Here is a 288,358-nt window from a genome sequence, read left to right as displayed (position 1 = left end):
AGCTAAAACGCTAACGTTAGCTTGCCTTGCGTTGACTGTAGAGTTGTGGGTGATGGTCATGCAGATGTGTCATGAGATTTGAAGAGTTGCTGCCTTTCACAGACACTTTTTCTGCACGTGCTGCAAACAGGATAGCCGTCCGTCTTCCATAAACTCCCTCGGCATTCTTCAAATATCTAAAAGATGCCCGTACTTCCGACTTTGTCTTCTTTGAGGGATAATAAATGTCCTCCTGAGCGCTGCCGTCTCCTCCTTTGACCATTATTTCAGCTTTAGCTTCAAGAAAGATTTGTTGTAAACAAAGCGTGCATGTGCTGCCGGCAACTTCAGCAGATGATACGGTGGCTGGTAAGGCTCACCGCGCCTACACCGCAGCCACGGTAAACCCACCAAGATAATATAGTTTTTTTTAAAACAAGACGGTTATTATTGTCAACTTTTTTTCTTTTTTTTTTTACCGGGGTTTAGCGCTACACTAGTTACCGTGACAACCCTACGATCGGTCTGCTCTGATCTATTTTGAAAATTCCGATCAAAACCGATAGGGGCGCTATCGGCCGATTACGATCAAATGCCGATCCATCGGTGCATCCCTACAAACTATTAACTAATTCACTGCCAATGACGACTAAAGTCATCATTTGCATTTTTTTACTGTGTGGGTGTCAGAACGAGCCCCACTGTAAAAAAAAAAGTGAGGCGCGAACCGGAAAAGCTTCTGCCGATCACAATTCGACAATGGATTATGAAAGAACGGATAACGCTCGAAACGCGAGGATTCTTCCTGATGTAAAAGGTGAATCTACGCTTTGTTTTGGCAGTTTTGGCGTCTACATCATCCTAGCGCACAACATTCAGTGACTCCTAAAAAACAGTAAAAACAGTGATAAACGCTGGCTGCGAACGGCTTTACTGATCAGGAAATGGCTGGCACTGAATGAGTTCATTTCAAATGCTGTTGTCTCATCTGGATGCTGCCCAGCCGAGCGGACTGCTAACAACCTAAAGTGATCCTTGAGGATGTTTCTGTATCGAAATACAGACATAAAACTTGAGTCATATAAAGTACATGCTGACATGACTCTCCGAGGCCTTATCTAAGTCGAGACATATTTATATAATTTTATATATAAATACAAAGTAAATAATTTTTTAGAAACGGATATTAAAAAAGCATCAACATCAAAAAACCCAAGAAGAAGTGAAGGTGACGATCGAATAATAGTAAAGAAAGAAAGTAAGAAATTATCTTTTATTTAGCACCTCTCAAGATAAAAATCACGAGGCGCTTCACAAGCACACACAAAAAAGATGGATGACAAAGCTTTACAAAATCCTCTGATTGAACCGCTCCTTGTGGCATCTTAGAGCATGACAACTTAACAATCGTTGAGTGAGACAGTTCAGTAGCGTGACCACTGATTTCTGTTGATATCAGATGAATAAATTAAGAGACCCACAAGTGTGACGTGATATGTACATTACACAAAACCCAACACCACAAAACAATGCATCGTTCAAACTTCACCATAGCTTTCTGCTGTCTTCCGCACCTCAGTCCTAAATCATTCCTAACCCTGACCCTAACCCAAAACACAACAGTACATTGAAAATCACTTGTCATGCAACTTTTGCTCTGTGCACAAATGTGTGTTAGTCAAGTCAAGCCAAGCCAACTTAATTTAAATAGCACTTTACAACAGCATAAAAGCGGACCAAAGTGCTTAACAAGCCAAAACGAACAGAAGTTTCCTATAATGCTAAAAATAAGATAAAAGTTCATCAAAAAGTAAAAAACATGACAAAAACAAACAAATCTAACTGACATAAAAGCTACTAAAAACAGATGCATTCTCAAACTGAATTAAAAGCAACTGAGAACAGATGAGTCTTTAAAAGTGATTTAAAACCCGACAGTGAGGAAACCATCCTAAAGTGGATCGGGAGTGCATTCCACAACCTTGGAGCTGCTACTGAGAAAGCTCTATCACTCCTGAGCTTTCTCTTCGTTGTCGGCACCTCCAGGAGAAACTGGTCGGCTGACCTTAGTGACCGAGACGAGGAGCGAGTAACTAAAAGTTCACACAGATACTGCGGAGCAAGGCCATGTACAGCTTTAAAAGCCAATAAAAGAACCTTGTACTGGACCCTAAAATCAACAGGTAGCCAGTGCAGCGAAGCTAACATTGGGGTGATGTGCTCCCTCTTTCTCGAGGCATTTTGCACCTTTGTGTGTGTGTGTGTGTGTGTGTGTGTGTGTGTGTGTGTGTGTGTGTGTGTGTGTGTGTGTGTGTGTGTGTGTGTGTTGGTGTGTGTGGACTTATGCATGCATGTCTGCACTCAACAAACCCCCTTTATGGTAACATTGTGGAACACTGTCATGACCATATAAATCCGTGTCTCCAAAGAACCAAGCTTTCTCTCCCTAAAAAACAAAGAATTCCAGAATAAAAATATGTTTTTTATCACTGCTGTTTTAGAAGAATCTCTGCAGCTGCAAGTAAAAATTGTTTCCTGTTCAAACTGATCCTGCACCACAGGTTTGTGCGTGTTGACTGGACACAGGTTGTAACAACTGTCATCGGCCCCTTTTGTGTGAGTTTACACAACACAGCTCCGCTTTATTATAATGCCCCTGTGGACAAAAAAGTAATCTGCCAGGCTGTAATTAAATTAGGTCTCCTCATAACATCAAAAGAATAAAGACCATTCTGCTCACAGGCATTGGTCTAATTCAAAATCTTCACCAGTCCACATGCTTGTACATGTTATCTTTCTTTGTACTGAAGTAATTTAATTTCATGAAATTGACGGTGCTTCTTTGAAATTAGAGTGAAAGGGAAAGTGTTTCTGTATTTGTTGAACAATAGTCTATTACATAAACAGCCCCTTCATGTCGGTGCAAAAGGAAACACTTTTTAAAAAACTACACTACTTCTGGACATTCATCCATTAGTTGAGCTTGCCTAAAAGAGCACATGCCAGCCCTCTGTTCATTGACCTCCACTGGCTACCGCTAGCTGCATGCATCACATTCAAATTGCTAACACTAGCTTACAAAGTCCTGGATGGTACGGCTCCCATCTACCTGAATCCTTTTGCAAAGGCTTACGTCACGGCCCGGCTGCTCCGGTCATTGAAGGATCGTCGGCTAGCAGTGCCTACACCACGCTCAGGACAATCCAGACTCCTTTCATGAATTGTTCCACAGATGTGGAATGACCTACCAAGCACTACTAGAGCAGGGACTTCCTTGCGGATTTTCAAGAAACTCCTGAAGACCCAGCTCTTCAGAGAGCATCTTTTAAACAAGCACCCTCCCAGCACCTGACCCCCCCCCCCCTCCCACACACACACACACACACACACTCTACTGCACACTCCATGTTTGCTTCCCTTAATGATTCATTCTGCTGCCTCACTGCCACGTAGGATTGACTGAAAACAGTTTTTTGTTACTAGCCTCAAGGGCCACCGGATGGCTTGATTATCACCTGGAAGTCGCTTTGGACAAAAGCGTCTACTAATACATAAACATAAACAACATGTACGTCAGACACCTTCCCCTTGTAGGTTTAAGTCTGCCCTCAAAACGCATTACTTTAGCCTGGCTTTTCCCACATGACTGTCTTCATAGGTCAGTGTGATGCTTCTCTATTAGCGGCAGCTTGTGACATTCTTCTGTACTTTTTAGCTCACTGACGTTACTCAGTAAATATTTACTTGTTTCTCTTTACTTGTTTCATGGTTAGTTAAATGGAAGAGGACCCGAGCTTGAAAGGATGAGACCACCTGCGGAGGGTGGGATGGGAATTTTTATATTTATATGAATTGTGATATACTGTATATGTTTTTTTTAATAAAAAAAATCGTGCAGGTCTAAGTTGACCAGACAAAAATATTGAAGGTGCAAAGAGTAAGTGATGCAGTCTCAAGTGGATATAGAACATTCTAGTAGAACAGATTCGTGAACCTTTTAAGTGTCCCCTTTTGTTTTAGTCATCCAGGGTACATGGCTGCGATTACATTTGAATCAATTCGGTACCAATTCCTGATACATAGGAATCGATACCAGTACTTAATTGTACCAATTTTCGATACGTTTGAGTGTTTAATAATTAATTAATTATCTTTTTCAAAAACATTTTTTTCCAACTATATAACCATGTTTGATAAATAGAATGATGAATAACATTCTCACTGCATTTTATCATCATAGTGTTGTACAAACGTCTTCAATATGAAAACCTTTAACTATAACTGTTTCTAAATGATACAAAAATTAAAATCCATGTAATCCTAATCCTCTTCTAAGCCCTCTGGGATAACTATGATGAGGAGACCATGTATTATAAACTTCAATTTAAACTAAAGCAAACTTTGATACCATATAACTGTTTGTATTTTAATATTGTGGTGTTTCACAAACTAAAACCCGGCTCCATGGGCCATTCCTCTCCTTTCCCCTCTGGAAAAATTTTGTTATGGGTGGGTCCTGGTAGTTTTACAAACTGCAAATCGAACTGGAGCAAAAATCTCTGCTGTGAACTAAATTTACTGTGTATCTTCATTCCTTGTGTCGTTCATTTTGAAACTGTTCATTTTTCATACGCGGAAGAAGGAATTTCCGAGTACCGAGGAGAAAGCGAATGCACCATTATCTGCTAGCAACAGAAGCTCAAATATCAAGCTAACGTTCTCTTAAATAGTTTATTTACCTGCTGGAGCAGAGTAAGTTGATAACTCACTTAGAACGTTGTCAATGTTGTCATCATCACCCACTCATGCACCTCATTTAGTGAAGTGGACCCAAACTTTAGAGCGCGTTCTTTCTACCATGCTCTTTGAACATCTTAGGTGTGTTCTTGCTGTGTCTTTCTAAATCCATGCTTTTGTTCTTTTCCAAACACAGAAACAGTTTTGTTTACCTGTTTGTAGCTACAGTTTCGCCGACGGCTGCCGGCTTCTTCAGGCTGACGCTGATGGTGGCGCGTCACTTCCTTCTCCGTTTATCTGCGGGCAGTAGAGGACGTTGTCGCCCTCTACTGCCTGCTCTCCCCTCTCCGACGATGCAGTCCCATGCGTGGTCCAGCGTGTAAACTCCGTCGTCCCTGTTCATGGTCCCACATCCACGTCTCCTTATCTCGATTGCTTCCTTGATCCATCTTTTGTATTTTTGTTGTTCGGTGGTTATGATCCGTGTGCTGTCCCAGTCCATTATATGGTTTTCTCTTAAGCAATGATCTGTTACGGCTGACTTTTTTATTGTACTTTCTGCTTCTTCTTTTGCTGCTCTTGTGTGTTTACGATTTGCCTCTTTCTCGCACTCCTTTCTGTGTTCTATTGTCCGTGTATTGAGTTGGCGTCCGGTTTCTCCTATGTATGTTTTATTGCATATTTTGCATGGGATTTCGTAGATGACTCCACATTTTTGTCCAGCTGATATTTTGTCTTTTGGGTGTACTAGTCTGTTTCTAACTGTTGTGTATGGTTTTGTTGGTGTGTTTATGTTGTGTTTTTTCATTGTTGCTCTTATTTTTTCCGTTATGCCTCTGATGTATGGTAGGGTTATCACTGGTTTTGGTTCTTGTCTTTCTGGGTTTCTGGTTCTTTTTTTGGGTTGTTCTTTGCTTTCTGTTTTTGTTTGTTGTTTTCCTTTGTTTATTGCCCATGTCAGGTATGCGCAGGTCTTTAAAGCGTATTGTATGTGTTTGTCCTCCTGTTTACGGTCTCTCTCTTCTGTTATTATGTTTGCTCGGTGATATAATGTTCTGATTACTGACATTTTGTGTATGGTGGGGTGTTCTGATGTCCATACTAAATATTGGTCTGTGTGTGTTGGTTTCCTCTATGTGTTTATGTTTAGGGTCCCGTCGGTCTGCCTGGTTATTTTCATATCCATAAATGCTATACTGCCGTCTGTCTCTAACTCATAAGTGAATTTTATGTTGCCCGTGTCGTCAATATTGTTTAAGTGTTGTGTTAGTGTTTCTGTTTGTCCTTTTGGTATGATTTCCAGTATGTCATCCACGTAGCGTTTCCATAGTTTTATTTTGCAGTTTGGGGGGGCGGTGGCTATGGCTTTTTGTTCCAGGTCTTCCATGAAAAACTCGCACAGGGTGGCTGATAACGGGTTACCCATGGCGAAGCCTTCCAGTTGTTTGTATATTGTGTTATCGTATGTGAAGTAAGTGGAGTTAGCTACCAGTCCTATCAGTTGTGCTATGTCATCTGCTGTGAGGTTTGTCCTTTTATGTAAAGTTTTGTCTTGTCTGATTCTGTTAACTACTATGTCTATGGTTTTTTGGGTTGGTGTTTTTGTGAACAGAGATGTGACGTCATGTGAGATGAGTATGTCGTTGTCTTCTATTGTAATTTCCTTTAGTTCTTTTGCCGGTTCTATACTATTTTTGCAGTGTTGGTCTGTGTTTCCTAATAACGGGCTGATGATTATGCTGATATCTTTTGCCATGTTGTATGTTGGTGTACCTATGCTGTAAACTATTGGTCTAAGTGGGGTGTTTTCTTTATGTATTTTTGGTGTTCCATATATTCTTGGTGTTATGTTTGCTGTAGGAATCCAGTGTTTGTACATTTTTTCTGTTATTTTGCCTTTTTCGTGCAGTGGCTTCAGTAATTTTTTCATGTTTTTCTTAATGTTTTCTGTTGGATCTTTTTTAAGTATTTCATATGTGTTTTTGTCCTCTAGCATCTGTTTCATCTGTTGTTTATATTTTTCTCTGTCCATAACTACTGTGGTTCTTCCTTTGTCTGCCGGTAGAATAATTATCTGTTCATGGACGTCACTAGGATTGAGATATAGGGGGGGCTTAGCCCCAGGAGCTTGACCTCGAACGTTTTTTTGTCACACCCTGCAAAAACTTTGTCAATTAATTCATTATCTGAAGAACATTTAACAAAACCTATTATTTTATCACTTTCTTTTCCTTTCCTAATTTTGTGCATTTTCTCTCTTCTTTTCATAAAAAATAACACTTAATCAGTTCATTAGTGGGGTCTATGTTGAAGAAAGATTTTATGTAAGTCCATTAAAAATGAGATATGTTATATTTCCAAATAAAGCTATTCATTTCAGTCTACTGCACTTAACAGGGGGAAATGTTGTAGTCATTTATTTAATTTGTTTACTTACAACTTGTTTAATTATAACTGTTACTGAAATGTGACAATAAAGAACAAATGAATAATTGTAAAACTTTTATTCTGCCAAATGAGTGTGCAGTTGACAGTTTTAATATATGAATAACACTGCTATGATATGGAATAAAGGAGTATATAATTAACTATTACAAGACAAAATAACAGTATATATAAAAATATCCAGCAAGTAGTAGAACTTATAATACAGAAAGTCAACTATACAGATACAACTTGACATAAGGTTGCAGGTCACATTATATAGTTATTTTTTTCTCAAGGTCTCTTACCTGTTCACTCCTAAATAGAAAACTGTTCAATTTTGCTTGGGAACTTTGTGCTCAGGTAAATGCTCATAACGGTGCGCTCGCCCCTGTTTTCTCTGTAGATCACTGACCTTGACCATGCAGATCTCCTCAGCATCAACCACCTGATCTCTCTCCTGTTCCTCACTCACTCTCTTAAAAAAGTCTTCGTATATCCATCTAGCCAACACATTGAAAAACTTTTTCAATTTCTAATGCCAAGACAAATGCTACTATACCATTCAGTTTTCACTCACAATAATTGAAACAGCCATTGGTGGATAAATGGGACAGAATATGGACAACTGTTAGCCTAATATAGCCCATGTTTGGTTGCTCATGATGATGGCATTTTCCATAACATCACATCGAGCTGCCAAAATTTATGTTAAAGTTAGATGAGTACAATATCTCCTTTCTTTCCCATAGGTAAACATAGGAAATATTAAGCAATTGACAACCCACATGGAAAGAAGTCATAAACATATAGGTTTTAATATATGTTTTGATGTAGCTTTTGAATATATGTGACATATATAAAACTGGCTGTTTACTATTAGGGTTGTCACGGTAACCGGTATAGCGGTAAACCCCGGTAAATAGGTTGACAATAAAAATAACCGTCCAGTTTTTAAAAAAAACTATATTATCTCGGTGGGTTTACCGTGGCCGCGGTTTCGGCGCGGTGACCCTTACCAGCCACCGTCGCTTCAGCTGAAGTTCCCGCGGCGCGCACACGCACTTTTTAGTTTGCAACGGCACCAAAACTTTGAAGCTGAAATAATGGCCGAAGGAGGAAACGGCAGCGCCCAGGACATCCATCAGCCCTCAAAGAAGACTAAATTCGGAAGTATGGGCATATTTTGGATTTCTGAAAAATGCTGAGGGACAGTTAATAGAAGACGGCTATCCCGTTTGCAGAACGTGCAGGAAACAAGTGTCTGCAAAAGGCAGCAACACTTCGAATCTAATGGCACATCTGCGTGACCATCACCCACGTCTCTACAGCCAGTGCAAGGTAAGTTAACATTAGCATTTTAGCTTAAATGCATGACGTGAGGACTTTTGATTGAGGGAAAATGCAACGAGTCACTATATACTGCAGCCGCAGCGTCCTCTGCCAGCATTTAAACCGTGTCACGGACACCCTGTTGCTGGATGAAGCATCTTATTTGTTGATGATGAAGAGAAATATACAATTAGTTCCTTGTCATTGATTTGTTTACTTATTCAATGCCATTTATACTTGAACATTTGGATTTGATTACATAGTGTAGTAGTTATTTTAGTAATTTGTTTAAAGTGGCTATTTATTTTAAATACATATTTTTTTTAAGGTTGACTTGTACAGTGCTCAAGTCAAGTGTGGACTGGAGTTTTAGATTTTCATTTTGATAATGAAGAAAACAAGTATATGAGAAGACAAGTGGTGTTTCTTTGATTTGTTTACATATTGTTTATGTTTCGAATGTTTGGATTTGTATCATTTAAACCTGCACTGACTACTGTAACATGTTCCAGAAAAAGAAGCTATTTGTTCCTTTACTTGTGAAAAGTTGCACTTTTGCTAAGGCTTTGTGTTATTTTAGGTTTAATAAACACTGTTAAACCTTTTCAGAACTATTTCAGTTTGTGTAGAACAGGACTATAAATGCTTTCTGAACATATGCAACACCGTTTAAAAAATACCGCGATAATACCGAAAACCGTGATAATTTTGGTCACAATAACCGTGAGGTTAAATTTTCATACAGTGACAACCCTATTTAATATATTATAGATACATATATGTACCTATAATATATTATATATATATATATTATAGAAAAATATATATAATATAGAAAAACGGTCAATAATATTCACATTCGGCCAGATTCTGATTCAGGTTTTTAGTGTGGAGTGATTTTTGTGCCACCAACTGGAGTGTGCAGTGATCAATCTGCAAGAGCACAACGTCGTATGCAGCCCTCTCTCTGCATGCTCAACTCCGTCTCTGCCTGCACAAATCTCCCTGCTGTTGCTCAATTTGCAATTTACAAAGCAATGTAGCCTCTCCGTCAGCCAATCAGAGAGCTCTCCATTATGCAATCAAAGCATGTCCAGGAAATACTGGCAGGAAAATTGCACTTTTTTCAGATAAAGAGGACTTTATATAATTATATTTAATTAGGTTGATTAACCCTCCTCTTTTCCTGGGACATTTCCACTGTTCACTTCCTTTTACACATCAAGGGATCATTTATGTCTGACCAAACAGAGAAGAAACACTTTATATGTTGAAATTAAAAGTCCTCTTTAACTGAAAAGAGTGCAATTTAACAGTTTTAGGAATAGGCAATGTGTCTTTTCTGGAAGTCAAATATGGTCACCCTAATCATGACACATGAATTACAACAAAGTATCTTGCAGGCAGTGGATGGTGACTGGTAGCTAACCAGCAGCAGAAAGCAGTTCAATAAGCTGTTAAATGGGTGTTTTTCTGTAAAGCAGTGTTTCCTGGACATGCTTTGGTTGGTTAAAAAAGAGCTGTCTGTGATTGACTGTTGGAGAGGCTACTTGTTGAGGAGAGCAGGGAGAGATTTGCATGTGCAGAATTGATCCCATAGAGAGGGCTGCAGCTGCTGCACACAAGTGCAGAACAGGTTCTGTTTGTGCAGACTCATTACTGTACGCTCAAGTTGGTGGCACTAAGTCACTCAATGAACTGGCTGGCTGGTTAATCATGTCACTTCAGGGGAGTTTTCCGACCATTTTACTTGACATCAAAGCTTTTCATTATGGTTTGCGGCAAGTACACATGCTAGCGGAGTTAGAATAGCATGTCGGTGCGGTAGCATTTTCCTCTCTCGTCTGAACTATAACCTTGAAATATTAACGGTGTGCTGCTGTTGCTGTCTTACCCTAATGTGATGTTGAGTGACTTACATGAGCGCTGAGCAGGGTTTGCTCATCGATATAAAGGTTTTTCTGTATCGACCCGCCCCCTGAATTGTCAACAAAGCTGCGGGCTTAAGGAAGTGGAGGAAGTCCTTTCTTGATGCTTCCTGTGTGCGACGGTGTAGTTCTATATTCATTAATTATTATTTCTGTTTCAGACTAAAAAACTCATGTACCAATTACACGTGTCGTGATTGTGTTCAGCATGTAGATGTGAACAAATAAAAAAAAAGTTAACTGAAAAAAATAAAATAAACCAAAATGATAGGGGGGCTGAAGCCCCCCTAAAACGGACCTAACGACGTCAGCGTATCTGTTCATTTTTGGATAAAGCTGTCATGGCTGATTTTTCTTCTTTTGTAATATTGCTGTGTTGAATTTGGCTGTTTTTTAATATCCCAACTACGTTATTTCTGAGTTCTGCTTTCTTTCCCTCATCTGTGATCTGTTGACATGCTAGTTCTGTTGCTACAATAAATTCATCATATGGTATTTCTTTTGGTGTGACTGCAAAGTTTAAACCTTTCTTTAATATGCTTTCTTCTGCTTCTGTTAGTTTGTATTGTGAAACGTTACATACCCATGAGTTTGGTGTGGAGTTGCCTTGTATTTCTCCCCTCTTTTTCTTGTTTATGAGTCTGTTTAACTTCTTTATGTGTCTTTCTTTTACTTTTATGAACTCTTTTTCCTGTTTTTCCATCATGTGTCCTTTAATTAGTTCCTCCATTTGTTTATCAAGTTTGTAATTCCTTTTCAAGTCCAGGTGTCCTCTTTCCAGTTCGTCCTCCACACGCCTCTGTTTGGTTATGACGTTTCTTATCCTCTCCTTGAGCAGTGCTCTCTGTGCTCTTTCTATTATATTTTGTGCTGTCTTGGTCCGGATCGGTGTTTTCAGCTGTAGGCCTGTGGGTGTGATGTTTTCGTCCCGGCATCTTAAACAGAAGCGAAGGTGGTTTCTTAGACGTGCGCGTTTCTGGTGTAATCGTTCCAAACGGCGGAAGTCCTTCGTTCCTTGTTGTCCGTATTTCTCTTTGAACATCTTAGGTGTGTTCTTGCTGTGTCTTTCTAAATCCATGCTTTCGTTCTTTTCCAAACACAGAAACAGTTTTGTTTACCTGTTTGTAGCTACAGTTTCGCCGACGGCTGCCGGCTTCTTCAGGCTGACGCTGACGGTGGCGCGTCACTTCCTTCTCCGTTTATCTGCGGGCAGTAGAGGACGTTGTCGCCCTCTACTGCCCGCTCACAGAAAGGAGTGCGAGAAAGAGGCAAATCGTAAACACACAAGAGCAGCAAAAGAAGAAGCAGAAAGTACAATAAAAAAGTCAGCCGTAACAGATCATTGCTTAAGAGAAAACCATATAATGGACTGGGACAGCACACGGATCATAACCACTGAACAACAAAAATACAAAAGATGGATCAAGGAAGCAATCGAGATAAGGAGACGTGGATGTGGGACTATGAACAGGGACGACGGAGTTTACACGCTGGACCACGCATGGGACTGCATCGTCGGAGAGGGGAGAGCGGGCAGTAGAGGGCGACAACGTCCTCTACTGCCCGCAGATAAACGGAGAAGGAAGTGACGCGCCACCATCAGCGTCAGCCTGAAGAAGCCGGCAGCTGTCGGCGAAACTGTAGCTACAAACAGGTAAACAAAACTGTTTCTGTGTTTGGAAAAGAACGAAAGCATGGGTTTCTACCATGCTGCTTGCTCTGTTTACATTGCACTTGCTGCGACTGGTGACATAACGCTCTTGTGCATGCACTGATGTCTATCTTGGGAAATCAGGCACCGAACACTAGTGGCAAAAAGTACCGCAACAAGCCACCGTTTCATATCACATGAATCGGTCCTTGGTCGGTCGGTGCCTTAAAAAGTACCGAATACGGTACCCATCCCCAGCTGCCACCAGAGATACATCAATATTTTTTTTAAAAGAACTATCCAGCGGTGATAAGGGGATGCCTCTCTATTAGTTCAGGATATGAAAGGTTTGATCAAAGAAAATTTTAATTAACGGGATGATGAGAGTATGTCACAACTTCTTTTGAATGTTGCACCTCACTTTGACCTTTACAAGCTACTTTGGTTTAGTGGAGGAAAATGTCAGAATCTACTGGAGCAGACTGAAGATGCTGCAGATAATGGACGTGAAATTGATGAAAAGGTAGGGGACTCAGATCAAAGACAAGACTTTTAGACTTATTTGTTTGATGTCTGACAAACAAGGAGATTACATCTTTTTGAGCATCACATGGATTCGACCAAATAAATGTTAGGTGTTTTTAATCACATGATGAGACCGATTTTCTCTGTAGCTATTTTATTTTGTAGAAAATGTCATCCCAAGAAACCCAGTAATCGATATAATTGAAACAAGAGGTCGGGGGGTGGGGGGTGGGGGTAAATGTGTATCAAGATTGTTCATGTTTCTATTTTTTCCTTTTAATATGTTTTTCAAAGATTTCCATAAACATACAGTACTGAACATTAATGCCTGTTACATTCCTATTTCCCTGTTTTCTTTTGTTCTCCATTGTTCCTTTGCCTCTAAAATTAAGTTATTTATGCAAGGTTATAAATGTGGCAAAATAATCAACTTGTGAACTTCAGTCGTAAAAAAAAAACAAGGGAATTATCATCCATTGGTGTGTGTGTGTGTGTGTGTGTGTGTGTGTGTGTGTGTGTGTGTGTGTGTGTGTGTGTGTGTGTGTGTGTACTTGTACAGCTACCCTACTTAGGACCAGAAGTGGCATATTCACTAATCTCCTCAGTGAGACCCACCACATGTGTTCTGGACCTAATTCCAACTTTGTTTTTTAAATAATTCTATGGGTCTTTTAGTGATGAGATTTTAACCCTGATGAATTGCTCCCTTCTGACTGGGGTCTTTCCTGCTTCCTTAAAGGGGCGGTGGTGAGGCCCTTGTTGAAGAAGAGCAATTTAGATTTTAATGATTTAAACAATTATCGATCGGTATCTAACTTACCATTTTTAGGCAAAAATTGAGAAAAGTTGGTTTTAAATCAACTAAATGTTTTTATAAACACTCATAATGTCATAGAGAAATTTCAGTCTGGTTTTAGGGTGAACCACAGCACAGAGACGGCCCTGTTGAAGATTTTAAATGATTTTAGATTGAATTGTGATAAACGGAAGGTGACTGTGTTGGTTCTACTGGATCTAAGTGCTGCCTTTGAGCCTCGCTTTAAAACAGATCAGCTTCTCTGGTGATGTCCAGAGATGGTTCACATCTGTAGCGATAAATATAGATTTATATCTATATTTCAAATGTGGTGTAGATTTAGCTTGTTTAGTTGTTTATAATCTTATATTAATTAATCGATAATTTATGTTATTTATAAATTTTCATTATATTTGGAAAGTTTTAATTTATATATAAATATATAAATCTCTTTTAAAATGTTATATTTTACTTTTTTTATGATTATGTGGCACACTTGACTTCCACATATAACGCATCGGCATCTGCCTCTTTTTTACGGCTTTTTTTTTAACATTGTCGCTACGTCTGTCACGTTAGCAGTGTTTTACCATCATTTCTACATCCATCACGTCCCAAAGAAGGTTAAATAAACATCAAACCCAACGTTTGGAGCTTGTAAGCTCCACACACCTCTCGTGCAGTACCAGCTGTCTGATGCTGCAGCAGCGTCAATCTTCCTGGCTGGATGAGAGAATTTCTTCATCAGAGTCAATAATCTCTCGATGGGGCTGGGTTGGTGCCCTCGGACTCCGTGAGGCTCTGTAATGCTGCTGCTTTGGGCCCTGGCAGGATGGGCTGGGGTCTCCATGCCCTGGGTGGCAGTTTGACAACAGAGGTGCCTATTGGGGCCAGTAGGGGAGCTGGCTCCCTGGAGGGCTAAGCCCAACCAGCCATTCCTCCCCATCCCCGCATATTTCTCTCCTCCTGCTCCCTCACATCATCACACAAACATACACATAGGACCTTGGGGGGTGGGCAAGTCAGGGAGTGCGGGTATGGACCCCATTTCCGCATTCCTGTGGCAACCTGCCCCCCAATTTTATTTGCACCTTATACACTTCCACTGACGACATTCCACACAAACACACACTTAGGGCCTTGGGAGTGAGCACATTCAACGGCATTTGGCAGGGGGATATCTCAGCCTCCTCCCGAGTGCCGGTGCCCACTTCCAATTTTAAACTGCACTTAGACACTGATGGCTGAGGGTGTAAGTGGGGTGGTGCGGTGGCATCAGCTGGCATATGCCGGATGATGCCCGCACTGCCCACTCACCACAGCCATGGAATACACCTCATGATCACACAACACTATATTGGAGCAGGTGGAGGGAGACTAGGGGTCTTAGCCACCTCTGTTGTTGCTAGGCTTCCTGGGGCTGGAGGCTTGGAGGGAGATCTGGCCGTCTGGTTGGGGTCTGGGGTGGTGGGTTGCTGTGCTCAGCGTTGGGCGGGGGAGCCTGCTCATCAGCACCCCAGCAGAAAGGGTCAAACTCTGGTTACCAGTGATGGTTGTACCCCATGTGCAGCAGTACCGGGACCAGAGTTAATAGGGTGTGTATGGGGAGCATGAGTGAGTGTCCGGCGTGCATTTTTGTAAGTTTTGGGTTGTATGTGCATGTGTGAGCATGAGGGAGGGTGTGTGTGACTGTGTTTGTGTATGACTGTATATGTCAGGTGGGGCCTTTGGGTCCTCCCCTCTCCTGGAACTTCTCTTGATGATATAGATCTTTGTCCCCCCTCCCCCTGCCACACCTGGTGTGGGGGCTTGTGCCATGGTCTGCCTGAGTGTTCGTGGCAACCGGGTCAGGGGGTTTAAGATTTTGGCATCTGCCTGATAGATCCCGGTGGCTGTCTGGTGGGGTCTGGGTCCCTGGGCTCTGCTGGGTCCCCGGCGGGGGTGGTCATCCCTGGGTCCCGGGTCGCTGGGTCCCGGGCTCGGCCGGCTAGGGGGTGGGAGGCTGCGGGCGGGCCTGTGGGCTTGCCGCTGATATCTCCAGGGACTCTGCCGGCTGCTGGTTGTGGCCCCCGGGGCGATCCTCTGTGCCTCTCGAGGGGGGCGGGGGCCTTTCTGGTTGCAGTCTCCTTGGGGTTCCTGCATTCTGGGGCAACGCCTGGATCTCTGGGACTTGGAGCTCCCCCCGTCTCCTGTGCATCTTTGGGGGGCGGATCTGTGGTCCCTCACACTCTCTGTTGGACGCTCCTATAGAAAAACCTTAAATAAACAAGCGCGTGTACACACACAGGTGCTCACATGGTGCTCTCAAAAGTATGGGCTTGGGCACTTTCAACACATGTCTTAAGACTATGGGGGGCACTTAATGCATTGTGATTTATTATCGTGATTCTTCAGTTAAGCAATGTTGATTATATATATATATAAATAGTTTTTTTTTGGTTTTTTTTCATCAAGTTGACGCAGTGATAGGTAGATCTTGTTGTATTGTTGTTGTGTCCCTTTTTTGTGTCCTTTTTTTTTTTTTTTGTCTTTTTCTGCAGGTTTAGAAGCAGACTCTTGTTCATTGTTTATTTTTGTGGAACCCCCCCCCCCCTCTCCACCTTTTCTCTTCCTTTCTCTTTCACCTCTGTCTCCGTGTCTGGTCGGAATTACAAAGCATTCAACAACAATAACAATAAAGTTTTAAGTATCAGGCGTGACATTAAAAGCAAACGCTTTGATGCTCCACCTGAGAATAAATCTGTAAGGCTTGTCACCAGCATTCAGACATCAATTCTGCTTGCTTCACAGCCAGACAGGACACGGTAAAAAAAACAAACAAAAAAAAAAAACAGAGTCAATAATCTCCATGCTTTCGTTCTTTTTAAACACAGAAACAGTTTTGTTTACCTGTTTTGTAGCTACAGTTTCGCCGACGGCTGCCGGCTTCTTCAGGCTGACGCTGATGGTGGCGCGTCACTTCCTTCTCCGTTTATCTGCGGGCAGCAGAGGACGTTGTCGCCCTCTACTGCCCGCTCTCCCCTCTCCGACGATGCAACAGGAAAAAGAGTTCATAAAAGTAAAAGAAAGACACATAAAAAAGTTAAACAGACTCATAAACAAGAAAAAGAGGGGAGAAATACAAGGTAACTCCACACCAAACTCATGGGTATGTAACATTTCACAATACAAACTAACAGAAGCAGAAGAAAGCATATTAAAGAAAGGTTTAAACTTTGCAGTCACACCAAAAGAAATACCATATGATGAATTTATTGTAGCAACAGAACTAGCATGTCAACAGATCACAGATGAGGGAAAGAAAGCAGAACTCAGAAATAACATAGTTGGGATATTACAAAACAGCCAAATTCAACACAGCAATATTACAAAAGAAGAACAATCAGCCATGCCAGATTTATCCAAAAATTAACAGATAATTATTCTACCAGCAGATAAAGGAAGAACCACAGTGGTAATGGACAGAGAAAAATATAAACAACAGATGAAACAGATGCTAGAGGACAAAAATACATATGAAATACTTAAAAAAGATCCAACAGAAAACATTAAGAAAAACATGAAAAAATTACTGAAGCCACTGCACGAAAAAGGCAAAAAAACAGAAAAAATGTACAAACACTGGATTCCCACAGCGAATATAACATCAAGAATATATGGAACGCCAAAAATACATAAACAAAACACCCCACTTAGACCAATAGTTGACAGCATAGGTACACCAACATACAACATGGCAAAAGATATCAGCAGAATCATCAGCCCGTTATTAGGAAATACAGACCAACACTGCAAAAATAGCATAGAATTGGCAAAAGAACTAAAGAAAATTACAATAGAAGATAACGACATACTCATCTCACATGACGTCACATCTCTGTTCACAAAAACACCAACCCCAAAAACCATAGACATAGTAGTTAACAGAATCAGACAAGATAAAACTTTACACAAAAGGACAAACCTTACAGCAGAGGACATAGCACAACTGATAGGACTGGTAGCTAACTCCACTTACTTCACATACGATAACACAATATACAAACAACTGGAAGGCTTCGCCATGGGTAACCCGTTATCAGCCACCCTGTGCGAGTTTTTCATGGAAGACCTGGAACAAAAAGCCATAGCCACTGCCCCCCCCCCCCCCCCCCCCCAACTGCAAAATAAAACTATGGAAACGCTACGTGGATGACATACTGGAACTCATACCAAAAGGACAAACAGAAACACTAACACAACACTTAAATAACATTGGCGACACAGGCAACATAAAGTTCACATATGAGTCAGAAACAGAAGGCAGTATAGCATTTATGGATATGAAAATTACCAGGCAGACCGACGAGACCCTAAACATAAACACATATAGAAAACCAACACACACAGACCAATATCTATTATAGACATCAGAACACCCCACCATACACAAAATGTCAGTAATCAGAACATTATATCACCGAGCAAACATAATAACAGAAGAGAGAGACCGTAAACAAGAAGACAAACACATACAACACGCTTTAAAGACCTGCAGATACCCGACATGGGCGATAAACAAAGGAAAACAACAAACAAAAACAGAAAGCAAAGAACAACCCAAAAAAAGAACCAGAAACCCAGAAAGACAAGAACCAAAACCAGTGATAACCCTACCATACATCAAAGGCATAACGGAAAAAATAAGAGCAACAATGAAAAAACACAACATAAACACACCAACAAAGCCATACACAACAGTTAGAAACAGAGTAGTGCACCCAAAAGACAAAATATCAGCTGGACAAAAATGTGGAGTCATTTACGAAATCCCATGCAAAATATGCAATAAAACATACATAGGAGAAACCGGACGCCAACTCAATACACGGACAATAGAACACAGAAAGGAGTGCGAGAAAGAGGCAAATCGTAAACACACAAGAGCAGCAAAAGAAGAAGCAGAAAGTACAATAAAAAAGTTAGCCGTAACAGATCACTGCACAAGAGAAAACCATATAATGGACTGGGACAACACATGGATCATAACCACCGAACAACAAAAATACAAAAGATGGATCAAGGAAGCAATCGAGATAATGATAGGTGGATGTGGGACTATGAACAGGGACGACGGAGTTTACACGCTGGACCACGCATGGGACTGCATCGTCGGAGAGGGGAGAGCGGGCAGTAGAGGGCGACAACGTCCTCTGCTGCCCGCAGATAAACGGAGAAGGAAGTGACGCGCCACCATCAGCGTCAGCCTGAAGAAGCCGGCAGCCGTCGGCGAAACTGTAGCTACAAAACAGGTAAACAAAACTGTTTCTGTGTTTAAAAAGAACGAAAGCATGGAATTAGAAAGACACAGCAAGAACACACCTAAGATGTTCAAAGAGTCAATAATCTGCTTCATAACCAGAGTCAGTCATTACCAGACAAAGTCAACAAAGACCAGACCTACCGGCAATTATACGTTTTATCTAATATTTGCGCTCTTCATGCTGCACGCATCTCCTCCTCTCCCCGACTGGGAGCCTCAGCGGGAGGCGTTTTTCAAACTCTAAAAACTCCCAAACTTTGCTCAGCCTGAAGGTTCACATCTCCACTATCTTCTGGTGTAAAGTAGTAACTTCATGAGGGATCATATTTGTAGATGAGACTTGTTAAAGTCACCAATGAGGCTTTGGTGCTTATAACGAGTAAGTCCCAACACTGACAACAATGTACTGAAACTAGAACCAACATGCATAAACAGACAGATCGGCCCCGCCTACTTACACTGTTGGTCTTTTTTAAATACGCTGTAATCGCTGCTTGCCTTTTTCGCTTCATCCTGCATCCTAGCAGCAACCGCTTTGGCGCCTCTGGAGTCTGTGTTTGTTTACGTCATGCTGCATTCAATGTAATTGGAAAAAGGAGCTTCAAGCACTTAACCTCCAATTTTGTTTTCTTTCTGGCCTTAGTTGGGGGGACGGATCAGGGTCGATCTGAATCTGGGGAGGACAGATCCCCCCCGTCCTCCACCCTATCTGCGCGCCTGCTCAGGGCCGAAGAGACCCTTCATGTTTTTAAGTCCAAGCTCAAGACCTACCTATTTAGGTTAGCTTTTATCTAATTATTTATTATAGTGTTATTTCTCATTTTACATGATTATATTTATTGCTTGCTTTGCATATTTTATATGATTATATTTTAGCACAGTTTCATTATTTAATTATATTGTTATTTTACTGTCCCTACAATTTTATTTATTATTTGTTTTCTTACTTTTGCCATTTATATTAGCTCTTTTATTTTCATATTTTTACTCATTTTAATCCAGTGTTTTCCCTGTAGGGGCCCTCTGCCCCAGGGGCGGTGGTCGACTGTTGCTTCCTGGGTGCTCTACAGGTAGTGTTTGAGTGGAGGTGGGGGTCTATGCTCTCCCTTCTCTGAGCGCCCTGACTTATTTGCTGTGGAAGACCTGATGCTGCTGGGGCAGACGGCTCCTCGGATGGCGTTCCCTTGCCTTACCTTACTTGGCTCATCTGGACTCAGCCGAATATAAATTTTTACTGGTGTGTGTGTGTGTGTGTGTGTGTGTGTGTGTGTGTGTGTGTGTGTGTGTGTGTGTGTGTGTGTGTGTGTGTCTGATTTGATGATCTTCTGAAGACCAATGATCCGTGTTAGGGCCAAAACCCGGTCCTAATATGGTGGACTCCCTATTTTAGGCTTATGGATAAGGTTTACACATAATATGTGAATTGAGTTTTTGTTGCAGTTAAGTTTAGGAATACACTGGTTATGGTTAGGGTAAGGGTTCGGGTTAGGCATACATGCAGTTACTAAAATGAATGAAGGTCAGTCAATACAAAGTCCTAATATGGGTAGAAATACAAGTGTGTGTGTGTGTGTGTGTGTGTGTGTGTGTGTGTGTGTGTGTGTGTGTGTGTGTGTGTGTGTGTGTGTGTGTGTGTGTTTGTGTGGTATTAATATGTTCATGGATCCAACAAGCAGATGGTGGTGAGGCAGGAGGTACAGGAGCAAATCTCTTGTGTGTGTGTGTGTGTGTGTGTGTGTGTGCGTGTTTGCATGCATGTTGTGGGGGTAAAGGATACCCCTTATGGTTGGTGTGAGTGTGGACTCAGCAGGTTTCAGGAAGCAAGAAGCAAATTGCCAGCAGTTCTTCTGTTTCAGACACAGTTATGTTCCATTGACACACATGACACCGTCCACTTCTCCATCTGTGTCTTCATCTCTATCGTATGTCTCTGCACGATGAAATGATCATCAGTAACCAGCTTCCTCTGCTTCATCGAACACTAACATCATTCATGATACATTTTTGCAATAAAAGCTGTTCTGCTGCTTTCCTGACTTGGCTGGAAGTATGTCCACTTCTCTTTTTCAGTAAAAATTTAAATGTGAGTTCAAGAAATAAAAATGTGCAGAATAAAAGTTGTCAGGTTCGGTGGGCTGAGCTGGAGTGGTTATGAGACCCAGGCGCGGAGAGAGTGGTGGATGGAGACTGATATGTGGCAGCGTGGGAAGTTCTCTTCCCGTATGGTTTGTAGAGTTAGTGTCTTAGGTCTTAGAATGGCTTGGCGTCTATCGTTAGATGATGACTGAGTGCCGGCTCCGCTGTGACAGGTCCTTAAATAGGCTCAGCGGGATGACGTCACCGGGAAGCGTCGGTGACAGGCATGCTGGGAACTGGAGTGCAGCACCAGCCCGGCCCGCAGAGGAGGTTAAGAGGAGGAGTTCATGACAGGACCCCCCCCGCGAGGGACGGCTCCAGAAGGCCCAGGGCGACGAGACCAGAAATCAGCCAACAGGGAAGGATCCAGAAACGAGCGGGCAGGCTCCCAGCTACGTTCCTCCGGACCGTAACCCTGCCAGTCCACCAAATACTGCCATCCACGGCCCCGGCGGCGGGCGTCCAGAATCTTGCGGACGGTGTAGACGGGGTCCCCATCGACATCTCGGGGCGTCGGCACCCGGGCCGGAGGCGGATGGAGAGGAGAAGACACCACCGGCTTGAGCTGTGAGACGTGGAATACCGGGTGCACCTTAAGAGTGGAAGGGAGGCGCAGCCGGTAAGCGACCGGACCGAGGACATCTCGGACTGGGAAGGGCCCCAAAAAGCGAGGCGACAGCTTCCTGGAACCAGCCGGAAACCGGAGGTTTGCGGTAGAGAGCCAAACCCGGTCACCAGGCTGGAACACAGGGCCGGGCCGGTGGCGGCGGCAGTGTTGTCGGGAGTACTCCGTATTAGCCCGGGTGATGGCGGCGCGAGCCCTGATCCAAGCGAGATGGCAGCGGCGGACCATATCCTGAGCCGCCGGAACCTCCACCTCCGGCACCTGATGGTCAAAAAGAGGGGGCTGGTATCCGTAGCAGGTCTCGAAGGGCGATAGACCCGTGGCGGAGGACGTCTGGAGGTTGTGAGAGAGCTCCGCCCATAGGAGGTAACGAGGCCAGGTGGACGGTTGAGACGAGGCGAAGCAGCGTAAGTAACGCCCAAGCTGCTGGTTTGCTCTCTCCGTCTGACCATTAGTCTGGGGATGATAGCCTGACGACAGACTGGCAGAAGCGCCCACCAACCGACAGAAAGCCTTCCAGAAACGTGAGATGAACTGAGGCCCTCTGTCAGACACCACGTCCTGGGGGAATCCGTGGAGCCTCACCACATGATCGAGGAGGAGCTCCGCCGTCTTCTTAGCCGTGGGGAGCCCTGCCATAGCCACTAAATGCACAGCCTTCGAAAAGCGGTCGGTGATGGTGAGGATGGTGTCCAGGTGGTCGGCAACGGGAAGCCCCGTGACAAAGTCCACACCTATGTGCGACCACGGCCTTTTAGGCACAGGGAGCGGTTGCAATTCCCCGGCTCCAGGTTGGGTGGTGGACTTAGACCGGGCGCAAGTGTCACATGCAGCGGTGTATTCACGCACGTCCTTTCTCATAGAGGGCCACCACAGGGCCCGGCGGAGGAACTGGAAGGTACGAGCCTGGCCTTGGTGTCCCGCGAGCCGTGAACTATGCCCCCACCTCAAGGCCTCCTGTCGACACACGGCCGGAACGTAAAGGCGGTTAGGAGGCGTCTCTGGGGGCGCCGGGTCCGCCGGGAGAGCCGCCCGGATGGAGGCTTCCAGGGGCCATTGCAGGGCGGCCAAGAACCGTTCGGTCGGGAGGATGGACCTCGGTTCAGGAGGCCTTGGATCCTGGGTGTGTTGACGGGACAGGGCGTCCGCCTTGAGGTTCTTTGAGCCGGGGCGGTAGGCGATGTGAAAGTTATAAGGTTCGAAAAAGAGGGCCCACCGGGCCTGACGAGGGTTGAGTTGGCGAGCGGTCTGAATATGGATGAGGTTCTGATGATCAGTCCAGATTAGAAAAGGAGTGGGGGTACCCAGGAGCCACTGTCGCCACTCCTCCAGGGCCCACTTTATCGCCAACAATTCCCGGTCCCCGACCCCATAGTTCTGCTGGGTAGGAGAGAACTTCCGGGAAAAGAATGCGCAGGGATGGAGTTTGGAGTCCTGGCCACGTTGTGACAGTACGGCTCCCGCGCCCGTCTCAGAGGCGTCCACCTCCACAACGAAAGGCCGGGTTAGGTCCGGGTGGAGGAGGATGGGCTCGCTTACAAAGCGGCGGACCAGCTCATGGAAGGCAGCAACAGCCTCCGGGGAGAGGCGGAAAGGGCGAGGCTGATTGGTTGTTTTCGTCAGGGAAGTTAATGGTGACGCCAGGGCGCTGAAGTTGCGGATAAACCGGCGGTAGAAGTTGCAGAACCCCAGGAAACTCTGCAACTGCTTCAGGGTCTTGGGTAGTGGCCACTGCGCGACCGCCTGAACCTTCTGTGGGTCCATGCGCAGGCCCTGGGAGGAGATGATGAATCCCAGAAACGAGGTGGACTCCTGGTGAAAAGCACACTTCTCCAGTTTACAGAATAAGTCGTGCTCCAGGAGGCGTGACAGAACGGCTCGAACATGCTGGGTGTGTTCCTCGGCCGTGCGGGAGTAGATGAGGATGTCGTCCAAATAAACAAAAACCCAACGACCCAGCATGTCACGGAGGACATCAGTGATGAACCGCTGGAAAACGGCAGGGCTGTTGCAGAGGCCGAAGGGCATGACCAGGTACTCATAATGTCCAGTGGGTGTAATGAAAGCGGTTTTCCACTCCTCTCCTTCCTTTATGCGGATGAGGTTGTATGCACTGCGGAGGTCCAGCTTGGTAAACAGTGTGGCTTGGGCAGTGGCGTCCAGAGCCGTGCTCATTAAGGGAAGAGGATGGCGGTCCCTGATGGTGATTTTATTCAATCCACGATAGTCTATACAGGGCCGGAGGTCACCTTCCTTCTTCTTCACAAAGAAGAACCCTGCCGCCCCAGGAGACGTGGAATGTCGGATAAACCCCTTCTGGAGAGCCTCATTGATGTAAGCGTCCATCGCCTGGGTCTCTGCCGGGGAGAGCGAGAACAGCCGACCCCGAGGCGGGGTGGTTCCGGGCTGAAGCCTGATCTCCAGATCGTAGGGGCGATGAGGAGGCAGCTTGGTGGTAGGCTCTTTTGCAAAGACCCGAGCCAGATCGTGGTATTGGGGTGGAAGGAGTGTTAAATCCACGTCCTTGGGTGGTGTCTCCCTAGGCTGTGATCCTGGAAGGAGTGTTAAATCCACATCCTTGGGTGGTGTCTCCCTAGGCTGTGATCCTGGAGACGGATGATGAAGGCGACAGTTAACACCCCATGCCATGACTTTACTGGTGGACCAGGAGATGTGAGGGTCGTGGAGGCGGAACCAGGAATGACCCAGAATGAGAGGAGTCGTAGGGGCGTGAATGACCAAGAAATGAAGGGTCTCTACGTGTTCTCCGATGGTCATCCGGAGGTTCTGGGTTCGGTGCGTGATCGGATATGGCATGAGAGGGCGCCCGTCCACTGAGGTGACGGGAACGGGATGATCGAGGAGGGTGAGTGGAATCTTGAGCCGGTCGACCAACCCCTGATCGATAAAGCTTTCTGCAGCTCCGGTGTCGAGGAGGGCCACCAGGGGGACCGGTCCTTGGCTCAGCTGGAAGGAGACCGAGAGGGTGGTGTGATGAGGAGCTGCATGAGTGGAAACTCCGAGTGAGGCAGCTCCTACACCGACCCGGAGGGACCGTTTCCCGGGCGTATGGGGCATGTTGCACGGGGATGACCCAGAGCCCCACAATAGGCGCATCGTCCCTCCTGAAAACGGCGCGCCCGTTCCTCGGGGGGCAAATGACCCAGTTGCATGGGTTCCTCCATGGGTTGGTTCTCCTGACGGCGGGGGAAAGTTCGGGATTGTACGGGAACCGCCCTCACTCCTGGTCTGGTGAGGAGGCAGCGGTCCAGCTGGAGAGCCAGGTCCACCGCCTGGTCCAGGGTGGTTGGAGCCTCGTGACCAATCATGCCCTCGCGGATGCGGGGTGACAATCCCTCCAAGTACACAGCCTTCACCGCGGCATCACCCCAGGTTAGACGGGCAGCGGTGGTCCGGAAGCGTGAGGTGAATTCGGCCACGGTCTGAGAGCCTTGTCGAAGCTGGAGCAGGCGTGTCTCATCTGCGACCTCGCTGCTGGGATGAACGAATGCCTTCTTCAGTTCTTTCACGAAGGCTTCATAGTCGTTGCAGACTGGGGACTTCTGATGGTACAGAGCAGCCGCCCATTCACCGGCTCGCCCAGTCAGCAGGGAGGTTAACAGAGCCACGCGAGAGCAGGAAGTCGGGTAGCGTGCCGGCTGACACTCAAAAGTCATTGACAGAACGGCCAACATGCTCTCCGGGGATCCTTTAATCCCATCCCATTTCTCTGGGAGACTTAGATACGGCTCCACCACGTTAGGAGTGGCAGATGACTGTCGTTGGAGGGCTGAGGAGAGTTGGACTACCAGTTCGGTGACGGAATCGAGTTTGGATGCGAGGCGATCAGTAACAGCACGCAGCTGATTGTTCTCCACACGGAGTTGGGCGTTGTCCGCCTCCTGGCGTTCTACTCGGCTGAGCAGCTGCGCTACCTCAGCTCGCAGCTGTGCGATCTCCGCTGGGTCTACTCGGGACTCAGTCATCCTGTCAGGTTCGGTGGGCTGAGCTGGAGTGGTTATGAGACCCAGGCGCGGAGAGAGTGGTGGATGGAGACTGATATGTGGCAGCGTGGGAAGTTCTCTTCCCGTATGGTTTGTAGAGTTAGTGTCTTAGGTCTTAGAATGGCTTGGCGTCTATCGTTAGATGATGACTGAGTGCCGGCTCCGCTGTGACAGGTCCTTAAATAGGCTCAGCGGGATGACGTCACCGGGAAGCGTCGGTGACAGGCATGCTGGGAACTGGAGTGCAGCGCCAGCCCGGCCCGCAGAGGAGGTTAAGAGGAGGAGTTCATGACAAAAGTGATTTTACTAAAAGCAAACGCTTGAAAGCACAAATTTGACTGCAGCAAATATTGAAAGCAGTCGTGAATGAAGTAAATCTGATTTAGTACTCAAACAGTGACTGAGTCATTTTTATCAGATGCCTGACAATGTGTCAGTGATGTAAAATGCGAGATTAGAGTTTTCAAACAATATTCTTTGCATAATTTTGCTCAGCTTAGTTCTTATCACTGTGGGAAAATGTGGGAAGCTGTATTATCTAATTCCACAGCACACAGATGCTTGGAACAAATATGCTTTAATTCATATCAGTGGCTGAAATGTTGAGTTCTCACAAGAAATTCCCTGTGATAGCAGAAGAGCTGACATGATCTTTAAGCCAGTTCTGGCTTTAATGTCCAACTTTTATTTCAAACTGTCATGGCTCTTCTTCATCTATGTAAAAGAGGCCTAACATGCTCCATCACATTAACTCATTCACTGCCATTGACGACTAAAGTTGTCATTTGCATTTTTTTACTGTGTGGGCATCGGAGCGAGCCCCTGCACCATGAGAACAAACATCTCAGCTCTAAAGCCGATTTTCATCCGCGTACGCCACACGTCACGTGATCAGGAAGCAGAAAAACCATGTGTTAGGAGATCGTTTTGGGCCGCTGCTGTAAAAAAATCGAGGCACGAACCAGAAAAGCTTCTGCCGATCACAATTCAACAACAGATTATGAAAGAACGGATAACGCTCGAAACGCACGGATTCTTCCTGATGTAAGAGGTGAGTCTCCGCTTTGTTTTGGTTGTTTTGGCATCAACATCATCCTAGCGCGCAACGTTCTGTGACTCTTTAAAAAACAGTAAAAATGGTGAGAAACGCTGGCAGCGAAGGGCTTTACCGATCAGGAAGTGGCTGGCAGCGAATGAGTTAATAATCTATCAGTACAGTATTAGTATCACCAGTCCATTAGTATGGGGCAACGGTGGCACATGAGCTAAGTACTCGCCTTGTAATCGGAAGGTTGCGGGTTTGAGCCCTGCTCAGTCTGTCACTGCCGTTCTGCCCTTGGGCAAGACACTTAACCTACTGTTGGGGTTATTAGGAGCGAACAATTCGTAAGCTTTAACTTACTTTTGGATTCTTCAATAAATTCTGTAAATATGGGAATATTTACTGATTTATTAATTAATTAAGATATTCTTAGATATACGGGGCACCATTCCCCTTTAACCGGGGAAAAATTGAATCCAAAACTCTTATCAGTATTTCTTGAAGTTCGTAGAATCCTCGGAGCAGAGACTTCTCTTCGACACAACAAAGCTACTGGAGACGAAAATCTGAATTTTATAACGTTTAATTAACAATTTGTCAAATGAATAAACAGTGGCATAAATGAATAATAACCATGTGATATAATAAAAGGATGTATATTCAAAATAATGTTCAAGGTGTTTGTGTGGTGTGTGTGAGTGTGTGTGTGTGTGTGTGTGAGATGAATGGGTCTTTGTTTCCCCAGAGTAGGTGGGGGGAGTGAGCTGTGAGTGTGTGTGGGGCTCTTCCCCTCCCCTCGCATTCCACAGGAGACCTGGATGTGTAAAGTTTTCAACTTTCCCGAACACTTAGTGGCTTAGAATCACAGTAAAACTTAACTCAAACACTTCAAAAGTTAACAAACAACAAAAGGTCACTTGTAAATGATTTAATCTAAAAGGAGTCGGCAGCCTGGCCAGAGCTGACGACTAAAGATATTAACGATGATCAATAAGCAGTTTATTCTTTCAAAATGACCCAACTGACGTGTTTGGGACGAAAGAGGAAAGCACGAAGCTACTTTTTAAGCAATAGACGCGGTTTTATTGCTTATTCTGGACTATAGAGGAAACGGGAGAAGAAAAGGAGAGAGAGAACTGAGTTTTCTGATCACCAGAACAGCAAGGCGTCCCCGCTGTTTGATTTGACGGTTCTCCGTGTTTCTCCGCAGTTTGGCGTCGTCCGTCGGTTTGATGCTTTCTCCGTTGTTTTGGCCCCACGAGTGTTTCTCCAACGGGCTGGACACAAAGAGAACGAAGTTTCTTTTGGGCTGAGTTTGACAACTTACAGCGTCTCTGAGAGCTGGATGGAGCTCCGCTCGTTCCCAGTCAGGTCCTGATGGAGTTGGAGTGTAGTTTCCAGCAGTTCCGTGGGTTCAACTTGGGCACTTAGAGCTTCCGCGTGCTCAAGGGAGTCGGAGCGTTCGACAAGCGTGTCCTTACCGCCAGGTATCCTGGGCAAAAGAACGAGGTTCCTTTGTCTTTCCTGATGATTTATAGTCTTTGAAGTCGCGGGAAAAGCTCCACGGCCTCCCGCACATGCGCAGAACGTGTTTCTGGTATTAGGCGGTGACATCATCCCAATGCTTCCGTGTGCAAAGCATCATGGGAAATGAAGTTTCTTGGCGCTGATGTGGTTATTTGCTTTTCAGAGCAATTTAAGCACAGTCATTTTGGAGAAAATCACTGCATAGTAATTTCCTCATGAGGTCAGACCCTCAACATTCCCCCTTTTGGTTTCGGGGATCGCGCCCAAAGCTCGATCGTCGGAAGCACAGATGGGTTTGTTCCTCATGAAACTAGGTCGACTTGATTGTCGGAAGCACAGGTGGGTTTGTCCCTTAGGACGTTGGTCTCCTTGGACGCCTTTGTCTTTGGTCTTTGTCTTGGATCCTGGCGCCTTTGGTCTTTGTTTTTGTCTTGGATCCTGGTCAGGCACAAAACAAAAGAGGATAGGAAACGGGATAGTCCCGAACGCGCATAACGAGAAGAAGCCACTCACGCAGGTGGTACGCAATGATGATGTCGTCCATGCGAGAGGTAGTAGTGTAGAAGGAGGAAGGTCGGTGGGCGGTTAACTCCACGAGGGGACACAAAGCCATCTCACCGCCGGCCATACAGTTCAGTTTATGGAGCACGCGGTGATGTACGAGGTCCATAGTTCGCAAACGCACATTGACCTATGTGGTCCCAAGATTCCCCCCTTTTTGGTCCAAAGGGTGGATCAGGACAGTCTTTGGGCTAAAACAAGGACCATGAAACTAAGAGGTACTACAATGTGCTGGTGCGTCAGACAGAGTCATTGACAGACTGAACTGGGCCGGCACATAACCACTAGTTAATATGTGACCAAGTACGAAACAAAAATACAGAACCCCCCCCACCCCACCCCCACCCCCCCCCCCAAAAAAAACCATATAACATCCAAGAAAATTCATAGCAACCTTGAGGTCTCATAAAATACATTCTTAGGTCATACATTCAGTGTGTAGCTTATAAAGAATGTGACATACTGCAACACTCAGATAAAAATGTGAGGTAGACTAAAGTGAGAACTACTCTTAGGGTTACAAAATAAAGAAAATGTTGCTCACCCCCTTTAGACAGGTGTGGTACATTCACGCTTGGAGTCTCCCCGAACGCGGTCACGAGGCACACCGTAGGTGAGCAAGTGCATCTTATCTTGGAGTTTCTTAACATGCCTGTAGGCGGAATAAGCCATCACGGCCGTGATGAGCCATCCCATCCCCATGGCGACCAATGTGCAGATTAAGGTGGTATAATCTGTGTCAATGTAGCGTCTTGGGTATCTATTCATGGGCGTCAAAGTAAGTTCACGCGAGGTTTGTGTGAACTTAACAAGTTTGGTTCCTTCAATCAGTAATTGTTGGTCAATTTCTAAATCGATGGTAAAGTTATAACCCTGGAAAGCGTCCATGATCTCAATCTCTGAGTCATGCTGTTCGAGGTTGAGATGATGGAGTGCCAGGTTTCTAGTTCAAGGTGGAAATGCCTACCGTCCTTTCAAATACCAATGTTCAGCATCGACTTAAACCTATAGATGTGAGGTGTCACAATTATGGGAACATGTAACAGGAAACCGAGTTCTAATTTTCTGCATCAACGTGAATGGGAATTGCACTACCTAGGCTGTACGCTAGGTGGATTTGTGAAAGGTGCACAGTAGAGGGGTAGCAGCTGTCAAGCTAACTTTGAGCAGGTCCAGTGGTACCAAGTACGGGGAAATACGACTTTCAACCAAGCTGTCTAGCGTGGAACTTACCTCCCTGAGCAGGTCCTGCATCACATCTCTCACCACTCGTGTGTACACAATATCCTGATGTATGGTGTCAGACAAAGTCTTGATTGCACGTAGAGATTCATTAATCAGAACATAGTGTAGGTTGACAGGTACCATGAGTACCCTGTAAGGTTTTAGTGAGTACATCCTGTTAAGAGGTCTAGGAGGAGTTTCTCTTGGTTAGTGAAAGTGACGGCGGGGGGGGGGGTTCTTTGTCGGTTAGTACATGTTAGTGGGTTAAACGTGCACTTCCCCCCCTTTCCATTTCCATGCATAGAACTATGTAGAGACTACGTCTACCTCCTGCGGGGAGTCTGGTCTCTGTACCCGCGGGGATGGTTTGACGTAGGGTTTGATTTGGTTTGCATGCACCCATTTATAGACAGGCTCCTGTCTCGCTTTGGTGATGCGTAACCTGTATGCAACTGGAGAGAGTTTTGCCACAATCTCAAATGGTCCTGACCAGCAGGGCAGGAACTTCTTAGCTTTCCGTGCCGGTTGGGCGAAACGAAAGTAGAATACTTTGTCACCCACCTCGTATTCGCGGCTGGTTGTCTTTTGGTCGTAGTAGGCTTTAGCGCCTTCTACGTTGATCTCCAGTTTCTTCTGAGCGTGCGCGAACGTAGCTCTGAGGTGTGTTTTTAAGTCTGCCACATACTGATGAGCGGTATAGGCAGTGTCAACATTGACATCCTCTGGGTGATACAGGAGGTGCAGTGGTAGTCATCAGTCTGCCGGTCATCATCTCAAAGGGCGTAACCCCCGTGGATCTCTGGGGAGTGGACCGTATGGCCATCAGGACCAGAGGGAGCTTGACGTCCCAGTCCTTCCCAGTGGAGCAGACGTACTTTTTGAGCATGGAGACGACCGTGCGGTTCATCCGTTCGACCTGTCCGGATGACTGTGGGTGATAGGGGAGGTGGAATCTCACTTCCACTCCCAGAAGTTCAAACAGGGACGTCATTACACTGGATGTGAAATGAGTTCCCCGGTCAGAGTCAATGCAGAGTGGAAGTCCCCATCGACTGAAAACGTAGTTAATCAGCAGTACAGCGGTTGTGACGGCTGTATCGTTTGGCGCTGGAAGGCACTCAACCCACTTTGTGAAACTGCAAGTTACAGTTAGCATATATTTGTTTCCTCTTGCCGATTTGGGAACCGGTCCAACCCAGTCGATCTGCAGGTGGGACCAAGGGAAGGTTATTCCCCTGCGTTGCAGTGGTGCTCTAGCAAGCGGCTGGGAGGGTTGAAACTGGGCACAGATGAGGCAGCCTTGGACATAGCTGTGTACGTCCTTGGACATCGACGGCCAATATGCTACTTCTGTCAGTGACGCTAGGGTAGCTTTTGCTCCGCGGTGACCTCCAACCGGAGTGTCGTGGGCGTAGGCAAGCATCACTCCTCTGTGGTTGAGTGGAACAACCCAGCGCGGGGGGCTGTGATCGTCACGCATGTAAATTAACAAATCGTTTTGTAGTTTCAGGTGCGCGAGTTGACGATGCAGGGTTACCAAATCTCGGCTTGCGCCAGTAGGTGGTGACGGTTGTTTAGACATCAGGCCCTTTTGGAGAAGCTCGCGGATGAGCTTCAGGTCAGGATCTTGTTCCTGCATAGTGACTAGGTCCGCGTCCTGTGGTTGTCTGCCTAGAAACACGGGTACCCCAACGGTCCGAGGTTCGTCTGCCTGTTTAGCATGGCGACGAGTAATCGCGCAGACCTCGTGAACGGCCTTGGGTGGAAGCCACTCGTCTTTGAATTCCCAACAGGTTCCCTGGTCAGCACCGAGCTTAGCAAGGCGGTCAGCTTCGTCATTACCATCTTTCTCCGGACCTATGGTCCTGGAGTGACCTTTGACCTTTTTCCAGTAGACCATTATGCCTTTCTCAGTGGTGAGCAGATCACACGCTAGGAATAACTCCGAGTGTTTCACATCTCTGTTCCTGGCGTTTTTCATGTGGTTCTCCTTCCACATGGGGAAGTGAGAAATGAAGCTGTGTCTAGCGTAGTTTGAATCAGAGCAAAGGACGATTTGAGTGATGTCCAAGGCTGCCACCTGCTGGAGGGTTATCAACACTGCAGCAATTTTGGCGTACTGACTAGACTTTTGGCCCAACCGGTAGTGATTTGGTTGCTTAGTGTCACAGTCCACCCAAACGACTCCAACCCCAGCAAGGAGCTGGCCTTCGTGAAGGTAGGCGCATCCGTCAGTGTAAACTTTCGGAAGCCCTTGGCAAACATTCTCATCAAAGTAGCGATGATTGGATGCGGTTGGGTAGACTGCGGAAGGTGTGTCAAGGGGGCCCCTGACGGAGTCAGAGTCACAGTACTGGCAGCCTGCTAGCCCTTGTCCTAGCGCTAGCTTGGTGTTCTGACCATACTTGACCTCAATGTTGTATCCTTGGAGCACCATCATCCACGTTGCAATGCGGCTGTTTGACACTCTTCCTTCGCGCAGACGCTGGCTGTTTAGGAAGGTGACAGGCTGATGACACGTTTCAATGATCACTTTCTGTCCACCGATGTAACTACGAAAGTGTTCGAGGGCCCAGACTGTAGAGAGGAGAGCTCTCTCGCAGTCTGAGAACTGGAGTTCCACCTTGCTCAGAGGCTTGCTGGCGTATGCCACAACTCTCATGTCCTGATCGTGTTTCTGCTTCAAAGCAGCGCTCAGGCAGTGAGAGGAGAAAGTAGCCTCTATGTAGAACTCTTTATCCTTGTCTGGGTAAGCCAGACAGGGTGAGGACGCCAACTTCTGTTTTAGGAACTGGAAGGAGAGTTCTTGGGGTCTGTCCCACACGAAAGGTGTGTCGTTCCGAAGCAGCTCAGTGAGGGGCCTCGCTGTTTCAGCGTACTCCTCAATGAACTGCCTGGAGTAGTTGCAGACTCTGAGGAAGCTCCTGAGTTCAGTCAGATTAGCTGGGGCTTTGATGTCCTGAATGGCTCTAATGCGCCCCGCTTGGGGCTCGACTCCATTAGGGCCAACCAGCAGTCCAACATACTCCACTTTGGTTCGACACCACTGTCCCTTGAGAATCGCCAATTTAGCTCCGGCATCAGCGAGCTGTTGCAGCACATGACGGAGCTCAACAAGGTGCTTCTCGAAGGTTCGACTCCTCATCAAGATGTCATCGACATATATGAGGTTCCCTCTGGAAGCAGCATCTGACATGGCTTTGTGGAGGAAGATGTTGAACTCGGCAGGTGAGTTAGAGTAGCCAAAGGGGCAGCGGTTCCAAGTATATTGGCGATTTCCAAAGGAGAAAGCCAGTTTATACTGGTCCGCCGGCTCAACCTTCATGGTCCAGAAGCCGTTGGCTATGTCAACCGTAGAGAAGAAACGAGCATCTCTGACTCTGGCTAGCTCCTGATCTAAATGGATCATAGGCCACCTGGAGAGAGGTACTTGTTTGTTCAGTGCACGATAGTCTATGGTGAGACGCCATTTCCCAGTCGGTTTCAGAACCGGCCAGATGGGAGAGTTGTAAGTGGAGTTACACTCTCTGATGATGTTTTTCTCCTTCAGCTGATCGAGGATCTCCTGGATTGACTCATAAGCAGCGAGGGGAATCTTGTACTGACGTACAAAAGTAGGAGGGGCATTCGGGTTCGTCGGAATGCGAACCGTGTGCAGGTTTGTGAGTCCACAGTCCAGGGAGTCCCTGGATAAGATGGACTGAAACTCATAGAACAGGCTTCTAAGCGCTGCTCTCTGCTCCTCTGACTCCAGCGCATCCGCTTTGTCAAGCTGCTGGCTGACTTCGGCCTCGAAGCCGTCATAAGGTTCAGAGGAGGAGGGTCTCTGGTGTTCCGGGCTTTCAACCGGTGACTCAGAGGGTTGAGTATTTATTGCAAAAACCGTTAGACACTGACCGCCGTCAGTATCTAAGGTTGCACTGCAAATGGGTTCCTCAGGAAGGGCTTCATGCCGCTTGATGGTAATCATTTGTGAGAGGAAAGTACTGAATGTGTCTGCACCAACCTGTCTGTCGTTCAAGAACAACGGAAGTTGTCCGATCACGGGGACTGAAAGTTCGAAGTCATGGAATGAGCTATCTATCAGCATGCCCAAGGGCTTTCCTGCCGGCATGTGGATAGGACTCCGGGTCGGATTTTCGACCAACAAGTAGGCAGAACGATTGTTCAGCTCCAAGAGTGGCGTGCCACAGACGGCTAAGTTGAGCTCCAAGAAGTGTGGTGATGGCTGGAAGAAGGCTTGGGTGCCTGGCAGCTTCTGATGCTTCATCAGAGTCAGACGAACAGGCACTCCTTTGACCAGTGGGGGCAGAACCGTGCTGGCCTCAACCACTGCACGGCAGGCCTGTGGAATGGTCTGTCCGGACAGCAAGTGTTCAGGGCTTTCTGAGCAAGGCTCAGAGGATGGTGTGGCTCGGGCCCAAAGGACTTGATTGCAAGTGTCCAGCTGGGCACCGAGTCGAACCAGCAGATCTGCTCCAATGAGTGCAGGTGGATCAAGCTGTGGTATGATGCTGAATGTATGTGTGAGCTGTCTTGCTCCAAGCTGGATAGTCAGGTAGCAGACCTCTGGCGCTTTCAGGAGCCTCTGCGGCCAAGTAGGTGACAAGAGCCGATGGCTACGTGTCACACTGACCAGAAGGGGGTCCTTCTGACGCAGGTGTTCAAACGTCTGCTGGCTGATGGCTGACTTTTCCGACCAAAGAGCAAGGCGAGCATCTGAGATGTGGGTGCAGTTGATGGTAAGACCACCAACTATGTGTGGTGCATATGGCTGCAGGCTGACGTTCTTCGGCGAGCAGAGAAAAGATGAATGTGTGCGGAGCGGAGTTCCAGGAGCGGTTTCGTGCCTTTGCAGGCGGACATCGTCTGTGGGAGCTGTAGGGAGGGGCATGACCTTGGAACAAGGGTTTTTCGGCTCACTTAGGCTGACTTCAAGAATGGAGGATGGTCGGCAGCTATCTGGGTTCCAGGGCTTAGGTGTGTCCACCTGGGCCCACAGTTGACCCTTCTGGCAGTCGATGAGGGGAGCTAGACGTTCAAGCAGGTCCTGACCAATGAGAAGTGGTTCAGTGTCTAGCTGGCAGACATAAAACGGGTGAACCAGAGTCATGTCTTGGAAGGTGATGTCCAGCCACGCCCGGTGAGTGATACACTCCCGGGTCTGGGTGTAGCTGGTGATTTTCAGGTCACAGGGTTCTACCTGGACTGGTTTCCCGAGCGACCGCATGGTGTCGGACACGCGATGGAACAGTGTGGAGCACATCAGGGTGATTTATGAGCCGGTATCCAGCAGAGCATCATCCTGTATGCATCCACCTACGTTGGTGCTACAGTACAAACGGCGAGCATGATCATGGTTTGTTAAGTCACCAAGGAACTTCAGAAATTTATTATCAGGTTTCTCTGGGGGGTAGATTTCAGGAGACTCCTGTGATCTACCAGTAGTGTTCCCCCAGCTGATCAGGTAGGTCCTGGCCACGCTTGGGGGTTGAGCCACGCCTAGTCATGCGGACGTTGGCTCCGGGTCTGGCTTCTTAGAAGAAGACTTTGGTGCAGGGGTCTCATCTGCATATCTCAGCTGTTCCTTCTGTTTAGCTAGGAACTGCTGAAACATTTCCTGGAGGTCGGCTTTGGTCAGGTACTCACATGCGGACTCGCGTTCGGGACCTACCTGTGGGCGGCACTCCTTAAACCTTCCACTGTTCCGACCTGCCTGCCGTTGGTTTTGGTTGGGCCACTTCCTGTCTGATTGTCCAGACCTAGGCGGCCAATCAGCACCCCCCTTCCCCTGTTGAGGAGATTGGGACTGCTCTTGCGGTTTAACAGGTCTAGGTTTAGCAGATTTTGGCTTAGTGGGTGGAGCTTCTGTGCCTTCGAGCTCCAAACGCGGCTCGGCGTCGGGAGCTAGGTGCATGACGCGGTGATGTGCGTCAGGCTTTTGGGGCTTCCCGCCAGCTTCCCAAGCCTGTTGAGCGTATCTCCTAATCTCCTGAGTTGTCAGTTTTTTCATCCGACAATACATTGAGACTTCGGAGCGAACACACTCGTGCAGGTTGTGAATGAACAGGGATCTGAAGGCAGGGTCTTCCTCGAGCCCAGGGCCGTTTCGACCTTGGAAATAAGCACTTTTGAGTCGGCGATAATACTCTCTGGGGGGTTCGTTCCTCCCGTGTTTGATGGAGAAGGCCCCCATGGTAGCTGACGCAGAGTCTGCATACGTGGCGTATTCATCTCTCAATGCTCGGCAGAGCGAGGAGTACCGATCTCGAATGTCAGATGGTAGAGTTTCCATGAAACCGTGCACCGTTCTAGATGTGGTTTTCCAAATTAGCTTGAGCTTTTCCCTTGAAGAGGGTGCTGGAAGATCAAGCAGACAACGTTCTATCTCCCTGAGATAATCGTCGACGTTGGATTCACCGGTGTTAGGATCAAAGCGTTCTATGTCTTTAGCTAGCGATTCAATTTGGCGTACACAGAGCCCTGACTCACGGTACGGCGCGTCATCCTCTGACTCTGACCCACGGTCTGTCTCAGAGGGCGCTGGATATCGCTGGTGTGCTCTGGGCTCCCAATGTTGACTCCTGGGGCCCAAATCGGGGTCCGGCATGCTGTGGCGGGCTGCTGGCACGTCAAGTGGGTGTCTTGGGAGGTCCTCCTCCTGGGGCACGTCTGCGTAGTGCAACCTGTGTCTTTCAACTGGGGCTTCTGCGTAATACGCTCTGTCCGGGTACGGACTGGCGTATGATGCTTTGTCCTGCAGCTGGTTATCGGCATGCCGAATACCGGAGTAGCTAGGATGGGTGGATGGTTGAGGTGCAGGTTGGGGTGCATAACCCCAGCCGGCACCTTGCACCCTTCGTGGACTGGAGGAGCGGTCTAAATAGAGGTGCCGCTCAGCTGGTCGACTTCCCACTGATTGAGAAGGCAGTGAAGATGAGGATGGTGGTCCAACCTGGGGTTCGAGGGCGAACTGCCCTCGGCCCCTAGGTGGTCCTGAATGCCCTAAAGTGTGTGTAGGGAACGGGGCCGAAGGTTGGGACAGATAAGCTTCATCTCTCCCCTGCGGCGTGCATCCGTCCAGAGAGTCATGGTGTTTCCCCCCTTCCCACTGTCTGTTGTCACCAGCAGAGGGGGGCAGGGTCTCCTCCCCATCTCCCCCAGAATCGGTGCTGGTGTTGTCTTCCTCGATCAGCCTTCCATTTCGCTGTTTTTCAGCTAGCATACTCTGGAGGTTCATGATCTTCTGACCACGTTGGAGTCCTCTCTGATAGAGGATCAGGGCTAACTTAGCTAAGTGAACCTGGATTGGTTTTGTACCATCCGGGTTTTGTATTTGATCAATTACAGCGTCAAGCTGTTCTTCAGTGAAATCCCTAGAAGGGTAGTCGGGTTCTTGAGCAACCGCGACCAGTTTGGACAATATTTGTCCAGAAAGTAGGCCAGGTTCACATTTGTGGGCCGCAGCGCCACCTGGTTGCTGGGAGTTGGTCAGTTCACTACTCTGTCCCTCCATTTTTAACAACCGAACCAAAATAGCCTAGTAGAGCTTCTGCAGATAGCTCAAGTTGCACCTTTTGGGCAGCAACTGCTAGCTTTGTAGCAGAAAAACACTAAATTAACCTTTGTGCGCACAGGTTTTAGCATTTTAAGATTGCACGGAATGCCGTGACTGACGCTTAAAATACTATTCCTTTCAGTATTTTAGCAAAAGCTTTTGCGTTGCCGTAGCAACGTCTTACAACACTTGCAGTGTTAAATATGCTAGTTATTCCTTCAGAATATTAGCAAGCAGGGTGTTATCAGTCTTTGAGTGAAGGTTTCAGTTAGTTACAATAGCCACTGTGAGTTAAAGTCGCTAAATTAGCAGTTAATTTTAGCCTAAAAGGGTTAGTCAGAATTACTTACACGCTTCACCTTTAATGAGGAACTGAATTTTAACCTAAAAGGTGAGCCAGAATTAATTACATGTTGCACCTTTAAGGAAAAACTGAATTTTAACCTAAAAGTTTAGCCAGAATTAATTACACGTTGCACCTTTAAGGAAAAACTGAATTTTAACCTAAAAGGTTAACCAGAATTAATTACACGTTGCACCTTTAAGGAAAAACTGAGCTTTAACGTAAAAGGTCAACCAGAATTAATTTACACGTTGCACCTTTAAAGAAGCACTGAGTTACTGGTGAGAGTTCGATGCAGCTTCCTGCTCAGCGAAATCAGCACCACTCTGTTGCTGGTTCAATTGCTGAACAACTGATTATTTTAATTCAAGCTAAGATTTATTTGTTTGTTTGTGCCGGATAGAAATCTCTGTGTATCCAAGCCTCACACGGGGCACCAATTAATGTTGGGGTTATTAGGAGCGAACAATTTGTAAGCTTTAACTTACTTTTGGATTCTTCAATAAATTCTGTAAATATGGGAATATTTACTGATTTATTAATTAATTAAGATATTCTTAGATATAAGGGGCACCATTCCCCTTTAACCGGGGAAAAATTGAATCCAAAACTCTTATCAGTCTTTCTTGAAGTTCGTAGAATCCTCGGAGCAGAGACTTCTCTTCGACACAACAAAGCTACTGGAGACGAAAATCTGAATTTTATAACATTTAATTAACAATTTGTCAAATGAATAAACAGTGGCATAAATGAATAATAACCATGTGATATAATAAAATGATGTATATTCAAAATAATGTTCAAGGTGTTTGTGTGGTGTGTGTGAGTGTGTGTGTGTGTGTGTGTGAGATGAATGGGTCTTTGTTTCCCCAGAGTAGGTGGGGGGAGTGAGCTGTGAGTGTGTGTGGGGCTCTTCCCCTCCCCTCGCATTCCACAGGAGACCTGGATGTGTAAAGTTTTCAACTTTCCCGAACACTTAGTGGCTTAGAATCACAGTAAAACTTAACTCAAACACTTCAAAAGTTAACAAACAACAAAAGGTCACTTGTAAATGATTTAATCTAAAAGGAGTCGGCAGCCTGGCCAGAGCTGACGACTAAAGATATTAACGATGATCAATAAGCAGTTTATTCTTTCAAAATGACCCGACTGACGTGTTTGGGACGAAAGAGGAAAGCACGAAGCTACTTTTTAAGCAATAGACGCAGTTTTATTGCTTATTCTGGACTATAGAGGAAACGGGAGAAGAAAAGGAGAGAGAGAACTGAGTTTTCTGATCACCAGAACAGCAAGGCGTCCCCGCTGTTTGATTTGACGGTTCTCCGTGTTTCTCCGTGTTTCTCCGCAGTTTGGCGTCGTCCGTCGGTTTGATGCTTTCTCCGTTGTTTTGGCCCCACGAGTGTTTCTCCAACGGGCTGGACACAAAGAGAACGAAGTTTCTTTTGGGCTGAGTTTGACAACTTACAGTGTCTCTGAGAGCTGGATGGAGCTCCGCTCGTTCCCAGTCAGGTCCTGATGGAGTTGGAGTGTAGTCTCCAGCAGTTCCGTGGGCTCAACTTGGGCACTTAGAGCTTCCGCGTGCTCAAGGGAGTCGGAGCGTTCGACAAGCGTGTCCTTACCGCCAGGTATCCTGGGCAAAAGAACGAGGTTCCTTTGTCTTTCCTGATGATTTATAGTCTTTGAAGTCGCGGGAAAAGCTCCACGGCCTCCCGCACATGCGCAGAACGTCGTCGTCGTCGTCGTCTTCCTCCGCTTATCCGGGTCCGGGTCGCAGGGGCAGCATCCCAACTAGGGAGCTCCAGACCGTCCTCTCCCCGGCCTTGTCCACCAGCTCCTCCGGCAGGACCCCAAGGCGTTCCCGGACCAGATTGGAGATATAACCTCTCCAACGTGTCCTGGGTCGACCCGGGGGCCTTCTGCCGGCAGGACATGCCCGAAACACCTCCCCGGGGAGGCGTCCAGGAGGCATCCTGACCAGATGCCCAAACCACCTCAACTGGCTCCTTTCGATCCGGAGGAGCAGCGGTTCTACTCCGAGTCCCTCCCGAATGTCCGAGCTCCTCACCCTATCTCTAAGGCTGAGCCCGGCCACCCTACGAAGGAAACTCATTTCGGCCGCTTGTATCCGCGATCTCGTTCTTTCGGTCATTACCCAAAGCTCATGACCATAGGTGAGGATTGGGACGTAGATCGACCGGTAAATCGAGAGCCTGGCTTTCTGGCTCAGCTCCCTCTTCCCCACGACAGATCGGCTCAGCGTCCGCAACACTGCAGACGCCGAACCAATCCGCCTGTCGATCTCCTGATCCCTCCTACCCTCACTCGTGAACAAGACCCCGAGATACTTAAACTCCTCCACTTGAGGTAGGACCTCTCCCCCGACCCGGAGGTGGCAAGCCACCCTTTTCCGGTCGAGAACCATGGTCTCAGATTTGAAGGTGCTGATCCTCATCCCAGCCGCTTCACATTCGGCCACGAACCTACCCAGCAAGAGCTGAAGGTCAGAGCTGGATGAAGCTAGGAGGACCACATCATCCGCAAAAAGCAGAGACGAGATTCTCCTGCCACCAAACTTGACACACTCCACACCATGGCTGCGTCTAGAAATTCTGTCCATAAAAGTGATGAACAGAACCGGTGACGAAGTGCAGCCCTGGCGGAGTCCAACCCTCACTGGGAACAGGTCCGACTTACTACCGGCTATGCGGACCAAACTCACGCTCCTCTGGTAAAGGGGCTGAATGGCCCTTAACAGAAAGCCACCCACCCCATACTCCTGGAGCGTCCGCCACAGGGTGCCCCTGGGGACACGGTCATAAGCCTTCTCCAAATCCACAAAGCACATGTGGATTGGTTGGGCAAACTCCCATGCCCCCTCCATCACCCTTGCAAGGGTATAGAGCTGGTCCACAGTCCCACGGCCAGGACGAAAACCACATTGCTCCTCCTCTATCTGAGATTCAACTATCGATCGGACCCTCCTCTCCAGTACCTTGGAGTAGACCTTTCCAGGGAGGCTGAGGAGTGTGATCCCCCTATAGTTGGAACACACCCTCAGGTCACCCTTCTTAAAGATGGGGACCACCACCCCGGTCTGCCACTCCCTAGGAACTGCCCCCGATGACCACGCAATGTTGTAGAGACGTGTCAACCATGACAGCCCTACAACATCCATAGCCTTAAGATAGCCAGGACGAACCTCATCCGCCCCCGGGGCTCTGCCGCTGTGTAGTTGTTTGACTACCTCAGCAACTTCTGCCCCTGAGATCGGACAGTCCACCCCCAGGCCTCCCAGCTCTGGTTCCTCCTCGGAATGCGCATAGGTGGGAGTGAGGAGCTCCTCAAAGTATTCCTTCCACCGTCCGACTATAGCCTCAGTTGACGTCAGCAGCTCCCCATCCCCACTCTAAACAGTGTGAGCGAGTTGCTGCCTTCCTCTCCTGAGGCGCCGGACAGTTTGCCAGAACCTCTTTGGAGCCGATCGATAGTCTTTCTCCATGGCCTCACCAAACTCCTCCCACGCCCGAGATTTTGCCTCGGCAACTGCCACTGCTGCACTCCGCTTGGCTATCCGGTACCTGTCTGCTGCCTCCGGAGACCCACAGACCAGCCACGCCCTGTAGGCCTCCTTCTTCAGCCTGACGGCTCCCCGAACCTCTGGTGTCCACCAGCGGGTACGGGGGTTGCCACCACGACTGGCACCGGCCACCTTACGACCACAGCTAGCAACAGCCGCCTCGACAATCGCAGAGTGGAACAAGGCCCACTCGGACTCAATGTCCCCCACTGCTCTCGGGACGTGGTCAAAGCTCTGCCGGAGGTGGGAGTTGAAGACCGTCTTGACAGGTTCTTCTGCCAGGTGTTCCCAGCAGACCCTCACTATGCGTTTGGGTCTGCCAGGTCTACGCGGCATGTTCCCCTGCCATCTGATCCAACTCACCACCAGGTGGTGATCAGTTGACAGCTCCGCCCCTCTCTTCACTCGGGTGTCCAAAACATACGGCCGCAGGTCAGATGATACGACTACAAAATCTATCATCGACCTGTGACCTAGGCTGCCCTGGTACCAAGTGTACCGGTGGGCATCCTTATGTTCGAACATGGTGTTCGTTATGGCCAAACTGCGGCTTGCACAGAAGTCCAATAACAAAACACCGCTCGAGTTCAGATTAGGTGGGCCGTTCCTCCCAATCACACCCCTCCAGGTCAAGCTGTCATTGCCCACGTGAGCATTGAAGTCCCCCAGCAGGACAATGGAGTCCCCTGATGGAGCACTATCTAGCACTCGTCCCAGGGACTCCAAAAAAGGTGGGTACTCTGAACTGATATTTGGCCCATAAGCACAAACAACAGTCAGGACCCGTTCCCCGACCCGAAGGCGCAAGGAAGCTACCCTCTTGTCCCCCGGGGTAAACCCCAACACACAGGCAGAGAGTCTCGGGGCTAACAAAAAGCCAACCCCAGCCCTCCGCCTCTCACCCGGAGCAACTCCAGCAAAGTAGAGTGTCCAACCCCTCTCCAGGTCTCGGGTTCCAGAGCCAATGCAATGTGTCGAGGTGAGTCCGACTATATCTAGCCGGTACCGCTCAACCTCTGCCACAAGCTCCGGCTCCTTCCCCGCCAGCGAGGTGACGTTCCATGTCCTAAAAACTAGTTTTCTTGTCCGGGGATTGGACCGCCAAGGCTCCCGCCTTGGTCTGCCACCCGATTCGCATTGCACCGGACCCTTCATGTTCCTCCTGCGGGTGGTGGGTCCACAGTTGGACGAGCCCATGTGTCCGGTTCGGGCTGGGCCCGGCCGGGCCCCATGGGCGAAAGCCCGGCCACCAGGCGCTCGCTCACGGGCCCCAACCCCAGGCCTGGCTCCAGGGTGGGACCCCGGTAACCCTCCGGGCCGGGTACTCCGACTCTTCGTTTTAACCGCCATGAAAGATCCTTCGAACCGTTCTTTGTCTCACCCTTCACCTAAGACCAATTTGTCATGGGAGACCCTACCAGGGGCACTAAGTGCCCCAGACAACATAGCTCCTAGGATCATTAGGGCACTCAAACTCCTCCACCACGATAAGGTGACGGTTCAAGGAGGAGCATGCGCAGAACGTGTTTCTGGTATTAGGCGGTGACATCATCCCAATGCTTCCGTGTGCAAAGCATCATGGGAAATGAAGTTTCTTGGCGCTGATGTGGTTATTTGCTTTTCAGAGCAATTTAAGCACAGTCATTTTGGAGAAAATCACTGCATAGTAATTTTAAAATTAAAAGTGGAATATCATGATTTAGACCAGATTTTCTCTGAAACCGCTATGTATCCGTTTATTCTATAAATGGTGTCTTTTTCATTCAATCTTTTATTGAAGTTCAGAAAGATTTTATTTTCCCATTGTAAGTCCAGATGTCTGAAATGTGGGTTGGCAAAAGCATAAACACTAGAAAATGAATTGTATTCAGGAGCCCAAGGCCAATGTGAGGACATGTGATAACAGCTAGACACGAGTATTAGAACAGCATAGAGGAAGAAGAAAACTGGAGGAATCAAAAGATCTGTTAGTTTTTCCAGGTTCCTCCCAAAGTACATCTTGATTTAAAACATCTATCATGTTTGAGTGGGAGGGAACTGACCAGACTCAACGGCATTACTTGGTTCTTTCTCTAACACAGCAAAATAGTTGTTTTACCTCGTTTTTGCTGACCAGACACTTGTTTTATGGTTGGTGGTTAAATCTCTCATTTGTGTGAATACTTGCTTACTCATTTTGATATATCAGTGTGACAAGTCTGGCTTAAATGAGGTGATTTTCCTCTTCAGACGAGACAGAGTTTCCTTTTTTATCTTCACTTAGAGTTTCACTCAGCCACTCAAGGGCTAAAGTAGCCAATATCTCTCTGTGTCTCTGTGTGTGCATTTGATCACATGTAGACATCTCCGATTCATTTGCTGTCATCATCAATTTCCAAAATACTGAGCTAAAGGTTTCAGTTAACGTGGAGTAATTTCATTACGTATTTTGAACAACAGCTGAAGACTCTTTGATTGAAATATTGCCTTAAATGTTTATATTTAATTGCCTTGGAGTTTTTTATGTCTGTAAGCAAAATATTTCACAAATCATTTGATACTTTTTAATTAACCTACTATTATTTTAATTGGAGACACTGTTACAAACAGTTAGCTTTTGATGCCAAATATGACTGCTAAAGTTATGTAGTTGTGGTGATATCTGAGTCTTCTGCTATAAAGTTTTGTAAAACTGCCAAAAAATACCTTTTTTCAAAACTTGCGCTCCTCTGACCAAGGCCTGCTCGCTGTCCCTCGGTCTAGGTGTCGTACCCGTGGGGACCGGGCTTTCTCAGTCCTAGCACCGTTACTCTGGAACCAGTTGCCACCCTCAGTTAGGCTGTCCCCTTCTCTGCCAGTCTTTAAGAATCACCTAAAAACACACCTCCTCCGCTTGGCGTTTCCAGAACATGTTTGATTATGGCCCTCTATTATGTTGAATCCATTCCACAGTTTTCATTGGTACACTCAATCCATCCACTCAATCCAATTGTGTCTCACACATTTGTATTTTACCGGAATGTTTCATCTATCTTGTAATTTCCATTTTGTATTTTGTAATTTGAATTTCTTTTATTGTTGATTTATTCAGTATAATTACTTACAACTGTACCATGTTCAGCGCTTTGGGCTTCCTGACAGGGTTGCGGAAGGCGCTTTATAAATAAAGCTTTGATTGATTGATTGATTGATTGATTGATTGATTGAAAACTAGGCCCAAACAAACAACAACTCTATCATTCCTCAAGATGGTAATCCGGTTTTAACCATAGCTACAGTATAACAAGTGCCTTTTCAAAGGAATGCTGAAGAGAGAAAAAAAAATCAGTTTTCCAACTGAACCCAATGGGGCTGATGATTTAACTAAATATTATTCAAGTAGAAGCCAATCCTAATTTCATTGTCGGTTGTCTTTAGTAAATATCCATGTTGTCGCTCTCTGTGCATAAACCTTTAAATCCAAATTAAATCCAAAAATTTAAATCTAATTTGTGGTTCAGCTGATGTTGCTATTGAAATGTCATCCTTTTAGTCTGCAGATGATTAAAGCTGTTTGTGTAACACTGACATGTTTAATAACCTTGGAGACACCAAATGCCATCTCCCTATGTGATGCAAACATACAGACACACATCTCTCAATAACACACACACACACACACACACACACACACACACACACACACACACACACACACACACACACACACACACACAGGCGTGCATGCACACATACACAGGACAAATTTGATTAGAGATATTTAGAGTCAGATTTAACGTTAGAGAAAATAAAATCCAGAGCTGACTGCCTGAGGCGGAACAGGTCATACATGTGTAAACAAGGAGCTCATTGTGTGTGTGTGTGAGTGTGTGTGTGTGTGCGTGTGCGTGTGCGTGTGTGTGTGTGTGTGTGTGTGTGTGTGTGTGTGTGTGTGTGTGTGTGTGTGTGCCTTTACAAAAGTGAAACTGACACAGTAAAATTGCATTGCAAAATGGAAAAAACTGGATTTAATTAAAGTAAGAAAAGTCCTATTGTAATCAGACTGACCCTCATCTGCACACAGTTGGCAAGCTTGTTAATTTCATCAGGAATATTTCCTTTGTAATAAAAACACATTAATGTCTATTTAAACCTGCGCAGAAATTGTTTAAGTATTGAAACTGTCACCAACCTGGGGGTCAAAGTGGACTGTGATCTGAAGTTTGAACATCAGATTAAGGCGGTGGTAAAATCTGGCTTCTTTCACCTCAGGCAGCTGGCAAAAATAAAGCCGATTCTTTCACGGCAGCACTTTGAGACAGTGATCCACGCCTTTGTAACCACTCGGCTGGATTACTGTAACACACTCTACATTGGGGTCAGTGCATCATGTATTAGTCAGCTACAGAGAGTGCAAAATGCCGCAGCTCGTCTTTTAACTGGCACTCGAAAGTTTGAGCACATTTCCCCTGTTTTAGCTTCACTTCACTGGCTGCCCATTTCTTTTAGGATTCATTTTAAAATTCTTTTATTTGCTTTTAAAGGTCTTCATGGCCTCGCCCCCTCTTATCTCGCTGATCTGATACAGCCTTACACTCCCTCCCGCTCTCTCAGGTCTGCTGATCAGCTGCTCCTGATTGTACCCAGGACTGAGCGTAAATTTAGAGGAGATCGCGCTTTTGCTGTTGCAGCTCCAAAACTGTGGAACGAACTTCCTTTAGAGATAAGACAGGCCAGTTCCTTATCTGTTTTTAAGGCACTCCTGAAAACACACCTCTTTACCCTGGCTTTTAATACCTTGTGAGATGTGGGTTTCTATTTTTTATTTTATTTTAGCTGTTTTGGGTGATTCAAATGCGGTTTTATCAAGTTTTATCAAGTTTTTATTTTTTAATATAGGGCTAGTTTAATTTTATGTATCATGTGTTTTATTTATCTTTGCTGTTTTCTGTCTAGTCAATTGTTTTAATGTACTTTCTGTACAGCACTTTGTTCCTGTGCTGGGTCTTTTAAAGTGCTTTAGAAATAAACTGGATTGGATTGGATTGGATTGAAAATATTCACGTTTTGGTTTTGCACTTATCCTCTTCACATTGCGTGAAGAGGACCATGTTGTCTTTCTGCTGCCTGCATTATCATTATCTGGGAGTCTGGATAAGGGCCAGCTCAGCTGGGAACAAACGCAGCAAATCTAAGCTGCTCCTTTGAGGGCTTTTATATAAGATGATGAAGGTAAAAAGCAAAAAAAATACTTCTAAGTTTTATTTACATTTGTTCTAGGAATCCCAAACATGAAAGAACAACACATTACCAAGAATGTCACGCTGCTGTTTGGAGGAATTCAGGCCAACTTTTCTCTTAATGGTTATCAATCTTCATCTCATGGGAGTTTACAGTTGAACTGCAACAGGATCTAAACCATTGTGTGCATGAAGCAGTGCATCACTTCATCCATCAGCATCCACTGAAGCTTGAAAAGGAGCAATCCCTGATGAGCTATTTTTGTCAGTGGGCTACATAAATTATCTTAGCTGAGAAATGTCTCATGAAAAAGATTAGTTGTATCACTCTAGATTAAATAAATGAAAGTTATTATAAATGAAAATTTCATTCTATTAAAACATTGCATTTTGCATCAGTTTAGATAAAGATTTATTGCAAATTTTTGATTACTTTCCATCTTCTGTCCCTCTGCCGACCCTGAATTCCTTGTCACTTGTGTCTCAGGAGAGAATGAGGAGGTGAATTTGTTGAAAGATACGTTGACATTTCACAATAAAGGTCATCTGAGGACTATTCAAAGCCCTGAAGCCTCAGTCCATTACTTTTACCTGCAGACGTGGTCGGCATGTGGTGACAGACTTCCTTTGACTAAACATTGATCTAAGAGCGACAGGGTGGAACATGAGCTGAACTGAAGAAGTCAACACTGAGTGAACCTTCAAATGGAGAACACCTCTGATGATAACATGTTTCACTCAGAAATGTTGTGGTGAATGTTGGATCTCCAAGTCTGCTTTTTAAGTGGTGTCAGTACAGACCCTATAAAAGTGTTTCATTGCTGTCTGATTGTTTGTATGAACTTACACTAAAACATGGAGTACCGGTGTGTGTTTTTTCTCTCATTATTCTAAGCTGCACAGAGTCAAGAAAAGTGCTAGCAGTAACATTTTAGCTAATCGGCTACCGTGAAGGAGCATGCAAATCATGAAACTTTTTTCATTTTGTGGTTTATGTAAATTAAAAGATCATTATAGTCAACCTGAGTTACTAACTAAATGTATACATTGGGAATAGCATGAGTCGTGATGTAAAGTGTCTTTATATTATCATTAATGTTGGATAACTACAAAGCAACACAGTTTAATAAAATCAAAATTCAGTTTGAATTCAAATGCACAACAATGTCTAGAACTTCTTTTCCTTTTTAAAAAATAATTAACAATTCATAACATGAAAGAAAATGTGTTTCAGGTGCCACTTGAATTGACATTTGCATCTAATCAAAGTCTGTTACTGCACCTAGAATCCATTCTGCAGTCCTTTTTTCCATTCTGTTGTTCTAAATGCTACAGACCGTTATGATCTACCAATGTGGTTCAAGGAAGTATAAATGGTGACCCGTTCACAGTCCAATTGGTTGATGAGATTCTCATCATTTCACTCACCAGTGAATGACAAGACACCGTTCCGCAGCAAACAGGTACGTTGATGGAGGAAGTTTGGACATGATGTTTTGATTAAAAAATGACTGGTAAGACTTCATCATGTTATGTGGCTCCTGCTAGCATTTTGGCATCATGCAGTTTCCACTCCCATTTGTTTTTTTGTTGAAATAAATGGGAAACAAATTTTATGAAGGATTTTACTGGAAACTTGACATTTTTTTTGTGTTTTTAAAGTCATGAGTGATAAATTCTAAAATTATGGATAACAGCGACTCTTCTTATACATGTTTTCCTTATGACATGCCTTCTTGTCCTTTTTTCCTGGTTGTGGATGTATTCAGTTTTCTGTGTACATTGTTTTATCCTCAGAGGTGTGTTGTCGGTGTGCATGGTTCACATGGTGCAGTCAACCACGAAGATCCCGGTGAACCTTCACACATTTTTACAGATTACATAGTTACATCACACAGATCTCTTGGTTTATTGGATGGTTGAACAGATGAAGTATCATGAATAAAATCTTATTTTAACACCTTTGTAAACTTTCCTGCTGACCAAATACACCCTTGTGCACCCCTTCATTACCTGATGTCAAAAATATGTCTTTTGTTCTTTGGACTGGTCTAGGTAGGGAGAGCAGAACAAGGAGAGTGGTGAAGAAGGTCATACAAAAGCCAGCCTGAACAAGTGAGTTTTCAGCTGCTTTTTGAAGAAGACCACTGAGTCCACTGATCTCAGGCTCAGGGGGAGAGAGTTCCAGAGTCTGGGGGCCACAGCAGCAAATGATCTGTCACCTTTGGTCTTTAGCCTGGTGCTGCACAACCAGTAGGCTTTGATCACTGGACCTCAGGGACCTGCTGGGGGTGTAGGGACTAAGAAGATAACCAATGTAAGATGTTGCGTGTCCATGTGAGGCCCTAGAGACCAGAACCAGGATCTTGAAATGAACCCTGAAGTTGACTGGCAGCCAGTGAAGCTGGAGGAGAAGCGGGGTGATGTGGGTGTGTTTGGAGGACTTGGTCAGAAGCCGAGCACAGGCATTCTGAACCACCTGTAGACGGTTCAGGGAGGTTCTGCTCAGACACGTGAAAAGAGAGTTACAGTAGTCTAAGCGTGAGGAGATGAAGGTGTGGATAACTGTCTCAAGTTCAGAGCAGGACTTTTACATCCCTTGGCTTCGCTAGGAGCACGATTTAATTTAAGGGAGTAAAGAAAAGATGTCTGTGAATGAAACAAACCAAATTAAAACTCTTAGAAGGAAGTTTAGTAATCAGAACAGCACTCTGGGCTGAAATAACAAAAAGGTCATCCAGTTACTGGGAATTAACAAACGAAGGGGTCTCTGAATAACTAAATTAATTCTAATAAACTAAAGGCGCAGCGCAAAAGAGCTGGGAATAAAGCTAAACGAATTAACACAAAAAACTGCACCAAAAGGGTGAGCTTAGTCTCTCAGGAAGGGAGGACACATGAACTACTATAAATACAAAAACCACTCAGGTAACAAAACAAAGAAATACCACTCAGGTAGCAAAACAAGACCACTGAGGTGTCGAACGAAGACTTTAACGTCTAGACCTAGGAGAGAGAGAGAGAGAGAGAGAGAGAGAGAGAGAGAGAGAGAGAGAGAGGAGTGTTAACACCTCCGCATCAACACCCATCTGGAATCTCTCCCTGAATGTCTCCAAGAGCTCCTTTTAACAGGGAGACTCAATGAACATAATAGCCTGCAGGTGCGCAGGCAGAGTACCGAGGCCCTCTAGAGGCCAGAAACAGACAGCGTCTGTCACAGGGACAGAATGGGACTCAGCTTAGCAATGTTCCTGAGATGGAAGAAGGAAGAGCGAACAAGATAACTGACATGAGTCCAGGGTGAGAGCTGGGTCAAAGGTCACACCAAGATTACTGACAGAAGGTTTGGTGTGAGAAGAAAGCTGACCAAGAGAGTCTCTGACTTTGGGAACCAGCTTGTCTGGGGCACAGATGAGGATCTCAGTCTTATCTTCATTCAGCTGTAGAAAGCTCCCAGCCATCCAGGTTTTGATAGAGTCTACGCAGGTGTGTAACAGCTGCAGCTTAGACATGTAGCGACATGAATGGCCTCATTTTGTGTCCAAAAGGTCACACTTCCCCAGCTAGGTCATGCTGTCCTGGCTGAACTTCTGTCCCACAGATTATCCATCACAGCAGACATAAGTCTGCTGAAAACCATCTTTAATTTGACTGCGTTTATCTGTCTGCTGTTCCTCTGCAAGATGAAGGACACTTCAAGATTTAAAATAATCATTTTTAATAAACTCTTTTTACTGTTTATTACAAGGTTTATTATAATCATCATAAATAATCATCATGGTTCATTATAAATGTATTTAATTACTGAGATGACTTATTATTCTTTGGTTAATAATAATTATTGTTTATGATGATCAGTAATGTTTGATCAGTGTGAAGAAGGTCATTTGCAAGTTTACACATCATGCAGAGGGAACTGAATTCACGGTAAAGGTAACTTGCTCTCACATGTCTTTGCTCCATAACAACAAGCTTTTTGACGCTGAGAGGGCGTGTTCTGAGGTTTTGTTAAAACCAAAAACTCCTCAGTTCAACTCCAGTTCTTGAACCACGAGAGTACCAGAGGACGAGGGTCGGCCACCCGAAGCCTCACTAAGCTGTTCTGTCACGCCGATAGAATTGCTCCGAATAAACGCCACCTGTAACCAGCTGACCAAAACTCATTCAGAGTTATTGATTTTGAGACGCAAGCAGTTTCATCAGTCGTTGTGACCCGGAGACATCTCAGGACCGATTTGGTCGCACTAAGGTCCTTCTACCAACCTCGTGCCCGGAGGACACCATCTCCACCTGACATCTCGGATCCAACAGAGGGTCTCCTGAACTGGGTGAGGTAGACACTTCCGACAGATGGCGTCTGTATGCTGTTATCTCTTTAAGAAACAACTCCGTTAGCTGCAAAACAACGTTTTCCACTCAGAACGCATTTCTCTCTCTAAAAGAAATCTTCTGAGATCCATCCACGCATCCAACACACGCATTCCACTTTAGTTTTCCATTCAGACACAGGTTAGCTTTTAATATCAAAGCTTCTACAAATTGTCATTTATAAATTGTCATTTCTTAAATTGTCTTCTTTAAAATTGTTAGTAATCAATTCTTAACTTCATAAACCTGACTCTTCTTTGAAATGAAACACAGAATGGTGTGTATTTGGTTACTGAATAAGCAAAGATTCCATTAAGTCTTCTGTTTAATAAACAAACTTTTGCTATTAATTTAATTATCTTAAATTAAATATTGATCTTTGGATTAAATATAGACCAAGACAGTTGGTGTATGAACTTCTATTGATTGTATAAATATCCGGGATATTTATGCATGATATAAGCTTCATATGCTAATTTGTCTGATCTTTCTAGCACAGAACCTTGTGGGACACCATGGGTAAGAGAGGTGGCGGATGACCTAAACATGGAGACGGCCACAGAAAAGGAGCGCTCAGAAAGATAAGAGGAGAACCACTCCAGAGCAGATCCTGATAGGCCTACCCAGTCTCTCAGCCTCTCCAGTAGCAGGTGATGGTCAACAGTGTCAAAGGCTGCAGTCAGGTCCAGCAGGACCAGAACAGAACAGTCCCCTGCATCACTGTGAGTCAGAAGGTCATTAGAGACCCTAAGAAGAGCTGTTTCAGTAGAATGAGCTCTATGAAAACCTGACTGGAAGCTATCATAGATGTTATGTTCATCAAGAGCAGCTGTGAGTTGTTTAGCCACAACCTTTTCCAAGATCCTGGAGATGAACGGAAGTTTAGAGATGGGTCTGAAGCTGCTATGGAGAGAGGGGTCGAGACTCAGTTTTTTAAGAAGTGGGTGGATTACAGCGTTCTTAAAGTAAGCAGGGACCTGACCAGAAACCAGAGAAGCATTAATTATAGAGAGCACGCTGGGACCGATGGACAGAAAAGCACTTTTAAACAAAGATGAGGGTAAGATGTCGAGGGGGCATGCAGAGGTCTTCATAGAGTTTACTAGTTTGGTTAACTCAGGCAAAGAAACAGGAGCAAAGCTATCTAGGATGATGGGCCTGGTTGGAGTCGGGAGAGGCAGTGATAAGGCTGGAGGATAGATGCTAGATCTAACCTTATTGACTTTGTCCACAAAGAAAGACAGAAAGTTCTCACAGTCTGCAACAGAGTGGATGGAGGCTATAGGAGAGGCAGGAGACACGATGCTGCTGATGGTGTTAAACACCACGTTGGGGTTCCCTTTGCTCTGGGACTCCAGGTTGGAGAAATAGGAAACCCTTGCATCTCTGACTGCAGAGTTAAAGGATGTCAGAAGATCCTTTAGGTGCAGCAGATGGACATGGAGATGGGTTTTCTTTCACAAGCACTCAATTTTTCTGCATTGGCGCTTCAGGCTACGAAGGCTGTCATTAAACCAGGGAGTAGGGTTCACTGCAGGAACTGATCTGGTTCTGACAGGACAGATGTTGTCCAGAATGGAGAGGCAGTGCTCATTGAACTGAGAAGTTAAGGAATCTGGGTTGTTATCAGAAGAACAGGGTGGATAAAAAGCAGCTGAAAAATTGCTAGCTGTGCTCTCATTAAGAAAACAAGAACTAATCAGACGGCGAGCAGGAGGTGGGGATGCAGAAACTGACAAGTTAAAGAAAATGCAATGGTGATCTGAAATATAAACATCCTCATGACAACCACTGTCAGCATTTAGACTTAGGGTAAAAACAAGGTCTAGAGTGTGCCCCCGGTGTCTGTGGGGCCAGAAACATGCTGTGTGAAGCTGAAGGAGTCCATAAGGCTGGAGAAATTCATGGCAAAGTGGTCTGAGGGATCATCAACGTGGATGTTAAAGTCACCAACAATCACCAGTCTGGACAGCTTCACAGTGGAGGATAGAGAGTCACTAAAATCCTGACGGAAAGATTTTTGTCACAGCTAATGTGACAAAAGTAGTGGCAATGTAAAAAAGGCTGTAAACGCAGCAGATGCACTAAATATGGAAGTCAAAGTGTGCCACATGATCATGAAAATAAAATTAAAATATTAATTAAAAAAAGCTTTATATACGTAAATGTAAATTAAAAATGTACTAAGACGAAACATCTGTAAAAATTATGCATTCAAGTATGGCAGCCTGATGATGTCATTATATGCAAATTTGATGAGTGAATTTGCTCCCAAGCCAAACTTTGGGTCCTACTGAAGACGTTTCTCATTAACAGTTTATAGTTATCTCTAACTATGTCCAAGCTACAGCCTTTTCAAATAGTCATGTCAAAAATGATTTTTTTCTTGAAGAAACTCTGGCGCCCAAAGAGTTAAATCTCTACACTGGTTACCAGTAAACTACAGAATCCATTTCAAAGTGCTTCTACTAGTTTAAAAATCACTCAATGCTATGGGGCCAAAATACACATCAGACCTCCTTCAGGTATACACGCCCAGCAGGTCAGCTGGTACAACCCCGGGTCAGAACCAAACAGGGTGAAGCTGCTTTTAGCTACTGTGCTGCTCACAGATGGAATCAGCTTCCTCATCACCTCAAATGTGCCCCAACTCTGGTATTGTTAAAATCAAAATTGAAAACCTTCATGTTTCCATTATCCTTTGAATGAATGCCTCTTATGCTGCACTGTATTTGCTCTCCCTTTAACTTTATTTCTTTTAATTTTTCAATTGTATTTTCAGTCAAGTTGATTTTAATGTTCTTGCAATTGTTGCTAATTGGAAAGCACACTGAATTGTGTGTGTGTATGAAACGTGCTATATACATTAAGCTGCTTTGCCTTGCCTGTCTGTGTCATACTACACTCTTCCACTCTAGGAAGACAAACCTTTTAAAGGAGAATTTTTAAGTCATAATAGTTTTATGGATAATTTAAAATGTGCTGATAAAGTTTGCCCTAAATCTTTCTCACTTAAAGTTTAAAAGTTTTAATCTAGACAGTTTCAGTATTTTCCAGAATGAGCCGTTGCAGGTCTCTGTCACTTTTAGTTCGACAAGCCATTTATGCCACAAACGGTTGCTGGCCATGCCCACTCACCTCCCACTCAGGCTGCTATAAGCTGAGGAGCTCCGATACCCGGGAGGTACTCGTAGTGGATCTGCTGCTCAACTGGTTTAGAGATAAGAGGGGGTTTAATGCAAAATTCCCCTTTTGTGACATTACAAATAGGAGCTTTTTGTAAAAGCTTGTTTTAGGCACATAGTTCTTTAAATCAAACACTGCAAACAATTAAAAAATAAATAAATAAACAGATGAAAAGGTTTTATTGATGTTTGGGGTGTTTTATAGAGGCAGTAGAGACGCACATGTCAGCACAAACTGATGCAAAAATGTAGTTTGCTTAAAATGCCCCTTTAACGATTTATTTCATATCTCTAACTACTTGAGCACTGAATAATGACTTCCAATCCACTTATCAGGTCTTGCTGCTGCTGTTGGTTTTTTTCAATCCACAGCTGACCTTCAGAGGTGCAGTAGAGTCCATGTTGATTTAGTTTCACTCTGTTGTTTATCATCTTATAAAACAATTCACCAAATTTTAACAAACAACAATCACTGTTTAATAAAGTGATTACACTTATATAGAATTAATGTTTTCTAAAACAACTGACATATTGACCGAAGTAAAACTAACTTCTGAACTCTCCTGCAGCTGTTCAGAGAACTTTATTGAGATTTAAAGGTGCAATATGTAAGAATGGAGTAAGAATGACATCCTGTGGTCAAATTTGAATACTGCAATCCCTTTTCCTAAACAAAAATTCATTATGTCACTCCCGTTTTCAGAAGGGAGCCATTCCTATACTTTTTATGGTAGTACTCCTTTGGCGGTAGAGGAAGAGTGGTTCTCTTTTGTATGTTCTTTCTGTGTGTAACTTCATAATCCATTACTTTATTTTCTTTCACAGCTTAGTAAAAACTATCTTTTTTATCTTACATGTTTCAGCTAAAACTCTAGCCATCATCAGAGTTAGCCAGTGTCGGTGGCAGAGATGGGGAATTGTGGCATCACCATGCAGTGTTTTTCTTCAGCTCAGCAACAAAGCCAAGTGATTTCAATCAGCCCAGTGAATGGACCTGGTTCAGTTGCTGAGCAGAACAAAAACATGGCATGGAAATGACCTGTTGTTGGCATTACTTCCAACACTGGCTAACTCTGATGATGGCTAGAGTTACTTGCCAAAACATGTAAGGTAAAACAGTATTATTTCTTTTTACTAAAACATGTAAGGTAAAACAGTATTATTTCTTTTTACTAAAACATGTAAGGTAAAACAGTATTATTTCTTTTTACTAAAACATGTAAAAAAAAGAAAGTAATAAATTAGGAAGAGTGGTTGTTTACCATCTTGCTGTTAGCTTGCTGTTACAGTTCTGAAGGACTTGTTAAAGAACATAAAATGCCACTACTGACTCATTCTTCACTTCTCACACACATTTCACTGTAATGTCAAGGTAATATCAAGTTTTGGGTAATTGAAGAAGCAGCTTGAGATTTTTTTTGAGCTGACTATTTGTTTCTAATCCATCACTTTTAGCTCCACACTAGCCTCTAGCCTGCTTCACCGGTTAAAGGATATCTCTTTTTGAGTGTTCATTGTAAAACCAAACATTTGAGAGAATCCAAGAAGATAGTCAGGTCCTTGAATTGTTTTGGAAAGGATAACATAGGAAAAGAATTATTCATTAAAATGGGCAAACTAAGCCATCTTTTAAATGCATATAGAGGTGGAGTTTGCAGACTCAACATTTATATGCATTGAAAACAAAGTATGGCTTGTCATGGATTTGCCATTGTGGGACTGGTACAAATGGAAAGCTGAATGAACGTGCTGTTCTGATGATGCACAAAGCTGACATTTGTTCAGTGTTGAGGGAATTGGTGATATTTTGTCTCCCTGTGTGTCAGTCTGGATGACCCTCAGCTGAGGGGCCCCTGGTGTAAATGCAAATGTTGAGCGGTATGGACTGAGCTGCAGGAAGCAGCAGCAGCAGCTTACATAAGGTGGATTTGAGCTTTCATTTCCTCCAGGCTCTCCTGCTCTCTGCTCAGGTTCACCTGCTGCCAGTGGCTTCATGCCCACCTTCTGTTGATGTTTATTTCTAGATCATGTCTCCTCCCCTTTTTTCTACCCTTCATCTGTCTTCCTTTCTTCTCTTTTATCAACCTCTCCATCTTTTTGTCCACTTCTCTGTAAATGCTAGTTTTCAATTTTTATGTTTGTTTTCTCCCTCTTATGTCTTCCTTTGTCTCATGTTCAGTGTCCCTTATGTTTCCTATCTCCCTCCATCAGTTTCCCAACATGTCTTAGTGTAACTAGTTCACCATTAGTGTTTGTTTCACGTGCTGTTTACTTTTACTTGATTTCCCTTGAAATGTTTTGCTCTCCTGCCAACAATTGGGCTCCATCTCAACTGTGTTTGTTCTCTGTCTTTAAATACCCTCTTATAATTATTTCCTTTACTGCATTTATTCTGTTATTGGTTCTCCTCATGTTCATGTTTGTGTTCCTCCTGTTTTGGGAATTATTTTTTTTGTACCTAAAATCAGAAATTCTAAAGTATTGGGGAACGTTCAGGTCTGGATTTCAAGGCAAAGAAAGAGGCCAAGAGAAAAGATGTGTTGAACGAGAGCATACATCTGCTGGTTGTGTACATAGAAATGTCAAGAATATTTAAGCAAAAAATCGTTGTAGTCCTTTTTTTGTCTCTGTAAATAATCTTAAAATGTTTCATCTATCATCTGTCTACAGAGCTTGGCAAGAGTCAGGAGTCAAAATAATTCACAGCAGATACCAGCTACTTCTTTTAACATGGAAAAATGTGTGTGATAAAAAATAAACTGGTTGATTTGGGTGTGTGTGTGTGTGTGTACTTGTTACTATCCTACTTAGGACTAAAACTGGCATATTCACACACCTTCTAAAGACTGGTGGGTCTTATTAGGACCAAAACCTGCTTCTAACAAGGTGTTTTAGGCTTGGGGTTGTGTTTAGAGGTAAGATGTGAATTCAGTTTTTGTTACAGTTAGATTTAGGAATACACTGGTTATGGTTATGGTTATGGTTAGGCATAAAGGCAGTTACTAAAATGAATGGAAGTCAGTACAAAGTAGTAATATGAAAAATGGTGTGTGTGTGTGTGTGTGTGTGTGTGTGTGTGTGTGTGTGTGTGTGTGTGTGTGTGTGTGTGTGTGTGTGTGTGTGTGTGTGTACTCACATTTCCAATCCATCTGTGAGCAAACCCCTCTTTAGGGCCACTGATTTGTTGATGTATTTCTGAGCCCTTTGTGTTTCTTCTTTTGCCCGACAGATTCATTTTTTATGGTAAATGTTTGCTTCTTGACCTGATTCCTACCCTGCACACAATAATAGTAATAGACATTTATGTTTAAAACATCTGAACAGAGTTTTCTTTGTTTCATTTTGTTTCCATGCCACACTGTGGATACGTACGTCAGTCTGTGTGACAATTATTTTGTTATTTATTTCTGAACACTTTGCAAACAAACTTTCAAACAACTGATAATAAAAGTTTAGCAGGGGTTGTTCTTTCAAAACACTTGCATAAATATAAAAATGGCTTATAAAATTGTCTTTTTCCTATTTGGCCCACAAATACACCCATCTGAAGCAGATCCATATACCTGAATTAGGCCATCCATTCCACAACGAGCCTGTCTTTGTCAAATGTAAGAGATCCTTGTCACTGGAGCTCTAGATTCATTAAAGCCTTGACAGTAATCAACTGTCGTTAATGTCACTGACATAACATGTTTGTCAATGGAAGTGTCCTTTTTAGCTCTTTATCAGACCAAAATTACTTAATTACTCCTGACTCTGCCATGTACAGATTAGATACCACCCACATCACATCCATTGTCGTCCCCCCTTTTTTCTAATCACTTATGACATGCATTGTTTGTTTGCAGCGTTTACACAACAGTTACACAAAGGCCTGTTGGGTCCACAGCAGTTAGACTAATAACAGACCTCCATTAGGCTGCAATGGTTACACCCAAACTCGTCAGTACAGCAACACATTTTGAGAATCTTTTAATCATTTCCTCTTTTTTGTAAAACTGAGTTAAAGTATGCAAAAAAATAATAATTTTAATGAAGTCTCTTAACTTCAAGTGTTTATTTTGACCTATTTAGATATTCTAGTGAAGAAATTAAACAAATCATTTGACAAAAAAGTGTTTAGCAGAACAAGAATAACTTTTGTAAAGAGTTCTCAATGAAAATCACATGAGGAAAATCTTTTTATAATTGAATGTAAGTGGAACAGTATCTGTGACATTTATAAAGACAGCTTCTTCTAGAGCAGGTAATGGAGGCATAGGTCCAAGAGAGAAATTTAGACGTCTCTCCTCTTAAGGTTATTTCCCGTTTTCATCTGACGTGTCTGAAATCCCAACATGTTTCCTGCGCATAAATGACATATAATCCTTCTGCATGATCTAGATCTGTGCAGGGCCTTCACCCAGTGGGATTTACATGTAAAACCTCCAAAGAGGACCATTTAGGCTAAGTTCACACTGCAGGCAAAATCCCATCAAATCCAAATTTGTCCCCACATTTGACCCATATCTGATGTTTTTTGTGACAGTCTGAACATCACATATCAGATTTTTTTCATTTCAGATCCAGGTCATTTTCATATGTGGTTCTGATTCCGATACGTATCTGATGTTTTTGAAAGCGACTGCAGTCTGAACGGTCATACCACATTAAATCCACCTCCTACATTATTGAGTCAGTGGAGGTGAGTGCCATGTCTTAACATTCTAGAGGAGAAGCGCTAACAGAGGGATTCAGAGACCTGTCTGGACATCCTATCAAGTTTTTGGAATTAAAATTTTCTTTTTGCAAATGTAACAATTTGAAATTGAAACATAAAAAAGTAACAGCATACATCACATAATTGCATAACGATGGCTGAATTACTGCTGACCAGTAGGTCAGTTTCAGACCCAAAGCTCATGTTCACGACTATCAATATTGTTTTTAATTATGCGAACAATGTAAGATCTTTTTTGGCATGGCTGCACAGTTCTTTGGTAAGAAACAACCAAGAAAAAATGGTCTTGAAAAATGAACAAATAAAGATATTTGTATTTTTAAGCAGCTACCCCCACATAAGTGACATGCTCATTGATGCAGGTTAAAAAATGTTAAGTATTCCTGCAGAACATATTGTAGCGGTTTGCGCCGCCTTCTAGCGGGGTGTGTGTGTAGCAGCAAAGAAGAGTCGACAGGTAGCAGACATGGAACACTTTTAATAGCCGGATGGCTCCCCTTTTCACCCCCCCCCCCCCCCCCCCACACACACACACACACACACACACACATACATTTAACTCACGGTGCCAACAGGCACCGGATAAGAACAACACCGCGTGAACACCGAACTGAAACAAACAACACAAACATAACCCCAAACAATATAACCCTCAGAACACTTCAAGCGGAATAAACAAACCCAATTTACCATCCCCCCAGAGTGCAATGTGGCCTTGCCGGCCTATCAGTGGCAGGGCCGCCACATAGCCCCCCCCCCAAGGGTGCACCGGCCTCCCTGGTCCCACCGTTTCCCCCCCAAGTCCATCCACAGCCCCATCAGCAGCCGGTTGCCCCCGGTCTGTGGCCAATATGGCGCCAAACGGTCCATGTGGAGGACCACCCGCCTACCTCGTCCAGGCAGGCAAACACGGAAGATCACCGCAGAGATCTGGTCCAAAATTTCTGCAGGTCCTTGCCAGTGGCTCATCAGTTTGGAAGACAGGCCCTTCTTCCGGGTCGGGCAGTAGATCCCAACCTTATCCCCCAGAGCCAATGAGGGTCCATGAGCTCTAGCCGTACGCCCTCTTCTGGCGAGCTCCAGCCACTAGCAGGGTGGTCTGGGCCAGCTGGTGGACTTCTTCCATCTGCTCCTTTAGGCGTCGTACATAATCCAGTTCGGGCCCCCCCCCCACAATCTCTGGTTACAGAGCCGGCCCAAACACTAGATCCACTGGCGTCCGGAGCTCCCTCCCGAACATCAGCGCCGCAGGAGTGCTCTGACTGGACTCTTGCACCGCAGTGCGGTACGCCCACAACACCATAGGCAAATGTAAATCCCAGTCTCTCTGATGTTTGCTGGTGAGGATCGCCAGCTGAGTCGTCAGAGTGCGGTTAAACCGTTCCACCAGCCCGTCACTCTGGGGATGCATCGGAGTGGTTCTAGTTTTTGTCACCCCCAACCGCTGGCACACCTCACCGAACAGCTGGCTCTCAAAGTTTCTCCCCGATCGCTGTCCATCTCCTCAGGTACTCCAAAACGAGAGAACATTTCATCCACCAACCGCTGAGCTATAGATGCAGCACTTTGATCTGGCATCGCGTACGCTACTGGCCACTTGGTGAAGTAGTCCATGGCTACCAGAACGTAGTGATTCCCAGCCTCTGTAGTGGGAAAGGGCCCGAGAATGTCCACCCCCACCCGCTCCATCGGTGCTCCAACCAGGTACTGTTGTAGCGCTCCCCGGGAGCGCTGAGTAGGCCCTTTTTCGCTGGTGCAGATGTCGCAGCAGTGAACGTGGTGTTCCGCGTCCTTACGGCAGCCCGGCCAGTAGAACCTCTGCCAGAGCCGTCACTTTTGCTGTTGCCAAAGTGTCCCGTCCCCGCTGCTCCATGAACCCAGTAGAGGACTTTCGCTCGAAGGTTTCGTGGCACCAGCAGCTGCAGGTGGTCCATCCCTCCTCCCGGTGCCTGCCAGCTCCGATACAGCACATCTCCATGCAGCTCCAAGCTGCCGGACTGTGAGTGCAGGTTCTTTAATTCAGCCCCACGTGAGGATACGGCGGGCCACTCTGGTCTCCGGGCATCCCGAACCCAGGTCCTCACCTCTGCCAGTGTTAGATCGGCCTCCTGCTGATCTTTTAGTTCCTCCATGGAGAACAACTCCCTCTCCTGTTCCTCGGTAGCTTCCACCACTGCAGCCGACGGTTCTTGGTGCTGCTCTCTCGCTGCTGCTGGAAAAGGTTCTGGTTCTCGCTCTTCCTGGTGGAGACAGTAATGACACTCAGTCACTAAACATGGGCGCTGGGACAGTGCATCAGCATTAGCATGCTGGCGACCGGGGTGGTGCTGGATCTCAAAGTCATACTCCTGCAGAATCGCCAGCCACCTAGCCACCTGTCCCTCCGGCTGTTTAAAGTTCAATAGCCAGGTGAGGCTAGCATGATCAGTCCGAAGCTTGAACTTGGTACCCAGCAGGTACGGCCGGAAGTGTCTCACAGCCAAAACCACCACTAGCAGCTCCCGCCTGGTGACGCAGTAGTTCCTCTCGCTCCGACTGAGACTGCGGCTGTAATAAGACACAACTCTTTCTCCATCTTCACCTGTTCGGGAGAGCATGGCTTCCACTCCCACGCTGCTAGCATCTGTATCCACAGCAAACGGTTTGGGCGGGGTCCGGATACGCCAGAACCGGCGTGTCAACCAACGCCGTCTGGAGCTGGTGGAAAGCCGCAGTGCACTCCTCACCCCATTCGAACCGCCTGCCCTTCTCGACTAACCAATGCAGAGGGCTAGCCACAGTAGCAAATCCTTTCACAAAGCGGCGGTAGTAGGAGGCCAAACCCAGGAAGCTCTGCAGCTTCGAGATGCTTCTTGGCACAGGCCATTCCTTCACAGCAACAACCTTATCAGGGTCTGTCGTTACTCCCTGCTCGCTGACGACATGACCGAGGAAATGGGTCTGGCGAGTGAGCAGCGTGCACTTAGCAGGATTTAATCGCAGCCCAGCCTGGCGAATGGCGACAAAACCCTCCCTCAGGTTGCGAACAGCGTGCTCAAAGTCTTTAGCATGCATGAGCAAATCATCCAGATAAACCACACAGCGGTTGTGAGGAATCTTCTGCAGAACTCGTTCCATCAGTCTTTCAAAAGTAGCCGGGGCGTTGCATAACCCAAACGACATCACTCGAAACTGCCACAGTCCCTGTCCAATCGTGAATGCCATTTTGGGTTTAGTCTCTGTCGCCAGCTCCACCTGCCAATATCCACTGCGTAGATCCAAGGAGCTGAACCAGCACCATCCAGCTACATGATCTAATGCAGGGATTCCCTAAGTGTGGTGCGCGCACCCCCAGGGGTGCGCGAGCTGCCACTAGGGGGTGCGCGAGGTGAAAAGTGTAATGGCTGCGGAGCTCAGAGAAGTCTGTCATATGTCACCATTAGCGTAGCCAGAAACTCATTTGTGGGTGGGCCAAAGAAAAAGTAAGTGGACCCAATAAATGTAATTGAAAACAAGTATATTTTTGCACGCGTGTGTCCTCCACATGTGCCCTAGCTTCATAATAACAACGTGCCGAGCTTCAGCACTCTGGCCTGCGCACGCCGATTTGTTCCATATTTGATCATTTTTAACAATGTTGGAGAAATCTGAAGATGGCGAGTCATTCTGGCAGATTGTAATTAACACCCTGTCTCATGCAGGTGTTCAGACATTGTAAACCTCACACACAGAACATTGTGGATGTAACAAAATAAATCAAATGATTGCCATCTGAGCATTTTTGCATTATTATATTATTATATTAGCACCAGGCGCATTGCAAGATTTTCAAAAGTGTGGGGGATGTTGTCTGTGCCTAAAATAATTTCATGTTATTCATCTTGTTAGTTTAATTTCCATAATAGAGGGGCAGGTGCTAATTTTAGACGCGTCACACATGTCTCCATTTTAAACATGTTTAAACTGTTCAGAATCCAGAATCCAGGCTCTGTCTCGTTAGATTGGTGTAACTAAAGTTTGTACTGAATGAAACTTTACATTAAACCATGTTGAAAAGAAAAGAATCCGATTATTCTCTCCCCCTCATTTACAGTCACGGCCTACAGCGCAGTGCGCGTGGCTCTGGGGTTAATCAAGTTTAGTTTTTTCTCTTTGCAACAATCTTCACAAGAAGGCAAAACAGTTAAATGGCAGGTTACAGAAATTTCCATTTGACTGTTTATTTTGACGGATAAACTCAAGGATGTTGGTTGTTTTTGATGCGCACACAGATGAGCTGACATTTTAATCATTATGCACACCGCAGAGGTAACTAAATCAATCAAGAAATGACTTCCATCAGAACATCAGAGCTTTATACTGGACACTGTGCTCAGCACGGCTCGGAGCGCACACGGTGGACAGTGAGCTGAAGATCTAGAGGGTAGAGCAGTGCAGAACCACGGTGCATGCGATAAGATTTCCTCCCACTGAAGCGGTCTGGAAAGCCGGTCTCTCTGAGGGATGTGTCACTTGGAAAAATGTTCGCTGATTATGAAACTTTGGCTGAATAGCGCTTGTTCCTGTCTCTTACATGGAGACGCATGACGCATCCAGTCTGAGGCAGAATAGCCTCTTCAGCTCAGAAAGCACCTGTAGAGACATTTGATCACGCAAAAAGTTTATGTGGAGCAGAAGCGGCCGGGGTCGGCCCACGGCAGGTGAAATGTTCCTAGCCTACATGAAGTGAAACTGTTTAATTGTAACATTAATATGTTACTGGACACGCTGGTCTGGTTGGTTAGACCAGTGTTTGATGTGGAAAACACACACACACACAGATTCAATAAGCGCACGCTGCGCAAACCCCGGTGCGCCGTCAGACTGAAGGCAGAAATGAGCGCTGCCTCCTCCATGATAAAAACTTTTAAGAGGTTTTATAACATTTTTTTCATTCAAGGCCAAATTAAGATATTAGCTTCTATTTTGGGATGACGTATTAAAGTCGAGTCCACTCCAGCCAGTGACTCCGAACCTGACTACAACTCATGTTACTGCAGCATTTGTTATTCCTGTCCGCGTGGCAGTGGATTGCAGATTCAGCCACACCATAAAACAGCAATAAGTCGGTCTGAGGCAAAAGTGAACCTCATGGCTATATCTTTCCCATCTTTTCCCCTATTGACATTTGATTACGCACAAGTAGGTGACCAGCTCAGGTTTACGCAGAGCAGAAGGAAGGAGAAACGTTCCTACTTTTAAAAAAAATGTTAAATTGCATTTTTTATGTGCTACCTGGGCACGCTAAATATTTATTTGAAATTAAATCTAAGGAAATTGTAATGGTATTGAATGTTTATTAATTACTATTTAAAAAATGAAAGTGATGGGGGAAAAAGGTCGATCATAGTTTTTTAACCCTGTCTGTCGAGTGACTGTTTAGCTTGACGTCTGAGATATATATATATATATATATATATATATATATATATATATATATATATATATATATATATATATAGCCATGCCCTGATGTGGGGGGCTGGGGGTGCGTCAACATGGTCGGGACATAGAAGGGGGTGCGCGGCTAAGAAAGTTTGGGAACCACTGATCTAATGCGTTGTCAATGCGGGGCAGGGTGTATGAATCTTTGTCTTTTGGGTGCACTAGTCTGTTTCTAACTGTTGTGTATGGTTTTGTTGGTGTGTTTATGGTGTGTTTTTTTATTGTTGCTCTTATTTTTTCTGTTATGCCTTTGATGTATGGTATGGTTATCACTGGTTTTGGTTCTTGTCTTTCTGGTTTTCTGGTTCTTTGCTTAGGGTGTTCTTTTCTTTCTCTTTTTGTTTGCCGTTTTCCTTTGTTTATTGCCCAGGTCGGGTATCCGCAGGTCTTTAAAGCATGTTGTATGTGTTTGTCCTCTTGTTTACGGTCTCTTTCTTCTGTTATTATATTTGTTCGGTGATATAATGTTCTGATTACTGACATTTTGTGTATGGTGGGGTGTTCTGATGTCCATAATAGATATTGGTCTGTGTGTGTTGGTTTCCTGTATGTGTTTATGTACATGATAGAAAAACAGGAAAAAGAGTTCACAAAAGTAAAAGAAAGACACGTAAAGAAGTTAAACAAACTCATAAATAAGAAAAAGAGGGGAGAAATACAAGGTAACTCCACACCAAACTCATGGGTATGTAACATTTCACAATACAAACTAACAGAAGCAGAGAGCATATTAAAGAAAGGTTTAAACTTTGCAGTCACACCAAAAAAATACCAAATGATGAATTCATTGTAGCAACAGAACTAGCATGTCAACAGATCACAGATGAGGGAAAGAAAGCAGAACTTAGAAATAACATAGTCGGGATATTAAAAAAACAGCCAAATTCAACACAGCAATATTACAAAAGAAGAACAATCAGCCATGACAGCTTTATCCAAAAATGAACAGAAAATTATTCTACCGGCAGATAAAGTAAAAACCACAGTGGTAATGGACAGAGAAAAATATAAAAAACAGATGAACCAGATGCTAGAGGACAAAAATACATACAAAATACTTTAAAAAGACCCAACAGAAAACATTAAGAAAAAACATGAAAAAATTACTGAAGTCACTACAAGACAAAGGCAAAATAACAGAAAAAATGTATAAACATTGGATTCCTACGGCGAATATAACACCAAGAATATATGGAACGCCAAAAATACATAAACAAAACACCCCACTTAGACCAATTGTGTCAGGAACCGAGTTCAGAAGACCCGTGAAGACGCCAACACAGTAAAAATATATAAAAAAAAGTCTTTATTTAAAGCAGAGGTACCTGGAGGGCAAGGCTGAGGCAGGTTCAGAGGCAGGCTAAGGTCAAAGTGGCAGGCAGAGAGCAAGGCAGGGGTCAGGCAAAAAACAAGGTCCAGAGGCAAATATCAGGCAGGGTGGATGGCTGGAGAACTACTGGCAAGGCTGTAATAATCTGGCCGGGAACTGATGGTTTGCTGGTGAATATATAGTAGGGGAAGCAGGTGTGTAAGATGAGCTGATGAGTGAGGAGCAGGTGAAGTGGATGAAGCTGATGAGGTGTAGGTCAGGTTGCTGTGGAAACCAGGGCTTGGCTTGAGCTTGGTGAAGGGACCAGGTGAGCTGAATGAAGGTATGATGAGGAAGTGGAGGAGGGTGAAGGATGGGAGTCATGACAGAACCCCCCCCCCCCCCCCCCTCTCAAGGGCGGATACCAGATGCCCACAGGAAACCAGAGCAGGGCGGGAGGAGGGGGACCAGGAAGGAGGGCCAGAGCAGGGCGGGAGGAGGGGGGGCCAGGAAGGAGGGCCAGAAGAGTCAGGGGGGCCGGCGACGGGGAACCAGGAGCTGGGACTGTGAGAGCCTGGGGGGCCGGCGACGGGGATCCAGGAGCCGGGACTGTGAGAGCCTGGGGGGCCGGAGACGGGGAACCAGGAGCCTCGACTGTGAGAGCCTGGGGGGCCGGCGACGGGGAACCAGGAGCCGGGACTGTAGGAGTGTGGTGACAGAGGACACTGGTGGACGAGGACTAAGAGGGGAAACTGGACCAAGACCAAGACTAAGAGGGGAAACTGGACTATGACTAAGAGGCGAAACTGGACTATGACTAAGAGGGGAAACTGGACTATGACTAAGAGGGGAAACTGGACTATGACTAAGAGGGGAGACTCGAGGCTGGGGAACTCGAGGCTGGGGAACTCGAGGCTGGGGAACTTGTGGCTGGGGAACTTGAGGCTGGGGAACTTGAGGCTGGGGAACTTGAGGCTGGGGAACTTGAGACTGGGGAACTTGAGAGCAGGAGACGTCCTCTTCAGAGCAGGAACCAGAGACGTCTACTTCAGAGCCTGGAGACGTCGACCCTTGGACTGGAGGCTTGTGGAAAGGCTTTACCTGAGCCCTTTGGATGGGCAGGGCCGGAGCCAGGGCCTCTTGGACCTCATCCGTCGAAGCAGGATGCGATGCGTCCTCCCGGACCACCGCCAGAGCAGGATACGATGCGTCCTCCCGGACCACCGCCAGAGCAGGATGCGATGCGTCCTCCCGGACCATTGCCAGAGCAGGATGCGATGCGTCCTCCGGGACCACCGCCAGAGCAGGATGCGATGCGTCCCCAGGGACCACCGCCGAGGCAGGATGCGGTGCGTCCCCCGGGACCACCGCCGAGGCAGGATGCGGTGCGACCTTCGGGACCACCGCCGGGACAGGATGCGGCGCGACCTTCGGGACCACCGCTGGAGCAGGACAGATGGAGGTGGGACCCCTGCTGGACATGGATGTGGTGCAGACCCTGGGACCACCACTGGACATGGATGCGATGCGACCCCGGGAACTACCGCTGGACCTGGACAGGCGGAGCCTCTCGGACAGGTGAAGGTGGAATCTCTGCTGGACGAGGATGTGGTGCGACCTCTGGGACCACCGCTGGACGTGGATACTATGCTCCCCCTGGGACCACCGCTGGACGTGGATGCGATGCAACCCCTGGAACCACCGATGGATCGGGGCAGGTGGAGCCTCTTCAAAAGGCGGAAGTAGGAACCCCACTGAGCGTGGACGCTGTGAAACTCCTGGGACCACCGCTGGACGTGGACGCGGTGCGCCTCCTGGGACCACCACTGGACGTGGACGCGGTGCACCTCCGGGGACCACCGCTGGACGTAGACGGGACGGAGGGTCTCGAGGCTTGAGCGGCGTAGCTGCAAAACCTTGCGTCTGTGAAGGCCATGAATTAGTAGAAGGTCTCCGGGACTGCCACTGTTGCGTTGTCAGGTACCCGTTGCGCAAGACGGCCGCAGCAGGCCTGGATGGAGGAGTGGAACCTCTGCGTGGCTGTGGCCTGATGGCCAGCCGCCTGCCCCAGAACGGTGACACCTGCTCCTTCTCTAGTTCCATAAAGTCCAGGAGCGTGAGATACTCCATGACAGGTATGAAGGGAAAAAAAATACTCCCAAGTGCTCTGTCGGCGTAGGGTCAGAATTTGGCCAAATTATTCTGTCACGAACTGAATTCTGAAGACCCGTGAAGACGCCAACACAGTAAATATATATATAAAAAAAGTCTTTATTTAAAGCAGAGGTACCTGGAGGGCAAGGCTGAGGCAGGTTCAGAGGCAGGCTAAGGTCAAAGTGGCAGGCAGAGAGCAAGGCAGGGGTCAGGCAAAAAACAAGGTCCAGAGGCAAAGATCAGGCAGGGTGGATGGCTGGAGAACTACTGGCAAGGCTGTAATAATCTGGCCGGGAACTGGTGGTTTGCTGGTGAATATATAGTAGGGGAAGCAGGTGTGTAAGATGAGCTGATGAGTGAGGAGCAGGTGAAGTGGATGAAGCTGATGAGGTGTAGGTCAGGTTGCTGTGGAAACCAGGGCTTGGCTTGAGCTTGGTGAAGGGACCAGGTGAGCTGAATGAAGGTATAATGAGGAAGTGGAGGAGGGTGAAGGACGGGAGTCATGACAAATTGTTGATAGCATACGTACAACACACATACAACATGGCAAGAGATATCAGCAAAATCATCAGCCCGTTATTAGGAAAGAGATCAACACTGCAAAAACAGCATATAACTGGCAAAAGAACTAAAGGAGATTACAATAGAAGACAACGACATACTCATCTCACACGACGTCACATCTCTGTTCACAAAGACACCAACCCAAAAAACCATAAACATAGTAGTTAACAGAATCAGACAGGAAAAAATTTACACAAAAGAACAAACCTCACAGCAGACGACATAGCACAACTGATAGGACTAGTAGCTAACCCCACTTACTTCACATATGACAATGCAATATACAAAAAACTGGAAGGCTTCGCCATGGGTAACCCGTTATCAGCCACCCTGAGCGAGTTTTTCATGGAGGACCTAGAACAAAAAGCCAAAGCCACCGCCCCCCCCAAACTGCAAAATAAAACTGGAAACGCTACGTGGACGACATACTGGAAATCATACCAAAAGGACAAAAAGAAACACTAACACAACACTTAAATAACATTGACGACACAGGCAACATAAAATTCACTCATGAGATAGAAACAGAAGGCAGCATAGCATTTATGGACATGAAAATCACCAGGCAGACCGACGGGACCTTAAACATAAACACATACAGGAAACCAACACACACAGACCAATATCTATTATGGACATCAGAACACCCCACCATACACAAAATGTCAGTAATCAGAACATTATATCACCGAACAAACATGGTAACAGAAGAAAGAGACCGTAAACAAGAGGACAAACACATACAACATGCTTTAAAGACCTGCGGATACCCGACCTGGGCAATAAACAAAGGAAAACGGCAAACAAAAACAGAAAGAAAAGAACAACCCAAAAATAGAACCAGAAATCCAGAAAGACAAGAACCAAAACCAGTGATAACCCTACCATACATCAAAGACATAACAGAAAAAATAAGAGCAACAATGGAAAAACACAACATAAACACACCAACAAAACCATACACAACAGTTAGAGACAGACTAGTGCACCCAAAAGACAAAATATCAGCTGGACTTAAATGTGGAGTCATTTATGAAATCCCATGCAAACTCTGCAATAAAACATACATAGGAGAAACCGGACGCCAACTCAACACACAAACAATAGAACATAGAAAGGAGTGCGAGAAAGAGGCAAGTCGAAAACACACAAGAGCAGCAAAAGAAGAAGCAGAAAGCACAATAAAGAAGTTAGCCGTAACAGATCACTGCATAAGAGAAAACCATATAATGGACTGGGACAACACAAGGATCATAAACATTGAACAACAGAAATACAAAAGATGGATTAAAGAAGCAATCGAGATCAGGAGACGTGGATGTGGGACCATGAACAGGGACGACGGAGTGTACACGTTAGACCGCGCATGGGACTGCATCGTCGGAGAGGGGAGAGCGGGCAGTAGAGGGCGACAATGTCCTCTACTGCCCGCGGATAAACGGAGAAGGAAGTGACGCGCCACCTTCAGCATCAGCCCGAGGAAGCCTGCAGCTGCCAGCGAAACGTAGCGACAAAACAGGTAAACAAAACTGTTTCTGTGTTTTAAAAAGAACGACAACATGAAAGCATAAAGCCTCCGGTAATCCACACAGGGTGGCAATTCCCCCGCCCCCCCCCTTCTTCTTCACCATGACAACAGGCGCAGTCCAGGGGCTCTCTGATGGCTCAATGACCCCGTTAGCTGCCATGTCTCTGATTAATTCTTCTGCTGCTTGGCATTTGACCAATGGCAGGCGATGAGGGCAGAGCTGTACAGGAGCGGCGTCTCCTGTGTTGATGCAGTGTTGGACCACGCTAGTCTTGGTGCAATCCTCTTCTCGAGCAGCAAAGATGTCCCCAAACTCTCGCAGTAATTGGCCCAACTGCTCTCGTTGCTCCGAGCTGCGGTGTTCCCCGCTGTGTTGTTCCAACACCACCATAGCAAGCATAGCCTCAGGTGACGGGGCCACAGTAGCAGGAACTGGTTTCTGTCCAACCTCCAGGCTTTCACAGTCGTCTTCGTGCGACTGGGTGACTCTGGCTCCTTGTCGCTTCTCATGAGGGTCACTCCCCTCCTGGAGAGGAATCCTCTCGGCATCTAAGCACACTGGGCTGCATGGCACAGTGGTTAGCACTGTTGCCTCGCAGCACGAAGGCTGCAGGTTCGAAACTCGGCTGCGGCCTTTCTGCGTGGAGTTGCGTGTTCTCCCCATGCATGCGTGGGTTTCCTCCGGGTACCCCGGTTTCCCCCACAGATTACAACATGCCCTACAGGTTAGAAATTGTAAGTCGCTTTGGATAAAAGCGTCTGCTAAAAAAATAAGCATAAACATAAACAAAGCAGTTCCTCGGACATCAACACATGTGCCCCAGCGCGTTAATAAATCCAGTCCGATGATGCAATCATCTCGAATGGCAGTGATCCAGAACTCCTGCTCAGCTCAATGAGTTCCAACCACCACCGATACCAGTCCCATTCCCGACCTTGTGGTTTTTCACCAGTCACAGTCAGCAATTCGGTTTCGGTGGGACTCCAGCCTACTGGGAGGGACCCCTCAGTCTCTGGCAGGAATCCCTTCCGGACTAGACAGATGGTGGACCCTGTATCCACCAAGGCTCGGCATCGTTGTCCTCCGTCAACACAATCTAAATATAGCCCATGAAGCGGCCCGCAGCGGCCGATGGATGGTAGGTTAACTCCAAGGGGTGACGTTGCGCGAGGTGGGAGTTCCCTTACTGTCCCACCCCGCTGGCGTTTCCCACAGCTTGCGGCCTCAGCGGTCCGGACCTGGGCCGAGGACTTGGGGCTGGGCAGTCTCTGACTAGGTGTCCCGGTTCCCCACAGCGGTATCAGAGGCCGGTGGCTGGTCTCTGTCTCGGGGTCTGCTCCAACCGGGCATGGTTGACTTCTCTCCTCTCCTCCAGTGCCTCCTCCTGTTCAGCCGCTCTCGCCAGCGGCGATCGCCCACACTGTCCAACAAGCATCACCTCCTCTGCTTGTTCAGCTCTCCTAAGCGCTTCAGCCAAGGTGATGGGGAAGGACAATCTGACAGGTTGATGTAATGGTTCCGGTGTTAGCCCTCGTAGGAATGCGTGCAGGCTTAACTCCTCTCTGGCGGCAGCCGAGAAATAAGGATAGCCCCGATGAGCATACAGTTGTAGATCAGCCACATAAGCTCCCAAGCTTTCTCCGTGAACGCGTCGTCTGCCGCTCAGTTGTTCTCGGCTTTGCTCTCCTGAGGCTTGCTTCCCAAAGCATCCGTTCAGTGCAGCCGTGATAGCTTGCCAATCGTGTCGCTCTTCTGATGCTAGGTCCACCAGGACCTGAAGTGCTCCTCCTTCCAAGGTCAGCGCCGCCTGAACCGCTGTCTCCCGTTGGCTCCATCCTTCATGTAAAGCCGCCAGCTCTACTTGAGCGAGGAAGGGTGCAAGGGGTGTGGCGGAGCTGAATCTTGGGAGTTTTACCGGCGTTTGATTGCCGCCGTCTCTTAGCGCCGTTGGTGCCGGGATTGTACGTGCTTCCGCTGAGTGCATCTCTCGCGGGTGCCGGGCTAACCGCGGATTGCTGGTTACATCCGGCTTGCGTGATGTCCTCGCTCTAGCGCCCAGCCGTAGTTGTTCTTCCACCTTGCTCTTCTCTTCGTCAAGTCGTTCGGTCTCCTCGACGAGTTGCTGCATCTTTTCTGTCTTTCTTGACAGCGCTAATCCCACTTCTGACACCAATGTAGCAGTCTGCGCCGCCCTCTAGCAGGGTGTGTGCGTAGCAGCAAAGAAGAGCCAACAGGTAGTAGACATAGAACACTTTTAATAGCCGGATGGCTCCCCTTTTCTTCCCCCCACACATAAATTTAACTGACGGTGCCAACAGGCACCAGATAAGGACAACACAGCGTGAACACCGAACTGAAACAAACAACACTAACATAACCCCGAACAATATAACCCTCAGAACACCACAAGCGGAATAAACAAACCCAATTTACCATCCCCCCAGAGTGCAATGCGGCCATGCCGGCCTATCAGTGGCAGGGCCGCCACAATATTCAACATACATGGTCTCACACCACCCCTGGGAAAAGTAACACAAGGCAAGCAAACAACACCAAAATCTCTCTCTCTCTCTCTCTCTCTCTCTCTCTCTCTCTCTCTCTCTCTCTCTCTCTCTCTCTCTCTCTCTCTCTCTCTCTCTCTCTCTCTCTCTCTCTCTCTCTCTATCTCTCTCTCTATCTCACTCTCTCTCAGCATATGTTGTGTTGTGTTTCAGTGTCTTTCCTAATGCTTTCCCAAAATCACTTTGAAGTTACTTTGTCCAAAAACTTATTAAATGAAAACAAACAAAAAATAATGACAGTTCGGTCAGGGAAGATATAAAGTGGCAAAATGTGCACACACACGCCTGCAAGCACGCATGCACACACCACACACACACACACACACACACACACACACACACACACACACACACACACACACACACACACACACACACACACACACACAGAAGCTCATTTGGCCATGGCCCAAAGGCTTGAGGCCACAGGCAAGAGAAGTTGGAGGGAGGCAGCCCTACAATCTGGGCACATGGAGGGAGTGTGTGTGTGTTGGTATGTTGATGTGTGTGTGTGTGGAGGAGGGACAGTCTAAAAAGTGGGTGGAGATGGGAATCCTAAGGAAGTGCTCAAGCGCTTCAACAGCATTTAGGTGTTTCACCTCTGATGGCACCGAGGTTAGCGGCAGCTGTCTGTGCGTTCTTACACACATGTTCTCCTCCTGGTGGACTTCTCAGCAAACTGTTATGGAATTATGTTGGTTCTCACCATGTCCTTAGAGGATTTATTAACTTTCTAACCTGTTGGGGGGCAGAAAAAACTCCTTGAAGAGTCACCTATCTGGACTTCAGGTGAGTTTTTTTGCTTCACGCTGTTGTTGATTGTGATGAAGAACACCACTATTTATTCTCACAGTGTCACCAAACAGCCTGGAGGATGTATAAACAGAGTTGATGTACTTTAAAACTTTTTCATTATTAATCACAATTTCTAAACTTGATGGTAAACTGTTAGGTTACACTGAAGTTTGGAATGTTTGTAAAAAGTAACTAGAACTATATGAAAGTAAAATGATCAAGTATACACCTTAAATTGTTTAAATCAAGTGAATTCTATTGGTTTTATAAAAAAAAAGATAACATGCAGCAGAACATTGTCACTTCACTCAGCAGAGCCCATGATGTTTGAAGTAATTAAACACATTTTTTCTTTTAAAGGAAACGTTTAAAAAATAATGACTTGTGTAGACTCAGACTTTAGAGTCAGATTTTCAGCAAAAGTATATAAATGTATTTATTTTCTAAGTTTTGTCTAATTTGGAGTAGCCTTAAGACATTTTAATTATCTGAGAGCTGATTGTTTTAGGCTGCATGTCATAAATGGCTGATAACATGGTTGTTAGGAGCGGTTTAGATATAGTCCAGAGTTTAAGCTGGATGGAAGTAGTGCCATAAAGAAGAGATGGATGTTGTGCAATTAAACATGCCTGGGTTCTTGAACTGATGGATTGTCCCACTATCTCTGTCTGGTTACAAATGAAAGTAACAGGTAGAGAAATGTTTCCAACCTTAACCTTATTTTTTTAAGTACAATATATTTGAGTTTAGGGCAAACTAAACATAAAATCAGCTTTGTTAACCAAGCCTTGTGTCATCCATCTACGACCACTCACATTTCAGAACCTCTGCATGAGTGAAGTTTTGCCACCGGGAAGTTCAGCTGAAAAATTTCTGGACCTCACTGTAATTACAGTATTTGCTGCAAGATTGGATGCGGAGGGTTCACCTCACTTAAAGGGGCATCCTCAGCCTCTCTGCTCTAGCCTTCACCCTTCACTTGGCATGACCTGACCCTGCAGACAGCAGTCCATTTCACACAAAGATCATGTTATATTGTCCCTAAGAACACCCTTTAATTATGTCCCAGTTTGAGCTTCCAGGTATGATGGACATGTGCCAGAATAAAATAAAATAAAATAAAATAAAATTAAAAAAAAATTTTTTTTTAATTAAAACATTAAATATGTATGTTCTTCAAAACTAATCTCTGATATGTCTCAGGGGAAGTCCAATAATTGTTTACAAGGAGCCTAATCCTAAACAAGTTTGATTTTAAAAGGTTTAGCTCTTGCTTAAAGAATCTCCTTAAAGCATGCAGATGTAGTAATCACATAAACAAAATTATGTCTCAAGACAGAGCAGTATAATATTTAGATTGCATCTTTTAGTTCTTTTTAAAACACAGGTTTTATTTACCTGCAATGTTTCGTTTGCGACTGCAAAACTAAAAGATGGAATTAGAATTTCAACACAGCAAGAACACATCAAAGATGATATTTAGAGGTAAGTAAAGCAGTGGTGTTTGAGCCAGTTTGCGTAAATCTTATTATTATTATTATTTTTTTTACCAACAACTAACAATTACAAATGTAAAGTACAGATTGTATTTTTAGAAAAAATTTTTGAAAAGAAAATGTTGGAGAAAAGTGTTTCATTGAAGACCAACAAAAGGACAAACTCCAGAAAATAATGTTTCCATGGTTGACTGGTCATAAAATAAAGCTAACTAACCATTGAAAAGTAAAAAAATAAAATAAAATAAATAAAAAATAAAAAAATAAAAAAACTGCCAAACCCTTTTGTATTATAGGATGCATTTAATAAAGTAATCCTCAAAACCTGATTTGTGCCTGAAACCTGACCAAGCAGGTCAGCCAAGCCACTTAGCATCAACCAAGGCCTGCACCAGCACAGCCTGGCCAAGGAGGATGCAGATGGGCATGACTTTGCTTCAACAACTCTAAACGGTTTGCAGTCAACCCAATTCAAATAGGCCACAACAACATATTCAATAGTTACAGATTGTGAGTCATCCATATGATGTTAAGTGCTACTCACTGTGTGAGAAAACAGCTTCAATCTTTGAATTACAATAGCAGGTTGCATTAATGGAATTATTAGAATAAGTCACAAATTGCATGGATAAAAACAAACATGTTTTTTTTTTATTGATCTTAAAAAAGCATTTGACACTATAGAACATGACATTTACTGAATCAAGAATCATTGTATATTCTGTTTTCATCACTGGTAATGCCATACTTGAACTACTGTGTGGAAGTTTAGGGAAACACATACCTGAGTAATCTGCAATCACTATCCATACTGCAAAAAGGAGCAATAAGGATAGTATATAATGTGGGATATAGGTAACACACAACAACACAGTTTTAAAAATTTCAAGTGTAAAAATGTATTGATCTGATAAAGTTTAAAACCGCAGTAATCATGTTTAAGGCAAGAAATAAATTACTTCCATGTAATATACAGGAAATGTTTGACGATCAAGACGATGGGTACAATTTAAGAGGGGCATTAAACTTAAAAAAAAAACAGAGTTCGGACAACAAAGAGGAGTATGTGTACAACAATATGTGGGGTTGAATTATGGAACAATTTGAGTGAAGATTTGAAAAAAATGTGTGAATTTAAATCAATTTAAGAAGAGCTACAAAAACATATATTGGATGATTATGTTGATGAGCTGGGTTAAATTGAATTATACAAGAAGTTGATTGTTGAGTGTGTTTAATTTGTTCTCTGTATTATTGTTATTTTTATATAGATAAGTTTCTCAATTTTAAAATTTTGTTTTGGAGATAAGTTGAATAAGAATGAGTGAGAAGGGGGTAGGATTGTACAAGTTTTACTTCTAACTACTCCTTTTCGGACTTTATTATTTGATTGCTTTTGTGTCGAGTTGTGTTGTATAAAAAAGTGTTTTTTTTTTTTACGTTAGTTCGAAATAAAGTTGCTGTGAGTTTCACATGCAGCCTGAATGTGAAAATGCTCTTCTACCCATTTTCCTGCATAAAATAAATGGGGAAACACTCCGGTCAGATAAAGCCACAGAAGTTTGTCATCAATAGACTCACCCATCTTTGTTTACTAGAGAAAAGGTTGTTGTTGAATTAGCATCATGGAGAGAGCAGAGCATGTCTCGGTAAAAGCTAACAGTTAGCATAAGCAACTCCACCACACAGCAGAACTCCTTCAGGCTTGTGTTTTTTTGTGGAGATAAAACATCAGCGTTACAAAGAAAACAGAATCAGTGGTAGAATCATGTTACAGTTAGCTAATCAGAGGGAAGATGACCAAATATCAGGACATAATTATGAGTAGGAATCCAAATCCTGCTGTTTCCTGCTCCCCTCTAAGTTATGTTTCCTGAAACAAGGGCGTTGTTTTTTGTTGTTTTTGTTTTGTTTTGTTTTTCCCCACAGAGATCAACTCACAAGGCATTAATTTATACTAGAGACCACTCCATATGTGAGGAAATAAATGTGAATTTGGTCTTTAACTGTAGGAGTTACCATTGTTTATCTATTTAAAAAAATAATTTGAGCTAGATGAATTTAATGAAACTGTCAAAGTAATTATTAGATGTACAAAAACATTTTTAGTCAACCCCATTTACAATGTCTACCACACTGACTCACTGACAAATACAAAATGGCTAAAACTCAATTCTACAGATTGTGCAACATTAAAAAACTGTGCATAGCAAAACTTTTTAAGACATGACCAAAGTGGATATACAGTACAGTCATCGTTTCTCAAGGATGATTTCAGTTAAAATATCTGGCATGAACTTTGGTGGATCATTTCTCAAAAATGCTTTGGGTTTACATTTTTAATTGATCCAATTTTAAGCTGATCCCTTTCTATCAAACCCTCAGGTTCTTGATTAGGTTAGATTGGTTGACATGAGTAATTTTATTTCTGTAGAAGTATGAATGCCCATAAATACAGCTAAAGTGTGATGAGGTCAGGATGATAACTGGCATTGTGAAGAATCAGCCTAGATTCCAGGTGCAGGGTGTTCATTGTTGATAGTCAGATATACTGATTTCATGATGTCTCCTTACAGATCTGAAAACATCCATGTGCATCTTGTTCAGAGACAGTTTGTCAGTTAGCTTTGAGAAAATGTGTTTATCTATATAAAACAGTTCTGTTCATGTGCTGGAACGAATTGTGATAACAATATCGACTCTGGAAAGCGTGAGAATGAGGTGGAACTAGTGTTCACTGGTTCCAGATTCTGGGAGACTCCAATTTAGAGCCTGCCTTGAAAAATATGGAGGTTAACGTCTTTGTCATTTGAAGCTTTATTTAACGTCCGACTAATGGCACTCAAGGAAGTCATTTGTATATCATAAGAGGGTCACAGTGGTTGGAGGGGTGGGGGGCTCAAGGCTCCACCTTTGAAATGAGAAGAAATCATGAATGGACAACACATACTCACTCCCAGCACGTCAAAAACAAATGCTTGGTCAGCCACCCTCCACGTCAGACCCCTGACGCCAAAAGTGCCCTTTTTCGTTACTTATATGCGAAAAGGGGTTTTTCCCTTACTTGACTGCAGATCCCAATGCAGTGTTACACTGACGCGATGGGATGTCCGCAGCCAGGGCACCAAACAAGCTCATTGTGCCTCACCCTAACCTTATCCTCTTATTTAACCTTCCCCTCACCCCATCCCAACCTTAACCATCTTGCTAGCGAACACGTTAGTGATGTGTCGATCGCTCTAAAAGCCGTCTCTATGAAGTGAACGGCGGGAGCCGCCTCGTCATTGGTCGAGTTTGGACCGAGCCAACACGAGGGGGAGGTTTCAACTACCACGGTGGAGGTTAAAAGTAGAGGGTATTTGTAACCTCCCCCTCGCCAGATGGTATGTTCTAACGTTCCCCTTGGGCGGCAAATACGAAAATTGACAGTCAGAATGCATGGGAAACAAACGCTTCATCACAGTGAGAGAAACGTTTCAGGTAGCAAGAGGGTTAAGGTTAGGGTGAGGGTGAGGGAGAGGGGAAGGTTATAAATAGTGAAATGTTAAGGTTTAGGTGCGGTTAAACGAGCTGGTTCGGTGCCGCATCAGCGGATATCTCATCACGTCAGTTTTACGCTGCATTGGGATCTGCAGTCAGAAAAGGGAAAAACCCTTTTCGCACATAAGTAACGAAAAAGGGGTCTATTGGCGTTTGGGGTCTGACGTGGAGGGTGGCTGACCAAGCGTTTGTTTCTGACGCTTAGGGTGTGAGAATGTGTTGGAATGGATCCAAAAGCCATGAAAAGGTGAGGGGGACATGTCGACTCCCCTGACCATCTCCTCAAAATTCAAGTCCACGTCCCTGGTTGGCTTATAGATTTTACAGAAAACCTGCTCATATTCTCATATAATCAAATTCTAGTTTTGAACATGTTCAAAGGGATTTATCACTTTATTTTCCATTTTACAGTTCCTATTACAGACAAGTTACATGATAAACTTCACACTTGAGGCCTTATGAAAAAAAACAAATCTGTCTTTATAAGAGAAAACAGTCGTGGTTGTCTTTAGCCAGAGTCCTGAGAAGTGAGCATCAGCTCCCCCTACGTGTTAAAACATTGCTTTCTTTTACTTTTATTTTTTGTGCTTCCATTTTTAAAATCAACCACATGGTTACATCATCATTTTCTTTTTTACCTTCAAATGAGGTTGATTATCACATTTCAGTTTTTTCCCCTCTCATTTCAAAATGTGCTGACTTGTACTGATGCTCATTTAATACTGTTGCAATCACAGAACATGAACAATCGCTCAGACTATGATTAGCATTGTGTACATTGTGGTGACTGGGTTTTGCTTAGAGCATCATCAAACAGTGCTTAGATCATGTAGTTTTATTATTGATTTTTACTTTTGGAAATCTTTCACCTGAGGGATTCTGCATGGGCTGCTTGACTCAAGCTTGACAAATTCATGTGGAAAACTTCACTGTGCTGTTTTTAGAGATGATGATATGATGAAGCACCTGTCAGACTTCTTTATCTGGATTATGTTTTTCTGAAATATTCAATTTCACAGCTCAGTTCATTGGCTTTTGTGTATATTGTGTCACGCTGTTGTGGGTCTTTAGGCAGAGTTTCACAGAAGAAGAAAAAAGCATGACACCTAAAGCCTGATTTATGCTTCTCCGTCTGCGTCAGTGCGGAGACACGCAACGCCATTATCCGTCCTTGCGTAGGGCTCCGGCAGGCACGCAAGTACGTACGGAGTCGAGCCCACTTTTTTAAACATCCGTCGAAAGAGACGGATTACGCAAGCTTGTGATTGGTCAGGACACCGCTGTTGTTTACAGCGCCGCCATTGCAAAGAGAGCCGAGGATAACTAGCGGCAGACACGGAGAAGCTTGAAGAATACCTCACGAAAAAACTCTAAACATATGAACATTTCATTCTCCCGTGACTGGAGGAGTGAAAAGATGCGCAGCAAGCGTTTTATTTGTGGACGGAAATGACAGGAAACATGGGTTTAGAGGTGGGGAGCGCATGAAGCGGTGGGAGAATGAGAGACAAATATGTGCCTGTTAAAAGTCTCTTATATACACAAAAAACACAATATAAACACACTATCTTGGACCGATACATGACAGGATACCACAGAACAGCGCTACGTCCTCTGTTGTCCTGCCGGGCAATTGCTTTGCAACACTCTCCAGGAGACGGAGAAGTATGAGAGCAAAACACTTCCGTCAATCCGTGCGTGTCTGTCCCTTGCGGAGCTGACGGAGAAGCATAAATCAGGCTTAAGTCTACAATGTGGGGAAAACTAGATTAAATGTGCAGGATTTTAATAAAGTCATGGTGATGCTTACAAGTAGGGTTCCAGATGTTAAGTGCTTGAGGTTTTTGTCAGACAGATGTGTTACGTGTGTCGCAGGCTCTCATCAGAGGTCTTTATGGTCCTGACAGTGTTAAGTACCTTTGGACCAGAGCAGCAGAAGCTCAGCTCATGCCAACCCCAAAGCTTCAGTTAAATTTCAGGCTCTGGGTATGATTAAGGTTAGGTTAGAAGCCGCGCCCTTCCCAATCCCAGACAAGGGTTAGCATCTTAACCTCACCCTAACATAATCCAAGTGGTCTGGCGTGACACTACACTTCTCCAAAGGCACCAACTGTGAAAGTTTATAGGGATAAGCTAGACAGATGAAGCAACCAGTGTGACCAGTTTAACGTTTGCTGTTGTGCAGAAACAAACATCAACATCAAAACCATGATTTCAATTTAGAGACACTTTTTCAGGAAAATGAATAAATGCAAAATAAACCCTGAACATGATTTTTCTGTTCTTTTAACAAAGGCCAATTCAGGACTTTTTACAACATTTTCTACTAACTGGTGTCATTTGCAAGGATGCCAAAGGTCATAGTCCCTGAGGATGGATAACAGTCATCCAGGGAACACTCATAAAGTGAGAGCAGATCAGAGTGCAGCAGGTAGCTTCTTAAATAAAAGGAAAAAAAAACAGATCCAGGCCCCTCCAGGACCACCTCTTACTCTGCAAAAAGAAAAACACAACGCCTGGTCGTAATTGCATGTTGAAAAAGAGACACTTCTTAAAGGGAAGGGAAACTATTTATTTCAGCATATTACCTATGATAGTTTCAGTCACCATCTATCTCAAGCTGGCATTTAAGCATCAGTGCAGTTTTCTAACACTGAATCACAAAGGTCAACAAGGGGACCTTGTGTTAACCCTCTCTGGCTCAAAATAAGTTTTGATAAAAGGACGAACAACTAAGTCCTTCAGGGGTACTTCTGAGTTAAAAAATGTTCATGAAATACGTTTGTGGAGTAACCAGGTACATAGGTAGGTTTTAACATTGCAAATCTGCAACACCTGCCTCCAGAGGGTTAAATATTTAACACATCGAATTGAATTTGATAATCGGACATGCCTGATATGTTTCAGGTGAACTACTCTCTGTAGATTTCAGATTGTGACATGCGTCCCTCTAAGGCTTTGTTTTATATCACGGTTTAATCAGGATTTTAGAGTCTTTGTTTTCTCTGAGAGGCAAACTGTTGCACAGCCAACCGTAACCACACGATGCTCAGATTTACAGGTAAAACTAGATGTAAAGCCAAACCCAACAAAGGAAAAGCATTTAAACAACATTATGTTCAAATCTGACAAATCTTCCATTTGTCATTTTAATGTGCTGCTTCACTAGTTTTATCTTGAGGCTGTGTGACTAAATGCCATCTATAGACTCCTGAAAACTTGTTAGTTTTTCTCATAACCTTTTATCTGAACGGTCCCAGCTGCTGTAACCACTTCCTGTAATTCCTAATTGTCAAAGTGACATCTTGGGGTTGATTCTCTGTGTAAATCTTAAGAGAAAAGGAAAACATCTCTTGTGATTTGCTGTCAACCGATTTGTGGTGGGCTTTTTTCACCGTAATACAAAAGTGAGCCCTTAATGGACTGACACAGGGTGGAGGCTCCCCATCCATCATGGCCTAACACCCTGACACAGACTCATTACCATCTCACATCATACCAGTGTAAAGCTGGAAGATGTTGTTTGCTAAAGGATTGGAAGGAAATTCAACTCTGCAATTATGCAAATGCATTCCTAAAAAGTAAGTGAAGTTATTTAGAGGAAAGCCTCTTTTGATCTGACTTGGCGGGAGATATAGCCTAATGCTTAAGTTTAGAAGCAGTTTGTTTATTAAAACAGAAAAGAAAGACCTGATGACAGTAAGCTTGGTGGAATAAACTCCAGTAAAGCTTTTGGTTTTCATCACGGTAATAGACAGCTTCTTAATGCCACAAGGTTATTTATAATGTTTTTGCATCTGCAGTAAAATCAGACCCTGGTCTGTTTTCTTCTTTTGGTTTGATTCATTTGTCCAGGTGTCAACACAGTATGGGGTAACAAGTGCACCACCACAGAGACCCACTGGAAGAAGTGGTCTTGGTATGGTTCCAGACCAACTCCAGAGTGGTTTGTATTTAGTGTGTTTGTATTTGTATTTAGGGGTCAACAGTAGCTCAACAGGCTGAGCGGGTTGTCCAGTAATCGGAAGGTTGCAGGTTCGATCCTGACTTCAGACAGATAATGCTGCTGTTATGTCCTTGGGCAAGACACTTAACCCGCCTGGTCGGAGGAACCGGTGGCACCTGTGCTCGGCAGCCTCGCCTCTGTCAGTGCGCCCTAGGGCAGCTGTAGCGACCTCGTAGCTCATCACCATCAGTTTGTGAATATGTGTGTGAATGGATGAATGATACACTGTAGTGTAAAGCGCTTTGGAGTCCGTACTCTCAGAGGTGCTATACAAGTGCGGGTCATTTATCATTTAGTGTGAACATGATCTGAACTCGATCCAATACCACCCTAACACCTTCCATAGCCAGATTTACACTGCATTCTAGAAAATGTCAGCAGCATCCAAGTCGCTTTTCCTGAGATGAAAATGAACTCAGGAATCTTATTTTGTTGTTGTTTCACATGATTTCTAAGTGATATTTGGTTGACTTCATCAGCTCCCATTCATAAAAAAAAACTGCAGAGTTTAAGTTGCTCATAACGGCTCAGGAAGAGGAGGGTAGACCCTTTTATAAACTAGCTTAGGCTCAGAACACAGAACCTTCTTCGTGCACCTGGTAGAGCTAAACTCACTCCAAGGGTCAGAGGTCAGACATCAAACTGAGGTCAGACTGCATCCAGCTGCAGCATATCTAGTCGGCATACAAATTAGTCCTCTAATGGTTTATGACAGTCATTGATCTCTTAACTTTCTACCTTCAGGTCATACCTCACCCAAAAAATACATCGTGTTTTGACGGTGCATCGACTTTATTGTTCATCTGCACTTTTTAAAATAATATATTTACATTTTTACCTGTTTTATAAACTTTATCTTTGTTGATTCAGGTACTTTTCACTGATTTTAACTAGGGGTGGAATGGCGCAAGATAAGGAAAGACAACTTGCTGGGACAAAGGAAAAGAAAAAAGAGAAGCCAAGAGAGAAAGGAGAGATACAACTTAAACATCAAAATTTGCCAAATTTTTCCAAAGCAGGTTCATGAGTCAGGTCAGGCCAGTCAATCTGGCAAAAAAGGGGTACGATAGGAGGGTGTCGTGTCCTTGCAGTTTATCTGGGGATTATGATTTGCAATATGTTTGAGTGCATTCATGTATTTTCAACTGTAGTGGAAGCAGTACTTGATTTGTTTTGTATTTAAGTAAAAAAAACAGGCACATAGGTAAATGTACAGTATACTCAGTAAAAGTGGAAGTATACATGCCTTTATCTCCTCTTGTCTAGATTACTGTAACACACTCTTCACACGTTTTAACAAAAAAAACCTTGACCGCCTTCAGCTGGTCCAGAACTCTGCAGCGAAGCTCCTAACTGGAGCTAACAGAAGAGCACACATCACTCCTATTCTGTCTCCGCACTGGTTACCCATTAACTTTAGAGTTCATTTTAGAATCCTGACTATAACTTTCAATGCTCTACATGGTCAAGCTCCTCCCTATATTACTGAACTGTTAAAGCCTTCTGCTCCAACCCAAGCCCTCAGGTCCTCACACCAGAACCTTCTAGAAGTTCCCAAGACCAGATCTAAAAGTCAAGGTGGTCGCTCCTTCCAGGCTGCTGCACGCCGACTTTGGAATGATCTTCCTTTATTCTCATGTAGCACTGACAGTCTGAACACTAAAAAACAGCTAAAGACCCTTTTATTCAAAGCTGCTTTCAAATTTTATCTTCTTATTTTTAACTCAAATTTGTAATCTTCTTTCATTTATTAAACTTTTTTTTATGTTAATCTATTTCTGTTTAGAGTTCTTTATGTTTTGTTTTGATCTATGTGAAGCACTTTGTGATTCTATGTCTGTGATAAGTGCTAAATAAATATAACTTCATTACCAAGTATCTGACATATATTTGACCAAAGTGAAAGCATTAAAGAAAGGGAAATGGAGTAGGAAATGTAGTTGAGTAGAAAGTACAGCTAATTCGTTTAATTTGTAATGGAGTAAAAGTAAAAAAGTTGGTCTCAAGAAAATTACTTGAAGAAAACACAGATACAGAAAATTTGTACTCAAGAACAGTAACTAAGTACTTGTACTTTGTTACATTCCATTTCTGATCTTCTACTTATTTCAAATCACCAAATTCTCTTTTTATGCGTTCATGTCTGATCCCACTTGATGTAAGATGGGGTTGGGTGTGCTGTATAGATGACTCAGACAGAAAACAGGCTATTACACAAATACCTAAAACTGTCATTTCATTTATGGGCCTTTACATCTGAGTTTCTATTTTCTTTTTTCGGTTCTGAGATTTTTGTTTTTAAAGCACCCACATCGTAAGAAAACACCTTCAGCGATAACTGAGATATTATATTACAGCCAAATCCTCCACTTATTTTTTTGGGATGGGGGCGTAATCGGTAGACAAAAAGCAGGAAAAAGGTTGATGAATGGGATCACAGACAGAACAGGAAGACAAATGCTGCTGTTTGGGTTTCAGTGACAAAAGAAATAAAGAAGAAATCCTCTCTTCCATTTTTAAAACCACTCATGTTCCATCATACATTAGCAATGAAAATTGACTTTTGTACACAAATGGGCATTATGATACCTGCATACCTGAATCCCCCTGCACCCTTCTTCATTATGAAGCCGGCTGTGCTTTCAAAGCCAAACTAGCAGCTATTCAGATCCTTGATTCAACTTGTCAAAGAAGTTGCAGTCATCAAACAGGAAGTAGATGACTAACTTTTCAATGGGTGTAGTACTTTATTTATCATTCTATGTGCAGAGTCACATTTAAGAGCGGTCCACTGGAAATATCTAGATTTATATAGCACATATATACTACTTACATATCTGTACACATTTTATTGTTCAGTTACAATAAAAACCAAATGAGTTTTCTGGTGGAAATAGTTTGTTGTTAGCTGAAGGCTGCTAAATTTGTGTAGTTTTTGACTGGTGTGAAGCCCTGAATAAGGTTTCTTAGGGCTTAAAACATCTTATTTGGTTGAGAACCTGTCTTGGATGCATTAATGTAAATGTTTCTAGTACTTCAAGATGCAATAAGAGAGTACACATCAAAAAAGAAAAAAAGTTCCAGTTGTTTTACTGTGGAATCTCGAAAAAACAGTGTCTTTAATAATTGAAACAACTTTATTGATTAATGTGTTTGGACTCATGGCATTCAGCAGACTCATTATACAATGTTTAACATTCAGCAGTTAAATTAATACGTTTTAAAATGAATGCAAATTCTAAAGTTTCTCTTATGTCTGATGTTGTAACCAATTCTCTTCCTTTCCCTTTTGGCCAGACTGTTGCCTGTTTAGCATATAAGAACAGAGATAGTCACACATGCATGCAGCTACTCAGTGTTTACACAGACTGAACGAGAAACTAATCAAACTTTGTTTTACTTTAGTCAAACTGCCAATTATTTTGTTTTCCAAGACTGCTAGCCTACACATACACATACATCTGTACATGAGATTATGAAGCAGCACAGCAGAGGACCCCAGCATGTATCGACAGCAGACTGGCACTGCTCCAGCAAGGGCCCTTCAACAGAAATGTTATGCTACCTGAAGCTCATGTAAACTGCTTTTTCTATATTTCCACCATAGATAGGCAGTATACATGGGGATGCTTTAAACAGTGTTATTTTGACAGATACAGAGCACATGAAAAGATTTTGAATAAGCATGTTAGCCTGCAAATATTGCTTAATTGTATATATGTGTTATGAATCTCTTGTCTTTGTATACTGTATGAGAGACAAGATAAAATGAATCTGCCTGTGGTAATCTGCCAACTATGCTAAAACATTTGTCAGAACAAGAACAGCCAGGAGCTGAAAGACTTCAGAGAACCTTCCTGTATTGTTTTTAAAACAGTTTGAGTTTGATGCAGATTTCAACACTGCAGAAAGCACTAAGCTATCATGCTCCTGTTGACAGGCAGAGGTTGACGAGGGGTTAAAAAATTGAAAAAGCTGCAGAAACTGTTCCTGTCTACGCTGGGAGTCATGGGGGTGATGCTGAAATGTGAGCTAGCAAGCTGAGGCCAAACATGTGGCTGCAGGTGTTAGCATGTAGCACGTGTGTGTGTGTGTGTGTGTGTGTGTGTGTGTGTGTGTGTGTGTGTGTGTGTGTGTGTGTGTGTGTGTGTGTGTGTGTGTGTGTGTGTGTGTGTGTGTGTGTGTGTGTGTGTGTGTGTGTGTGTGTGTGTGTGTGTGTGTGTGTGTGTGTGGGACCTGCCCTCTCAGCAATATCCTGGAGCTTCTCTCCAGCACTTCTGGATGCTAGCATGAAACTCTTTGTCAGGTTCAGTTGAAGTTTCTTGACAGCAGAGTCCCGGTGCCACATGTCAGACTTCAGTGTCACAAAACGATCTGGCATCGGCCGACACGTTAGAAACTATATTTTCACTCCAACAAAGAAAATCAATTCAGTTTTATTTGGTCAGATTTTAGGTTGCAAACTATTCTGAACATTTATTTTAATATGAACCAGATAACAGCACAAATATGTGCCTTCCTTTGAATGTGCTGTGTGGGATGAGAATAGCTATTTACCGGTGCAGACAGAACAAATGGTCCTGATTTGTGGGACTCATTATGTTTGATACAGAATGCATTAAAGTCAAATAGAATCCATTATATATTTGGTGTCGTTAGTTGGGCTGTAATCCATCCTGATATCCATCACCAGCTTCTGGTTGGTCATTAAAGGATTAAATATTATTTCAACCTTAGGTGAGTAAACAATTGGTTTTGGGGGGGGGGGGGGGGGGGGGGGGGGGCTCTGACATATGGTATTGTCAAAGAACACTCAAAGCTCTGTTTCGTGTCATACGGAGTAAAACATATAAGCTGTTTTCAATTTATCGCAGTATGGCCCCTGTTTAAAATAAAAATGCTGTTTAAATCAACACACACACACACACACACACACACACACACACACACACACACACACACACACACACACACACACACACACACACACACACACATTGAATGTAGTGTCTTTTAAGGAAAATGTTTCATGCCTTCAGCTGCAACATTTTCTGAAAGCATCAATGATTGACTCTGCTTTAATGACAACCGTTCATGTTTAAAACTGTCTCTGGTATTAATTAGCTAAGCTTTCAATTTAACCATGTTGCAATAGGGATCTAATGTTTGTCTTTATATTTAATATAAAACTGAGACATGTTTCTTTAACATCTTCTACCTTCATTAATGCAACACAAAGGTAAACTGATGCACATTTGAATTGGTTGTATTTGCTTCTTTCGGCTGTTAACATTTTTTGCATAGTAAAATAAAGATAGTCCAAAGGCCATTTTAATAAATCACCAAGATAATCACAGCAATAACTCACTATGAAAGAGTGTGTGTGTTTTAGTTTGCTCATCTCTTAAGCAGAGCCAAGGCAGCTTAATTCCTACATTTTAAATTACATGGACTTGTTATGTCCACATAGAGATGCAATGTTTCTGAAGACAAAATCCCCTTTCCCCTTGTAATTAGTGCATTTGCGATTTCTCCATGCATCTTCATGAAAATCCAGTTAATCCATTTCACTGAAAATGAGATCAAGTTGACATTTGATGTTTGAGCAAAGATTACAGTATGACTTTTGCAGTCAGGCACTTTATTTGCTGCAGTAGTGCGACAAAATGCCCTTGAAATGGAGCCTTACTCTGATGGGGTTCTTAGTTTCTTTAAATGTTTTTACAACTCCAACTATCAGCAGCTGCTGTAATATGAATAGGCTTCTCAAACTGAATGGAGATAACATCCAACATACCTGACACCCTCCATTGAAGCCACCAGCGCCAGTCTACCTGGAGACAGAAAACTGTGCTTTAGAACTGTTTTCCAATCCCACATAAACTGTGTGAAAAATAAGGACACTGGTATTCATAAACATCGTTTATCTCCCTTTTCCAAATTTATATAAACACCTAAAAATCTGAGTGGTCAAACAATGCTGTCAAATAATAATGATAATATTTATATTATTACTGGCAAGAAACCAGGAATGTGGGCATATGACAGTTCTTGTCAAAGAAATTTTTATCTTACAACTCATCTTGCTCTGTCTAAATGACTCTCAATTTTGAACTTATGACGTAAAAACAAAAATCATAGTCAGCTGAACTCACAATTACCTTGCATAGTGAAAAAATGATTTATTACAACAGCAACACAGTCTGAAGGTAGGCTGGGGTGTGCATCCACTAACCTGTTAGCTGACATATTTACGTTAAAATGAAGATGATTGTGGTTACATTTTCAATTCAATTCAGTTTATTTACATAGCTCCAATTCACAACAAGAGTCATCTCAAGGCACTTCACAAAGTAAACATTCCAGTACAGTCCAGCTCATTAAGCCAATCAGTAAAAAGTTTCCTATAAAAGGAACCCAGCAGGTTGCATCGAGTAACTGACTAGTGTAAGAGGATCTTGGATCAGTATACGCAGCCATCCACCATGACTCACTGGGGATTAAAAAACAGAGCAGACACACACACAACATATATATCAAGCAGTATTTCTATGGCTACATTGTGATTTCTTAGAAGATGCTCTATTTAGTACAAGATCAATTTTATTGTCTTTATCCTAGTGAATCTATAATTAATTTCACAGGTGAACTAGTAGTAGCACATTCAGTTTCAAAGAGAGCAAAATGTTATTATCAGGAGAAGGAGAACGTTAAGTGGTTAGCAGCAGTGTTCAAGCTGTGGCCCCCACCGTGAGGCTACCACAGCTCAGCAGAACACCATCGTAGCTTCTTCTGGGGAGAAAAACACAGTGAGAACAAAAAGTTAACAGCTGAAATAGCGGGAAATAATGCAAAAAGAGTGTAGTGGTAAAAGAAAGTAGTAGAGTTGAAAGTAGTCAGTGTGTCCTCCAGCAGTCTAAGCCTATAGCAGCATAACTACAGAGATAACTCTGGATAACCTAGCCTTTTTACCATTAAGGATAGGATAGCTTTATATGTCATTGAACCAGTGTTCCGAATTGTAGTTTCAGTACAATTCAAAGATCAGACATACAGCACATAAAGCACGTAGACAGGAAACAGATACATAAAGGTGGGTAACACAAGGGTGGGCAGGGATGAGGGAGAAAAATAAACTAAACATATAAAGTCTTACTAGATTTCCCTCTATATTCTTGTGTGTTCTGCTGTTTTTTCAGTGACAAGTTCAGGGACTATTGTCGCTGATTAGCGTCAAACCAATTATGGCCCTAAAGTGGTCAGATGGAGTATTAGTTGATGAACAAGGGACGATCTATTAACAAAATACCTGACAACAAACTGAAGTCTAAATAAATAAATAAATAACCATTAAATATTTCCAAAATACTGATACTGTAACGGTCTTAGCCATCTACCATTAAATTAAATAAGTAATGCCCTTTTTCAGATTTCATGCCAGACCGTGTCTCTTTTGTAGGACGGTGTGAATACAGCAGTTTGGTGACTCATTCCAGCAGTTAGTGACACAGACAGTCAGCACACAAGATGACCGTTTGCTTTTGGATCAGGGTTGAACCTCCTACATGATATCAACTCACCCACATTCAAATCTCCACTCATACCTCTGCCAAAGTAAAAACTTAGGAGTGATAATTCTGAACAGCATTTATTTCTAGTGTTTGCTCTTCGGAGGAATAATTATGACAGAGGGATATGGCTGCCACCTGCCTGGAATGGCTTGGAGGCACTTTGCTGGTCCTGGAACATCGTGTTGCTTTACCTGTTCTACAGTTTTTTTTTCCTTCAAGGGGCACGTTGGAACTAGTGAGATACACCACACTCCCCTCCTCTACCGTTGTGGTAGTGTGTACTCTGTACACATACTAGTGTGGGTATTAGTTGTGAGTACAAGTGTATTATGTGTTCTTGTGCAGATGCATAAGTTGATACACATGTGTGTAAAAGACTCCATTGTCTTTCCCTTCAATGGCTCTTTTGTTTTTGATTTATAGCACATTGCATTAATCCCTGTTCTGTTCTCTCCTCACAGATGTGGGACTAGACATGGAGGTACTAAAGATGACAATCTCAGGAGCAGCACTCCTGTTATTAGTCACGTTCCTCCTCCATGTGGCTTGGTGTCACAAATCAATGGGAAAAGAAAAATATGAGTCTTCATTAAGCTTCACACACTATCTCTACAATGTTACCATCAATGAAAATTCTGCCCCACGAATGTATGTGGAGACGCCGGTGAAGATGGGCATTCAGCTAACTGATCCGCTGTGGGACATTAGTTATAACATCGTTGCAGGAGATGACGAAGAGTTTTTCCAAGCGGAAGCGCTCTCAGTTGGCGATTTCTGCTTCCTCAGGATTAAAACCCGCAGTAGCAACTCAGCTCTTCTCAACAGGGAGGTCAGAGATAGGTACACTCTCACTTTGGAGGCAAAAGAAAGCACATTTGATCTCCAGGCCAAGACAAAGGTAATTGTTCAGGTGCTTGACACCAACGACTTGAAACCACTGTTCTACCCTGCATCGTACAACGTGAACATTGGAGAGGATACTCCACTCAAGTCAAGTGTGGTCACAGTGAGTGCTACAGATGCTGATATTGGGAGCAATGCTGAGTTTTATTACTCATTTACCAGTAGAGCTCATCCTTTTGCCGTTGACCCTTTCACAGGCACAGTCAGCCTTGTCAAAAAGCTTAATCACACTACGACACAGAAATACGACCTCACCATTTTAGCAGAGGACCGGACCAAAAAAATCTCTGGTGTTCAGAAATTTGGTAATTCTGCTCGTGTTGTAGTAAACATACAAAAGATGTCCAAAGAATCTCCAGTTATTACGCCTCCTCCCAAACCTGTGGTGTCTACAGATGGGAACATAGACATTAATGTCCATGTAGAAGAGGGAATAAAGCCTGTAGAATCCCTTGATATTATTGCTGGGGATTCCCACAACAATTTTGAGATAATTCCCTTAGGTGTGCAGGGCAAAGACTTCCAAGTGATATCTACTAAGAGGATTGTATGGTCTGAAAATCCATTTGGACTTAATCTATCCCTTCAAGCTAAAGATAGATTCAATTCAGTTTCTCCAGTTGCTCAAGTCCACATTCCGGCTAACCTTTACACACCTTTGGTATTTTTAGAGGACACTTACATCGTCACTCTGAGTGAGTTTTCACCCCCTAAATCTCATGTAGTTAAAGTATCTGTGACCTCCTTTTACCATGATGTCACCTTTAGCATCAAAAACAATCCAGACAGTTCCAGTTTCAAAATAAATCCCAAATCTGGGATTATCATAACAACAGAGAAATTTGACTATGAAAGAAAAGATCGGTATGAATTTGATGTTGTTGCTAATCACGGCGATGCCGAGACGCATGTGGTCGTGGAGATAACGGATGAAAATGACAATAGCCCACAGTTCAAACAGACATCCTATCGGGCAACGGTGGATGAAAACACCCCTGTCGGAAGCAGTGTTCTCAAAGTCTTTGCTTTTGATATTGACAAAGGCAAAAATGGCTACGTGACTTATGCCATTGCAAATCCAGACCTTGTACCTTTCATAATAGATCCGTTCACAGGTGTTATCTCAACTTCTGAGCACTTGGACTATGAGATGATGTTACGGCTGTATCACCTGAAGGTTTGGGCCTCGGACAGTGGAAGTCCCTTTAGTCAGGTCAGTGAATGCCCTGTGACGATAAACCTAAACAACCTGAATGATAACGTTCCTCTGTTTGAAAGGGTGGACTGCAACATCACCATACCACCAGATTTACATGTGGGACACACAATAGTTGAGCTGTCAGCCACTGATTTAGATGAGTTGCAGCAGCTGAAATATGTCATAGAGTCAGGAAATGAGCTCCAGGTCTTTGTCGTTGATGCTGGTACCGGAGCTATTGCTCTTAAACAGCCCATTCCTCCACAAGAGGGTTCGTTTACTTTAAGAGTTGTAGCCACAGATGGCAAACATCACTCAGAGGCCTCCGTTGTCAGAATAACTGTAACAAACAAAGGCGATGATGCAACACTAAGCTGCTTCGAAATGGGCATTTCCCAAAAACAGACCGATAAACTTATAGAATCAATGAAGTCAGCTTTAATTAATCAGGAAGAAGAATCATTCTCAGATGTCCACATTACTAACAGACATTCCCCCAAGTTTGTTACGAGCATTCCCAGTTCTATAGATGTTGCTGAAAATCACCCACTACATTCCACTATCCTTCAGTTCAAAGCCACGGACCTTGACTCTGGGTTTAACGGTGAGCTGGTGTTTGCCATATCAAGTGGGAATGAAGATGGCTGTTTCTCCATTGACATTTTTTCTGGCAACCTTTACTTAGTTTGCCCTCTGGACAGGGAGAGTAAAGAGTTCTACATTCTGAACATCACAGTTTACGACTTGGGAACACCACAAACTTCTGCTTGGAAATTTATAGCTGTCAGTGTCATTGATGTGAATGACAACCCACCTGTTTTTGATCAGCCCAGGTACGTGATCCGCATGCCTGAAAACAAGAATAAAGACTCTGTTATTTTTACAGCACGAGCTGTAGATTTGGACTCTGAAGTTAACGGGAACATCCAATACTCCCTGCTGACGTCATCTGACATGTTCAAAATTGATGAGCTGACCGGAGAGGTGATTGTGACAGGTCATTTAGATCGAGAAGCTTCCCCAAAGTGTGACCTTTGGATCAAAGCCAGAGACCAGCCCAAACTTGGTCCTCAGTTATTTTCCACTATCCGCCTAGTGGTAGTTTTGCTGGACATAAATGACAACCCACCCAAGTTTGAACCCAAAGGGTATCACATAAAAGTTCCTGAAGATGTTCCTGTGGGAGCACTGCTTGTCTGGGTGGAGAGCATAGACTTAGACTCAGGAAGTGGTGGTCTTGTCACTTACAACCTTCAGAACACAGAAGGTGGGATCTTTCATCTTGATTCCTCCACTGGAGCTTTGACCCTGGAGCGAGAGCTGGATTTTGAGCGACGGCCAACCTACAACCTCACAATTCGAGCTGTTGACCATGGCCTCCCTCGCTCACTCTCGTCTTCTTGCTATGTGGAGATCGAGGTTCTGGACGTCAATGAGAACCTCCACAAGCCCGTGTTCACAGAGTTTGTGTATGAGACTGGAGTGATGGAGGACGCAGCAGTGGGAACATCTGTGGTAATGCTCACAGCTTCAGACAAAGACCTCGGCAGAGATGGAGTCGTCAGATACCACATCAGTGATGGCTCTGGTGTGGGAGTGTTCTCCATTGATGAAGAAACAGGTAAAAACGTATTTCTTTAGTAGAAAACCTGTAGAACATAGCTAAAACTACCCCCCCCCCCAAAGAGTTTTTACAACAATAAAAAATTGATAATAGAAAATGTTTATTTATTTGTTTATTTGGTTTATTTAGTCAGATTTAAAAATAATGACCAATCAGTGCTTGTTTTAAATATATAATTATCTCTTTCTTAGTTGGGTATATTAATGACAAAAAGAAAGATCTAAGATATTATGACAATTAAACAGTGAATGGCTTTTAGAGAGCTAAAGAAAACAAAACAAATACAGTCACCTAATGTCTGTTGATAATTTTGGACCATTTAGAAAGTTGGCCCATGTGCTGTAACTCATATAAAAGTCTGCATGTTAATGCATTTTCAGGTGTGAATTTAGATGACAGCTCATCAGCCTGTGGATCTCCAGGTTGCTGCTTGCCTTCACGTTGATCATGTGACATGACTGAAATCTTTAGAACAACATCTTAGTGGAGTTTGCTATGAGAATGTTATGAGGCAGCTATTTTAGTGATAAAGTATAAAAAACATGTATGAGCACTAATTCACCCTAAGGTCAAAGGTCAGAATCAGCCAAACCATCAGGAACGCTAAATGCAAACGTCTGGGTATTCAGCTTAAACATGTTACAATGCCATTGTAAATAATGTTTTGCACATGAAGTGTTCCTTCTGCAGCTCGGGCAGCCGGACAACCTAAAGGATTGTTACAGCATAGCATTTCCTCAGGTTTTCTCGCAGCTTCTAAGGCATGTCTGGTTGCACAACCTTATATTTCCTCTTGGGTGGTTGATGCATTTTTCCATCGGTCTAGCAGTTGTGGAGGATACTCCACGACCCGGCAGCATATTGTCTCGCATTCCATTAGCCTGCTGCTGCACTCAGGGCTCCGATAAAATCTGAGCAAATGGAGTTCTCTGTCATGATGGAACTGGGCTGAAATATAACCTCTCCTCCGTGCTGCTGATTTTTGAGTTTCCCCCCAGGGGAACCAAAATTAAACGGCCTCTAAAGGCAAGTCTAAGCTGTAACATTAGTTTTCTTTGTTTACAATTTTTCTCTCCTCTCAAACAGCCTTTGATGGACAAGTGAGAAGTTTTCTGCAGGACAAATTTGTCCCTGAAGTTGCTGAACTAGGAGTAACCATGTTACTCAGAAAGTTTACACACATGCTAGTTTTTAACTAAGTGTGTTATTGTCTCTCCGTGTTTCTCAGGTGTGGTTCGGACCACAGAAGGATTGGATCGAGAGAAAGTGCAGCACTACTGGCTTTCTGTCTACGCCACTGATTTAGGGACTGAGCCTCTGATCTCCTGGACTCATGTCTTTGTGGAGGTCCTGGATGTCAATGACAATCCTCCAGAGCTCTCCCAGCCAGTGTACTTTGCATCTGTTCCAGAGAACGTGAAGAAAGTGAACTCCATTGTTCAGGTTTTGGCCTCAGATAAGGACACGTCATCCGAGGACAAGCTTTCCTTTCAGATGCAGGAAATTCACAAAACATTCTTCGATGTGGATCCCAAAACAGGTAAAGAAACGTTTGTACAGTTGGGAAAAACTGTTTCATTAATACAATTAACTTTCAAAAGGTTTCAATTCAATTCAATTAAAAAATACTTTATTAATCCCAGAGGGAAATTGATTTCACATGAATATAAAGTTACCTTTTCATGAGTGAGGTAAATTGTTGCTATGAAAGATTGTGTGAGTTAAAATAACAGCGTTAAAGTCACCTGGGTGGTCTCGGTTAGCCGTCAAAACCCCAAAATTTTAACAATAAGTCTGTGTCAATAACTGGCCATTTACTGACACTCTGACCTTTACTAAACACTGGAGGCAAACACAAATTCTATGGAGTGGGATTATGGTGATGTTTATGGTGCAGCCAGCAGACTTTTGCCACTGAAGGGAACTCAAGTCTGTGAATCTCGCTAATTGATTAGTTGTTTGTTTTCTTTCTTTTTTTTTGTTAAAAATGTTTATCTATAACTTCACCAACTCACTCAGACCACGACAAACAAACCTTTAAACAACACAGAGAACTGTCTCTTGGATTAAATTGTTTAGTTTTGACTCACAACATATCCTTGTCTTTCAGCTAGTAAGAAAGAAAGAAAGAAAGAAAACAATCCTTTTTATAGCACCTCTCAAGGTAAAAACAAAAACACAAAAACAAATAAAAAAATGTAAGTATAAAAAAGATTTCAATTACTTACTATGATTAAAATAAGATAAAAAATAAAAGTGTGTTTCATTCAGCAAGAAAAACAAACTTTTCTTTAAATGTCCAAGTGTTCATCTTTTAACTGTCTCTGGAAATCTGTTGTTTTTAGCCCCTAACTTTGAATGCTTTAAAACTTGTTTGGTTTAAACAACAACAGGTTTCCACCTATCAGGATTTAGGGTTAGTTTGGACTTGTACTGATCTTTTTAACTTTCTTTGGGGTTCTGGGGAGAATGTCTTTCTCTCAAAATTGGACTGATTCTTCCCAAACAGCATTTTATCTGTAAGTTTCTGTCAGTCCTGTCAGTCTGTCAAACATTTTGGGGAAAATTGTAATAGTAATTAAACAGGACATGTTATGACTTTTTATCTTATCATAGTTATATGGTCGATACAAAACACGTTTATTAGGTTTTTGGCACAAAAACCCTCTCACATAAACAGTCTCAGCAGTTTTATTCTTGATTTTCAGTACCTTCCAGTATGCCTGGCATGCTTTAGGAAAGCAAACTGTAGCTGGGCACACCCATCCCTGCTCAGGCTTTTATAAGCTGAGAAGCTCTGATATCCAAGAGTTGAGCTGCTGCTCCTCCAGCAGAAGCTTTCTGCTTCATGTGAGAGGTGGCTCTATTTGATGTTCCCCCATTTGTGACATCACAAACAGGGCCTTTTTTGAAAGCATTTGTTTTGTACACATCATTCTTAAAACCAAACACTGACAGAAAACAGATGAGTGGAATATTTCATGTTTGGCGTGTTTAGAGTGATAGAGGCAGCATAGACATGGCAGCACAAAAGAAACCAGAATACAAGTTTTGCATATTATGTCCCCTTAAAAATTCTTAGTAATGAAACCTGAAACTGGAGCTTTTCTTGAGTCAATGTAAGTACAGTCAGATATACAGTAGCTGCGGGATTGACCTCAGAGTCATCCAAGTTCTTCTGTGTTTTCATCCACATATTTCACACTTGGATCATATGAAAGAGCACACTGTACTTTTGATTGATTTATATGTTTACCAAACCTCCTCCTATGGCTGTAAAACATCCTGATGACCCCTTGTTTACCATTTCTGCAAAACATATACATATATTCATGTTTCCTCCTTCTTTCCCAAGGCCAGTTTGACATTTTCAGTCAGGACTGTCAGTAAAGACTGACAAGTCTTACTTTTTACTAGAGGGTTTGTTGAAAATGTTCCCCCAATACAAGCCTGAGCAGATCCAGTGGGAGTGTCAGAGTAAGCAAAGTTGAAGACACATCCAGTATGCATGAGAAAACCCTTCAAAAATCACTTTGGAACTTACTGTTGCATGATTTCTAAAGTTGGAGCAGACCTGACAGAAGTGCCTGAACCTTTCAGGTATTTGTGTGTTCGTCACTGACAGTTACAACTTAAATGACCCTGCTAGGACTTTGATGTTCAGCTGCATAAGCACAGCATTAGCTCTGGATCTACACGCCTCCACAAGCCCTGTCCTCCTCCCATTATCTGCTGCGCTGTTTGTCCACACCCTGGGGCCAATAGACCATAGGATTAAAGAAAGACTGGGCCAGTTGTATTCAGAGAGAGAGAGAGAGACGTCACACAAAGAAGCAAGGCAGTAGGTGTTGAAAAAGCTCCAGTGTGTGTGTTTTTATGCAGGTGTATTTGATATTTGGTTATGCACATAGGCACAGGATGTAAGCAGTTTTATCCTCCTGTGTTTCTTTATATCCTCAGTATTCCCTAAAACCAAGTATTTTCTTTATTTTAATGTAAGTACAGGTACACTCTAAGAAATAAAATGTGAAATTTACTTGACCAAGTTGTGTCAACTGTTTCCAACTAAACTTAACTGCTTAAATATACAGAGTAATGTACATTGTTGCATGGTGTTTTGTTAAAAGTAAATGCAAAATGAACATTCATTTTCTTAGAGCGTGTGTCCCAAATATGAAGTGAAGAGCTCATGAAGTTTGATCTTAACCTGCAAAGTGCATTAGCTTCTAACTCTAAGTGTCCCAAATAAGCATCAATTCAGGATCACTGACATTCCACCCAAGAGTGAAGTAGCTTGAGACCATAGTTCTCAGTTAGAAAAATAAGGAAGACTAATTGAAGCATGTTAGTTTCTGGTTCACAAGTGATTATAGGATAGAGTCAGAGATGGATTGATTAACTGGGACATTGTCTGAAGTGATGAAGGTGCTGCTTCAAGAAGATAAAACTCTTAACTTACTTGTCCATCTATTCCACCCTTACAAGAGTAGGTGCTGGAGGCAGCTAAAGGAAGCTTTTTCTGTAGTGTGGCCAAGCAGACTCTGTGAGAAAGCAAAGATCTTGTGATAGTGCTGCTGCTGCTGCACCAGGCTAAACACCAAAGGTGGCAGATCATTTGCTGCTGTGGCCCCCCGGACTCTGGAACGCTCCTCCCTGAGCCTGAGATCAGTGGACTCAGTGGTCTCCTTTAAGGATCAGCTGGAAACTCACTTGTTCAGGCTGACTTTGGTGTAAATTGATCTTCATCCTCTTTTTACTCACAAACTTCTTTTCAAGCTGGAGTTCCAGTCAATTCTTTATATTTTAGGACTCAATTTTTTCTGTCATTCTTAATTTTGAAGGTAAACTTTAGTCATTTTTTGATACATTTGCAGTGGTCTTTAGGAGGAATGAGTGCCTTGTATGTTCTCTGGGGGAAATAAGTATATTATGCACCTGTTAGAGGATGTAGAAAACACAGACATCACATATGTAGATGCCCTGTGGACTGGCGCTGCCTACTGGAGATGTTGTAGTGACTGGCCGCCATCTTGGGTGGGTCTCCATTTGCCCCCAAACATTAATTTCTACTCAGGAAGGTACTTACATAGCTAACAAAATAACATTTTATTGAGCTTTTTCACCAAATCAGACATATGAAATGGCGTGATAATTAGAATTTAAATATAATTAAATTAAATGATTAAAACAATCTCCAGGTCAGGGATGAGGTCCTGCCTCAAGTGGAGCAGTTGAAGTATCTTGGGGTCTTGTTCACGAGTGAGGGAAAGTTGGAATGCAAGATCAATAGGTGGATTGGTGCTGCATCTGCAGTGATGCAGGCATTCTACCGATCTATTGTGGTAAAGAGAGAGCTGAGCCGGAAGGCAAAGCTCTTGTTTTACCGGTCGATCCACGTTCCTACCCTCACCTATGGTCCCAAGCTTTAGGTAGTGACCAAAAGAAAAAGATCACATATACAAGAGGCCCAAATTAGTTTTCTCCATTTGGTGGCCAGTTGAGGTGGCTCGAGCATCTAGTCAGGATGCCTCCTGGACCCCTCCCTGGTGAGGTTTTCCAGGCACATCCAACTGGGAGGAGACCCAAATGGAGACCCAGGACATGCCGGAGGGACCACGGCTCTTAGCTGGCCAGGGAATGCCTTGGAATTTCCCCGGAAGAGCTGGCCCAAGTAGCTGAGGAGAGGGAAGTCTGGGCATCTTGGCTTAGGCTCCTTCCCCCAAGACCCAATTGCAGATAAGCGGCTGACAGATGGATGGATGAAAAAAATGTAAACAAAAAAAAAATCCCAACAGATAAAGAAAAAATTCCCACATGATGCTTTCAATAGTGTGCTGGTTGTTGCAATTATGGGCTGTACAAAAACCGGGCATAGTTGCTCACACTGCATTGACTCCAGATTAGTTTGAAGAGTGAGGGACCCATCCAATATGGTAGAGATGCTGTAATGCACTCCAGCAGCCAATGGGGCGTCTACGTATTCATGTCTATGGGAGAAAGTAGCTTTTGATGACAAAATTTGGACTTTTTTCTCCTGATATTTGGACATTTTTGTAACAGCAAGGCGACTATACCACTGACTCATGAAGGAGTTCTGCCATGGGGTGGATGTGCTAATGCTAACATTTAGCTTCTACTAGTTGGATGCTAAACCAGCAACAGCCTGCATGTTAAACTCCGAGTGACTAATAATTTTCAAAATCAATAAGTAAAAAACTGTTTCTCAGTGAGCCTGCTCTTTAATCTTCATTTTCATAAATTTTTTTAATGTTTTCATGATTTGATCACTTTTATCTAGAAAGACACTTTAAAAATAATCTTCTTTCATCCTCCTCATGGTCATTTAAGGTGCTTTGGCCATCTGTTTACTCTTGGTCTGGTCCTTTTGACAGGAAACAGTGAGACAAACAAAACGTTCATTAGAGGGATTTTCTGTCTGTCCTGGATTCTTAAAGAGGGGCTAAGAAGTGCTACTGGGGAGGTTCTGGATTTGTATAAAATTTAGGAAATGTGATTCAGGTTGTGTTGGAATGACTGCACTTCAAGTTTTATGTAAACAATCAATTTTAACTTACTATTGTATCTTTTTAGAGACCTTCACAAAACACACGTCTGGCCCTAATAAAACAGAAGCTATTTTCTTCTTTTTAAATGAAAACGAACAAAAGGAACAAATAGTCATTTTAATCACAGTAGAAACTTATTTAGTTTTTATCAATATCACCACAGATCATGGTTTTTGGGTAGTTAAACAAGCAGATGACTTACTCAATAGATATAGATAAGGGAGTTGAGTTTCGATCTAAAAGAGTTTTCTTGTTTTGTTGTTTTTATAATTTCCGTAGTTAGATTATGACCTAATACAGACAGTCATCTAACAGCAATGAATGCCTACTAGCATCAGTGGATTGTAAGGAAGTTTGCCTCTCACCCTGAAAAACACTTGAATGCTCTGTTGAAACCAAACTTTTAGAACATGACCCGCCTTGTCCTTTTCCCACAAATAAACAAACTATTGCTAATGAGCAGGGTGACTGGCACAGAAACCTGTCATGTCCTGACAAGATGAAAATGACTCACAATGATACACACCTGAAACATTCTGCTGCAGCACCGTCCGCCAGATTCAACCTTTAAGAATTAACTTCAGTCCAACCAAGAAGAGATTTAAGCTTAGAAGCAATACTTTTTTAGTCATGTGATGCTACCACACCAGGAAACCAGGTCCTGCCGATGACTCTTTGAGTGTCGGTTTCATTATTCACTATAAAACATTTGCATGATGACAAGGCTAGACAAGTCTGGAATGTAACTTTTCATTTGTATTTTGTAACGGCATATGCCTCGAACCTTTACAAAGACTATTATACTAAACTGATAGAAACATTAATCTATGCAGCTGTCACTCCTTTCTTCAGTCTGCACGGGAAACTAACAGACTTCTCTGAGCCCTGTGACTTAATGCCTGATGCCTAAAACTTGTTTGAAGTCATAAGGCCAAACTTCTAAACATTATACAGTCATGATCACCAACACAAACTGTGGTTTATCATCATTAAACACTGAACTGCGGTGGATGTTCAGTAAAACATGTAAAATAATCATCTGCTGAACATTTTTAAAGTTTATTTTTAATTTTAGCTCTCAGAAACAACAATGTACATTTTCTCAAGAGATTGATGATATTTGGGCTTGAAGCCAACGTCCGTTTAAAGAAATCTTGCCAATCCGAAGGAAAATAATCCAATAACACTGTAAATGATCTGTCATGTTTATTTATTTAATTCAGGGAGGAATACAACAGACTGCCTGATATAACCGGAATTTATTTTTTCTTTTTTTTTTGCTTTTTAAATTAATGGCACCTACATATTTTTTGACAGAACCTGAGCCAAATCTAACGAAAAACAAAGCTGAGCAAAATGCTCAACACAGCAAAGGAGTTGAAGCATCACAGTGTCTTGTTCAAAAGTGGTGAGTGAAAGGAATCAACGGACCAGATCTTTGCCTGTCGTCAAAAGATCATTGCTTTAGCTGGCTGTGGTGGAGAATGGGTGGAGCTCTTGTCGTTTATGTTCAACCCTCAGCCATTTAAATAAAAACAAATGAAGTTAAATGAAATGAACTTTCTCTGTTGGGTATAAGGATCCGTCTTTAAGAGGAGGAGCTTTGTTTTCTGGTAGGACCTGGCAGGTGACTGGGATGTCTCGTTATTGTCTCCGTTATGCCCACCAGCCTGGCCTCTTCAGGTGCAGGAGCCAGGATCACCCAGCCCTGGTGATCAGCCAGACGTCGCCCCCCCCCCCCCCCCCCCCCTCTTCCTGGCTGCTAAGGAGCACAGCTGAGCTGAATCCCTCTGATGACCCACACCTGGGATAAAAGGCTGTGCCTTCGGCAGTCTGAGGCCCTGTCCACATGTAGCCGGGGATCTGCCAAAACGTAGATATTTTTCTACGTTTTGGCCTGTCATCCACCCGAAAACGGAGTTTTTTTCACACGAACACGGATCTTTTTAAAAACTCCGGCCAAAGTGAAGATCTGTGTTTTCTCCGTTTTGGGTGTCTGCGTGTGGACAGACAAAACCGGAGTTTTAAGGTCCGCAACGTCACTTTCCGCGACAAACAATGCTGACATCACGTGTGCGACCTGTGTTTACACTAGCCGACAGCATGGATGCCCTCAGAGCTGCGCTCTGTCACTACCCGATCCATCAATTGTCCAAGCGCTTTCTGCTTGTTTGTTTTTGCAAGCAGAATTACTGCTCCTTGCGGAAGACCACAGACGAAGGACGAGGTTAAGAACGGGAAGTACTGCCGCCTACAGGTCTGGCATGTCCTTAACAACGTATTTATCCGGGTACGTGTGGACAGAGCTTTTTTTTAAAACGCGGTGGTGTGGATGCAAGTTTTTGCAGGGGCGGATATTCGTTTAAAAAAAAACAGCTACGTGTGGACTAGGCCTGAGAGGCGGCAGTGCAGGGGTTCTGCTGTCCTCCGGGGTCTAGTTTTGGTTTCAACCCCTTCATTTTGATGAGGTTTAACTTTAATAGTTCTAACTCTGAGTGATCCAAAGGGATCTTTATTTGATGTCAACTTAGTTGACTCGCTTTTAAGGTTAACATCGTAGTTTACCGACTTTGGGATTTTAAAACACTGTTTTCGTAGTGCATCGGTTTTCATTATAAACCTGTGTTTCTAAAACACCTTCTGTTTCGGTAAAACTTTGTTAAAAGTTTTAACCAGGTGTTTTATTGTTGAATTTGTTCTTTAAATGTTAACCTTTTAGTATTGCTTTTGGTTTGGCAATAATTTAATAATGATCACCATCTGTTTGAACTTGTTTTAGAACCTTTTATAACAATTAAACCCATTTTAAACCCACTATCATGTTTCTTATGTTACCCCCTCCATCACTTTTTAACACCTCCTGTTGGGACGTAACACTTCCACTGAAGGTTTAATTTTTATATTCCACTGGGAGGAAACCCTGGGGCAGACCCAGTGGAGGGGTTGTAAATCCTCTCTGGCATGGGAATGCCTTAGGATTCTCTGAGAGGAGCTGGAGAGTGTCATTACAAGCACAGGGATGTCTGAATGTTATTGGATCTGTTTCCTCCTTGATTCAATCTTGGATAAGTGTGAAAATAAAAGGGAACGAGTGGACAGAATGATGATGGACAGATGGACAGATATAGCAACATGAGTTTTGGGGGGAAACAAAATACGAATTCTATATTGGAATAGGTTGACCAATGCGGGCTTTTCTATGACCGACACTGATCTATGGAGGTTATGGCAAGCCCATGAATAATTTGTGCTGCAGATTTTTGGGGTTGATATTCGTGAACCATATCTAGAAATGTTCCACTTGTGATTGCTAAAACGTCTCAAATAACAGCAATGGATACTCAACCTTTCTGAACCCAAATCAGTTTTTAACACTATTTAAACAGCTGAATGTAAATGTTGTGCACTTGTGGCAAGGTGGAGAAGCAAGGGCCCGGGTGAGGTTTGATCCCCAGACTCCCAGGTGAGAGTCACATGAACTAACCAGTCAGCCAAAGGGACATCCTCTTGGCTAAAGCCCCATTCCCACCTGTACCGGGTCGGCCCGGGCCGGGTAGCATAGGTTGTTTACATATCTGGGTGGCCTGGAATTTTCCCGGGCCAACCAAGGCTCATTCTCGGCCCTCTTCCCGAGGGGTACTGCTTCAGGCCGACCAGGGCCAACACGCCCACTGCTGACAGCAAATTCACACCTTCCATTAGAGCAAGCCTCTGATTGGTGGGTAGAATCAGCCCATTCACACCTTCCATTAGAGCAAGCCTCTGATTGGTGGGTAGAATCAGCCCATTCACACCTTCCATTAGAGCAAGCCTCTGATTGGTGGGTAGAATCAGCCCACATGGGCTTAAGGCAAGGATGTGTGGAATCAACCGGGCCAGGCTGGGGCTGACTGGGGCTACCCGGCCCGGGCCGACCCGGTACAGATGGGAATGGCCCATTAGTAGCCAGGGCACATGATCAATCAGGATACAGTGATAGGACGCTCACTGTCAAACTGCTCGGTATTAAAATCAAACCGTTAACCCTCTGGAGGCAGGCGTTGCAGATTTGCAAAGTTAAAACCTACCTACCTGTTTACTCCACATACGTATTTCATGAGCATTTTTTAACTCAGAAGTACCCCTGAAGGACTCAGTTGTTCGTCCTTTTATCAAAACTTTTTTTGAGTCTGAGAGGGTTAAGCAGGTGTTTTAAGTAACCTCTGCAATGACACCGAGCTGCCCATGTGTACTCAAAGATGGAAGATGAAGTCTTTCATCACTGGCATTCACAAAAACAAGACTAAGGATTCACAGAAAAAAATATAAACATCACCTGTGGATCATGTTCTCACAGTTAATTTTTTTCATATTCTTGACATCCCAGTGTGGTGGCAGAGGTGTTTATTGCCCTCCCCATAATTGGAAGGTTGCAGGTTCAAGCCTGATTCAATCTGTTGCTGTTTTTCATTCTTGGGCAATACACGTAACCCGCCTTGCCTGCTGGTGGTGGTCGGAGCGAGGGGACTGGTGGTGCCAGTGTTCAGCAGCCTCACCTCTCAGTGCTCCTCAGGGTAGCTGTGGCATCTCATAACAACCAGCATGTGGTTAAATTACTGATTTTGTTGTAAAGTGCCTTAGGGGGTTGTAGAACCCTACCGGGTGCCTTGTCATCATGCAAATGTTCATATAAGACTGTGAACTCATTAATACTGTATTTGTGATTAAGAGGATCTCTACATAGTCTTTATCAGCAGAAATGCTGTTGAAGTTTGTAAATCATGTCTCTGATTTTACTGAGTTTATGTTGGGATGGCTGCACTGATCTTGTGTGATCCATGATAAAGATGGAAGGAAAGTGTTCCTGGACCAGATCAAAGATTATAGTCAAACGGAACATCATGAGGCTCAAGAGCAGCAGTTTTAAATCACTTCCTCCTGCAGTCAACAATGGTTTGGCTTGCTTGCATCTCTATTCAAAAACTTGTTTAACCACATGACTGGATTAGCATGCATCTCCTAATGTTCTTTTTAACTGTGATTTTCCCTTTTTAAACTGATGAGGGTGGATTAGGAGCCCAGCTCTGCAATATCAATGCATAAATGACTTTTTACATTTTGCGTGTGTGCGTGGGGGGGACCAACAAACTGGGCCCTGACATGTCAGACGAATGTTTATCTTCACGTAGCTTTGACAGCCCTTCAGCATGACAGAGTGAGAACAGGCAACGCGGGAGAGACCAGGCTTTCCTCCTGATTCCCAAGCCTGCACTAATGACAGAAACACACTTTCTCTTGCACCCCACCTGTCCCTGTGATGTCCTCTCAGCAGGGCCTGTTTGCACTGTTGTAAAATAACCAAACCATCCTCGGCGGGATCTTACCTTCCTCTTACGACCCCCCAGCTCTGTCTACACACAACAGCTCCTGCACCTCATTAGACGCTGCCTGACCAAACACTCTCTGACGGCAGCTGCTGCTAACAACTTTCTGTTTGCATTTGCAACACAAGCAGCTGAACGCCGTAATGATGGAAGAGTTGTTTGCGCTACGTTGACGTTCTTCCTCGAGTCTGTAGATACTCCATCAGTCCGTTTCTCTTGTGCTGAAAGAGAAGTGAAGTTGCTTCAGATCTCCAGAAAAGTTCATTTCAAAAATGCAATTTGTTCAAGTCAGTTCTTTATGTTCGTTTTGGAAGTGATTAGGAGGATTTATACATTTTCTGATGGATTAAAATTGTTCTTCCCAGGAAGTTGATCTGGACTTTATCCTTCTGTCTGTTCAGTATCTCTTTGACGTGTAAATGAATGAAACTGTGATAAAGTGAGCACCATTCTTTTGGTTCGGTGCGTTTATCCATTTTATGTTGCAACAGTCTCTTCAGCAATGAATTCAAGCTGGGTTATATTTCATGAGTGACCCTAACCCTAACCCTCAGATAAACTCCAGGATTAAAATGGATGAAAACAAATTTCAGTTAAATGTTATCTCTGAGCCACATTTATTAAATAAGCAGTTGTGTTGCTGTAACAGTTCAGTTAGATGTCTGGCTTTGAAAGTGGGTCGAAGGTTTGGATTGGAAGTAAAGCAGAAATCACCGTTTCACACCAGCTGTTAACACCTTTGTGTCGAAGGAGATAAAAGGTGTTTTTGAAACACTTCACACCAGACCATAACAGCAATTAAAAAAAAATTTCAGCTGTTCAGAATATTTTTTTTCCTGTCTTAAAGCTGCAAATAATTACTGTCTTACCTGTGGCAGGTCACTTTTAATTGTTTTTGTTTGGAAGAAAACAACCAGCTCCAAACTTCTAAATAAAACATAAAACTATTAAACTAAAACAAATAATTAAGAACATTCTTACTCATCACTATTATTGTATAGTAAAAACCAGATTTATCCAGATAAATGTTGCTGTTGGCAGGCAAGCACTCCATAAATAAATTATTGATTGATTGTGTTTTCTTTTGTGTGTAAAGGAAAGCCCTAAACTAACTCTTAAAATATAAAGAAATCTGGCAAATAAGTATATAAAAAAACAAATGGAAGAAAGAAAGAGAATTTATCGTTCCTTTTTAATGTAGACTTTAAGCGGTGAATGAAATTTGAACATTGGATTTAATCTACATTTATGTATACGGTAAAAAAGCTGTTCCCAAGTTTCCTGGAAACATGCAGGCAGCAGAAACCCCAAAGCTCGTAAAATCAAACCAGGTTTCTCAGCTGTGGTGGTGAATGGTGCTCCAGGTGGGACCTGCATTCCTGTCCAGCTTCCACCAGTGGCTGTTTGTTTAGGTGTAACTAGCAGTCTGGCTTCTGAGGAATAACACTAAGTGCATCGATTGTGTCTGTGTTCACAGGAGTTATCAGCACTCTCTCAGCTCTGGACCGTGAGGATAAAGCCGAGCACAGCATCGAGGTCAGACTCTCATAAACAACATTTTCACCATCTTTGAACTAATGCTGAAGCGGGGAAAACAAATCCTTCTGCTCTGTGAAGCATCAGAGGCTTAGGGTGTCAATAAATCCATAACCTTACACATTCAACAGGCTGTTAAAGGCAAACCGCTGCCTAAATCACCTCCTGTTTTAAATCCCACTCATACAGAAACGCTGCAGGTTGGAAGCCTTTCTGTGTTGGGAGGTTATAACTTGCTGCAGGGAGGTCTCAAAGCACCAAAAATAACAGCTTGAATTCACTTAATATTGAGCAACACACACAGAAATCCATTAAGGAACTATTTCTACTCTCATGAGTGTAGGATATGCACAAGAAGAGGTTTCTGAATGGAAAATCCTCCCACTTGTTTTTCATGTATTGATTAGAAAACAGCAGAGTACCGAACTAAACTTCCACTACAGTAGTTCAGCCTAAGTAGCCTAGCTGCGTGGTGGTGCAGTTGTTAGCACTGTTGCCTCGCCGCAAGAAGGTTGCAAGTTCAAAACTCGGCTGCAACCTTTCTGCATGGAGTTGCATGTTCTCCCCACGCATGCGTGGGTTTCCTCCGGGTATTCCATTTCCCCCCAGATCACAAAATGTCCTATAGGTTAAACATTGTACGTTGCTTTGGATAAAAGCATCTGCCAAATAAATAAACATAATACAGAAACGTGCCATTTTTTTTCTTTTTATCTTGTGTGTTATTGTATCAGAAAACCTAACTAATCAATTAACAGTTCACAATTTATGAAGTTCCAAAATAAATTAAAAAACAAACAAACAAACAAAAACATTCACTACATGAGATATTTATTTTTATCAGAAAGAAATCACCCCGTACCTTATCAACCATTGAAATAGATCAATTCTTCACATTTTAATGATAACATGATTCCAGACCCAATTGGTCAGAGATCACAGATTTAAAATTTTGAAGCCTTGTTGTGGAAAGACTGTCTTGATTGTTTGTAACTGTACTGCAGAAAAGAGAGGTCTGAATTGAAATGACATAGAAATGTATGCTCACATTGGGTAAATGATGCTAACACAATTACAGATATTGACCTTTAACCTTCTTAACCTGTAGGTAATTGTCTCGGATAATGGATCTCCAGCTTTGCAATCCACTGCAACAGTCGTGGTCAAAGTTCTGGACGCAAATGACAACGCCCCGAGGTTCACGGGCAGACTTTTCCAAGTCAAGCTTCTGGAGCAGCAGCATCACGCTGGCAGAAAACTGGTCTGCCGGTTGGTCGCACGTGATGATGATGAGGGCACCAATGCTGCAGTTACGTACAGGCTGCAAGACAACAGAGATGATCAGTTTCAGATTGACCCATTGACTGGAGTGGTGACATCCCTGGGGGACTTTTGGGCAGGAAACTACAGCATACTCATGGTCAGTGTGCACAAAGTGATTTTATAGTTTTTACATCATGCAGACACATATGTAGTAGCAAGGTACCTCATGTGAAGAATATTATCAATGTAGAGTAACTTTACAAGTGGTTACACCCCATTTTTTAAATTCTGTCTGTTTGTTTAAAGACTTTAGAAAGTCAGTGAACTCTTTTTGCTTCATTGTCTGGAATTTACTTTATGAATCAGGAAAACAGGAAACTGGTCAGGTCTCCTCCTAGGGTTTTCAGATATAAGGAAGCCACAGCTGCTTGCAAAGATGACATCTTAACAGCTGAGTCAAGCTGAAAGTCAGCTGGCAAACAGCGATGCCTGGATGTCTGCAGTCAGGTTTTACGTGAGCAGCTGCTGGCTGAAGCTGAGATTTTAGCCAATCTCTTATTCCCACCTGCTTCGCCACGGCTCAGATGAAGTCAGCAGAATCTACTGACTGCACTCATGTTCTTGTGTTCACATGAAGTTAAGCTAATTATCACGATTGACACACTCACTGTTGAGTTTTTCATCCTGAAAAATGAAAGTGTGTTTTCACATGTGAACAGGTTCATTCGACAAACGTATAAATCATCTGAATCACCCTGATGTTGAACGAACTGTTTTACTTCCAACTGAACAAAGATCATTACCTTCAAGTCTGAGAACACTTAGATGCTATGATTCTTTCTGGATAAAAAGAGCTGAGTTGAAATGCAAAGTTTTTGAATTATGAATTGACCTACGTTGTATTCCTCACATGGTCATGGCCTACAGAACTGGCCCATGAATGAGTCAGTGAATGGCTGAAATAAGCCTCCTCAGATAATCTGGATTAACTTCTTTGAGGGGAACAGTTGAGTTGCTTGGAAACAGTTTGGAGTTGCTGCTCGTCTGCATGAAAAGGAAACAATTGAGGTAGTTGGTAAAGATGCCATTTATATGGCCTCCATGAGAGATATCTGAGACTTCCCATCACAGGGCGATGTCTGAGCATATTCAGGATGCACTTTACATATCTGAGTTTACACTTGGTTTTGAGAGTCCGCTATGATGAGCTGGAGGAGGCAGCAGGGCAGAGGGAGTCCTGGGGATTTCTGCTGAAGTCCCTGCGACTTGATTCTGGATGGATGGATGGTGGGAAAACACAACATTTTTAAGGACATGGTTGTTTCTCAGGTCATTTCAATAACAACTGGTCTCTGATTCAGTTTGTGGTAACAAAGTTTAGATGTCTAATGCCTAATTACCGCGATCCTTTCTAGATCAGCGCCACAGACCAGGGCGACCCGTCACTCTCGTCCACGACTCGACTCGACATCGAATGGGTTCAACAACCACCACCTTCCAGTAAACCGATCCGATTTGAGGACACTCACTTCTCAGCTGCAATCATGGAAATTGAACATGTCCATCACTTGGTGGGCATCCTAGAAACGGACGAACCATGGAAGCTGCAGTGGTTCAGCATCATAGGTGAGTGGACAGAAACAGTCTGTTACGTAATGACCAGAGCTAAGCTCTGCTGAAAGAAAAGTAGAAGAAACTTCTAGCTCTGATGAAGAGTAACCATCTCATAAATGTGGGTAATGATTTCTACAAGAAGACAAACTGTGTTTGAAGAAGCTATTAATATTTGTTTTTACAGCACATTCAGTTTGACGGTTAAAGGAACCACCAGCAGCTCCTGAAACGAGCGCTCACTGATCACTGAGTAATGACTCCTCGTAGATCACCACAAAGTCTCTCTGTCTCTGTGTCTGCATGACGTTAAACTCCTACAGTCGGGGAATTTATATTTGACATTCACTGTGCTGCAGTTTATGACAAAGTGCTGCCTCATGGAGCAGTGGCCCGTGGACTAGAAAACAATGTTAACAATCATCATCCATCTTTATGAGGCTCCATATAAACTGCACACAAGTTATTTTCAAAAGGTCAGCAAAGTACGGAGGAGGACTGAAGGATGTTAGAACCTGACAACAGAGAGAAAACAGGAATTTATGTTTGGCTGGGGATAATATTTATTTCTTTGATCATCTTGCTTCTCCCATGGATGGAGCTTGTATGTCAGTCCCAGAGTTTCATGTGTGGAATGACTTGTCATGGTGAATTTTTACTAAGAACCAACGGCTGGTCAAACAAACTATTTATTTATTAAGCTAGATGTGAGTGCAGGACAAACATGTAAATGTGTGCAGGAAAAGGTTATGTTGTTTAGCTTTTACAGTTTTACATTTCTGTTGGAAACATTTTGCCTTCATAAACACATATAATACAAGATAAATAGAATAAACACACTGCTGACCAGAGAGTTAAAGCACTTGCTTCTGTCAGCCTGTGCAGTTTCTATTCTACGTGACCCTCACGGCCTGTTGCTAAACAAAAATAAACAATACATGATGAACAAGAGTCTGCTTCTAGACCTGCAGGAGAGAAAAAAAGAAAAGAAAAGGGACACAACAACAATACAACAGGAGAAAACTATCACTGCGTCAACCTGACGAGGAAATATAAAATCAACATTGTTTTACTGAACAATCACACAATAATAAATCACAGTGCATTTAGTGCCAACCACAGTTTTTAAGGCATGTTGAAAGTGCCCATGTCCATACTTATGAGAGCACCATGTGAGCACCTGTGTGTGTACACGTGCTTGTATGTGTAAGGCTTCTCTAAAGGAACGTCCAATAGAGAGTGTGAGGGGCCACAGATCTGACCCCTAAAGATGCGTAGGAGATGGAAAGAGCTCCAAGTCCCAGAGATCCAGGAGCTGCCCTAGAGTGCAGGGACCCTAGGGAGACTGTGATCAGAAAAGCCCCCGCCCCCCTCGAGAGGCACAGAGGATCGCCCCGGGGGGCCACAACCAGCATCCGGCAGAGTCCCGGGAGATATCCAACCCCACAGGCCCGCCCGCAGCCTCCCTCCCACAAGCTGGCTGAGCCCGGAGCCCAGCGACCAGGGACCCAGGGGCGACCACACCCGCTGGGGACCCAACAGAGCCAAGGGACTCAGATCCCACCAGGCAGCCACCGGGATTAATCAGGCAGATGCCAAAAATCTTAAACCCCCTGAATTGGGAGCCGTGAACACTCAGGCAGACCAAGGCACCACACTCCACACCAAGTGTGACAGGGGGAGGGGAGGCAAAGATGTAAAGCAGCAAAGGAGGTCCCAGGAGAGGGGAGGAGTCAAAGGCCCCACCTGACATATACAGTCATACACAAACACAATCACACACTCCCTCCCTCATGCTCACACAAACACATACAACCTAGGACTTACAAAAATGCACGCCGGACACCCACTCATGCTCCCCATACACACCCTATTCACTCTGGTCCTGGTACTGCTGCACATGGGGTACAACCATCACCAGTTCCCAGAGTTCGACCCTTTCTGCTGGGGTGCTGATGAGCAGGGTCCCCCCCACCCCCCAACGTCGAGCAAAGCAACCCACCACCCCAAACCCCAGCCAGATGGCCAGATCCCCCTCCTAGCCTCCAGCCCCGGAAAGCCAAGCGACAACAGAGGTGTACCAAGACCCCTAGTCTTCCTCCGCCTGCTCCATTACTGTTAGTGAGTGTTGATCAGGTGTATTCATGGCTGTGGTGAGCGGGCAGTGCAGGCATTGTCTGGCCAATGCCAGCTGATGCCACCACACCACCCCTCTTCCCCCCACAGTCCTCTGTGTCTAAGTACAGTTTCAAATTGGAAGTGGGCAACGGCACTTGGGATGAGGCTGAAAGATCCCCCTGCCAAATGATGTTGAATGTGCTCACTCCCAAGGCCCTAAGTGTGTGTTTGAGTGGAAACTTGTTGGTGGGAAGTGTTTAATGTGCAAATAAAAAAACTGGAAAGTTATTTTAAAAAGACCAAATTTACTTAAAAGTAAAAAAGTAAGAATGTTCAATTACACTCAAAGAGCAAGTTCACTGATAAACTGTTTTTTACTCTGAGTTTCACATGGAGGCTAAATGTGAAAATGATCTTCTACCCCTGTTATTTGAATTAGTCGCAGATAGAAAATAAACATGGAACGACTCGGATTAAAAAGCCTGAATAACATTCATGGACGCACCCATCTTGGCTCACAACAGGGAAGGCTGTTGTTGCGAGCGTCCAGGAAACGGCAGCACACATCTCATCTAGTAGAAGCTAACCATTAGCATTAGCCACTCCACCACACGGCAGAGCTCTGGTAGGCTTGTGATATTTGTGGAGATAAAATGTCAATGTTGCAGAGCAAACAGTTAGTGGTAGAGTCACATCGCTGTTGGCCAGTCAGAGGTGACATGTCCAAATTTCATGAAATGAGACTCCAAATCCAGCCGTGTACTGCTCCCCTTTCCTCTGGCTCGCTTCCAGTTCCGTCATAGTAGAGACCACTGCAAACATGATGAGAAATGCCTGAACTTGGTTTTTAGGTACAAACTCAGAGATTTAAAATGTTTAAACATTGTTATTGGAATAATATCTTGATTGTTTCTAACTGTATCCCAGACAAGAGAGGTTTTTATTTGAATGCCAGAGACAAAAGCTAAGCTCCAGTCAACTTTCATGTTCTGCTGGATGATTGTGTTTCATATAGATAACAGATGGTGGAAGACTGGAGAATAAAAGGTATAAGTATTACCAGGAAGTTCCTCTCAGTTTGAAATAAAAAATCTGTTGTGTTCCTTCTCTTATCAACTGCCAGAACACCACAGGAGGGATGGCTGGCCATTTATCCTCTTCCTCCTCTTTTTTCTCATCTTCCTCTGACTCTTCACAGCCCTGAAGACTGTGAGGAGGAATGTCAGAGAGGGCTTTACAGAAAATAAAAGGTGTGAAATTATTTTCAGTAGAAGTGGAAATTAGCTTTCTGCGTGTGTGTGAGCATGTGTGTGAGCATGTGTGTGCGTGTGTGTGTGTGTGTGTGTGTGTGTGTGTGTGTGTGTGTGTGTGTGTGTGTGTGTGTGTGTGTGTGTGTGTGTGTGTGTGTGTGTGCCTCTCAGGCAAACATGTCAGAGTTTGCCAACGACCTCCAGCCATGCAAGGAGGCACGTGTTGAAAGACCCAAAGCTCCTCCTGTTCAGGTTGCTGTGCAAAGCTAAATGTGTGCCAGAACAGCACCGATCACAGCGGAGACTCTGCATCTCACAGGAGATGCTCAGGACTCTCAGAGCTGCTGACACCAGGAATTACGGTGGCTGACATTTACGAGGATCATCTTTATTGTGTCACAAAGCTAAATAAGTCTTAATCATCTTGGCTGATCAGGATGCTCTGATGAAAAAAACATGCACATTATGTTTACTGATAGGTCACACTAACTGTGCTGATACAGGTTTCACTGAATGTCTTTGGGTTGAGGTTTTTATCCACATGTAGGAGCAGATATGCAGACTACTATGATCATTTTGTTCTTGGTTTTAAAGTGAAGATTATGTTGTTACTTGAAGGGCTTTATGCCTAAGTCGTTATGTTTGTTGATACAGAGATTATACCCAACCAATGAACTAATGGCTAGTCCATAGGGGGTGCTGTAGAGGGAAAAACCTGATATATATATATATATATATATATATATATATATATATATATATATATATATATATATATATATCACAGTTTTTTTATGTATAGGTGTTCATTCGAGCTTCAATCTCATCCCTCAGGTCAACTGCTGCCTTGTTCAGCATCGTTTCACCTATTGGGGCTTTGTGGCCAGTCTCTGAATGGTTAGTTGATGTTAGCTCCCCTCTGACCTGACCTTGAGTCCTGGTTCCCTCTTGGATTTTGTGTTCTATGTCATCAATCTCAGGTTGTGATAGCAGTTGCCATTTGTGGATGTTGGAACACTTTTTTTATGTTGCACTACGCAGCTTTGTTGGTCGTCACTAGGGTAAAAAATCCGACAGAACAAACAAAAAGCAGTCGTGATTGATTTTCTTCAAAACGCTTTCATTTTGAAAATAATAATAAATCAATATTCAACAACATTTAATAACTTTCATTATAATTATGTTTTACTTCAAATGTAGCCCAAACAAGCTGAGCTGAGTGTTCCAGTAACATATAAACATGTTCCACATTTTCATCAATGCAATAACTTTTGATGTTAAATTTTAAATCATGAAAATATCTCAGGTTCTGAGTCAAAGTGACACTTTTAAAAAAAAGTTACACGTCTGTGGCAGATGATGAATAGTTAAGGTGGAAGGCGTAAATCAACAAGAAAAATGTGATCGATGTAAATATTAATAATGTTTATGTGACAAATTGTAGCTGTTAAACTGGATTTAATATTCTGTGTCCTGGCTATTTTTAGCATGGGTATTTTGCATTTTAATTTCCCTTCACTGTGTGGGTGAGAAAGACTCTTCCAGAATAATGGCCTGTCAAACATCAGATCTACCAATCCCCCCCCCCCCCCCCCCCCCCCCCATCTCTGGTTTATTTATTTATTTATTTTAGATGTCCTTATCGCTTCATGACAAGGCACGCTGTCTTGTTTCTGTTTTATGTCACTTTGTTATAATCCCTCCACAGCCTCGTATCACTGACCCTCATCTCCACATGAGGTCTACTGTGTCACTGCGCTCCTCTCCCAGGGAGATTTGATCAGGTATTTATTGCCGCGGTGTGCCTTCCTCCTCTCCAACAGCAGAAACAGATTCCTATCTGTTCTCTGGCAGCCTGATCACTCATAGCAAAAAATGAAGGCCTCCCTTGCTGTCAGAATAACTCAAACACCCGACTCCGCACAGAAACAGAAGGCTGCATTCATAGACAAAATGAGGAGGTAAGCACGAGTATTATCACAACAGCTTCTGGATGGATTTACCGCCCCTCCAGCTCCACTGAACTGTGATCTTGGTGTTATTTATTGGACTAGGTCTTATCTGGACTGGTCTGAGGGTCAACACCTGCTCAGACCGAAAATGTTTGGCACTGTGGATCCCTGGTATGGTCAAAAAGTCATAACCGTTATGTTAAATGTTGAGGAAGATGCCTACTTTTAGATAAATATACTGTTGGTTGATTTAACTGTTAGATACATAAATTACAGATTGCAAAGAAATTATTTTGTAAACCGAGGCTTCTTCTGAGATGTGTTAGCCCTGTTTCACTCCCATTTTTCTGGGAAACCCCAGAGAAATTAATAATTGATAAAGACTGAGAGATCAGGATGAATGATTTAACATAATCCAGTATAAAAGACAGAGTTAACATTAATCCATCAATCTTTTAGGTTGCTCCTGACACTCAAGTCTTCAGCCCTTGAGGAGCTGCAAGACTAATTGGGGTTGCTAGATGTTTAAAATGATAGCCATGGACAAAGATGCACATATTTCTTCTCAATCTGCTGCTGATTATGAAGGCAGTTTAGCCTTTCAAGGCTCGATGATGGGAAAGCAGCGTGGAAGTGCCAAAAGTTCCTCTCTGCTTGAAATGCACAAAACAGAGAAGTCCCTGACCTTGAGGCGCTTAAGTGACTTGACTTTAGGTCCTTTTATGAATCTACAAGCCAGATAATCTTTATTTAAACCCAGTTTAACTCAGAACCCTTTCACCTTGTGTCTTCAGCATGTTTAATTAAACTTTCTAAAGTCCATCTATGTCTTTTTGAGTCCTTGGTTTCATTGTAATAAAACAAGTTTTCTTAATGCTGTTTCAGCAGAGCCAAAACATGCCCTTTGATGTTCAGGGACTGATAAGTCTTTTGTTGTAAATATAAACTTTGATGGACCGCAATGTTCCAGTTTTAGTGCACGGAATAAAAAAAAACTTACATTGGTCTTCATTTCTGACCAGTTTCTGGGGTCTCGGCCTTTTGGCTGCAGACTCAAAGAAGACAATATCAGATTTGATCAAAGAAAATAAAGTTTTCTCAGCAGGAGAGCTGATCTGATTCTCTGAGAGCAAGCTGAGGGTAATGAGACAATGCCCCTCTGTTGTACCGAGCGGAATGGTGCAATCTGAAACAGACCTTGAAGCAAACAGATGCTACATTGACAAATTGAAACTTCCTGGTGTTTCTGAAGGAACGAGTTACTGGCGGAAGATGTAGGTGAAAGGGTCCTTGGTATCAAGGTCATTTTAGACAACCCTCCTTATTCCACCATGAAGGACACATCTGCTGTAAACTCAGCTGATAAACCAGTTGGATCCTTTCAAGTTAGAGAAAAGTGATGTCAGAGATAATGAACTGAACACTCGTGACATCACTGATACTTGATTGTGAGACAGACGCATTGGTTAAAATAATGAAGAATCACATTTCTTTGTTGAATTAGTTTCTGTTTCTGGTCTATCTCCTGATTAGCCCTGCCTCTATGGCTCATTAAGACACTGAAATAACTGAATATATGTGCAATTAACAGCTGAACTTAGATCCTAAAAACCAAGAAAATGAAAAGGCTGATAAAAATATCCAGTTTGATGTATTTGTTCCCATTTTGGTTTGAGATAACTGGTGGTCTCCTCTTTCACCTGTTGTCTCCTGGTCCTGAAAGTAATACTTTGTAACACTTTCAGAGTTTTAAATTGTTTTCTTGAGCCGGTATGTGCTAAAACGACCCTTTACAGAGCTAATGAAAGACCACCCAGCCCCTGTCGCCTCATGTGGCCAGAATATTCCACTTGCAACTTCAGAGTTGCTGGTCTGGTCTGTTGGACTTAGAAAAACTGGAGCTGACATACCCGGCACTGAAGTCTCGCTCTAGCACGTTTCCAGCATGTTTTAGATCAGGAAGGCTGGGAGTCACTTCAGCTGTTAGATTATGATGTTAACAAGACAAAAGCACAGTGAGGAGATAGATTTCGCTTTCGGTTCTACAAACAGACACTAGGGGGTGCTAAAAGCAAGCCAAAACTGCCTACTCTCCCTTTAAACATTCACATTTGTAACTGATTGGTTAAAACATGTCAGTTGGATGTGTGATGGACACACAGCCTCTCAGCTTGCCTCGTTGCCATTGGGGCCTTGACCCAGACAAACATTTAAAGGATGAATGGAAGGATAGATGGATGTGATCCTTTCCCCGGTGCAGATTATGTCTTCCTGTGGAGCTTTCTGTTGGTGCTCACTGGGTAACATGAGTAAAGGATGCTTTTTGCATGGCTGGTTATCCAAGTAAAGGATTCTTCAACTGTGACAGGGATATGATTTTGCTCTGGAGATGATCAGTAAAGTGAAAAATTGCATCCACAGAACATCTTCTTCTCTATTTGCTGGGGTGACAGCTGGCGATGTGCTAAGGTGTGTGGAGTCTCAGAAGGTTTCTAAATTTACATTTACAGAAACGTATCAACGTGCCAGCTTTGTGTTCAGGATTTCTACCAAATCAGAGAAGAAATCTCTCTGCAGACAATTCAACTATCAATGAATTTGGGTCAAACTGGAATAAAAAATATTTGTGTTTAATTAAAGTTAAGGAATAAAGAGCAAAAGTTGTGTTAACATGCTTTCTGTTAGATGTCTTGATTGGCTCTCTGCAAATGTGGATATCTTAAGAAACACCATCTGGCTGAACAGGCATGAGATTTACCTTTCTCACGTATGCACACACAGCCTGCTGAGAGTAAGATAAACCGTGGGGGAGTGCTGGATGAAAAGCACAAAGTAAAACAGGAGCGGTCCAAATGCAAGTATAAAAAAGAAAGTAGGATAACAGAGATGGCAGCAGATGGTCAGAAGGAGTCAGGACTGCAGATTAAAAGCACAGTATGTTATAATATTTATTTATTTGTGACCAAAAGAACATGAACAGATAAATCAGCATACATGGGATTAGCGCTGAGCTTTGATTGTTGTCTAGCTTATTTAAATAAAACACATTTCAGCATCTGCTGGTCAGAAGCAATGTCAAGAGAAACGTCCCAGATACACTAACCTAAACACATCATATTTCATTATATGCTAATGTCTTCACTTTCAAAGTGTTTCTAAGAATAATTTAGAAAATGTTTGAATTGATGGGTTTTGCTGCCAAATGTACATGATGATGTACAGAAATTTATATTTAAAAGAGGTTCAGTAGGTTACCTACCCTAGCTGTGTAACACAACTGCATGCTGTATAATTCTGTCAACGAGAAGGGAAGCTGATGACCGATGACATTCACTATAGAGACGTACTAGATGGGAATTAGGTGAAAACGTGCGTTGTGTCCAGGTATTTGAATGGTAGACCTTCCTACATGTTTATGTTGGTGTGGGTATCTGTAAAACTGATGCTCACTGTTAATCTGTACAATTCTTCACATTAATATAATCTTTTCTACGTGTACCTGCAAAATCTACATTTAATTTATTCTCACAGCAGAATGTTGGCATCTTAAAAATTGAATGCTTTCATGAATCATTAAACACTTTTCATGATTCGTTCAGTAAAGAAAGAATGCAAAACTTTGTTTAAAGAGATTTAAACCTAATTGAAGCATACAGCCCATTTTCATTGTTTTACTGAGACGGAATACCATTAAAGGTGCTGCTGGCTGCATGAACTTGCACAAATGAACTTTGTTAGTTCGTAAGGTGAAAATCAAACATTTCATGACTGTTACAACTGTCATATAGTTGTTTGATGTTTAATAATCCTTAATCTGTCATTAAACCGGATTTACTTGATTGACAGAGGCACCTACGCCTGCAACAGAGCAGCTCTTTGTGTTGTTTTAGGCCAGTGGTTCCCAACCTTTTTTCCTTGATGACTCCCTTGTCTGTGTCCAAGAGGAGCCAAGACCCCCAACCCCAACTCCTACCTGCATAAACACACTAAAAGTGATTAATTACAAACCTTTTGCAGACAGGGTTATAACTCGTATACAGTGTGTGCGTGTGTGTGTGTGTGTGTGTGTGTGTGTGTGTGTGTGTGTGTGTGTGTGTGTGTGTGTCTTTTGAGTGTTTAAAAGTTGTTTACATGTTTTCATGACTTTGAAAAAGATGGTGAAGTCATTCTATACTTGTTCAGTGTTTAACATGGTACTGATACTGGTAAACCAGGACTAAACCAACAGTACCTTGCTATCTGTGGAGCTCATAATGAATAATCACCAGGTGAAGATGGTTAAACACAAAAAGGAAGTGGATCAATAAATTACAGTTATCACCAGCCCCAATGGGACAATTACCACGGCAGCACATCCCTGCAGTCGATCAAAAATCAAGAACTGCTCATCATAGCGTCAAAATCTGGCAGAATAAATCTCTCCTATCTATTTTTCTGTCTCATTTACCCTCCTGCTTTCCTGTCCCAGGTGGGGATGAGGACAAAGACTTTGACATTCAGAGGAACTCAGCGACTCTCACCACCGCCCGTCGACTCAATGCAACACGACACTCTAACTACAACCTGACAGTGGAGGTCACAGACGGCCACAGCAGCAGCACCACACAGGTCAGGCACAATAGTTCAAACTGCATCTCACTAAGTTCAGAACTTCATTCCAACAGCAGGTAAATTGTTAGTGAAAGTTCTAAGTTATGCAGTTCACATCATTTCTAGCAGGTGCAAGCCAACGCCTCTAGATTTATTCCTTTTCTGAAGATGTTTGGCTGTAGTGTTATGGAAGCCCATCCCTGTCACTCTGAAAACAAGTCTTGTATGTCACAATTTTCATACAGAAGATTATTTTAATCAAAGTGGAAGGGTTGGGCTTCCATAGGAAAGACATCATCGTTAGAGTAGAATATGGCTTGCAGACTTAATATTCTTCATTGTTTAAACATAACCAAGTCTTTTATTAATAGAAACACATATTTATAACAAAAAAAACTGGATTATGTGAAAAACTATGAGACAGAATATATCTTTCCTATCTATTTTTCTGCCAGCATCTCTACATGCTTTTGAGTCAACTGACTCTGGGTTCAGGTTTTGAAGCTGCAGATCACTGCTGTTTCTCTCTTTGTTTTTTTCTTTGCATTTTTTGGGTTTTTATTGCTGTTTTAATGTATTTTCTGAATGCATATTCTGTCAAGTGACCTTGGGTGTTCTGAAAGGCACTTTTAAATTAAATGTATTATTATTATTATTATAAACAAGGTTTATTAATCTAAACTGTCACAACAAAGCATCAAAATATGGTAAATGGCCTGTATTTGTGTAGCGCCGTCTTAGGGTTCTACAACCCCCCAAGGCGCTTCACAACACATTCAGTCATCCACTCATTCACACACGCATTCACACTCTGGTTTGGATGAGCTATGATGTAGCTACAGCTGCCCTGTGGCGCACTGACAGAGGCGAGGCCTGCTGAGCACTGGCACCACTGGTCCTTCTGACCACCACTAAGGTGTGTTAAGTGTCTTTCCCAAGGACACAACAGCAAAGTATGTTTCCCTTCATTTATATGACCAGAAAAAAAAACATTTTAAGTGGGCTAACATTCGGATCTCAGAGCATCAACAGATCTTCGGTGTATTGACATTGTGCTTTTTTCTCACACTCTGTTTATTCCGTTTACACACTGTAGGTCTACATCCGTGTGCTGGACATGAATGAGCACCGACCCTTCTTCCTGAAGTCGCTTTACGAGGTAGAACTCTGGGTTGTGAATATGAGTCACTGAGGCAAAAAGACATGCTTGGGTTGTAATTATAGGTGTGCTGAGTTAAAACAGGTGGGAAAACAAGCAGAAACCTGAAAACCATCTTTAACTCATTAACCGCCAGCCGTTTCCAGATCACAAAAGCGTTTTTCAGCGTTTTTCACATTTTTATTAAGAGTCACAGAACGTTGCGCACTAGGATGATGCCAACACCAAAACTAACAAAATAAAGAGAAGACTCATCTCTTACATCAGGAAGAATCCGTGCGTTTCGAGCGTTATCCGTTCTTTCATTATCCGTTGCCGAATTGTGATCGGCAGAAGCTTTTCCGGATCGCGCCTCACTTTTTTTTACAGCAGTGGCCCAAACCGATCTCCTAACACATGGTTTTTCTGCTTCCTGATCACGTGACGTGTGACGTACATGGATGAAGATCAGTTTTAGAGCTGGGGTGTTTGTTCTCACGGTGTGGGGGCTCGTTCCGACGCCAGAACAGTAAAAAAAAAAATGCAAATGAAGACTTTAGTCATCAATGGCAGTGAACGGTTGAATTTAAAATGAGGACTTTGTTGTCAATGGCAGTTAATGAGTTAATGGCCAATTTCCAAACACACTTTTGAAGATTTTGAACTACCTTGGTTGTTTAGGCTTTTAAAATCAATATAGGGAAAATAGACCTGATAGAAACATAAAATGTTGCAAGATTTTAAAAGTACAAATGATTTACAGACGGTACATGTGAACCACCTCCTTGGAGGCAAATTAATTAAGGTTGATGCAAGACTAGATATGAAAAAAAGGCTAGAAACATACAAGAAGCCTGGAAAGTATTTATCATGGAGTACTTCTCTAAACTATCCTTTGGCATCCAAACACTGCTTAGAGAAATTTTGCATTGATACCGTTTTTATAAAATCACATTTATGACCCCAAACACACACTTTTTTCTATTCTCTCCTGGTGTCCTTTAGGTCAGGGTTCCAGAGGACACGTCCCCATGGAAGGACATCCTGCAAATCAGTGCCCAGGATGCTGACTCAAACAGCAAGTTGGTGTTCTCCATCCACAGCAGCCTTCCTCCAGACAGCACCAAGTTGTTTCATCTGGACCCAAAGAGTGGCGTCCTGGTGATAAAGGAGGAGCTGGACTTTGAGATGATCTCTGTTCACACGCTCATCATCATGGTAACAAATTCAGTTGTTTCAACAGAAATCAAAGGTTAAAGGAACTGGGAAAATATAAGTCAAATTATATATATATATATATATATATATATATATATATATATATATATATATACACACACACACACACACACACACACACACACGTGCTCATCAGCTGTCATACCATTTCTATTTCTATAAATAATCAATAAGAATGCATAGAAACAGATCTAGTAAAGAAATTATGACTAAAAGAACACTGCAGTAATGTCAGTGAGTGGAACTGCATCTTTGTTGTAATACATGTTTAATAGGCATCAGTTTGTTTTTTAATGCTTAAACACCCTTCAGGTACGTGACCAGGAGATCCCAGTGATGAAGAATTTTGCAAAGGTGCAGATTCAAGTGGAGGACTGCAATGACCACTCACCAGCTTTCCTCAGCCCCCGCTACAAGGCCAGCATATCTAACATGGCCCCTGCAGGTTCCCAAGTAATCAGAGTCAAGGCTCTTGACAAGGACATGGGAAGTAATGCAGACATTATCTACTCGCTGCATTCTGGTGAGCAGTGTAGGCCTTTTTTCCTCATGTCTTTCAGTATTTTCTCTGGAAAGGTGGTACCACCTTCTAATTTTAGACCTGGTTTTAACCACATTCTTTGATTGCAAAAGACTTAAGTGTTTGGAATTTCAGCTGATTATTGACATTCCTGGGAATGTGTGTGTGTTAAAGCACAGTGACTGAACCACCGCTACAACTGAACACGTTGTGTTGACTCAGTGTTTTAAAAATCCAGAAATATCCATCCTTATAATTGTTTTGTATCAGGTTCTGGTCAAACACTAAAAAATGATCAGTGAATAGATATTTATTTGTTCCCAGTTCAGTTTTTCTTGCTTAGGTATACAGTTTGACTACCTGACTCAATTTTTTCTGCTCTCCTTTTGTTTAAAACAATGTTTATGTCACACCTTGTCCTGTCTCCCCATTCTCTTCAGTCCTGTGTCCATGTTAATTGCTCCCACCTGCCTCTCGTCTCCCAGTCACCCAAGGTCCCAGCTCCTCCTGTATTTAAACCCTGTTAGTCCATTTTGTCTGGTTGGTTCATTGTTTCATTGTCCTGCGTGTCTCATTAAAACCCTTTAAATGTTCCAGTCTGCCTGCCTGCCTCCTTTCTCACCCGCGTGTGGATCCTCACCTCCATTTCACTCACCGGCACGCTTGTGACAGTTTAAATATCAAGAAGCACATCAATGTTGGAAATAGGATTTATTTTACATTACTACATGTGCCTAATTTTTTTGTATCACTTGCACAAGTTTGAGTAGTTTACCTAACACATGATTTCTTTCATCTCTGCAGGTAACATCGACAGCATGTTCTCCATCGATCCAGAGCTGGGCTCTATCAGTGTTGCTAAATCTTTGAGCCTCCAGCCTCAGGACCAGTTCCAACTCACTGTAAAGGCCACGGATCAGGGTTTCCCTCAGCGCTCTGACCTCTGCTCCATCCACATCCACATCCATGTTTCTGACCAAACCCCGCCCACCTTCCCCTCAGAAGAATACTTAAGAGAGGTTAATGAATCAAGCTCTCCTGGAACCCCAGTGGTCACCATCTCAGCTTCCAGCGCAGCTCCCATGCATTATGGGATAGAAAGTGGCAATATAAATGGGACATTTTACATCAACCCTTACACTGGATTAATTTCCACCCAAAAACACCTTGATTTTGAGATCTGTGAGTCCTACAAACTTAAAGTTACTGCCTCCACCCCATCGGGAGCCTTGTCCAAGACACTTGTTTATATCTATGTCATTGATGAGAATGATAATGCTCCTGTCTTTCAGCAGACAGAGTATCTGGGACAGATTAGTGAGTCTGCTCACGTGAATAGCATGGTGATGGGAAAGAGAAACACACCACTGGTCATCCAGGCATCAGATGCAGATCGAGACTTCAATTCTCTTCTTGTATATCAGATCCTTGAACCAGAAGCTCTAAAAGTCTTTAAAATTGACCCAAATATGGGGACCATCTCTTTAATTTCACCCCTTGACTTTGAAACAAAGGCTGAGTATCACCTCACAGTGCAGGTGAAGGACTCTGGGAAGCCATCGCTGTATGCATCAGAGCCTGCCAAGATCACTGTTCATGTCCTGGACCTGAATGACTGCCCTCCACAGTTCATCACATCGGTGTACAAACCATCCATCACCTTTCCAGCTATCAGAGATGCAGAGGTTGTGCGCGTCACGGCCCATGACGCGGACTCTGCAGTCTCATACAGCATCACCGAGGGAAATCTCCACCATGCCTTTTCAATTCACCCCGACACTGGGGTCATCACAGTGAGCAACGTGTCTGATTTCAGGCCATTTTATAAACTCACCATCAGAGCCTCGGATGGACTTTTTAGAGATGTAGCCACAGTCGAGATAAATGTCACAAACCTGGTGCCAAGTGATCTTCGATTTGAGCAGAAAGTTTACACAACAAGTGTTCAAGAAAACCTAAATTTTGTGAAACCCTTGGCATCGCTAAAGGTCTCAGGATGCTTTTTGAACGAGCCTCTTTTGTACTCTGTCCTAAATCCCATGGGGAAATTTGCAATTTCTCAGACATCAGGCGTGCTTGAAACCACAGGCATCCCCTTTGACAGAGAGGAACAAGACCTTTATGACCTAGTTGTAAAAGTAGAAGACATGAGAGCTCCACCTAGAACTGCCACAGCCCAGGTCAAAGTTTTTATAGATGATGTCAATGACAACCCTCCACAGTTTCTGAACTTGCCATTTTCCATGATGATTTCTGAAGACACAGAGCCAGGAGATGTTCTGTATCAAGCAACTGCCATCGACATAGATCTGGAAGAAAATGAATTCATTATGTATTCTCTGGATGACGACTATGGACTCTTTAGGATAGATCCTGATGTAGGTGACATTTCCCTTCAGAGACCTCTTGATTTTGAAGCCCTTAATAAATATGAGCTGATTGTTTTAGCCACAGATGACGGAGAGCCCAGTCTTAGCACCATGGCTCAACTCATCATTCAAGTAAGGAATCGAACAAACCCAATTTTCCAAACTCTTCTTTATCCATTGAAAGTCCCTGAAAATGTCCCTCCATTCACCACCATCCTGCATGTGCAAGCCAGGAACCCAGAGGGTTATCGGCTAATCTACAACCTCGAGGAGGAAAATGCCTCAAAGCATTTTCACATTGATTTCAAAACTGGTGTGTTGACCGTCACCAACCCCCTTGACTATGAGAGCCAGACTATGCATGTGTTGACAGTTCGAGCGACTGACTCTGTAACAGGAGCTTTCTCAGAGGCCTCAATTGAAATCGAAGTGGAGGATGTGAATGATAATGCACCCGTTTTCTCACAGCCAGCTTATAGTGTGAATATAGCTGAAGGACTTCCAGCCAACACCTCAGTGATACAGCTGTCTGCCACTGACAAAGACTCTGGGAGAAATAAAGATTTAACTTTTCAAATTGTACAATCAGAAGACAGCAATGTAGATTTCTTTGAGGTTAACCCTAAAACTGGACTGATTGTCACCAAACGTGTTCTGGATCGTGAGGACCTGAAGCATTTTAATTTGAAAGTGAAAGTAATTGATAATGGGACTGTTTCTCTAAGTACTGAAGCCATGGTTTTAGTAAATGTCACAGATGTCAATGACAATCCTCCAGACTTTGGCAGTCCTTCCTACAAAGCCACTTTGGATGAAACGGCAAAATGTGGTCACATAGTGGTCAAAATCCAAGCGTCGGATCCCGACTCTGATGACCTCGATAATCTCAAATACAAAATAATTTCAGGAAATGAAGACAGATACTTCAACATCAATGAATCCTCAGGGATTATCTCCTTTTCAAACGTCTGCAAGAGGAATCTGGATCCTTATTATAACTTGACTGTGGCTGTTTCTGACGGAGTGTTCCAGAAAACTGCTCCAGTTGACATTGCCATGATTAACAGCAACAGACACAGTCCATATTTTAAACAGAGCATCTATGAAGCAGAGCTAGCTGAGAATGCAGAGGCAGGGACTCGTGTGATCAGGCTGGCAGCCATAGATCCTGATGATGGCCCATATGGAAGCGTTGACTACACCATCATAAACAAACTTGCTGATGAGAAGTTTGCAATACACAAAGATGGTCAGATTGTTACCACTCAGCCACTAGACAGAGAAAGCCCCAACCAGAGAGTCATTGCAATCAAAGTGATGGCAAAAGATGGTGGAGGAAAAGTTGCCTTTTGCACCGTGAAAATCATTCTAACAGACGAGAATGACAACGTGCCTCAGTTTGAAGCTAAAGAATATCAAGTTTCAATCCAATCTACAATAAATAAAGGCTCTCCTGTTATCAAGATTATGGCTTATGATGCTGATGATGGCAAAAATGCAGATGTTACTTACAGCGTAGATGAGGCGGAAGAGGTCATTGAAGACATTATCGAGATCAACCCTTTCACTGGTTTCGTTACTGTCAAGGAGAGTCTCGTTGGGATGGAGAACAAGATCTTCAACTTTAAGGTCAAGGCCCGAGATGGGAGCCTTCCTTTTTATAACTCTACAGTACCTGTTCAGCTGAAGGTGGTTTCACCTGAGGTTCCCCTCCCAAAGTTCTCAGAACCACTGTACTCCTTCTCAGCAGCAGAGGACTATCCCATTGGAACAGAGATCGGCTCAGTGAGAGCTGACTCTGACATGCCACTCATTTACAGCCTTGTCAATGGGAACATAGCTGAAAGTAACAAAGACAATGAGTTCATCTTGGACAAAGAGACAGGAACTTTGGTGTTGCAGAAGCCCATTGACCATGAAAAGACAAAGCGGTATCAGATCGATGTGGTCGCTCAGGGCAACCATAACGGCACAGAGGTTGCATCGCTGGTTTCTGTTGTTGTCCAGGTACGGGATGTGAACGATAACCAGCCTATGTTTGATGCAAGTCCATACAGGGCGTTCTTGGCTGAAAACATGCCCGCTGGTACCACTGTCATTCAGGTAACACCCAAAAAATGTTTCACCTTATTGATTTCCTGCTCTCTAAATTCCTCGAATAGAGTATCGAAAACCTTTAATACAATTCAGAAGTATTTTGTAATGTTCATCCTTTAGTTCAGCATGAGCATATTTGTTTTTCACCTTTTTCCTTACATTAAACATTTAACTTCCTGGAAATTAAATTAAACTTTAGTTTTCTTTTTAACTAATCATCAAAACCAATAAAAGACAAATCTTTCTGTAATTTTCGGAAGCATAAAATTTGACTGTCTCAATCATCAGGTGACAGCCAATGACCCTGACGCAGAAGCCAATGGCCAGGTGACGTACAGCTTGGAATCGATGCCTGATAATTCTCTGGTTGACTTCACCGAGGTGTTCTCCATTGACGAAGACAGTGGATGGATCACCACGTTGCGGGAAACAGACTGTGAGGCCAACAGGTTCTACAGGTTTAATGTAGTTGCCACCGACCACGGTGGTGATGTCAAGCTTTCATCAAGCGTCCTGGTAGAGGTGATGGTGACAGATGAGAACGATAATGCCCCAAAGTTTACCGAAGACATGTACCGTGGCTCTGTGGGGGAAAACTTCACCCCCCATGAACCTATTGTCTCCATGACGACCACAGATGCGGATGTATCTCTGGAGAACCGCCTCGTGACTTGCTACATCACGGGTGTGTATGTACTTGCGTGAGTGTGTGTGTGCATGAATTTGTTGGTTTCATGTGTGTTTCAGTGTCTTACATTAGGGTTATGCTTAGTCTTTGCATGTATAATTTAATCAGTAATCAGAGTCTACTGAAAATCTGCAGTGCTGTGGGATTCATCAAGACATTTATGAGGTGAAATGAAATCTTTGTTAATCACCCTCGACTGAGTCATATTATTTTACCTCAGATTAATTCCAAAAAGGAGTGGGATGACAAGATGAGAATAACAATTGGATGCCCTGCAGCTAACAACACAAATAAAGCCTTGAATTAATGCAAATCCTAGACAGTTAAACTGCTCTAAAGGAGCTCTCTGTCACAACACTCCTCTTTGTAGGAGAGAAGTGTTTGTGTTGGAATTATTTATTATGGCAGGCTTCAGCTAAGGTTGACATGTATTTTTCACACACAAACAAAAACAAAAATGCATGCAAATTAAAGATGCCCTCTACCTACGTGATTAATCTGAGGATTTTGTTCATTCAGAGTCCAACACCACATAATTTAATGTTTACAACAAATTATTTCTCCTGCTTTTCTTGAACATCTACTGTTGGGTAATTTCTATATTACTTCCAAATTACCTCAAAAAAAGTCAGAGCATACACAGAGGGATTAGATCTTTGGAAATTGTAGCCATCAAACAACAATCAATAAACAAACTTTGCAAAGGGTGAAACGTACACACCAGAGTCAGAAGGAGGTTTGTTCTCACACAGAAGCAAAGCTGCGGAGCGCTTTTATTAGGACCAAGTCAGAGATAACCACACCTACACAGAAGATAACAGGAATTCTTCAAAGGGGTCTTCACAGCAGGATGCTACAAACAGACCAAAGAGTCACCAAGTCTAGCCTTGGTTTGGCTGATCAATTTGCATTCAGGCAGGAAGCATTCTAAATGTAAATTGAATTCAGGCAGGAAGCATTTCTACAACAGTTAAATATGTAACTCAATGTGAAAAACTCTGTTTGATTATCAATTTTTACCTAACATCTACCAGCTCTTAACCAGCTGGTAGCTGTAGTCATTTTCTTTACATTAACCTTGCACACCGTCATTTACATGCAGGTACTGATAATCTGATGGCTTTCTACATGCTGCTCAAATCAGGTTATTCAGAGGTTGAGTGGTTGTTTTTTAAGAAGTTAAATTTGTGAGTATTACTTGAAATATCCACATTACTTCCAAATAATTCGGCCAACATTGTGCTGGGAAACTCCTATGCCAAACTGTTGTTTCAGTCTGCAGTATGACCTGATTTGCTTCAGGTTTATTTTTGTAAATCTATGATCAATTGAGTTCAACAGAGAACCGTGTGTTTAAACTTTATATTCAGCACTCTACAGTGGTTCTAGTGAAAAATAAAGGTTAATTGTGTCAGCAATTTATAAATAATTAGACTTAAATCTGTTAAATGAATCTTTCTATTCACTAGTAACTTATCGACAACAGAGAATCAAAGTTATGAAGATATTTCATTAGGGCTGCACGATATTAGAAAAACCTGTAATATGCGATAACAGTGATTCATATTGCGATGACGATATTACTTGCAATAAATAAAAACTTAACTCGGGAACAAAAATAATCAAAAACAAAGAAATAAAAAAATGACAAAAAATTATCATAAAAATGAGAAAAGCAAAATATGTGAGGAAAGGGAAAAAGACAAGGAACAAGAAAAGGTAATCAGTGGATCCCGGGAAACGCAGAATCAGCAGAAGGAGCAGAACAACACTAACTCAGGTGTTCGCTGACCATCAACAGTGCCATCCACCTTGGGGGTGGGCATCTAACTTATGAGAACCCACCCAATTGGCCAAATGAGTGAACAGCTTTATTTGGTTTGTTAAAAAAAACCATCATGCTTCTGTTTGATTGACACAATGCATTATGTGTAGCAAACATTTGAGCTGACCATGCATTACGATATTTATGTGTTCTTTGCGATGTGCATATTGTGCATGCTGATATTGCGGTAACGATATATTTGCGATATATTGTGCAGCCCTACATTTCACACAACAAAAATGTATGGCAAAGTTTTTTTGAAGACTCATTTGTGCAGACACTGAGACAGAGGTGGCAAAACCCAAAGAAATGTTTTGATAATAAAGTGAAAGTGACAGCAAAAGAAACAATAAATTAACTTGAAGAGAGGATTAATGGATCACAAGAAACTCAAAATTGTTGCAGGAAGTAGATGGCAATAAGTGGTAAATGGCCTGTATTTGATATAGCCCCCTCTAAAGTCCTAGAATCCCCCAAGGCGCTTTACCACACAATCCATCTACCCACACATTCACCCTCTGGTGGTGATGAGCTACACTGTAGCCACAGCTGACCTGGAGTGCACCAGACACTTCAACCACCAACAGCAGGCAATGTGGGTTAAATGTCTTGCCCAAGGACATAATAGTGACAGACTGAGCGGGGCTCGAACCTGCAACCCTCCGATTACAGAGCATGCACCTAACTCCTCCTCATGATCTCAAAGGAGCCCCATCTCTTGTCAACATTTGAAAACTTTCATGTATTCATCGGCTTTTGAATGAATGACTTTTATGCTGCACCTTCTGCACTGTAACAGCTCACCCTTTACCCGAGTCTTTTTTTCTGGTTCGTAAACCTGAAATTCATTCGTGTATTTTAATTGTGCTGTCGTTGATTTTAGTTTCTTGCAATTCTTGCTAATGGAAAGTGCATTAAATTGCATCTGTGTGTAAAATGTGCTGCATAAATAAAGCTGACGTGCCATGCCTTGTCTGTGCAACCATCGCCCGTAAAAGATGAAAGTGAGGACAAAATTCCAAAAGATTTCAATTTGTTGTTGAAAAATCCACCTTAAGACAACAGCTGTGGAGAAAACAAAATTATTTAATTTTAAATTACTGTATGAAGAAGCCACACTACAAAATAAATGACATGCTTCTGTTCCCTTAATAGATGGAGACCCACTGGGCCAGTTTGCCATCATCCAGGAGGACGAGGGTCAGTGGGGTTTAATAGTGAAGGAGAATCTTGACCGAGAGACCAAAGACAGATACACACTGAAAGTGACGGCCACTGATGGGAAGTTCGAGGCTCCAGTTACTGTGGACATCCACGTATTGGACATTAATGACAACAGCCCAGTGTGCGAACAGGTGAGTCTTTTTACGCTCACGTAATCATTCAGATTTAGGTGTAATTCAGTGAAAGCGTCCCATTTATTTTTTTGCTGGAACTTAATCCATTGGAGTTTTATTGAAAAGTATTCATATTCTTTTTGAAAGCTACACAAATTGTACTTTTGTAACATTTCTCACTTTTAACTAAATTAGGCATCCATTGAAATGATAACATTTGTTTTTAAATGTATGAACTTTCTATGTAAACATCCCTTCCTTCTCAGTAAATGCACCACCAGAGACACGTGATGCAGATGATTTGTCTGATTTGAATGATCTGTGTGTTCTAGGTGGTGTACACAGAGGGGGTGATGGAGAACTCACCAGCTAGGGTGTTTATCCTTAAAGTCTCAGCATCAGATCCAGATGTTGGAGTGAATGGCGAGATCTCATACACCCTCCATGGTCCAGATGCAGACATGTTCCATCTGGACCACAGGACAGGTATGATGGCCCCTTTAAGGGGTCGATAGCATGCTGTGTTTCTCTGTGAGATACTATACATAGTTTGGGGTCATAATTTTAGCCCAACCTAAACATTTTGTTGAGATTTTCGTTTTCAGATTGAAGCAGGAAGTGCTGAGCTTTATTACCTTCAAATTAAAGTTTTTTGATTTTAACTGGTGTCTTAACAGGTGAGCTGTTCACGCTGGCTGTTCTGGATCGTGAGAGTGATGTGGAGTTCAACCTGGTAGCAAAGGCAACGGACGGCGGGGGTCGATCGTGTCAGGCCGACATCCTGCTGATGATCCAGGACATGAACGACAACCCGCCTCTCTTCTCCTCCAGCCACTACGAGGTCACAGTGTTTGACAACACGACAGTGCGCACGCCTGTTGCAGTCGTGTACGCCAAAGACCCAGACACGGGTGAGCTGCTGCTGACATTTAAAACATCTTTATAGGTGAAACTAGTCAGCCAGATTTACAGCAAAAAAAAAACACTACATTGTTTTCCTCAGGTCACAACATGTTGCTAAACCTTCATCCTAGTACTATTGAGCAAACGTCTGCCTTTGTGTGTCTAAACACTGGATGCTTATAAATCAGGTTTTACTGATCTCACTCACAATACAACACATATCCATTCCTGACAGAGTTTTGAATTCTAAAACCCACCCATGATACATTTTCTCAGCTGTGTTGGTATGAATCTGCAGCCTTTTAACCTCAGCAGCATCAGCAGCACACTTCCCTCATAGGTTCACAGTGGAGTCGCACGTTTAGCTTCCATGAAGTGCTTTTTAAAATCAGCACTCAGCTGCAGACCCTCACTTCCCTCTTAGCCAAACATTTTAACCCCTTCAAGTACCTGGAGCATCATAGGCTGTCCAAAACGAGTAAAACGTTTAGTTTGGAAACACACTAGCATTTTATAGCTATTTCGAGCCACATCACAGCAGCAAAAGGTTTGAAATGCAGCAAATGATTTTTTGTTTACAGTTTTGTTCCTCTTTGACTTTTACTGCCACATAATAAAATGTGTGTAAACTCATAACTTGGTAACAGTATTCTCAGTAACTCAAGCATAATGATGGACTGACGATGTGACAAAAGTAAATGTGTTAAGGCAATTTTGAGACCAACTCTGACTTTAAATGCAAACATGCAGCTTCATGAGAAGTCAGCAGTTTGTGTGAACTCTGCTTTTGGGTTTCGGCAGCTTTTCTTTAGTGTTTCATCATGTTTTGCTCAAATATGAAACCCCAAGTTGTTTCAGCCTCATGTTGACTCAGCATGAATGAACCTTTTGAAAAGCGAACGCTGAGCGTTCATTTCCCTCTTGAAGTCTCTGACTTGGTGAGCTGGTTTGTTTTAAACCACTTCAGATGTGACTTGCAGACCACCGGGGGTTGTTTCACCTGGTTTTTGCTGACGTTTCGCCCAACACTGCAGCCATCGGAGTTTGCCGCTGGTGGCGGAGTCACTTCCTTCTCCGTTTATCCACGGGCAGCAGAGGACGGTGTCACCCTCTGCTGCCCGTGCTCCCCTCATCGATGACACAGTCCCACGTGTGATCCAGTGTGCAGACCCTATCGTCTCTGTTCATGGTTGTGTGTCCACGTCTCCTTATTTCCATGGCTTCCTTAATCCATTTTTAGTTTCTTCTTTCTTGTGTTACTGTTTAGAAAAAATAAGCTTTGGTGGGTTTTTTTCTGTTTCGTTATAAATTCTGCTCAGCTTTGGGGAGAGAAAATTGAAACGGCCAGTGGTGTGATCAAAACTCAGTTAAAGCTCAATTGGATGTGACAATTTTTGGTTTTGTCATTAAAGCCTTGAAAGGTTTCATGTTTATTCATTGGCGCCGTAGGAAATGTGAAACAAGCGTTGGGCTATAAAACAGCTGGTACTCAGAAGGGTGGGCACATTGAGACAGGTCAGCCACTCCTTCAGATCTGCAGCGGCTTGTTTTCTCGTGAACTCACAACTTTCTCACAGACGAGACGTAGAGATACATCTGTGTGAGGATTTAATCTGTCTGCTGGCGTCTCCACATCTGTCACCGTTTGATTTATTGTCTTGACAAAAAACAATGACAAATACTTAGAATCCTGCTGATAGCCTATTGGTTTTTACTGTTTTCTTTTCTAAAGATAAACTTATCTAAATTCTTGAAGTAAAAAAGGCAGATTTTTTTTTCATTCCATGTCACATCGGGAAATGTTTAGGCTCCATCTGCTGACGTTTAATTATAGCACTCCACGTAACCCAGCTGATCACCATGAAGCAGCAAAACACTTAAACCTGCTATTGTGATTAAACCTCAACTTTCTGAGTTTATCTATCGAGATGTGCGTGTCTCATAATGCTACAGATTCATAGGCTTCATGATGATGTTGATGTAAGGTCAGAAAGAAAAATGGTCAGATCAGAGGCAAAAAAAAGAACTGTTTTAAAGTAGAGATTGTATTTTTAACACTGCAGGTTTCAGATCAGAGGTTTTAAAAAGACCACACAATCCAAATGTGACTGAAAATAGTTTAACTGGAAAATGATTGATTGCTTTGGGATCATTTTATTTTATAAACCATAAAAGTTGATCAGGTACTTAACCACATTTTACCAGCTTCATGAAAGCATCATTTTCACCATATTATTTATCTTTAAGTAAAAAAAATCCCCACAACAATTATACATATCATTTATTTTCTCTGTGGTTTGATTAAAGATGTTTTGAATAACATGTAAAACTGTTTTGGTTGTCAGGTATAAACTCGGAGGTGAAGTACTCTCTCCTGGGAGGCGACAGAGGATATTTTTCTCTGGATGAGTTTTCAGGAGTCCTGTGGCTAGAGCGACCTCTGACCTCTGACACCCCTCCCACTTTTGAGCTGAAGGTTAAGGCTACCGACCGCGGCCTTCCTCGTCACCTCTACTCCGTTGCCACGGTGACAGTGGATGTAGTCTCCCTTAATGATTACCAGCCAGTCTTCCTTTACCCGGAGTACACGGCCCAACTCCCAGAATCCTTTGCAGTCGGGTCAAAGGTGTTGAGCGTCTCTGCTCTCACCAGAGATGGAGGCGGCCCAGATCCCATCGTGTACCGCATCATCTCTGGAAACGAGGATAAGCGGTTCCTGCTGGACTCTCGAACAGGTCAGAATTGTTTTTTCCTATAAAGTGTTACTTCAAATGATGCTAAATACGTGGGCCACCAATGACATATGCTACATTCACACTGTAGGCCTAAATGGTCAGTTTTGATATTGTTTTGCAAGCATTTCCTTCTTCTGCATAATGATTTGCATTATAATTTAAAAGAGGCTGCCGTCAGACTCAGTGTGAACATTCGGCAGCCATGACGTGTACCATGCACAGAAGAAAACATGATGTCACAAGCAACGCCACATCACTTCTAATCTAGCCTCTTCCTGCCTCCTCTGCTGCAGATATGTGACATCTGTCACACTTTAATGGAATTCTTATTAAATGTGACATGTTCATTCAGGTCCAGGCCACAAATAGATCTGATTTAAAACCACATATGAAAGTGGACTTGGGCAGATTAAAAACAAACAAGAAGGCTTTGCTGTTTGCTGTTCAGACTGTAAAAATTATGTGACTTGTCACATTTCTGCAAAGAAAGAAAAAGAAGAGAAAAGATTCAGATTTAGGCCACTTCACCTGCAGAGTGAAGGTAGCTTTTGTCATCTTGTAGTATTGCTTAGTTTCTTAAATCAGAATCTGTATAAACTGTCAAACAGAGGCAGAAAGTGCTCAGAGAACAACTGAAGTGCATCAAAACAAATAAATGTGTATAAAAAATAACAGCAAAGCAAGATAAAGAAAAACGTAAGTGACTACACCGCCCCCTGTTGGCCACATTCAACTGAGGTCATGAGATAAAACAACTAAAGTATAAAAGAAAGGTAAAAACATTTTCTTAATTTTGTTTGATTTTTAGTTTTGAACCAAAATCTGATCAAGAGGTGAACTTTCAAGTTGCAGATCCACAACACTAACATACTATTTGGGGCTATTTTTCATCCCTTCACTATTACAACAGCTTCAAATCAGCTGTACTTTCAGCAGAAACACTAATGTCCTAATAAAACACAAACTAGCTAATAATGATGTTAAACTCTAAAAAAAGGAAGATTTGCCTGATAGAGTGGGTCAGAAAGAAACTCTCACTTCAGTTTTGTGTTTGAGAGTAAGAGGATGCAACATTTCAGAAAACAAAGTCCATCCATCCATTTTCTGGATGCACCACTGCTGAGCCCCAGAAAACAGAGTAGTAAAAAAATCCCAATGTCCCTGAAAATGTTTCACAAACGTTAATCTGACTTTCCTTCAAGGCCCCTCCAGGCTGCAGCTTTCTTCAGCAGAGGCATCTCAGATCTGAACTCATTTTTGAATTCAACTAATACATTTCCTGCTTGTATGAATATGCAGCTCCTTTTATTCTCTGATGGTAGCAACACTGCAATCTTGTGGGCTGTGGTAGGAATTGAATCTATAAACATACTGACAGATGATTTAAAGTGACACTTCCTGTTTTATTACATTTCTTTAGTGAGCTCTCACAAAGAAGTCTGAGTCTTTTCTTCTGGGGTCTCATTTATCAAACATAGCGTAGAATCCTTACTAAAACCATACTTAAGCTCAGCAAAAAAAAAAGTACTTACGACAAACAAGTTTGTGAGCTATCAAACATGGAGTACGCACAGCTGCACGCAATCTCCGCTTCATAAATCGGAAACTATCTACAAAGGTTCTCAGCTGCTTTTTAGTCACATCCCACCCTCACCACGCCCACTTACTGCCATAAATAGTCAATGCAAAGTGCCTTGTGGACCTCATGCATAAGCCGGCTGTTGTAGCACTCCGCCAATGACATGGCGACCGTAGATCAAGGCAGATCAAGGAAGGAAGCTCAATTTCACAGAAGCAGAAATTGAGGTACCTGTGGGTGAGGTGGAGAAGTGAAAGGAAGTGCTTTTGCAAAACAAACAAGAGAAAATCCACGGAGTGGCACAGCGTTGCTGAAGCCGTCAATGTTGTGAATTCTTCAGAGAGATCTGTGGCAGATATAAAAAAATGGTCCAATCAAGTCTCGATCCCCAAGCTCCCGAGTGGAAGTCACGCACGCTAACCAGTCAGCCAAACGGCAATCTACCCTGTACAAGTAGCCAGGGCGTATGATCAATCAAGTCACAGTGACAGGACACACACACTGTCAGACGCATGACATTCTGTCTAAATCTGCCCCCCTGTCCGTATTCTGTGCTTCAGACTGTGTGTGTGTGTGTGTGTGTGTGTGTGTGCGCGCATGTGTGTGTACATGCGCGTGTGTGTGCGTGTGGGGGGTCTTGTTCTGTGTGAAATCGAAGCAGTACAAGTGATAATGCTGCAGGATTTCATAATTGTATCCTTCTCAGCAGCAGCACTGCAGGTGCTCTCCATGTCCAACATGTGCATAAGCCAGGTCCTTAGTCAACTTAAAGTTGCGCACATTTTTCTGCTAAGTTTTCTTTCATAAATCCCAAAGTCTGTGCGGAAAGTTGCTTACACAGTTTTCCGATCCCGCTTTGTGCGTAAGCAAGCTTGTTAAATGAGGCCCCTGATCTGTACGTTGCTTTTCACTCGTTAACAACATTCTGGACACGCAGAAGAGACTCTTCAACCTTTCTCAACATGCTGTAAACAAACAGCAATTTGCACCACACATCTTTTTATATACTTCCTGTGGAACCACCTTTGTGTTTCACCCAAACTCAGATTCATGTTTCCAGCTGTGAGAGTGAAGCTCCTGCTGTGAACAGCAACACAGAATGTCTAAACCAAATCATCTTTATTCCTCAGGAACATCTTCAGTGTTTTTTAGCCGTGAAAACTGATAATGACCCCTCAAGGGCTTAAATACCTGGAGCTCAGCAGCGGTCCATCAGAATTAAAAAGTGGTGGAACATCTACAGGAACCGAGGCACACGCTGCTTCTGTCCAGAGTTGGGTTGTTCTGAGAGTGGATTATCAGTTTGTTTGTTTTGCCCAATGCATGATGAAAGACCCACTCACTGGTTGGTGGAGGCCACTCTAGATAATTCATAAACTTTGTTTTTTGATCTCTGCAGAATGACTCAGAATTAAGATAAATTATGGATTCTTTACGTCATCGGCAAACTTTTCTAAGGAGAGCTTTGAGGACACATCAAACAGTAAATCTCGGTCTGGCTCTCGCCCAAAAGGTGTTTGTCGAAACGCCTGACAGCCAGCAGTTTGTCATATCTTACTGCAGGTGCCAGATGGACGGGGTTTACCCATCACAGTGGCATGATGTGTCGCTGGATCACTCTGAGGTGTTTGACAGTCCACAACTCTCCTCTTAGCTGGATTTTCAGTGTCATCGGGCAATATAAACTCCTCATCTGACAGAGACAAGTGACTCCCCTGCAAACAGAGGGACATGTATCCAAACACACGTCATACATTTGTCAAACTGAGTTCAGTTTGTTTCTCAGACAAGAATGTTTTTATTCCCACATAATATGTAGAACATAGGCTTAGTTTGTTAGTGTTTCTGATGTTTCTGTTACTTAAAGCCACAGTATGTAATATATTTACCTGTTTACTATCAAATTCTGTGTATGGCATTCACAAACTTGTCCTTGTTCATTAGTATTTCTCAGCCACATCATTTCTAAATATTCCTCTCAGCTTGAAAATTTTTATTTTTAAATAGTTTACCCTCTGGAGGCAGGCGTTGCAGATTTGCAACAGTTAAAACCTACCTGGTTTCTCCACATACGTATTTCATGAGCATTGTTTAACTCAGAAGTACCCCTGAAGGACTTAGTTGTTTTTCCTTTCATCAAAACTTATTTTGAGCCTGAGAGGCTTAAACTGTGGTCGACGCTCCATGGTTATGCGGCATCTTGGAATATGGTAGCTGTTTAGGGACATACAAACTCTGTGTCACACTTTTTCACTTTGACATGATGTAAGCTGAAAGAAACTGCAGAGGGCAGCAGTACACCCTGATAACATGCAGTCTGCCAAAACAACTAACTAATCTAGAGAGATTGGCAACAACTAAGAAGAAAAGAATAGCTACACCGCTGCTGTACTCGGTTAGTTTGAATCACGAACACTGAAATCCAAAGACACGTCAAATTTGTCAGGTGCTCATCATGTCCAACTCTTGGCAGCCGCATATGATAAATGGCCTGTATTTGATATAGCGCCTTCTAGAGTCCTGGAACCCCCCAAGGTGCTTTACAACACAATCAGTCATTCACCCATTCACACCCTGGTGGGGGTGAGCTACGATGTAGCCACAGCTGCCCTGGGGCGCACTGACAGAGGCGAGGCTGCCGAGCACTGGCGCACCCGGTCTCTCCGACCACCACCAGCAGGCAACGTGGGTTAAGTGTCTTGATAAGGTCCCCATCCACTATTTGTTGCCACCAAGCAGCGTCCCTGACTCCCCCAACTTACCTCTAGTTGCTCTTTCTTTGTGCCAGAGCTCCCGATCCGGTCCCAATGTAGCGGTTCCAAAGTCCTTCTTCAAGATGCCTTCTGAAGTTCCTCCCGCAGCCTGCCATGTCTCTCCCAACACGCTCCAGCATTCCTTGCTGGAAAGCCGTTGGTTAAGCCAGCATTGTTTACTTCATCTCTACCGCTTGTCCCCGGCTTAATCCAGCTTTTCTCCACTAACCGATGACTAACAGGCAGTGTTGTTGGCTCTATCTCCACCACGGCTCCCCGGCTCGTGGGAGCGTTTATTGGTTAGCTGGTTGCTAAGCAGCAGCCAGTGTTATCGGCTCCATCTGCACCTGGCTTACTGCTGGCTTTCTTTGCTAGCCGGTGACTAACAGGCAGTCTCCTGGACGCATGGAAGCATTCATTCGTTAGCTGGTTGTTAAGCGACAGTTACCCGACATCCACGTGACATCGAACTCCCTGCCTGATGCAACCCTCCTCCATGTGTGAATCGTGATAGCTGTGCTCTTCAAGCAGGCATAATTTGGTAGAAGTTGCTTGATTCTTTCAGGACTGGTAAGTTAATGCAACAACTTACCAAAGATAACAATTAAAAATGTTTTGTTAATTGCTCGTTTTAAGTATTTTCTTTGTGTGGGTTAGGCTAGAGAGATTGGCAGTTGATTAAACTATCATGCTCATGTTATTTATAAAGAACGGACCTCATTGCTGGAGTGAAAGCTGGAGGTTGTTGACATATTACCTGTTTGCTGTGTGTGTAGCTGCAACAGTTAATCTGAACTCCATGGCGCTAAGAGTTTTTTGTACACACAGGGCACACATATTGTCCCTTTAATTACTAAGTCTTTATCATTCATAAAATAAAATAACAGAAAATTAAACAAGTCCAGGTGTTGTAACAGGATTATTTGCTGCCTTTATGTCTAAATAGTCTAGATCTGTTTCAGTATTGACATATTTTCAACATCCAAGTATTTGTTTTATGTAAATGAGAAAAAAGGAGTTGGTTCACAAAGAAACTGACAGAGTAAAATAACTAGAAGTTATGTATAATTTTGTTTCTTGTGTAATAATTTAGATAACTTGACAACAGTCATCCCATTATTTCAATTTTTATTCCCATTTTGCAGTCTTTACATTTGTCTTGAAAAACATCAAATTTTGTCTCGATCAAACGTTCCTACAGACCTCTAAGACTGAGCTTTGTTTATATTTAAATAAAAATATTTTCCCTCCCTCCATCAGTGCGCCCCAGGGCAGCTGTGGCCCCATCACCACCAGCGTGAGAATGTGTGTGCGCATGTGGGTTATGTTGTAAAGCATCTTGGGGGGTTGTAGGACCTTAGAGGGTGCTATCCCAATACTGGCACTGCACCCTAAGGTCTTCAGCAAAGTGCGCTTGGAGAAAGTGTGCAGTAAGGCTTTGAGTGCGTGAAACAAAAGTGTGCAAATAATTGTTGAATTGAGACAAGGAGCATTGTGTCATCGATCGCAACACATGCCGGGATGCTGGTCACTGTGAACATAAAAAAACGTTATTAACAACTTTCAAACAATCAAATATTTGAAACAATTTTACATCCGTTGCTGCTTTGTCTAAAAGTTTTAGAGCATCAACTAATTATCCTAAAATGACAAACTTTCATTAGAAAATACATATTTTCAGAAAAGAAACTTGAGCCTTTTTTCTGCAGCAATGAGTTGTGAGTAATACACTTCACCCAAATCCACATCAATGTGGACGTGTAAGTATTGGGATCGGGGCATAAATGCAGACCATCTACCTGGTAAACAAACACACATCCATTATCTACACCTGCTTATGCTTGCAGGGTTGCTGAGGGCTGTCACATGTTTCCATTTGCCACTGGACAGGTGGCGAGTCCATCACAGAGACACACAGAACAAACATCCATTCATGCTAACAGTCCTATTTTTGGACTATGGGAGGAAGCTGAAGTATATAGATTCAACCCATGCATGCACAGGGATAACATGCCTGCAGAAAGACTCCAGGTCGGGTCCTTTTTATCATTCAAAGCTAAATTTAACAAAAGTATCATTATCTTGATGTGTATTTTATGTAAAATGCCTGTGTTTTTATTTGAAAACCAACTCCACATGAGTGTTTAGTGTGTGGCACAGATTTGCATGCTCCGGTAAAGGCCATGCTTTCCTCAGGTGAAGTAAAATTACTGAAAAGTAACTAAACCTTCAAAACATCATTCAGAGAGTTTTAATATCACTGAATGTTTAACAAGCCTTAACAAGCTGGAAACTGTTCAGCTTCTTTCCCCCACTTTCCAGAAACAACCACACATGGGTGTGTAAATATGGTGTGTTGAGGCAGATCGCGAAAAGAGTTTAAAAGAAAAACATTCTCCAAACATATTTCCTTTTTAAAATGCGTTAACAATAATGCAAAAATGGTGGGTTAAATGTTACTTCTCTGGAATTATTGCTGCATGTGTGGATAAATATGTTTGTAATAATAAACCCTCACCACGGAGATGTGCATTTTCTAATATCTTAACACTTTGTTCATATTCTGAATGCCTGTGTGAAAAGAGGAATGATGCTTTTCATGTAAAAATCCTAGAACACATTGTGCTGCATGTTTTAAATCTGCTGTGTGCATGTGTGCATGCATTTTAGGACTGTAGCCCTGTTAAAGCACTCTAATCTGACTTTGTTCCAAACTGCTTTCAAATTAAATTCCCTGCAGCTTTTTCAATGTTCTACAAATCTTTCACTTTGAGTTTCTAAAAGCTGCACTTAACTGTGTTTGTGTTCTCAATGAAACAAGTGAAACCTAGAAACAGTCGAGCTGACAGTGACAAACAACCCGCACCTCGTTCTTTCTCCCTGGGAAGTCTCTCCCGCTGAGCAGATTGAGCTCAGACTGCTTCGAGCGAATTACCGAAACGAGTAGTCGCTGATGGAAATCTGGCAGCAGGGAGCCTGAGCAGCTGCATGTTTATATCAGAGACAGGATTCTAACAATAAATCTCACACATTTGCATAATTACTGTACCTGCAGAAGTCCCACTGTTGCTCTGAAGGATTTTTTTACAGCAGCAGAGAAGAGATGATAAAGTGTGAATCCTTGTGGTGAGTTAAAAAAATAGTCTTCACAGAATCCTTAGACCTCGATAGAGCACAAAATCAAGGATGTAAATATTTTACAATGTTTTGTTATCTTAAACAGTTTGCAACACCGGCTTGAAGGGAATCCAACTTAACTTCAAGTCTTTAGGAACTCAATTAAACTTTTAAACTTATAAGTGATTTTTTTTCTCTTTTTTATTTTTAGTAGTCATACATTTGCTTTATTTTATTTTCCAGACCTCATGAAGGTGAGATGATTATAAATCACAGAGTTCTGGTTTTAAGGTCCAATACCAATTATGAGTGGGAAAAGCTTTATTTACAGTGTGGGGGAAAAATTCTGCAGATCACAGAATAAACTAATACTGCTGATTATTAAATGTGTCCGATTAACTGCTAATTATTTTTATTTAAAAAAAATTAAATTCTGGTGCATCTCTTGTTGTCAACTATGAAAAGCATGGAACACTGAAAAAAATTATTTTTCTTCACTCGTAACTGTTTAACCACAAAGAACCTTGCCAAGCTGGAATATAAAACCTGTTGCAAGCTACACCTGACGCAACGCTCCTTCAGAGTAAAAGCTGAACTCAATGACCCTTCAGGGTCCCACCAACGCTGTCAAACACCTGTCGCTTACCTGGAGGCAATCTCAAGACTAGTCTGTCGTACCGTATGCTGTTTCATCGGCTCTGGTACCAAAGAGGGGTCCGAGGACCTGGCATTCTGGATCTACAACGGAGGTCTCCGCCCAGGGTATGTAGAGCGTCAAGATGGCGTCTGAATGTGGTTTTGAAACTCCGTCTATAGTTTAGAGCAAAAACATTCGTTCCCACACAGAACTAATGCTTCTCCGGAAACGAGAGTTCTGATAACAACATTCCACATTTACACCATCCATCTTGCCTCATTCACATCTAGATCCATTCATCACATAGAGTGTTTAGAGTTAGTTAGCCTTGTTTTAAATTGTTCAGAAATAAATCTTCTTCAACTTTATAACTTGTGTCTCTCTCTTTTGACTCTGGGTTAATACGACGTGTTACCTAATCCCTGCAATAAAAAGTTCCGATCTTCTGTTTAAAGTAATATTCAAAGATACATCAAATTGATTTCATATTTTCTATGGAATCTCACCTTTGATGGTTCCTTACGTAAGATGTAACTAAAAAAATCATTACAGTTGTAAATATAAAGATAATGAACTAAATCAGTCGATGAATTAAGAATGTGCAAATGAAAGTGGATTAGATTTAGGTCTTGATGGAAAAGGAAAACAGCCTTCCAGGCAACTTTCTCAGAAGAAAAATGTAAAAAATGTAACAACAAATTGATAAATACCACATGTTGGGTCGCTCTGTTTGCAGAAGTCTCCTTGATTTAAGTAAAAGTAAAACTTGTGTTGTAAATGGTTTGCTCTCTAAAATCTAGAGGAGTTCAGTTCTAGGAGAATAGTTGATGGTCGTTTTTCCTGGTTTGTTTAACCCTAATGAACAATTGTTCTATCAGACTGACTGGCAGCATTAAAATCAAGGAGTGTGTTTCCCCCACACTCTGCTGGAGATTAGAAGCTGAAGTGGGTAGATTCAGCTCAGCGGGGGATGATAGGGTTCTGTCACTTTAGTCCTGTTTGGTGTACTAGAGAAAAAAGGTAACAACCTGTCCAGGTTCAGGGCACAATCATTAGATACTGGAGCTTGTGTGAGCTCGTTGTGGTGAATTCAGTAATGCAATAATGAAGTTAGATTTAGCTTCACATCACTGGTTTGGACAAAAACTCGTGACTGTTTATTAATTTATGGAGAATGTAATTCAGTGTGGCAGATGCAGCAAGCCGCAGCCAAGTCTGCATTTGCTGGATTAAGCCAAACAAAAACTCGATGTTTGTAGCATTTACGCCAAGAATAATGTTATAATTGTCCATTAACATTGGGCAAATATCAAAGCTATACTATTGTTGTGGTACATTAATTACAATTACCAGTTTATTTAATTTTTATTATTACTTTTTAAAATAATTTATGTTTTTCTTCTTTTAATAAGATGGGAGCCAAAATGTGCTCCACCAAGGGACCGACCAGGACATCGAAGGGTTAATGTCTGTGTTCCTCTGATGGTGTACAAATGAAAAACCTTGTTGGCACTTTCTGCTAAGTTATAATGTTACAAAAAAATGCATACTTCAGTAGACTTGTGTAACACAAATGAACCTAACCTTTCTGTGTCACTTCAAATTTACACTCTCATTTAGTCCACAATCACATTTGGTCCACCAAATATAATTTCTTGCTGTTTTTCCAAAAATAATAATAAGTACCAAACATTGTTAACAGAACAAATGGAAGTGCAAGGACGATGAAAAGAGATCCCCGTGTTAAACCGTCAGATGAGTAGACATTAAACCATCGGAGCTGAAAGGAAGAACTCGGTTACACCAGCAGTTACTCCAACACCTCTTGTTAGAGACAATGTGTAGTTTTTACTGTTGATCTCTGGACATATCCATCTACATGCTGTTGCAAAGTAATTAAATGATGCCCAGTTGTTGAAAAACCCTAAAAAATGGGTCTAAAATACATGTGAGCGGGTCTAAGTATGGGCGACGCCATATTAGACACAATGTTTTCTTCAATGGGAACCCGTGAGGACAAAATTAATTTACTGATTTGTCACAAACGATTACAACTCTTTCACCATTCATGAATGCCATTGTTTTACACATTTACCTCTTCACTTGTTGCTAGTGATGAAAGGGAGTCTGATGTGCTTGACGTTTTGATGGAGATTGAACAGGGATTTTTGACCCTAATGTCCATCCGTTAGTAAAGTCTTACTCAAACACAAAAATGCAGCTTGCTTGCAATGATTTAAGTATGTACTGCCCCCTATTGCCAGGGAAAATACACACCGCCACTTTGAACCTCCGTAAGATAAGTCTGGACTTCACTCATGGATGATGGATGAAGACGGCAACCAGCTGTAGAGAAATTCATATTTCGTAAAAGGTTAAACTCACTGCTCTGCTGACCTCACTACATATGTCACATGATACCACTCACGCAGGATCCCAATCACCTCCCTTGTGCTATAAAAACACCCCATTCAAAGACAAGAGAACGTCAGCCACCCCACGTACTATTGACTCGAGCAGAGCTGCAGTATAGTAGACCTCATTGAAGAAGGGATGAAGCTGGTTAATATGTGCAGCTGAAAAGCAATGAATGATGTCTGAATACAGATAGGGTCCCTGGGATGTTTGAATGGGTGGTTAAATGTGGTGAAATCCCTTTTTTCTTCCTAGTGTAACAACAGAGGGTCACTGGTTTATACGAAGAGAAAACTAGAAGCATTTGGAACCTGATTGTGGGTTATTTTTTACCAGAGATTAATCTTTTGTTGGTTTTGTTGTGATGACGCAATAAATATGTTAAAGCAAAGAATGTAGTTTTCATGAGTACATATGGGCTAGACTGTTTTACTAAACAAACCAAACTAAGTTAGGAGCTCCAAACCCTGTGGCTGTGGGAGTGGACACAATCAGCAGCATCTGTTCACACATGGTATCAGGATCTGCTTCTATAACCTCTGGTGTCTCATCTCTCTTGTTAGTGTTGATTGAACTCGCCTGCCCCTCGTTACCTTACCCACCTGATTATCCTCATCTATTTAAACCCTCTGTTTGCTCTGATCTTGGTCAGATCCTCATCTTGTCCTCCTGCTGTATCATCCTACCTACCATTATCAATATTAACTAATTCACTGTCAGCCATTTCCTGATCAGAAAAGCCCTTCACTACCAGCATTTTTTTAGCATTTTCACTGCTTTTTAAGAGTCACAGAACGTTGTGCACTAGGATGATGTCGACGCCAAAACAACCAAAACAAAGAGTAGACTAACCTCTTACATCAGGACGAAACTGCACGTTTCGAGCTTTATCCGTTCTTTCATAATCCGCTGTCAACTTGTGATCGGCAGAAGCTTTTCCGGTTCGCGCCTCTTTTTTTTTTTGTTTACAGCAGCGGCCCAAAACGATCTCCTAACACATGGATTTTCTGCTTCCTTATCACGTGACCTGTGACGTACGTGGATGAAGATTGGCTTTAGAGCTGGGATGTTTGTTCTCGTGGTTTGGGGGCTCGTTCCCATGCCCAAACAGTAAAAAACATGCAAATTACAACTTTAGTCGTCATTGGCAATTAATGATTAAAACATTTATTTTGCCTGCCAGTCTGCCTCCTGCCTGCTATCGCCTGCATTTTGGGTCCTAACTCCATATCATGACACATGGATCTCAATAATTAATCAATAGTTTTATTTTCATATCAGAAACAATGATCACATAAACTCGCATAAGTATTCTTGTAAAAAAAATTACTCTGAAATTTTACTAAAAATTACAATGTAAAACATAAAATTACTGAGAAAATTTATTCTCAGTTGTCTAAAATATTGTGGAATGTTTCCAGGTCAGCCTTTTGCCATTATGGTTTCCCCCTTTTTATTTATTTTCTTCTATTGTTTAAGTCAGAAGTGACTGTTGTCAAATGAAAAAGATTCACTTTTATTGAAACACTGTTTGAACACAGGATCCATTGGTAATGTCATTCATAAGAGTTTATGTTAAATAAATCTGATTTGTTGATACTGTCATACATCTGGACTGAAGGGAATTATGGCAAAAATAGCAACTAAAGTTGTGTTTATTCATTAGTCATCTGATCAACATGATACATCACATCCAGAACACCTACCTGCAGCCAGCCTGTGGGACTATTTGTGTACCTGTGGAGAAGGTGCATGGTACCTAAAATGCCCCATAACCTCTAGACAGCGTACTAATAATCAGGCAGCAAGTAAGAGATTAGATTCTTATCCTTTTCTTATATTCTGATATTTTACAGGCCTTTTGACACTTGTGGCCCCGCTGGATTTTGAAGTTTCCCGGGAGTATTACCTTTCTGTGGAAGGAAGTCGCGGCAAGTCATCCCTCAGTGACATCACAACGATCATCGTCAATGTGACGGACGTGAACGACAACACACCGGTGTTTGGACAGGGCGTCTATAGTGCTGAAATAACAGAGGATCTGACACCTGGAAGCCTTGTGATGAAAGTAAGAACCAAAACATTCAGATGGAGATGAAAACATTCATGAAAATAAAAAGTTTACAGTTATTTTCAACGTTAAACCCCAGTGATGGAAGTATAGAGTACCTTACTAAAGATATACACATTTAGGATGTTATTGTGATGAGCTGCCCACACACACACACACACACACACACACACACACACACACACACACACACACACACACACACACACACACTATGATTAGAGGAAATCAGAATAAATGGAACACAACAGGCAGCTAAACACAGTGACTCGATGATTTTATGTCCCGTTGTTTTCTGACCACCAGGGTTAGGGTTTGGTTTCTGTTTCTTGTTAACATGGATTCACTTCATTATAACATAATACACTTAAAATGTACAGTTTAAGAGTTACACTTGTGTTTATTTTTAAACTGAACACGATTTAGTATTTTGATCATTAAAAGCTAATGGGGTTCAGTTATTAATTAATTAATGCATTGAACGTTTATAGCGCTTTTCTAGACACCCAAACACACTTTCACACAGGGGCGGATTAAGGACTGAAGAACATCCGGGGCTTAACACACACACATACGCGCACACACACACGTGACACGCACTAGTCAACATCATATTTGTCTTGTACCACATAATTTTTAATCTGAAGCTACATATTAAGCATTTTCAGGGCAGAGTATTGTTCCTGTTAGGGTTTAGTGTGAGATGATAGTAAATATTCCCGTTCTTTCTCCAACAACTTTACCTGATAGTAAGCTAACTTTAGGCAAACCAGCAGCACAACAAATATTTTCAAATAAGACTCACAAACCTGAGTCAGCACCAGTCTCATCAAAGCTGGGGTTCTGTCGCCGTACTTTTGGTCTAAAAAACGTCCTTATGTCATGCGTTTCAGACAGAGAGTGTAGAAGAAGCCGGCTGCTGAAGGGCTTCTTCTTCAGTGGTGGAGGCTCAGGCAGGCTGTATACAAACTACTGCCAGCTGCTCCCTCTCTGTTGGACTTTGGTACTGCATGTTAGTCTAATGAGCTTTGAAAGAAACAGACATACTGCATGTTACTTCCGCGATTTAGATCCGGGGCTTCCTATGAAACATCCGGGGCTTCAGCCCAGGTAGCCGGGCCTAACGCCGCCCCTGCTTTCACACACTCTCACATTCACACACTGCTAGTGATGGTAAGCTACTTGTAGCCACAGCCGCCCTGGGGAGGTCTGACAGAGGCAAGGCTGCCATTTGGCGTCGTCGGCCCCTCTGACCACCACTAACACAGGCAAGTTGGGTGAAGTGTCTTGCCCAAGCACACAACAGCAGGACACCCCTGGCAGGAACTGGAATCGAACCCATGACCCTCCGATCATGAGGCAACCCGCTCTACCACCTGAGCTACTGCTGCTGTTATGGCAAAAAAAGGATTATGAAAACAAAACAAAGAAGGCGATGTGTATTATCACAACTTTTTCTCTGTTCACTCAGTGTAACTTAGATCAGTATTAATTATTGAATTTTATTGCTTGACCGTGGCTGAGGAGATTACAAAGACTGGGCCTTGGAAAAGGGAGTTTATTCACTCTCAGTGATGATGTAGGCTCACTTACAGGCACCATGGTGATGGGAACTGGCCACAAGATAGAAAACGAATGCTAACGGAAGTTGTAGCCCTGATGTGTCTATATGTTTGTTGTAACCAATAATCAATCAGACTCTTTGAGAGGATTTCAAATGTGTGGGAGTCTACAAAATAAAGTATATTTTTTGCAGAGGGGAGCACAGGCTGTTTTTGAGGTGGCCAGCAATTTTCTCTTCAACAGCATTATTCAATTAAACCAAAACTTTCATGAAAAAAATTGTTTTAATAAAACATCAACTCTTAAACGTGGCTAACTCTTTGAGATCATTCTTAAAGTTTCTTTTTGAAAGAAAGTGAAGCTCAAATTGACATTTCAACGAGCTGATCTGGTCTTGTTCTAATTAAAACTAAAGGGAATAACAAGGGGAAAAGCTAAATGAAACAACACTATATGTTTTCTTTTTATCAGACTCATGGAGTAAATCAAGGACAAAACAATTATTATTGCTAAAACAATTTATTGTAAATTTAAATTAAAGGTCACAGCTGTATGCAGGAGTGTGTTAATTTGGTCTGAGCTGTTTGAGCTCTGAGGCAGAATAAAATCAAATGAATATTTTAATTTGTATATTGAATAAATTCTCTCTTGCAACAAAAATGAGCCACAGGTAATTGAAATGAGGAATAAAAATATTTATTTGTTTTATTTTTAAATATTTTACCATGCAAGGGGAGTTTCTCGTGGATTAAAATGATCAGAACCACAAAAAAGGTTTTATTATAAATTCGAACAGGTCAGCAGATTCAGTTGTGACTGGTTGTGACCTAAACCTGAAACCCAAGGGAACCTTTGTGTTCATGTGAAGATGTCTTCATCACTTTCCCCACAGGTGACGGCCACCGACCAGGATGGTCCCGTAAACAGTCGGTTGCGGTACTCGATCGTGAGCGGAGACGTTCAGCAGCAGTTCTCCATTCACCCTCGTAACGGTGAAATTACCATTCGAACATCACTGGACAGAGAGGAGGTCAGCCTCTGTCAAAATAAGTAAAAGCAAAGTAAGATCTAAATTAGTCTCGTTAAAAGCCCAATTCTTCCTTCACAGATCCCTCATTACTCACTGACGGTGCAGGCAGCTGACGAAGGAAACCCTCCTCTGTCGTCAGCGGTCCTCGTCACCATCACGATCACCGATGTGAACGATAACCCGCCGATCTTCTCTCGGGTCAGCCACAGTTTGGTGCTGCAGGTAAGAAGCTGCTGTTGATACTCTGCTAACATGTGAGCCATGCCAGCCTACACAGGTTACTGTGGTGTCATCTGTGTTGGTGCATGAAACATTCTAGCTTCCAGATGTTTTGTAGTTTTGTTGCCGTGGATGGGCCCATGGTGGCTGCTGCACATTTTGTCTGGATGAGGCTTCCAGTTTGCTGCAGGCATGAAATGAAAAGCCTGGCCTACGCCGTGCTGTTCCACAACAAGTTGTTGTTTTGTATGAAATACTCAAGTGCAACACAAAAAAAGCTAAATAAAAGGGCTAAAATCTTCAAGAAATCCCAGTTTAAATCAAAGCTGTTGGTATTTGTTCCTCAGTGTTATCTACAAGTGTCTTTTACATGATTGGGGAAGGTGTTGACAGTTTTTATCACTTTTTTCACTAACAACGCATCGATTTGACCTCTGCAACACATGATATGGAAGAGTGAGCAAGTCGTCCCAACAGGTTTAGAATTTTCTGCAGCATTTGTTTTGTGCTCAGAGACCATCCTAGTGTGCAGTTGTAAAAATATGTTTCTGCAGCCAGAGGTCAAAGCAAACCAGACACAATCCCACTCTTCAACAGTCAACAACTGATACGTCAAGAGACAAACAAATAAATAAATAATTATCCTCTACAACGCCCGGGAATAAATCATCTGCTCTTCAACTCCCACAAATGACCTCCAGCGTCCTGAAGAGGGACAGCCGTGCTCATGTGTGCTTCCTGATGACTCGAGCATGAGCAGCAAAGTCAGCTTCTCTCACAAGCCTGTTGAGATTTCAGTTCACCTCGTTAACCTAAAATGAAGCTGCAAAAACAAAGTCAACCAGGCTGTAAACCTCCACCTGTTCCTGCGTGACAGCCTAACACAGGGATAAGAAAGACAGACGAACTGAGAACTAGGTTTAATTGAAGGCAAATCAACAGAAATCAGTCATTAAGGGTCCGTTTGTCTCTGCTTTTTTGTTCCTCCGGCTGAAAAATGTTCACTTATGTGCTGTTATTGGTGATTAAATCAATGAGTGGAAAACAAAACAGGGATTAGTGTCTGTACTTAGTGGGGATCATAACAATCTGCTGCCATGATGTGTTACTTGTGTGACTGTGACTGGCAGGACAGAAGTAGCACTCCTTCAGGTTAAACCTCTCATTAAATTTCTGTGTTTGCTGGTGTGGAAAAAACTTTAACGGGCAATTTACTTTCACTTTGGTGCTGGTGAAAGCTTGTGTTTGAATGTTATGGATCAACACACCTGTGTTCACGTGCGCGCGTGTGTGTGTGTGTGTGTGTGTGTGTGTGTGTGTGTGTGTGTGTGTGTGTGTGTTCACACTGGCGGGGCTATCAAAAGGTTGCAGCCATGCTGGTCGTTTCTCGCTGACGCCATTTCCTTTGCATCACTCTAACCGTTGCAGGGCTGCCAGCTTGGAAACTCCAATCCAGTCACAGAATAGCTTGTTCATAAGAAAGAACGTTGCCAAATGTTGTGGCCATGAATCCAAACTGTCTGTAAGAGTCCCATCTGCTGATGTCTTCACAGCCAGCTCTGCCGGATGAAGGAACTCTGATTGCATTGAGCAGATGGATGCTGCTGAAACAGGGCAAATAAGTTGCTGCTTTTTTTTTCTAGACAGGTGTTGCACGTTGACAGGAATCTGGATTCTCACTCAGGTTGTTATTTACAGACCTTTGTTTGACTATTTGTCACTCGCAGATGTCTGCCTTTTACGAGTGACACATCTGTTGCAGCAAAAGAAGTAAAGGGGCTGCATCTGGGTGCAGTTGAGAACTTTACTAAGAGCAACAGATGGACAGGTCATTTTTTTTCTTCTGAGCACATCCACAAAGAATGCAGCAGTTCTGTGGCAGAGTGATGAATCAGGATGAATGTATGCTGCTGAACTGCACACTCTGGAGAAAGTGGAAAGAAATTGATCATTTTTACTCTAAACCACTGAAGATGCGAAAAATACTAGTGAGCAAGTTTCACCCTCTGAATCACCCCCATTAAAAGTTTCTTGAATTTCATCAAGAAGGGTGTCTGGGCTCTTAGAGATGGTGTTAGAAGCTGATCTGCTGCTCCTCCACATCGAGAGGAGCCAGTTGAGGCGGCTCGGGCATCTGGTTAGGATGCCTCCTGGACATCTCCCTGGTGAGGTTTTCTGGGTACGCCCAACCAGGAGGAGACATAAAGGAAGACCCAGGACATGTTGGAGGGACTGTGTTTCTCGGCTGGCCGGATAACACCTTGGGGTTCCCTCAGAGGAGCTGGCCAAATTGGCTGAGGAGAGGGAAGTTTGGGCCTTCTTGCTTAGGCTACTGCAGCTGTGACCCGACCCAAGATGAATGGATACATTTCCTCAGTTCACATCAGAATAATCTCTTCTCCTGCTTCAGACGGTTCCTAACTGCATAAAATTAGCTGGAAATGCCCTAATAGAAGCCGTAATGAGAGCTGTCTGAATCTTCTAATTACTACAGAAAAGGGTAATCAGTTCTGCTTTCAGTATCCACTCTAGTTAAAGGAACACTACAGCCTGTTTAAGGAAAGAAGAGGGCAATTCCCTCCCATAACTCTTTTATATTTTTGTTCTTTCAAACTTTATTTGAAAATATCAAAAGCCAGAAACACACAATACAACACAAAAACCCAAACGTTTGCCTTTGGTTTCACTTGCAATATTAGTAACTACAAAGTAATATTACCTGTTTTCTTGTGTTTTGTGAACTGTGACACGCTAAAAAATATTTTGCAGAACACTAGTTACTAGTTACTAGTTTTAGTACTGCTTACCCATTAAAACTGTTTCCCCAAAGTTATAAAGAAAGCAACATGTAGAGAGAAATATTTGTGTTTTATTTTTGAGTATTCGATCAAGTCCTTCATGCATGATTTAAAGTGCCTAATCAGGTTGTTAGAGATGACCAATCAGAGCTGAAACCTTTAAAGGAGGAGGCCATCGTCTGTAACTTTTTCTAAAACAGCAAATATTAAATAGGAAATAGTTTTTGGATTTCAAACAGGATTTCATTTGTTTTTCTACATTTAAATTATTTGAAATCAGAAGGTTGGAAACTTGACCCAGGGGTGGTTCTAGGGGAGAGGGGGTCCAGGGCGAGCCAGTGCTACCCCGACAGCAAGCTTGAAGCCCCTTGTGCTTAGGGCAGAGCCTAAGCATGAAGTTTGGATTTGTTGTGATGATTTAGCCTAATGTTGAACGTGGAACCGAATGTGTGAATGCAATTATCTGACATTGAAAACAAAAGCATTAAAGCAAGTATTTTCATGTTGTTGCTGAGATACATAACTCAGATAACACTTCCTTTTGCAAAAATGTTCTTTGTTGCAACTAAATAAAAAGTTGTTGCATCTAAAGTAACTTTAACTAAATTACTGTTATTATATATTTGCAATTACAAATTAAAACTTATGATAAAATAAAATAAAGGTTCTAAATAATTGTGGTTTCACAAGAAAAAGTGTCTTACTGGAGCTAATTCAATGTTTAAGTTTAGTTTAAGGTTTAAAAACAGGCTGACAGATGGACAGGGGCTGGTGATGATTGATTAATGTTTACAAAACATAAAAAAACAGATATGTTTATTTATTTTGTCAGTGTGCAGAGAAATGAAGTTCTGGGAGTTCACCTTTACCTTTACCTCACTTTCAGCTATCTGCATATTCATCACAGTCTGATGAAACCTTTCTTTGACAAACATGACCGTGTGTCTCGATGCATGCAGTAATTTAAATTTCAATTACTTTTCATGGGCTGTTGCATATTTTAACCCATTAACTCAGTATTTGGTAAACTTTCCTGCCATCCATCCCGTGAGCCATGCAGTGTTTTTAGATTGATAACCTGTTTTGTAAAGGACCAAGGGTTTCTATTAATATCAGTGCACTGTGGAAACCAACTCAGCCGCCTCTGAGATGAGATAAGATGGGTCATTCATCACACACACATGAATAAATTAGTCCAAGTCTCGTCTCTTTTGGTACCAGAGGTCTGACTCAGAATGACATAAATAATGATATTTTTTTTAATTCTGATTTGTGTTTGTAATGCAGAACCAACAGACACTCTATTTTTACTCTAGAAGATTGTGATCACACATAAAGCTGATTAAATCTCAAGAATGGGGTGAAATGAAGCTGTTTTCTGCAGGAGGGGGAATCGATTGGCAGCAGCTTCCTGCAGCTTGTGGTTGTGGACAGAGACACTCCAAAGAACGGCCCACCTTTCTCTTTCCACATCGTCAGCGGAAACGAAGATCACCGTTTTCATGTTGACCAGGGTGGCCTGCTGTCACTTTCTGCTCCACTCAGGAAAAAGACCAAACCCTTCCATCAGCTCAAGATCCAGGTAAAAAGGCTGTAATGCAGCCAACTTTCATCTATTTTCACCTGTTTTTTTTTCTAGATTTATAGCCAAGCTAAACAAATTCCAGTGTTTTTAACCAAACATCGCACTGAATCTCTCAGATTATTTCCTTTGATTTTCAAACTAATTTGACTTTTCTGAGATTCTAAGAAAAGAGTGAACTGTGCAGCTACAACATGCTGATGCAACCCGAGTGTTCGTCGAGGCATCTGTAACTGGTCAGGAGCAGTAGATTAGTCAGGCTAACTGTGCATGAGGAAAGTGAAGCTTAATGAAGTCCCTCAGCAGCTGAATGTCCAACTATTAGACAGTTATCTGATTTCAAAGATCGGAGGCCAGTTTTTCCAAGCTGTGTCTCTGTTGGTGGCAAAAGGCAAACATTTCAAGAGATTTTCGAAAATCTCTTGAAATGTTTGTGAAAGTTCGCAATTTCCTTCCTGAAGTTGCATAGCCATCTCTGTGTCACTAGATTGTGGACAGTTGAAAAGTTCCAGGGTTTCTCTTGAACCATTTTTGGTTTTGTTTCTACAAGTCAGAAAGTATGAATACTGTCAGATAACTTTTGGAAGGGTTGGCAATTAAACTGTGATTAACAAATGGGTGTTCTGGTGAAACTTGAAAATGTTGCATATCATGCAAAAAATCATTTATTCCTTTATACATTGTTCTACTTTTTTCAGATGTCATACATTTATGTATTTAAAATCTTAGTTTTATTGATTTAATGTAAAATTCTAATTTTCTGAGATTTTGAGTGCGGGGTTTTCATCAGCTGTAATCACAGTTAGAACAAATAAAGGCTTGAGGTATCTGCCTTTACATGTAATGAGTCTGACTCATGTATTACTTCCACATTTTAGTCACATAAATGAACTTTTGCACAAAATTCAACTCTTCCAAGTTTCACTTGCATGGTGAAGAATTTGTGACATCGTTTAGACCCTGTGACTACATTTACGCAAACAGTAATAAAGTAACGCTTTAAACTGGGTTTTTATATTTTTCTTATTTAGGTGACAGACAGCGGCCACCCTCCTCTGTCTTCCATCTGTGTGGTCAACATTAATGTCACTGAGCAGAGTAAATACCCTCCCAGTGTTGTCCCCCTGGAAGTTTTCATCACCACTGCAGGAGAAATGTTTTCTAACCGGGTCATCGGCAGACTCCACGCAACAGATCAGGACGTACAGGACATCCTGACCTATACACTGGTGTCAGAAAACCCAGACGGGAAAAGATTCTCCGTAGAATCAACAGATGGAAAAATCTGGGCAGACGAACACCTGGAGGAGGGCTCTTATACTCTGAATGTCAGCGTGAGTGATGGAAAGTTCAGTGTGTGGGCAGGGGTCAAAGTTCACGTGTGGGAAGCCAATCAGAAAGCGCTGGACTCTGGCTTGACGCTGCAGTTGGACAGGATGTCCCCAGAGGAGTTTCTGGGTGATCACTGGAGAGGTCTTCAGCGCCTGATGGCAAACGAGCTGGGTCTAACTAAACAGGAGCTCCACCTGGCCAGCCTGCAGCAGATACCCGACACCCAGGTTCTTGAGGCTCTGCTCATCTGGAGGCCAAAGGGCCAAAGTGTCCAGGCCCTGCCAACAAACAGACTAGCAGGTGAGCTTTCAAAACCTATTCATAAAAGCTGTAATCACGGTGAGGCATGCTAACTGAATAACACTTTGATGTAGGGATTATATCGAACATCGAGGATTTTACAGGCCTGAGAATCCTCAGGGTGAGCCACGACGGATGTCTGGATGCCGGCTGCCCACCCCGAGGTTGCAGAAATGCTGTGCTGCTGTCAGGAGAGAGACTCAATCATTTCACCACAGCCAGGGCTGGTTACATCACCCCTCAACACACCTGGGAGAGTGCCTGCACCTGTAACGGTACGTCAGCCTTCTATCTTCAGCTTCAGAAAGCTGGTGATCACAGTGTAGATATGGGCATTGATGTGAGTGTGCCTGGGCTAGGAAGTAAGCTGTAGTACTTTTGAACAGAAGAAACATTTTGTAATTAACACAGTGTTGGAGGTCTAATGCTCTAAAGATGAGGATGAGTCTGATGCCTGAGAGCCCTTGTAGTTTAATTAAACAGTTGATCTGGTTCAAATCTCATGAGGAAAATGAGGTTACGCTGAGTAGTTACCAATGGTGCTTTAATTGGAAATAAATAAATGTTGGTATTAACCTCAAAGTACTAACTGAGAGATGGACTGAGAGTGTCGGAGGTTTGACTGATAAATGGCCGGAAAGAGTCCTGGAATGCACGGTAGATTAGAAAACATTCCCAGTACGATGACGGGTACAATTCTAAAGTACCTGTAAGGCGTACCGGCCCCCTAAAGCACTGACACCAGAAAACACTCTGGGTGTGTAGTCTGGCCACGCTCCATTGACGGCTCTCGGTTGTGGGGCGGGTTCTACCGTTGTCTTTCAAATGATCTCCGCATTCCACTGGACAATGAATGTGGCATACTCTTGTTTCACTCTGTTGCATCATCCCACCCACCAGGCATATAGAGTGCCCTGATTGGCCCACAAAGCGGATAAAGCTCTGTGATTTGTTCACTAAGCAGACAGAGCACTATGATTGGCCCACCATTATGGACCAGTCACAGCTCTTTATGTGTTTGAAACCCCTCTAGAGAGTTGTGATTGGCTAGCCAGAGTCCTGGTAGGAGCTGCGGAGGTTCCAATGGAGCATGCCTAGACCAAACTTTGCAAAGCAAGAATTTGGTCTAGTTCACTAGGCTACTGGGTGTGCACAAAGGGAAGATATCTATTATTTTCTTCTCCTACAGAATCGCATCCCTAAGTCGCATCATTGGTGAGTTTAACGAGGCACGCTGCTAATACGATCCCTTCATGAAGTTACTACTTTACACCCGAAGATAAAGGTGTCATTTTGATCAACACTTATGGTTACGCTTCTATTGAAAGTTTCTGATTTTATAGAGTTTAAAAACGCCCCTCATCGGGAGGCTCCTGACCGATGAGAGCAGATGATCGGAGCACACAGAGGGCGAAAACTAGAGAGGAAAAATGTACAATGCTGACAGGTTTGTTGTTGACAAGGCTCTTTGTCTGGTAATGGCTGACTCAGAATTTAAAGATGAATATTCACCCATGATGAAGATGTTCACTTGTCCAGTACGATGAGAAAGTGACTTAACAAGTGTAAAAAAGCTGCACGCATTGGGTCCGAAGCATATTTAATGGTGTTTGGTATGTGGTTGATAAAGAAACACCACTAAAATAAAAATAAAAACTGTAAAAACACCACTAATTGTGGCAGACGTAGTGAGAATGTAAAATCATTAAAAATGTAAAAAGCGGCAGACATGGTAGATATGAAAGTGAGAGCGCGTCACATAATCAACACGAATATTGCACATATTCCAGCTATCTCTGGTCCACACAAGGAACTTTCCTGGGATCAATTAATGATTACATTCAAAGGAAGGTTGATCCTGAAGCTGTGCAAGGCCAGAAAACCTTAAAAATATGGTTATAAAGCTTTTGTTTTGAGTGAGGCCAATTTGAGTATCACATCTCCAACAATTGTGCAGTCCAATGTGGCAGCATCATATTGTTAGATTTAGTTGTTAATTGTTAGATGTTAGATGAGCGACTTTGTTCCCATCACAAACTTTGTGTCATACTGAAGATTTTTCCCATCTACAGTTTACCTTTATCTCCAGCCATTTTCAAGTTAAAACCTTTTGATATAGTCATACTATTTTTTTATTTATTTTTTCCTCTGGAGCCTAAAGGGCTATAAGATTCACCAAAATGCTAAAAATAATGACTACACATCTACAGCACTATTAGACATAATTTTTACAGTTTATGAGCAAAAGAAAGTTGTTTACAGTCAATCCTACTTTTTAAAAGTTTTATTTCACAGAATAAGAGCATCACTGTCTCAAGGATTACTAAAAGAAGCATGTTTGGATGAGATCTGGAGTCTGGAGGCATTTAAATCATTTAATTGAGTCATCTAATCAGTAAAGGTCCACTGGTTTGTTATTAGTATTTTCTAAGACCCTTTTCTCCAAGAACCATCAAACTCTGACCTCTTTGACACATCCTTAATGTGACAATGTGTATTTTTTACCATTAATCTCTGGAAATATCCATCAAAATGTAAATGAATTGTTGTTGAAAAATGTTGGAGGTTTCATAACGTATGACCATAACAATCTGTTCTAAAATACTTAGGAGCATGTCTGTGGACAATACCATACCGGATGTCATGTTTCCTTCTATGGGAGCCCGTGAGGACAAAATGCATTAACTGATTTGTTACAAATGATTACAAAACTTTCACCATTAATAAACGTTGTTGTTTTACACATTTACCTCTTCACTCATTGCCACTGATGAAAGGCAGTCTGATGTTATTTTGCTGGAAGTTGCGCTCCCAAGAATTTTTGACCCTAATGGCCATCCGTTGGTAAGGTCTTATTTGAACACAAAATTAATGCTTTTTTGCTATAATTTAGGTTTGTACTGCCTCTTATCGCCAGGGGAAATAGGCACTGTAACTTTCACTTTTTTCATGTCTGTGTTTCAGAATCGGCTCTGAGGTTTGACAGTAAGTCCTATCTGAAGTATTTCCACGGGATAGACGAGGACAACCAAGAATTCAGGCTCTCTCTGAGATTTAAGACTTTCCAGCAACAGGGACTCATCATGACCACAGATGGTGCCAGCGACTGGGGCGCATTGCAGGTATTCATCCGTCTGAAGCAGAGGGTCAGAAAGCAGAACTCCAACTGGGGGTTTTGTCATTCTTGTGACTCCCTAGCTCTTTTAAAAAAAATTAAGATGTGGATAAAATTGTTGGTACCCTTTAGTCAATGAAAATCCCACGATGGTCACAGAAATAACTTGAATCTGACAAAATTAATAATAAATAAATATTCTATGAAATTTAATCAATGAAAGTCAGACGTTGCTTTTCAACCATGCTTCAATACAATTGTTTAAACAAATAAACTCATGGAACAAACTGGACAAAAATGATGGTACCCCTACCTTAATAGTAGGCTGCACAACCTCTTGAGGCAATCATACAATTCCTATAACTATCAATGAGACTTCTGCACATGTTAGCAGGTATTTTGGCCCTCTCCTCATGAGGAAACTGCTCCACTTGTTTCAGGTTTGAAGGGCACCTTTTCCAGATGGCATGTTACAGCTCCTTCAAAAGATGCTCAATAGGATTGAGGTCAGGTGTCATAGAAGGCCTCTTTTGAATAGTTCAACGTTTTCCTCTTAGCAATTATTAGATGTTTTTAGCTGTGTGTTTTGGGTCATTGTCCTGTTGCAAGACCGATGACCTGCGAATGAGACCAAGCTTTCTGACACTGGCCAGCACATTTCTCTCTTGATAGTCTGGAGGTTCATTGTACCCTGCTCAGATTCAAGTCACCCTGTGATGCAGCAAAGCAGCCCAAAACATAACAGAGCCTCCTCCATGTTTTACAGTAGGGTCAGTGTTCTTTTCTTGATATGCTTCATTTTTCTGTCTGTGAGCATAGAGCTGATGAACATCTGCAAAAAGTTCCATTGTTGTCTCATCTGTCCATAGGACCTTCTCCCAGAAGCTTTGTGACTTGTCAACATGTAGTTTGGAAAATTTCAGTCTGGCTTTTTTATGATTTGTTTTCAACAATGGTGTCCTTCTTGGTCGTCTTCCATGTAGTCCACTTTGGCTCAAACAACGATGGATAGGGCGATCTGACACTGATATTCCTTGAGCTTGAAGTTCACCTTGGATCTCTTTAGAAGTTTTTCTCAGCTCTTGTGTTACCGCTCGGTTTATTGTGGATCTTATCGATCTTGTGGATACCCCCCCCCCCCCGACTACCTGAAGCCCTGTATACAGTATAGGCCCACTGAGTGATTAGCCTTGGGGTTAAACTGGATGCCGATTTGTCAATCAGTGTGTTTACATGCAGCCAGTAACCCTTTTAAAACCTGAATATTCACAATAACCCGGTTCCCACGGCCATGTAAACACCGCCAAAAACCTGGATATGCTCATAACCGGGTTTTTTAAAACCCGGTTACTACACCTGGGGTAACCCTTTTCTAACCCGAATGTTTGGTCGTGTAAACGCATACCGGGATATCCCCATCAAAGCGTGTGTTCTGCGCATGCTCTGTTCGCAAGGAATCTTGGTCTTTTGAGTAGCGAGACGTCTTGTATGCGCCAGAACACCGGAAGTAAACAACAAGTTGGGAGCAACATGGCGAGTCGCGGCACAGCACCACACTTTTGGAGTGACGAGGAAACCTCTGTCTTCATCGGTCTGGTGAAAAGTATGAACATTGTCTTTTGTTGACGGCCGAAAGTACAGAGACAGCGAAATATGAGGCATATTGCATCTTGACGTAGTCCAGCCGTCCTGGCGCTACCCCAACGTCCGCATTTAAATCAGGTTATGCAATTTAGGGGTAACTCTTTCTATTTATGCTTGTAAACGGGTTATTCTGATCAACTCAGAAACCCGAATACCGACCTTAACCCGATCATAACCCGGATATTGGCTGCATGTAAACGTAGTCAATGAGTGCACATGTTAATGCCACTGTTCGATCCTGCTTCTTCCAGCTTTGTCGCCTTACCCGACTAAAGCCCATTCTTAAGAGGCCACACTTAAAATCTGTTATTCATGCTTTTATCACTTCCAGACTCGAATTTTCCAACTCAGTTCTTATTGGTGCAAATGTATCTGTCCTCAGTCATCTGCAGAAAGTCCAGAATGCCGCAGCAAGATTTCTTTCAAATACAAATAGACGCTGTCACATCACTCCCAGTCTGGCTGATCTTCACTGGATTCCTGTGCACTTTTGAGTACAATACAAAGTTTTAACTTTTGCCTACAAAGCCCTGAATGGTCTAGCCATCTTATATTTGTCAGAGCTGCTCACCCCCTACATCCCCTCCCGGTCACTAAGGTCTGCTGACCATCTACTCAACGTTCCTAAAATGAAGTGTAAAGCTCGTGGGGAGCATGCATTCGCCTTTGCTGCTCCCAGACTCTGGAACACACTCCCTCTGGTGGTATGCCAGGCTTCCTCACTGGCACAGTTTAAATCCAGCCTAAAGACACATTTCTGTGATTTAGCTTTGGGCCAATGATTGTTCTTTTATGCTGTGCCTTTGTTCTGTTTTTTGTAGCTTCTATTTTTACTGACTTCTCTTTTCATTCACTTCTGTCTTTATTGGCTGTTTTAATTTTTGTTTTGATTTTAGGTGTTTCTATTTTATGACAGTTTTTAATTGTGTTTTATGTATATGTATGTGAATTAGAATGGCTTTTTAGGTTCAATGTGCAGTGCTTTGGTCAGCTGGCATGCTGTTTTTAAATGCGCTATACAAATAAAATTGGATTGGATTGGATTGGATGTCCCTTTGGTCACAATGTTTTCAGTCTTTTCTAGGGGTACCATCATTTTTGTCCAGGCCTGTTCCATGTTTATTTTTTAAAAATAGTTCAGTTGACGCATGGTTAAAAAGCAATGTCTGACATTCACTGGTTAAATTTCATAGAATTGTATTAATTATAACTTTTGTCAGATTTAAGTTAGTTCTGTGACCATTGTGGGATTTTCTTTTATTGACTGAAGGGTAACAACAGTTTTGTCCACGTCTGTAAAACAGATCATTCTAACACTCGAGGCAGAATAACCAAACGGCCAAGATATATTTAAGGCTGAAAAATTGCTGTATCAGTTTATTTGGATATTTTTAAGAAGTTAGCTAATGCTGAGGTTCCTACGCTACAGTTTTCTTGCTGGTCCAAGGCCCAAATCAGAATAAAGTAAAGGCCTGTTAGTATTCTTTAATAAAACATCATCACCCCTATGTTAGAAATGCCACAACAGCACAGAAGGATAAAACAGAAAGAAGCTGCGACACACACAAATCATTATGATTCTAATTAAAGAAACCAGAGTCGTTATTTCCATTCATGAGGGAAGTGTAAGTATTTGCCATGTTCTCCCCAGAGCTGGGGGTAATTTATTCTGCCATTCCAGTTTGACTGCCGCAGAAAGATTTAATCTCCTCCTAATTTTCAGATGCTGTTAGAGTAATATTGTTGTTTGACACTAATTTACAACCAGGAAGATAAAATCAAGGAGAGGCTGATTTAATCAAAAGAAGATATCCCAGAGGAACACGGGCAGTTTCATTTCCAGCTCAATCACACAGATGCATCTGAAAAGTTCAAGTTCAGTTCTGCAAAATAATATCATATGGTTTCTTTTTTTAATTGCTTCTTAGCAAGCATACAGTCATGTTAACAATGCAGCTGCCATATCTTTTATATGTTATGATTTTGACCTTTGGATCCGGACTAGTAACATAACCCGTTTTAAACCACTAAAAATGTAGATACTGTCCTTTGTAGTGGTCTAAAAAGAAGAAAAGGTTTGTTTGTGCTTCAGTACAAAGTCTAGTGAATGGAAACAATGAAATAAAATCAAACTGTGTTTGAAAAAAAAAAGTTGATATGGACTTCAATGTTGGTCAGTCACATGTCCTAGATTATTATTCATCAGAAAGCTAAATGGGTTATGGCGGAACATTCTTCAAAAGCAGCATTCAGGAACCTGGGGTTCCTCTTCATTATGCGTTTGTGAGAAGAAAAAAATAGCAGAAAACATGTCAAATTGAATTTCTAAACATTGGAGAATGTTTTATGTTTTCTTTAGATGTCCATGAATTACTAAACAATAGCTGTGCGCTTCTATCCCACTGGAACGTCAACTATTTCATCTCATATGCTGGAAGCTCATTTCTGAACCTGAGCTTACACTGTTGGCTGCAGCTGATTTGTTTTATTCGCTCATGTAAAATCGCCTAAAGTGGATCAACACCTTTGAATTGAAACAGTGACTGCATGAATGAGTAGCTGCTGTGGTAAGCTGTGAAGAGCAAGTAAAGGTGACTGGTCAGCCGCTGATTTGGAGTGACAACGTAGACCTGACAGCGGAGCAGTTTGCACACTAGACAGTTAGCAAGGCTGTACATCCACGTTGATGTGGAATCAGTGGACCAACACTCGCTCGTCACGCGTGCCGTGGTAACACAATCTGACTCAGGTGTCAGCTTAGGCTTTTATCTTGGCCGGTGAGCAGGAAAGGATTCTCACAAAAAATCGTGTGATATTTTGCTGCAAAGGGTCTTTGACGACAAGGTTGGATTATTTGCCAAATCCCAGCAGTGTTATTCTCTTTAGCAACAAAACTATTTAATCACTTGTTATATTGGCCTTTCAGATTTTGTGTTAGTGGGCCCAGCAATCTGGTTACATTCTTACTTTCCATAATTTATCCACTCATATTATTCTCATGAATGTAGTTCTTTTATTTTATTTTTTTCTGTTTGAAACAGCTTTGGCATCAACTATTTAGACTTGGGCTTTTCTTTGAGTCAAGAGCAGAAAGACGTACTTAAGTGCTTTATTTAGAAAAATGATGTAGTTATGTCTTCTTTTGACCATGTATGGTGGACTGCCCCGTTGACTGACATCTGTAGTTGCTTTAGTAGATATTCGGCTAACACACAAACACCTTTTTGTAGTATATATTAATCAGTGAATGTTTGGATTGCAATGTATTATTTCAAAACAGAGAGAGTGCACATTAATGTATAAAACACACAACTCTGTAAGCTAAGGCTAGTTGGAGAGAACCATCAGAGCAAACATATTCAACAATTATTAATAAATCCTCTTTTATTGTGTTTCCCTGAGTTTGAAAGCCTACCATTGTTGTCCTTTCTGCGATCTGGGATATTTCTGCAGACAGCATTTCTCATTTGTATGGATGAAAGCTCCCAGTTCACCTAGTTAGATCTGTGGCCTGTAAGAGGCTCAGCAGGAGCTGTCAGGTTTGAGTGTTTGATAGCTTTCATCATCTCAGCTGTATTTTGATATTAAGATCAGACAGCCTGTAAACTACAGGCTTACTTCTGGCCTTTTAAGCCAACCTTATATATTTGTTACTTTATGATTTTGTACTATAGTCAGTACTATATATACTTTTGTCCTATAGCCAGAAAATTACGAGTCCAGTAGAACTCTGATCCCTTGACTGTGAGGTTTGTCATATTTAATTTACTTTTCTCCCCTAGGGAGAAAAGTGTTCCTTCTTTATCAAGGCATACATATATTCAGATATGTTATTCTTCGGTCTGATGTTATTAGTGTGCAGATAGATGTAACCACTAAGCTATCCCCACGTTGCCGAGTTATTACAACGAACACACCAAGACACTGGGATCAGAGAGGCTTTGATCGCTGCAGGCGTGTAGCACCGTTTCCTGCCTTCATTCTGTACAATACCACCGCTCCTGAGTGCGTGAGCGCAACATTCCAGCTGAAGACGAGCACGAAGCTGCCGTGAATCTAAAATGAACTGATGACAGAATTAAAGTTTTGTGGGAAACACTTGCAGCAATCGTGTCTGCTCTGTGACTAATAGTCTTCAAGGTGCTCCAGCGCTGGAAAGCTTTAGTCCCAATGGGGTTTGTCTTGACACAGTTCACGTGCTACATCGACTGTGCTGATACTGTGAAAAGGTCTGTGCATCAAACTCTGTTACCACTCTTCATTTCTCCAACATAAATCATATGAGATGTCACAATAAGTCTTGGAAAAAAGATGAAAGACAAGCTGCCTGAGAAGGAGCTTCTCATTTTCAAGTTTAGCCCTTCCACAAGGAATCGGTTCTTTTGATTTCTTATTTTATTTTTCCTGCCATCAAGGGATATGATGGAAAGGCAGGGTGAGAAAACATAACAACATCACTGCTGGCACAGCCAGAAATCCAGTTTACAACAAAACATGAACACAGATGCTCAAAGAAATGGAAAGAATCTGATCATTCATTATGATTAAAGTATTAGGAGTCGAGTGCATTGCTATCAATAATGCATCGCAGCCTTCAGCGCAGGATAGGGTGATACCAGGCTGTTTGTAAAATACACACTTCTGTATATTTAATATGGAAGAAATGTGTGGAAAAAAGTATTCTGTTGCATAAAGAAAACATGAACAGATAAAAGGTGCCGGGAAAAGCTGCTGGCTTGTTAGTTTTTGGGAGCGCTGAGCGTGCAGAAACACTGAGAGGATTCAGAGAGCGAGATGAAACGCTGAGCGTTGTGCATGACACAATGCATGGTTCTGAACCTGCACCACACAAGGGCCTGACAGCACACACAGATTATTTTTGTAACATAAAAGGGAGTAATGTGGATTGCTTCTTAACATTTCCATTAGTCTCCACAGACCCGACAAAGACCAAAATGTATTTCTGTGTGTTTACAAGTTTGAATGTTGTTTTAAAGGCTATAAAACAAATGTTTTGTAGTTTTAAATGTGGTATTTAAATGACATTATAGATTGTTTGGTTATTATTTCAGTAATGTGGCTCTTAATTACAATGAATTACAATCAAATCAGTTTAACGAAGAGGAGAGATTAGGTATGAATTGTCATTAATTGTAAAGTGTCAATTGTGGAACAAAATAACATTTTCCTTTACAATTTAACGATTTAGTGTTTTTTTAAAGGGGAAACACGTGAAACTCACCTTTTGCATCATTTTGTGCTGTAATGAGGGTCTCTACTTTCTCCCATAGACTGTACATACAGCTTTCTCCATAAACAAATAAATAAAATCTGGCCATGTGTTTTCTGTCAGTGATTGGTTTTAAGAATCGTGTGCCTCAAGCAAGCCATTTCTGACAGGTCCCAATTGAGATGTCACAAATGGAAAAGTAGAGTAGAACCACCTACCCTGTGAAACAAAGAGCTATTGTGGAGGAGCTCTATTCGAATTCTCTCCTGGTATCTGAGCGTCTCAGCTTATAGCAGCCCAAGTTGGGGAGGGGTGGGCATGGCCAGCTCCAGTGACCCAAAATAGTCTCTCCTCTCTATGTCCTGTAATATAATTACCTGATAGAAGATAGACTGTAAAACTCTAGGATTTGAAAATCCTGACAGATCTGCATCACACTGACATTTATAAAGGCTGTTGTTGTTTTGGTGTCCAGGAATCAACAGAGAACGTCTTGGCTAGTAGTAATTGTATTATTTTTGTAACTAAAATTTAAAATGGTGCTGAGGAGTAAAAGAGACTTGACGGTAGAAATGATGTTGGAAAGATTGATAACATCAACACTTCTAATTCTGAAATAGTCTATCTGGCTGCCAATTTAGGTTGAAAAAATATAATTTGTTAATAACAGTAATATAATAGATTATCTGAAAACCTACTAGGTTAATTATTTGACCTTTGCATATAGAAGTCAAATGACAGCTCAAGGCCATTCTAGCAGTGACAGTATCGTGGCTGTTGAGCAAACTGTCAAGCTGATGAATTTTTATTTCTCTGTACAGCTGACCAAAGGAGAGCTGCACTTTGTATACAGATGTGGAAACATCCCTCCTAACAGACTGTTGTTCAGAGCTGATCCAGTGTCAGATGGCCACTGGCACAGCGTGCTGCTGGAAGTCAACACGACAGTGCTGAAACTGATCCTGGACCATCATCATCCAGCTTCCATCAGCCTTACTGAGCCATGCCGCATGATGAAATCCCATGGTGCACTGCAGTTTGCTCCTCTCTCTGCAAGCTCTATTCAGGACTTTGGGTTGGAGACACATCATTTCTTCGGGTGTCTGGAGGGTCTGAAGCTCAACGGCAAGCCGATCATAGGTGGTTCAGCAGAGTGGACGGGGTCAGGGAGCAGGACGGTGTTTGGGATGGTCCAGTGCTGCAACAAATCAGGTGGCTGCAACAGCCTGCGGTGTGAAAATGGAGGAGTCTGCACGGAAGATGAAGCTGGAGGTGAGAATGTGACTTCTCCTATATCTGTTACCTCATTTATATAAAAGAGAAACACAAATCAGAGGAACCGTGGATCAGTAACAGGACTGTTAAACATGTGGCTTCTGAACACATATATATATGTGAGAGAGAGAGAGAGAGAGAGAGAGAGAGAGAGAGAGAGAGAGAGAGAGAGAGAGAGAGAGAGAGAGAGAGAGAGAGAGAGAGAGAGAGAGAGAGAGAGAGAGTGAGAGAGAGCGCGAGAGTGAGAGAGTGAGAGAGAGCGAGAGTGAGAGAGTGAGAGAGAGAGAGAGAGAGAGAGAGAGAGAGAGAGAGAGAGAGAGAGAGAGAGAGAGAGAGAGAGAGAGAGAGAGAGAGAGAGAGAATATACAAACACAAGCAAACCAATGGATACTGGACCACTACAGTGTTTTCTAAAGACATTGTAGAGGAAATGTTTGAAAAGCACAGTCCAATTCAGCTCCTCCAAATGCCAAAGAATCCTTACTACTTTGTTTGAAAAACATATCATTAGTGGGAGACATCATAAAACACCTTTTGGAAAAGGCTCCTTCAATTGATACGCTGGTAGCAGAAGACTTTTTCATGCTCTCCAATTCCCTCTTCTCTAGTTTCCAGCGTGTGAATAGTTCAGGCCTTATAGTTTATTGACTAGATTTTCAGTGGAGTGAGAAATATCCACACAGAGCTTTGAATACATCTTGTATGAGTCAAATTTAGGTCACTAAGTATTATTTATATTAATTCCAGTGTTGGGAGTAATGCGGTACAAAAGTAATTAATTACTGTAATGCATTGCTTTTTGCTGTAATATGGTAATGTAAGGCATTAGAGGGAAAGAAAATGGTAATATTTACTCGGTACAATTGTCAGTAACGCAGTAATTACAATGCATTTTTAAACCCAGAATCAAGATGTGTTCCTTAAAATTCAAATTGCGGAAAACCCGAAGAAAGATCCAGTATCTGCATATATTACGTCATTTATGGACTCAGCTTCGCGGGCAGAGAGGACGCAGCGGTAACGGCTCAACTACTCCAGCGGCGTCCTCCACGCGGCCGCTGTAACATTCACAAAATTGATCCACTAAAACAAAATAATTCACTTGCGATCGTTCATATCGGCGCATATTCTCTGGTATTTTGTGCTTTTCTGACGTGCTTTGCCTCAGCTGAGTTCATAATCTGTGCCCCGGTGATTTCAACTCATTACTGCTGAAGTGCCACGCATGTGAAGATCCCTTTGGCTGATAAAAAGTAGGAATCTAGGAAACAGTTTTTCTGGAAGACGGAGAAAACATGCAGCATGCAGGAAGGTTAGAGAGAGAAAGGGCAGGAAATTATTCAAATAAAATCAAGAAAAAAAGAAAAAAGTAAGTAGATTTATCCCCAATACACATTTTTACCAGTGAAAAGCAATAATATATAAACATTTAATATTTATACATGTGATATAATCAGATCACCCCAGAAGTCAGTCCCACATCCAGGGCCGTATCAAGGCATTTGGGGACCAATGCAAATTTAGGCTTGGAGCCCCCACCACCCCACTCCCTGATCAGTTAATATAAGATGGCAGCGTGCTGAGAGTACAGATTGTTGTTGCTTTTATTTAATAAACAATCATTTTAAAGCACTGTTATTATATCTGACTGTATTTAACAGCAATCCTAGCTCAGATACCACATCACTTTCCACATACATGTCATGAGATCACTGAGCGTCACATTACCAGATTCATATTGAAGTTGTTTTGGTCAAAGTAACTTAAAGTAATGCAAAAGTAGTGTAATGCCTTACATTTTAAAATCAGTAATATTGTAATGTAATGAATTACTTTAAAATGAGGGTAACAAGTAATAAATAATGCATTACAGTTTTGAAGTAACTTGCCCAACACTGATTAATTCACATTTGAGAGTCCACTTCCTTTTGTGGCTTCATGTATTCTTTGTAGGGATGGGAATTCCAGCTCTTTTTAGAGAGCCGCAGCTTTTGGCTAAGCTCACCAAAAAGAGCCAGCCCTTTCGGCTCCCAAGTGGCTCCTCAGATTTTCTGTTGCGTTAAGTATATTTATCACCTAAAAAATGTAAAACTATATGTAAAATGATTTACTAATGTAAAAAAAAATGCTATACAATAAATATTTATAATTTATATGGATTTATTAACTGAACACTTTAAGAAATCTTAACTTTCTGACTGCTGTCGCTCATTTTCTCACCGTCTTCGTCGCACTCTCCTCTCCCTCGCTCGCCTTTTTACTCCTCCTCATTCCCTCTCGTCTCCCTCCGCCCGCATGTGCTCTGCTGTGTGTCTGAGTCAGATCCTCCCTCTTCCCCGCCCCTACTGTTCTGTGTGTGGACAGTCTGGACACGCAGTTTCACATGTTGACCAATCGCCAGTAGCTTTAACAAAACAGGGGGGGAGGGCCCCCAATGACGAGCCGGCTCCTGTCGGTCACTTTATAGAGCCTGCTCTCAGAGCCGGTTCGTTAGCGACCAACACATCACTAATTCTTTGGTGGTTGCAAAAATCTGAGAGTTATTCAGGTTTAAAAAATTGTAATGTAAGATTTTCTAAGTAATTTAGGTTTGTTTTACCTATCTAATCATTTAAAGCCAAACTAAGCAACTTTTTCAACTTTTAAAACATGAGCCAGTATGTGCTAAAATGATCCTACATAAGGTTAATGAAATGTCTCTTAGACCCCCACCACCCTCTGTGGCCAGAATGTGGAAATTACAACTTCAATGTGGCGGGCTGCCGCATTGACTTGAGATTGACTTAGAAAAATTGAGCTGACATACCTGGTGCTGCAGTCTGGTTCCAGCACGTTTCTTGCATGTTTTAGATCATGAACACAGCTGATTTGTTTCATTTAATGATGAATCACTCCTGTAGACACTAATGAAGCCTGGGAGACATTTCAGCTGTTAGATTAAAGTGTTAAAAAGGTGAATGCACAGCAAGGAGGTATGTTTCATTTTCAGTTTAAATGCAAAGAATTAATAACAGACACCAGGGGGTGCTATATGCAACCAAAACTGCCAAGTGAGCCTTTAATCTTTATCCCACTCCTGACCCCCCTTTCTGTTTGCTTATTACAGTATTAGGTTATCAGTGACTAGACAGACACCCCAGTTCTTGATAGAGTCAGCAGCACTACCTTGATTCTGTGTCAGAAAAAAGAAGACATCTTGCAGTTCGATTCAGTTATTTTACTGGAAAGGCCACTGATGAGCACACCTGCAATTTCACTGACAAAAGGAGCGTTTAGATGATGTGCTCATGATCTTCACAGTGAGGCTGCGTGTGCGGGCCGTATGTTCTACCTGTGTTCACGTGGAAAACAAAGCAAACACATAGTAGCAAGCGATAAAACTTTCGATGGATTGGAAAATAAAAATAGCACAGTTCTTATCAAAAACTAACCACTACCTGATGTCTTTTTTTCTTTTTTTTTTACAAAATGTGTGTTTCAAGTCGTGGCTGCATCTCATTTGATTCCTCTCCCTGCACAAGAAGAAACTGGCCACGATGGCTTTGTGATCGCTGAGTGAAAGCATGTAGCTCACTAGTTCTTCTCTCAGGATTTTATTCATCAGCATGTCAAATCACATTTTAGTTTTGTGCCAGGTACAAATGCAGCGTTGCTGTGGCAAAAAGCAGAACATTTCATATCCCCAGTGATCCTCTCAGGTAAGGGTAATGTATTCAGACAGGTGTTACAAATAATACAGTCTGTCAGGGTGTGTTTTCTACTCATTATTGTTCTTGAGATGTTTGTGAAATGAAAATAATAAAGCTAATGAGGATATTTGATTTAATCCTCCGTTTGACCTAATGCACTAAAACTAACAACACCATGCACCAAGTGGTTGATTGATTAGTTCTTCTGTAATTGGAAAATATTTAGCATTTGTAAAAGATTTGCTTAACTTTTATGTTACATTTAGTTGTTTAGATCACTTACAAACATCAAACAAACACGTGTTTTCAGATTGGATCAGTTTGACCTTTTGCTGGGAATAATTCCTGTCTGTTGGGGATGCTCGCTGCAGCTTTGACCGGTCGCTCATGCCTCAGATGTCTGAGCGTGTCGTGTTTATTTCTGCAGATCCCCACTGCACATGTGTGGGACTCTTCCATGGTGTTAGATGTGAGCTGCCTGACAATCCGTGCATCTCCCACTCATGCTTCCGCGGCAGGGTGTGTATACCGATGGCTCAAGGTTACATGTGCAACTGCTCGACGGACAACTCCGATCTAAGGTACACACACACACACACACACACACACACACACACACACACACACACACACACACACACACAGAAAGAGAGAGAAAATCAATGATGCATGTGTGTCAGTTATACACAAAAACAGTGGTCAAATCAATGTTAGGAAAGTTACTTTTAAAAAGTAATTAGTTTTAGTTACTAATTACTTTGTCAAAAAAGTAACTCAGTTACTTAGAGTTATGAGAATATAAAAGTAACTAATTACCAAGAAAAATAACTACTTAGTTACTTTTTTCATTAAAGAATGCAAGAGAAATGGGTTCCCCTCTTAAGTAAACTTACTTAATTTACTATAAATTACTACAATAGTGAAATATAAATGACTAATGACTGGAACATAATAAAATGGATGTCCAAATGTTTTTTTATAAACCTGAATAATTTAAACAAATAAGCACTTAACAAGAGGAACTACTAACAGGAACATTACACTAATCTAAACTACTAAAATGTCACCGTGTGATATTTAACAAGACCCCAATCAGCTAAAATTATACATAGCAAATATAAACACCTTTAAAGGTTCCTGAGCCTTTAAATGGTTTCTCGATCTAGTTAAATTACAGAAAGAAATGTAATTTTGCACAGCATTTTAATGTTTCCAGCTTCACATAGTTGTGTGTTTTTAGTAGCATTTCTGTTGGTGGTAATCTAGTAATGGTTAAATAAATAAATAAATGAAATCCTTTAAAATGACACTAGAAGAGGCACAAACGTGATGGAGGACTTACAATTACTAACTTGGGTCAGACCCAAACACAGAAGAGCTGAAGCTGGGTGGTAAACACACACAGGTAGTTCTAACAACACCTGAGCTCCATGACGTCTGAGACTGACGCATCAGTGTTACAGCGGAACTAAAGACATGATCAGAAACAGGTTACAGCTGGATGATCTAGGAAGGTAGAAGATCAGGACGTCTGAGCGGTGAACAGGTGAGCGGACCTTCGGGACGTCCCGCTGTCACACTAAGAAGGGCACGGCTGCAGATCCACACCTGCAGCCGTAGATATTCATCACGTCTTCCTCGTTCTTCATGGCCGTGATACACTTGGATGAAAACATCTACCTCTTTAGCTCCTGATCAGCTGATGACAGCTTCAACACACCGCCCTGCTTAACTCACACATTTTCTTATCAGTAACAGAAACAACGTTTTGATAAAAGAAAACAGTACAAACCCAGCTTGAAAATAGCATTTGTGATCCTCAGTTACAGAAGTCTTCAGAAGAGCCCTGAGCTTTTTCAAGGAGACCAGTGAATTCAGCCTTACTGCAATCTGAAGAGATCCATGATCAGGATGTACCATGTTGCCTCGCTGAAAAATACACAAAAACATCCTGGGAACTTTTAAAATGAATATAAGAACAGCGTTGTGTCAAATGGTAAAATCTAAGTCCTATATCATTTTTGTAAGGAATGCAAATCTCTTGCCATCTTTCATGCTAAGGTTTTAAACCAAGATCATCTCATGATGGAGTCAGAACCAATTTGGTCAAAGCTTGAAAATAGCATTCTGATCATGATCGTACATGGTATTGACTTTAAAAGCCAACCAGTAGCCTAACACCCCCCCCCCACACACACACACACACACACACACACAAAGGCACACATACGCTGGCTAAATTATAAGGTTTTTTCAGACTTTTTGATGCAAATATGAAAAATAAATTAAAACACATAAACAGCTTGAGCCCAACACTTAAAAAACTGGAGTCATAAAATAAAAACTCTACAGTTCCAACATTCCCAAGTGAGTTGTTGTCAATCGGCAAGCGTACACAAACTGAATTGTAACTAATCCTCAGAGGTATTGTCGTGATTCCAACAAGGCTGAGTAAAAAGAAGAAAACATCACAATCCTCATTATGTGAAACATACTAGCAGTACAAGCTTGGATTGGAATAACACTCTGCACAGCCTTGAATTTGCATTTTTATGCAACTGACTAAACTCCTCCAACACATACCAGCTTTGCTCATTACCCTTTCACCAAAAAGGTCTGTTCCACTCACACCACCATGGGCCTTCAGAAAAAAGTACAGCTACATTTGCACATTTTTCTTGTTGACTTTGTCTTTGGAATTGCATTGCCCTTCACAGCTGTTGACAGTAATCTATGTTCCAGATGGGGTTTTGAATAACCAAGTGAGTGAAAAATGACTGTTTGCAGATCATAATTGCAGAACGTGGGCGTTTTCTGATGACTTTTAAAGTTTGTGAAAATGTTTCAATATGTTTGGATGTCGTAATCATTCAAATAAAAGGAAAGCAGTACTTAGCAGAAAATTGCACGTATGATTCTTGTTCTTTAAATAATAATGATGAATAAAGTTCACATGAAACAAAGGTCAGCCACTAAAATGCAGGCAGTTGAAACAAAACGTGCAAAACTCAGCATCTCCCGTTGTCACAAAAACATATTTCAAAATATAATTCATCAATTTAGATGTAAAAATGTTAAAATGGAACACTCAATACTTTATTTTTTTTCTTTAAAATGCTGTTTGAAAAAGATTTTAGATAAGTGCATCAAGTGAATTTGGCATCTGAGAAATGAGGGATAATAACTTTTTGCTTTCCTTGACGTTGGATGTGCTACTGCTACTTTATCCGTTTAATTATAGATCCACTAGGATAAATACAATAAAGTTTATCTTTCACCGAATAGAATATTTACTAGGAAATCACAATATAACTATAGACACATTACTTGTCTGTGTGTGTGTGTGTGTGTGTGTGTGTGTGTGTGTGTGTGTGTGTGTGTGTGTGTGTGTGTGTGTGTGTGTGTGTGTGTGTGTGTGTGTGTGTGCGTGTGCGCGTGTGCGTGTGTGTGTGCGCGCCTGCTCTGTCTTCTCGATCCCCAGTGAGTCGTGGAGGATGGCTGCTTATACTGAGCCAGGATTCTCTGGAGGTTTCTTCCTGTTGAAAGGGAGTTTTCCTCTCCACTGTCGCTTTATGCTTGCTTAGTATGAGGATTGCTGTATAGTCACTGACACTAGTCAGTGACTTGATGCAATTTGCTGGGTTCCTTATATAGGAAACATTATTTCTGACTGGCTTAATGAACTGTCCTGAATTGGAATGTTTATTATGTGAAGTGCCTCGAGACGACTCTTGTCGTGATTTGGCGCTATATAAATAAACTTGAATTGAATTGAATTAAAAGTGAATGTTAGTCAGTTTTGTGCAAAACCCGAATGATGGCTCTCTGTAGCACCACCTGCACTTATCAATCAGAGCTCCATCGGGTCTTAGGATGGTGTTTCCTGCTTGAAGGGAGGAGATGAAGGGCCCGGTGAAGCTTTTGGTACCATCAGCCAAATGTAACCTTCACTCTCAGGCCAAGGTGGCAGTTTTTTGTGCTGCTGTTGTCTGTTTTGTAAAATCTGGACACACTGGTCTTCTGTCAGTGTGCCCCAGGGCAGCTGTGGCTACATTGTAGCTCATCATCTTCAGTGTGTGAATGTGTGTGTGAATGGATGAATGATACACTCTAGTGTAAAGTGCTTTGGAGTCCTCTGACTCTGAAAGGTGCTATACAAGTGCAGGTCATTTATTATCACTCAGTTTCATTCAGTGTTATCTCATTAATCAAACAGAATGCATGTGCAGAAAGCACAAATAATAAAACATAGTTATCACTTTCATGGTTGACATTTAATCACTTTAATCAGTTTTTTTTCAAGTGCAAACAAATTTATTGACTTTTTTTTATTTAAATTTGATGAGAAACAAAAACTCTTTAAAATGCATAAGAAGCCATCAGCCTCAGCATATTTTACCTCACACTGGTGAACCTTTGTTGCTATTAGCAGTGCTTCGTAAATAAACTGAAATTTAATTAAATTGGAAATGGCCAAAGTTTATTATAATGTGGGGGTTTAGCGCTCCAAACCTGCTTTAAATGACCACGCATGTCTTTGTAGGTCCATCCTTGATCATTGTATGAGCTTTTTCAAATATACACCAAAAAATGTTCTGTTCTTTTCTGAAGCACATCTTATAAAACATCACAAAAACATCTACTTTTCTTTTGGTCATAGAAAAGCCATCAGGTATTCAACTGTAAACTGATGGAAATTAGAGTTTTCTTTGCTCGCTAACCACCTAATCCTGTTTTCTCTTAGCTGCCACAATGAGGTTGGCGTCTGTTTGCCCAATTTCTGTCCAGGAGGGTTTGACTGTGAGGTCAATGGAGGGACCATCCACTGTGTTTCACTACCTGTGGTCAGTTTTATGGAAAATCTCGATTTTGTGCCTAATTGTATAATTATCCCAAGTCACTCATGTGCCGTCACTTCCTTTCAGGTGTCTCCAGTGAATAGCTATGTGGAAATCTCCATAATCTGTTGCGGTGTGCTAGGATTAGTCTTCTTGGTTGGCATTTTTGTTTGTGTCAGGAAAATCTATGTTCAGCAGAAGAAGAAAACGCCTGCATGTGTTCAGGATTCAAACGGGTAAGTGGGATGGAGTAGCCGTCTTTGTTTTACACAAAATTAGGTCTCAAGTCTCTTTTCGGAGCACACATGTTCCTTTTTTTCCCCAACTTGTTTTATAATCCCAAACATCTGGGTAAAACCTTGGATTAACTGATTAGTTCAGTTAGAACTGAAAATCTGCTAAAAATAATATATAAGCCTGGGGAAACAAAATGTTATGCTGGAGAAAAATACAACTTTCTGTTAAAACTAATTCATTCTTTTTACCAGAGTAAATGTCTTTTTGTAAACTACATATGTCTTGACTTTGAAGTTTATGACTCAGAAAGTTGTACCGAATGGTGCTGATTCAAAAAGTTCCATAGGGTATCTGTGTCACATCAGGCTCACAGACTTTAACTAATTAGAATTTCTTTTTTGTACTAACAGGTATTTCCAGCCCACTCTGGCCAAGAGCCTTAAACCAGACTGCCAGGAAGGTAAATCCATTGAGATGAACTTAGTCAGCTCCACCAACAACTTGGACCACACACCGTTCAGGTCTCTGAGGCCTCGCAGCCAAATTGGTTCTTCAAGTGCTGGATCCCTAAAGACCCACGGGCCAGTTGTGTGCAGCGTGGCTCCCAACCTTCCTGCCAGACCACCATCAAGCTCCGACAATGACTCCATCAGGAAGGCCCGCTGGGATATGGACTATGAAGGTGTGTGTGAGTTTGACACCAATAACAACAAATTATTTAAGACAGCTATTGTGAGCTTTGTCCTGAATACAGAAATGCTTGAATTATAAGTGATAATCTGGACTTGAAATGAAATTATTGATACACAAAGGTTCTTTTTGATCAAAGCAGACCTTTTTTACCCATCCGTCATGATGGCTCAGTAAATGAACATCGACAGATATTGTAATGGCAGTTTTAGGCAGGGATGGAATATAAATTGGCTTCAGTAGAGTGTTTTGTGGAAAAAATATGATGTGCCACTTAAGCTCAATCACTTGTAGGTTTCTTCCTAAAGTTTTTAAAGGCATTCTATGTGTTAGCTGATAGTATTCTAGTGTAGTTTCCTGTTTTACAGTTAGTTTGCTCCCTCATCTCCTCAGTAAATCAGCATCTCACACACCTTCCTTCATCTGAAATTTAACCCCGCTGCTCCTTATTCCACTAGTCACACCCCTGGTTGCTAGCTCTATCTTCTGTCATGATCAGAGGTGACTATACAACCCAAACTGCAGACAAAGGAAGAATAGAACAATGTAAAAGCTCAAAAATAGAGTTAAAAAGCTGACATGGCAGCAAAAGTAAAATCCCAGAGAACCAAGAGGTTAGCAGGAAACTGCAACAATTTAAGGTTATTTTTATGGACTGAGGCTTTGATTGAACACCAAAACCCTAACACTGTGACAAAGACCATCAGGTCCACCTGTTAACAGCAGAGTTTCTTAGTCCCAATACTCGCACTTCCACCCTTGTGCCTTTCAGTCGCCCATTCCCGGCCAGTGATGTGTGTGCGTAGGGCGTCCCGATACTCAAAGTCCATTGATGTTGGCAGAATATGGAACTCAGAGCAGACAGAGAGCTGGATTATTGGGTACATCCAAAACAAACTATAGCAGCCAGAATGCATGGTGTGACAATGGCAAGCATGTCTCACTCTTTAGTCAACTCCCTCTACTGGTTATTCACATATTGCATCTTGCAAACGCATCACATTAATTTTAGGGGACGGGCACAGACAACGCTTCAAACAAACACAAGTTACGCATGGCAGCCATGGTAAACATGCATGTGTTGGAGCCGTTATATTCTCATGCTCTTACGCTCTATAAGTAACTTTGATTTATTCTGATATTAAACTTGACTATTAATTTATTTTAGTTTTGTTTAAAGAGGAATTGTAAAAAATAAAATTACACATCAAACATTGCAAATGAGATTTTATGTAAAGAACACATGGCCAATGGCCTTTTTTGTGCCTAGGAAACTACTAAAAGTTCAATCTTGTAAAGAAAAAAATTACAGACAATAGCAATAAAGACATGATAAAACATGCTAACACAAATACACTACTCAGGTAACTGGGGACAATGAAATATGACGATACGTATGAAAACAAAATTGTGAAAATGTTCACAAGTGATTCCTCTGAGAATTAAAAATGTAAAACTGTTGCTTTTGGCAACCTATCGAAAATGTGAGGATTTTTTTAGACAAAGAGAAATTGTCCAAATGGTTTCATTACTTTTCTTTTAGCTGCTAACCTGTGCAAATGATTTAGTAGGTACATTTGTAAGAATGCCTTAATTAGAGCAAGTGAAAATGTGTGATATTTTCAAAGCCTAATAAATTATGCTAGGTACCAAATTTGCTGTTTTCTAAGCTAAACTTTTCAGAGCTTTTTTCTTTATTTAAAACCCACCACAGAATAAACAGCGATGCAACAGGAGATGACAAAGAGAAAAGAAACATATAAAATTCACATGTATGAGTCTTGGAGACGGAGAACTTGGCATGTTGGCTTCTTTGATACTCCAGCTGCAGGTGAATTAAAGTGTCAATAAATGAACGCTCAATAATCAGCCAACTTTCCAGGATATTTCAAAGGCTCTAGCTGAACAGTGCTTGATAGTAAACATGTATTTGATGTTGATGCAGCACAGTCGTCCAGGACAAGATGCTGACTGAACTCAGGAAGATGAAGCATTCATAGACGAGGTTGAATGGATGCAATAACATTAAAAACAAAATGATTTGTCCTCCATCGCTACTTGTCCATCTTCCACTTTGTCTTTCTGCAACTGATTCATCTCTATCTCTGACTTTGTATTTAATCTCTCTTGTCCTTTTGTTCTAGGAAAAATCATTTCCCCCTGTCCGGTTATTCTTGTATAATTTACCGTATTTTCACGACCATAGGGCGCACCGTGTTATAGGACGCAGCTTCAGTTACGGGTGGCGCACCGGGTTATGGGGCGCGGGCGCGGTAAAACGTACCGGTAAAACATCTGTGCGGGCTCGGGACTCGGAACATATCAGTGCAAACCAGACATTGTGAAAATTATTAACAGCCAAAAGCATGCTTCACTTTACTGGTCTAGTCCTGGTTCAGACCTGGTTTAGAGCGCACGTGCACTTCCTCATTGAGTGCGCTGATGGCTCTTGCTCTTCTTATGCGATGTGTTGAAGTTCAGAATGTGTTTACCGGTAGTTGGTGGATTTAACCACATAAACTTTCCACATGAACAAAATCATATGTGTGTTATTAATAGGCCTAAGAAAATAGTGTGATTTGAATTGTGTTTTATTAAAAAAGGCAGCGGGAGCAAATATGAGTTTGGTTGTGCTTTATTTGAGTGCTATTAATTAATCATCAAATCCATCAAAGTCCTCATCTTCTGTATCTGATAAGAACAACTGGGCTAGAGTACAGTCAAACCCGCCAGGTTCTCTCTCGTCACAGTCAGAGTCTGTCTCGTTGCCGTCCGTCTCCTTGTGAATGATGCCGGCTTTTGCAAAAGCCCGAACAACAGTACAAGTAGACACATTAGCCCAAGAATTTACAATCTATTCACAAATTGTGGCATAACTCGCCCGGCGTTGCCTCCCAGTCTTCGTAAATGTGTGTTCGCCATCTCTCATCCATCGCTCCCACGCCGTTCGCAGCATTACTTTGAACGCCTTGTTCACGCCATTGTCCAGCGGTTGGAGCTCCTTTGTCAAGCCTCCCAGAATGACAGTGAGCTCCGAGTTAATTTGCTTCACCTGTTTTTTCACACCGTCCGTGAGATGAGCGCGCATGGAGTCACAGATCAACAGGGACGGTGACGCGTGGAAAAAACCACCTGGTCTCTTCGCATACACCTCATTCAGCCACTCTTTCATTTTGTCCTCATCCATCCAGCCCATAGCCTTAACGATGACTCCAGCTGGAAATTTCTCTTTAGGCAGTCTTCCTCTTAAAAATCACCATAGGTGGCAGTTTCTGTCCATTAGCATGGCAGCCAAGCACAACAGTAAAAGCTGATTTTTCGTGTCCCGTTGTGCGTATCGCCGCTGCTCTGTTCCTGTGTTTCTCCGCGTAGCTGATCGGTTGCAGTTTAAACTGTGCTTCATAGGCGTGTCTCTTAGCAGGTGCCATTCTCAGGGTTGTCAGAACAATGTTCAGCATACTACGCATACCTACCCTTTACAACTATTCGGGGTCTGTCTTTGCTCACGTCCGCATGTTCACGCTACGCCCCTTGTCTTCAACTACATTCGTGTCTCACAACAACACAATAGGCGCACCGCACCATAGGGCGCGGCGTACATTTTGGAGAAAATTTAAGACTTTTAAGTCCGCCTTATGGTCGTGAAAATAGGGTAATCATTTATTTCAAATCTCTTTTTTTAATTCCTTGTCCTTGAATTAAGTTAAAATCAATTTACTTAGTTCATATAAGTCCAACTGAAAACCCTTTATCAAAGTGCAAATAGATAACTCTTTATTTTCACTGTATTCCATAAATACCATATTGCATTTTTTCCCAAAACATTGGTGTTTCCTTATTCCCAAATTCGATCTCAAATAACCCTGAAAATTATATATATATATATATATATATATATATATATATATATATATATATATATATATATATATATATATATATATATATATATATATATATATGTCAAATCACAGTTTCATCAAAAGTGTTTCTGAATAAATCTTTTGATTGCAAAGTGATGAACAGGTAGTGGGAAAAGCAGCTTTTTGGAAGCATTTGCTGAATCCATGGGTCTTTTTCCTCTGGAGTTTCAGATAAAAGATGAATTGAAGAATTGTTCCTGTGTGAGGCCCATGCTGCTCCGTCTTTGGACTACGTTTATCTTCATGTCTCTTTCTGTAAACAAAATATTTCCTTTCTGAAATTGGTTTAAATTCTCCACACACAAATAAACAAGTTAATGTTTTTTATGTAACACTTGTTACAGACAGAAGTCATAAAGTTCTTCACAAAAATCCACCAAAATGGACAAAAATGTTCAAAACAGTAAACAGATGTAAACATTTAAGTTCAAGTTTAACTAAACCCAGAAATCTGTTGAATGATTCGCTGAAGTGTAAAGGGCTTCGGAGTACTCTGACTCGGACAGGCGCTATACCAATACAGGTCATTCTTATTGAGAAAAGTGGCTGTCACTTGTTGGCAATATTGATCAGGGGCCTCATTTATCAAGCTTGCTTATGCACAACACGGGGTCGGAAAACTGCGTAAGCAACTTTCCACGCAAACTTTGGGATTCATAAAAGAAAATATAGCAGAAAAATGTGCACAACTTTAAGTTGATTAAGGACCTGGCTTACGCACATGTTGGACATGGAGAGCACCTGCAGTGCTGCTGCTGCTGAGAAGGATAAAATTATGAATTCCAGCAGCATTATCACTTGTACTGCTTCGTGCGCACACAGAACAAGAACCCTGATCCCTGATCTTTGGAAATGTTCTGAGATTAAACAGAAGGAAAAAGACCCTGTTTGGAGAAATAGTATTTATGTCGTTGAAGGTCGATGGGGTATTACTAATCTGACAGCAGCCAAGAGCAGAATGTATTTAATAAAAGCTTCTATCTCCTAAATTTCAAACTACAAATAAACAATTATTTTGATGAAAATAAATGTGTAATACAAAACTGAAGGTAGGAGTTTATAAAATAATGTTGCATGAAGTGAGTTTCCCTCTCCACTGTGGCTACATGATTGGTTAGTATGGGGATTGCTGTAAAGTCTCTGACACAAGTCAGTGACTCGATGCAATCTGCTGGGTTTCCTTTGGAAACTTTTAACTAACTGGAAAAATGAACTGAAATCAATACACATTTTAGAAAGTTCAATTGGAATGTTTGTTTTGAGATTACTTGCATCATGCATCGTCAATATAATAAACAGAATTCAGTTGAACTGAATAATACCTTGAAACCTGAGCTGTTTTAGCATGGCAGCAATATTATTTTTTTCTGGTCAGCATCCATAGTGGCCATTAGCTCATCTGTCCTGTTGGATGTAATCCTTCTTTTTCAGAATAGAGGCTATTTAGGAAGCTATCCACATGTTTTACACAGAAAACACTACTAAAGAGTCCCACTTTAGCAGTTTTTTATAACTTAAACGTGAGTTAAGTCATTTTTTAGTAAATCCCTCATGATGCTCCAGAGTTTTTTCGCCTTTGCTGATCGATAGAACTGAGCCAGGACTCATAGATCCACTGATATGTTCTTGAGGAAGATAGAGGGAGGCAGATCACGCACTGGTCATGCCATTGCTCCTCAGGGAAAACCAGGATGGCAGGTCGTTTATCTGCTTGACCTTAACTCTGAGAATAAAGGACACAATCAGGACTTTAGTTATCTTCCCCCTAGTTAAGAAGGAAGTATCTGATGTCTCAACACTTTACATTTGTTCTGGTATAAATCCTCTCCAGGTTAGATCTGATGTGTCTCATGCGGAGATCGTGTCGGTCTCCTGTCTGAGACCATCAAACATGTTGTTTCAATGTGGAAGTACTCTGTAAATAAGCCAGGGTCAATGGTGCCTTTGTCCTCTATCAGCATGATCATTTTAGAAATGGTACAGAGTAATCACAAGAACCTGTCAAATGTTTACACCGTTTTCAGTCATCAAACAAAATCAAGATGAGAGTAAAGCAAACAATAAAGAGTAAAGTTGTAAAATCTGCTACACATATAAATAAATTCTAAAGAAGTCCTACTCCTTTTTTTTTCTTTTAAGCACAGTTTATTCTCATTAATTTAAGGGAAAAGCCTAGAGGGTGCAAACATTTGCTGCCTCACTGGTAAAATGCAAAGATTTTAAAACCTCATCAAAACAATATATTTGCATAATAGACACTTTTATTCACATTTCTCAAGGGCCTGCATAATATCTCCCCCAGCACTGAAGTTTGAGGGTAAAAAGTTATCTATAATTAATTGTTGTATAAAAAACTATTTCAACGGCTGAGTAATTTATTAACAATGCGGCAGCCCTCAGAGTCCTGTTCTCTGCTGAATGTGTTCCTCCTGACTTTGTCATGGTGTAAAAAACCCAGCAAAGCACTGATGAGCTGAGCTAAATGAACACGTTTTATGACTACAAAAACACTTATCAGCTCTGTAAATACAGAATAAAATTACAGGCCTTCTTTGAAGCCCATTCATGAGAGAGATTAATACTTATTTTTTAGATGGTTTGAGTTGTTTTGGACAAATCTTGAACACAAAGTGTCTTTTTGTGTTGTAAAACACCTTTATACCAACAGCACAGCAGCTACATAAATGGCTGTGTAATTTATATTTACTAATGTTCATCAGTCGTGGGCAGCTTGAATAAATTTGTCTCAACATACGTTGTAAATGTACAGGTCAGACTGGAAAAATGAGAATATGGTTCAAAATTCTATTTATGTCAGTGATTCAGTGTAGACTGAGAGACCATCTAAAGGCTCAGGAACCCTTTGCAGATGTTCAGGGTTCATTAGCTGATTAGAGTGTGACACTTTGAAGCAAGAAAATTGAACCTTTTCACATTGTTCTAATTTGAGATAGGGCTGAAACGAGTCCTCGAGTACCTTGAATAATTTGAGTACAAAAAGTCCTCAAGTCAAATTCTCTGTCTCGAGGCTTTGTATAATTCATGTTTAATTAATTCATGGCTTTGCAATCACCCGGGGTCATGTTTCACCCGGACTGAAATAAGCGACACACATACACACTGCACTGAATGCACACGCAAATAGCGAATGTTATTTAACTTTCTCTTAAGCCATGGTGGACAACGTGGACCCCGGTGGAGTCTTCTTCTTCCGGCTCTTGGAGAGTGCATATGCATTTTTCCTCCTCTCCTCTCTATCTTATCCCCAAGGCTCTTTGTCTTTGGGTGCATGGCTGCTTCCACATTTTTCTGGAAACTGGAAATTATTAAAAATGGACCTGGTCAGCTGGTCACTCAACGCGATTGATAACATTTTTCAACGATGAGATTGGGAGACGGGGCTCCTGAATGCCCCTCTGGGACAGAGCCAGCTGGGTATATAATGGACTCCTGGAAACAGTGGAACCTGATCTGCCTCTCTCAACTGTCTGTAGAGGATTCTGAAGACGTCTGGATATTCGTGGTGTTGGCGTCAGGTTTCCATCTCTTTGGCCTAGGGGGCTTCCTGGCTTACCGGAAAATGTACGAGCTGTCAAGGAATATTGGCGCTCTCCCCGAGCTCAGGGATGGATTACACCACGCTGTGAATTCACAGACTCACATAATTGTCAAGATGAATTGTAAGCTTGGAACTTTGGCTGAGATTCATGTGTTGGCACAAAAGATGGATGCCATCAAGGAGCGAGTGGACGAATCAGCACGGATTGGGATGGATTAATTTACGCCCTTATTGGGATTTTGAGAGATTGAGGACCAACGGAATTGGCCCCAAAACAATTTCTAATCTGAATCTGGTGCCCTTGAGCCTGTAAGGCTGCAACGAATACTCCCCCCCCAGAAGAAATGTGAAATGCTGCCATCGCTATGGCAACTCTGTCTCCTATCCCAGCCTGGGGCTGTGACGGCCGCCGAATCGTTCCAGGAGTCACTGTGCCCTCCAAAACTCAACGACCTCCTTCCCCTGTCCAGAGTGAGGTGACGTGTGCTGCTTATCGTGGCTGCAGGAACTGACGTGTGGAGACTCCCAAACCCACCACCCCACCTAGTGGACACTTATGTTGTGTGATGTCTGAAGTCTTTTGCATCTCTGTCTGAGGCGGGTTTCTTTGGGTTTTTTTTTTGCATAGCAGAGCTGCCCTCCCTGTGGAGGGTAACTCTGACGTGCCTTTTTTTCCCTCCACCTCAACCAGTCCTCATGTAACCCTCTGATCTCTATTAAGGTAGCACGACTCAGGGTTGCGAATGACCACAGTCACCAATTCTTGCCATGCATCTTTGCCTATGTGTGTCTGATCTTTGAAATATGTGTACTGAAACTGTAATTTCCCTCTGGAATTAATAAAGTATCTTTGAATTTGAACTGAATTTGAAAAAGACAGAAAATGTCAAAGGTGTGGGGCCATTTTTCACATCCTAAGGCATTTACACATGTAAATGTCACTTCTGCAAGCGGACTCGGAGGTCCGCTATATATTCTGTGGATACTGTGCGACTTTTTCATTTGTAGCACTTAGTTTTAGCTCACATTGTGCATCTGGTAGCAATACGTCGGACCTAAAAATGTGCTAAAAATAGCAGTTTTTACACAACACGTCTGACTTTTTATTGTGCTGTTATTGATGTCTGTTGTCCCTCAGGATTGCTGCAGGAGGACACAGGTATTTATGAGAGGAAAACGAAATAAAGTAAATAATTGTTTTGTGATCAGTAAAATTTGACATAACCACGGCAAACATGCTTTCAACAATCCTTGTTATTGTGTGAGAAAAAAAAATGTAGAAAGTAAAACGAACGTGTGTTAATAGGGAAACAGCTGGTGAGCCATGTTTGCGCCTGCGCCGTGAGCGGTTCTGGTGCTGTTTGGGCTGCAGCCACTTGCATTTGTTTACTGTGAAGTAAAGTTGAAGTGCTGAAGTTTTGAAAACTAATTTTGAATAAAACTTGAAGAATAACTGGCAATTGCTTGCTCATTTTAAGAGGTCTTTCATATTTTATAACATGCTATTTGGTGTACTGGTTAACAAACACTAAAGGGTTATGTATTAGAGTACTCGATTAATCGATGAAAGATTCGATAGAGTACTCGATTACAAAAATATTCGGTAGCTGCAGCCCTAGTCTGAGATTGTGAATGTGGGGTTTTCAGCTGTAAGCTATAATCATCACAATTATAATAAACAAAGGATTTTATTATCTGACTTTGCATATAACTAATCTATCTCATGGATTAGTTTCACCTTTTAAGTTGAATCCCTGACATAAATGAAACTTTGCTCCATATTCCAATTTGCCAAGTTGCACCTGTAAGTTCAAGCAGGCAACAGGATCGAGCTGTAATCTCTCTGCAGGGTGATCTGACACCCAGCTCTGCAGTAGGAGTCAGTAGAGCGGTTCAGCTGTTACTGTGTGTAAAAGTAAATTCTTAGAGACAGAGTGAACAATGACTAACTGATGGAAGTAGATTTAAAGTGAAGTCATCACTCAAACCTGAAAACATTCAGTCTTTGACTTTGTCTTCGTCTTTCATTAGTTTTCATTGTCTGTTGTTATCTCTCCTCATTACTCACTCACCTTATCACATTTGCTTTCATTCACTGTTTCTGTCTCAGTCAGACTGCTGTCATATTTCACCTGCTTGTCCTTCACCCTGTGATGTTGTCTCCCACCGTACTTTAATTCCTCTTCCTTACCCATCTGCCTCAGCCTCATTTTCTTCCTCCCACAAAGATGCTTGGTGTTTATTGGTTAGTTGCCAGTGTTTCCTGTGTGCCTTTCTCACAGTACAAACAGATGCTTTCCTGCTTGGTATTCTCCATAACCCAGGAGACAACAAGAGGGCTTTTCTTAAATGCGGTTGTATTTGAACAAGCTGTGTTTTATTTCCAACTTGTTAGTCTGAGATTCCAGGATGAAGGGCAGGAAACACTGCTGCAGGGTGTTTCTGTCAGTCACAGAGCATTGTCACTGCATGCTTCAGAATTTTTCCTCTGATATTATTTTCAGTTTTTCTTTCCTTTTTAAAACAGGTTCTGTTATTAGGAGGTTTGAGGTATTAGTTGGTGAGTGTGTTCTTGGTTTGTTGGTTGTCCCATTTAAAAGGAGACTCTTTAGATAAGTTAAATGACAAAAATCTAAACCTTTAAAGAAAATATCAATACTAACTGGAGTTCGCCGTGGGAACACTGTGATCTACTCTGACCTATACATGTCCTACAGTTATTAACATTTCGAGCCCAAGCGTCCCGAGATTGGGGGACAAGCAAGTGCAGCAGCAAAAGCCAAGGACCCAGATCGTACAAAAGTTAGGATTCAAAATGCAGATGCACTCCAGATGTTTAGATAACAATATAACATGTTAGATGCTCTACACAACCCTGAAAACAAAAGTGTCACATCTAGTTACAAGTGCACACTTCTGCCTGCTGTTTCAGTTTTTTGAGAAAACTAGTGCAAATGTTCAGAGGTCATGAAAAAAAATATCACTATTGTATAAGATTTGGCACTGATTTCCCTCAATATGACATAAAATGTTGTTGCATGTTGAATGAATGACAGTTTCATTATTTTACACCTGATTGTTGGTGCTGTATCTGTGACTTAAAGGGAATAGTTCAAACTTTATATTGTGGATCTGATTCTCCATATCAGCTTTAGCCTTGCATGTTACACCTGCTGCCCAAATACAGCAAAGACTGAGGACCAAAGGAGTCTTCTTACTTTGCTGGAAACCTGTCTTTTCTCACACTTTAACAAATAAGCATTATTAAAAGCAATCAAATTTTCCATTAAATACTTGCAATCTTAGATAGGTAGGTAGGGTAGGTAGGTGGGTTGGTGGGTAGGTAGGTAGATAGATAGATAGATAGATAGATAGATAGATAGATAGATAGATAGATAGATAGATAGATAGATAGATAGATAGATAGATGATAGATAGATAGATAGATAGATAGATAGATAGATAGATAGATAGATAGATAGATAGATAGATAGATAGATAGATAGATAGATAGATAGATAGATAGATAGATAGATAGATAGATAGATAGATAGATAGATAGATAGATAGATAGATAGATAGATAGATAGATTTTCTTTATGAGATTACTTTAATTTCTTCACATAATAAAAAACACTTGTAAAATTATTCAAAATCATTTCTCTTTTAGTGGGCTTTTTTGTTTGTTTTATTAGTATTGGGTGTGAAAAAGGAAATCTCAGTAAAGTTAATTGTTGTAAAGTGTGCAGCTGAACTCATAATAGTCCTCTTTTAGTTTAATTTTGAAAAACATTTACAAAAAACACCAAAAAATTGTCTATTCAACAGAAAATTGTAAAAGGGGCATTTAGATGGGAGTATACTTTCAGTTAGATTTTTTATAACAGCAGAAAATAATGAAAGAAAAACAGGAAACAGTAGAGTCCACTGTGACTGTTAAAGTTAAAAGAAATGGCCTAAATCTTTCTTTTTAAATAATCTGTTACCCCAGAAGTTTTCTTTTGTATTTATTCTTTGCTTTGAAGTTTTGAATGACAAAAATGCACAGAACAACGTTGTATAAAATAATTCTAAATGAAAATTGTGCAAATATGGACCCAAAAGTCATTTGAGATTTAAATCACATTTTTGTTCCCAGGATGTGGTTTTTGTTTTAATTTAGTTCAAGAATATGTTGTTTGCATTGATGCTCAGGACAAAGACACTCACGACAACGTTTGCAGGCTGTGGGTTTAGTTTATGATAGATTTCAAAGAGCAGGTGCATAAAAAGAACCTAACATAAACAAAAGCTAGAAGAGCTTTTTCTTGAGGTTCCTATTGAAATGTGAAGAACGGGATTGTCTGCTGCAGTCCTTAGAAGTGCTTCTCTGTGGCTTTGCCTTTAGGAAAAATGAGGAGACTTCACACTGAGCTCTCTCAGCTCAAACCCACACTACCTGAGGGAACTGTGGTGAAGGATTTAACATGCAAATTGTCACAGACTTTTCAGAAGCCTCAACTTGTCCCAATGTTGCATGTGACACAGCAGCTGTGAGAGTCTTAATGATGGGGGTGTTTCAGTGGCATAAGTGATGATTTAAGGATCCTGAAAAAAGAGTTAGGTGGCTTTAACATGCAGAGTACTGCAAGGAGTTCCATGATTATTACCTGATGATGCTGTGACTGAGATGTGGTGTGCTTTTTATGGGTCTGGGGCAAAAACCTTTCTGTAGAATCGTGTACAAAACTTCCATTTTATTATCTTACTTTTACTTTAACGCTATTGGTAGTTAATAGTTTACTGAATATAGCTGTATTGACATTTTATGTCTGTTGTCTAAAAAGTGATTTTCAGCCATTTTAAGGACTTTCTTAAAGAGGTCCTTCACCTTCAACCATGTTTTGCTTGTTGTTTTTGAAAATGATCGCTCACTCTGAGTTCAACATGCAGGCTGTACGTGAAAATAGTCTCTTACACCTATATCCTGCATTAGCTTCTGATAAAAAATATATGGTCGAAAAGCCTGACCACTCCACGCCAAGGCTGTCAATGCTTTAGCGTCTTGGAAACAGCAGAGAACATCTCAGCTAGTAGAGGCTAATCGTTAACTTTAGCAACTCAGTTACACTCCTTTAGGCTTTTGTTATGTGTGAAGATAAAACAGCAGCGTTGCAAAGCAGAGTTGGTAGCCCTTTTTAGAAGACACACCACAATCAGCGTAATACTGCTGCCATGGTGTCTCTTATGAATGTGCCTTGGCAGCATGGCGATGTCGGAATTTTGTGACATTCGTTCTGCCAAGCTTGTTAGTAATATTGCCACAACACCTGACTTGTGAATACATATTATGCTTTGGTGCAACAGAGGGAGGTGTCATTGTCACATGGGAGTTGATGCCGAGCCTTGGCCAGCAACTATATTGAAAATGAAAATAACAATAGGCCGCAAGTTTTGCTTTTGTTAACAGAACCAGTTGAGATGATAAGCAGGAGCGATGCAGAGCTCCAGGAGCTTCTCTCTGCTGAGCTGGAGCTCAGATCACTGCATGGGGACATTGGAGGACAGACACTTTTAGGAGCGGCTTGTTAAAAAACATAATGAGCATGACTTTGATCGCAATAAACAGCACGCTTTGTACAAGATAAACAGAAGTCCGTGACAGCGCAGAGATTGCCCCATACCTCCTTTATGCCACCGTTGCATAATTTTTTGGAAACAGGACACAATTCATGAATCAAATTTATGACTCAAAGTCATAATTTTCTATTTAGATGAACAGCTATGAACAGGTTTTAAGCTAAAGATGATAGTTGTTGCTATTAGTGATAGAATTTTATACTTAGACCACCTCATGTTGACAAATTACGATTTAAAAACTATTTAGGGGAAAACTTGAAAATAGCACGTACAATTCTTTTATATTGCAAGATCACACAATCATTTTCATTCTCAGATAGCCACATAAAAATCCAGCTCAATGTCTATAAAATAGACTGAGTTATGGCATTTTAGGTGTTTTCTAAAACCAGTTGGCTGTGAAAAACCTTTTTAATTGGGCTAGCGTCAAATACATTGATAAACGAAGTCTGTTGTAAATGTTCATCCAGTCAATCCTCTATAGACCCGATGACAGGTCATGTCAAGTGTTTAAGATCCCGCTGCCAGCTTCTGGCTGGGCATCCACTTTGACCACCATTGTCATTATTTGCACACACACACACACACACACACACGCACGCACGCACGCACGCACACACACACACACACACACACACACACACACACAGAGAAAAGGTCAAAAACATCATCAGCTGCCTTTTTGAGATTCAACACTTCTATTTCCTGTGTTGATCAGGATTTTGGCATAGAGGCTTTTCACATGTTTTAACACAAATAATTCTAATCCTGGTATTTTCTTCATCTGTTCTTAGTTTACCCAGCTGACCCAGACTACTATGGGCGTCCATCTGTCCAGGATTTCCCCCAGTTTGACATCGTAGAGGACACCTACTCCACCAATACCGCAGACTCACGTAGGAACTCTCGGTTTGGGGGTTTCCCGTTCCCACTAGATCGCTGTGACCGTCGCGCACCCCTTCCACCCTGCTACAGCAACCAGAATCTGGATGACTTCTTGGGTCCAGACGGGCTTCCTCTTCCCAGCTCTCAGTGCCCAAACGAGTACACTGCTATCAGCTTCTACCCCACACAGCAGACTCGCAGCCTGGACAACGTCTCGGGAGGCTATAAGAGACTCAGCATGTGTCTAAGTGTGGCCATGCCATCCTATGCAGAGCAGGCCAGTCTGTCCCAGGCACCCAACCCCACCCAGCCTCAAATACGACCTGCAAGGCAGAACTGTCGCAGCTACGACGGGTCGAGCATTGTGGGAAGTGATTATGGAAGCTGTGAGGAGGTCATGTTTTAGGAGAAACCTGTGTTGTGTAGTGATTTAGGTTTTTTCAACTTTGAATTGGACTTGTGCAACCAGACACCGCCTATCCACTACTCCTCCACTCTAAGGCAGCTTCACAGATGGGTGTCTACAGTAACTGAGCCAAGGACTCGCTCTTAAGATAGAATCATCTTTTCCTCCCACTCCAACAAAATCAAAAGCACGATGGCTCATACATCTTTATTCATCTACCTTCTTGGAGTTACGTTGCCTCACTGTGTCAGAGCACACGGAGGTAATTCAAGACTGCTCAGTTATCTCTACGTGAAAAGTTCAGCTGAAGTTCATCTTTTGTACAAGAGACACTGCCACTGGGTTGGGAAAATATGAACAGTATTACTGACTTGTCAGCTTGGAAATCAAAAGGAGACAAAATAAGACTCTCCAAGCTTCAACCGGGGAACATCTACTTCCCCAGAGACAAGGATGCATTTGAAACATGTTTAAACAAATGTGTAGCACACGTTTTACCTACATTTCATTGTCTGACAGATAAGAGTGTCTGCACTTGGCTTTGCACTGAACAAGTAAATCACTGGAGAGGGTTATTATGGGAGCACTTTTGCTCATTTCCTCAACGAAACTGCAAGAACGCCAATAAACCCAGATTAGATGTAATAAAAGTGACAATAAAGACATTTACTGCAGGATAAACATTTTGGTGTTTGCTTGTGTATTGTTGGTATTGGTTGCCATGACGAGGGCTGGATCCTCCTGTAAGCGTGATGTTACATGTGAAGTAGATGCATTTTTAAATGTTTTACACAGTCCTCCACACTGTAGATTCAGCAGATTTAGTCTGTGGACATTTCTTCCCAGGTTTTAACGAGTGCAGAAAAGTTTATGTTTGTGGTCAACGGCTGCTTTGCTTGGAGTTAATAGGGATGTTTCTGCAGCAGTAAACAAAAGTCTTTGCAGCCATTTTAAATGGTAAAAATAAAATAAAAGTTGTGTTTAGCTGGTTGTGCTGCACACAGCACATTAAAACAGGGAATGTGTGAAGTTTTGCTTACACAGCATTTTCTGGCAATGGCTACTCGATGGGTTTAAACCTGCATGATGCAATCTCCAAATGATAATTTCATTACTGATGCCTCTGTACTGTATGCTGTTTTTTAATTTGATGAATTTATGTTCACTGTGTCCATCATTTCCTAAAATCCACAACTTTGTCCTGATATTTGTGGTATTAAATAAATAAATATTTTTATTACAATATATGAAATTCAATAAAAGGACTTTTGGCTCAAAGGACAGCTTTTCAGTCTTTCTCCTGGTGAAAGTTTGATTTTCCTTGTCATGATTGAATAATTTTACCAAAAGGAATCACATCTTGCTAAAATGCATAAAACATATATTTAAAACTTGTCTTACTGGGATAACTAGGAATGAAAACTGCATTACAGAGTGTCTCAAAACATTTGTAAGGTTTCTCTTTGTCACAAGTCTAAGGGCTTTGCTTTCCTGTTACTGGATTTCAGAACATGATCTAAACTTAAATCAGACAGATCTCCTCTCACAAGTGTCCCAAGTTATTACAGGTGTGATTTTAGACATATCTGTGGGTAAATGATTCTAGTTCAGTCTGACGTTACAAACACAACCTACTTTGAAAATAAAAAGATAATTGTCAAAGAATACAGACATAAACAGTTCACTTTTTGAGAGAAATCAACACGTTTACTAGAATGTGCATAAACTTTATTAACAGTTTTGATTTACACACAACCTGTTCTAAGTAACAATTGAAACAACCTCCAAGTGAAAAGTTGCATTTTGTACAGCAATCCTCCCAAATATTTATATGTACTTCAATTATAAATAAATAATAAGATATTTACAAAATATCATAATTTAATTTCCAGTCTTAATAATAATATTATCAAAAACCAAATGAAAAGCAACTAAACAAACACGGCCATTATTGATTAATTACATTTTACATTTATTAAACTTCAGAAGAGATATAAATCTCAAATAATTTTCATGACAACATTCACCACTACAGCCTATTTGTGTTTTACTCCAAAGTCATTTTAATAAGTTGCTGTTTGTTTCATTTGTCTCACAACTAGAAAGTTAACTTCTATAATACACTAGATGCTTCACACAGCTTCTGTTTCAACTAGAACAATTTTCCCTTTCTAAAAATAGATCTTATAATGTACAGTCATGTTGTAAATGTGTTTGTTCTTCAGAGAACAAAACTACTGAATGTAAGTAAGAAGTGTTTCTGTGTCATTTATGACATTTATTTTTGTATCGATGTTTCACTTGTTTTTCTTTTACTTCTGTGTAAGAGATCATGTTACAAGACAAGCTTTATTTTGTTTCCTGCTATTGTAATGATTATATGAATAAAAAAGCACATTAAAAACCGACTCAGTGTTGGTTTGTGTTCTGTTTTTTTTTAGTTGTTATGGCTCTTCTCTGGGAGGTTGAGTCTAGCTAAAGCAGGTCTGTTCATCTTTACTTCACAAAATAAAAACACATACCTGCTGGTGCATGCTTGCTGATGATGGTTTATTGAGCAGCAGCGAAGGGTGTCTGGTGGTTTTCAGCTCAGCGCTTGCTGCTTGCTTAAGTTTTCCTAACAGCACTCCATTTAGACACGGCCACAGTCCGCTCTGTTAACAGGGTTAAACTTCTCTGCCACCGTTTTACCATTCTGCTTGAACAAAATTGAATTGGTCACTTGAGGCTGAGAAGCATGCTCATATTCTGATGCTTTTGTTACTTTTTGAGAGGAATTTTGGAGAATCGGACGTTTCTGCTCCACATGCTGATAACAACAGGGGTTTTCAGCTCAGTAGGGGAGAGAAGGAGAAAAGAAAGGAAAGAAACACACTTCAAATCCATTTGGTCTCTCCACCTTCATAAGGTTACTTGTCTCTTGCAGGTTTCAGTCATGCTTCCTCTGCCCAAGATTAAAGCAGTATAGTCCCTCAATGATTATGTCTCTCATTTTAGTGGAATTCAAACAGAATTGGATCTGCTGTAGTTTGCTGAGGAGGTCACAGAAGCTGCAACGTGATCCTGGAGCTCTGGGAAGGTACAGCCAATTTTATTTATGATTGCTTTTATTGACTCCTTCTCAGGTTCAACAGCATCATATCTGGTGTTTTAACAAATAAAGCCATGAGCTCCACATCACTGACTTCAAATGAAAAGGTTGGCTGATTTTATTATTTTTTTAATTACAGGGTTCAGTCAGTTGTATGTCAAACCCCGCAGGTGGAAAATATTGAATATGGTGCAAAACTTTTTTGATCTTTCTAGTTCAATGTAAAGGGATATTTAGCAATTTTTTTTAAATATTTTTAAATCACTTTCTTGAGCGAGTATGTGCTAAACTGACCCTTTACAGGGTTAATGAAAGACCACCCAGCCCATATTTCTAAACATATCCCCACTGTAGCCAGAATATCCCACTAGCAGCTTCACGGCTGTCGGTCCAATTTGTTGGGACTTAGAATAAATTGAGCTTACATACTTTGCACTACAGCTTGGCTCCAGCATGTTTCCTGGATGTTTTAGATTATAAACACAGCTGATTTGTTTAATTTAGTGATGAACCACTCCTTGACACATAGGAAGGCTGGGGAGACATTTCAGACATTTCCAGGTGTTAAAAAGACGAACACACACCCACACCCTTACCAAAGTCAAGTTTTGACCCCTGCACTTTTTACCATTCAAACACAATGTGTTTTAATGGGAAACAGGCTTCAACACAAAAAGTTGTTTTCTGCTTGGTCCTAGAGCTCAACCAGTGTCAATTTAATATAGCGTAATATTTAGGGATGAGCGAGTACACCACTATCTGTATCTGTTCAACCAACTAAATTATCTGTATCTGTACTCGGAATGGGCGTGGCATAACCCGGAAGTGGGTGTGGTTTACATCAATATATTATTTTAAGTCTGAAATTGGTATGGAATGATCGGAAGTTGATATGTGTATTGTTTATTTTAAAACTATTTACAGAGCAGCCTCAGAATTGAGATTAAATATTTTTGATCACAATAGTAAAGGAACTATTTCAGAACAAGTGTTTCAATAAAATCAGAACATTAATATTTAAGTGCATGGATTAATACATCTGAACTCATGCAGTAGGAACTAGGAAATATGAAATGCTAGAACCAGACACAACTTTATGTATATTTTTTATTTTAATTTGGTTAAACTGATTTTTTTCTTAATGTTCTAGGTATTTTGCCCCACACAAAGTTAAACAAAACAACGTTGATTAAGGTGTGTGTGTCTGAGAGAGATAGAGAGGGTGAGAGGGAGAGAGATGGAGTTAAAAAAATAAAAAAAACGAACAGAGCGGAGGTAGTGAGTGACTGATGCAGCACGTCAGCTCTGTCTTGTCAAATGCACCATGTAAGTTACAAAAAAAGTAACTTTAAATATTCAACCGAAAAAGAGGCGAGCTGAAGAAAACCTAGGGAAAACTGAAGAAACGTGAGCAACAGTGAAGCAATCACAGCGACATCCGTTACGGTCTGTGTGTGTGCGTGGATGAGCAGGACGGACTGCGCTCCTGGCCGGCTGCAGTTTTGTGTGTAGGGAGGGGGCGGGCGCTCTATGTGACTGGCCAATCACAGAGCGTGAAGACAGTCAGTTACCCAATGAGGATTTTCCTTCAGCACGATTACAGATATTTACGAGGTTTACTCGTTTCATGCTCGTATTCGTCAAAAATGCTTTATCCGTACTGGATACTCGTCTGAAACGAGTATCCGGCTCATCCCTACTGTAAAGATATCCCCCCCCCCCCCCCCGTGCCCCCCCCCCCCACTTCTAAAGTGAAAATTGCGTCCATGCCAGTAACTATTATGTTGCTACAGTGTCCAACACTGTATTTGTATAAATGAAATCTACATATATATTAAAGTCATGAATCTGTTGTATTTATTTGAATAGTCAGTCGTTTTATTTCCTAAATAAACACAGCAACAGTCTTTAATGAAGGCATTCAGCCATCTGAATGTGTTTCTCCTGTAACAATAAAAAAACAGCAATAACAAAATCATGATAAAATTCAAAGTCATTTGGTTTTTTAGGTTGATTGAATATTGAACGATGATGACAATGTCAAATTACAAAAACATGTTTCTAGTCAAAATATGGGGAGAGATGCATCATGCCAGTTATCTTCAAAGATGCATGTTCTGGCAGTAAAAAGCTAAAACAGTGTAGCTGGTGCAAACGTTTAAGATGTGTGAACACGACTCATCATTCTCTCCTAAGGTTGTATGAAGCACAGAGAAGTTAGGTGCTATAGGGTGAATGAAGACACCTAATTGGCACTTGGACAGCATGGGCATGTCAGACTGGTGTCAAACCCTGGTCCTTGAGGGCCCCTATCCAGCATGTTTCATGGGTTTCACTGCTTCAACAAACTGATTTAACTCAGTGGGTGATTAACAAGCTTGAAACGCTCAAGTTTAATCAGTGTGCACTCAGTGCATCAATGCAAAATGGTGCAAAGCCTGGTTGTTAACTTGTTTGTTTCTACTGGTCATTCCTTTATTTTGTTTTTGCTTGGTGGTTTGTTGCACGTCTTTGGCTCAGAGGTTTTACAGACCTCAGGTAATGAGAGCTCGGATTCTGTAAGAAAATTAGCTGAATCACATTTTATTTGTACGTCTGTTTAATTTTCATCAAGCGTAGTCCAACTGAAATGATCATTTGAGACCGGGTGGAAATTAATCACTCTACAGCTGCAGCAATTAAACCACTTTATGTGTCGTTACCTCTAAGCTACTTATTTCAAATGTGTGAATCAGAACAAAGGAGGCTTATTTAAAGGGTTTTTTATTATTTGTTTCGTAAAAGAAATATAAACATGTCACTACCAGGCTTTATTATACCTCTGTCTGGTGAGTGTCTCCGAAAAGCACAAATAATTTTTCATATAAATCTGTGTGTGTGTGTGTGTGTGTGTGTGTGTGTGTGTGTGTGTGTGTGTTGGCCAGCTGGTTTATGTATTTTAATGTTAATCATAATTACAGAGAAAGGTTATCGTGAGTGTGTTGGTGTATGCATCAAACCGTGTGTGTGTGAATGGTACTTGATGAGACATCAAACAGCTTCAATTATTTCAGCACCTCAGGTGTCGTCCTCATTATCCACTTACAAGTGCTCTGTGTGTGTGTGTGTGTGTGTGTGTGTGTGTGCGTGCGCACGCGTGTGTGCGTGCGTGTGCACGTGTGTGTGTGTGTGTGAGAGAGAGAACATGCATTTTATGAGAGATGAGCTTGGATGTCATCGCTGTTTGGCAAGAGAAGATGGGTCGTTTTTTTGTTACGATTTCAAGACGATTCAAATGTACTCATCAGTAACTTTTCATCATTATCTTAAAAACTTGATTGATTAGTTTGCAAAAACAAACATTTAATATTTTTATTGCTTACCATAAAAGTGTTGTTGCTACAATGACAAACAAGCAAAACAAAAGAGCTTTTTTCATTTTTTTCATCTTAACAATGTTCTAATGTAGCATAGCTGCAAATGTTTTATGGAGATAAAACAAAACAAAAAAAAAACTTAATGAAGTGGTTCTCTCGCTGTTGTCTAAAAGCCTCCACCAACAACACAGCTCCGTCCAAAACACATAATTGGACCTGCCTGTTGTTGGTCTCACCGAATAGCCATATACTATGGGTCCTCCCTTCATTATGCATGTTTGGATATGGAAAAACAACAACTGTGTCTAGCACTCTCTTGTTTACTGTGGCTATGTGTAGTCCTATTTCAGGATTAGCCCAGGGCTGATAGCCGACAAGAGGGGTGAGAGTTGTGTGATTGTGTTTAAAACCTAGCTTGTTTTGCAGATTTGCCATTGCAGCTTAAAATTTTTAAAAGTGAATACAGTGATCCCTCGCTATAACATGGTTTACCTCGGCCTCGCAGTTTTGCTAATTTTTTTGTGCAAATTTGGATGCTTTTTGTTCTGTCTCCAAAGCTACAAAGGTTTGGAATAAAACTGTTGAGAAACTGACATTCTGTATGTTTTCATAGCTGCTTACGCTACTAACATCTATAGTAATTGTAAAAAATGAAGCTGACAACTTTGTGGATTTCACCTATTGCAGGTATCTCCTGCGATAAACTAAGGATCAGTGTGGTTGAAACTCTTAACAAAAGTTTGTTTCTTTTTTCCAGCCTAGGAAGGAAAAAGTAAATTTACTTTGGATTATGTTCAGCAACAGAACCACATATGCTGCTTTTCAGACTAGTTTAATGTTATGAAGGAATCTGTTGCCAAGTCCAACAGTTTATTTATTTATTTATTTATTTATTTGCAACAATGGAGGTCTGAGACACACAGGAATTCTATCAGGCTTCCCCACTAAACAAGAAAAATAAAAGCCTCCTCCATCGAGGCCCCAGGCTGTGAATATTTTAGGCACCCCCAGGTGCTATGAAAATAAGGCAACCCGCTGTGGGCCGAAGCTGGTTCAGATCTGGTAGGTCTCCTTGAAAATTACTTTAGCTTATGTTCAGCTGTGTACAAAGTGAGATAACATGAATGAGTCAGAGCTCCAAAAGCTCAAATGTACAGCTGGATGAGGAAATATCAACACATTCACAAATTACTTGTAATTTTATCTATTAAAATATTCAAGTAACTTTTTTGGGTCATTTTAAAGTTTGAGGGCAGTACCAGCCTCTCAGTAAGCTGATAATGTTGACACAAATGGCATTTGCAAGATAATTACAAAAATGGCTAAAATGGGTTGCTTTGCTCTTGTAATTGCAAGGATCTCAAACCCATCTGGAAGCTATTATACTGTATATTAAGGCAGCAGTCTCTTAGGAGGTAGAGCAGGTTGTCCACCAATCATAAGGTTGTAAGTTTGATCCGAGCTCCCACCAAAAATGCAACTGTCCTTGAGCAAGACACTTAACCCACCTTGCCTGCTGGTGGTGGTCAGAGGGCTTGATGGCACCAGTGAATTGCAGTCTTGCTTCCATCAGTGCACCCTGGAGCAGCTGTGGCTACATTGTAGCTCATCGTGAACGTGCGTGTGGATGGGTGATTGTGTTGTGAAGCACCTTGGGGGGTTGTACAATGCAAAGAAGGCACTATGCAAATACAGACCATTTGCCATAGTTTATGTGAGTCCAAAGCAGCAAGAAATATGAATTTACTTTGGGAAGGGTTGGTCACAACAGTGCAACAACATATTAGGGTAAATTGCTAAAAGAAAATTGGGGATTTATGCCATTGTATGACAAAATGGAATAATAAAGGCATAATAGTTGCCAACTGTTAGAATTTGTTAACATATTTTTTAAATAAATTGTCTAATGCCAAGATTTCGAGTTACATTTGTGTATTTTGCCACAATTACCTGTCTGGAACTGGCAACCCTCACTGTCCAGTGAGATACTGACTTTAGCTTTAAAAGCTTTTTTTATCTACCGTCATTGTCACCTCCACCCATCTTCAACTTCAGAAAATTATTTTAAAAAAATTAGGTGATAACGGTTTTCCTGTTTTGTTCAATCATTACAGAGACATGAATATCTTTCTGTGTCACGGTCTGAGGTGAGTCCTTGTTACCGCCCTAACATGTGATGGAAGGTGTTAAAGAGGGGTAACATAAAACTTGAGATGTAGGACAGTGTTATTACAACCAAAATGTATAATTTGTTAAAAAAAAAAGGTAAACAAGCAAACCAAGAAGCAATAATGGGATTGACAAAAGGAGGATGTATTAAAAATAAGGGTGGGACTTTGATGCGTTATTTATAATTAATTAATTAGAAGTAAAGCCTAGCTTTACAGTGGTTCTAAACACAGAAAAACACAAAAGAGAACTAAAAGATAGTTCCTGAGAATTATTACAAACTAAACTAAGTTTCACTAGGCCAAAAGGTTCACTAGCAAATGTCTGAAACAACTGATCACACAGATACACATCACAATCCTCAGGAGACAAACAGGTAACCAGGTCTGTTGTTGCCCCAACTTCAACTTCAACTTCTTCTTCTTCTTCTTCTTCTTCTTCTTCTTCTTCTTCTTCTTCTGTAAAGCTTGGTTTATGCTTGTTACACCCCTCCAGGCCTAGGAATTACCAGGAGGGGCAACACAAGTGTGGTGGGAGCAAACACGAGGACAGACGAAAAGTTCAAAAGGAGTTTATTAACTAAAGGTGTCCCTGGCAGGTAAAAATAAGGAATGTGAAATAAAAAATGCCAGAGGTCTGATTAAATCTAATACTAAGTATAAGTCTCAAGGTCTGGGCAAGACCCCACACTCGAACGATACCCCGCCTTTGGGTAAGTTTCCTCCTTCTGGTCCTGTGTTACTCCTAATGGGGCAGATGTCTCACGCTCTCCCCTTTTCTCTCTTTCTCTCTGGAAGCCGGTGGTTCTCCTCCAGGAAAGATCTGTGTCGGTGTAAAATGCAAGTCTCGCTTTCTCTCTCTGTTTCTCTCTGGTTGTGTCAAAACGCGGGTCTCAGGTTTTTCCCGTTTCATCTCTCGTCTCTGAACTCTCTATGTCGTTCCTCTCTCTGTGTCGCTCCGTTGTGGTTGTCGTCCTTTTTCTTTGTTCTGGTTGTCGTTCTCCCTTCTGGTTCCGTCTCTTCCTCCTTTGAAAGGCGTCTGATGAGTGCTGATCCTCTAGATCTCAGCGGGGCAGGAGCGAGGCGCTGTCCACGGTGTTGTGTGTGAACGGAGCTCAGGAACGCATTGCGTCATTTTAACAACCACGCCCCTCCACCGCGCCTCCATGACGGCCCAAACTTTCCGCACCGCGCACCTAGGAAATTTTCTAACCACGCGGACGATCGGACGTGGAAAAACATGGCGGACTGGCAAGAACTAGTATGTCAAAGGTGCGTAAATACAGACATTTGTATGATTCAGCTCTCAAAGATCACTGTGATCAACATGTTGTTGATAATTCTTGGAGAGAAACAGCTCTCACTGTCGAAAAAATGAGGACGCTGTTAAAAATGCTGAAATGCCATGTTGTAAACAGTCATTTTTACTTCTACTATGGTGTAGTGTTGGATGCATGCCATAGAGCTCCATGCTGTCCTGTTCAGTTTGGGAGAATATTGGCTCACCACAGAGCCAAGCCGCATGAACCATAAACGCTGCAAGTTGTGAAGCGCGTTCCATCCGCGAGCCGCATCACCAAGCGGAAAGTAATGCGTCAAGCATAAACCAAGCATTAGGCAGGCTGGACACCTGGAAGGCGTATTGCTGCCACAAAAACCACCCCCACCGCCGAGCCAGCACAACCCATCAGACACAACAAGCACACAAACCTCCACCCCATCCACCCCCTAAGCCACTGCCAATACAACCCCCCCCCCCCCACACACACACACACACACACACACACACCACCAGCACACACCCCAGTGAACACACCCAAGCTCCCACAAGGAGGCTCACCCCTCATTCGTTCCCTACCCCATCAACAACATCCACCACCATGAGCGACCCTAGACCACTGTAGTCCTAGACCCCCTAGTCCCCCGCAAGCACACAGTCCCCCAAACCTCCTCAGGGGACATGCCACTAAAACCTGGAAAGGCCTCTGTAGCCACAGTCACTTCACCAGCCACACCAGACTTGCTAGATTTCACATCCTTCACCCTCCACAATGCCTCTTTTAGAAATGCCAGAAACTGCCTTTTATCCCTGACAACCACCACACCCTCATCCCCACCACTAGTTGACTGAGACCCAGCACAAGGCCCTGATGCTCCACCACCCCGAACCCCCACACAACGCACCGCCTCAACTTACGAAACTTTACACTCTGCCTGATACTTTTCCATCTCCACTGCTGTCCTATATGCCACACAACATCTATAAGCTACCTGATCAGCCACACCACAATTACAACAGTGGAGTGGAAGATCACAAAGTTTGCCCTCATGGACACCTCACCTCCATCACACAGGCACCGGCCACATGACCAAAGCATTGCCACTTCATGCACCTCAAGCGAGACTCTTCGTAAGCCCTAACTGGGAAACTAAGATAGCCCAACTTGACACAAGCCAGGAGCTCCACTGCATCAAAACTAATTAACAACGTAGTGGACCCACACATATCACTTCCCAAACGCTAAACTGCTAACAATGCCTCTTCATTGTAGCCTCCGGAAATGGTCTGTTTTTCCATCTACAGGTCACTTCTTCAGTCTCGGGTCACATGGAAACATAAGTCTTAACTGGGGCTTTAATCTGCAAGAAAGATCCTGCGCTTGCCCAAGGTCCCTTGCAAGCTCTCTCTTATCTACTGTAAGACTGCTTGCTTCATAGAACAGGACGGATGAACTTTCATAATTAAATCATATAATGAACAAGATGAGTGACTATTCATATGGTTGAATGAACAATAATGGTTGAAGAATAATAACAATGTTTTGATTAATCTGTGCTTCAATTACTGAGGTTGAAATGAATATTATTATGTTATGATCAGTAAAGTTAGATTTAACAAGTGAATCACTATCTACTGACACCTCACACACTCAGACACGTGACGATGATAAGGTTAAACTAATATCATGACACATTGTTTTCTGTTCCACAAATCAGAACTCCTGTATCTGGCGCAAGGTGTGTTTTCTGAGGTTTGTTGGTAAAACCCTTTTTACATATCAAATTCTGATTTGTTAGTAAATCAAAATATGACGATTGTTAAAACAGAGCTCACTTCACCATGAGTCAGTTGTTGAGAAAGCTTCGGACCGGCCATCCGGAGCAAAACCTCTTTAAGCCAGAGCATCCTTTGACAAGCTGTCAAAAACCTGTTGCATGCTACAGCTGACCGCAAACGGTTCCTTCAGAATAAATTTGAACTACCTTCGACTGCTTCAGAGTCCTTCCATAGACGCAAATAACTACCTGTTGTGGCCTGGAGACATACCGAGACCGGTTTAGTGGCACTGCGGTTGCTTCCACGGACTTTGGTACCTTTGGGGTCTACGGACTTCCTGACAATCCGGATCTATCACAGGGGACTTCGAGCTGGTAAATAGACTCGACAGATTGCGTCTGATGTGGTTTTATAAACCATCAACTTATAGTTTATAGTAGACCAAATTCACTCCCACTCAGAACTCAGTTTCTTCGGATACGAAGGTTCTGATAACATCACATTCACACATCATCACACCTCACATTCCATCCACTTAGATTCATTATTCACATAAAGTGTCCTAGTTGTCATCTTTTTAATTGTTTAGAAAATAAATTTCTTACTTTTTATAAACTTGACTCTCTCCTTGAATTAATACGAAGTGTCTTACGATCCCTGAATAAACAAAGAATTATAAATCTTCTGGTTAAACATTCAAAGCCCAATCAGACTGGATTTCCATAGAAATTCACATTATATTGGTCAAATATAGTTTAGTATATTGAGCTTAAAAGCACCTAAAGTAAATATGTATGCTACTCCTACACCACTCAGGACATCCACCACCTCAGTAATGTCATTAGAGACACCGTAAACCACCTCCTTAACCAATCCACCAGAATGCGACTCTGAGACTTCTACACTCACCCCCAGGAACTTCTCAAGCTCAAGCGCCTGAAGGAGCTGGGTCTTAAGTCCTACAGACCACCAACAACAACCCACCAAACAACCTTTGAGTCAGTCACATCGCCAATCACCCCTCTCAGGTTCCTGGACACGGGTTAGAGGTAGCAAAGCATGTCCCACCCACCATACGAATACAGGCCATAAAGCCCCCCTCAGCAGTTCTTAGCTGCAAATCCACATCGTTGTCCCACGCGTCATCGCTGCCCCCATGGTCCAGCTTGGCTGCCCCCATCAAAACTGACTGAATGATGTTACTCGCTCCCCTCCTCCCCATCCTCCATCACAACCGAGGACGAACCAAAGCGAAGCCGGACTGCCATCTTACCCGTACAGGCCGTCGGCCGACCACCCGAACAATCCTCGAATCCAACTCAAATCGAACCACCACAAATAGTCACCTGCATTCCATACAAACCCCAATGGGTCCATTCAACCCCCTTCCCAACTTCTTACAAACACAGCATTTTATCCTGGCATGTCTCATCAACCAGAGTGAGAGCAGCTGCAGCTGCCTGCAGAAGGGGGAATGGGGAGGACTGAGTCAGGCCAGTCACTGTCCACGGTGCTGACCTGGAGGACATTAGAGCAGATTTGGCATTGGCGCTGAAGAGGCCAGGCTGATGGCTGTAACAGTAACAAAAATCTAATGGGCCATTCCCATCTGTACCGGGTCGGCCTGGGCCGGGTAGCATAGGTTGTTTACATATCTGGGTGGCCTGGTATTTTTCCGGGCCAACCAAGGCTCATTCTCAGCCCTCTTCTCGAGGGGGTCTGCTTCAGGCCGACCAGGGCCAACACACCCACTGCTGACAGCAAATTCACACCTTCCATTAGAGCAAGCCTCTGAATGGTGGGTAGAATCAGCCCACATGGGCTTAAGGCAAGGATGTGTGGAATCAACCGGGCCAGGCTGGGGCCGACTGGGGCTACCCGGCCCGGGCCGACCCGGTACAGATGGGAATGGCCCATAAGAGTTGTTTGGTAGATGGTAGATGGAGAAAAAACTGTTGTGATCAGCCAAGTGAGTTTCATTTAAGTTTATTCAGGAATTGGATCTGGTGATCTGCATAAAAAGAAAAGTTTCTGATCAAACACAGAGCTTTAACCAAGGGCTTACCGGAGTGAAGCCATTCACAGATGCAAACATCAGTTAATGTCCAACACCTTGATGTGGTGTGAGGTATGAAGGACTTTCAGTGATTCAATGTATATTCATGAAATGACCGGACATAAACACAGCATGAAAACAGTATGAGATTATTTTTTTAAGATGAAGTGAATGGAATATTCTGAATGAGTGAGTGAATCACCTGATCTAAAGCTGATCAAATAGCCCAGCCAGAGCGTTGCAAAGAAAAAAAACACATTCTTTGATGTGAGTGAGTTTCAGATTTCAAAGGAATCTCCACAAAGTATTACAACTTAATATTTTATTTATGATTATGGTAATTAGTTCAATTACATCTCAGCCATTAGAGAAGATGGCCCTGCACATCCAGAGTGTTGTAATGTTTTCCTCTGTGTAATTAGTTGTGTTTTTACAATCTATTTATTTAACGTATTTCTGTAAACCAAGTTATAGAAGTGGTCTTTTACACGTTAGAATTTAGAAACAGATTATCTGTGCTTATTTGGTGACACACACACACACACACACACACACACACACACACACACACACACACACACACACACACACACACCAGCAAGAAGGCATGTGGGGATAAACAGGTGAACATCAGAGTCTACTGAGAAGCCAGGCGTTTCCCTTGGGAGCCACAATGAAGCTAAGGCCCTGTCCACACGTAACTGGGGATCTGCCAAAACGTAGATATATTTTTCTATGTTTTGGCCTGTCATCCACATGAAAACAGAGTTTTTTCACACGAAAACGGATCTTTTTAAAAACTCTGAGTTTTAAGCTCCGCAACGTCACTTTCCGCGACAAAAAATGCTGACATCACGTGTGCGACCTGTGTTTACACTAGCCGACAGCATGGATGCCCTCAGAGCTGCGCTCGCTTTATCAATTGTCCAAGCGCTTTTTGCTTGTTTGTTTTTGCAAGCGGAATTACTGCTCCTTGCGGAAGACCACAGACGAAGGACGAGGTTAAGAACGGGGGAAGTACTGCCACCTACAGGTCTGGCATGTCCTTAACAACGTATTTATCCGGGTACGTGTGGACAGAGTTTTTTTTTTAAACGAGGTGGTGTGGATGCAAGTTTTTGGAGGGGCGGATATTCGTTTAAAAAAAAACGGCTACGTGTGGACTAGGCCTCAGAGGGAATATAACTGGCTCAGTGTTTCCATGGTGACCATATCATAAACATGTCTATCATTTATAAAATATGACAACCGCTGGAAAGGCAAACCAAAATCTCTTGTTTTCAGGAAGAAAATCATGTTTGCTAAATATTTTATTCATAGCATGTGGAAAGGCTTAATTACATTTGTTTTGGTGTTCTGACCAATCTGCAAAGAGAACAATCATGAGACTTCAAAATGGGTCTAAAGGTTCACAAATAAAGGGTTTTCTCCTAAGTGTATGATGATAATGATGCAGAGCAGATATGTACATTTTTTAGATAGTCATAAGGTGACCGTGAAGGCTGCAGAACTCAAATCATACGTATTAAACTATTCATTACCCCCCGTGTCATCTGCACTCATTTATTCATGTTTTTCCTTGAATTTTATCACAGAGTGGTAGACACATACACGTGTCTGGTGTGTCAATGTAGGATTTAAAAAATCCATGCACCATATTAGGTACATTCAAATCTTGGAATATGAACAATTTATGGTATAATGATTGTCCATGAATATGCAGATTTAAGCTCTGCTCATCTAAATCCAAATAAAAAGACTGTGTCCTCTTTTTGGGGGTGCTTTAAAATGTGCTCAAACCTGCACAGCACTGATCCTTGGATTTCAGGAAAATCTCTGGTGCGACCAAAGGAGCACTAATGCAATCTGTTCAGCTCCACAGTGGCAGGTACCTGTGTGAGAATGGGTGTATTTTAACATGTGATTTAAATCTAAGCTCCAGCGTGGCTCTTTATCCATTATTTGGAAACAGAACAGCAATTCATACACGACACACTTGTGAATGTAACCAGGAATAACCCGAGAGGACAGAACAGAAGGGTTAAAGGTGAGTAAAAACCTATTTCACAGCTGCACGCTGCTCATATCAGGCAGCAGGGATTTCTGGGAAATTTGGCCTACAAATACACCTCATTGTTCTGCTACGGAACCAGAGACAATAGAAACAACAGGGGATTTACTGCAGCAAAAATGCCCTGAATTTCATAAAACATTCCATAAGAGGACACTGTAAACCAGTTCAGAACCACACAGGATGTTTCAGCCTTTTATCTTTGCTGTCACTCTTTTGAACTTTGACCTTTTGGCATTTGGAGCACTGGTTAACACTTCCACCTCTATGCTACTGAATCTTGGCTGCATTTCCTTAGAAACTGTGGTTCCAAACTGATATTAGGAGAGAGTATGCATGGCTGTGTGTCTGTGTGTTGGATGGGAGATATTTCCTGGCCGGGTTCTGCTGCTCGCCTGGTGATAGCTTGGAGATGTTCACAGAGCTTGAGTGGAGTCCATCCAGGGAGCTGATACTCCCTGGATGGACTCCACTAACCCTGAGCAGGAAAAGGCAGCTCTGGATAATGAATGAATCACTGGCTCTTGATTACAGAGTAACTCCTTGTCTTGCTAACACCATATGGATGCAAGAAGATCTGAATTTAAAACTGGAGCCTTTTTCATTCAAATGCAAAATACCAAATGATGCAAATGAAGCTATTCTCAAAGCTTTCACCATGTGGGTCTGCATGAAAGGGTTGAAAATGCTTGTCCACGTGTTTGGGCATCCTTGAGGACAAGTGGACTGGCCCCCAGCCATGTAAGCGTGCATTTCAGAGGAGGGGCCAAATCCAAATCTGGTCCTCAGAAAGATGTAAACATTGTGATTTAATGAAGCTTAATTAAATTTAAAAAAATTATTTCAGGATGTTAAACAAAATTTGAAAGGTCAAATATTTGCTTTACTTTGTGTACCTGGACTGCAGAGTTAAGTGTTTTAATTATTGTCTGCCACAGAAAGGTAACAGATGGGTGATGTGATGATGGTTATGCCTCTGACTGTGTGTAGAAGCAAATATCTCATGAACCACCTGATGAATTTTAATAAAAGTCTAATAATGTAATCACTGAATATAAATCTAAAATTGGTTAATAAGCTTATCACCCTTAGGAAACTGGCAACAACCCTGTTGGCTGCATTCATGGAGCTAATGTTTGGTGTTGTCACACACATATTCGATAAGCTAACACATCACACAGAAAGTTATTTCAACCTTTGACCAAAACTGTTATAAACCTTTCTTAATTTTTTTCAATTTGAGATAATTATAAAACGGGCTTGAAAATTTGAGTTTTCCTTCGTTCACTAATGAACATCCACTATGAGCCAACCAGCTCAGTGTCCTAGTGGTATGTGTCTGCCTTGAGACTGGGAGATTGCAGATTCAAGTCTCAGGTCATACCAAAGACTTTAAAATGAGACCCAATGCCTCCCCACTTGACACTCAGCAACAATGGCTTTATTACATCCCCAGCTCTCTAGGAGAGATGAGGAGGGGAGTAATAAAATTAGTGTGTGGGTAAATAATAACAAAGTGCTGTGTCGCTTAAAAACCAAGGATTTTATTACAAAACCAAGGGATATTTACAAAGAACCTAAAAACAATACTATATACAAAACAAAAGGAGCAATAATCAAAAGGGGAGAAAACGAAAAGCGCCACCCCAGAAGGGGGTGGGAGGAAAACCGAGAATAATAAATATATAAATGCTCAAAAGGGGAGATCATAAATCGAGGTCAAGATGCCGGTCCGAAGTCGAGTTACCAGAAGTCTACCCAAATACCAAATTCCAAAAGCGAAGTAAATACCAAAGACGAAGTGAGAGCAAAACCAAATTCGAGCACATGAGGAGAAGAGAATAGTATAAACTCTGCCGAGTCTATACTACCCTTGGATCTTCTCCCAGAACTGAGGACTGAAAGCAGATTTTAACAGCTGGTAAGTGATCAGCCATGATTTGTTCCAGCTGAGCACCAGGTGACGGGCGAGGCAAAAGCCAATGAGGCCATCTTGTGGCCGAAAAGAGGCACGGCACGTAACACCCCCCCACTCAAGAGAATAAATGGGTGTGCTCCAAAAGGGCCAACATTTATTTAAAAAAAAAAGAGGTCCCCCGCTATCTAAACACACAAAACAAAAACTAGCTAACTAACCCTGGATCTCCAAAGGTGGGCAGATTAAACACTTATTATTGCGCGGCGCTGATCCCCAGCACTGCGGAGTGTTCCCGAGATGTCTGATTCACAGACAACACTAGCCTTGTTGTTTGCGCCTAGACCCTTAAGGAGTCAGAACAAAATCAGCTTGTTCTGCAGGAACCGATTGCTGTGTCAGCTTGCAACAACCTTGATGGCTTGTCAAGGCTGCTTAGTTAAAGAGAATTCACCACGGACGGCCATTTCCATAGCTTCCTCTAGAACTCTGTAGAGCTGCAATGAACGAATGAACTGCAAATGCAAATGCAACTGCTGAATCACCAGAGTGATCCAGTTTTAATGTTCTTATGTTATGATTTGTGTGGCCAACCAGAGGCTGACAGGTTGAGGAATATTACCAAGACAACATCAGCAACCACACCTTCTTAGGTCCTGTCCACACGTAGCCGGGGATCTGCCAAAACGTAGATATTTTTCTACGTTTTGGCCTGTCATCCACACGAAAACTGAGTTTTTTCACACGAAAACGGATCTTTTTAAAAACTCCGGCCAAAGTGAAGATCTGCGTTTTCTCCGTTTTGGGTGTCTGCGTGTGGACAGACAAAACCGGAGTTTTAAGGTCCGCAACGTCATTTTCCGCAACAAAAAATGCTGACATCACGTGTGCGACCTGTGTTTACACTAGCCGACAGCATGGATGCCCTCAGAGCTGCGCTCGCTTTATCAATTGTCCAAGCGCTTTTTGCTTGTTTGTTTTTGCAAGCGGAATTACTGCTCCTTGCGGAAGACCACAGGTGAAGGACGAGGTTAAGAACGGGGGAAGTACTGCCGCCTACAGGTCTGGCATGTCCTTAACAACGTATTTATCCGGGTATGTGTGGACAGAGTTTTGTTTTAAAGGAGACATAACATGCTTTTAAGTTATTCCTTTTTACATCTAAATCCTTCAGTTGGGGGTCTAAATACAGTGGAACTGCAGTTCTTTGGTCTGATTTCCTCATTATTGTTGCTCTACAGACCCTCATCTACCCCTGTTCTGAGGAGAGTCTTGAGAACGAGCCGTTTTGGGGTACTGTCTCTTTAAACTGGAGGAGGAGCTGTAAACTCCGCCCCCCTCCATAGTGCAGTCCTGTACTCTCCTCCCCCAGTCGGACTTTGTAGTTCTATAGAGAAATCATTATTTAGCATAGCAGATTTAGCATAGCATATTAGCATTTTTAAAACACGTGGGGAGAGTAGTTCATCAAGCTGTTTCATGGCTGCTAACTCTCTCATGCATTTGTCTGTAGTCACTCACACACACCCGTCACAGCCGACGGAGGGACAAGCGAGCAGGCACACGCGCGCGCGCACACACACACACACACACACACAAGGAATGCTGCTTGCTTATTTCTGTAAAAAATGTTTAAAAAAATGATACAGCTCATTAAAACACCATTCAAAGAATATATTTTATTAAGATCTCTATCTATATACATACATATAATTATAAATAATTTTATAAGTAGTCTTATTTTATATTGGGTGTCTTAATGGCTGAAAATGGATAAAAAGCAGTTACATTTTAATTTAAAGATTTGAGATTCTACTCAAAAATAAAGAACATTCCTCCAAGTGTTCTTTAATGTCATCATTATAATTCTAATGCTTACAACTTTGTTTTTATTGTCTGCAATGCGTAGCCTATATCTTTATTAAATGTGTTTAGCTGTAAAGTGGTAATTCTCTCTAATGTGTACAGAGAGGTGGACATCAGTGCTGCAGTGAAATTCCCAAGATCAGTCTGCTTTGCTAACAAATATAGTTAAATCTTACCTGCATTCTAAATAAATACTGTTAGGTGAAAACATCAGTAGGCATTGAGTTATTGATACAATCCCTAACAGCCAGAATGGAAGAAGAGCATGCTGGGTCATCCTGGACCTGAGCCTGTTCTGTGTATTTACCTACAGGATGCAATAAATGTCTACAAGGCTGAGTTTGGACCATTACATCTAAAAGAAAGCATACAATCAGTGATTTTTTTTATTGTTTACATTAATATACAAATTTTCTAAGTATTAACCTCACAGCAAATAAGTAGAACAATATAATAAACAGGCTTTAGTAGTTAAAACAGGCATTGTGCACACAGGTGCTTTGTGTCTCGGTGCTGGTGGTGTCTAGGTCTCAGAGTTCCTGTCCTCCTGCCGTCTTCTGTTGTCCTCAGGATACGGATTGATGTTTCCTGATGATGAGGGAGGGGCAGTATGTGGGCTTCAAACTGGTCCTGGACAACAGTGGGAGACCTCCGTTGTCTGAATACTGAGACCAGAGAGTTGGTGAGATGCAGATCTTCTCTACCTCATCTAGAAACGGAGTTGGTTCAGGGAAAACTTTTCCAAAGACCAGTTCCATGATGTCATCGCCATATTCTGCAATGATAGACAATAACTTTAATGACATATTTTGTTTACAAGCAGCTTTAGGAAAGTTGTTTCTTTAGCTTTCATGTTTATAGTCACGTTTGTGTTTGTTCACAAGTTCACTTTGCTGCAGTGACTTCATATTTTCCTACAAATGTAATAAAATAGTGACACTAAAATTATACAAATGATTCCTTATGAAAGGAAGCTCATTAGAGAGCAGTGCAGACAGACTTACTACATGCTGCAGCTGTTTTTGTAGGCCAGCTGCTGCTGAATTTGGGGAAAGTTATTCTGCACACATCCAGATCAGATGGTCGATTACAGAAAATAATGTAATTCAATAATTTCTAAACAGACTAAACAAGTAAAACATCAAATAAATCACTCTGCTGTCATCAGACGGAGTGATTCAGGGGGTGAGGTGTTCTTAATGATGAGGATGGCTGAGGTGTGTCATCACTCACTTTGGTCTGGTCCAGACCGTCTCTTTACTGGTGGGTCTCCTTCCTCAGTAGGTGACGTGAAACGCCAACATCTGAACGTTCTGTGTTCCTTAGAGGAGAAGAAAAGTAACATTAGCAAGCTGGCTAAATTATTTTTTACTAGCATCTCAAGGACTTGGAGAAGCAGATCTTCACTTACCTAAACATCAGACCAGTTTGTCCCAGCTGAGCTCATCAGGGCGTTAGTCTGACAGCCTGTCAGTGAAACACGGCTCCAGTCTTCTGGATGTGGACTCTAAAAAGCAAAGGAACATTTTTACTTTGTTTTAATTATTTTACAGCCAATTTTATCAGCTTTCCGACGCTCACGCTCATACAGACGGTGAGCTTTGCTGCGTCTGACTGATGCAGAGTTAGTTTTTATATCTGCAGTGAGACAAAAAACTAACCTCACTTCACTTAGAGATCGTTCTTTAAAACTCTATTAAATCCACTGTGTTGACGCACTTTAATGACTTTGTCACGCTGCATTTTAGCTGATATGGGACTTTATTTACTGGATGCTAAGATTACATCACACTCATGTAGAATAACACACAGGCTCTCTGCTGTTACAATCAGTGGGAGGTTATCATCTGGTGTAAAAGAAGGCGTTGATCAGAAATCACGTTTTATTCCACGAAAATCAGCCAAATCCACATTAATCTGGGTGCTAACTTTACTAGCATACTATGCTAGCGATAGCAAGCCGGATGCTAACGCTTTAGTGCTGCTAATGCCCGTAAATCTAAAGTAAAGTTTGTCGACATTTTAGAGTGATATGAAGCTTACCGCTCTGCTGCTGTGTCCCGGTGCTGCCAAATTCAGATGGAAATAACTCCTTTTAGATAGATGAAGCCCTCAGTACTTAGCCACTAGCCTGGAGACAGAACGAACGAACCACGCGCGCGCGCGCACGCACACACACACACACAAACAAACGCAAACACACTACTTTTTCTTCTGTGTTTTTTTTAGCAGTAGTGTCATCAGCTCCTGGGTTTAAATACTGCCACACCACCCTTCCTTAAAACGAGGAACAGTTTTGAGCTGTGTGTGGCTAAAATAACCAGACATTCTGCATTTTTCCAATAGGACTACAAAAAATCTTAGCGAGAAGAAAAAATGGCGGATTGGCTCTGTGTTTAGCCGAGGGCCATTACCATATTTGGTAGTTATCCTCACTAAATTAATTACTGATGTAATAGATAATGTAAAAACTGAACGGGTGGACAAATATGCCCAAAACTTAATTATTAAATATCTAAATAGCAACTCCAGTGAATAATATAAGCCTTTTTGCTCACTTAGACACTTAAAATGTGAAACACACCGTGTTAATGGATAAAAAAGTGGGTTTTTCATGTTATGTCTCCTTTAAATGAGGTGGTGTGGATGCACGTGTTTGGAGGGGCGGATATTCGTTTTCAAAAAACCCCGGCTACGTGTGGACTAGGCCTTAGATACCGGATGCTCTGATCTGGGATAAAGAGCATGGGGCTGCATGGTGGCACAGAGGTTAGCTTTGTTGCCTCGCAGCACAAAGGTTGCAGGTTCAAAACTCGGCTGCGGCCTTTCTGCGTGGAGTTGCGTGTTCTCCCCGTGCATGCGTGCGTTTCCTCCGGATACTCCGGTTTCCCCCACAGATCACAACATGCCCTATAGGTTATAAATTGTAAATCGCTTTGGATAAAAGCATCAGCTAAATGAATAAACATAAACATAAAGGACTATCTATATGTCACGCGTTCGACTTAACTTTACTTTGTCGTTGTGTGAGTGTAGATGGTGATGGCCTTGTCTATCAACATGCTGAAACATATAGAAATCTTTCAATGAAATCATAACATAACATTGATTTCAAACTTCAGTCATTCAAGCACGGATTAATGAAAGCATTTCATTTATATTATAATTATTATAAGTAGCGATAATCAAATGTTTATTTAATGATTATCTAACTTAGAAGTTTAAAAGTTCACATTTAATTTAAGAAATCATTCTTTGATTTAGCAACTAATCTGAGCTGCGAGTGTTCCTTATTCAGAGGCAAGAAGAATCCTGTAGAACAATAAGAGAGGCTTGGGCCTTGAGGAGAGAACATCATAGTTGACAATACATTATCATGTGTTCAGAGCTGCAGAGAGGCTCTGAGCCCCAGCTGATGGGATAAAGGCAGGCAGATTTAAGGGAACACATGCAGTCTCGTGTCTCCATTTTGACCAGATGTTGAAGGGTCAAACTGTACTTAAATCTGACCATTACTTGACATTACACTTGGCAAAGGTTTTGTTTTTATAGTAAGATATGCACATTGGTTTTGTTGTAAAGAGAAAAGTAATGAAGTAAGAGAAGTAAAAGCTAGATTTACCAGTGTAATGCCACCTTGAAGCTACACAATACCCCATGGTGCTAAAAATTGTATCTGAGCTGTGTCTGAAAACAAATTCCTTGCCAATGTTGGTAAGCCCTTTGAGTTTTGTAGAATGAATAATTTATATTTTGTACACACAAGATAATTATATCTGGGAGTAAGTTACAATTTTGTGTACAAACCAATCTTCTGGGAGTTCAGAGGCTCAGGATCAGATTCAGAACCAATGAATCTTCTTTAAAATATAGACTGATGAGGCCAAAAGCCTGATATCACATCTATCATCCACCCACCAAAACAACACAAACTCTGGCCTCACACTGTCATTTGTTTTTATTTAAATATTTTTTTGCTTTTTTTTTTCAACAGGTGCAACGTATTTGTTTTATCCCCAAAAAATAAAAATAAAAATAAAAACATTTGAATTTAGCTTCATGTTGGTAGTATTGCTTAGTAAAACATACACAGTTTAGACAGTCATCAATGAAAGTCACTCGTTTGTGGCCTTTCTGTGTGCAGTTAATATTATCCCTTGCATATGTACATGTGTGTATATATATTATATTATATTATATACACATATATATTATATTATATATATATATATATATATATATATATATATATATATATATATATATATATATATATACATATATACATATATACGTGTGTGTGTGTGTGTGTGTGTGTGTGGCAGGGCAGAGAAATGAGGTCCCGGGTGGGAATCGATCCCCAAACTCCCAGGTGAGAGTCATGTGTGCTAACCAGTCAGCCAAAGGGACATTCCCTTGGCCAAGTAGCCAGGGTGCATGATCAATCGTGTCACAGTGAAATGATGCTCACCCTGTCACATAAACACATTTATATCCACAACGGATATTCTCTGTTCTCTGTTGTTTTTTCACCACCACAATATCCGGTCCGTTCGCCATGACCATTTTGTCTGTCTGGATCTGGAAGTCCCACAGGAGCTTGACTCTCTTGTTCTCTAGCACCTTAGGGGGTGTTACCCACTTTGACCTTGTGGCTTCCAGTCCATACTCTGTACAGATGTTCCTGTGTATTATGCCAGCCACTTGGTTGTGAGGTTCCATGTAAGCTTAAATGATTTGCAACTGCATATCGCCTTTAAAAGGACACCAAAGCATTTTAAACTACAGATAATTATTCACCCATTCACACTCAGGTAGCGATGAGCTACATCGTGGCCACAGCTACCCTGGGACACATTGGCAGAAGCAAGACTGTGGTACATTAGCACCACTGGTCTCTCAGACCACCACCAGCAGGCAAGGAGGGTAAAGTGTCCTGCCCAAGTACACAACAAATAACATGACTCTTGGGGCCTGGGTTTGAACCTGCAATGCACTGAGTACAATGTTGTTTCCAAACCCCTGACCCACCATCACCGTCAAAATGACATGCTTTATGTAGAAATGTAGCTGCGTCGCGGTCGCCAGCCGATGTTGATGGAGCTTCAGTCCCACATTTTTTTTTGTTTTCCCCTCATCAGCCAAAGATCGCTCGCTCACAGCAAGCTGAGCTCTCTACCGTGGCGACTCACTCACATGTTCTCTCTCCTAAATTAGTTAGTGACGCAGTAAATTAAAACATTAAAAATCCTAATATTTTAATTCACCACTTCACCAGTGTGTTTTTCCTGTTTGTGAGACGAACCCCTCCTCCATAACCAGGTTACTGGTACAGAAGCCTGGAAAGGCCAAAATTCCTCAATTTTTTTTCCTACTGGCTGATATGAATTAATGGAATAGAATAGACTAGAATAGAATAGAATAGAATAGAATAGAATAGATGTTATTAGTCCCAGTGGGGACATCCACTCATTACAGCAGCACACACACTTAGAGAAACAGACTACAGGTAAAACTGATTTCAGCCATGTTTGCTTTGATAACTTCAATCACTTCGTGCTTCCTGAGCTGAAGATGTGAGATTCTGGGCTTCTCCTCAGACGCCTCCTAGATGCGTCGCCACATTGGAGATAGGAACAAGCACTATTCAGCCAAAGTTTCATAATCAGGGAACATTTTCTAAGTGTCAAGTCTCTCTGAGAGACAGGGTTTGGAAAACGCTCGCTTCAGTTGGAGGAATCTTCCTGCATGTGCTCTGGTTCTGCGACGCGCTCCAAGCCCCTCTCCACATCTTCAGCTCGCTGTGGACCTTATGTAGTACACGCTGACAGCGAGCTGCGTTGAGCAGTGTCTAGCTCAGATGTTCAGATGGGAATCTTTTCTTGGGTGATTTAGCTACATCTGCGGTGTGCGTAGAATAAAATGTCAGTTCGTCTGCATGCGTCGGGGTAATTCTTTCTATTCTTTCTCCGTCAAAATAAACGGTCAAATACAGGAACTATCCGGTCAACACAACACAAGCCCTGCTTTTGACTGTTTTGTTTTCTTGTGAAAATTGTTGGAAAGAGATCAAATTTAACTTGATTACCACCAGAGCCAGTGCGCCGTTATCTCCGTGACGGTAAATGAGGGAAAAACAAATTGATCGGATCCTGCACGTCTTTTAACACATTGGTCAGGATTGACGCACTTTGTTTTCATTTAGTTGGTTAAAAAAAACTCGAGCTCGGGTCGGGCCAGAGAATCCTCAAAACCTTTTCGGGCCGGTCGGGCTGGGGCTCCACCCCCTCGGGCTGGGCCGGACACGGGCTCAGATTTTAGGCCCGTGCAGGGCTCTAGGTTGACTGAGTTTTCTCACCATTCTTCTCTTCTGTTTATCTGAGATTTTTCTTGGTTTGCCGCTTGATGCCTTAACTAGAAGTGTTCCTATGGTCTTCCATTTCCTCAATATGTTCCTAACTGTGGAAACTGATGGCTGGAATCTCTGAGACAGATTTCTGTATCCTTCCTTAATGATGGTGAACAATCTTTGTTTTCAGGTCATGTGAAAGTTGTTTTGAGAACCCTATGTTGATACTCTTCAGAAAATTTTTAAAAAGGAGGAAAACTTAAAATTGTCCCCCTTTAAATACTTTATCTCATAACTGGATTCATCTGTGCATGGAGGTCAAGGGTCAATGAGCTTACCAAGACAATTTTTCATTTTTGTTTAAACAAATATTGCACACTTTCTGTAAATCGTATAAACTTTGTTTCACTTCTGAAATATCACTGTGTGTATCTCCTATAGGAATTCAACTGAATTTTTTATGGTAACTAACAACTAACGGTTTATACAGCAAAATCATGTAGATTAACAAGGCTGCCCAAACTTTTGCATCTCACTGTAAACTCTGAAAAGACTGTCTGATCATTTCCCCTGAGAGCATGGTTGGTCTGATTAGTCAACATCTTGATCATTTAACTACTGTCGTCCAGTCAAACTTGAGGAAATTGGGTGTTGTTTTTGACCAGTCAATGTCTCTTGATGGCCACTCAACAACACTGGTCCAAAACAGTTTTTGTCATCTCCAAACTTTGAAGGTTGGTACGAAAACATGAACTTGAAGGAGTTTTCCATGCCTTTGTCTCCTCGAACACTCCTCGATGCCGGATGATTACTACAGCTTGGTAGTTTCCTGCCCTCTTGCGACTCTTGGATTTTGTGCTCTAGTGTTTCTAGGATTTTTTGTGAACCTTTGGATCATTTCCCTGTGCTTACCCGTTACCAGGTTTAGGAACACTTTTGGACTTCTGTGACTTACTTCTCTGGATTATGTCTCTGGTTTTCCGCGACTCCTCTGGATTACATCTTTGGATTTCTGCGGCCCCTCAGGATTACTCACCTGTGCCCCATAGGATTTCCGGACGCAGCTCTCAACCGTTCTCCATTCCTCCCGGCTGGCCTGCTCTCCTGCTCTCCTCTCGCTACCTCTCCTGGACACCCCACTTGGATTCACCCCGGCAACCAACCTACCCTCCCTCATTCCTACGCTCTCCTACTCCCCGTAAGTCTATTCTCTGCACCCACCAAGTTTAGACTTGTCAATGTCAATGTCAAGTTTATTTATAAAGCACATTTCCAACAATCAGAGACTGCACAAAGTGCTGTACACAGACAAGCAGTAAAAATAAAATGATAAAACACTGAGAGCCTTCCAGTAGACCCTAAAATTACTTAACGATAAAATCAATTAAAAGCAAGGGTAAAAAGGTAGGTTTTTAAAAGAGACTTAAAAGCAGAAAGGCTGTTGCAGACCTAATCTGTAGGGGAAGGCTGTTCCAGAGCTTGGGAGCGGCCACAGAAAAGGCTCTGTCGCCTCTGGACTTCAGCCTAGACTGGGGAACAGATAATAAATGTAGAGAGGATGATCGGAGGTTTCGTTTGGGGACATGAGTGTTTAAAAGTTCCGACAGATAAGGAGGGGCCAAATTGTATTGTGCCTTAAAACAGATCAGTAGCATTTTAAATTGAATCCTGTAAATGATCGGGAGCAAGTGAAGAGCTTGTAAGACTGGTGTTATGTGATCCCTGCAACTCCTACCTGTCAGCAAGCGGGCTGCCGCATTCTGAGTCACCTGCAAGTGGTGAATTGACGACTGCTCCAGTCCATGATAAAGGGAGTTGCAGTAGTCGAGTCTCGACATGATTAGCAGGTGTATAACCTTTTCAAAGTCTCTGAGTGGTAAATAGGGCTTGACTTTACTGAGAACACGCGAATGAAAGAACACACTCTGGACAACAGAACGTATCTGTTCATCAAGTTTAAAATGGCCATCAATGAAAAAACCCAGATTTCTTGCCTGAGACACACAAAAGGATTCTAAAGGGCCAAATACACTGTTTACCCCGTGCAACAGCCCAGGGTGCCCGAAAACAACAAATTCCGTCTTTTTGTCATTTAAAGTGAGAAGGTTCAATTGTAGCCAGTTTTTTTTTTTTTAGACAATTCAGTAATTTGTCAAACGATGGCCTTCGAGAATGTAGTGGGACATATGTCTGCACATCGTCCACAAAGAAGTGATACGCGATGCTATGCTTATGAAAGATTGCACCAAGAGGCAACATATACAGCGAGAACAAGAACGGGCCCAAAACTTAACTGCAACACTGACCCCTGGATGCCAACGTCATGCTCTAGGCGGAATAAAAGGATCTGGTGGTCCATCGTATCAAAGGCCGCTATGGCAAGCCAAATGAGCATTTATTCTGATATCAGGATATCAGCCAGAATTGTCATGAACATGTAAGCCATTTCTGTCCACTAGTTAACTAGTTAGCCATGTTTGTGTCAACTAGTTGAATAGTGACAGCCTAAATGTCAACTAGTTAACTAGTAAGGCCTAAATTCTCTCTAGTTAACTAGTTAAAATGTTTCATATCTTACTAGTTAACTAGTATTGCTCAGTGTGTTCACTAGTTAACTAGTGGACAGATCAATGTCCACTAGTTAACTAGTTAAAACACATTTAGTTTTTACTAGTCAACTAGTAAGGTACAAAAACTCGTACTAGCTGACTACTGAATGTAAAAATCCCACTTGTTAACTTTGCCCAATTTGGCCAGCCGCTTGAGCATTAATTCTGATATCTTGTCAACAGGTCAACTAGTTAACTAGTGAGGGTCAAACTGTACACGCTAGTTAACTAGTGAACACATTTTGACCTTCACTAGTTAACTAGTTGACACAAAAATGGCTCATTAGTTAACTAGTAAAGGCCAAAATGCATACCAGTCAGCTAGTTGAAGGTATTTGTGTCTCACTAGTTAACTAGTCAGGGTCAAAATGAGCCCACCAGTTAACTAGTGGGAGACGGAAATGTTCACTAGTTAACTAGTGAACACATTTTGGCTTCACTAGTTAACTAGGTGACACAAAATGGCTCACTAGTTAACTAGTAAAGGCCAAAATGCATACCAGTCAGCTAGTTGAAGGTTTTTGTGTCTCACTAGTTAACTAGTGATGGCCAAAATGTGCACACCAGTTAACTAGTGACAGAAGAAATGCCCACTAGTTGACTAGTGAACACATTTTGGCTTCCTAGTTAACTAGGTGACACAAAAATGGCTCACTAGTTAACTAGTAAGGGCTAAAATGCATACCAGTCAGCTAGTTGAAGGTTTTTGTGTCTCACTAGTTAACTAGTGACAGTTCAAAGTGTCCACATGTTCACTAGTGAAGGCAAAACTCCTAACTAGTTAAGTAGTTGGAGTAGGGCAGTGCCACTAGTTAACTAGTGAACCATTAATGACTCACTAGCTAGCTAGTTGATTGTAGCAGGCTCACTAGTTACCTAGTTGATGCATCCATTGTCCAAACTAGTTAACTAGTGAGGACATAAATGTATACTAGTAAACTAGTTCAAGCCTACATTCACACTAGCTAGCTAGTTGCACAGAATTCTAATTAGGAGGCAGAGAATTTCTCAAATTGAGGCTTTCTATTGGCTCACTATGTTAAAATAAAATATGACAACCAATCACAGTGCGGAATTTTGCAAAATCCCACCCCAAACATTTGCATGCGGCACACAAGTTAACATGCTGGCCAGAGGAACCTCAGCTAGTAAACTAGTAGTGGCTTCAGTGTGACACTTACATGTAAACTTGTGAAGGCGGAACTGCTCACTAGTTAACTAGAGAGGGTACAAATGTCCACTAGTTAACTAGTGAGGTGCAAAATAAGTGTCACTAGTTCACTAGTGGGCCCCAAATCGCCCACAAGTTAACTAGTAAGGTGTGGATATGCTCACTAGTTAACTAGTGAGGTGCAGATTTGCTCACTAGTTAACTAGTGCACCCTTAAGCGCCCACTAGTTAACTAGTAAGGTGCAACAAAGCATCACTAGTTAACTAGTAAGGTGCAGATATGCTCACTAGTTAACTAGTGGGCCCCAAAACGCCAACTAGTTAACTAGTAGGGTGCAGATTTGCTCACTAGTTAACTAGTGAGGCGCAGATATGCTCACTAGTTAACTAGTGACGTGCAGATTTGCTTACTAGTTAACTAGTGAGGCGCAGATATGCTCACTAGTTAACTAGTGAGGTGCGGATTTGCTCACTAGTTAACTAGTGAGGTGCGGATTTGCTCACTAGTTAACTAGTGAGGTGCAGATTTGCTCACTAGTTAACTAGTGAGGTGCGGATTTGCTCACTAGTTAACTAGTGAGGTGCAGATATGCTCACTAGTTAACTAGTGAGCATATCTGCACCTCACTAGTACCTCACTAGTTAACTAGTGAGCATATCTGCACCTCACTAGTTAACTAGTGAGGTGCGGATTTGCTCACTAGTTAACTAGTTGCATCTAAAAACACATACAAGCTGACCATTTTTGTCCACTAGTTAACTAGTGGAACAATAGAAATTTCACCAGTTTACATGTGTGGCAGTGCAGCAGCTCACTAGTTAACTAGTGCCTGAAACACAAATTATGCATATTCTAATGAGAAGGCGGGCAGAAGACTCCTGTTGGGTATAAGAATCCCACCCAGTCTAAAACGTATGTGCTGTGGCCTCACAATCTGATGGGTGTCCCTGAGCGCCAAGGCTTGCACTCATTAGTCATGGTTTGACACCTACTGGTTGGTCGTTGCGGCGGGTTCAAATCCCGCAGATGGCATTCCGCAATTGCTGTAACATTATTTATTTTCTCTTTGTGTTGTAATGTTCAAAGTTTTATTGTTTTACTGCTTTTATTCCCCCCTCCCAAATCAAGTAAAGCACCTCGTTTGGTGTCGTGTAAGGGAGATCAGTTGGCGAGTTCAAGTCCCATTGAGGAGAATTGGAATTTAGTGTGCCAGTAATTTTATTGTAGTTCATTTTTGTTTGGTATTGAAAGTTTGGTATTGAAAAAGGCTATATTAAAAATAATTATTGATATATATATATATATATATATATATATATATATATATATATATATATATATATATATATATATATATATATATATATCCATCCATCCATCCATCCATCTTCCCAAGAAATAGATCAAATGACACTGAGGGAAAAAACTGTGGTTATTTTGGAGAGGGTGCTGGCTGCAAAACCACAAAGGTGGAGCTGCACCCCGCCCATTCACGCAAACTCAGCCTAGCCCACTGACTTCCTTTTTTGTTTTCAACTTTATCGCAAACTGACCTGACCCACATGAATTACGGCTGTTACTAGTTTACAGTCGTTAATGCTATGTTCTATACTCCAATTAAACAAGATAAATATAACTTGCTACATGACAAAGACTGAATATATCTCGAAATGAAAAGGTTTCTTTTAGCGAATATCTGCCTACAGCTGGTCTAATAAAAGTGGTTTACAACAGCACTTCAATCTATTGAACGGCCTCTGGTAGTCTAGTGGTAAAATCGTCTGAGTTGGTTTTTGCTTTCCCCTCAGCTGATGCTGGTTCAATTCTCGGTGGGGTCATCAGCAGTCTATTTAGCCACATTCAATTTGTTTATATTTTAGTTGTAATGTTTCTTTTCAGCAAAATATTTATGTCGCTAAAAGTTCTTTGAATTTGGTCGTTCCTAAACAGCATTTTAGTTGAAACTCTGCTCACAAATGGACTCACACTGGCTAAATAAACGAATAAATAAATAAATAAACACATTATATGTTAAACGGTATACCAGTAAATTGTTGTAAACATAGTACTGGCAAGTGTAGCTAGAAATGAAGAAAAGAGGTTGTAAACTACCTAAAACTTACACTACTGGGAGGCGAAACAGCATGTCAACCTGACTCCATAACCACTACACCACCACATCTGTTATAAATCAAGTGGCGTTACATGTAATTGTGCTGCCCAGTGTGTCTCTGAGATGGGATGTATGGTTTATTGGCGGTGTCTCAGTAGAAGTCATTTCAGAAATAATTTGTCAGAAAATTCACAGAATATCCAGATTTGAGAACCAAGACCAGACCCGCTTCGGGGGAGGAGACCAAATTGAAGCTGAGATGGGAGGAAAATGCATGAATGAGGCTAAAAATGGCTTTGGCGTGTTTCTTATGAGGAAATGACAATATAACATGATTAAAAGTTCCAAAAGTTAGATTTTTAATTATATGGAACCTTTACAAAAACTGTTCAATTAACTTCTCAACTCCGTCCTCAATCTCGCATTTTTTAGCTACAACACCCTCTTTGGTTCCAGAATGCTATCAAGTCTGACAACTGGAAGGAATTAGACTGACTCTAATGGAATGGGCGGGGCTGATTCTGGAATGGGCGGGGCTGACTCTGGTGCAGCTCCACCTTCTGGTGCAGCTCCGCCTTTGTGGTTCTGCAGCAAGCACCACTTGTTATTTTGAGCTAGTACCAGAAGACAGTGTAACCTTTTTTAGTTCTCTCCAGTCAAAACAAAACTTTAGACTTTTTTCTTTTTTAAATTTAACAGGGAACAGCAATCAATTGAACAGGGAACTGCAACCAGTAGTCACACAACAAAATAAAATCACACAAACAAAATAAAGTTACTCTCCTTTTTTCTTGGTGTCTGAAAAGGGCAGGGAAAACCATCAGACTCCAGTCACCCATCGAATGGACTCTTCACCCTCCTGCCCTCTGGGAAGCGCTACAGGAGCCTATGGACTAAGACTACCAGGTCCCGAAACAGTTTCTTCCCCACAGCTGTCAGACTCCTAAACTCTGCCTGCTGACATAACACCCCAAACCAGCAGCACCCTACATAAACTCTGTAGAAACAAGAAAGCCCTGGAAATTGATGCAGAGCGTCGCGGGATATGCCTGACTGGTCATATATATTACCTCTCATGACACTGACCTCTGACCCTATGAACTTGTGTATGTGATGAGTTTATTTACCTTTGATAGGGAGTTATGACCTCTGATTTTGTCAAAATCCTTCAACCCGTTCAGGAGATATTGCACACAAAAGCCAAATTTTCATATATACGGCCTCACACAACCTTGACCTTTGACCCTATGAGGTTTTGTACCTCATGAGTTTATTTACCTTAGATAGGGAGTTCTCACCTGCGATTTGGTCAAAGTATTTCAACCTGTTCAGAAGATATTGCACACAAAAACCAATTTTTCATATATACGGCCTCACACAACCTTGACCTTTGACCCTATGAGGTTGTGACCTGATCAGTTTATCTACCTTTGATAGGGAGCTATCACCTCTGATTTGGTCAAAATCATTCAACCCGTTCAGGCAATTTTTGATATATATATGACCTCACACAACCTTGACCTTTGACCCTATGACATTGTGTTCCTAATCAGTTCATGTACCCTTCATAGTAATAAAATACACAGGCGAGGGTCCGACTCTCTGGAGGACGCCATGTTGGATTCTATGTTTATTTAGCTGTATTTATGGTTTTGCTGGTGGTTTTTGACTCCTTTGAAAACTGTGCAACAACACTCTTCTTCTTCTTTTTCTCGTGTGTTATTTGGCGGATGGCACTCAACATAAAAAGATGCATTTCTCAAACAATTAATGTATTGGAGCGTGAACCTGAGTCATTAATCTCATATCCTAATTTGAGAGTTACAGCTAGAGTCCAGAGGGTTTTGTTGGCTTTATGAGCATTAGTTAGTAAGGTCCTCACTTGAACAAAAAATACAGCTTGTTTGCAGTGACTTTGGTATTTACTACCCCCTATTGCCAGAAATCTACACACTTTCCCTTTAAGCGCGTTGTCTCTTTAAGACTGGTCCTGGGTGACATTGGAGTTTACAGCGAGGCCGTAGAAATTCTCTGTCTGGATATTTATTGTGGAGATTAATGGACTAAAATGGGTTGCTGCACCGTGACTGTCTTCTCCTTTTTTTGGAGAGTAAAAACTATATTTTGGTTTTTAAATGCTGCCGCTGCACCGTGTTAAGAAATCATATTACTGGTTGGTTCGAAATGGGTTGAAATGTTCACATTTCTTCTTTGCTTTACATGCTGATCACTAAAGCGTGCTTTAATTAATATTGCGTTTTCGTAAAACGTAAGAGCAAACAAGGGGGATTTTAATTGACAAAAATAATAAAATCAGCACATTTCCAAGCCAACTGCGGTTAACATTGGCACGTCGGCTTGAAAAATATCTCCTTTTTGCCGTAAATAACACACATTTCATAGCTGTTGTGGGTTATGTATGTGTTCATCAGTGCTTGAGAACTGTAACTTTGGGGAGCGGGTCGTAATTGTGGGCTTTTAATGCGGTGCTGTCTGTGGCGAGGTGTTGGTAGGGTCTGATCGGAGCTGCAGCCAGAGCGTTTCTCCCGACCAGCGGCTGCTGGGAGCTGGTCCACGGTGAAGCAGCCCACGCAGCCGAACGAGGGCTTCCCGGCTAAGAGCTGACCGCAGCGGCCCCGACGACCGCGGGCCAGCGACCCGAGAAATAACATGGGGAGTCCTGCTGCTGCCTGCTGTTGTTTGTTTTCCGTAGTAAATACCTGAATATGCAGAGACTCAACAGGTCATTCAGTTGTGTGGTATCATTCAGATGATCAAATGAAATGTTGCAACATTAATATCAGTTTACCTGATCTTGATCAATAATCACATTGATGAATTGGTGCATGAATAACTACAGACCCTGCTTCCTGCAGCAGCTTTTTCTGCTCTAGATTTATGATCTGCTATTTGTATATTTCAACGAAAAAGACGGAAATGGCATTAATTATTTAGATTTATTTGTGGATTTTTTTGTCGATGTTAACCCTGTTGTGTCTCAGTTCATGAAGCTGTTTTCAATGTTTCCCGCGATGCGAGCAGCTGATTGTGCAGCAGATGGCCGCGGACATGATCAATTTCGAAGTGCTAGTTCTGGATCAAGAGAAAGCCTGCTGTGCTGTGCCGATGATTTTATTTTGCGAGGATGGATTGAGGAAGGGGGACACACATGCTTAAATATCGACTGTCGGCAATAATCAGATTCATACTCATAAAATACTTGTTTACATGTTTGTGTGTGTGAGTGTGTGTGTGTGTGTGTGTGTGTGTGTGTGTGTGTGTGTGTGTGTGTGTGTGTGTGTGTGTGTGTGTGTGTGTGACTCTGCCCACTAATCCGTTACGTATTTTGTTTCTTGTTGACATAAATACAAAAATTATGCAAAAGAAAAGAAGTGAAATAATGTACAAAACTAAAGTGCATGGTCGAGTATCGAACCCGCGACCTTCACCATTGCAGGCGAACGCGTTAGTCACTAGACCACCAACACTAGGTGCTACATCTCCTCGCAAATTTATACCTTTAAAACACTATGAGTGCTGGCAGGCTTTACAGCAACGTATGTAAAATAGAGCCTTTTTTATTATTATAAACTTGTCGCTTCCGTACAAATGTGAAACAATATATCTGACGGAGATTTCTGCGGAGTTTCTGCACTTTCCTGTCAACAGAAACAGACATGCTGTCTGCCGCTGCCTTCCGCCTCCAGGCTTTTTCAGACTAATAACTGAAAACTAAAGACTGCACACGTTAACTGAACAAAGATTACAGCAATACACCACAACTTTCTCGCTACAAATATCGTCAAAACATATTTATGTGCTCAAACGATCTTAGTTTATCAAATTTTCTCTTAGAACAGCCTGAACAGAGTCCGCCATACTTTCTCTGTTTCTCAGTCCTACATGGACCAATCACATAGCTGTTCTGCATTTCTTCATTTGCATGTAAAGGCCGGATTTGCTCACTAGCTAACTAGTGAGCAGTACAGCGGTCGAACTAGTTAACATGTTACACAGAATGCCAGCCAAGTGTGTATTTATTCAAATTCCACAAATTTACTAGTTTTAGGGGCATTTTTCTGCAGCTAGTTAACTAGTGACAGTGTTTTGTGTTCACTACTTAACACGTAAGGCTCAGTTTGCCCTCTATAAGCTAGTGAGAAAAAATTATAATGCAGATATGCTCACTAGTTAACTAGTGAGTGCTTCCTGTCCCATTACAAGTGAACTAGAAAGGCCAAATATGTCAACTAGTTAACTAGTGAAGGTAAATTTGTCACTAGTTAACTAGTAAGAACACATTTTTACATAACAAGTAAACTAGATTGCTCCAAAAACAGCAACTAGTGTGCGTCTTGTGCGCACTAGTTAACTAGTGAGCATATCTGCACCTCACTAGTTAACTAGTGAGCATATCTGCACCTCACTAGTTAACTAGTGAGCAAATCCGCACCTCACTAGTTAACTAGTGAGCAAATCCGCACCTCACTAGTTAACTAGTGAGCAAATCCGCACCTCACTAGTTAACTAGTGAGCAAATCCGCACTTCACTAGTTAACTAGTGAGCAAATCCGCGCCTCACTAGTTAGCTAGTAAGCAAATCCGCACTTCACTAGTTAACTAGTGAGCATATCTGTGCCTCACTAGTTAACTAGTGAGCAAATCCGCACCCTACTAGTTAACTAGTTGGCGTTTTGGGGCCCACTAGTTAACTAGTGAGCATATCTGCACTTTACAAGTTAACTAGTGATGCTTTTTTGCACCTTACTAGTTAACTAGTGGGTGCTTTAGGGCACACTAGTTAACTAGTGAGCAAATCTGCACCTCACTAGTTAACTAGTGAGCAAATCCGCACATCACTAGTTAACTAGTGAGCATATCTGTGCCTCACTAGTTAACTAGTGAGCAAATCCGCACCCTACTAGTTAACTTGTTGACATTTTGGGGCCCACTAGTTAACTAGTGAGCATATCTGCACTTTACAAGTTAACTAGTGATGCTTTTTTGCACCTTACTAGTTAACTAGTGGGTGCTTTAGGGCGCACTAGTTAACTAGTGAGCAAATCTGCACCTCACTTGTTAACTAGTGAGCATATCCGCACCTTACTAGTTAACTTGTGGGCGATTTGGGGCCCACTAGTGAACTAGTGACACTTATTTTGCACCTCACTAGTTAACTAGTGGACATTTGTACCCTCTCTAGTTAACTAGTGAGCAGTTCTGCCTTCACAAGTTTACATGTAAGTGTCACACTGAAGCCACTACTAGTTCACTAGCTGAGGTTCCTCTGGCCAGCATGTTAACTTGTGTGCCGCATGCAAATGTTTGGGGTGGGATTTTACGAAATTCCGCACTGTGATTGGTTGTCATATTTTATTTTGACACAGGGAGCCAATAGAGAGTCTTAATTTGAGAAATTCTCCACCTCCTAATTAGAATTCTGCGCAACTAGCTAGCTAGTGTGAATGTAGACTTGAACTAGTTTACTAGTATACATTTATGTCCTCACTAGTTAACTAGTTTGGACAATGGATGCATCAACTAGGTAACTAGTGAGCCTGCTGCCATCAACTAGCTAGCTAGTGAGCCATTAATGGTTCACTAGTTAACTAGTGGCACTGACCTACTACAACTAGTTAACTAGTTAGGAGTTAAGCCTTCACTAGCTAACTAGTGTGCACATTTTGGCCATCAATAGTTAACTAGTGAGACACAAAAAACCTTCAACTAGCTGACTGGTATGCACTTTGGCCTTTACTAGTTAACTAGTGAGCCATTTATGTGACAACTAGTTAACTAGTGAAGCCAAAATGTGTTCACTAGTTAACTAGTGCACATTTATGTCTACCACAAGTTAACTAGTGTGCACATTTTGGCCATCACTAGTTAACTAGTGAGACACAAAAACCTTCAACTAGCTGACTGGTATGCATTTTGGTCTTTACTAGTTAACTAGTGAGCCATTTATGTGTCAACTAGTTAACTAGTGAAGCCAAAATATGTTCACTAGTTAACTAGTGCGCATTTATGTCTACCACAAGTTAACTAGTGTGCACATTTTGACCCTCACTAGTTAACTAGTGAGACAAATACCTTCAAGTAGCTGACTGCTATGCATTTCTGCTTTTACTAGTTAACTAGTGAGCAGTTTTTGTGTCAACTAGTTAACTACTGAAGCCTAAATGTGTTCACCAGTTAACTAGTGCGCATTTCTGCTGTCACTAGTTAACTAGTGGGCACATTTTCACCCTCGATATTTAACTAGTTGACACAAACATGTCTAACTAGTTAACTAGTGGACAGAAATGGCTTACATGTTCATGACAATTCTGGCTGATATCCTGATATCAGAATAAATGCTCATTTGGCTTGCCATAGGCCGCTGTTAGGTCTAAAAGGATCAGCACAGCTGATTCACCATCCCGAAGCCAAGTTTCCGTAATAAATAAAAAATCCAACGCTCGTGCTTCAAAGAAATCCTTCAGAACAAAGGTTTTATTTGTAAGAGATAGAGATGGTAAGAGATGGTATTAAGGAGTGCCATCCGAAGAGCAGGCCCATTTCCATCTGGGAGTCTCACACGCTCCAAGGTCCGGAGGTTGGAAAAATCCACTCCACGTTTTCCGATTCGTGTGTAGCGAGGACTGGGGGCCAGCACTGGAGAGCAGAGGCATCAACCATCAAGCATGGATCCAGGAGGAACAGGGAGTATCCAGCGAGGGCAAAGACGTTCCAAACGACGAGCAGTACAGGAAGCCTGGGCCGGCCTCCGAGCAGCACCACGAGTGGAGCACATGTAAGCCCTGAGTAATCAGCAGGCCACCCCGCTTCCCTCTTTTCCTCAAACATTGCTTCGGAAGAGCAGCTGGAACAGCCAGATCCTCAGAGACAGGTAAGGGGAGAGGTGGAGGCTGGAATGAATGAGCATTTAGCGGTCTGATTTTGCTCAAAGCGCTCAAATATCCCTTTGATGTTCAGGAAAGATTGACGATCGTAAACTAGCTGAGCGAGAGCATTGTGCCAGTAGAAAAACAGAGAAAATAGTAGTAGGAGTTTGAAGGGGCTGAGCAGATAGCAAGCCGTGCACAGTGCTGGCGCCTTCTTGCATTCCACAGGACTTACCTTCCTGGACTCACCTGTATCTATCTATCTATATATATATATATATATATATATATATATATATATATATATATATATATATATATATATATATATATATATATATATATATATATAAAGCAAGGAAAAGACAAACAAAAAGCGCCAGGCCAAAAGGGCTGGGAGGAGGGGAACTAATTAACTGAAATACTCTCACAAAATCCTATATAAAACGAGAGTAGTCCTGGGTAGCAGAGACGCTCGGGGAAAATCCAAACTCGGAGTCCAAGGCCGGTCTAAAGTCAAAGTTTACCCAAAAGTCAATCCGAACACAGACCGTGACTAGCAGAGCCTTAAGACAATAAGAAAAAAAGAACATGTTCAAGTTTCACCTTTTAAAAATTAATATTTTAAAAATCCTGAGCAGAGCATGCGCTGACGGCCGATCACCGGATACACGGCAGCGTTTGAAGCTGAAGGCAGCTCGTTAACAAACATCCACAAACAATTAAGACACATTTTTGCCTAATTTATCTAATGACAACGCAAAAAAATATCTGGTAAGTATAACTCACTCAACCTGGAGGTATGTGGAGAAAATTTAGAACGTTTTCAAAACTATATTGATGAAGTTTTTGAGTTTTTCTTCATGGGTCCGAAGAAATCAGCAGCTGAGACCGAAACACCTGGGACCAAGAGGAGCCGTCCTCAGGACTCGCCTGAGGCCTCATCTCCCCGGAAGGACGTGTTAGACTTGTTAGATTCTATAGATAAACTGCTTCTGGGATTTAAGGGGTGACTGCATGTGTTTGAGGTTCTACACCAGGAGTTTCAGAACCTTCGAACATCTTTGTAGTTCAGCCAAGAGCAGGTTGAGTGGCTCGCTGCTGAGAATGTGTCTCTGCTGGAGTCCGTTTCTTCCCTGGAAGAGGGAATGACGTGGATCACCCAGGACAACAAGATTCTGAAGGAGACGGTTTTGGACCTCCAGGCCCGTAGCATGAGGGCTAATCTGGTGTTCGCAGGCCTGCCGAAGCAGACGGGAGGGGCGGAGAACTGTGAGCAAACAATCAAGAACTTTCTTCAGACCCAAATGAAGATACCCGAAGAAACGGTGTTGGGGTTATTAGGAGCGAACAATTCGTAAGCGTTAACTTACTTTTGGATTCTTCAATAAATTCTGTAAATATGTAAATATTTACTGATTTATTAATTAATTAAGATATTCTTAGATATACGGGGCACCATTCCCCTTTTTCCGGGGAAAAATTGAATCCAAAACTCTTATCAGTCTTTCTTGAAGTTCGTAGAATCCTTGGAGCAGAGACTTCTCTTCGACACAACAAAGCTACTGGAGACGAAAATCTGAATTTTATAACGTTTAATTAACAATTTGTCAAATGAATAAACAGTGGCATAAATGAATAATAACCATGTGATATAATAAAAGGATGTATATTCAAAATAATGTTCAAGGTGTTTTGTGTGTATGTAGGATGTATGAATGGGGTCCTTTGTTCTCACAAAGGAGTAGTGTGTGTGCGTGTGTATGGATTCAAAATGGAGTCTTGAATACAAGATGGCTGACTCCTTTGTCTGGCTAAAGTGTGGGTGGCAACTTGCACTTTAACTTCCAAAGCACTTAGAATCAGTAGTAACTTAACCTTAAATCACTCAAAACATTTCAAAGGATCATGCAACAACACAAAAGATTAATCACGAGTTAATATCCTCAGTTTATCAGCCTGGCCATGGCCGAACATTTAAAGATACCAAACAATGATTAATAAGCAGTTTATTCTTCAAAATGACCCGACGGACGTGTTTGGGACGAAAGAGGAAAACACGAAGCTACTTTTTAAGCAATAGACGCGGTTTATTGCTTATTCGAGACTATAGAGGAAACGGGAGAAGGAAAGAATGAGAGAAAGAGATGAGTTTCTGATCACCAGAACAGTGAAGCGTCCCTCACTGTTTTGATTTGACGGTTCTCCGTGTTTCTCCGCAGTTTTCAGCGTCATCCGCCGGTTTGATGCTTTCTCCGTTGTTTGGCTCCACGAGTGTTTCTCCACGGCTGGACACAAAGAAAACGAAGTTCCTTTTGGGCTGAGTTTGACAACTTACAGCGTTTCTGAGAGCTGGATGGAGTTGTTGTTTCCCTCCGCTGGTTCTGTGTCATCAAACATCAGCTGGAGGGGAGCAGAAACGAGCAGATCAGCGGTCCCGTGGGCTCAACTTGGCTCTTAGAGCTTCCGCGTGCTCAAAGAAGTCGGAGCGTTCGACAAGCGTGTCCTCACCGCCAGGTATCCTGGGCAAAAGAACGAGGTTTCTTTGTCTCATTCATGATTTATAGTCTTTGAAGTCGCGGGAAAGCTCCAAGCTCCCGCCTCCCGCAGATCGTGTTTCTGGTATTAGGCGGTGACGTCATCACAATGCTTCCGTGTGCAAAGCATCATGGGAAATGAAGTTTCTTGGCGCTGATGTGATTATTTGCTTTTCAGAGCAATTTAAGCACAGTCATTTTGGAGAAAATCACTGCATAGTAATTTCCTCATGAGGTCAGACCCTCAACATTCCCCCTTTTGGTTTCGGGGATCGCGCCCAAAGCTCGATCGTCGGAAGCACAGATGGGTTTGTTCCTCATGAACGTAGGTCGACTTGATTGTCGGAAGCACAGGTGGGTTTGTCCCTTAGGACGTTGGTCTCCTTGGACGCCTTAGTCTTTGGTCTTTGTCTTGGATCCTGGCGCCTTTGGTCTTTGATCCTGGTCAGGCACAAAGAGGATAGGAAACGGGATAGTCCCCAACGCGCATAACGAGAAGAAGCCACTCACGCAGGTGGTACGCAATGATGATGTCGTCCATGCGAGAGGTAGTGTAGAAGGAGGAAGGTCGGTGGGCGGTTAACTCCACGAGTGGACACAAAGGCATCTCACCGCCGGCCATACAGTTCAGTTTATGGAGCACGCGGTGATGTACGAGGTCCATAGTTCGCAAACGCGCATTGACCTATGTGGTCCCAAGATTCCCCCCTTTTTGGTCCAAAGGGTGGATCAGGACAGTCTTTGGGCTAAAACAAGGACCATAAAACTAAGAGGTACTACAATGTGCTGGTGCGTCAGACAGAGTCATTGACAGACTGAGCTGGGCCGGCACATAACCACTAGTCAATATGTGACCAAGAAAGAAACAAAAATACAGAAAACCCAAAAAAAAAAACATGTAACATATAACATCCAAGAAAATTCATAGCAACCTTGAGGTCTCATAAAATACATTCTTAGGTCATACATTCAGTGTGTAGCTTATAAAGAATGTGACATAATGCAACACTCAGATAAAAATGTGAGGTAGACTAAAGTGAGAACTACTCTTAGGGTTACAAAATAACAAAGAAAATGTTGCTCACCCCCTTTAGACAGGAGTGGTACATTCACGCTTGGAGTCTCCCCGAACGCGGTTACGAGGCACACCGTAGGTGAGCAAGTGCATCTTATCTTGGAGTTTATTAACACGCCTGTAGGCGGAATAAGCTATCACGGCCGTGATGAGCCATTCCATCCCCAGGGCGACCAATGTGCAGATTAAAGTCGTATAATCTGTGTCAATGTAGCGTCTTGGGCGTCAAAGTAAGTTCACGCGGGTTTTGTGTGAACTTAGCAAATTTGGTTCCTTCAATCAGTAATTGTTGGTCAATTTCTAAATTGAAGGCAAAGTTATAACCCTGGAAAGCGTCCATGATCTCAATCTCTGAGTCATGCTGTTCGAGGTTGAGGTGATGGAGTGTCAGGTTTCTAGTTCAAAGTGGAAATGCCTACCGTCCTTTCAAATACCAATGTTCAGCATCGACTTAAACCTATAGATGTGAGGTGTCACAATTATGGGAACATGTAACAGGAAACCGAATTCTAATCTTCTGCATCAACGTGAATGGGAATTGCACTACCTAAGCTGTACGCTAGGTGGATTTATGAAAGGTGCACAGTAGAGGGGTAGCAGCTGTCAAGCTATCTTTGAGCAGGTCCAGTGGTACCAAGTACGGGGAAATACGACTTTCAACCAAGCTGTCCAGCGTGGAACTTACTTCCCTGAGCAGGTCCTGCATCAAATCTCTCACCACTCATGTGTACACAATATCCTGAGGTATGGTTTCAGACAAAGTCTTGATTGCACGTAGAGATCCATTAATCAGAGCCTAGTGTAGGTACCAGAGTACCCTGTAAGGTTTTAGTAGGTACATCCTGTTAGCGGTCTAGGAAGGAGTTTCTCTTGGTTAGTGAAAGTGACGGCGGGGGGGGGGGGGGCTGGTTCTTTGTCGGTTAGTACATGTTAGTGGGTTAAACGTGCACTTTCCCCCCCTTTCCATTTCCATGCATAGAACTATGTCGAGACTACGTCTACCTCCTGCGGGGAGTCTGGTCTCTGTACCCGCGGGGATGGTTTGACGTAGGGTTTGATTTGGTTTGCATGTACCCATTTGTAGACAGGCTCCTGTCTCGCTTTGGTGATGCGTAACCTGTATGCAACTGGAGAGAGTTTTGCCACGATCTCAAATGGTCCTGACCAGCAGGGCAGGAACTTCTTAGGTTTGCGTGCCGGTTGGGCGAACCGAAAGTAGAATACTTTGTCACCCACCTCGTATTCGCGGCTGGTTGTCTTTTGGTCGTAGTAGGCTTTAGCGCCTTCTACGTTGGTCTCCAGTTTCTTCTGAGCGTGCGCGAACGTAGCTCTGAGGTGTGTTTTCAAGTCTGCCACATACTGATGAGCGGTATAGGCAGTGGCAACACTGACATCCTCTGGGTGATACAGGAGGTGCAGTGGTAGAGTCATCAGTCTGCCGGTCATCATCTCAAAGGGCGTAACCCCAGTGGATCGCTGTGGAGTGGACCGTATGGCCATCAGGACCAGAGGGAGCTTGACGTCCCAATCCTTCCCAGTGGAGCAGACGTACTTTTTGAGCATAGAGACGACCGTGCGGTTCATCCGTTCGACCTGTCCGGATGACTGTGGGTGATAGGGAAGGTGGAATCTCACTTCCACTCCCAGAAGTTCAAACAGGGACGTCATTACACTGGATGTGAAATGAGTTCCTCGGTCAGAGTCAATGCAGAGTGGAAGTCCCCATCGACTGAAAACGTGGTTAATCAGCAGTACAGCGGTTGTGACGGCTGTATCGTTTGGCGCTGGAAGGCATTCCACCCACTTTGTGAAACTGCAAGTTACAGTTAGCATATATTTGTTTCCTCTTGCCGATTTGGGAACCGGTCCAACCCAGTCGATCTGCAGGTGGGACCAAGGGAAGGTTATTCCCCTGCGTTGCAGTGGTGCTCTAGCAAGCGGCTGGGAGGGTTGAAACTGGGCACAGATGAGGCAGCCTTGGACATAGCTCTGTACATCCTTGGACATCGATGGCCAATATGCTACTTCTGTCAGTGACGCGAGGGTAGCTTTTGTTCCGCGGTGACCTCCAACCGGAGTGTCGTGGGCGTAGGCAAGCATCACTCCTCTGTGGTCGAGTGGAACAACCCAGCGCGGCGGGCTGTGATCGTCACGTATGTAAACTAACAAATCGTTTTGTAGTTTCAGATGCGCGAGTTGACGATGCAGGGTTACCAAATCTCGGCTTGCGCCAGTAGGTGGTGACGGTTGTTTAGACATCGGGCCCTTTTGGAGAAGCTCGCGGATGAGCTTCAGGTCAGGATCTTGTTCCTGCATGGTGACTAGGTCCGCGTCATGTGGTTGTCTGCCTAGAAACACGGGTACCCCAATGTTCTGAGGTTCGTCTGCCTGTTTAGCATGGCGACGAGTAATCGCGCAGACCTTGTGAACGGCCTTGGGTGGAAGCCACTCGTCTTTGAATTCCCAGCAGGTTCCCTGGTCAGCACCGAGCTTAGCAAGGCGGTCAGCTTCGTCATTACCATCTTTCTCTGGACCTAGGGTCCTGGAGTGACCTTTGACCTTTTTCCAGTAGACCATTATGCCTTTCTCAGTGGTGAGCAGATCACACGCTAGGAATAACTCCGAGTGTTTCACGTCTCTGTTCCTGGCGTTTTTCATGTGGTTCTCCTTCCACATGGGGAAGTGAGAAATGAAGCTGTGTCTAGCGTAGTTTGAATCTGAGCAAAGGACGATTTGAGTGATGTCCAAGGCTGCCGCCTGCTGGAGGGTTATCAACACTGCAGCAATTTCGGCGTACTGACTAGACTTTTGGCCCAACCGGTAGTGATTTGGTTGCTTAGTGTCACAGTCCACCCAAACGACTCCAACCCCAGCACGGAGCTGGCCTTCGTGAAGGTAGGAGCATCCATCAGTGTAAACTTTCGGAAGCCCTTGGCAAACATTCTCATCAAAGTAGCGATGATTGGATGCGGTTGGGTAGACTGCGGCAGGTGTGTCCAGGGGGCCCATGACGGAGTCAGAGTCACAGTGCTGGCAGCCTGCTAGCCCTTGTCCTAGCGCTAGCTTGGTGTTCTGACCATACTTGACCTCAATGTTGTATCCTTCGAGCACCATCATCCACGTCGCAATGCGGCTGTTTGACACTCTTCCTTCGTGCAGACGCTGGCTGTTTAGGAAGGTAACAGGCTGATGACACGTTTCAATGATCACTTTCTGTCCACCGATGTAACTACGAAAGTGTTCGACGGCCCAGACTGTAGAGAGGAGAGCTCTCTCGCAGTCTGAGAACTGGAGTTCCACCTTGCTCAGAGGCTTGCTGGCGTATGCCACAACTCTCATGTCCTGATCGTGTTTCTGCTTCAAAGCAGCGCTCAGGCAGTGAGAGGAGAAAGTAGCCTCTATGTAGAACTCTTTATCCTTGTCTGGGTAAGCCAGACAGGGTGCGGACGCCAACTTCTGTTTTAGGAACTGGAAGGAGTGTTCTTGGGGTCTGTCCCACACGAAAGGTGTGTCGTTCCGAAGTAGCTCGGTGAGGGGCCTCGCTATTTCAGCGTACTCCTCAATGAACTGCCTGGAGTAGTTGCAGACTCCGAGGAAGCTCCTGAGTTCAGTCAGATTAGCTGGGGCTTTGATGTCCTGAATGGCTCTAATGCGTCCCGCTTGGGGCTCGACTCCATTAGGGCCAACCAGCAGTCCAACATACTCCACTTTGGTTCGACACCACTGTCCCTTGAGAATCGCCAATTTAGCTCCGGCGTCAGCGAGCTGTTGCAGCACGTGACGGAGTTCGGCCAGGTGCTCCTCGAAGGTTCGACTCCTCATCAAGATGTCATCGACATATATGAGGTTCCCTCTGGAAGCAGCATCTGACATGACTTTGTGGAGGAAGATGTTGAACTCGGCAGGTGAGTTAGAGTAGCCAAAGGGGCAGCGGTTCCAAGTATATTGGCGATTTCCAAAGGAGAAAGCCAGTTTATACTGGACCGCCGGCTCAACCTTCATGGTCCAGAAGCCGTTGGCTACGTCAACCGTAGAGAAGAAACGAGCATCTCTGACTCTGGCTAGCTCTTGATCTAAATGGATCATAGGCCATCTGGAGAGAGGTACTTGTTTGTTCAGTGCACGATAGTCTATGGTGAGACGCCATTTCCCAGTCGGTTTCAGAACCGGCCAGATGGGAGAGTTGTAAGTGGAGTTACACTCTCTGATGATGTTTTTCTCCTTCAGCTGATCGAGGATCTCTTGGATCGACTCATAAGCAGCGAGGGGAATCTTGTACTGACGTACAAAAGTAGGAGGGGCATTCGGGTTCGTTGGAATGCGAACCGTGTGCAGGTTTGTGAGTCCACAGTCCAGGGAGTCCCTGGATAAGACGGACTGAAACTCATAGAACAGGCTTCTAAGCTCTGCTCTCTGCTCCTCTGACTCCAGCGCATCCGCTTTGTCAAGCTGCTGGCTGACTTCGGCCTCGAAGCCGTCATAAGGTTCAGAGGAGGAGGGTCTCTGGTGTTCCGGGCTTTCGACCGGTGACTCAGAGGGTTGAGTATTTATTGCAAAAACCGTTAGACACTGACCGCTGTCAGTATCTAAGGTTGCACTGCAAATGGGTTCCTCAGGAAGGGCTTCATGCCGCTTGATGGTTATCATTTGTGAAGGGAAAGTACTGAATGTGTCTGCACCAACCTGTCTGTCGTTCAAGAACAACGGAAGTTGTCCGATCACGGGGACTGAAAGTTCGAAGTCATGGAATGAGCTATCTATCAGCATGCCCAAGGGCTTTCCTGCCGGCATGTGGATAGGACTCCGGGTCGGATTTTCGACCAACAAGTAAGCAGAACGATTGTTCAGCTCCAAGAGTGGCGTGCCACAGACGGCTAAGTTGAGCTCCAAGAAGTGTGGTGATGGCTGGAAGAAGGCCTGTGTGCCTGGCAGCTTCTGATGCTTCATCAGAGTCAGACGAACAGACACTCCTTTGACCAGTGGGGGCAGAACCGTGCTGGCCTCAACCACTGCACGGCAGGCCTGTGGAATGGTCTGACCGGACAGCAAGTGTTCAGGGCCTTCTGAGCGAGGCTCAGAGGATGGTGTGGCTCGGGCCCAAAGGACTTGATTGCAAGTGTCCAGCTGGGCACCGAGTCGAACCAGCAGATCTGCTCCGATGAGTGCAGGTGGATCAAGCTGTGGTATGATGCTGAATGTATGTGTGAGCTGTCTTGCTCCAAGTTGGATAGTCAGAGAGCAGACCTCTGGCGCTTTCAGGAGCCTCTGCGGCCAAGTAGGTGACAAGAGCCGATGGCTACGTGTCACGCTGACCAGAAGGGGGTCCTTCTGACGCAGGTGTTCAAACGTCTGCTGGCTGATGGCTGACTTTTCAGACCAAAGAGCAAGGCGAGCATCTGAGATGTGGGTGCAGTTGATGGTAAGACCACCAACTATGTGTGGTGCATATGGCTGCAGGCTGACGTTCTTCAGCGAGCAGAGAAAAGATGAATGTGTGCGGAGCGGAGTTCCAGGAGCGGTTTCGTGCCTTTGCAGGCGGTCATCGTCTGTGGGAGCCGTAGGAAGGGGCATGACCTTGGAACAAGGGTTTTGCGGCTCACTTATGCTGACTTCAAGAATGGAGGATGGTCGGCTGCTATCTGGGTTCCAGGGCTTAGGTGTGTCCACCTGGGCCCACAGTTGACCCTTCTGGCAGTCGATGAGGGGAGCTAGACGTTCAAGCAGGTCCTGACCAATGAGAAGTGGTTCAGTGTCTAGCTGGCAGACATAAAACGGGTGAACCAGAGTCATGTCTTGGAAGGTGATATCCAGCCACGCCCGGTGAGTGATACACTCCCGGGTCTGGGTGTAGCTGGTGATTTTCAGGTCACAAGGTTCAACCTGGACTGGTTTCCCGAGCGACCGCATGGTGTCAGACACGCGATGGAACAATGTGGAGCACATCAGGGTGATTTCTGAGCCGGTATCCAGCAGAGCATCAACTTGTATGCATCCACCTAGATTGGTGCTACAGTACAAACGGCGAGCATGATCATGGTTTGTTAAGTCACCAAGGAACTTCAGAAATTTAGTATCTGGTTTCTCTGGGGGGTAGATTTCAGGAGACTCCTGTGGTCTACCAGTAGTGTTTCCCCAACTGATCAGGTAAGTCCTGGCCACGCTGGGGGGTTGAGCCACGCCTAGTCATGCGGACGTTGGCTCTGAGTCTGGCTTCTTAGAAGCAGACTTTGGTGCAGGGGTCTCATCTGCAGATCTCAGCTGTTCCTTCTGTTTAGCTAGGAACTGCTGAAACATCTCCTGGAGGTCGGCTTTGGTCAAGTACTCACCTGCGGACTTGTGTTCGGGACCTACCTGTGGGCGGCGCTCCTTAAACCTTCCACTGTTCCGACCTGCCTGCCGTTGGTTTTGGTTGGGCCACTTCCTGTCTGATTGTCCAGACCTAGGCGGCCAATCAGCACCCCCCTTCCCCTGTTGAGGAGATTGGGACTGCTCTCGCGGTTTAACAGGTCTAGGTTTAGCAGATTTTGGCTTAGTGGGTGGAGCTTCTGTGCCTTCAAGCTCCAAACGCGGCTCGGCGTCGGGAGCTAGGTGCATGACGCGGTGATGTGCGTCAGGCTTTTGGGGCTTTCCGCCGGCTTCCCAAGCCTGTTGAGCGTATCTCCTAATCTCCTGAGTTGTCAGTTTTTTTATCCGACAATACATTGAGACTTCGGAGCGAACACACTCGTGCAGGTTGTGAATGAACAGGGATCTGAAGGCAGGGTCTTCCTCGAGCCCAGGGCCGTTTCGACCTTGGAAATAAGCACTTTTGAGTCTGCGATAATACTCTCTGGGGGGTTCGTTCCTCCCGTGTTTGATGGAGAAGGCCCCCATTGTAGCTGACGCAGAGTCTGCATAAGTGGCGTATTCATCCCTCAACGCTCGGCAGAGCGAGGAGTACCGATCTCGAATGTCAGGTGGTAGAGTTTCCATGAAACCGTGCACCGTTCTAGATGTGGTTTTCCAAATTAGCTTGAGCTTTTCCCTTGAAGAGGGTGCTGGAAGATCAAGCAGACAACGTTCTATCTCCCTGAGATAATCGTCGACGTTGGATTCATTGGTGTTAGGATCAAAGCGTTCTATGTCTTTAGCTAGCGATTCAATTTGACGTACACGGAGCCCTGACTCACGGTACGGCGCGTCATCCTCTGACTCTGACCCACGGTCTGTCTCAGAGGGCGCTGGATATCGCTGGTGTGCTCTGGGCTCCCAATGTTGACTCCTGGGGCCCAAATCGGGGTCCGGCATGTTGTGGTGGGCTGCTGGCACGTCACGTGGGTGTCTTGGGAGGTCCTCCTCCCGGGGCACGTCTGCGTAGTGCAGCCTGCGTCTTTCAACTGGGGCTTCTGCGTAATACGCTCTCTCCGGGTACGGACTGGCGTAGGATGCTTTGTCCTGCAGCTGGTTATCGGCATGCCGAATACCGGAGTAGCTAGGATGGGTGGATGGTTGAGGTGCAGCTTGGGCTTGTGCATAACCCCAGCCGGCACCTTGCACCCTTCGTGGACTGGGGGAGCAGTCTAAATAGAGGTGCCGCTCAGCTGGTCGACTTCTCACTGATTGAGAAGGCCGTGAAGATGAGGGTGGTGGTCCAACCTGGGGTTCGAGGGCGAACTGCCCTCGGCCCCTAGGTGGTCCTGAATGCCCTATAGTGTGTGTAGGAAACGGGGCCGAAGGTTGGGACAGATAAGCTTCGTCTCTCCCCTGCGGCATGCGTCCGTCCAGAGAGTCAAGGTGTTTCCCCCCTTCCCACTGTCTGTTGTCATCAGCAGAAGGGGGCGGGGTCTTCTCCCCATCTTCCCCAGAATCGGTGCAGGTGTCGTCGTCCTCCTCATCCTTCAGACTTCCATTTCGCTGTTTTTCAGCTAGCATACTCTGGAGGTTCAAGATCTCTCGATCATGTTGGAGTTCTCTCTGATAGAGGATCAGGGCTAACTTAGCTAAGTGAACCTGGATTGGTTTTGTACCATCCGGGTTTTCTATTTGATCGATTACAGCTTCTAGCTCGACGCTACGCTGTTCTTCAGTGAAATCCCTAGAAGGGTAGTCGGGTTCTCGAGCAACCGCGACCAGTTTGGACAATATTTGTCCAGAAAGTAGGCCAGGTTCATAGTCGTGGGCCGCAGCGTCACCTGGTTGCTGGGAGTTGGTCAGTTCACTACTCTGTCCCTCCATTTTTAACAACCGAACCAAAAATAGCCTAGTAGAGCTTCTGCAGATAGCTCAAGGCTGCACCTTTGGCAGCAACTGCTAGCTTTGTAGCAGAAAAACACTAAATTAACCTTTGTGCGCACAGGTTTTAGCGTTTTAAGATTGCACGGAATGCCGTGACTGACGCTTAAAATACTATTCCTTTCAGTATTTTAGCAAAAGCTGGTGCGTTGCCGTAGCAACGTCTTACAACACTTGCAGTGTTAAATATGCTAGTTATTCCTTCAGAATATTAGCAAACAGGGTGTTATCAGTCTTTGAGTGAAGGTTTCAGTTAGTTATAATAGCCACTGTGAGTTAAAGTTGCTAAATTAGCAGTTAATTTTAGCCTAAAAGGGTTAGTCAGAATTACTTACACGCTGCACCTTTAATGAGGAACTGAATTTTAACCTAAAAGGTTAGCCAGAATTAATTACACGTTGCACCTTTAAGGAAAAACTGAATTTTAACCTAAAAGGTTAGCCAGAATTAATTACACGTTGCACCTTTAAGGAAAAGCTGAATTTTAACCTAAAAGGTTAGCCAGAATTAATTACACGTTGCACCTTTAAGGAAAAACTGAATTTTTAACCTAAAAGGTCAACCAGAATTAATTTACACGTTGCACCTTTAAAGAAGCACTGAGTTACTGGTGAGAGTTCGATGCAGCTTCCTGCTCAGCGAAATCAGCACCACTCTGTTGCTGGTTCAAGGCTGAACAACGGATTATTTTTAATTCAAGCTCTTTGGATTTATTTGTTTGTTTGTGCCGGATAGAAATCTCTGTGTATCCAAGCCTCACACGGCCGCACCAATAAAATGTTGGGGTTATTAGGAGCGAACAATTCGTAAGCGTTAACTTACTTTTGGATTCTTCAATAAATTCTGTAAATATGTAAATATTTACTGATTTATTAATTAATTAAGATATTCTTAGATATACGGGGCACCATTCCCCTTTTTCCGGGGAAAAATTGAATCCAAAACTCTTATCAGTCTTTCTTGAAGTTCGTAGAATCCTTGGAGCAGAGACTTCTCTTCGACACAACAAAGCTACTGGAGACGAAAATCTGAATTTTATAACGTTTAATTAACAATTTGTCAAATGAATAAACAGTGGCATAAATGAATAATAACCATGTGATATAATAAAAGGATGTATATTCAAAATAATGTTCAAGGTGTTTTGTGTGTATGTAGGATGTATGAATGGGGTCCTTTGTTCTCACAAAGGAGTAGTGTGTGTGCGTGTGTATGGATTCAAAATGGAGTCTTGAATACAAGATGGCTGACTCCTTTGTCTGGCTAAAGTGTGGGTGGCAACTTGCACTTTAACTTCCAAAGCACTTAGAATCAGTAGTAACTTAACCTTAAATCACTCAAAACATTTCAAAGGATCATGCAACAACACAAAAGATTAATCACGAGTTAATATCCTCAGTTTATCAGCCTGGCCATGGCCGAACATTTAAAGATACCAAACAATGATTAATAAGCAGTTTATTCTTCAAAATGACCCGACGGACGTGTTTGGGACGAAAGAGGAAAACACGAAGCTACTTTTTAAGCAATAGACGCGGTTTATTGCTTATTCGAGACTATAGAGGAAACGGGAGAAGGAAAGAATGAGAGAAAGAGATGAGTTTCTGATCACCAGAACAGTGAAGCGTCCCTCACTGTTTTGATTTGACGGTTCTCCGTGTTTCTCCGCAGTTTTCAGCGTCATCCGCCGGTTTGATGCTTTCTCCGTTGTTTGGCTCCACGAGTGTTTCTCCACGGCTGGACACAAAGAAAACGAAGTTCCTTTTGGGCTGAGTTTGACAACTTACAGCGTTTCTGAGAGCTGGATGGAGTTGTTGTTTCCCTCCGCTGGTTCTGTGTCATCAAACATCAGCTGGAGGGGAGCAGAAACGAGCAGATCAGCGGTCCCGTGGGCTCAACTTGGCTCTTAGAGCTTCCGCGTGCTCAAAGAAGTCGGAGCGTTCGACAAGCGTGTCCTCACCGCCAGGTATCCTGGGCAAAAGAACGAGGTTTCTTTGTCTCATTCATGATTTATAGTCTTTGAAGTCGCGGGAAAGCTCCAAGCTCCCGCCTCCCGCAGATCGTGTTTCTGGTATTAGGCGGTGACGTCATCACAATGCTTCCGTGTGCAAAGCATCATGGGAAATGAAGTTTCTTGGCGCTGATGTGATTATTTGCTTTTCAGAGCAATTTAAGCACAGTCATTTTGGAGAAAATCACTGCATAGTAATTTCCTCATGAGGTCAGACCCTCAACAAACGGTAAAAACATCACCTGTCACCGGGTACATCGCCTTGGAGCTAAAAGAGTGGACAGCAGAAGACCTCGTCCCATCATGGCTAAATTTGAACATTTTAAGCAGAAGGATCTTGTTAAAAGCCACGGAAGAGAGCTCAAAGGAAAAGACTTCAGCGTAAATCACCAGTTCCCTAAGGAAATCCTGGATCAGCACCGAGTCCTCTTTCCGCTGCGCAAAAAATTTATCCAGGATGGGATTAATTTTGAAAGAATTGCGGAGACATTGCAGTGGCCGCGTGGGGTGTGGTCTCTGCTGCTCCAGTGCAAGCTGAGCGGCAGAGCTTTAGAAGTTCTGTCTGCGCTCCCTGTCACAGATAGTTTGGACTATGACCGAGTGAAAGCTGTTATACTTCAAGCTTTTGAGTTAATCCCAGAAGCTTATCGAGAAAAATTTTGTTACAGGGAATAGAAATGAAATCCCTGCCTGCCCAGGTGCACCGCGTTCACCTAGAATGTCAGCTCATTCACGGCTGCTTTGATGTTGCCATTTGTGACCATTTACCTGTAAATGGGGTTGATGTTTTGTTGGGGAATGATGTTGCTGGAGGTAAAGTGCTACCTCTTTTAGAAGTTGTTTCTCAACCCCAAGCTGAATATGTAAACTGTGCTGCTGATTCACATTTTTACCCAGCTTGTGCTGTCACCCGTTCGCAAACGCAGAATAATGCAGACATCCAGTTAAGTGACTCAGTGCTGATGAGACTCCTCAGTGATGACTCCGAACAGACAACCCATGATGGATTTGGGTTTGTTCCCTCATCAGACGCAGCAGAGCAGAGAGAAAAGGCTGATGCTGATCCTCAGCAAGGAGAACCTTTTCCACTTACGGCAGAAACCCTTTCTGCAGCACAGAAGAGTGATGTTACTCTGAAACCCTACTTTGAACAGGTGACCACTTCAGACAAAACTGATAAAACCACAACACATTATTTATTAGATAATGATGTGCTGGTGCGTTGTTGGCCTCAGCCTGCAGCTGAGGGCTCGGAATGGGGGTTGGTGAGACAAATAATTGTTCCATCCTCTTACAGAGACTATGTGGTCTCCTTGGCACACGAGAGTGACTGGTCTGGCCATTTGGGTGTCAACAAAACATATAAACTGTTGTTGCAGCATTTCTTTTGGCCAGGGATGAAGAAAGAGGTGTCTCTCTTCTGTCGGCGTTGCCATGTCTGTCAGATGACAGGAAAGCCGAACCAGCCCATTCCTCCTGCCCCGTTACAGCCCATTCCTGTAGTGAGTACGCCTTTTGACCATGTCATCTTAGATTGTGTGGGACCTTTACCTCCTTCTAGAAAAGGAAAGCGATTTTTGTTAACCCTTATGTGTTCAGCTACAAGGTTTCCGGAGGCCATACCGCTGAACTCCGTCACCACAAGGTCTATAATCAGAGCTCTAACCCATTTCTTCTCCATCTTTGGGTTACTAAAGGTAATACAGACCGACCAAGGGACAAACTTTAAATCAAAACTGTTAAAGCAAGTAACAAAAACCTTAGGAATCACACATGTCATGTCATCCGCGTATCATCCTCAGAGTCAGGGTGCTTTGGAAAGATGGCACCAAACTTTAAAGGCGATGCAGACCAAGTATTGCTTAAGTAAAAACAAAACGTGGGAAGAAGGATTGTCCTTCGTGTTGTTTGCTGCTCGTGAGGCTGTGTAGGATTCTCTTGGTTTTAGTCCTGCCCAGCTTGTGTTTGGACACACTCCTTGTGGTCCCCTGAAAGCTCTAAAAGAGAGATTTCTTTGTTCTGATCCACCTGACAGACAAGTACAGGAGTATGTCCACCTTTTCCAGAAAAGATTAAAGGAAGCAAACGCTATTGCTAAAAATAATTTGGACAAAGCTAAACTGAAAATGAAGGTCCAGTATGATAAGACGGCAACCAGACGTAACCTTGCAGTTGGAGACAAAGTACTGGTTCTAACTCGTTTGTCCAATTCTGCTCTCAGCTCCAAATTTGAGGGACCATTTGAGATTCTGAGTAAGCTTGGGGTCACAAATTATGTGCTACACACACCTGCCAGAAGACAGAAAAACAGGGTGTGTCATGTGAACATGTTAAAGCGCTATGAAGATGGCTCCCCTTTGCCTAAACATGTAACTTGTGTTGTAGTACCAGACGCTGCGAATCAACCTATGGTACCACAGGAAGCGGGTGAAGTTGGAGAAGACTTCCCCTCTAGTTGTAGTCCTCGGTTAAATAACTCCGAGGCACTTAAGGAACTGGAAGGCCGGTTAACACGTGCCACCTGACATAGCTGGAGACTTGGTGAAGTTAATTCACTCTAGGAAAAGTCTGTTTGTTGATGTGCCCACTCAGACCGCTGTGTTGGCGCATCATGTTGAGGTGAGTGAAGCCAAACCCATTAGACAGCATCCGTACCGTGCTAGTCCTGAGAAAAGAAGGCTTATGAAAGAAGAAACGGAGTATTCCCAGCAGGAGCCCCTGGAGTTCTCCCTGTCTGGTGGAGAGGCAACCGGATGGAACCGCTCGGTTTATCACCGATTACAGGAAGTTAAATGCGGTTACCGTCTCAGACTCTTATCCTCTACCCCGTATAGACGACTGTGTCGACAGTGTGGGACCTTCCAAGTGTGTGACTAAGTTGGACCTGTTAAAGGGATATTGGCAGGTACCGTTGACTGAAGAGGCTTCGCTTATGTCAGCTTTTGTTACCCCAGATGCCTTTTTACAGTACACTGTGTTACCCTTTGGCATGAAAAATGCACCTGCCACCTTCCAAATGTTAATTAATACTGTTACTTCTGGCCTCTCACATTGTAGTGCTTAACTCAATGATATTGTTGTTTATACAGACACCTGGGAAGAACACCTCCACACGCTCACTCAGTTATTTGATCGTCTTGTGCAGGCCAGCCTGACCCTGAATTTGGCAAAATGTGACTTTGTTAAGGCTACCGTCACTTACTTAGGCAAAGAAGTTGGGCAGGGGCAAGTAAAAGTCCTGCATGAAAAGGTGAAGGTCATGATGACTTTTCCTCCTCCCTCTACTCGCCAGGAGCTGAGACGATTCCTGGGCATGGTTGGATACTACAGGGGTTTTTGTCGAAACTTTTCTGCCATTGTTCTTCCTCTCACAGATCAGCTAAGTCCCAAAAGGAAGTTTGAATGGACTTCGGAGTGCCAAGCCTCTTTTGAGGCAGCCAAGCTGCTGCTGTGCTCTGCTCCTGTCCTGGCTGCACCTGATCTGGCCAGGCCATTCAAGCTGGAAGTTGATGCCAGCGCTGTAGCCGCTGGAAGTGTGCTGATCCAGGAAGATTCGGCTGGTATTGATCATCCGGTCTGTTATTTATCTAAGAAGTTCAAGGGACACCAACTGCACTATTCCACCATAGAAAAGGAAACGTTGGCTCTACTCCTGTCACTGCAGCATTTCCACCTTTACGTGGATTCCAGTTGTTCTCCTACAGTAGTATTCACAGACCATAACCCTTTGACTTTCCTCAGTAGGATGTAGAACCAGAACCAGCGGCTCATGAGGTGGGTGCTCATCCTACAGGAATATACCATCGAGGTTCGACACAAGAAGGGGACTAACAACGTTATCGCTGATGGGTTGTCCAGAAGTTATGGTAACCTGTAACGTCCAATAACCACTACAAATAGACACCAGATACATTTTTAGTTTAACTCATCCCTCCAGGGCCCCTTGTAGGCACAAGGGCTTCATCCTCTTTAGGGTGTTGCCGTTTGTTGTTTTTCTTTTAGGGTTGCGGCATGAAGGCTAGCGTTGTCTGTGTCCTGCAGACTTCTCAGGAGCACTCCAGGATGATGAGGGACGGGCTTGCCAATGGGCCACCCCTCGTCGTCGCTGGTTTGTATGTGTCCACAAACACATGTGCTTAATCTGCCCACCTTTAACCTGCATGAAGACTTTGGGGTGAGTTAGATAAGCTCCTCCTTTGGCAGATAGCGGGATGCCCTGGTTGGGTAAGGAGGTTACTGTGAAGTTTTAAATGTATCTTGAGTTTTTAAGAAAAAAGATGGGGGTGTCTTACAGTGGTATGGTTTTAAATTTTTTTCCAACCCCCCCCCCCCCCCCCCTTTTTTTTTTTTTTTATCTTAAGGGCGGGGATGTTACGGCCGCCACCGTTTTGAAGCAGCAGTGTGCTGAAATTCCATTTTAATGACCAACGGCGCAGCAGCAGCGCAGCACCGTGGACAGCTACTCCTTGGGAAGCTGTCCGTAATTTCAGGACCATGGACAGCGCCAGAGCAGCAGTAACGCCAGCTGGGACTTTGCGCCTCATCAGCTGACTCTTCAAAAGCGGCCAGTTGGAGATCATCAGGGGAGAGAAATGTTTGGTGGTTGCAGCAGCAATGCGTGGTTCTCTCCCCTTGGTGGTTACCTGGTGGATTTTTGGTGATTTAAACCTGGTTGTAGTTGCTTTCTTGAGAAGAAACAACTTTAGGACTTTTGTGCATGTTTTGGGATAAGTTAAGTTAAACTGGTAAACTTTTGGTTTTGGTGTGTCTTTTAGACCATCTTTTGGCAAATTACCAGGTGGGGATTTCTCCCCTTTTGAAGTCTCTGCATTCCTGAGCCATTTTAGTGGTTTGGACACTTTTGGTTAGTTCAGTGTTTTTGGTTGGTTTGTCTTTCGGACAAACTTTTTTTGTTTAACTAACTTGGTGTGTGTGTGTGTGTGTGGGGGGGGGGGGGGGGGTGAGTTGCCCCTTTTTGAGTTTCATTCCCTTTTAAATAAAGGAGGTTTTATTTTATGATTGATAACGGTTGGTCCTTTGGACCTTTTTAGTTAATTATATACACTTTGCGTTGGTAATTTCTAGGTAAGGGTTTTTTGGCCCTTCTTTTGGTTCTTCTTTTTTTTTTAATAAAACCTTTGCAAATACAAGGATACTTTGAGTTTGGTTTTGCTTGGTCAAGCCTTTTCTCCCCAATAAGGGTCACTTTTCGTTATACTTGTCCATCTTATGTTTATTCCCCTCTCCTCCCTAGCTGAGCCCACAGAGGGGTGTAACAATTAGCATATGAACTTATATGATGCATAAATATCTAGGATATCAATGCAATTGATAGAAGTTCATACCCCAACTGTCTTGGTCTATATTTTAATCCAAAGATTAATGTTTAATTTAAGATGATTAAATTTTAGCTAAAGTTTATTTATTGAATCAGAAGCTTAAAGGAATCTTTGCTTATTCAATAACCAAATATAACCATTCTGTGTTTCATTTCAAAGAAGAGTCAGGTTTTAGAAAGTTAAGCATTGAATACTAACACTTTTAAAGATGACAATTTAAAAATGACAATTTGAAAAAATACAATTTATAACTGACAATTTGTAACAGCTTGATATTAAACTTGATATTAAAAGCAAACCTGTGTCTGGATGGAAAGCTAAAATGAAATGTGAGGTTTGGATGCGTGAATGATATCTCAGAAGATTTCTTTCAGAGAGAGAAAGGGTGTTCTGGGTGAAAATGTTGTTTTTGCAGCTAACTGATGGTTTCTTAGAGAGAACAGCATCGGACACAATCTGTGTTCTACCTCACCCAGTTAGACGACCCTCTGTGTGGATCTGGAGGTCAAAGGAGGATGTGGTCAGCCTCAGGGTACTCGGTCAGGTAGAGAAGACCCGAGTGATACCGACTCTCTGGTCCAAAAGTTGTCGCAGGGTACACAGTGTTGAGCTTGCGTCTGGCTTAACTTTGGAGAAGTGTTGCGTCAGCTGGTTACAGGTGTTTATTCGGAGCAATTCTATCAGCATGACAGAACAGCTTAGTAGAGGCTTAGGTGGCCGAACCTCGTCTTCTGGGATAACTCTCGTCACCACGGAGAGTATCTGCTCGGTTCAAGAACTGAACTTCAGCTGCTGAGATTTGGTTTTAAGAAAACCTCAGAACACGCCCTCTCAGCATCAGAAAGCTCGTTGTTATGGAGTAAAGACATGTGAGGTGGTTAACTTTCACCCTGGATCAGCCCCCTGCATGATGTGTACACGTGCGAATGACCTTCTGGTTACTGATCACACATTACTGATTATCATAAACAATAATTATTATTAACCCAAAAAATAATAAGTCATTTCAGTAATTAAATACATTTATACTGAACCATGATGATTATTTATGATGATTGTAATGATTGTAATAAACAGTAAAAACAAATTATTGAAATTATTATTTAAAAATTATTAATTTAAAATCTTGAAGTGTCCTTCATCTTGGGATGGAACAGCAGCAGCAGACAGATAAAAGATGGTGTTTAGCAGACTGTCGTCTTCTGTGATAGATAATCTGTGGAACAAAGTTACAGCTCTACCCAGCCAGGGACGTGTGACCTTTGGGTCACAAATATGAGGTCATTCATGTCGCTACATAAACTGCATCCCACTTTTAAAGAAAGTGGTAGATGATCTTGCAAGATGGACATCCTTACCGATATCACTCATGGGGAGAGTTGCTACAATTAAAATGATGGTCTTACCCAGAATAAATTGCTTATTTTCAATGATCCCAAACAAACCACCAGCTGACTGGTTTAGATCTCTGGACTCCTCAATCACTAAATTCCTTTGGCAGGATAAACCTTCACAAATTAGCTTGAAAACTCTTCAGAAGACCAAAGACAGAGGAGGACTGGATCTACCCAACTTTTATTATTTCTTAGCCAACAGGCTGCAATATATACCAAGATGGTTGCAAGATAACCCACTATATGAGTCCTGGTTAGATATAGAGCAGACACTTTGCAATACGATAGAGCTTTCAGACTTACCATTTGTTAGCTCAAGTATAAGAAAACATGAAGGCTTCAAAAGTATTAGTATCAGCACCTCTCTGACAACATGGTGGGAGTATCTAAAAATGACAGAGTCTTCACTAGTACCATGCAGACGCACACCTATCTGGAATAATCCTGATATTTTGATAAATAACAAAATGATGAACCTTCCGGACTAGAAAAATAAAGGAATCCTTTACCTGGAACACATATATGAAGGATTGGACTTCATTCCATTTAATCAAATAGTCTCCCAATTTGGAATAAATAAGAATAGCTTTTTAGAATATCACAAAATTAAATCTGCAGTCAAACAAAAATTTAAGCTCAATAAAATAGAATTACAAACACCACCAAGGGTATTAGACTTCTAAAATCTCAAACCCCCCCAAAATACTGTCTAAAGTATATAAGACACTGTCAAAAATAGACGATAGAATAGTAATCCCTACTGAAAAATGGGAGGTGGATCTATCAGTCAGCTTTGACCAGAACTTCTGGTCCCAAACTTGTTTAAAAATTTTAAAATGATCAGACACTCCGATTTACAATTAATTCAGTACTAAATTCTACACAGAGTTTACTATACAGATCATCGGATGTTCAAGATGGGGTTTGTGTCATCTGACACCTGTACCCACTGCACAAACAACATTCCTGACAATTACATTCATGCACTGTGGTCCTGTCCACCTGTCCAGGAATTTTGGGTTAGAGTATGTGAAGACTGTTCAAAGTGTCTGAAATGTCATGTCCCAACCTCCCCCTCTCTTTGTTTACTGGGAAACCTGGACGATGTCCCGATTGAAACATCTTTGGCTCACGTGGTTCTGACTGCCATGTGCATCGCTAAGAAAACCGAATTGGAAAAATAGAGATACTCTTTGTATCAACACGTATAGAAATCTTTTGTTTTGTTTTGTTAGATCATATTACACTTGATACAGCCTCTAATTCCACTTCAAATCAATCTCTCTGGGCTCCTTTCATCGGTTCCATCACATAGCGATGACAGGGGACCATTGATATTGTCCTACGGGATGATGTGGGTGAGGGGGTGGAGGGTCTGAGTTTGGAGTATCCGGATGTTCCCTGGAGGTGGGTTCACTGGGGGTGTCTGGGACTGGGGAGCTGTTGCCCCCCTCTGGAGGTGCTTGGCTTGCCTCGGGGGGTGGACTACTGGCGGTTGTGAGTGGGGCCCTTTGGAGGTCTTGATGGTGGCCTTGGGTCACTGCCCGGAAGCTGCATTGCCCCTGGGTGGGGGCCTGGGGGCTCGGGGGTGGCTGGCCCCGTGTGGGGATCTGGGTGGGGCCTTGGGGTCGGGTCCTGACAGGTATGCTGCCGGGAAGAAGGCAGGAACATGCAGCAGTGTCTGGCTCAGGTTCAGTGGCCTCAGATGGACCTTGGCTCCTCTGCTATCCCATCACAGGGGAGGGGGATGTCCAGGAGGGGAGGACCCAACCTTACCTGGATGTCCTATGTCTTATATAATCTGGAAGTTGTGCAAATGCAGAGATCGGTGTAGATGTTCTGCTGGGGTGGGGCTGGGTTGGTGCCCTTAGACTCCAGGAGGCTCTGTGATGCTGCTGCTTTGGGCCCTGGCAAGATGGGCTGGGGTCTCCATGCCCTGGGTGGCATTTTTTCAACAAAGTTGCCTATCGGGTCCAGTGGGGGAGTTGGCTCCCTGGAGGGCTAAGCCCAATCAGCCATTCCTCCCCATCCCCACACATTTCTCTCCTCCTACTCCCTCGCATCATCACACAAACATGCACATAGGACCTTGGGGGGTGGACAAGTCAGGGAGTGCGGGTATGGACCCCATTTCCGCATTCCTGTGGCAACCTGCCCCCCAGTTTTATTTGCACCTTAAACACTTCCACCAACGACATTCCATGCAAACATACACTTAGGGCCTAGGGAGTGGGCACATTCAACGGCAGTTGGCAGGGGGATTTCTCAGCCTCCTCCCAAGTGCCGGTGCCCACTTCCAATTTTAAACTCCACTTAGACACTAGGGGCTGTGGGTGCAAGTGGGGTGGTATGGTGGCATCAGCTGGCATAGGCCAGACGATGCCCGCACTTGCCTGCACTTTAATTCAATTCAATTCAAGTTTATTTATATAGCGCCAAATCACAACAAGAGTCGTCTCAAGGCACTTCACATAATAAACATTCCAGTTCACAGTTCATTAAACCAGTCAGAAATAATGTTTCCTATATAAGGAAACATATATTTATATATTTATATATATATATATATATATATATATATATATATATATATATATATATATATATATATGTATATATATATATATATATATATATATATATATATATATATATATATATATATATATATACTTTGACTCCTCCCTTCTCCTGGGACTTCTTTTGATGATATAAATCTTCCTCTCCCCTCTCCCTGCCACACCTGGTGTGGAGTGCGGTGCCTTGGCCAGCCAGGATCGTGGCTCCCGGGTCAGGAAGTCTAAGATTTTGGTGTCTGCCTGACCAGTCCCGGTGGCTGCCTGGTGGGGTCTGCGTCTCTGGGCTCTGCTGGGTCCCCGGCGGGGCTGGTCGGCCATGGGTCCCGGGTCGCTGGGTCCCGGGCTCGGCCGGCTTGGGGGTGGGAGGCTGCGGGCAGGCCTGTGGGCTTGCCGCCGATTTCTCCCGGGACTCTGCCGGCTGCTGGTTGTGGCCCCCTGGGGCAATCCTCTGTGCCTCTCGTGGGGGGCAGGGGCTTTTCTGGTCGCAGTCTCCCTGGGGTTCCTGTGCTCTGGGGCAGCTCCTGGATCTCTGGGACTTGGAGCTCCCTCTGTCTCCTGCACATCTTTAGGGGGCAGATCTGTTGCCCCTCACACTCTCTATTTGACACTCCTATAGTGAAACCTTACATAAACAAGCGTGTGTACACACACAGGTGCTCACATGGTGCTCTCATAGGTATAGACTTGGGCACGTTCAACACTTCTTAAGGGTATGGTTGGCACTAAATGCACTGTGATTTATTGTCGTGTGATTGTTCTGTTAAACAATGTTGATTATATATTTCTTCATCAAGTTGACACAGTGATAGCTTGATCTTGTTGTATTGTTGTTGTGTCCCTTTTTTGTTTTTGTTTTTCTCTTTCTGCAGGTCTAGAAGTAGACTCTTGTTTGTTATTGTTCATTTTTCCAACCGTTGAGTTGGATGATTTAATAGGGATAAAGTTCCATTAGGGATAAAGTGTGAAACTGCTGACAAAACAGAAAAAGGATCAATAAGCATCGCATCAACATATTTAAAAGACAGCAGTAAAGATATACATCCACAAAACATGAAATGTATCTGCTAAATGAGTTGCCAAACTAAAACATCAACATCACCGTCCGAGATGGTACGGCTCCCATCTACCTGAATCCTCTTGCAATGGCTTACGTCTCGGCCCGGCCACTCCGGTCATCACAGGATCGTTGGCTAGCAGTGCCTGCACCACGCTCAGGACAATCCAGACTCTTCTCATGCATCGTTCCACAAATGTGGAATGACCTTCCAAGCCCTACCAGAACAGCGGCTTCCTTTTCAATTTTCAAGAAACTCCTGAAGACCCTGCTCTTCACAGAGCATCTTCTAAACTAGCAACCTCACTGCACCCGTCCCCCCCTCTACCGTCCACTCCTTTGTTCCCTCCTCTCCATGATTGAAGTCCCCAAATACATAAACATCTAATTAAATCATATTGATCTAGATCACATATGTCAGACTCAATGCTCCGCGGACCAGATGCGGCCCGTGGAGCATTTTTATGTGGCCCGCGAGATAAATATCAAAAATATATTAAAACTGGCCTGCTGGCCGATTTTACCACAAATACTTCAACTCCCATGATGCTTTGCGGCGTCAGCGCGGAGCCGACGCACCCCCTCCTTTGTGTTTTTTCCAGCTTCTGCTGCCGGTGTCTGCAGCTCCGCTGTCTCGGACAAACTACACTCCTCTCACTCAGCGCCGAGTTCACTCAGCTATTTTCTGACGTTGAAGCCCAGAAACGGAGATTCTAGCCACTCAGTAATGTGTTCATGACTGAAAGAGAAAGTTTTGCAACTAACTTCCAGACAGAGCTGATATAACTCCAGCGAACAGCGACACGCTCAAACCAGCATGACACTGTGGCTGCTGTCGTTGTGTTTCCTCCCTGACACACAACAACGTGGTCAAGCTGCTCAGACATGTTCAGCAGCACAAACCTATGTGAGCACCTGTTGTCATCTAATGTGGTCATTATGATGAAGATGAACAAAACAACAGGAGTCTCCTCCTCAGCTCAGATCAACCCCATGATGCAGGTATCTGGCTGGAACAGGTGAGCATCACAGTAAATCAGTGGAGCAAACTGAGCTTTAAATATGTTGGTTTTATGCTCTTTTTCTGCTCCAAAACATGAAAGTTAACAGGTGAGATGTTGCATTTTCATTTAAGATAAAATTATATTTTTATTTTGTTGTTGGCACGTGAGAAAAGATTTAACTAACAGGAAGTGGAAAGGCTACAGATAGATGAATAGAATAGAAAATCCCTTTATTGTTCCTCAGTGGGGAAAGCTAGACGTCACCGCAGCGATGACACGTATTACAGGAGAAAAAAAGGAGAATAAAAAATAAGAAAAATGAATAAACAAGAAAACATAAATCCTGAATAGATTTTAAAAATGCTGATTATACCACAAGTAATGAATAACACTGATGCCTTTTATTTAAAACTGACTTGCTCGTGTGTCATTTGGTTATTCCACATTCAGTGTTAATGCAGAAATAAGTTTGTTTCCAAATTTAAAGGTTCAAAATTGCATATATGTTGATAAAGAAAATGTGCAAATTTGCTGTCACTTTTTCAAAAAATATTGTTTGGCCCTCGACTCCGTCCCAGAGTTTCATTTCGGCCCCGTGTGAGTTTGAGTTTGACACCCCTGATCTAGATGCATGTACAAAAAAGCATCCCAGAAATCACATGGCATATTAGGGAAATCAACAAAAACTTGCTCAGCTTATGCACAAACTAAAATAAGATTGGAATACATACATCATCAAATACATATCTTCCAAAACAAATAATGATGACATGTTGTTTCAATAATACCCAACAAAACTACTTACAGATGATGCCGTTCAACACTTTGTGAAGGCATGGATGACTGCAGATGAATCCAAGCGTAACTGCCTCTGGGTAGATCTTGAGGGAATGACATACACAAAAACAGTACACGAAAGAACCAGCAGAGGGCAAAGCAGCTGAAAACAGCTAAACAGAGAATTTTTAGAGGGATAAACAGCTGAACAAGTTCAAGGTACGGCGGAGCGACATTAGTCGACTGAACACGGCCTTGGACTCCGAAATGGCAGAGGAGCAACCCAGCTGCTGGAATCATCTTTCTTGGACCTCTTGTTCTTGATCATGAGAAAATCTTCATTTTTACTGGAAGATGCAAGCTTATCATCATCTTTTGAATGACTGAAAATCAGCTCACCTAAACTTGGATGAGTTTAAGCCAGTGTGTCACGGGATATGTGCTTCCCTACAACCTTGTCTTTGAAGATGTTCTTGTTCTCACGAGGATTAAAGTAGCTGCAGCATTCATTTTCAAGGACATTGGTTTTGAATGTGTTGGCAGTCATCCGGTGGGCCCCACCAACTCCACAAAAGCTACAGCAACACTGCACCAAACAAGAAGATGACTCTGCCTTCACAGGGAGAATAAAGAAAAACATTTGGAAAGATCTTAACAAACCACTACAGGTACAACTGATCATATATCATAAATAAATGGACTGTTATAATGCAGGAGGCCGTGTGCTATTAGTTTTTTGCCACCTATTGAACTACTCTGGAACTGAAAAAGAATTGTATTGATAGACTGAATCACCATTGATACTGATAAAAACGCATCAATTCCCACCCCTACTGGCGAGTGTGTAGATTTGTCGTGAAGAATGTTAGAGCCAACATGATGCCAACAACCCAAGCGCAGAGTCAATGGATGAATGGATTCTGACCCAGTGTATGAGTTGCACAAGAATAACTAAATGTAACCTAAAATAACTCGCATTTGGTGAAACAGATCATAACCCAGCTGGAATAACCATCCATCAGTTTCCTCCACTTATTCGGGGTAAGGTCCTGTGGGCAGTAGCCTAAGAAGAGAGGCCCAGACTTTCCTCTCTCCACCCACTTGGGCCAGCTCTTCCAGGGGAATCCCAAGGCGTTCCCTGGCCAACTGTGAAACATAGTCCCTCCAGCGTGTCCTGGGTCTTTGTTTAGGTCTCCTCCCGGTTAGTTGTGTCCAGAAAACCTCACCAGGAAGGCATCCAAGCTGACTAGATGACCGAGCCACCTCAATTGGCTCCTCTGGATGTGGAGGAGCAGCAGATCTATTCTGAGCCCCTGACTGGTTTATCACTGCCTCTCTTAGGGAGAGCCCAGACACCCCGCAGTGTTCTCCAAATCCACAAAACACATAAACATATTGGTTGGGCAAAGTCCCAAACACCCTTCAGTACGCCCCTAAGGATATACGTAGAGCTGGTCCAGTGTTCCACGGCCAGGACGAAAACCACATTGTTCCTGAGTCAGGTTTGATAATCCAACTCAGTTGACAGCTCTGCTCCTTTTTTCACAAGAATGACCAAGATGTGTGACCACAGATCAGATTAGATGACAACAATGTCAAACATGAAACTGCGGCCTCAACTAACTCCTCTTGATGAGGAGGAGCAGCACGTGTACTCTGCACCTCTCCCAGATGACTGAGCTTCTCACCCTATCTCTAAAGGAGAATATCAGTGTGGTGATCATCAAAAGGTCATATTTACAGTATATTGACCTGCCATGGAGCTACCACTAAATCAACTGTGAGAAGAGCCTCAAAAACTACAGAAAAAGTTCAATGCTAATGGAACAATGTTGAGAAACCACAGGTGTTTCTGATGAAAAGTGGTTAATTTCTAATGAATTTCATTTTGATAAACCATTACCCCAAAATTCCACTATCTCCGCTCCGCTCCGGCACGAACTCCGCAGCAAAAGCGGTCCCGTTGTAGTCAATCAGAGCTGTTCCACTACTGCGTTCAGCCATCCGGCAAAAATAGGATCGATTCTATTTTTGCAGGATGCCGGAGCACCTCCGCAGTCAATGGACAAAAATCACAACCGCCCAACAGGAAAGAGAGCAAGCACAACTTCTGTTATTTCACAATAAATCGATAACAAAAAGCGTGTTTTTTTTGTTTCATATTCACAGGTTTAACAACTTTTAACAACTATCAATGGCGGTTGAACTTTAAATGCACAAAAATAAGCCATAAATACAGTTTCTGCATCAGAGTAGTCACACTTTGTTGATCCAAACACTGCTGATCTCTCAACACAAATGATGGGCAGATTAAACAGTTCATTTCAATGCTTCTCCCACACAACGGGTGTTTGGATCTAACTTCCGCGTTTATTGCTCGGACTGTATCGCAAGATCTTGAAAATCCTGTGCATGCCTGTTTGCGCACCTCAGGTCTCCGCACCGGAGCGGAGCCGTTGTAGAGCGGGTATAGTATAATTTGAGTTCAGAAGCGAAGGGCAGCGGGGGGCGGGGGCAGAGCGGAGATAGTGGAATTTTGGGGTTAGAGTTTGCAGGGAGGGAATAAAACTAAGAAAAGTGTATGCAAATCAATATTTGTGTGTTTGTTTTCTATTTCTCTCTGTTAAAAAGTTGTTTTAGGTCAATCTGAACAAAACAGATAAATATTTTAGAAGATGATACTTAGTCAAATTTGACTGCAACACAACAGGAGGCTTAAAAATCACAATAAATTCTGGCTAATTGGAAGCTAAATACAATGGAAAACCATGAGATGAGCCAAGATTATCACTCAGCACACACAGGCTGAAGAACATTGCCAAGCTGTCAATCTCTGCTGGGGGAACATTTGTCATGATGGTCATTATTCAGGGAAGCTTTTTCATTGTTACTGGCAACACCTGCAGGACACCCTCTCTATGCTGACAATGTACCTGGCTAGTTAAAACATGGCATAATAAATAAACCAGAGCATAAACAACCCCATCAGCCACTGCTTCATTGACTTCTACTTTCCGAACTTCCTGCAGGCCTGTACAGAATAAATGACAGGAACTTTCCTAAAATTTCTACTCACAAACTCAAGTTTACTTTTATTACATTCCCAAAATACTAAGCAGGATGTTGCCAGGAATGTAAAAGGCTCAAGTGGGAGTGATATGACTCATCATGATGACATCTGTCATCACCTGCATTACAGGGGGAGGGGGGGAGAGGGCTGAAGCAGAAACTACCGTTGTTAAAAGAAATGTGTTTAACTTTGAAAATGTGGGCACAATTTTAATTGTCAAAAACTCCAGCGAACCATTAGTTCATTTTGCTCAAATAGAAATTGAGGCCTGCCTCTAATTCTGGTCCTCCTTCTAATAAAGGCCTGGAGCTTGACGAGCTTGAGTCAAATACAGGCCCGGGCCTGTATTAGAGGATTTACGGTAAACATTTCAAATCACCACGTACAGGGTTTAGGGCAACAGATGAATGGTAATACATGTGATAACAGAATACTTGATCAAACAAAGTGGTTTGAGATCCAAATGGCGTCTCCATCTTGAAAGGCAATTCCAGTAAAGGGAAGTTCAACTAAAAGCCTCATTAATTGTCTAATTGTTACCCAAGAGGCAAATGTTTCATCCCAGTATGTCTGATGCACTCAACTCTAAATGTACATTAGTATCTGTAATATAGGATGTTTTTAATCTAACATGACATCATGGACAGTTAGGTTTCTGCTGTGCAGCTGAAGTACAGTTATTTTTAAGTCTGCAGCTTTAAAGTGTTGCGGAAATCCACATTTTATATCCTCAGATTAACTTTGTTTGGATTCACACGGAGAAGAAAAATAACATTTTCACACAAAGGTTTCTTTCACACTTAGCAGAAAAAACGGGGAATTTGAAACTGGCCTACAATCATATACATATCAAGATACCATTTTCGAACAACTCCTACATTTTCTCCCAGGAACGTAAATTTTACAAAGTGACTTGTTTTTCCCTCCTTAAGCAATCAAGAAGGAGCTGAGCCAGAAAGCCAGGCTCTCGATTTACCGGTCGATCTACGTCCCAATCCTCACCTATGGTCATGAGCTTTGGGTAATGACCGAAAGAACGAGATCGCGGATACAAGCGGCCGAAATGAGTTTCCTCCGTAGGGTGGCCGGGCTCAGCCTTAGAGATAGGGTGAGGAGCTCGGACATTCGGGAGGGACTCGGAGTAGAACCGCTGCTCCTCCGGATCGAAAGGAGCCAGTTGAGGTGGTTTGGGCATCTGGTCAGGATGCCTCCTGGACGCCTCCCTGGGGAGGTGTTTCGGGCATGTCCTGCCGGCAGAAGGCCCCCGGGTCGACCCAGGACACGTTGGAGAAGTTACATCTCCAATCTGGTCCAGGAACGCCTTGGGGTCCTGCCGGAGGAGCTGGTGGACAAGGCCGGGGAGAGGACGGCCTGGAGCTCCCTAGTTGGGATGCTGCCCCCGCGACCCGGACCCGGATAAGCGGAGGAAGACGAGACGAGACGAGACGAGAGCAATCAAGAAGCCGGACATTATCATGACTTGGTCTGTCTTACCTCAACCTGCCAAGAACTGACTCTCCCCAAGGCCGGGTGCTTGTAAAACTTCTCAAGCATCATTCTGGAAGATTCCAGGATTTAGTTTTTATCAAAACCCTGGTATATTTCTGTTTATCCACGGTCAAAAGGTGTTTTTGGTTGTTCACCATTAAAATTCAAGGTGTTCCAAGTAAATGTTTAAACTTTTATCAGTAACAAACCACAACTGCTTACGCTGTGTTTTTCTTCCTACCATGTTAAACTTCTGCAATTGTGTTTCACCAGTTCAAAACCATGCTAAAAGTGAAACAGTCAAGCTTAAGACCTGAAGTTAGTTATTTTCTGTTTAAAGTAATACTTTTTGAGGCCTTATTTGGAATAACTTTATTAAAATTGTGAGCATGAATCTCTCATGGTTGGAAGACTGGGTTACCGTAAATCCTCTAATACAGGCCCGGGTCTGTATTTGACTCAAGCTCATCAAGCTCCAGGCCTTTATTAGAAGGAGGACCAGAATTAGAGGCAAGCCTCAATTTCTATTTGAGCAAAATGAACTAATGGTTCGCTGGAGTTTTTGACAATTAAAATTGTGCCCACATTTTCAAAGTTAAACACATTTCTTTTAACAACGGCAGTTTCTGCTTCAGCCCTCTCCCCCCCCTCCCCCTGCGCAGCGGCTGCAAACTCACTGATGCGCCTGCAGCCTCTCAGAGTTCCTGCTGCTCTTAACATTAAAATAATTAATTCATTTTCTGTTCCTCACTTCTGATTACCTTCAATGGTGTCTGTTTGTTGCAACCACCAGGTACAAAAACTAACTTGTTTTTATTTGACTATTTTTCTGTCCTGCCTGTTTATTATCTTCCTGCATCTCCTCTCAATCCTAAAGAAAAACTGCTACCTGGGTTCACATATATTCACCTTATGAGTTACCTTCGAACTGCAGTTCTAAAAGATCTACCGACCACAAAAACAGCGGAGTGCGCGCTGCTTGCCGGCCACGGGAGGCAACGCGCTGTGCCAGAGCGTCGGTACTGACACCTGCCATAAAACGGACATTTAACCAAATTGTGACGTTCACCCTCTTGCAATTTAGCATTCCCCTCACCTCCATCCTAACCTTAACCAGCTTGCGCATGCAGAGGCGGAGCTGGCCTAAATGGCGCCCTGTGCGAGATACTCCGTGACCCCCCCCCCACACACACACACACACACACACACACAAACACACACACACACAAGAAAAAAAATTACACCTACAACTTTGTTTCAAATTGCGTGGAGTGTATTATATATAACAACATTTGCTAACTGAATACAACATCCAGCTCCTGGCCACCTTCTCACCACTTGTCAAAGTTCTACTGAAATAGTGATGATGACAACACCTGCCATCGCCTTCATTCCTGGGAAATATGAATGTAGTTGGCACCTTAGTAGGTCCTCTTCGAACTAGCTCTGTGCGTATGTTGTCGGTTATTGGTGATGACCACTTGGCTGGGTCTGAAGAAAGAGGCTCATCATCACCTTCAATGGGACTCATTGGTTGATCGTTCAGGCTTCTCTATTGACAGAAAACAGAAGAGTAACTCAACACATTACTATGTGGACCATTTCACATATTCTATTAAAATACAATATGTGACATTCAAATTTCTCTAATGTTTGCAGGACACACACACACACACACACACACACACACACACACTTGTGCAAAACTTACCTGACATATCTTGTTGGGGAGACGTGGCAGCTGGCTGTCCCTCATCAAGTTCACATATACTGGTAGGTCTCTCTATTGACAGAAAATGGAAGCATAACTCACCACATGCTATATGGAACAATTCCCATATTCTTTGAAAATACTATTTAAATGTCTATAGCTAAATGTTTGCTGGACACACACACGTGTCCAAAACACACCTAAAGTATCTTCCTGGGGAGATGTGGTGCCAGCAGACTGTCCCTCCTCAAGTTCAAATACTGGCCTACTGGTATGAGCCGTGGAGGTAGATGGCTGTTCCTCAGTGGCAGCTGATGTCATCCCAAAATATCTGCGTAGGGCTCCTGATGTTGCATAAAACAAACAATACAATCTTCATGTCACGTCTGTTGCTTCAGCATTTTAATTAACATGTTACAATGAGCATTTACAGTTTTCAGCAGTGGTGGAAAGAATTCTGAAAATCTGTACTCAAGTACAAGTACTGTTACATTGCTAAAATATTACTCATTTACAAGTAAAAGTACTGGTGTTAGAGAAATACTCAAGTAAAAGTACAAATTATTCATAAAAACCTCAGAGTATTATTTATTTTTAACGGCTGATGTCACCATCACTTCTCCAGACTGGGGCTGCCTGGAAAATGTGTGTTTTCCTTTACCAAAAGTTAAAACACCAACAATCTATTAATCATTAATAATTGATAAAATACAAAACAAGTGTTTTTCCCTAATTTTTTTTGTCATTTAAAGTTTTTATTTCCTTATTCAGCAAATGTCTCCGGCAGACAAAGAACTAAATGACCAGAGGAGCCACAACTATTGATTAAATATCCATGAATCCATTTTAACTGGTTAAATTCTTCAACTCTCCCACTCTGCTTCAAGGTCACTGTGAGTAAACATAGCCACAGTGTGCAGCACACAACACAACACGATGACATCATCGACTTGTACAGTGCTGAAAGGCGAGACAGTCTCAACTTTCAGCTAAAAAAAAAGACCGCTCTAGCTATTATAGTTTTTATGTTATGGCAGTTTACAGTATAAACGGGATCTTAGCAGGGCACCTCCAGCGGCCCGCTGCCGCTCCGTTTTTCGTGGGGTAAATAATACGTAGCTCATTTCCCGAGTCCAAATAGAAAGGCGAATGGCGCCGGCGCGAGACCTGCCGCCCGCCGTCAATGTATTTCAGCAAAATTCTCAAAGACTCATTTTAATTTGATAGCGTTTGGTTATCAGCCTTTCGGTTTTCCCACTCTTAGCTTTTCATAAAAGCTCATTTGACAAAGAAAAAGCTAGCGGTTGGAAGTAGTTCTAAATACATGCAATGTAAGAAGCTAGCAAAAGACATTTGAAGGGATCATCATAGCACCATGCAAAACGTTCAGATTAGAGAGGTTAGTTAATCAATAAGTTGGGGGACAGGCGGGAAAAATACCAACTAAATAATAAAGAGATGCATACCTGCATCTTTTCCTCGTTTCTCCTCCTCTTCTTTTCTTTTTTTCCGAAATTGGGCACCAGATGGCTTCGACCGCTTCTTCTCCATTATGTTTGTGAGTGGTGATATGTCAAACAGTACCTGTATCCCTCCATCATCACTCTCCGAGATCCCTCCGCCCCCCACCTGATGAAGGGCGCTATAGAGCGCACTACAGAGGCGCGGCGGACACAAGGGGGCGCAATAAAATCCCAATATAAACGCAAACAATGACTTTGTTGTGCTTTTATTACAGAAATATTATTATTATCATCACTCATCACTATTATTATTATGAAGAACATGTGATTTCTATGTTTTGTTGATGTATCGGTTGATGGAAGAAAAAAAAAGAAAATAAAAAAAAAAAAAAAAAAAAAGAAATTAAATGCCGCCCCCTCCAGACTGCCGCCCTGTTCGGCCGCACATGTTGCACATATCAAGCTCCGCCACTGTGCGCATGCAAAGCTCTGATTGTTGACGCTCTCCAGACATCTGCGTCCTGAGCACGGCCAACATTATCAAATCAGGTGTCGCCACCTCAAAAACTAATTTAACATGCGATCGTTCATGTCGGCTCATTTCCTTTTATGTTTTTTTTTTTATTATTCTTTTATTTGTGCCTGATGCGTTTCGTTGCTGTGGATCGGTGCGCATCACCTGTCACCTGCTGACAGCAGGCTGCTGTCTTTTCCAAGGACTGCATCTTGCCGGTCATTATCACGTGACAGCGACTAGTCGATGACAGGCATAACAAGTCACTATAGAGCGGTGAAGTCGACTAGTGACTAGTTCATACAACCCCTGCTACTGCTCCCCAGAGTGTTCTGCAGCATAATCAGCACGTTCTCTTTGAACTTGATATCAAATTTTCGCCTCCTCTTCGTCTCCGCACGGTTAAAGTTACCCTCGTGGTCTATCACTGGCAAATCAAAAGTGAGACGGATGACACAACCACCCCACTGTTGTACCTGCTTGTTACCACATACCACCCGGCCACAATAAAAAAAACGGCCATTATTCACCTCCGCCGACTCCGACACCGGCCCAAATATGATACCCGGCAGTTAATTAAATACAGGCTAATATTAGAGGATTTACAGTATTTGAAAGAGCCACAGTGAAATCAAGTGATAAATGAGTGAAATACGTGTGGGTGTGACCAAGAAGTTTATAAAACCAGAGTTCAGACTTCGTGGTGGCATGAGAAAAGGATGCCTTAAGCACAAATCCCTGCGGGCTGTTTCCATCTGGCCTAGCAGAACCCGGCGCTTTAACTCAGTTTGTTTTGTTTTGACTGCCTACGTGAAACCGGAAGTCTGCGTGTTCAGTCGCGTTCTCACATTAAGAGTGAAACCCAATTGGGAACAGTTTCTCTGATTCAATCTCGTTTTGGATAATTCGGACTCGCGATCTGAATTCCACGTTTGGTGTAGCCGGAGGAATCGAAAAGTCAAGCCACAATCGAGGATTACCATATCCTCCCCTTTCCACGACCGACGTTGACCGACCAGGGAGCCAGCACCATTTAATCCAAAAAGGCCACGAGCCAGGAACCCAGGCTGTTGGAGCCGCTGGCCACCCTTCTGGCGACGGAAAGCAGGTCTGTGAGCGTTTCTATCTTGCTGGTTTTCTGCCATAAGCCGATTCGTGAATTCAGATTAATACATTTCTTTTGTGGCGTGTTTTTTTTCGATCCCAAATTCATGTTTAGCTCTCAAGATCCCCTTTCTTCCATTGCCATAACAAGCCACACAAACACACACACACTAGAGCCCTGCACTGAAGCCCTAGGCCCTCGGGTCGGCCCGGCCCGACGGATCGGATCGGATCCTGCACGTCTTTTAACACATTGGTCAGGATTGACGCACTTTGTTTTCATTTAGTTGGTTAAAAAAAAGTCAGGCTCAGACTCGGGCCAGGCCATAGAATCCTGAAAACCCTTTCGGGCCGGGTCGGGCTGGGGCTCCACCCCCTCGGGCTGGGCCGGACACGGGCTCAGATTTTAGGCCTGTGCAGGGCTCTAACACACACACACACACACACACACACACACACACACACACACACACACACACACACACACATCACTCTTTTCTCCTTTCAGAAATTATTCCTAATATTTACTATAATCCTATGTGTCACAAAATTTCCACTTTTATTACAGACTAGTTATGTCGTAGCACTGCCATAAAGCTTTGGGTTTATTCACTTACTTATTCTCATGCATGAAATAATAAGCTGTGTTTGGCTCTCTTTGTCAATTGTCACAACTGATGTTTGTAATAAACTCACAAAATGTAAATAACGCCTGATCATTGTCTAGCAATTCTCGGGAATAATCGGCACATTCTGTCAAGAATTCATCCTTTAGATTAATTTGTGGTGTTAACTCTGAGACTGATTACATTGCGAAGACATAGATATTAAATCAAACGGTCCAGTTCCAAAAACTGGTGGTGCCCTCAACATTGACAGCTGCCAACTCTCACATACTGAATGTGAAACACATGCATTTGGCCCTCTTCACACACTCTCACGCCACACCTCCAATATCTCATGCTGAACAATTGACCCCCCCACCCTGCGGCCAGTGAACAGGGAGAAACGGTCCAATGTTCCAACGTCACACCAAGCTGTTTTCTGACAGTGTTGTGTTGTTTTTTTACCTGCTGGAGAGTGTTTACTGATGCCACTCTGATGCCATCATTTTCCGGTTCTTCGTAATAAAAAAAACCTCCATGAACTGTACTCAGCTGCTCTACAACATCAAAGGACTGTGAACTGAGGAGAATTTCTGGTTCTTAACTGACTTGTGCTGAGCTGAGACTCCGCCCTAATCTTCTGCTCATGTTTTTGCGGTCACAATACCTCTGCACCCAAAGGCTCTTCTATTCTTTGTACGGGAGGGGGAGGATCCAGTTCGTATACACCAGTTATTGCAGAGGTCTATGGCAAAGATGGGCCTTGTTTGAGATGAGCCGCGCCTCGCCTGGAAAACAGACAAAAGCAGACGGACGCAGCAGGGGGAGTGGGCATTTCAGTTTGCAGGTGACGATGTATGTAGATATTGGCGTTCAGTTGTTTAATTTTTAATTTTAATTCTGGTGTCTGTTAGCAACTGAAACATATCCTCACATGCTTGTGTATATCATATATTACATATGAAGATATGACTGTAATAATTAGTAAAGGTTATCAGCTGTAGGTTTAGTGTGCTCATAGGAAACGTGACAAAAAAACACAAATCACATTTCTCTTTATGGCCTATATAGTTGTCGTCCTGCGATGGACTGGCTCTCTGTCCAGGGTCTACCCCGCCTGATTGCCCATTGACCGCTGGAGATAGGCACCAGCCTCTCCGCGACCCTACATGGACAAGCGGGTTCAGACAATGGATGGATGGATACTTGTCGTCATCAACGTAACATAATTTACAGAATGCACGTGGCCAACAAACATTTTGCATTCTACCACCAGAAGTTTGGATCAGAATGGAAACCAATCAGATCTTAGATCAGGTGAGAGCCAGGCGTTTCCCGTCATGCCCTACGTTTCGCAGCCGAAGGAGAGCAACTGCAGCACCTTGCTCCAAATTCTGCGGCCGCCTTGATCTCACAAGGTTACAATTGCAGGGGCGTGTCCAGGGAGTGGCCTGGGGTAGCACATGCCAACCCTAGAATCTGAATGGCCACCCCAGGTGCCACCCTACTAAGTTCCAGTTTAAATTGACTTTACATTTTCGACAAAAGGCTTGAGTTGTAAACTCCAAAAATAGTGTGTGGTAGCATGCACCTCTAACATTGTCTTCTAGCCCAGGCCTACAGAACATTTCTGTAGTATTAATATTATTTATTATTTTTTCATGTTCACATAAATAGTATTTAGAGTCCCACTCATCTCCAGTTGGTGGCAATAATGCAACAAGAAGTGACTTGCTAACCACCACAAAACTAGAAGATAAATAGAAAAAAATGGTGATTGTGCAATGTGAAACTGCAAAATTCACTAGAAAGTAAATAAATAAATAAACAATTTGTGTAAATAAATAAGCATAACCATGGGTGCCACCCATGCATAAACAAGTGCCCCACATGGGCCACCCCATTTTAAAAGTCCTAGACACGGCTCTGTACAATTGCCTATGTATCCATGAGTCAGAGCAGGTCAGCGTCAAGTTGGACACAAATCTAACCGGCATGTACTGCGCGTCGATCACTGGTGATCTAATCTGCGCAGAACTTGCTCATCTCAAACACGGCCATTGCTGCACCTAAAAGGAACAGGAACTACATCACAAGATAATTCGGTCGTGGTAAAAGTGTGAAATTACATCTTCAAACTACACTCAAATGGAGATCATACACAGGACTCACAGTCTTTATGATGAATAAATCATTTAGTTTAATTTTCATGTTATTTTTATATTGTATGATTACTATCTTCTTCCTCCTCTTCCTGTAACACTGGTGGGGTGGAACCCAAGTGCCCCCTATGGATGATCCGCCACTGCCGAAGACTGCAGGTAATGGGCACCAGCTCCTCTGCGACCCTGTGGGGATAAGCAAGTAGAATTTGGATGGATTGGATAGATGGTAATTGAGTAGCATGAGATATTTTTTAGCCAACTATGTGTTGCTAATTCACCTGTTGTTAGCCAAATGTTAGCCTCTCGGCTTCTTTATTAGAGAAAAAAAAAACAAAGATGTTGTAGCTACTTGGAGGTACAAGAAATAACTTCTGGACTGCTCCTTTTATTGGTCAATTAACTGTCCACAACTCTAGAGCTTTTTGCCAGTTGGTGTCCAATTACAAATGACGGTTCTGCAGCCTATGCTGGCGCACTCACAGAAAAGCAATACTACGCCCCTTTTTGACCTTTTAAACTGATAATCCTCCAGCCAGTTGAGAAGGAAATCTGTTTCATTATAGTCTTCCTTCCAACTGGATTGCATCATTACCTGTTTTGTGATTGTTTCATTGCTAAATTCATACTTACTACCTTTAAGCAGCAGGCACGTGCGGGGGGGGGGGGGGGGTGCTTGAGACCCTGCCCCTTTTGTCCAAAGTGCCCAAAGTGCCCTTTTTCCGGTCGTTCGTCAGATTTTACCGTACAAAACTGTAATACTGCAAAACAAATCGGGCACTAGGACCATGCGGAGGCAGCCGCCTCAAGCTGAAGGCTATTTTCCCTTAGACCCGCCCACAAGCTCACTGATTGGCTCTGCCACATCATACTAACGTGTGATTGGTTATCCTTGCTGTCGCTCTACCTTGTAGCCATGGAGACGACAGACCGGTGTTTTCCCTGCGGACAGGAGTCTGCGTTCATCTACCTGTAAGTTTTTTTTCTGCCTGCTTCACGTCAGCTGGATACAAGGACGTAATTTTCACTTTAGAAGTGGGGGGGACACGGGGGGGGGGGGTATCTTTACAGTATGTTCTAATGGGGAACAGGCTTCAACACAAACGGTTGTTTTCTGCTTGGTCCTAGAGCTCAACCAGTGTCAATTTAATATAGCGTAATATTGTTTTTGGATGGTAAAAAGTGCAGGAGTCAAAACTTGACTTTGGAAAAAGTAGGGGGGACATGTCCCCCCTGTCCCCCCCCCCCCCCCCCAAAATTACGTCCATGGCTGGATAGATTTTAATATCAGAGCTTTTGTTTACGTGGTTAGTGTGTGTGGAGCAGAGTCAGGTAGCTGCATGTCTGGGACAGAAAATGAGACATGAGAGAGACTTCTTCTGAAGTGCTGCAGAAACTCAAAGAATCACGGATGTGTCTCACTCTAGATTCTCCGGGCCATAACCTCTGAATGACTAATCGCATAAACAAAATTCAAACGGTTTCTAAAAGTACATAAAACGAGCTTTCCAACGAGGTATTACATGATGTAATTCATGTTACTCCAAAAATCGCTATTAGAAGGAAACCAGCTTTGCAGCGTCACTGAAAGAAACGGAGCGGACCGCGACGGGAGAGCGAGAACCGAAAGGAGGAGATGATCTGATCATCTTCATCAGCAGCTTTTATAAAGTTATGGAAACGTCACAAATAAAATCCACCTGGTTGGTCAGGTGTCCCAGAAGGCTGTTTCTGTAGATGGTGACATGAGGAGGGACAGATTAAAGTCACACTGGTTTTTATTTGAACACTCAACTGTTTACTAAATGATTCAGCTACATTCCAGCATTATTTATACGTACAATAAATATTTATTTAGCTGAAAATATCATTTCATCAGTGCAGAATTTTATTAGTTGACTTTTTGTAATGAAATGTTTACATTTAACCTTTTATCTGGCTTATTGATCTTCATAATGCTGGTAGAAATGCAGCTACAGCTGTGAAGTAGCCCATGAGTGTTATTTTATGATACCTAGTATTTATTTTACTGTATCATCAAATAACACTCATGGGCTACTTCACAGCTGTAGCTGCATTTCTACCAGCATTATGAAGATCAATAAGCAGATAAAAGGTTAAATGTAAACATTTCATTACAAAAAGTCTTCATCTTCGTCTTCGTCTTCCTCCGCTTATCCGGGTCCGGGTCGCGGGGGCAGCATCCCAATTAGGGAGCTCCAGGCCGTCCTCTCCCCGGCCTTGTCCACCAGCTCCTCCGGCAGGACCCCAAGGCGTTCCCGGACCAGATTGGAGATGTAACCTCTCCAACGTGTCCTGGGTCGACCCGGGGGCCTTCTGCCGGCAGGACATGCCCGAAACACCTCCCCGGGGAGGCGTCCAGGAGGCATCCTGACCAGATGCCCAAACCACCTCAACTGGCTCCTTTCGATCCGGAGGAGCAGCGGTTCTACTCCGAGTCCCTCCCGAATGTCCGAGCTCCTCACCCTATCTCTAAGGCTGAGCCCGGCCACCCTACGGAGGAAACTCATTTCGGCCGCTTGTATCCGCGATCTCGTTCTTTCGGTCATTACCCAAAGCTCATGACCATAGGTGAGGATTGGGACGTAGATCGACCGGTAAATCGAGAGCCTGGCTTTCTGGCTCAGCTCCCTCTTCCCCACGACAGATAGGCTCAGCGTCCGCATCACTGCAGATGCCGAACCAATCCGCCTGTCGATCTCCCGATCCCTCCTACCCTCACTCGTGAACAAGACCCCGAGATACTTAAACTCCTCCACTTGAGGTAGGACCTCTCCCCCGACACGGAGGTGGCAAGCCACCCTTTTCCGGTCGAGAACCATGGTCTCAGATTTGGAGGTGCTGATCCTCATCCCAGCCGCTTCACATTCAGCCGCAAACCTACCCAGCAAGAGCTGAAGGTCAGAGCTGGATGAAGCTAGGAGGACCACATCATCCGCAAAAAGCAGAGACGAGATTCTCCTGCCACCAAACTCGACACACTCCACACCACGGCCGCGTCTAGATATTCTGTCCATAAAAGTGATGAACAGAACCGGTGATAAAGGGCAGCCCTGGCGGAGTCCAACCCTCACTGGGAACAGGTCCGACTTACTACCGGCTATGCGGACCAAACTCACGCTCCTCTGGTAAAGGGACTGAATGGCCCTTAACAGAAAGCCACCCACCCCATACTCCTGGAGCGTCCCCCACAGGGTGCCCCTGGGGACACGGTCATAAGCCTTCTCCAAATGCACAAAGCACATGTGGATTGGTTGGGCAAACTCCCATGCCCCCTCCATCACCCTTGCAAGGGTATAGAGCTGGTCCACAGTTCCACGGCCAGGACGAAAACCACATTGCTCCTCCTCTATCTGAGATTCAACTATCGATCGTGAGGAGGGTACAAAAAGTCAACTAATAAAATTCTGCACTGATAAAATGATATTTTCAGCTAAATAAATATTTATTGTACGTATAAATAATGCTGGAATGAAGCTGAATCATTTAGTAAACAGTTGACTGAAACTGAATGAGATTCAGTTTAATGACTGCAGCCTGTCTGTGACCACAGGTCTACGCTCTGGTCCAGAGAACGGGATACAGTAAAATAAAGTATTTATTTTACTGTATCCCGTTCTCTGGACCAGAGCGTGGTCACAGACAGGCTGCAATCATTAAACTGGTTAACATGAGGTCAGGGGTCACACTGTTTTCTGAGTGTTTGCAACACAGTTCTGAGTTTAAATACCGGTAGTTCTTTTGACATAGTTTGATCAAGTCATTTTGAAGTTCCTGTTTAGTAATAAATGTAAAGAAAATTCAAATCTGTTTTTTTTTTTTCATTTAAGCTGCAGTTTTACAGACTTTAAAAAACATAAACAGAAATACAAACTAGACACTGAAAGCTGAGGTTGTTCTGAAAAAAGGAGCAGAGTTACAAACATTTTACACTTTTATTACAATTTTAAAGTCATAAAACAAAAACAAAACAAAACAAAAACCAGTTATATTTATGGTCATAGGGTTAAACGTGATGAATGTTCCGCCCCCCACAAAGAGATGGTAAAAGTGAATGTGAGCATAATTATATACGTTTTATTACTTTATTATGTATTTTTTATTATTGACTATTACTCCAAAGAGTTCAGATGAAGGCAACTGGACTTCTTTGGTTTCTTTAAAACATTTCACTTCTCCTCTGAGGAGCTTTGTCAGTTCTAACTGGAATATGGGAGAGTCAAGCTCGTAAGCTGTAGCTGTCTGTTGTTATTTAAAGAGCAGAAACTACTCTGAGTACCCCGCCTCTCCATCTCCTGATGAGTCGTTAGCCTCTATTGTTGGTGAGTCATCATGTTGATTAGATGCAGGAAGATGTGACCTAGACTGAACTGAATGAGATTTAAAAAAAAGTTCTAATCTTCTAAACAACGCTGTTGGTCCTCTTGGTCCTTGTTCTGGTTTTCTAAAACCCTGTGTTAAAAACCTTGGTGTGTTTTTAGACGGTTCTTTTAATCTTTACAGACAGGTGAGTGCAGTGGTCCAATCAGGTTTTTATCATTTAAGGCAGATAGCAAAGGTGAAGCCATACCTTCCTGCTAATGTCCTCGAACATGTCATCCACCTGTTCGTGTCTTGCCGATTGGACTACTGCAACTCCCTGTATTCTGGCCTGGACCAGTCCTCCCCACACCGACTTCAGCTGGTCCAAAATGCAGCGGCTCGATTGCTGACTGGAACCAGCAAGTGGGATCACATAACCCCGGTTCTGGCCTCTCTCCATTGGCTTCCTGTCTCTTACAGGATCCGTTTCAAATTTTTACTTTTTGTTTTTAAATCCCTTCATGGCCTGGCCCCAGTTTACATCTCTGAGCTGCTGTCCGCGTACGTCCCTGCCAGAACCATGAGGTCCAGCTCTCAAGCTCTTTTAACAGTTCCAAAAACCCGCCACAAGACTCGCGGCGACAGAGCGTTCTCTGTGGTTGGGCCCAAACTGTGGAACAAGCTACCTCTCAACATCAGGACCACACAGAATCTGGAGCATTTTAAATCCCTTCTTAAGACGCAATTTGTTGATTTGGCTTTTAATGCAGGTTGACTTGAGCATCTTATTAGTTTTTAACAGTTTTTATCGTAGATTGTGACTGTTGTGTGCTCATCTTATTTTAGGTTTTTATTGTGTTGATCTGGTGTACCTTGTACAGCGCTTTGGTGTAGCTTTGCTGCTGTAAATGCGCTCTGTAAGTAAAACTGACCTTGACCAAAGCTGCATTATTGGTACTGGAAAGGTGAAATCTAAGCCCCGCCCCTATTTAAAGTGGGGTTTTCACGTTTTTACATAGATAGCTTATTTTACTCCTCTCTCAAATCATCTACCTTCTCTGTCCAGAATATGGACTTTGTCATCTTCAAAGGTGTGTCCCTTGTCCTTCAGGTGAAGGTGGACTGCAGAGTTTTGACCTGAAGAGGCAGCTATCCTGTGTTGTGTTATGTTCTTGTGTAATTGTTGTTTAGTTTCTCTAATGTAAACATCTGCTGGACAGTGTTCCTACACTGGACTGCATAAACGACGCCACTGAGCTTCTGTTTGGGTGTTTTGTCTTCTGGATGGACCAGGTTCTGTCTGAGGGTGTTGTTGGGTTAAAGTTTACCGGGATGTTGTGTTTGGAGAAGATTCTTCTAAGTTTCTCTCAGACTCCTGCCACGTATATGATGATGGTGCCTTTGTGTAAAGGGTGTTGTTGTTAGGTTGGTAGCAGAGCTCTCATGTTTAGTGTTAAGTTCAGTGAGATCATGGAATGGGATCAAGAATTTTCTACTGACAGGAAAAAGATCTCAGCTAACATAGCTGTAGATCACACTGGATAAGTCTCTGTGGTTGCATTTATTTTACATTTATTTTACTACCTCTTACTAAAGCTGTCTTTAGTAAGCACAACATATCTTTGGTTGTACACCTGTGCAATAGCAATAAAGTATCTTGATTTCTGTTAAATGTACTTCCTGAATGAGTGACCTTTTCAGGCTAAAATAACAAAATGACAAATACAGACAGAAGGATGACTTATTTCTTCTTTTATAATGCGTTGCATCACCACCTGGTATCAGAACAGGACTCAGTATTGGAAGATAATCAAAAATCAAACAACTTGGACTCGGATCAGGGGCAAAAATGTGGTTGTAACATCTCTAGATATGTCAGCTTTAAAAACTAAAACTATTATTCATGAACTAACATTAACACTAATGACACTAATTTATATATTTTTATTATGTTGTTTGAACCCAAGGGTCTCATTATCTGAATTTTCTAACTTATTGGATTGCTCTATAAGTGCCCCTTTTTTTTACTTTGAGCACCCGCCCCGTCAAAGGTCTCTGCACGGCCCTGTTAAGCAGACAAGTAACTTAAAACAGGAAAATCTGGATCCGACTAGCTCTGATCCATAAATACACATATATCCCTTCATCCACCCGTCACATCTGTTTCTTTCATAAATGTTCTCTTGGATGAAAATGCTCAACTCTGAAATATAATTTTATGTCCTTCATTCATAAAGTGTGGGGGAAATGATTAAATCTGCATCTAGCTTTATTCTGGTTTGTGGATCTTCTGATAGGCCAATAATAATAATATTAACATTTGAAAATACATTTTGAACGTGCGTGTGTGTGTGTGTGTGTGTGTGAGTAAGTGAGTGAGTGAGTGAGTGAGTGAGTGAGTGAGTGAGTGAGTGAGTGAGAGAGAGAGAGAGAGAGAGAGAGAGAGAGAGAGAGAGAGAGAGAGAGAGAGAGAGAGAGAGAGAGAGAGAGAGAGAGAGAGAGAGAGAGAGAGAGAGAGAGAGAGAGAGAGAGAGAGAGAGAGAGAGAGTTCAGAACAAACACGTGGGAGAGCTCCCTGGGAGGATCATATTGAATGTGCGCTCTCACAAGCGTAAGCACGCAGAGCGGAGGGAAGAAGGAGAGAGAAAGCGCAGATCTTGTTGGAGCTTAAAGGCGCGTAAAGGGTCTCCACACTAACTCAGACGCTCGGAGATGGACACGTTTGTTTCTGAATGACCGGAAACTGAGCTGAACGGACTCGTGAAGCTGAATGAAGCAGAGCGGCAACACCGGAGCGGTTTTGTGAATGAAACATCATAGTGGAAACATCTGCTTCGCAACATGAAGCGCGTGACATGAGCTGATGTGGCCGACACTTTTTTAGTGTCACTATAGATTTTTTACAGATATTTCCATTTAAAAAGATCGAAGTTTTTCCTGCCTTCACTGAGTTCTAACAAACTAACCCGTCACTAAAATGCTCTGCTATGCTTTCTTTGGAGACTTGGACGCGTAACTGCCTCCGTTACGCGTAGCCATGCGCACAGCTTTAGGAAGCTCCGGTTCTGACCTCCATGCGTCATGCTGAATGGACCCACTATACGTGGCTACGACCCGATGCGACTCGCCGACCCGAGGCACCTTCCGCAACTGATGTCCCTGGAGGACCATGAGCCCACCTTAGTGGAAGGGACTCTGGAGCCCCGCAACTCCACGCCGACAGGGGAGGAGGGGGCTCCGGGTCAGCAGCACTACTCCTTCCCCTGGGTGGCCACCGTGCTAGCCGGCGTCCTGATTACGACCATCGTGGTGGATGTTATCGGTAACCTGCTGGTCATCGTGTCTGTGTTCAGAAACAGGAAACTCAGGAAAGCAGGTACTGGAGGAACGTGAGCAGAGTGAGCTGAAATAACCCATGATTTTAACTCTCTTCAGTCACTAAACTATTAGGATTCTGCTTTTCACCCCAACTTTATTCCTTGGTGAAATTACAGAAAATAATGATTAAAACGTAGATAAACTGTATTGCTACTATAACAAAAAAATTCTAAAATAACCCTTTTTTTCATATTTATATAAAATATTATCTGCCTCGTTTATAAACATAAAAAGTTCTTCTATGAACCTGTTTTACTGATACGAAAGTTTATGTGAACCGTATCTTGGTGCTTGAAGCAAAACAGCAGGACAAAAGAGCATTCTTCCTTTAGGATTCAAAGCTTTTTAACTTTCCTCCAACCCTGTATGGTCTCTGTCTCTCTGAGACTGGAGGAGATGTGTACTATACTACAAACAATCTCCAGCCATCTGAGTGCTGCAGGTGAGATGACTCAGTGCTGTGTGACACGCTGCTGTGCTCTCATCAAAAACAAACATTCCTCAGTCCAAACTTCTGCTGCAGCTTTTATTTTAAGTAATTTGTGGATCTGATAGCAATCTTATTTAAGTTATGAATGAAAACATGTATATTAGCATGCATGTCAAATTAAAACAACTCTTAATTGTTATCTCTACCTCTGCAGCATGCTTCTGCACTTGAAGCAGAATATCAGCACTTAGCGAGGATCCATCCATCTATCCATTTACATCCGCTTATCCGGAGGCGGGTCGCGGGGCAGTAGCCTAAGGCAAGAGGCCCAGAATTACATCTCCCCAGCCACTTGGGCCAGCTCCTCCGGGGGAATCCCAAGGCGTTTCCTGGCCAGGTGAGAGACATAGTCCCTCCAACGTGTCCTGGGTCTACCTTTAGGTCTCCTCCCGGTTGGACGTGCCCGGAAAACCTCACCAGGAAGGTGTCCAGGAGGCATCCTGACCAGATGCCCGAGCCACCTCAACTGGCTCCTCTCGATGTGGAGGAGCAGCGGGTCTACTCCGAGCCCCTCCCGAATGACCGAGCTTCTAATCTCTAAGGGAGAGCCCAGCCACTCTTTGGAGAAAACTCATTTCGGCCGCTTATATCCGTGATCTCGTTCTTTCGTTCACTACCCAAAGCTAATGATCATAGGTGAGGGTAGGAACGTAGATCGACCGGTAAATCGAGAGCTTCGCCTTCTGACTCAGCTCTCTCTTCACCACGACAGACCAGTACAACGCCTGCATCACTGCAGATGCAGCACCAATCCGCCTATCGATCTTACGCTCCAGTTTTTCCTCACTCATGAACAAGACCCCGAGATACTTAAACTCCTCCACTTGGGGCAGGACCTCATCCCTGACCCAGAGAAGGCATTCTACCCTTTTCCGAATCAAGACCATGGTCTCAGATTTAGAGGAGCTGATGCTCATCCCAGCTGCATCACACTCGGCTGCGAACCGCTCCAGCGAAAGCTGAAGATCACGTTCTGATGAAGCCAACAGGACCACATCATCTGCAAAAAGCAGAGACCTGATCCTCAGGCCGCCAAAACGGATGCCCTCCACACCTTGGCTGCACCTAATCCTGTCCATAAAGGTTATGAACAGAATCGTGACAAAGGGCAGCCTTGGGGGAGTCCAACCCTAACTAGGAATGAGCCTGACTTACTGCCGGCAGTGCGGACCAAGCTCTGATACCGGTCATACAGGGACCTAACAGCCCATATCAGAGGGCCTGGTACCCCATACTCCCAGAGTGCCCCCCACAGGGCCCCCCCAAGGGACGTGGTCAAACGCCTTCTCCAAATCCACAAAACACATGTAGACTTATTGGGCAAATTCCCACGCACCCTCCAGGATCCCCCTAAGGGTATAGAGCTGGTCTAATGTTCCATGGCCAGGACGAAAACCACATTGCTCCTCCTGAATCTGAGGTTCAACAATCTGACGGACCCTCCTCTCCAGAACCCCTGAATAGACCTTACCAGGAAGGCTCAGGCGTGTGATCCCCCTGTAGTTGGAACACACCCTGCGGTCCCCCTTTTTAAATAAGGGGACCACCACCCCAGTCTGCCAGTCCAGTGGGACTGCCCCCGATGTCCACGCAATATTGCAGAGCCGTGTCAGCCAACACAGCCTCACAACATCCAGAGCCTTAAGGAACTCCGGGCAGATCTCATCCACCCCCGGAGCCTTGCCACAGAGGAGCTTTTTAACCACCTCAGTGACCTCAGCACCAGAGATTTGAGAGGCCAACCCAAAGTCCCCAGACTCTGCTTCCTCACTGGAAGACGTGTCGGTGGGATTGAGGAGGTCTTCGAAGTATTCTGCCCACCAATCTACAATGTCCTGAGTAGAGGTCAGCAGCACACCGTCCCCACTATAGATGGTGCTGGTAGTGTAATCTGGTAACTTATTGCAAGGAAGAGAAAGGCTTCATTTCCTCCTTTAAAGCTCAAATGAAGGGGCACTTAGTGATGCATTTAACCCAATTGGTGTGAATGAAGACCAACAGCAGGATGTGTGCTACTAAAGACTGTTACTGTCACACAGCAGCAGCGGCTGAAGGAAAGGGCTTTGTGTTCCTCAGGGGGTAATTATTCCTTACAAATAGTAAAATATAAAAGTAGAAAAAGCCAACGTGAAATATTTGAACCATTAAGCATCTCCTCCGCTCTCAAAAATCAGACTCAATATAATCCCAAAAATAACAATGATCTCATTCATGAATGATGACACAACTTCACAGTGCTCGTTGCACCGCTGTTGAACACTCACAAGAGCTGGCAGAGGTGCAAATTCAGCCAACGCTGTTGAAAGCTCAGACCATCTGACTGAATTGGCTTCTTTTTATTTTTTCTAACTTTCACGTGAACAGTGTCTGACAGAATATTCCACACCTGAAACGGGTGAAACGTCCAGGGTAATGCAGCCCGCTGATGCCCCCAGTTCATCTCTTATTCCAGTTTTGTTAAAATGTCACAAGAATTTTTATGAATGCTGAAACAAATGATAATAAAGCAGCATGGGAAAAAAACTCTTCCTAAAAGCCACAAAACAAAGCTTTTCTCAGTCAAATCAGCAAGTGTTTAGGAGTTGGATTACAATCCGTTTTGACCTGGTTGTAGGAAACCTTGCAGGTTTTCAAAACCAAACGTTTATACGTATAATCTACGATCTAAGGCATTTTCTAATCTAAGTGTCTGTTTTTTAATTCATCCTGTCCCATTTGAGCAGAAATGTTAAAACATTGCTACAGTCATGACTTAATGATGACATGAGAACTACATTTGTCTGAATGAAACTCGTTAAACGTGTTTATATATTAAAATCTGAGGTTTTAGAAGAGTTTAAAGTAATTTTCTCACTACACATGTCTAACCATGGAGCCTCCATTCATCAGTCCTGCTGCTGACTTCCACTTGTTACTTTCCTTTTTCAATAAAGTCCTTATTTTTATTATTATTGTTATTCTCACCTGCCCTAAACGTATTAGCCCTTTGTTTTCTATCCAAGTATTCCTGGAATCCCAGAGTGGGATAAAACAACTGAAGGTGGAAACTTCATGAATTCTTGCCTTCTCTCATGCATTCATCTGGAAGCCCCCTCATTTATCTAGTATTCCTTCCTGTCCTCTCTCATCTTTTGTCCTTCCCATCTTTTCTTTTTTTCTTCCGGCTCCCCCATCTCCCCAAGTCTCCATTCAATTCATCTCCTGCCTTTCCAATTCTTCCTCCCTCTACTGCCCTGCCTTTCTTGTTCATTCTGTTTGATTCATTCCTTTAAGACTCTTGTGTTCGACCTTCCTCTCTCAGGTGTCCCATTTTACTTTTCCAGTGACTCTCACTCCCTTTAACGACTTTCCCCTTCCCTTCTCTCCAGCCTGATCGGACCTCTTGCCTCTTATTCTTTCCTCAGTTCTAACTAACTGGTGAATTATTCCCTATTCTCCCCTTTTTCCATCCTTTTCCTTCTGACAAACATTATCAGACCAGTTCATCATGTCACTGTCACCATATCCGCTCAAACTGACAACAGATCATTATTTATAATATGCAACCCTCCACTCCATCTGTCTAGGAAAACACCTGAGAACCTGATGAGGTTTCCCAGCAGGAGGATTAAATCTGTAATTGTTTGCATCCGAACAAACAAATATGTCGGTGCTGATTCCGAGTGCGCCACTCACCTCGCAGTGAAATCAGAAACAAGGAGGGGAGGACTGCTTTGTGTTTAGCAGCGCTGCAGCCTGGCTCGCTGCCTGAGCCCGCCAATTTAAACTCATTTGCTGTGCCTGAAACTACAAGCTGTGTCCAGCTGTAAATCAATTTCAATGAGTCTGATTGCTTCCATTGATCAGTAGATCAGCAGCGCTCAACCTTTTCAGAGGCAGAGGACGGTCCCACCTGGACAGAGTAATCCATAGAAGACCAGGCTGATGATGAACTCAAAATGTCACCCAGATCTATCTATGAGATGTTTTTAACGCACCCGTCCTTCACCTTCACATCAGATAAACACAATATACAATCAAAAGGTTTTTAAAATTATGATTCATACAAAATAAACGTATCTAAGTATGAAATGAACTTAGCATCTAACATGAACATCAAACCTAGAAACACACATACTCACTGATGTCTATTCTTGCTTGATGGGCTGAAGTTACTTCATTTAAATAACTAGTTGGGGAAGCAAAATTGCAAGAAAAATAAAGGTCTTTCAGTTGAAATCACATTGAGTTGGGACATACATGCCTTTTGGCATGTCATTAGGCATCATTGCAAATAAACTGCTATCGTCGTGCATATTTTCTCACAATTTCTCACGATTTTTACACTTTTTGACATGCAGAAGCTAAATTGTGTAAATAAGAATGTTGCAACAATTGTGTGACTTTTTCAGGAGAAAATGTGTCTCATGAACTTTTTTAACATGCTCAAAATTCTAGCCGGCACCTATGACTCATAAAGGAAAACCGAGTTTAATCATGAATCTTTCAAGTCCTCTTGAGTCTGTACCCCAGTGAGAAACTGGCTTTAACATTAAAATAAGCTTAAAGTTTGTATTATTGTTGTTTAAAATAAAATTGTTAACTTGATCTGAAAATCCTGGCATTAGTCACACAACCTGGATGTAGTAATATGATTTTGAAAACCTGCAAGGTTTATGTTTCATCATGTTTTACAACCTTATCAGCTGATCTCTTATCTGGAACAGAACAAATAAATATGTTCAGGACTTAAATGTTTTCTTTTCTCACCTATATAGTACAGGTAAACCAATAAGGTTTAAAAAGCTTCAAAAGAATAAACATTGAAGAACCACATAAATAGCAAAAACTTAATTTAATTGGTAAATGGCCTATATAGAACCATCTAGGGTCCAACACCCCTCCAAGGTGCTCTACAACACAAACATTTATTCACCCATTCACACGCTGAAGATGATGATGAGCTACATTGTAACCACAGCTGCCCTGGTACGTACCGACAGAGGCGAGGCCGCCATACACTGGTGCCACAAGTCCCTCCGACCACCACCAGCAGGCATGGAGGGCGAATTTACCAACTCAAATAGTCATAGAGCGACGTGCAAATTGAGCAGCTGTAAAATGTGCAAAATGGCTTTTTTCAGCAGGTATAATATCTAGTCTTCAAATGAAAGCTGAGTCAGCATGTTTGGTAGGAAGAAACATTTGTTCAGTGTTCTGGCAACTTGGTGGAGGAAGCTGTTTGACAGTCTTGTGGAGTTATAGTTTTTCTAAGTAGAGGGAGTGTAACCCAGTTTGGATGCGGTCTGGTTTCCATTTGGCTTCCAGACAGACCGCGACTACACCGACTGCAGATCGTGTTCAGAACGTATCTGGAAAATTTCTCCCACGAGAGCATCAATCTCAAGAGTTCACATCAGAAATTTGACATAATGAAAATATATACAAGGGTCCCTTGTTTGTCATGGCAGTTACATTCTAAAAATAACTTGCAATAAGTGAAATCCGCAAGTAGTCAGCTGCATTTTTTTCAATTATTAAAGGTGTTTGTAGCGTGCGTAGTTACTATTGGGGTCACGCACACAGGAAAACACAGCGAAATGCTTTATATCCAGCATGCGTGCATGGTGAACAGTATTTGCACATACTCTAGCGTTCCAGTCTCTTGTTGTTACGTAGAGACTTGTGTCTCCTCCTGTATAAAAAGACACAGGAGCACTGATTACAAAAGAGCAACAGCCGTGGCTCAGTGTGCTCCCGCCGACACAGCCGTGCTCATCCCAGCACACCGCCACAAAGTTTTAAGGCTGTAAAAGCCCTCCCAACACACTTTTACTCTTTTCTCAGACAGGCATTCACATTTTCACACTTTTCTCTCTTCTTTAAACACACTCAAATTCAAACCTTACTACTTTTGGATGCAGAGCACAATGTGTTGTAAAAAAATACGCATGCAAAATCACAAAACTGCAAGGCTGTGAAAGATGAACTGCATCATAGCGAGGAGCACACAATTTTACACGTGAAGTGGTATCGCTGCTATGAATAATAAAAACAAGAGAAAAAATGCATCACAGGTTTCATTTTGAAATATAGCGGGTGCACCTTGCTGAACCACATCTGGGTAATGTCATTACTTTAGTAAATCAAAGCATTCAGAAAATGTTGACACCATGCACAAACATTCCAGAGCTCCACATCTGGATTCTTATCGCACCGCAGCCAGTGTGAGTGCTCTGACTGGACTCAAAGATTTCAGGTCTTTGTGGAAGCTGAACAGATTCTGGATTGCTGGTCTAGCATGTGATGCATGCTATTCCAGCATGGGATGCTGGTCCACAAGCTAAACCAGCTTCAAAACAAAACATATGCTGCTAACACCTATGCTGGTTTTTCCAGCAGGGACGGATCTCTTTAAATAGTTGTTTTGTAACACATTTAATTGTCAGAAACATGTTGGTGAGACTTCAGCCCCATGCTGCTGCTGACAGATGGGTTTTGATCAGTGGAAAGACTTGTGATGGTGTCACTCCCTGCATCATGTACAGTGATACCAAGCACAAGCTTGTTCTCCTGGTGTTGAGCTGATTTGGACAGCTGGAAAACAGCAGGGTGAGGGTTGGTCTTAGAAATACCACCAACTGAGGGGATTTGCTTGCAAAATAAGCTCCCAATTCTTCTTTGACCTTCATTTTCATCTCCACATCTCAGTGGAGTTTTCTCTGAGCGTCTCAACGAGCCCCGAAGCTCTCAGTTGGTGAGGATTATTATGTAAATCAGTCTGCATGCTGCAGAACGGGGCTGTGAGTCGTTCAGGGGTGCGATGACCAGATTTGAACAAACATGAGCAAACACACGGACAGCAGCTATGATTAGATCTGAAAAAAGTGAATCCATCCATCACAGCATCCTCTAAACCCCTGTTTTTATATCAAAATGGACAGCATAGAAAAAAAGAAAAGAAAGTTTAAAATCTGTAAAATTCTATCACTGACAGAAAAAGGAACTGATGAAATTACCATAACAAAGCCTAAACATTTATTTCCCTTCATATGGTCTCTATGACATTAACCCCCTAATGAAGGTTTTTTTTCTCAAATAAAAATGTTTCCTTGAAGGAATGCATATCCTTTCAATCCAGAGTTTTCAAATAAGATCATTTTTATGTTGAGAAAAGAAAAGAGAAAATAATAATTTTAGTCAAACCTTGAACTAAAAAAAAATGTCTTTCAAGTCAAGTCCCCACAAGAGAAGTCTCATGTTCCTGCCTGCTTCAAGATCTTCACCACAGTCCCAGTCCCCAAGAAGCCAAGGATGACTGGCTCTGACATCTGTGGTCTTGAAGTGATTTGAGCACCTGGCTTTTCCTCCACCTTCTGGATGCCCTGCAGTTTGCCTACAGAGCCAAGAGGTCTGTAGATGATGCCATCAACATGGCCCAACACTTCATCCTGCAGCACCTGGACTCCCAGGGTGTCTAAGCCAGGATCCTCTTCATGGACTTCAGCTGAGAAGGTCACTGGCTGCAAACTTCCCTCTTTATCGAACACAACTGGCCCATCTCATCCTGGACACAATCTCTTCGACCTGCTCCATTTGGACCAGAACCCCTTGCCACAAGAACAGATTTATTCCTTCTGCAGTTGGACTCATGAATGACAATCCTAGGACTGCCCTCTCCAGTCGCTTTATTTCAGTCACTTGACCGTGAGAGGAGCAGGGCCTGATGTGGTTAATTTCCATTAAAGGGCATCTTCCACATTAAACACATGTTGAAACCCGTATATTGTAACAGGTTTAAACTTTATATTTTCATTTTTAAAAAGGAGGATAATTGAGAAAAAAGGTGCTATTACTGTTCCAACTAGGCTCTCCTAGCTCATCCGTCTAAAAACGGCGCCTCTTGCTGGAAACCGGACGTGACATCGCTCAATGAAAACGTTCCTGACTCAGAAAAAAAAGGATTTGCAGCAGCACCACAAAGCTCCAGATTCTGAATACGAACATACATTTATGTTAAATACTGAAGATGCACAGCCATAGTTTTGAGCCAGCAGCAGGAGTTGATGGGATCAGGCTAAACAGGGATAATTTAAATGGTGAAAGAAGAGCTGCTGAAGCATGGGAACTTCAAAATGCACACACACACTTGGAAACGCTTACTGGTAAGAGCATTGCTTTTATTTAAATATATTTCGACAGAAACTTGTCCCCTGACATATTACATTAAACACGTTTCCATAAAAAATAGTTTTACAGTATTCTCTAATTTATGAGTTTCTAAGGTGATGCTATTTTTTGACTCCGAGTACACCGTTATGTTGGCTTCCTGTTTACTAAATGCAAGCACGGCATTGGTCTAAAATGAACACATGAGAGCCACTTTGCTACTTTCTCATTATGCTTCAAAGAAAGTAGTCCGACATTCAAACAGCAATCAGAATAAAAAGTGGGTCTACTTTAGAAGAAAAAAGTTTACTTTTGAAATCAGTACAAATGTACTATTTTTATGAAACAAACAGCTAGTTGCCACAAGAGGCGGGACCAAGATGAAACAAAACCAAATACATAGAAGCGACATAGAGCGCTGGAGTGTAACCTCTTTGCCGCCATATTGGATAGGTCCCTCACTTTCCAAAACCTAATCGGACTCAACGCCGAGTGAGCAGCTTTGCCTGTTTTTGTGCAACCTGCAGTTCCAACAATGGCATAAAATTGAAAACATTATGTGGGATTACGATTGACTTTTCAAACCCAATGAATGCACTGGCGGCGACTGGTGACCCATCCAAAATGGTGGCTCGCAGTTACACCAGCTTTGATAGAAAGCCCCAGCCCATGTTGCCTCTACGTTTTTATGTTCTAATCTCTGAAAATCGATGAACACGATGTCCAAAATAACAGGAGTTTGTACAACCCCAACATACACAAACAACCATCACTAAACTAGTTGAATCAGTGTTACCTTAGCAACTAAAAATAACCAGAGTCACCACATCTTCCAAAAAAATTTCCTTGAGGTACGTAATAAGTCACGTGATTCCAAAACCACACATTTTTTAAGGAAGCCTGCCCACTTCCCTTGATTTAGTATTTTTAAACACCTGCTAGTTATTTGAAAACTTGGAAGGAAAACCAAAGTAACTTTTTTTTACCTTCGTTGATGTTTTTCTACCATTTTAATGAACATTAAAGATGCTCTTTAAGGCTTTACAGGATTTTCAGAGTAAAAATCTAAATTTGAGGCTGAAACAGGAAAATGCATGAATGCAGCCAAAAGCAGCCATTATGAAAAATAACAATATCACATGGTTAAACGCTCCAAAAACTGGATTTTCCATCATACGCCCACTTTAAATGGAACCCGGGTTACAAAACCTTGTGGTTCTTAAAAGATAAATGTTAGTATCAGTTATATTAAAACGTTGTAAAAAAAAACTTCTTGATGTCTTAATTGTTATAAAATTTGTTACAAATAGTTGAACTAGTAGGTCACTATTGTTGTTAGCATTGCACTGCATCTTGGGTAGTGATGTCATATGGTTGTACCTTGGTTGCACCGGCCTGCTTTGCGACCCTGTAGTGAATAATCAGCGACATCAGCATGTCATCTGTTCAGCCTTTTCAATTTGAACCAGAGTGAAACATTAATGAGGACATAACTGACGATGTTTCACAAAACGAGCATCAAAATGAAGAGCAAGAAGGGCGGGATGAAGCGAGTGCAGGACAAAACTGGTGGTGCATGTGTGGCAAATGTGTCTCCGTGGTAACTGAGAGGGAGAGTGTTTGTTGTCAAGAGCTCACATTTTTGTCAGCAGAAGTTAACGGTAAGCTATCGTGTGATCAAACTTATTCAATTATGAATGATTTTGGAGAATTTTAGCATCCAGAGCTGTTGTGTGCTTTATAGACGATTAGGATATTCAGTGAGGCGACGGTGGCACAGGAGTTAAGTGCTTGCCCCGTAATCGGAAGGTTGCAGGTTCGAGCCCCGCTCAGACTGTTGCTGTCGTTGTGTCCTTGGGCAAGACACTTAACCCACGTTGCCTGCTGGTGGTGGTCGGGGGGACCGGTGGCGCCTGTGCTCGGCAGCCTCGCCTCTGTCAGTGCGCCCCAGGGCAGCTGTGGCTACATCGTAGCTCATCCCCACCAGTGTGTGAATGACTGATTGTGTTGTAAAGCACCTTGGGGGGTTCCAGGACTCTAGAAGACGCTATATCAAATACAGGCCATTTATCATAATCATTGTTGCAGATATTATGTTTTGGATGGCACTGTGTTGCTACACTTAATGTTTGTTCTACTGACGGGAGAGGTGAATGTTCAGCTTCATCCATAACGAGTGGCGTGTCCGATGGTTTGCCCAACATGACAGAAGCGGCAGCTGCAGGAGAGGGTTGTCGGCTCAGGAGAGCGTCCAGCATCTCTTGTCTCTCCAAGGGCGTTTAGGCTTCTTTTGTGGGAAAATGGTTGGTAAAGAATTTAATTTCCAGCTTCTCTTATACCCAGCCACTCTGGTGAGCTCTTTAAGTAGTTGTGGTCGACTATAAGCCTCAAACGCATCAGGAGAAAAATGTCGGGAACACAGCCACGGATCTTTGGGAAGTTGTGTCCGTCCACAGGCATCTTCCCACTGCTTTCTCCTCTTCTTGCCAGTGGGAATGCTGTGTAAACTCACATCTCTCCCCTTGTTGCCCTCTAACTGGAAATTATATCCAAAAGCAGCACAATGCAGCATTTTTCTTCATTATTAATACAGTGAGCGCGTAAACAAACACTTGCCTCAACAGCTATTCTTCCAAGTGCAACCAATATACGTCATCGCCCCCAGAGTGCATTACATGCTGAAAACATGGCATCATATGTATTTGCAAATATGTACTAAATATTATAGATTTATAAAGAAACAGCAATATTTTGTGTGTTTCTAACAACATAGTTTGGTACAACAGAAAACTTGTGGCTATTTAGGGCATACACGTCCTCATAGCAGGAGTTCCTTTTAAAGAGTGTTAAACTATCAGTGTTGCACCAGAAACAAAAAGTAAATTCACGTGCAAACAGCAGAATAAGATGAACAAGAATCATAAAATGACAACGATACAAGGCAACACATTCTCACACCCGGAGCATCGAAAAATGACGATGGGTGACCAAGCGTTTGTTTCTGATGCAAGGTGTACAACGTTTTTGTGTAATGTTGTACCGACAAAAGACTGACTGTAAATAGTAAATGTTAGCAATGGGTCATCAGGGAGTGGTTAGAGTTTAAACAAATAACTCAAATATGTTGACATGCCTTGCAGATGTCAGGATTTATTAAACCAGTTATTAGTATTATTATTGTTATTAGTTTTTCATCAGTAAAAAGAAAAATATCACACAGTGAAAAGTATTTCAATAAGACATTAATAGCAGACATAATTGTTACATTACTACTAAAAATATGTTTTACCTATATTATTTTACAACCCTTACTGCTACAAATGAACACAAAAATAATCACTTCCTTTGTTGTTTGTTGTTGTTGTTGTTGCTTTTTTATTTGCTTTGCCCTCTTATTGTGGAAGGTAAAGGCTTAAACACATCTTGAGTAGCTAGTAAACTTCCTCCTTCCCTATCCCTCTGCTGAAAGCTGACCTGACTGAGGCCCTGCCACACGTAGCCGGGGATCTGCCAAAATGTAGATATTTTTCTACGTTTTGGCCTGTCATCCACACGAAAACGGAGTTTTTTCACACGAAAACGGATCTTTTTAAAAACTCCGGCCAAAGTGAAGATCTGCGTTTTCTCCGTTTTGGGTGTCTGCGTGTGGACAGACAAAACCGGAGTTTTAAGCTCCGCAACGTCACTTTCCGCGACAAAAAAATGCTGACATCACGTGTGCGACCTGTGTTTACACTAGCCGACAGCATGGATGCCCTCAGAGCTGCGCTCGCTTTATCAATTGTCCAAGCGCTTTTTGCTTGTTTGTTTTTGCAAGCGGAATTACTGCTCCTTGCGGAAGACCACAGACGAAGGACGAGGTTAAGAACGGGGGAAGTACTGCCGCCTACAGGTCTGGCATGTCCTTAACAACGTATTTATCCGGGTACGTGTGGACAGTTTTTTTAAAACGAGGTGGTGTGGATGCAAGTTTTTGGAGGGGCGGATATTCGTTTTTTTAAAAACCCGGCTACGTGTGGACTAGGCCTGATACTCTCCAGGAGTAGCAGCCATTTTCCTTTCTTTGTAAAGATTAGTATCTGTCAGTCT

General features: G+C 42.8%; 2 protein-coding genes and 1 long non-coding RNA gene across 5 annotated transcripts in view; 2 read left to right on the top strand and 1 right to left on the bottom strand.

The window, feature by feature from the left end:
- Positions 1-72,971: 72,971 nt before the first annotated feature.
- Positions 72,972-191,289, top strand: fat2 (FAT atypical cadherin 2). The gene is made up of 29 exons (XM_015951953.3): positions 72,972-73,111; positions 90,192-93,452; positions 94,684-94,995; positions 106,862-106,920; positions 108,029-108,340; positions 109,599-109,809; positions 119,583-119,722; positions 120,801-120,863; positions 121,848-122,060; positions 122,394-122,604; positions 123,406-127,073; positions 127,356-127,752; positions 130,736-130,935; positions 131,250-131,403; positions 131,595-131,828; positions 134,166-134,555; positions 146,913-147,124; positions 149,583-149,720; positions 149,799-149,942; positions 154,122-154,319; positions 155,351-155,951; positions 156,026-156,226; positions 158,916-159,073; positions 166,762-167,212; positions 171,332-171,485; positions 175,649-175,748; positions 175,830-175,978; positions 176,390-176,661; positions 190,565-191,289. The coding sequence occupies exons 2-29, from the start codon at positions 90,206-90,208 to the stop codon at positions 191,059-191,061; spliced, it is 13,086 nt and encodes a 4,361-aa protein (XP_015807439.3). The 5' UTR covers positions 72,972-73,111; positions 90,192-90,205; the 3' UTR covers positions 191,062-191,289.
- A 19,725-nt stretch (positions 191,290-211,014) lies between these two features.
- On the bottom strand, positions 211,015-213,257 carry LOC139071767 (uncharacterized). 3 transcript variants are annotated; one of them, XR_011521583.1, is made up of 4 exons: positions 212,686-213,257; positions 212,054-212,149; positions 211,876-211,963; positions 211,015-211,417 (listed from the first exon to the last, which is right to left on the bottom strand). It is a non-coding gene; the product is annotated as an uncharacterized lncRNA (long non-coding RNA). The 3 variants fall into 3 exon arrangements; XR_011521582.1 differs by having other exon boundaries at positions 211,876-212,149; XR_011521581.1 differs by having other exon boundaries at positions 211,876-213,257.
- A 61,606-nt stretch (positions 213,258-274,863) lies between these two features.
- The window catches only part of mtnr1al (melatonin receptor type 1A like), a 38,258-nt gene continuing 24,763 nt past the window's right edge, over positions 274,864-288,358 (top strand). The window contains exon 1 of the mRNA XM_015951955.3: positions 274,864-275,629. Coding sequence (XP_015807441.2) covers positions 275,335-275,629 — 295 coding nt within the window. The 5' untranslated portion in view covers positions 274,864-275,334. The remainder of the gene's footprint in view (positions 275,630-288,358) is intronic.

This window comes from Nothobranchius furzeri, chromosome 1 (genome assembly GCF_043380555.1).
Source record: "Nothobranchius furzeri strain GRZ-AD chromosome 1, NfurGRZ-RIMD1, whole genome shotgun sequence".
Taxonomy (NCBI): domain Eukaryota; kingdom Metazoa; phylum Chordata; class Actinopteri; order Cyprinodontiformes; family Nothobranchiidae; genus Nothobranchius; species Nothobranchius furzeri.
Note: the sequence above shows the minus strand (reverse complement) of the source record. Positions and strands in the feature narration are given on the sequence as shown.

What these genes read in the sequence shown, in the direction of transcription:
- fat2 (XM_015951953.3), top strand. Translation starts at nt 90,206, where the DNA reads ATGGAGGTACTAAAGATGACAATCTCAGGAGCAGCACTCCTGTTATTA. An exon ending in TCCTGAAGTCGCTTTACGAG is followed by an intron (nt 120,864 to 121,847) that starts GTAGAACTCTGG and finishes GGTGTCCTTTAG; the next exon opens with GTCAGGGTTCCAGAGGACAC. An exon ending in CGCCAAAGACCCAGACACGG is followed by an intron (nt 131,829 to 134,165) that starts GTGAGCTGCTGC and finishes TTTGGTTGTCAG; the next exon opens with GTATAAACTCGGAGGTGAAG.